Source organism: Astyanax mexicanus, chromosome 25, assembly GCF_023375975.1.
Source record: "Astyanax mexicanus isolate ESR-SI-001 chromosome 25, AstMex3_surface, whole genome shotgun sequence".
Taxonomy (NCBI): Eukaryota; Metazoa; Chordata; class Actinopteri; order Characiformes; family Acestrorhamphidae; genus Astyanax; species Astyanax mexicanus.
This window is the reverse complement of record NC_064432.1, coordinates 26,626,846-26,867,248: the sequence shown is the minus strand read 5'-3', so window position 1 is coordinate 26,867,248 and position 240,403 is coordinate 26,626,846. Positions and strand designations below refer to the sequence as shown.

Below are 240,403 nucleotides of genomic sequence, written 5' to 3'. Positions count from 1 at the left end.
GTGGAAGATGATTATACCTGTTTTAAATGATCAGCTCTCTCAATAAAATACCCATTATACCCATTAATTCAGATTTTACTGCATTTTTCCCCTGATAAAGTGCTTTAGAGTGTTTGAAATGCAGGGCTTGGTTTATAATTTATAATTAGCGCAGTGGAGTCGATTTTTACTGCTGGCTTTTAGCTTAAACCCTTAAATTCCCAACTTTAATGCAGTTAAAATCTGATTATTCTAAACTTCTGTGCACTAAAGAGCTAATTAGCTGTTCTTTAAGCAGAACTGCATCGATTTTATAAAAATCTCTACATAACTTAACTAGTGTTTAAGAGGAAATCTAAATCTGCGTCTTGACTGGAACCATAAAAGATGATTTATTGGTGATAAATCTGATGATTAGGATTTCAGCTCATGCAAATATATTACCTCTGATTGGCTAACAGCACTGTGACACCAGGAGGCAGCGAGATGAACAACAGTCAGAAACGTTTTAAAATAAAGAGATTTTACACTAATTATTTTTTTTACACAAATTTTTACCCTAATAACAGTCTTTACAATGTCATATGTTACTTTACAACATGTGTAATAATGCCCTGCTAAGTGCAGTTCAGCCACTGACCTAGTCTTAGAGTCTCTGTAAAACACCAAATCCACCGGAGATCCTATTTAAACCTATAGTTACACACAGAGGTGGGTACAGTCCAGGTACAGAAAATAAAAATCCTCCCTGGGGTGGATTTTCACTTTAACTAGTGTAAACAGAACGGTTCTAAACATCTAAACACCTACCTATCCCAATTGTACTTGGCTGGTGGTGTTTTTCCTCCATAGACTAATTCTAACCATTTGTTTCTTAGCTCTGAATTACTGGGTAAAGTATATAAACACTGATGTGTTATTCGCACAAATAACACAGGAATGAACTGCATGATGTTCCTAGCGCTGTTAGTTATCTCCTATCTGATGAGACGGCGTCGCTGCCCGGCTTCAGCTCTGCCTGTGGGTGGTCCCGAGCTGAGGTGGGCGGGGCCATGAATACTAATTCACGAGTTGATGTAGACACGGTGCTTTTCCTGATCGACTCGTTTTTCTGAATATTTAGAAGAGCAAGGTAAAACAGTGCAGAGTACAGGTAGAGTGAGGTAGGAATTGGTAAAGTAAGGATATAGAGAGGCAGAGTGAGGTTTAAAGAGGTAGAGTGAGGCAGAGGTCCACAGTGATCTCTCACACCAAACTACTTTTTATCCTGGGAAAAAATAAGTGCAGCCAAACCAAGAGCTGAAAAACCTTCGATAAACCCTTTAAAATGTATATAATTTAGTAATTGTACATTGCAATATATCGAACCACAATCCCTGTGCTGTTGCTAATGCAGGATCTTATCCAGTAGTTGGTCCATATATTATATATATTGTGAACAGAGTGTCTTTTATGAGCTTTGTGTAAGTGGAATATAAAGCACTTAGCATTAGCTTTGGCTAATCTGTGGAGAAAATGTAGCGAGTAGAAGTGCTTTATTCTGTTTTCTTGAGTTAAATGATGTGTGTCTGTCTGGAATCCGCAGTACTCAGTGTCTGAAGCACTAAATCACTGCTATTGTGTTTTATTGTTCTCACGCCTCATTCAGCCAGGTAATCCTGCATTCGCCTGCATAAAAATAGATATTAATAGCCTTTAAAAACAGCTTTTAATGATATTTTTAGAAACACGATGCTCTCGTCATCAGAGAAACAGCTGCAGATCAGAGAGTGTGGGACTGGGATGCAGTCTGGAGGGAAAATAAAGTTACCAGAACAATTAATGATTATACATTTAGACTATTTATAAAAATACACATTTATAATCAGCGAACAGCTGTGCTTTTAGGTAAGTGCTGGTAAAGATCCACCAAAGTTACATAGTGCAGTAGTGAGGCAGAGTAAGGCAGAGACCAGTAGATGAGGTAGAGAGAAATAGAGTAAGGTAAAAAGAGGTAGAGCAAGATAAAGTGAGAGTGAGGTAGAAAGGGGTACAGTGAGGCAGAGACAGGTTGAGCAAGACAGAATGAGGTAAAATGAGGCATAGTGAGGTAGAGAAAAATAGAGTGAGGTAAAGTGAGTTAAAGAGGTAGAGCAAAGTAAAGAGAGGAAGAGCGATATACAGTGAGGTAGAAAAAGGTTAAGCGAGGTAAAGCGAGGAAGAGTGAGCAAGAGACAGGTAAATGAGGCAGAGAGAAATAGAGTAAGGTTAAGTGAGGTAGAAAGATGTAGACCAAGATAAAGCGAGAGAGTGAGGTAGAAAAGGGGTAGAACAAAGTGAAGGAAGTCAGAACAAGGTAGAGTAAGAGAGAAAGAGGAAAAGTAAGTTAAAGTGAGGTAGAAAAAGGTTGAGGCAGAGTGAGGTAGAGGCAGGTAAATGAGGCAGAGAGAAATAGAGTGAGGTAAAGCTAGGTAGAAAGAGGTAAAGACAGGTTAATGAGGTAGAGCAAGACAGCATGAGATGAGGTAAAGTGAGGTAAAAAAAAGAGGTAGCGCAAAATCGAGCAAGACAGAATGAGGCAGGACATGGTAGAAAAAGTGAGGTAATAAAAAAAAAAGGTTGAGCAAGGTTAAATTAGGCAGAGTGAGGTAGAGACAGGTAAATGAGTCAGAGAGAAATAGAGTAAGAGAGTGAGGTAGAGCGTCCGTCATAATCATAATGTTAATAATAATATTTTTACTAATAATAGTAATATCAATAATAACGATAAGATTGATTATATTGTGTGGGGGATGAACAGAAGGTTGTGCTGGCGGAGTTTGAGCTCCTGGATCAGAACAGAAGATCAATATAAACAGTTTGTTCTCCTGCTGTTAATCATATATTACTGCAGCTACCAGCCAAACACTGATTCATCACACCTTCAGCTCCCGAACACAGCCGTCCAACAGTTACCCACAATGCACCTCAGCTCACGGCTGCATTTACATTTACATCCATTACCTGGATCTAATGTCACTAATATATCTTAAATATATCTCAATTAATATTAATATCACTCTTTATGATGATTTGTATGAGGAGCTTTTATCCTAAAAAAAATATATATATATATATATATGGCAATATGTGTCTGTCTTATTTACTTTATTTTATTTTTATAGGTGACTAATGTTATAAAAACATGTATCTACATTTATTAAGGTTATAAACACAAACATTAAAGGTATGGAAAGTTATAAAAATATGACATCGGGAAGGTTAAAAAAATATGGATATAAACCCACATAAAAAGTGAGAAATTCGTAAATGCAAATGTATAGTTGTGAAAAAAAATAAATAAATAAAAATAAAGTAACACTGTATGATTTATGAAGTTAAAGGTTGTGTAAATCTGTAATTGAATGTAAAAACTATAGAAAGTAAAAGAAAAAAAACAGTATAGTTATAAAGTAAAGTATAGTTGTAAAATTAAATTATTGTAATATAAAATTAGAAAAAATTAGAAAAAAAGCATGCATATGATTAAAAAGAGATACATTCTATGAAGTGAAAGCAGCATAGTTATAAAAACAATTATGGTTATATATATATATATATATATATATATTAATGATGAGTTTCTTTGATTTTACCAAATTAAAAACCTCTGGAATATAATCAAGAGGAAGATGGATGATCACAAACCATCAAACCACCAAACTGAACTGCTTGAATTTTTACACCAGGAGTAAAGCAGCATAAAGTTATCCAAAAGCAGTGTGTAAGACTGGTGGAGGAGAACATGATGACAAGATGCATGAAATTAAAACTGTGATTAAAAACCAGGATTATTCCACCAAATATTGATGATTTCTGAACTCTTAAAACTTTATGAATATGAACTTGTTTTCTTTGCATTATTTGAGGTCTGAAAGCTCTGCATCATTTCTCATTTTCTGTAAATAAATGCTGTAAATGAGAATATTTGTATGTGTAATATGTGAGGAGTGGTGTCTGTAGTTTATAGAGTGCTGGTGTGTATCTTGATTAAAGCTGGGGGGTGTTGGACGTCAGTCTGCACTGCGACAGAGGGATGGAGCATCTGGCAGGACGAGCTCTCTTTAATTCAGAAAGAGGACAAATGAGCCGCAGTGACAGGACAAAACAGGTGAAGGATTTACCGCCAACGAGGACGGGACAAGATAACACAAGTTTGTCTCATCCTACTGCAGCGTATTCAACCAAACCATACTTTAGAATCTCTGATCAAAGCTTTGTGTATTTGTTACAATATATATATTTAATATTTGTCAGTTTAGCGAATGAGGAACTTCACTACTGCCTGTTGTTATCACCTATGTGGGCGGAGCCTCCCTATACTTGATGCTATGCCAAATTCTGCCTTTCTGCCAGAATCAGACTTCCTTCTAGTGTTTTCTTACCAGATGTTGTGCCAAATTGTACCTTCCTGCCAGAATTTGACTCCAACATATGAGTGGTGCCTTTTCAGATGTTCTGCCAAATTTTGCCTCCTTGCCAAAATCAGTCTCCCCTTAAATGGTGCTTTTCCAGATGTTGTGCCAAATTCTGCTTCCCTGAAGATTCAGACTCCCTTCTGGTGTTTTCTTTCCAGGTGTTGTGCAGAAATCTGCCTACCTGCCAAAATCAAACACTCTTCTAGTGGCGCCTTTCCACATGTTGTGCCACATTGTACCTTCCTGCCAGAATTTGACTCCAACATTTTGCCAAATTCTGCTTCCCTGAAAAATCAGACTCCCTTTTAGTTTTTTCTTTTCAGATGTTACGCCAAATTCTGTTTTTGTGTGCCAGAATCAGACTATCTTTAAATTCTGTTTCTTTCCAGATGTTGTACCAAATTCTGCTTCCCTGCAGAATCAGACTCTCTTATAGAGTTTTCTTTCCAGGTGTTGTGCAGAAATCTGCTTTCCTTGGCAAAATCAGTTTCCCTTCTAGTGTTTTTTTTTTCAGGTGTTGTGCCAAATTTTGCCTTTCTGCCAGAATCAGACTCCCTTTAAATTTTTTTTTTTTTTCTGGTGTTGTGCCAAATTCTGCTTCACTGCAAAATCAGACTTCCTTCTAGTGTTTTCTTTCAAGGTGTTGTGCCAAATACTGCCTTGCCTGCAAATTTATGGTTACAAATTTCAGTTCTTTTGGTCCAGACTCTGGTTTATGACACTTTTAGACCCACTATTTAGGTTTTGATCCTACAAGTTCTAAGGTGTGAGAGTTCTCTACTTACCTGGCAAACCTGAAAACCCACCCGGCACCAGAACCAAACCACTTGGTCATTTATTTGCTGATATATTAGCATATAAAGCAACGTTTTTTCTGTCTGGTCGTAGCAGGCGAGATGTTTTGAGGGCTGCTTCTTTTTGAACACTGGTTCCTATTTTGAGTTGAAAGCCGGGTCTGTTTTTGAGCTGATTTGAGTGGATGTTCTGAAACTCTGAGAGTGTGATCTCTCTCTCTCTCTTTTTCTCTTTGTAAAAGAAAAGAATCCATTCCATCCACTCAGAAGAATTTATCTCTCTCAGAAAGCTTACCCGCTTTCTGTTTGTACTAATGTTGTGTGTGTGTGTGTGTGTGTGTGTTGTAAGGCTAAATATAGCTCCTCATCAATAGAGGACATATACATTACTGCCAACAAACTGAAAGACATCCAGTAGCTGTTGTTCACTTCATGCCTGAAACTGAGAATTACCATGTTCACGATGTACTGACCACTGAATATCCCTATCCCTGTACATATAATGGTGTTATTCAAAAACAAATGGACACTTTTCTAAGGTTTGGCTTCTCGTTACACCAAAATGCTGCAGTAGGATCACTTGATTCTTATATCATTAGTAGTATAGAAATGCTTTTTTAAGAATTTTATATTGTCGTTTGATAAAAGTTGGATTTGCTGGTTTTATAGGACTCCAAAATCTGTTTTTTGCACAAGCGAACATCAATTTTTCCAAAGTTTGACCTCCCATTACTTTAAAATGCTACAGTAATTTCAGATATAACTTTTAAGATCAATAGTATGGAATATATGCTTCAAAAATTTCATATTGTCATTTGATCAAAGGTTGATTTGCTGGATTTATAGGACCCAAAATCCGGTTTACGCACAAGCGAACAGCAATTTTTCCAAAGTTTGACCTCCCTTTACTCCAAAATGCCACAGTAAAATTAGTTATAACTTTTAAGATCATAGTATGGAATTTATTCTTTAAGAATTTCATATTTTTATTTGATCACAGTTTGATTTTCTGGTTTTATAGGGCATCAAATTCTGGTTTATGCAAAACCAAATGGACACTTTTCCTTGTTTTGTCTCTTTGTTACACCAATTTAGGATTAATATTATGGAAAGCATTCTTTAAGGATTTAATATTGTTTGATAAAGGTTTGATATGGTGATTTTATATGACTCCAAAATCTGTTTTACGCGCAAGCGTAATTTGTCCTAAGTTTGACCTCCCATTACTCTAAAATGTTACTTTATAACTTGCATAATTAATAGTATGAAATGTATTCCTCTAGGATTTAATGATGTCATTTGATAGAAGTTTGATTTGCTGGTTTTATAAGACTCCAAAATCAAATGTTCCGGCTCTTCTGAAGCATTTGACCTTCATATTTAATGGGATCATGAAGTTATTTGACTTGTTCTGGTCCAGTTATTGGGGAGTGCACTGATATTTTGAACTGCAGACCTGTGAAATCATGTGGTGTACATTTTATTTTTTTCTCCAAATATCTGTCTCTTCTTTAGCTCTGTTACTTGACCTCTGTATTTGATGAGGCCATAAAGCTCTTGGACTTTTTCTGGTCCAGTTATTGTGGAGCAAACCGGCTGTGATATTCTCTCTTTCTACAATTTCAGGGTTTATTGTAGACCTTTTGTTGTTCTCCATGTTATTATATAAGCTTTTGTTCTTAATGGCTTTGTTTTTTGTCTTACATTACTTTTACATTTATACTTTAAGTAGTAAAAGTACAAATCTTGGGTTGATACTTCAACTTCTACAGAAGTATTTTAAACCCTAGTTTCTATACTTCTACCTTTTATACCTAGTTTTTTTCTGATCTGTCAAGCTTGAACCACCATTGATTGCATTGGTTCACTTGTAGAGTCGTTTCAAACCCTTATCTTGTAGTTAAAGTATCTCAGGAAAAGAACAAGCCCTCAACAAGTCTTAAGAACCTCTACAGTCTGAAGGACCATGGTTAGGAACACTCAACCATGGAAATTTTCTCGTTTTATTTTGTTGTCGAGTGCCTCGTTGAGTTCTAAAGGAGTATCAAGTCAATTGCTTTGAGATTTGCTTCGTTTTATGACCATGATAATTCCCACAATCTTATTCAACAAAGTTGGAAGGATTTTGGAGACGTTGTGGATGTTGGAGATGTTTTCTAGGAAAGAACATTACATGCTTCCAGGCTGGTCATTAGCCAAGTCTCTCACAGTCAAAGCACTTATCATAACAGTTGGATTTGCTCCCAAAATTTGGTTTACGCACAAGTGAATGGCAAATTTTCCAATGTTTGACTTCCTGTTATTCTAAAATGCTACAGTAGTATGACTTATAACTTTTAGGAATTTATAGTATGGAATGTGTTCTTCTTGGATTTAATGTTGTTATTTGATAAATGTTTGATTTGCTGGTTTTATATGACTCAAAAATCTAGTTTACGCACAAAAGAATGGCAGTCTTATTCAACACAGTTGGACGGTTTTTGGAAGGTTTTTGAAGACGTTGCGGTCGTTTTGAGTCGAAAAGGACGCTATAGGAACATCGGTAAACAGTTTTCTAGGAAAGAACTTTACTTGCTTCCAGGCTGGTCATCGGCCGAGTCCTTCACAGTCAAAGCACTCACCAGATGTCGGCTCATAAGATCACATTAGCTTGACCTTCCAGGAAAAGGTGGTCATCAAACGCTATTAGCCATAAAACGAGTGCATTTCCACCTCCCGCCGCTGAGGCTGCGCACCCCGTTCCCTTCGCGGGAATAGCCGTGCGCCGGAGAAATTGCATAGGCATTGATTGTTCTTTTTAAAAAGGTCGTGAAAGTGCACTAAATAGCCATTACCGTTCCATTACCGCCGGGCTGAGGGGCGATCACCTTTACTCTTTACTCTTTAAAGTTCCCACTACCTTCTGATTCAGCCCTCACTCTTTCCACTTCCACTCTTTTTCATCCCTCGTTCCTCTTATCTCTTAGGCTTAGCACCATCCCAGGCTGCAATTTCCATCGAATACAAACAACAAAGCAATTTCGGTGTTCAGAATAAAAGAGAGTAAAAATGAGTGCTGTACAGGACTAGGATACAGGGTTCTTGCACCTTTTTAAAAGTCAAATTTAATGCGTTTTAAGACCATTTTAAGACCCCAATAAATATAATATAATAGACCCAAAAATGTAGACAATTTATTTGGTAACGTTGCTGCTAATGTTAGCTAGCTTTCCGCTAACATTAGATCCCTCTCCAGTAATGTCAGCTAGCTCGCCACTAATGTAAATATGTGTACCGGAATTAAACAGACAGTCTGAAAATTTAATACCTGCAGCAAATTTACTGTGAATTTAAGTCAATTTAAGATTTTAAGAACCCAGATTTTAATTTAAGATATTTAAAGACTTTAAGGACCAGCGGGAACCCTGGGATAGTTAGTAGATATAGATCATTACTCTTCACTCTTTCACTTTTTCATAAAAAGTCAGCAAGGAGAGACAAGAAACTGCAGGTTTAAGTTTATTTTTGTTTTTTAGCATCACTTATCAAGCTTCGTATAACTGTCTGTTTCCCAGCTTAAAAGTACGAGCTGTACAGGACTAGGATAGAAACATTTTACTTTTTTCTTTTAACTTTTTATTGATTTTATTTATTTCATCATTTTATTGGTTTTACTACTGGTTTTACTTTTGGCCCTTTATCATTTTTCCCATCTGTTTTATAGCTGACAAAGATGCTAATTAATAACATTAGCTGATCTAATTTAGCTTAGCAAGTGGATATCTTCTCTCTCTCTTGCTCTTTCCACACTTTTTTTTCTTCTTCTTTATCATCCCTCGTTCCCCCTGTTTCTCTCATGCTGGACTCATCACTGTCTACAAGCTCCATTGAGTACAAATCCACTGCAGTCGTTTCGAAGGCGAGGTTTTGTTTTTCGCTTCTGTGCAAAACATTTTAAGCAAGAACGGAAAGAAAATAAGCTCTGTATCAGATGTTTACAGCTGTCAGAGCTGATACTGTGGTCCTTTGTGAAGATGGATGTTCGGTTCATGCTTTGAAACACAACATAAAAGAAAGTAAGCTTCACCCCCCTCCCCCACTTTTCCTCTTTTTATTATTGAACTCTGAAGCCTTTTAAAAGCGCTAAATCTGCCAGAACAGTAGCGTAGCTCCTATTAATGCTCTTATTAAGGCCACTTGTCATTCGAGATGTCGTCTCTTAACGGACGGCAAAAATGGAACGACAGAATTACAGAGGGAATCATTGTCAGAGAGAGAAAGAGAGAGATGAAAGGAGGGGAAACAAAGTCTCCAGCTCTCTGGATCTCGATGGCTTGCCCCCCACGTCTGCTTTAAGTGTAGGAAATTGTTCATTTGCGTCTGACAGATAAAGTGAGCGCCCTCGTTCATTTCGAATGCAGACGAATCTACTGTCTGTCTGTCTGCCTGTCTGTCTGCCTGTCTGTCTGACCGTGGCTAATGGAGAGAGCTGTCTCCCAGTTTTAAAAACACCCTCATAATAAACCCAGCCTCAGGTTAATACATGCATGCAAAAGCTTTTAAGATGGACGACTTGGGGCAGAGGAAAATTCTTATTTGTTGGCAAAAGAAAGGAAAAAGTGTGGATTGAATGGAGGGGAAATGTTTTAGCATCTTAGTATTAGGGATGCTGTGAATGTTTTAAAACGTAAATATTGCACCTTCTGCACTTCCTGCGTCTCTGTGTAGCAGAATCAATGAAAATGCAGAAACATTTGACCAAACAATGGATAATTTAGTTTAAGTCACATTGCATCTTTTCCTCTGACATAGAAAGTCAAGAAACGGCAGGTTTAAGTTCAATGTATGCCTTATTCATGCATATTAAAAGAAATAAAATCTTTGTGGACAAACGTACAGCACTAGGATAGTAACTTTATCTGCGCTAAATTATGTTTAATCAGACAAAACCTGCTAAAACCTGCAATTGAAACCACTGAGTTGTATCTCATTGATCAGGACCAGTCGATTCAGTTCAGTTTAGACTGGTACTCTACATCCTACTGGGATTGTTCTCAAATGATAGCATGCAAGTTGAGTTGTCATACATACAGAAAACATGCAAAACCTGCAATGATCTTGCAAAGAACGCAGTTGAAACCATTAAGTTGGTAAGTTTATGGTGATGCTTGTCGTTGACTAGGACCTTTTGTTTCAGTTCAGTTTTAGACAGGAACTTTAAGTCTTACTGGAATAATTTTCGATTGATTGTTTGGCTCAAGTTTATGAGGTACAGAGAAGATAAAATGCCTGCAATGAACTTGCAAGAAATGCAATTAAAACCATTAAGTTGGCAAGTTTGACAATGGATATTGTTGACTAGGACCAGTCAATTCAGTTCAGGTTTAGAAAGGAACTTTGAGTCTTACTGGAATCGTTTTGATTGATGGCATTACTCAAGTTGACAAGAAGCAGGTAAGATGCAAGACCTGCAAAGATCTTGCAAAAAACGCAGTTGAAACCATTGAGTTGGCAATTTGATAATGATGGATTTCATTGACTTGGACCAATCATCATTTCAGTTCAGTTTTAGACAGGTACTGTACATCCTTCAGAGATTGTTTTTGATTGATAGCATGCAAGTGTAGATGTCTCAGGTATAGATAAGATACAAGATGGGCAAGACCTGCAAAGATCTTGCGAAGAACTCCAGAGAATCCAGAGTCACAGTCTATACATTTACGTCCTCTGCCTGCAATTTTGATTGAAAACCAATTGTAACCATTCCAAGAGTTTGCAAGTTCATTGCGATGCTTGTTGTTGACTAGGACCAGTCAATTCAGTTCAGGTTTAGACAGGAACTGTATGTGTTACTGGTCTCGCTTTTGATTAATAGGGTGATTGATGGTGACTCAAGCTCACAATGTACAGAAAAGATACAAGACAGGCAAGACCTGCAAAGATCTTGCAGTTGGAAACCATCGAGTTGGCAAGTTGATGGCGATGCTTGTCGTTAACTAGGACCAGTCAATTCAGTTCAGTTTTAAACATGTACACTACGTCCTACTGTATCACTGATTCATTTTGGATTGATAGGATGACTCAAGTTGACAAGGAACAGTAAATATATGAGACAGGCAAGACCTGCAAAGATCTTGCAAATAATGCAATTGCAACCATTGAGTTGTCAAGTTGATGCCGATGCTTGTCGTTGTTTGACAAGGTGTCTTCTGTCCTGAGTTGTGTGTTGCACAAGGAAAGGAGACGAGTTATATTTTGAGATGCACATTTCCCGAGCTGTCACAATACTTGTTTACCCAGGTGCCTCTAAACACCCGCCACAGTTCCCCTGGAAACCACATTAAGCAAATCGATGGAGGTAGTGCCACTGGATAGGGAGGGCATACTTCTCTTTCCCCTCTCACTGTGTTTTCTGTCCCCCTCCCTTTCTCCCTCTCTCTTTCTCTCTCTCTCTCTGATTCTCTGAGTCTCCATCCATCCCTCCCTCCACCTCTCCCTCCCTCCCTCTCAGTCGCTCAGACACACATGAATGCCGACAATCAGAGTCGAGCAGTTTGTGTTATTGCAATTGCATCGCCGGATCCCCCTCCCTGTTCTGTTTTTGAGAGTTTACCGGCGTCTTGGATCCCTCAGGAAGCTCGCAGAGATACGTCTCTCGTCTTCTCCTCACTTTCTCAACAGGACTAGCATGACCATGCTTCAGAAAAGCGAAGGAGTACCTTACTTCTAGTTCCAAGAATTGCCCCTGGGAATTGTAGTTCTTTTTATCGCCTTTTTTCCCCTCGTTTATCTGTTGAAAGACGTCGGGATTGCGTCGGAAACCTGGAGCACAATGCGATGAGAGCCCTCAACTATGATGACCATGGAAGGCCTCGAGATGATTGCAGTCCTAGTGGTCATGGGACTCTTCATCAAGGTCCTAGAGCAGTTCGGACTCTTCGAGCCGGTCGGAGGAGAAGGTAATGCAACTTGAGGATTTGAGAACTTGAGAACTTTTTAGGGAATGTTTTAAGTGATCAGGAGTTTGCTAGCCACTTTCTTTTAAGGGGACTTTTCTCTTTTCTGAGGGAAAGAGGTTTCAACTGGATTTCAAAGATAAGGCTATAAGGGTGATAGACAGGGGTGGGTCAATGAAATTTATGAATTTATTGTGGTAATGGACAGTTCTGGTGGAAACAGGAGAGTTGAGGTGCACATTGAATTCTGCGTGATTGATCAGGCGTGGTTTTATGTTTTTTGGATACAATCCGGGTTAGCACCCGAACATCCCTTTCAGACAGCTTCCTCTTACAGCGTCCACAGTTAATCCTGTTGGATGTGGTTGGTGCTTCTTGGTGGTATGCGTACATTACCCTGGATACCGTGGCTCTTGATGCATCACAAAGACTTGCTGTCTTGGTCACAGATGCTCCAGCAAGACGTGCACCAACAATTTGTCCTCTTTTGAACTCTGGTATGTCTCCCATAATGTTGTGTGCATTGTAATATTTAGAGCAGAACTGTGCTCTTACCCTGCTAATTGAACCTTCACACTCTGCTCTTACTGGTGCAATGTGCAATTAATGAAGATTGAACACCAGACTGCTCCAATTTAGACATGAAACCTAAAATCCCACACTAAAATTATGACATGTGTTTCATTTAGTTTTATACTTTCATCGTCCAATCCCTTGTATGTAAATATGTAGAGATTTAGGGCTTTTGGTTAGCTTTGAGTCCAGGCAGGGCTGGATTCTGGATTCTTGCACTTGGTCCTAAGGGTCCACCGTGGCATGGTAGAAAGAAGGAAGAGTTGGGTTACTTGATTGCAACTGTTGGCTCTGTAACTTTATCCCTTGAATCTTTTAGCCCCCACTCCAACCCTCCCGACTCCCTCGCCTCTCTGCTCGGTGCATTTACAGTCTAATCAATAGCGCGGTACAAAGAGGCTTTGAGTGATGCTCTTTTGGCGTCTCCGCCTGGAAATCCGAGTCGCTTGTTTTCCCTGTTTTACTAAATAAAACAGAAAGATGCATTACAGGACGGTTGTGGCGAATCGTTTTTTATAGAGAGCGTAGGTCATGCTTAGGAGATTGAAAGTATTTTGCTTTTAATGCTTTATCTTATTTTAACAAGCATTAGTGAGACATGCATTGCATTAAGAGTCTGTCAAAGGTTTGTTTTTGCAGATTGCAGGGTGTTGATCATTAATGTAGGAGAAACTATTAGTCCTCAGTGTTTTTCTGGCCTGAGGCGGAGTTGTTTGAGACTGTTTGTTTTTTATGCGACCATTTGCATAACGACTCTATTATTTTTCCTTGTCTGTGATGTTGAAACATTTATAGATCCTTCAGCTTCACCTTTGTTCTGTAAATCATGATGCTACTAAAAACAAACAGCAAACGAGCGATTGAACTCAATCAATCAAACAATCAATCTGTTCATGGACGGTCACCTCTTAGCAATTGAGGGTCTGATTTGAAGGAACTCTTAAAGGTTGAAGTAAACCTTTTGAAAGAGCATGAAGGTCAAAGATGCCTTTTTGAGCAACCCAATCAAGAGATTGAGGGTCTGCTTTGAATGACTTCTTAAAAGTTGAAGTAAAGTCCTGATGTGGGACAAAAAGTTGCATTTTGCAGTTGCATTTTTATGTCTTGAGATTCACTCTTAACTCTTTTCCAATCTCATAGCTTTGGTTAAAATGAAGCTCTTTTGAAAGTTTTATTTTTTCAGTAATTCACCGTTGGAATGTTTATAAAAAGAATATAAAGTGTTTTAAGGAATTCTAGTCAATTTTGGAAGATGGAAGAAGGATGAAAATGCCTTTTAAAGCAGCCAATCAAGAGATTGAGGGTCTTTGTTCTGTAAATCATGTACTAAAACCAAACAGCAAACGAGCGATTAAACTCAATCGATCAAACAATCTGTTCATGGACGGTCACCTCTTTGCAATTTCTAACAATTTGGGACTCAAATATGTCTATAAATCAATATCCCGTCCTTCCTGTCCTTTAACGCATCTTAGTGAGCTCTTCGCTTCGCTCCAGTCCTTTTCAATAGCTTACTGATCACAGGATCTTATCTGTTCACACAGTGATGGACACTTTAGAAAAGATGTTTATCCTTATCATGGAAGAGTGCTGACGCTCGTCCTGCAGACAATGAGGCTCTAAATTGAAAGGACTTATGAAGGTTGAGGTAAAAGCTTGGCTCGGGATTGTGGGGACAGTCTATAGACGTGATTGAAGTGGAGGCAAGGTCCAAAAATGCAACCTAACAGTGATTGAGCTTGTTTTTGGTTTCCTTTCCAGGAAATTGCGAAAGCTTTGAGGTTATTTGAGTAATTCACTGGAAATTGGAATTGTTCCCAAAAAGAATAAAAAAAGTGTTTTAATGAATTTCAATACATTTTGAAAGAGCATGAAGGTCAAAGATGCGATTTTAAGTGACCAAATTAAGAGATTGAGGGTCTGATTTGAAGGAACTCTTAAAAATTGAAGTAAAGACCTGGTGCGGGACAAAAAGTTTCTGGGATTGCATCTTCACTGTAACAGCTTTTTAATCTTATAGTTTTGGTTAAAAATGACTTTTGTAAGTTTATCACTTTATTTTGCCAAGATTGTTACAAATACAAGGAATTTGACTTAGTGAGAGCAACACGAGTGACATGTAACAGTTACACAGACTATTGACAAACATTACACTACGAAAGAAGCTACTATAAACAATAAATAGAATAAGAATATAGTCAAAAGTACTAAAGGAATAAAGAGCACTGAACTGTAAACATACGAATATTATTGTATCCATATATTCCTGCGGTAGGTTTAAGTTAAATATTGTTTAAAGAAAGTTGCAGATGTTGTTTAGATGTTTACATTACAGAAGAACTGTGCAAATAAGCAAAGTGCATGTGAGCGAATTGTGAATCCTGTCAGTACAGTTCAGTGAGTGAGGGTTGAGGTTAAGGAAACTCAGAGGTGTTCACTGTGGTTAAGGAGTGCTACAGCTCTGGGGAAGAAGCTGTTAATGTGTCGTGTTGTGCTGGTGGAGACTCAGAGGTGTTCATTGTGGTTAAGGAGTGCTGCAGCTCTGGGGAAGAAGCTGTTAATGTGTCGTGTTGTGCTGGTGGAGACTCAGAGGTGTTCACTGTGGTTAAGGAGTGCTGCAGCTCTGGGGAAGAAGCTGTTAATGTGTCGTGTTGTGCTGGTGGAGACTCAGAGGTGTTCACTGTGGTTAAGGAGTGCTGCAGCTCTGGGGAAGAAACTGTTAGCGTGTCGTGTTGTGCTGGTTTTGGTGGTCCAAAGCATCTACCAGAGGCCTTCTACCAGAGTTCTGGAAGGGTAGGCCATGTTGGTCCAGTTTTCTTTTTATCCAATTTTTAATAAAATATTAGACATTTTTAGATCAAAATTGAAGGCAAAAGTGGTGCACTGGTCTATCTGATTTAATCTAAGGCTGAAAAACCCTTCCACTCCCATCCCGGACCTCCCGTATTGATGTTTTTTTGGAGCATGCCCAGCTCCCAAGGTGTGCCAACTCTGGTTGCTCATCTCGAGATTAAAAAGCAAAGTTTTTCGGGCTGTCCTCTCTCAGGGGGGACGCGACAGACTTGGCCTCTACACTTTCTGGAAGTTTCCCGCTGTCTCTGGAGAGGCGCGAGCGGTAAAGTATCCGGGTGCATTACGTGAAGTGCTGTCTTTAATAGCTGCTTTTAATAACAAAAGTTTCTCAACGACGCGAATAAAAACCTTGGCGGAGTTTTTATTGCTGGCTGGATCTATAAGGAACCGGCAGCGCCTCATTATTTTGACTCTGCCTCGGGAGTGGAGGCTGAGGGGGGTCACGGCCCCCTGACTTTACTGCCTTTAATTATTAACGGTAACAAGCAGTCCGACTGCCTCCGCCTCTGTTTATCACCACACTGCTGACACACACATATATATATAAATATATAAATATATAACTCCGTGTCGGGGAAGAGGAGTAATGAATAGGTGTCAGGGAAGTGGCTGATGGTCAAGAGTCAAACTGTACTGACAATTTCACACCAAGCAAGAAGCGTAACTTTATGACCACCTTCTCGTTTCTACTCCTTACTTTCTCTACTTACTTAATTATCCTCGTTTCACACTGTTCTTCAAATACTCAGGACTCTACAGGAGAGAAAACACTAACACTTTACTTAGATGGTCCATCTGATGGCCTTGTTGATGATTTACTGACATTCGATTAATATTCAACTAATATTCAACTAATATTCAACATGCAACTTAACCGTATGTTGAATGATTCAGAATTAAACCTAACCTTAACCCTTAATCAACCCTAAAATCTAACTATTTTCACTAAATGCAGCTAAGCATTTACAACTTAAAGGGACAGATTTTTTTTTCATTAAAATTAAAATCAAGTATTTCATCAGGTCAAGCTAAAATAAGAAACTTCATGAATATAAAACATAAAAACATAAAAAACAGATTTAAACAAGGAATAAAATATAAAATATAAAATAACTAAAACCATCACCAATATTATTAATAAAGTTAATTATAGTAAGTAAGTAAGTCATATTTATTTATATAGCACATTTCTAAGACTATAAGACAATAAAATCATTAAAACATAAAACGTAAATAAAGATAAAATAATAAAGGCAGCATATTTAAACCACAAAAGTTAGGCACATTTCCCAAGATCACTCTCAAAAGCCAAAAAAGTAAAAGTGGGTTTTTAAAGGTTTAAACGTTTTTAAAGTATGCTGCAGATTTATACAAATACAAGATCATAAGGTCAAAGGTCAAACAGAAGATAGAATAAATAAAAGGATGAAATAAATGAGATTAAAAAAAGTTAAAAGAAAGACTCATATAGTTGGTTAAAGCATCTTTAGCTCATGGGTCATTAAATACTGTGCTGGGCTACATAAAACCTGAGGTCACTTAAGAAGAAACGTCAAAAAACCAGTAAAAACGCTGAGAATAGCTGATGCTACTAATGCTGTAATGATGTGTAGCATATTTTAAAATACTCCCACTCTGTATCTGTCCAGCATGCTGTTCTTTATCTCTCAGAAAGCTCTTGGAAAGCTGCCCTGTTATTTCAGTAATAGTCTACGCTTCAGCATGAGTTAAACACAGCGCTGGATAATGTGTAGTGTCAGGGGCCTTTCACTCTCTAACCACTCTTTTAGATTAATCCTGTTTACTGAAGGAATCAGACTCATTTACACTGTGCATCCATTTCCCAGACATGGATTCATCCCATATGATGGAGATTTTCTACAGTTGCAAGAAAAAGTATGTGAACCCATGTGAATCCCAATTTAGTCAAATATTTTATTTATTTATTTATAAACAAAATAAATTCTATGCACAGAAGAAAATAAAAAAATGCAAATCACAAATAAAATAAAAAGCAGCAGAAAGGAGAAAAATGTCCTTTTCCCCCAAGAATAGTTTCAAACAATAGTCATTTAAAATAAAAACAAAACTAAACTAGACTAAACAAAAACAACAGTTTGTATAGTTACACATTATATCACATAAAAAAATGTATCGTTCTTTTAAACACACACACACACACACACACACACACACACACACACACAGATCTAGCATTTTTAACATCACTCTCCAAATTATTCTATATCCTTATTCCTTAAATTAAAGTTAGAAATTTAGGCTTTAAGATTATAAAAGCTCTTTCTCTTTACAAAATTAACTAAATGTATTTGTATGTTTTAAGCTAATGTGTTTTTATAAGCCTTATACATTAAAAATAGAATAATTAAAGTCAACTTAAGTCAGCTGAATCATAGTTTTATCAGTTGAAATTATAGAAATTCTGTGATAAATTTGTGTATTGGATTGATCAGCTTCTTTTATCTCCATTTAGAAGAGCCTTAATGCTTAATGATTGCGGTTTTGAACTCTCCTGAGTTTACTGTATTACTGCCTGACCTTCACTTCTCTTTCAGAGCTGCTGTTTCTCTCCATTTCTCTCTGTTTCTCTCTATTTCTCCCAGTTGTGTTTTCTTTTCACTCATCTCTTGTCGCTCCCTCGCCTCAGTATTCTTAGTCATTACAGTTCAGGTTCAGGCAGACAGTCCCGGGAAATTCAGATTAATTCGCTTTACTGTAATGAGGGGAGCGACTGCAGACCTCCGATTAATCATCCTGATTAAAAACAAGCCCAAATAACAACAAACTTTAGCCTGGAAACCAGAAAACTGCAGAGATTCTAGAGATTGGAACCGTCAGATGCATGATTCTGCTCTTACTGCCCATCATATCCGCTCCACGGATTGTGTAGAACACTGTAAATCATAGTTCTAACCCTACTTTTCTCTGTTTGACCTCCAATTTCTCCAAAATGCTACAGTAAAATCATGTCATACTAACGTCATTAATAGTATAAAAAGACTTCTTCAATAATTTAATAGTGTCAATTGATAAAATTGGGTTTAAACTTGGGTTTAAGCAAAGGCGAATAGACATTTTTTGTAAGTTTGACCTCCCATTTCTCCAAAATGCTACAGTAGAATCACTTGATACTTATAGAATGAATAGCCTAGCAAGGCTTTTTCAATAATTTAATGATGTCATTTGTTAAAAGTTTGATTCGCTTGTTTTATAAGACTCTAAATTTGGGTTTACGCACAATTAAATAGACATTTTTCCTAAGTTTGACCTCCCATTTCTCCAAAATGCTACAGTAAAATCACTTGAAACTTATCAAATTCATAGTATCGAAACTCTTCAACAGCAATTTAATGGTGTCATTTAATAATAGTTTGATTTGCTTGTTTTATAAGACTAAAATCTGGTTTATACAAAACCGAATAGACGTTTTCCTTAAGTTTGACCTCCCATTCCTCCAAAGTGCTACAGTAAAATCACTTAAAACCTTTTAAATGAATAGCATTAAAAGTCTTTTACAATAATGTAATGTTGATATTTGATAAAAGTTAGATTTGCTTGTTTTATAGGATTCCAAACTTGGGTTTAAGCAAAGTTATTGAGTGTTTATGGAGTATAAGACTCATTTCTTTTCCATGTTCAGTCTTAAGTAATGTAATGAAAACCTGAATTGAAGAACAGAGTGGAAGAAAGGAGGAGAATAATAAAGTATACAGAGTTAATATTGTTATTATTATATAACTATAGAGTGATCTGTATATGATCAGTGGAGATAATATTGTAATTGTATTTATTACTCTGTATGTTAAATATTGGGTTAACTGAAGCAGAGGGATGAAAATGCTGTACCCCTGGAGGGATGGGTTTTCTCCTGAACAGTAGAGTTATGTAGCAGAGCTCGGATTTTATGAGGCGAAAAACGAGTTGGAGGAGATCCTGCGATGAGTCGACGACTTGAGCGGAATTAGAAATCGATAGAGGAAATGTTTGTGTCTGAGGACGGACTCTTGATTCCTTTTTATAAACGTCTAAAGCGGCTTCATAAATTCCCTAATTCTAAAGTGTCCAAATGTTTGTGGACACTGTTTCTTATTAAATAATGTGAATAGCCAACATATATATTCCTGTGTACTTTGGAATTGTGTATTTTGCTTTTAAAGTTGGAACCGATTATAAACAGACTAGTGCAAGCAGTTAGCTGCTAATGCTGCTGCACCCAGCCTTAGTGTAAATATGGAAATCTAAGCTTACTGTAAATAAATTGAAGCGCTTTACTCACTTTACCCCAATAAACAGTTTTCTGGAGAGAAATCTGTGTAGATTAACATCCAGCGCTTGCTTGACTTTAAGATATATATTTTTAAGATTTTTTTTTTTAAAGATTTGTTTACTTAACTTTGTTCCTCATTTATAAAATGTAAAGTAAATTTGTAACACGCTAAAATTGTAGTACAGTATATTAAAATATATATTTTTATACCCAACAAAGTATACTAGAAGTGTGCCACTTACAAAAGAGAGGAACAAATAAGAAGCATGTATATTTGTACTCCAATGTAAATATAGATCATATATATTTAACATCAATTCTTATTACATATATTCTAATATACCTGGTGTATAATAATACATAAATGTGTTATAATTTTACCCCTAATATATAAAACATTGGGGGTTACACACATGAAATTGTTTAAATGTTTAAAGTATAGTATAGTAGTATACTTTAATCTACTTTTATTCACTAGGGATATTAGTGTATTTTCAACCCAGACAAATTGATTATACGTGATTGATTATATATTGTAAGATCAGAGGACTGAGCTCATCGTTACTGAAACAGGGATCATCATATCAGAGGAGACGTGTGCAGTGATATCATTCAGGAAATAATAGTTACCGTCATCATAATAATAATAATAATAATACTGCAGGGAATAAAAGGGCTGGTAGAATTGCTCTGAGAGCGGAATGGTCCATTTCTGCGCACTGATGGAAGCAGTTTAATGGATTATATTGAATTAAGTGCAATTCTGGAGCAGAGCGCTGTTTATTTTATTTATCTGTTTGTTTAATCAGCTATCGCATTTACCTCCATCCCATCTCTCTCTCTCTCTCTCTCTCTCTCTCTCTCTCTCTCTCTCTCTCTCTCTCTCTCTCTCTCTCTCTCTCTCTCTCTCTCTCTCTCTCTCTCTCTCTCTCTCTCTCTCTCTCTCTCTCTCTCTCTCTCTCAGAGCACAGTGTGTTTCTCAAGCTTTTTACTTTAGTTATGGATACAGAAACATCTGACAAGCCAGAAAAAATGTCCCTCAATTTGTGAATAAAAACTGTTCGTAAATTATCTGCAGCTCTGGAAAATAAAATAAGAGAGCACTTAAAAATGATGAGTTTCTTTGATTTCACCAAATTGAAAACCTCTGGAATATAATCAAGAGGAAGATGGATGATCACAAACCATCAAACCACCAAACTGAACTGCTTGAATTTTTACACCAGGAGTAAAGCAGCATAAAGTTATCCAAAAGCAGTGTGTAAGACTGGTGGAGGATAGTTAATAGTTAAATAGTTAATATAGTAGGTATAGTATCATGCAAAAACTCTGACATACACACACACATATATATACAGTAGTACAATCGGTTATTCATATATTGTAATGATATTCATAATAGTGATTCATCAGTATCACTTTTTTTTCCCATCCAATGCCAGATCGTGAGGAACCGTATTTTACGAACTAGGTTTCTCTTCTTATCAGTCTCACCGCTGGGAAAATTGTAATTCTTAAAAAAAGCATTTTCTTTTAAAGTTAAACTAGTGCTGGATGTTAATCTACTGAAAACTATTTGGGTGAGTAAAGCACTTCAGTTCATTTACAGAAAGCTTAGATTTCCAGATTTACACTAAGGCTTGGTGCAGCAGCATTTAGCGCTAGTAAATGCAGCCCAATAGCGCTACAACTGAGGAATCCTGAGTGTTCCGGTAAGTCAGGGTGATATCTGCTAGCTAGCTAGTTTGGTGCTACTTAGCTTGTTTTAACATGGTAAACACGCAGACTACAGAGCGGCGAAAGAGCTAGCGCTTAGTGCAGTTAGCGGCTAATGCTAATTCTAATGCTAATGCTGCTACAGCATTAAAACTCACCCCTATAACTCTGTACTTCAGTGGAGTGTCTTTACTGCTCCTTAATACCTGACTGATAGAATTCATACATAAGGAGCACCGGATTATAAGCAGCTCTGATTATTTTTATTAAAATTAAATGATTTTAAGTGTTATTTCTAGTGCAAAAAATAGTGAAGTTTCTGCTGATACCGAGTACCAATGCCAATATGTGTAAGTTGAGCCAGTATTGGTGCAGAATCTGATACAGTTTCAGTATAGATGAGACACTAGTATTGTGTAATATTAACTCTAAACTCTGTAAAAGTTTAAAGTATAAAATTTATTTGTATAAAATTAGAGGTGACTGATGGATCCCGTGAGTTCAGGGCTCTAAATACGCTGTGGTTTCCTCTGGCAGGTTGGATGGCAGCAGTTTGATGGACTCAGGTTTAGTAAAGACCTTCAGCTCTTGTCCTTGTCTCGCTCCACCTGATCCTCTGCTTCTGAAAAAAGAAAAAGAAAAGAAATTTCTCATTTTGTTTTTCATTCCCGGCCAGAAACCGTATTTCTCTTTAAGATTGACGCCTGTTCTCTCTCTGTTTTACTATATTTCTTATATTACACACATTTAAAGCTCAGTAAAAATAAGAGAGCACTTAAAAATTATGAGTTTATTTGATTTTAAAGTATATTTAAAGTATATGTTTGATATCATAAGAAAATTCTCTCTTCAGGATTTAAGTTTTAAACTTTCTCATCAAGAGTTAATTACTTTAATTTCTTGTCTCTTCGTGTGTTTGAGAGCATCAGTTACAACTACTCAACTAAGTAAAGAAAAGTATTCACTTAAAAAGAAAAGAAGGTCAGTCAATCAGAAGACCATTAAACACACTATAATGATGGAACTGGCACTCATTAGGACCTCCCCAGTAATTCAGTACTGGATTATCTGAATTACTCTGTACTCTGTAGGGTTTTTCTTTACTCTGGCTGGACGCTGATGTCTTATTAAAAATGCACTGCTGTAGAAACACAGGCGTCTCCTGGTGAAATCCCCATATGAAACTTTTATGCTGGAGCCGGACAGCAGCTATTACTCTTCCAGAGTATTCCAGAGAGCGGGGGACTCTGGACACAGGGGAACTTATAGTACAGATGTATATTCTGCTTAATACATTTGAGAACGTTTATATGCATTAAAAACCTGATCCTAATCAGACATACAGTTACAAGAAAAAGTATGTGATTGGATTTCTGCATAAATTGGTGATTAAATGTGTTCTGATCTGCATCTACATCACAACAATAGACAAACACAGTCTGATTAAACTAATACCACACAAACAATTATAAATATTTGTATGGTTTTATTTAGAACAGCATGTTAATATTCACAGTGGGGGGGGTATGTGAATTTTTGGATTTAATAACTGGTTGATCCTCTTTTGGCAGACAATCGCTTTCTGTAGCTGCAGATCATGATGATGACACCATGTGGTGTCCTCCCATTAACTCCATTCTTGTTTAATGTTTTTCTTATTGTAGATTTGTCAAAAAAATGTTCCAGAGTGCATGTGCCAGAGATTTCTTTATTCAGTCTTTAGCTGACACTCTTCCTCAGAGGATTCTTCCTCACCTCATTGATCATTCTGCGCTGTGCTCTTACAGTCACCTTTACACGACTTTACCACGCCTAGAGAGAGAGTAGCAGCAACAGTGCTGAATTTTCTCTATTTACATTTGTAGAGCGTCTGTCTTGCCGTGGACACATGAACATCAAAAGTTTTTTAGAGGTACTTTTGTAACCCTTTCCAGCTTCATGCTTCAAGTAAACAATTCTTGAAAGTAGGTCTTCTGAGAGCTTGATCTGTTTTAGCGAGGCGTGATTCACATCAAGCAATGCTTCTTAAGAACAGCTCAAAACTCAAAACTGGTGCAGCTTTAACCATCACATCCTATAATCTCATCACATCCTGCCTCCAATTAGCGCATTAGCTCTTAGAAAAGTAATTAGCCTCGGCGTTCACATACTTTTTACCTCCTTACTGTTAATATATTAATATGTTGTGTTTTTAATAAAATCATGCAAACATATTTTTTTCTGTGTGGTATTAGGTCAGCTCTGGTCTCTAGGCAAAACTTAAAAAAAAAAACAAAAAAAAAACGTAAATATCTAGTAGGTTTACAATCTGACCCAATTGGGGACTGGGAGTCAAGAGCAGTAGCTACCTATAGCCAATGGGGTAAGTGGAGCTGAAAGATGAAAATTCTAACATTTTAAATTCTAAATAGTTATTAACTACTTATTCTGAGAATTCTTTTAATTTTAGAGAGAAGAATAATGTATTTTACAAAAAAAAAGCAAAGAAAGCAACCTGCTTATATTCTATTCATTTCTCTACAGTAAACAGGATTCAAACATTTGAGTTTAAAGCCTTTAAGAAAATTACGTCTGTGGCGCTGAAACTTTAGACACGTAATACATATTTCAGTATAAAATTGATTAGACATTAATAAACTCTGATTATACTCAATTTCTTCATATGAACTTATTTATTTCTCCACTCGGCATGTTCTTGTAATTAAACCCATGTAATCACTGAACTGATCACCCCAGAGTCCAGATTTAAACATCATTATATGTTTTGTGAAATATTTGTTATAGTATTTGAGCATTTTTACAGGTTTTATATTGGTAAATGCAGTGTTTTTATTTTAAATACTGAAAGTCCTGAGTGTTTGGAGCTTTGCAGTGATGGAGGGAGTCCTAACGATTGGTTGAGGTTGAGTATTTGGTGATAAATATAATAAAATTAGAAATAAATTAAAGGAAGATCAAGTCCGCAGAGCAGACAGATCAGTAGCGTTCTTCCCAAAGCCCATAAATCCAGATTCAGGCTATAAAAGATCAGATTGGCAGCAGTTTTATGGCTCCACCCAAAGTCTGAACTCAAACTTCATTTAAAATTCCATTTAATCCGATCATCAATTCACTCATCGAACTCGCTCCGTCTTCAGGTGGATGAGATCACCCTGCTCGGATAGGGATGAATAATTCACGCCGGGCGATATATTCCCTCACATATATTACTAACGGAGGCTCATCAGGATATGAAGTCAGACTAATTAACAGCGCCTCGTCTCGCAGGTGCACGAAGACGACGCCTCCGGCGACATTCATTTATAACAGCAGAAACTTTCACGTCTTCCTCAGCAGAGCGATAAAGAGTTCGTAAGTTATTCAGCAGATAGTAGAGAGGGAGGTCACGCGACTCCACGGTATCACGCGTTAAACGTAATGATCGTAAACGGACTGATGCGTGAGCTGAAGTGAGGTAGAGTAGGGTAGAGTAAGGCAGGCAGGGTGAGGCAGCATAAGATTGTGAGGTAAAGTGAGGCAGAATAAGGTAGAATAAGGTTGAGCGAGAGTAAGGTAGGGTGAGTGTCCTCCTAACATCCGTGTTGGTTGCTAAGTGGTTGCTATGGTGTCTGTGGTGAATGCTGTAATTGTTTATGGCAACCAACCACAGACGCCATAGCAACCACTTAGCAACACCATGGCAACTATCAGAGATACTTTAGCAACACCTTAGCAACACCTAGCAATCGCCACAGACACCATATCAAAACTATAGCAACCAACATGGATACCATAGAAACACCCATATCAACCACTTAGCAACCACCACAGACACCACAGCAAAACCATAGCAACCAACACGGATACCATGGCAACACCTTAGCAACCACTAAGCAACCACCATGGACATCATAGCAACCAACATGGATACCGTAGCAACATCTTAGCAACTGCCTTGCACCCACTTAGCAACACCATAGCAACCAACACGGATACCATAGCAACACCGTAGAAACCACCTAGCAACCACATACCAACACCTCAGCAACCACCATGGACACCATAGCAATACCATAGCAACCAACACTGAAATGCCTTTTTTCTTGCCTCTGTAGATTGTAGAATGATTTAAGTATAAATTAAATATAAATATATAGTAGTTATTGTGACAGGGCGTACACCTGTAGTGATGTATAGTGATGTATAGTGTATTGTGTGTCCTGGTCCCCGGTGAGACGGGAGGCTGTGGAGGGTCTGGATGTCCTGCTGTCAGCGTGAGGACGTTACAGAGCTGCAGCTTTAATAAAGACGTATTGGACAGCAGGAGAAATCAATACTGACTCTGCAGCTCTCAGGCTTCGGGTTCAGGACTTTTATTTTGCTTTAGTTTTAAATTAGAGAGCAGATTAGCAGACCTGAGCTTCAGGTGAGCCTCGTTAGATCTGTGATGAGCAATTAAAGCTCGTTAAGTAGCTCATTAAATTATTATTAATATCAGATATGCAGATTTAAGAGGTCAGGAGAGCCACAGCTGGACTTGGATTGGACAGATCATTAGTCCAGCTGCCTGAAATACATATATAAATATATATACTGACATATATTAACATCTGCAGAACCTACCATCAAACCCTGTCAGTATTTGTATTTATCAGAAATACGCAACATGTTTCCATATACAGATCAGCGGATATCTCCTGCCCCCTGCAGGCCGTCTGCAGCAGAACCAGGCCTCTGCAGTGGAGATGAGCTGCAGTCGACCTTGAAGATAAAACTGCATTAAACACCAGGCCTCTGTCCTCCACTAAAAATAGGGGAAAAAAGAAGAAAAAAAATCATTCCGTCACCTAATCTGATCAATATACTGATCTAAGTGTTTGTTACAAGAAGATATTGATGAAATTTAGTACCTTTTTTACTTTATTAAGTACAAAACTTAAAAAATAAATAAAAAATAAAATGAGGAAAGAAATAAAAAAGGAAATAAAGAACTAAGAGAAGAACTAAAATAATAAAAAATAAATAAATAAGATTAAGTAAAACAGGTACAGACTGTCTGAAGGTGGTTAGATATTTAAAGTAGGTACCATGTTGGTACCATGCACTGGAAAAGCAGCAGAAAATATTGAAATATAGACCTGTTGTTGTAAATCTGAAATTTCTATACTCATAAAAAGCTTTTCCTAGACCAGTCTGCCCAAGCTTTGGGGCTTAGTACTTAAAATCATTGGCGTACATGTCCAAAGTTGCTTTGTGTGGTTCTTTCCTTAATTACTAAAGCTTTTAACCCTGTTTTAACCATATTTTAAGCATGTTTTACATATAATTTGCCCATCACAAGTTGATAAAATTAAAAGTATTCAACTTAAACTCCTTCTTTCATAGTATATTAAATAGATTTGACCCTCGTGTGTCGTTTCCTTTGGTTTATTGAGGGCACCGGTCTGGATGATGCATTCGTAGCTGATCCAGCACCAAAGGCTGGAGCATTAGCATTAGCAGCTAACTGATAGTGATACACTGAAGAATCATGAGTGTTCTGGTGAGCCAGGGCGATATTACCTAGAGGTTTGTCCAACGTAGCTTGTTTTAACATGATAAATGCACAGACTACAGTCTGATATACTCACCTCTGAACAGCAGAGGAGCTAGTTAGTGCTTAGGGCTGGGGTTAGCGGCTAATGCTAATGCAAATACTGCTTCAGTCTCAGTGCTGGAGAACTAAACTGAATCTCCTGTATAACTCTGTACTTCAGTGGAGTGTCTTTACTGCTCCTTAATACCTGACTGATAGAATTATAGTTGCAAAAAAATACAGTAGTTTTTTGACTTGCATCAGCTCCTTCTTATTTGAGGTAAAAAGCAGCAACTTTCTTGAATCTCTACTGAATGATGATTTCAATCGTTTGTCCCCACATACGTTTTTTAATTAATGGAAGGAAATTGGGCAACAAACTCTAAGCGAATCCTTCAATTCTCAGAGTTCGCCAGCTTACAAAGGCGAGACAGTTTATGAGGGCACCAGTCTAAATGATGCATTCATAGCTGTTCTTAGAAAGGTCTTGTAGTTGTAATTGATCAGCTCTGGACTGCAGGATCGTTCCGTGCCCCAGATTCACCAGGAATATTAAAGATATGCTCGCAGGATAATGATCTATGTAAATTGACCCCCCTCGTAAGACCCCGGTAGCGTTAATTGGAATCATGCTACCCAGATTTGGGCGGATGGGGCCCATTTGTTAACCGGCTCGTCTGCTCCTCACCTCCAGTGGTTTTAATCACGTTTGAGAGGGATAATTGCACAGGTAGACGTCTAAATTTGGCAACTGTTAAATGATTCTGTCTTTCCGTCCTGAGGCAGAAAAATGACTCATTTTGCAGGGTGTGATTAATTAACCTTGGGCGTACACATGTAAAGACACACCACACACACTTTTCTTTTTGTTTTGAGTGTTTTTTTTATTGTTGAGAGCTGGTGGGGAAAAAGTGAGCACCAGAGTAGTAGCGCTGAGCCCTGAGGTGAATGCATGATAATTAATGATCAAAACTTACAAAGACGCGACAGTGTTTTGTCAGTTGAATTCAGTGTCAAAAAGCTCAATTCTACCAGTCTTTGTTGGCAGAAGAACCACAGGATTCGTTCCAGTGCTCTGCCAACTTAAAAGAATAATAGTTGGTTCATTATTATTATTATTATTACTGGGTCCCAAACAAATAAACGGTATACTTCAAACAAATCAGTTTCAATCAATGATATAATGTAAAATTAATAAATAGCATAGCCACCAGTACTAGTTGTGGTCTTATAAAGGATTTACAGGATGCATTCAACTTTTTAACCATCGAGAAAGTCGTAAAAGATTTCATATTTGACTTGAGTTACTTTAGTTTCTTAGTTTCAACCAGTTTGAGAATCTGGTCAAAACATTAGACAGTAGTATTTTTCTGTGTTTTGCATCAGCTCCTTCTTATTTGAGGTAAATAGTAACAACCTTCTTGCATCTCTACTGACTGATGATTTAAATAATTTTTCCCCACATACGTTTTTTAAATCATGGAAAGAAATTGGGCAACGAACTCTAAGCGACAAAGGCGTGACAGAGTGTTTTGTCAGTTGAATTCAGTGTCAAAAAGAAAATTCTACCCAATTCTTCTGTTGGCAGAAGAAACACAGGATTCGTTCCAGTGCTCTGCCAACTCTAAAGAGAATAACAATTGGCTCATTATTGGCTCCCAAACGAACACCTCCCATTTTTCATGTCCCCAAAACAATGGGCGACGCTTCTTTCAGGCGTCACGCCACCTCCTTTGTTCCTCTGGAGAATGAGGAACAGAAGTAAGGTAGATATATTTCAGGTGCCATCCTCTCAGGTCGTTCCGGGAACGCAATCTATTTTAGAAGCCCTTTTCAAAGCCTGTTTTTCTGACCGTTGGAAGGGCTAATTTTGTCTCTTCCATTCTTGATTGCATGAAAACTGCAGACAGACTCCTGAAACGCCGAGAGCTCAGGTTGTGCATGTTTCAGAGCGTCGAAACCCAGGAGACGGCATAAATTTAGTCTGGCGGGACTGAGCTGAAGACTGTGAGGAGTATAGCCGATTGCCAAATTAGAGAGAGAGAGAGTGAGAGAGTGTCCTCATTGGGGACCGCAGGGACTAGTCCCTCGGCCCGGGTGTGATTTGGTTAGTTGGTAATGGCTGTCGAGCTGAGTAAATTTTATGCAGGAGAAGACCCCTTTTTGAATGTGTTTAATGATGCCGAGATGAAAGGAATATGAAAGTGCGACTTGCCTAAATGATTTTTCATGTTGACTTTGATTTCGAGAGTTTGCGGCTCTAGAGTTTAGCTTGTTTAACTCTATGGCTAATTAACCTCACAGTTCTGCTACATTTTCTGTGGTTCGTATGCCTTGAAATGCGCCTTTGAATGAACACTTTTCTTTAATTGTGTTTCAGTAAGACACTGTATGGTTTTGCAATTGTGAAACATTGATGACATTAAAACTAATGGACAGTTTTTCTGTTCTATTTAAGCACATTAAAAACACAGATTTTAAAAGTGTCTGCTTTTAAGGTCCATATTCTAGTCCACTCAGTCTTTTTGGAGTTCTGTAGGAGAGGGTTCTTATCTCGGAAATTTGTCCCCAGCTATTGTGCAGGACTGACGCAAAGGCCTGGTTCTTAGTTTGCGTCCTGAAGAGTCATGTTTCAGTGTTGGCGCTCAGTCTCTCTGTGCACAGACTTTGTGACTGTGCCAGACTGTGGAGGTGATCTGTCTGAGGGTTTTTGTTGTAGGAGAAAAGATGTGTGCCATCTGTGTGGGCAAAAGCTCTAAGGACATTAAAGCAAGGTGGTTCGGGCAGAAGATATAGCTGCCAAACCACCAGATGCAGAGATGAAGCTAAGCTAAAAGATAGAGAGGGGGGTTGTATTGGTGTATACGTGTTGATTAGAGCTGGGTAAATTTTGTTTATTGTAAAACTCTTATTTTGCATGTTTAATCTCTGCAGGAGGCACCTTTTTCCGTAATGCAACTACTATAATGCACAATATTTTATTATGCACAAATGTGCATTTTTCCAAGTTTGACCTCCAAATACTTTAGAACACAACAGTAAAATAAAAACTGAAACTTCTATCATTAGTAGTATTAAAGGGCTTCTTTAATAATTGAATGGTGTCATTTGATAAGTTTTATATTCTAGTTTTATAGGACTCTAAAGTCTGATTTATACAAAACCAAATATACATTTTCCAAGGTTTGTCCTCCCAATACTCCAAAATGCTACTGTAAAGTACTTTGAAACGTATGTAATTCATACTATAGAAACAGTTCTTTAAAGATTTAATGTTGTCATTTGATAACAGTTTGATTTTCCATTTTTATAGGACATTTTTCCTAGGTTTGTCCTCCTATATAGCTTAAATGCATAAGATATCTTTATGAATTTATTGATTTAGTTGTGTGATATGATAACCCTATAGGCAAATAGGCAATTTTCCTTCATTTGCAATCCCATAAATTCAAATTCGTACAGTATTATTACTTGAAACATACATTATAAACATTAATACAAGTATAAAAGTGTAATAAAAGTGTTCTTCGGAACCTCAGTGGAGGATTTTGATAATCCTTTAATTGCTAAATTGAGTTTCAATTTTTGTCTATATACAACCAAACAAGCATTTTTTTTACTTTGCCATTCCATAACTCCAATTTTCAGCAGAAATATATTTTGAAACCTACATGATTAATACTATGTAATGTTTTTCAAGATGTGAGTGGTTTCATTTGGTTGCTCCTTGTTTTTACTCTTTAAGAATACTTGGTGTATGTGTTGTTTAGAGCTGGTTAAATTATGTTTATTGAGTGTAAAACTCAAGTGCAAGCAGCTTACACACATAAAGCATTAATTAATCAATATATTTAAAAGAAGAAAAATTTACAAAAATAATCAGAATAAATGTGCCGTTACAGAATAAAAGTGTGTGGAGCTGTAGTGTTTTAAACTGAGCATGGGCATGAATTTGAAATTTGATGTTTGGATTCAGGATACAGTGGCTGGTTTTGTGTGTCAGGGATTAAGAAATAAAAATACTTTTGGCTTCCCGCTCTTGGATCTACTGAAGCTGAACAATAGTGAGTTTAGATAGCGAGCAGCAATGGCTATAGTGACGACTACGAGGTCTCTGAGGAGAAAAATGGGCATAAAGTGGGAATAAATCCAAGTAGAGACGAGGAAAGAAAGAAAGAAAGAGAGGGAGGGAGGGAAGCAGTAAGTGAGGAAAAGAGGATGTCACATCTGTCATCATGCCCACACTGCTGCCCGCCTATAATCCCGCCTACTCCTCCCCCTGATTTCTCCCCTGGTCTCTTAGAAAACACATGCAAGTGACCCAATTAGGCTGAAGGAGTGAGAGAGTGAGGGAGGGAGATGAAGAACAGAAGTTCAGGTACGGATCAGAACCGCGAGGTATGATGATCTCACCTTGTCCACAAGGTTTGGGCTCAATCGACTGGTTTGGACTGAAGTATTGAGAACTTCTCGATCTGTTTGATTAACCTTTTTTTTGATGTTGGCAAGAACAATGAAGATCAAAGCACCTCTGGCTTAACACCTGTGGATTAGATCTCCTCATTTTCTGGATGTTTTGTTATCAGATTATCAATTTCCGGAAGGTTCTGACCCAAACAGGACCGGCCGAAAAGGCGAATAGGGCTTTACGATTGTACTGGAATTCCATTTGGCTTAAGCAACGCCCCGAACAAGATTAGCTGAAAAGTGCGATATTAAAGAGAAAATCCTTTCTTCAATCCTTTCCTGGACTTGTGAGACGCCTCTCTCCGATCAATTTATCAGTATTTGTGAAGGTACGAGTGTCAAAGACGTTGAAGACATAAGGACATGTCCAGGCTGGCTCTCAGAAAGGACTTGTCCTTGAGGTGTGCGAGAGTCATGTTGACCTTCTTTCACGAGGAGTGGGAGATGGAGGGCTTGCAGACAGTCGGCATCCTGCTGGTTCTCTGCAGTTCCCTCAAACTCCTGCACTTTTTGGGATTGATTGACTTCTCTGCTGGAGGTAAGACAGATTTTTGTGGACCCCGGGACCAATTAGAGAGACATCGTAGACTTTTCGGAAACTTTGTGACGTTTTGTGGACAGCTGTGATGTTCGTTTGATTCTTTAGTGTGGTGTTGTAGAGGAACTGGAAGCTTTATTTTAGGAGACATTGTTTTCTCAAACGTTTGAAAATGCCATTTCTCAACTTTAAAGGGCTTAAAATTCAACATAAAGTACACTAATTTGTGGCATTTATTGTCCACTAGCGTTCGTTTGATTCTTTAGTGTTGAGTTGTTGTAGAGGAACTGGAAGAGGTTTTAGGTCATATTTCAGAAGACTTTCTTTTCTCAAAAGTCAAAAGGCTTTTGGAAAAAGTTCATTGTAGAATAGTCACTCATAACAGGAATTGAACTCAATCTCTTGTTGACATGGCATGGTAGCTCACCGGCAGGAAGTGTTGCAATCAATTGCTCAATCAATCCACACCAATAACAATCTGTTTGCTTTGGTTTTTAACCTAAAATCTCTTTAATTAAGTGAAAAACTCAATATCCTTTGATAAAGTCTCAAAGGCCAGAAGTTTTTTATTATTGTTTGCTGCTAATATAGAAAACAGTCAAGAAGAATGATCCAAAAAACGATATATATATATATATATATATATATATATATATATATATATATATATATATATATATACATATTTATATGTATATATATATATATATATATATATATATATATATATATATATATATATATATATATATATATATATGTGTATATTTATACTTAATTACAGATTTATTTACTTAATATATTAAAAGAACATTAATATTAGGCTTTTATCAAAAAGTGATCATACTTTTTAAAAAGTCCAATATAGTGCATTTAAAAAATAGACTTCTATGAAGTACACGTTCAGTTTAATGTAATTCAGTATAATTCTAAAACACTCATTTCCAAATATACTTTTGTGTCCAGGTGTGAATAAGAGCAGCAGGTCAGGTGTTAATCTAGGCTGGAAATCGAAGATGTGCGATGATGCGATTGACCACGTATCTGTTATCTCTGTCTCTGATAGAGTGCTACAAGGGATGTGTTTTCTCAGGGTTTTAATGATGTTAGGGGGTAATCATACGTGAGTAATCCGCATGACCTGGATTTCACATCACGTTTCATGTTTGTTGGTCGTGTTCTGAAGGGACTTTGTGTCTAATTTTTGCTCAAATTCCCAAACATCTATTTTTGTCATTATGAAGGCTAAGATTGAATCTGAGGGTATTTATTTAGATGCACTACTCTGTACTATGTGTTTAATCTACTTTAAACTGCACCTATTGTTGAAACGGATGTGCAGAAGTACAATCACAGCTTGTCTTTTCCAGTTTTGTTTAGTAGAGATGCATTGCCAATAGAATAGGACTCTCTGGAGCTTTTAAACATGAACCTGTTGGTGGTTTGAAGCAGTAAAACAGAGTGAAGTAGAGTGAGGTCTAGGGAAACAAAGAAAGGCTGAGTGAGGTAGACTACTGTGCATTCTGTGGTTTGGTTTCTGCATAGAAAATCGTATATTTTTTGCACTTTATGCATGGGTTTACGCTCTGGTGCATCACATGGCATGGTTATCAGCTTTAGTTTAGCAATGGAAGAAACATCATGCTGCAGTACATTAGTGTCTTTTAGAGAATTATTCTTATTTTTCATGGCTAAAATGTAGATTTTGATCAATTTTAATTTTTTAGAACTTTCCGAACAGAACTCTGAAAAACAGAAGCGGTTCGGGACTTCACCTGCAGCTCAGGTAGGCAGTGAAAGAATCTGGCAAATGTTCCTTAAAACGAGCCTGAAGGCACGTGCCTTTTAAAAAGCTATATTTATCTCTCAAAACGTCAAAAGTAGAGGCTGTGGTGCTTTTTCAAAAAAATGAATCAGAACAGCCACTTACACTGGGTCGGATACTTTACCCAGAAGTGATCTGCAATTGTAGAGAACCATCTGTAGCCAAATTGATGGTTTAGGACACTATGATTTCCACCGTGTGAAGAACACTGCTGTAAAAAAGAGGAATTTGGGCGAACGTGCGTCAAAAAACTGCAAAAAACTCTAAAAATCTCAAAAAAAATCCAAAAACAGAATTTTAGTGAAAAAGGGTCATATAGTGAGAATACACCACTGACCTCAAATCAATCAATCAAACTTTATTTTCACTCGGGGGGGGGAAAGATTACAATGTTGTTCACAATGTTGATAAACATTTATAACATAAAAGGGATTGAAGACATTTAATAAGAAATTAGAAATAATAAGAAATAAAATAGTAAAAAATAATACAAAAAATTAAATAAATATTCATTTTAAATCAACATTTAATAAAAGTAAAACAGAAAATTCTAAAATATCATAAAAAAGAACAAATTTGACACATAAAAAGTAAAAAATGTAGTAAATAAGAAACCAAGAACAAGAATTAAAATATAAAACATAAAACATATAAAATAAAAAATAATAAATACTAAATAAGCAAAAATAAATGTGCTCTCTCTCTCTGTAGCTAAAAGCAGATTTTCCCAGGTCACTAAAAACTGTTGGTACCTGTCAAAGATCGAGGACATCAGTGTTAGTCAGCGTTAGTCAGTGTTAGTCACCATTAGCACTTGTTGGGTTTGGGTCTCTGGATTGAGACGTTCACTCTGCATCGTATTCTGTTTCACGAGGAGAGCACAGTGAGCCGTGACTCAGAAGCCATATGGTGGTGAAAAATCTCCTGGCCAGAATTTGATTACAGTCATCACGTCTCCGTTTGGACCCCCTCCTCCATCACTCACCATGCGATTGTGATTTCTACTGGTTTTAACGTTTCCAATATCTGCTTCCAGACGCGTAATCCAAATGAATCCATACCTGCACACACGCTCCCACTGTTACAACAGCTAGTGCATTCAAAAAAATTTAATAATAGAAAAAATGTATTACTAATTCTACCAGAGCCAGAATCCAGGAGTCAGATAGAACTGTTTCCAGCCACTGACCAGCTTGTAGCCAATAGGGACGCAGTTGTATATCTAATAATAACATTAAAACACCTCAGTTTGGGAATTGAACCGAGGCCTCCAGCATGACAGGCAAGAATTCAACCACTGAGCCGACTTTTGTCTTATAGTCCAGTAGTGCTGTACAATAAATCACAATACGGTCATGAAATATTTCCAGGCCTGGATAAGTTTGGGAAAAATAAAAATACTCAAAGTTTTTTTTAAAAAGTCATAAAAATTTGCTCTACAAATCTTTGTGTTTCAGTTTATTGATGGAGAAAATCTATTTTGAGCTACAAATTGGAAATCTAACACACATTTTATTATTAAAGTTTGTGTGTCAACATTTTATCAGATTCATTTTAGACCTACTAAATTATAGCCATTTTAATTAGCTTAAGTTGATTTTTGGTTTAGTTGTCCATGTCTGCACTGATGTTTTACAAATCGTACGGTCATGAAAATTTGCCTTAAAGGCCTGGAAAAGTCATGAAAAAATCATGGAAATGTATAGGTTAAAACATGTATGAACCCTAAAAGTAAGGTAGAGTGAGGTAGAATTGAGGTATAGTGAAACAGAAGGAGGTAAAGTGAGGTAGGGTGGAGTAGAGTGAGGTAGAGGGAGATAGTGTGAGGTAAAATGAGGTATAGTAAATTACAGTGAGGCAGAATAAGGCATAGTGAGAGGGTAATGTGAGGTGGAGTGAGGTAAAATAAAGTATAGTAAAATAGAGGGAGGTAGTGTAAAAAAGACTGGATGTAGAGTCCTGGGCGTAGAGTCCTGGGCGTAGAGTCCTGGGCGTAGAGTCCTGGGCGTAGAGTCCTGGGCGTAGAGTCCTGGGCGTAGAGTCCTGGGCGTAGAGTCTTGGGAACTGAGATTGAGTGTAGAGATTGAGCACAGAGTCTGAGCGTTGAGATGAGTGTGGCATCTTTGGCGCAGAGTCCTGAGAGTATAGGCTTGAGTGTATAGAGATTGAGCGTAGAGTCTTATCTTAGAGTCTGAGCCTTAGCATAAAGTCTTAAGTGTACAGCTTTATACTCAGAGATTGAGCGTAGAGTCTTGAGCGTAGAGTCTTGAGCGTAGAGTCTTGAGCGTAGAGTCTTGAGCGTAGAGTCTTGAGCGTAGAGTCTTGAGCGTAGAGTCTGAGCCTTAGCATAATGTCTTAAGTGTAGAGCTTTATGCTCAGAGATTGAGCGTAGAGTCTTGGTCGGACTCTAATCAGCTCTACTCTGAAAATATGAGTGCAGGAATGGTCGGGGGGTGGCTGGGTTTGGGGGTCCGGAGGGAGGCTCTGCTGACACACTTCCAGCTGATCTGCTAACTGTAAGCGAGTCCAGGTCTCTGGAGGTTCTCAGGCAGTGCAGTGAAATGTGATGTTGGCACAGAGCCAGAGAGAATTCTACAGAGAATTCTACAGAGAATTCTAGCGTAAAATAAACAGAGTCTGGGTCACATTGACAGACTCGAACAGGAGCCGTAACAGAACCTCTGGAGTGAATGGGCTTTAAGGCTGAGCTGTTGATTTGCTGTATTTGGAACTCTCCCATCTAACAGAGAACGTTCTAAGATCGTTTAGCATGTGTTTTAAACAGGTTCCAAGAATGGTAACCTGTAATGTTACAGAAATAATGTTCCAGGAACGTTCTAAAAACCTGTAACCTGTAAAAAAACGTTCTACTAACAAAACATTGATGGCTTGGCTGTCTGATCTTCAACCGAATGAAAGTGTCTCAAATCTGATTAACAGCTTTATTATTACTAACTAGTGTTTGAGTATGTTGTACACATTTAGTTTTGAACATCTCTGCTGGATTTTCTCAGTCAGTTTTATGAGGTAGAGTGTCCTGGAATTCAGGCTTTCAGTTAACAGCTGTGCTCATCAAGAGTTAATTACTTGAATTTCTTGTCTCTTAATGTGTTTGAGAGCATCAGTTGTATGAATATGAAGTAGTTTTCTTGCATTATTTGAAGTCTGAAAACACACACTACACACACACCAACTCGTCCCCTCAGGCCTCTGCTGGATGTCCGGAAGCATTAAGCTAATGCTCAGTGGTCCACAGCCGCCCTGGTCCCCGTCCAAACCCCACCACTGAGGTGTGACCAACCCAGACCCTGGAGATACAGAGAGAGAGAGAAAGAGAGAGAGAAAGAGAAACAGGGCAGATAGTGAAGACGAGCGAGGACAGTGGACGAGGAGACCATCATGGCCCTCATCTCTCAGACCGCAGGAGCCGCACTGAGGATGGTCAGACTGCTGTTGCCATGGCGACACAAGGGAAAGAGTAAGCGCTTATCGATCATCGTTAGTTTATGATTTCTTACGATTTAACTTAAAAGTGTTAAACAAAGCATTTGGGTGCTCTTAAATATTGCTGAGGATGGTAACCCTGATGACCTTATCCTGTGGAACTGAGGGAATTCTTGCTTTTCTATCCTTTCCTGAGTGGTCCTGATGAGTGCCAGTTCCACCATCGTCATCTTCATAATGTTTTTTTTAATGGTTTTGTCTTTTATGCGACTGCACTCGAGGATAATTTCAAAGTTCCTAAGATTCTTCTTTTTTTCGGATTGACTGTCCCTGATTTTTGTTAAAGAATGTTTTTTTTCCGTAACTCTTGATGAGTTCAGCACAGCTGTTAACTGAAAGCCTGAATTCCAGCTGACTCTACTTCATAAAGCTCTAAAAGGTTAGAGCCAGATTAGTCAAGAAAGTAATAGTTGCAGCCCTATGTTCTTGTATTACTACTATATCTGTGTATTTTTTTTTAGATAAAAATATAAATAAAAAGTGTGTAACACTTGGGGGTGAAAATCAGGAGTGAGAAATGGTTTCTGGACTATGGAAATGAGCAAGGACTTGAGATTTTTTAACTCTTTTATTTCTGTTTTCCTTTATAATATATGTTTGCAATATACTAATTACATAACATTGTTGTGAGTCATACAATTCATCCACTGTCTGTCTATCACAATTTACACTTGTCATGTTCAATGTGTGAAATGTTGCCTAGTACTCCTATAGTGACTCCTATAGTGATTGGTAAATATATAAACACTGATGAATATAAACACTGGTGAATGTAAAGCCTGGTGCATATGAACTCTGGTGAATCTAAAGGCTGTTAAGTATGAACTCCAAATATGAAGGTTGGTGAATATAAACGCTGGTGAATATAAGCTCTGGTGAATATAAACGCTGGTGAATATCAGCTCTGGTAAATATAAACGCTGGTAAATATAAAGGCTGGTAAATATAAGCTCTGGTGAATATAAACGCTGGTAAATATAAACGCTGGTAAATATAAGCTCTGGTGAATATAAGCTCTGGTGAATATAAAGGCTGGTAAATATAAACGCTGGTGAATATAAGCTCTGGTGAATATAAACGCTGGTGAATATAAACGCTGGTGAAAATAAACGCTGGTGAATATAAGCTCTGGTGAATATAAACACTGGGGAATATAAACACTGGTGAATATAAGTTCTGGTGAATATAAACGCTGGTGAATATAAACGCTGGTGAATATCAGCTCTGGTAAATATAAACGCTGGTAAATATAAACGCTGGTGAATATAAGCTCTGGTGAATATAAAGGCTGGTAAATATAAGCTCTGGTGAATATAAAGGCTGGTAAATATAAGCTCTGGTGAATATAAAGGCTGGTAAATATAAACGCTGGTGAAAATAAATGCTGGTGAATATAAACGCTGGTGAATATGAACACTGGTGAATATAAACGCTGGTGAATATAAACGCGGGTGAATATAAGCTCTGGTGAATATAAACACTGGTGAATATCAGCTCTGGTAAATATAAACGCTGGTGAATATAAACGCTGGTGAATATCAGCTCTGGTAAATATAAACGCTGGTAAATATAAAGGCTGGTAAATATAAGCTCTGGTGAATATAAACGCTGGTAAATATAAACGCTGGTAAATATAAGCTCTGGTGAATATAAGCTCTGGTGAATATAAAGGCTGGTAAATATAAACGCTGGTGAATATAAGCTCTGGTGAATATAAACGCTGGTGAATATGAACGCTGGTGAATATAAACGCTGGTGAATATCAGCTCTGGTAAATATAAACGCTGGTAAATATAAACGCTGGTGAATATAAGCTCTGGTGAATATAAAGGCTGGTAAATATAAGCTCTGGTGAATATAAAGGCTGGTAAATATAAGCTCTGGTGAATATAAAGGCTGGTAAATATAAACGCTGGTGAATATAAACGCTGGTGAAAATAAACGCTGGTGAATATAAACGCTGGTGAATATGAACACTGGTGAATATAAGCTCTGGTGAATATAAACGCTGGTGAATATAAGCTCTGGTGAATATAAACGCTGGTGAATATAAACGCTGGTGAATATAAACGCGGGTGAATATAAACGCTGGTGAATATAAACGCTGGTGAAAATAAACGCTGGTGAATATAAACGCTGGTGAATATGAACACTGGTGAATATAAACGCTGGTGAATATAAACGCTGGTGAATATAAGCTCTGGTGAATATAAACGCTGGTGAATATAAACGCTGGTGAATATAAGCTCTGGTGAATATAAACGCTGGTGAATATAAACGCTGGTGAATATAAACGCTGGTGAATATAAACGCTGGTGAATATAAACGCGGGTGAATATAAACGCTGGTGAATATAAACGCTGGTGAAAATAAACGCTGGTGAAAATAAACGCTGGTGAATATGAATGCTGGTGAATATAAGCTCTGGTGAATATAAGCTCTGGTGAATATAAACGCTGGTGAATATAAACGCTGGTGAATATAAACGCGGGTGAATATAAACGCTGGTGAATATAAACGCTGGTGAATATAAACGCTGGTGAATATAAACGCTGGTGAATATAAACGCTGGTGAATATAAACGCGGGTGAATATGAACGCGGGTGAATATAAACGCGGGTGAATATAAACGCGGGTGAATATAAAGGCTGGTGAATATAAAGGCTGGTGAATATAAAGGCTGGTGAATATAAAGGCTGGTAAATATAAACGCTGGTGAATATAAACGCTGGTGAATATGAGGGCTGTGGTGGTGAGTTGTGGTGAGTTGTGGTTCTAGTTGGGTTTATATGATGGTTTTGACCAATGGTGAACAGTTTGAGCTCCCATTAAAAAACACTGAAGCCGGGTCAGCAAAGCACTGCATGGTGTGTGTGCGTGTGTGCACAGTGTGTGTGTGTGTGTGTGTGTGTGTGTGTGTGTGTGTGTGTGTGTATGTAAATGCTCTCTCTAACCCTGTGCTGTGATTGGTGAATTGCAGGTAATGCCGCCAGCCAAAGCAAAAAAACCATTAAACAGAGATTCCTCAAGCTGCTGCCCTGCTGTGGGCCCAGCGCCGCCCCCTCTGTCAGTCAAAGCAAGTGACTCCGCCCACCTCATTACTATACACATATAACCCCACCCTCTACACTCTACACTATGATACATTTTTACATTAACAAATACTTTAATAAACTATAGCAGACCTGATTTAAAGAGATTAAAGTGCTTAAAATGACATATTCCACCATATTTTGAATTTTAGTTTTTATATTTTGAGTCTTTAGTTTTAGTTTAGACATTTTTTTATTTATATGTATTTTATCTGCTCTGGGGCTTTTATTATGAAGCCCAAAATGTTGGATTAGCCATATTTAACTTTCTATACATTTTTTTAACACAATATTTGTTCTGTAATTGAAAAGCAATGTTTAAATATCAGCAGATCTTCTGAATATATCTACACTGATGGGCGTGGTGTTCTGGAAATGAGGTGTGTTCAGGTACATTTCTGGAGTTTTATCTTGTTTATCTTGGTAACAGAAAACACAGGAGCTCCACTGACTGAATACAACCTAGACAGACGCCAACAGTCAGACGTTCATCGCTATCTCGGTAACACAGGCGCTGTGCCGAGCCGAGCGTACTCCCCCACTTATTACACACACATGAACACACAGCAGCACAAACCCAACTTTTACATCAACAATAAACAGAATAGTAAATAAAATAACATTGCTGTTCCCGTAAATGAGCTGCTGGAGCTCCTTCACAGCGTCAACCAGCAGCTCAGTTTCCTCTGCTGAGAAGAGTTTGTTGAACACGTCCAGGTAGCTGCACCGTTACAATAGCAATACACCAAAGACAGAGCTCACCTGATCTACTCTTAAAGAGAATGATGAGCAAGAGACACTCTGATTGGTTTATTATTTCACGATACACCCAAAATTAATTATCCACACTCGTGATTAATTAAGAGAATTAGTACATGACTTTTGCGCAACTTGTACTTTTCCCGACGTTACGATAGCAAAGGCACACTGAGCTAAACGCCCTAAATTAAGCTGCACTGTGCAGGATTAAAGCTTTTTAAGTTTCTGAAGGTGAGCTTGTTGGTATGTTAGTTGTGAAACTCTTTGTTTGAGAGGTGAAGGTTTAGAAACACAGTGTTTCTGGCTGGTTTTCAGCTTTTAGCTGAAATTGCTGTTCCGTTCTGACAGTGACATGACAGCACGTCTCGTTTTCCAGGAGAACGCTTCAGTTTCTGTCTGGAAATTGTTCTAAAATGTTCAAAAAGCCCTTTTGGAGACAGCTCAGACTCCTCAGAGTGTCTGGGCCAGATATTACAGTGTTTCCATTATTTTGTCCACCTGCTGAAAACTTAGAACTTTACCTATTAACATGTAAGTATCAGTCGGGATAAAGTCAAGGTAATGTCTGGTTCATATGATCCAGACATTTGTGTTTATTATATATGGGCTCACTCATATTCCTACCACTTGTAATAAGTGTCTGGCAGGATAAAGTCATGGTAATGTTTGGTACAACTGATCTGGATATTTTTGTTAATATAAGCTTACTAGTATTCATACCATTTATACTATGTAGTAGGCAGGATAAAGTTTAGATAATGTCTGATACAACTCAATTAGACGTTTGCGTGGACACCTTAAGCTCCTTTGTGAATTGTTCGATACAACTGATTCAGATATTTGTGTTCACATGAGCTCACTAGTATTCATACCACTTATACTAAGTGTCTGGCAGGATAAAGTCATGGTAATGTCTGGTACAACTGATCCATTTGTGTTTATTATATATTGGCTCACTCATATTCGTACCACTTGTAATAAGTGTCTGTCAGGATAAAGTCAAGGTAATGTTCGGTGTAAATAATCTAGATATTTTTGTTTATGTAAGCTCAATAGCATTGATACGACTTGTCAAGATAATGTCCGGTGCAACTAATTCAGAAAAATGCAATCACATTATCCTCTAGATAATTCTTAATACAACTGATCTGTTCACATGAGCTTATTTGTATTCGCACCACTTGTATTAAGTGGCTAGAGAGATATATCCAGGTAATGTCCGGTACACCTGATCCAGATATTTGTGTTCACACACCTTTTGGGTAATGCCTAATACAACTGATCCAGATGTTTGTGTTTACATTAGCTCTGATTCATACCACTTCTACTGAGTGGCTTGCAGGATAAAGTCAGGGTAATGTCCGGTACAACTGATCCAGATATTTGTGTTCACACACCTTTTGGGTAATGCCTAATACAACTGATCCAGATGTTTGTGTTTACATTAGCTCTGATTCATACTACTTCTACTGAGTGGCTTGCAGGATAAAGTCAGGGTAATGTCCGGTACAACTGATCCAGATATTTGTGTTCACATGAGCTCACTTCTATTTGTACCACTTGTACTAAATGAATTGTAGGATAATGTCCAGATAATGACTAATATACCTGAACCAGATGTGTGTTCTTACTTACAACTGCTTCAGGTAATGTCTGGAACTATTGATCCAGATATTTGTGTTCACATGAGATTATTCGTATTCGTAACAGTGGCTGGCAGGAAAAAGTCCAGATAATGTCTGATATATCTGATCTGTGTTCACACATAAAGCTCATCTGGGTAATGTCCTGTAAAGTTCTGGGTTCTTGTGATTGTGTGAAAGGGGATTTAAACAGATATTATGTAACAGCGTAAGTAGGCTTTTCCATATGGGACGTCAGGACTAAGGCTACACTGTAGGGCTGTCCCTAACGATTATTTTTTAAACGATTATTCTAACGATTATTTTTTTCGATTAGTCGACTAATCTATTTATTGAGAAACATATTTAAATAATTATTATTTTACGTTTTAAAGCAAACGATAAAATACTATATTTATATATAATAACAACAACAGCAACACAAGCCTACTAAACCAAACCCCACACTTATAATCACTTACATGTACAACACGTTTAGATCTATAACGCTAAAAATGGATAAGCTCCCATACACCACAACCGTGTGTTGCACTGTTTTCTGTGACCGCTAGATTTTGTGACCACTGGCAAGTAGTTCTCAGCAGACCGGTGCACTGGCCGATTCGAAACGTGTTCGTTTCTAATGTTTACCCCGACTGGCCAAAACGGTTCAGTTTAGGGCTGAGGGTAAGGTGTAGGTATAGAAAGCTTCCGTTTTGCCAATGAACGCTCATAACCGTGAGCACTGGTCACAAAATTCCGACGGTGACAGAAAACGGTGTAACACCGCAGCGCTAAAATAACTTAAGGCAGCTAGCTTAGCTAAACACCTGAACTTATGAATAATGCTACTGTTTCTGGAAACTGTGAAATGCCATGCACAAATATAAACCAAAAATGTATAATTTCTGCCTGTGGCAGGTTTAAAACCTTTGGTAGACAGCCTTAAGTCTTTTTAAGGACACCCGCGGAGACCCTGATGTAAACGGTAACTTACTGTGTGACCCTGTTGACATAGTGCTCCTGGATGTTTGCGCTTCAAGTGCTCCTTTTGCACATATGGCAGAGGACCACATTGTTGCCCTTTTGCGTGAAATGCTCCCAAACTTTAGATGCCCGCTGGCGTTTTTTTGTAGCTGTTTTCACTACCGCAGTTCTACGGCGGGGGTGTTTGCCGATTCTGTCCGCGAAGCGGGAGTCAGATTCAGCAGAGAGTCTCTCTCTCTCTCTGTGTCTCTCTCTCTCTCTCTCTCTGTGTGTGTGTGTCTCTCTCTCTCTCTCTCTCGCACGTGAACTCCTCCGCGTTTGACTTGCAGAACTGTGTTTAGCTGTTCTTAAAAATCATTTTAATTAAATAATAGTTCTATGCTTCTATGTTACCGTGTTAATTAACATATTTACGACGCGCCGACGCACGTTATGCAAATCGATGTATTTTCGTAATCGATGACGTCGATTATGTCGACGCGTCGCCCCAGCCCTACTACACTGTAGCAACAATGTATCCACAATCACTGATGTTTCTTTTAAACACTCAATTTATTGCTTTTTAAAGTTCTGTTCTTTTTAAAAAGTTTTGTAGTACTTTTATTTCTTAAAAAATTAGCTTTTTGTAGTCTTTAGGAGTGTTTATATGATGTGCAGTAATGCTTTATTTTTGCTTTCAGTGTATTTGACTGTAGTTGCAGTTTTAATAGTAAAATATGGTTCTTTGATAGTGTTAATATGTCTGACTGTGGTTGATTGCTATATATTTAACTGTTAATATAGTTTAATGTATTAAATACAGTTATAATAGTAAAGTATGAGGTTATTGGTCATGAGTACTTTTAATAGAATGTGCATTAATGCTGTATTTAGTTTTTAATGTAGTTTTACAGTGTTTAATACAGTAGTAATTGTAATATCAGTCAGATTAAATGATATTAAATACATTTTATGGTGAGTATATGAGCTCGGCGTATGTTCTGATGGTGATACGTGTTTTTTACAGACAGTATCGAGGATGATTTCGAGCTCTCCACCGTCTGCCATCGGCCGGAGGGTCTGGAGAAACTTCAGGAACAGACCAAGTTCACCAAGAAGGAGCTGCAGGTTCTTTACAGGGGCTTCAAAAACGTGAGATCTGCTGTTCTTTCATTATAAATTTAATCAATTTAACTAAAGGGAACTAAAGCAATAATGCCGGGAAAAAAAAATTAACGCTTGCTTATTTTACAATGATGATGATGTGCCAGAGATTTCTGTAATCAGCTGACACTCTTCCTCAGAGGATTCTTCCTCACCTCATTGATCATTCTGCATGTGCTGTGCTCTTACAGTCATCTTTACAGGACTTTACCATGCATAGAGAGAGTAGCAGCAACAGTGCTGAATTTTCTCCGTTTGTAGAGCGTCTGTCTTACCGTGGACACATGAACATCAAAAGCTTTTAGAGATACTTTTGTAACTCTTTCCAGATTCATGCTTCAAGTCAACAATTCTTGAACGCAGGTCTTCTGAGAGCTTGATCCTTTTTTAGCGAGGCTTGATTCACATCAAGCAATGCTTCTTAAGAACAGCAAACTCCTGGCTCCAATTAGCAAATAAAATAAAATCATGCAAACATATCATTTGAGTGGTTTTAGTTTAATCAGACTGTGTTTGTCTATTGTTGTGATGTAGATGAAGATCAGAACACATTTAATCACTAATTTATGCAGAAATACATGTTTAATCCCAAAGGATTCACATACTTTTTTCTTGCAACTGTATTTGATCCTATTGCTTGTGCGACGTATTTACATATTTTATGCTATATCTCATCTTTTAAAGATAATTTAGTGAAGTGTTTAGAATGGACGTGTTCCTCAAAAGCGTCTCTTTGCTTTTCAGGAATGTCCCAGCGGTGTCGTGAACGAGGACACTTTTAAAATCATCTATTCCCAATTCTTCCCACAAGGAGGTGAATTTTTCTGATTTTATCTGTGATCTTAAAGGAGAACTCTGGTGTAAAATTGACTTTTAGTGTAGTAAAACATAATAAAAGTACTTACCTTTATTGAATAGCACTCCTCTGCTCTCCTGCAGCTTTCTGAGATCCAGTATTTTGTGCCTTTTGCCCGGATAAATAGTTTTTTTACACCGTTATCCAGCTAGAAGTAGCTCCAAAAACGAGGCGTTTATACCTTAAACTTAAACTGCACTAGAAGCTTATTAAAAACACTGTTTACAACCCATATTGTTATCAGTACAGTAATGGCGGCACTCAGGGCTGAAAGCTAGCGCTATATTATGTAAACAGTGGTGTTTAATAAGCTTCTTTTTCACTTTTTAAGTTATTAATGCCTGGTTTTAAATGTCAGGACTCTCTGGATTCTAGCAATGAGGTGTGGAGCTACTTTGAGCTGGATAACGGTGTAAAAAGTGATTTATCAGGGCCAAAAGCACACAATTACTTTATCTCAGAAAGCTGCAGGAGAGCGGAGGTGAGCTATTCAACAAAGTTAAGAACTTTATATCATGTTTTACTACACTAAAAGTCAATTTTACACCAAAGTTTTTCTTTAAAAGTGTTAAACAAACCAAAATACTATGTGCTCTTATCTGGGGAGCTGGCACCTTGTGGTTTCTGAGGCTGGTAACACATGAATTCTTGTTTATTAAATAATTCCATATATGTTTTTCTTTATAGTTTCGATGAGTTAAGTATTAATCTTATATTTAAATATTTTTTAAATGTTTTTAACGTTTGTCTGTATGTTAAATGCAATTAAATCTTATTTTCCTCAGATTCCAGTACGTATGCACACTTCCTCTTCGAGGCTTTTGACACTAATAAGAATGGATCGGTTAGTTTTGAGGTAAGAATGTTTATTTTTACATATACAGAATTATTTATATATATGAAGATTATTTAGATGCAACAAAAATGTGCTTAAAAAAAATTAAGTTTATACTAGATCTATACATAAAATGCTAAAAATGAAACACGTTTTTTGGTTTATTATTTAAAATTTCTTTGTTAAAAGTTATTTTGTACCTCACATTTACATATATATAAAATATATTTTATTTGCTGAATTGTGGTAGATTTTAAAATCTAAAATAAAATAAAACTACATTTAATCATTTTAAAATAAGAGTAAATAAAAGATAAATGTAGATAAAAATAGTATAAAAATAATACATATTATAATAAAACTATCTTTTTTATTTTAATTTCTTATAAAAAAACAAAGTTAATACAACAAAGAACAGTTAAAATTAAGATAAAACTAACTTTATGTAGTGCAATAAAAATGCAAATAAATAAGAGTAAAAAAAAACAATAATAATAATACAAGTTATTATAGTAAAAAAATTGAATCAAAATAAGTTAAAATCAATATTACAAAACTATAAAAAAAAGAAGGAAAGAAAGAAAAATGAATTAAAGAACTAAGAGAAGAACTAAAACAAAAATTCCACTTTTTGTTTTTTGCAGGACTTCGTCATCGGTCTGTCCATCATCCTCAGGGGGACGATAAACGATCGGCTAAACTGGGCCTTTAATCTCTACGATCTCAATAAAGACGGGTGCATCACCAAAGAAGTGCGTCCACTTCTATCTTATCTTTGTTTTTATCAGATTTTTATCATTTTTGCTGAATTACTCTCTATTAAAATCTTGTTTTTTTTGTTTTTTTTTTTTTATTTCCAGGAGATGCTGGACATCATGAAGTCCATCTACGATATGATGGGGAAATACACGTATCCGTGCATGCAGGAGGACGCTCCCCGAGAACACGTGGAAAACTTCTTTCAGGTCAATCACAAAACACTAAAATTACTTTTAAACTTATACAGCTCTGAACAAAAAAAGAAGAGATCTCTTCAGTTTCTGAATCAGTTTCTCTGATTTTACTATTTATAGGTTTATGTTTGAGTAAAATGAACATTGTTGTTTTATTCTATAAACTACAGACAACATTTCTCCCAAATTCCAAATAAAAATATTCTCATTTAGAGCATTTATTTACAGAAAATGAAGAAAATATCTCATATATCATATTCATAAAGTTTTAAGAGTTCAGAAATCATAATCCTGGTTTTTAATCACAGTTTTAATTTCATGCATCTTGGCATCATGTTCTCCTCCACCAGTCTTACACACTGCTTTTGGATAACTTTATGCTGCTTTACTCCTGGTGTAAAAATTCAAGCAGTTCAGTTTGGTGGTTTGATGGTTTCAGCAGAGAAGAGAATTAGAGTTAATCTGACAGGAGAAGAACTGCAGTAATAAAGTCATTAATAAAATACATATTAAATAATAAAGCTGATTGTTTTATGTGTTTTTTATGTATTTTTTATGTGCAGAAAATGGATCGTAATAACGACGGCGTGGTCACCATCGACGAGTTCATCGAGTCGTGCCAAAAGGTAAATTTATTCAACCACAGAACCGTGCAGATAATTACAGCTGATTAGCAGCACCTGTAGCTATAGAGGATTAATCAATCAATCATCCAATCAATCAATCAATCAATCAACTAATAAATAAACCTTTATTTTGTCTCAGAAGTACATTGAGGTCAGCTCTAATTTACAGTGTAGCCGAGCATTTAAAATGAAAAGAAAATGCAAAATAACAGTGAATAAAAGAAAAAATAGATGCAAATAAAATGTGAGGTTTATTTTATAAGAAATAAAGCTAAATATTTTTTTATAGTTTTGTACTATTGCTTTTTAACTTGTTGTGATAATTTTATTTATTACTATTATTATTGTTTTAGTTATTGTTTGTATTTTTTGGTATTAATCTTACCTTTTTCATCTTAAATTCTTATCAATTAAATCAAGTTTTATTATTATTCTTTTTTTATTCTAATTTTTATCTATTTTTATCTTTTATTTACTGTTATTTTAAAATGATTAAATTTCGTTTATCGGGTCAGTCCCTGTGTTTGTAAATGCTCGGCTACACTGTAAATGAGGGTTTTCCCAGAGAGAGAAAATGTTTGATTGATTGATCTTTAGAATTGAAGCATTGTGACGATGATGGTGGGGTTGGGGTCTTAGTTTTAGTTCTAATCTTATTTGGGGAATTTTAGGATCTGATCTCTCACTCATTTCTCGTCTGTTTCTCGCTGTTTTCTCATCTGTTTTTTCTCACGGCAGGACGAGAACATCATGCAGTCCATGCAGCTGTTCGACAACGTCATTTAGGGTGGTGCTCTGGTGGAGGAGACGGGGACGGGGTCCGCGAGAGACGACCCAGACCTGGAAGAGTTCAGCCGTGCGCTGACCGGCCTCCTGTCCTCCTGTCTCCCTTCGTCTCCGTGCAGCCGGAGGACCGCCGCCGCTGTCATTCCCCCCGTTTCTTTCTTTCTCCCAGAGACCTAGTGGAAGATGCATCAGGGCTGGCTTGTAGACCCACTCCAGTACGTCCACGTTCTTTTGTTACGTTCCCGGAGGAGTTTGGGCGGAGACCGGCCGGACTAGACGCAACGCCGGACCCCTGGACGGAGTCCAAACCTGGAGGATAGCATGGACCTTGGCTACGAGCGAAGGGAACCGCACAAACCAACGAACTGGAGGTTCTCGCGTGCGGACGACGGCGCCACCGCCATCTTTTTTCTGATCGCTGACTGGTTTTCTTAACGCATGATGTCACGACTAACCTAACACGACTTAGTGTACCTATTACGTTAAGCTAGTCCAAAGCCTGTCTGTCGTCCTGCTCGTACGTCCACACGTGCCTCGCTCGGACTGTGTGCTGTCGTCACCGCGTGCCATCACCGAGAACCCCGGGGCGGAAGTAGCCCCGCCCACGTAGGCTCCACCCTCCCTCAGCAGCAGCCAATAGAGAAACCACGTCGTTCTATGCCTGTACATTCCAGAGGAGACGTCCGAGGCGACTCCTAGGCCTTGAATTCCCTTAGCTGTTCCTATTCTTGACTGTTCCTTTGCTGTTGAGCGAAATTCTTCCTTTATATCCCCTTTATATCAAGCGTCTCACCAAGTAGAGGAACTTTTAACCATGTGTCGTAACTTTTAACCAAGTGGAACCAAACAAAACCATGTAGAACCAAGTGGAAGAAACAGGAAGTTCTATTATGCTGCATTAGTGTTTCCCAATGTTCTCACTGTAATCCCATGCCAGTTATCACCAACCTCCTATCATTGCTGCTCCTGCTGGTAACACCGATACGTCCATCGACACCGTGTACCATCAAAGTGGCGAAGGCACTTATATATTTTATATGTTTTATTCATCAAAAAAAAAATCAACGTGTTATCATCCATGTTATCGTCTTAGGCATGACTTAGGCAAGATACATTAAAAATAGACACACTGAGACATATTGAGACATACTGAGACAGACCGGAGACCAGCAGGCGTCTTCATGTATTACCTGTCCACCTGACGCCAAAGAGTTCAGCCATTCAGTCTGCCAACCAACGCCGTCATCTGCTTCTACAGACATCGGGAACCAAGACCCAAACCCAGGTCTAGACCTAGAACCAGACCTAAACTCAAACCCAGGCCAAGACCCAGGCATGGAATCAAGTGGAAAAGCCAAAGCCAGACCCAGACTCAAATCCAGACCATGACTCGACTCAAATCCAAACCTTTACCCAAACTCAGACTAAGAACTAGACTCAAACTCAGACCCAGACCTAGACCCAAATACTAATCCAGGCATAGACCCATATTTAAAGCAAGACCCAAACCCAGACCTAGACTCAGACTCAAATCCAAATCTAGACTCAAACTCAGACATAGACCCAGACCCAGGCCTAGACGAGACCTAGACTTGGACCTAAACCTAAAAACAAACCCAAATTGAAACCCAGACCAAAACCCAGAAACAATCCCAGACCTAGACTCAAATCCAAACCCAGACTCAATCTCAGAACTAGACTCAAAACCAGACCAAAATATAAATCCACACCCAAAACTAGACTCAAACTCAGACCCAGGCATGGAATCAAGTAGACAATCCAAACCCAGATCTAGACTCAGACTTAAATCCAAACCGAGACCTAAACCCAGGACTAGACTTAAACCCACATCCAAATCCAGACCCAGACCTAAAAACAGATCTAGACACAAACCCAGACCTAGACTAAACCCATATCCAATCTTAGACCTAGACCTAGACCCAAATCTAGATCCAAATCCAGACCCAGACTTAAACCCACAAACACACTAACTGCTTATTAATTAATCACACACTACAGGGTTCACTAAATGATCAAACGTTTCTTCTACTGCATGCAGAGTTTATTCATTCATTCATTCATTCATTGCTGACTCACACGTGCAAAAGCACACATACAGCTTGTTTGGTTTATGTAAAAGGAGAAGTACTGCCATTAGAATAGGACTGGATTGGAAGACAGGTTTTTGACCATCCAACATTGAGTGCAATCAAATCCTCACAGCAGTGTGCTGTAGAAACAGTTACTCCATCAAAAGCAGGATAAAAACTAGTAGTGTATCTATTTCACATTATCATCATCGTGCTTTTTTTTTCATTTCTACAGTATTTTACTTTTGTTTGTATCCAGTATTGTGAGGAATAGAATGGGTTTAAATGACATAAGCAATAATATTAATAATAGTATTGATAATATATTGATAAAGGCTGAGCAGTATTGTTGCTGGTTAATGATCTATCAATAGATCAATACCCACCCGTCCCTCCTTAGTGGTAACAGAGGTTTGTTGGTTCAGGGGTCCTGAAGTGGTTCCTCTTCACGCATTTCTGAATATAATTAGCATAATTATGCAAATGAGCGAGTCTAAATGCCAGGGAATTAATTAGGAGGACTCGTTTGGTCACATGATGCCCTCGTTAGAGAAACATCTCTCTCCGGCGCGAGGTTAAACTCGTGTAGAGGGTTTTATTCACGAGGAAGAACTGGGTTTATTGTGTAGAGGTGCGTGTGGAATTTAATTGGCTGTATTGACAATATAGTTAATATATATATTAATATATATTTTAATATACAGTACCAGTCAAACATTTGGAAACACAACTTTTTTTTCTCTGATTTAATGTTTTTTTTTAATGTTTTTCTACATTGTAAATTTATATATATTTAAGACTATAGCACAGCTATAAAGCAACACAAATATTTAAAAAAGTGTTAAATTAGAATATGCTTTTTTTTCTAAGGATATCATATCATAATTTAAGTAAACTCTGCAATTCCCACCACTATTCCTTGCTGGTGTGCTTTGGGTCATTGTCCTGCTACAGAACCCAAGTAAAACAGATACAAATCTCACCACTTAAACCACTTCAGGAGGTGGTCTGAGACACACTTTTAACCTAAAATTTGTTATCGGGGCAAAATATTGTGTTAATATCATATCATGAGTTAAGTAAGCCCTTCCACCACTATTCCTTACTGGTGTGCGTCGGGTCATTGTCCTGCTGCAGAACCCAAGTAAGCTTGAGCTTAAGGTCACAAACCGAAGGCCAGATTTTCTACTTTTATATCAGTTGATCAGGTTTAGATCAGGGGGTTTAATGTGGAGGACAAACACATTTTTAATGTTCACTACATAATTATATATTTATATATGTTCCTTGAGAGTTTTCATTTTTTATTGTTTTAATATTTATCTACAAATGTAGAAAATATGATAAATAAAGAAATAAAGCATAAAAACATTAAATAATAAGAGGAGAGGTTTCCAAACTTTCGACTGGTTCTGTCAAAATATAAACAACAATTTTAAATATATATAAAATTTACCATCACCACCATCACTCGCACCATCTTCACTCCTGACGTTTATCTCGTGTTGAAGGAACCACTTCACCGAGGATAATGTGGCTAACAACAAACGGAAGCTAATTGCTGCAGTTTTAGCATTAGCTTTGCTAAATTTGCTTTCGTTTGTTGTTTGCAACTTAAGCGTTCTTAAAAGAACTGTTCCTAAAGATAAAAGTAAGTTTTAGTTGGTCAAAAACACTGTTTACACCTACTCACTTAATGTGGCGCAAGAATCAGGATTTTATATAAGTGTAAACGCACCCAAGACTCACTTAAACCAGATACAAATCCAGTTACTCAAACAAAGAACTTCAGGAGGTGGACTGAGATTAATTTTAATCACTCAAACCACATAGTCTCAGACTAACTAGTGATTGGACTAGTATCTGTTTTAAATTTAAATTAAAAAGGTGGTTTGAGATGTACTCAAAACCAAATACATATCTGATCTTTTAAACCACTTCAGGAGTTGGTCTGAGACTATTCAGATTCTAGTCCTATAATGTGAACAGGTGTAAACGGTGTTAGGAGGTGGAGTTTGGGCGAATGTTCTTCCCTCTTCCAGTATGTATTTTCTGAACTACAGGTGGTTCACCCTCCCCGGGCGTCAGTATGAGGTGGTTGCCGTGGTGTTCAGGCAGCTGGTGAGCAGGTAACGGTTGCTAGGCAGTGGTGGTACCTGTCTGTACCCGCATGTACCGTGTTTAGAGCAATGAGAATAATAAGCTGTTGTATTAAAGCGTCTCTTAGCTTAGCCTCGACTGGTTGCACTGCATTCAAAAACTACATGTAAATTTTGTACAGCGACAATAAAAATCACAATTGCTATGCACTGCTGAGTGAGACCTGCGTTTCTGTGACTAAAGAAAAAAATAATAAATTGTGTTTTTATGGTTGATTTTACAGGAAAAAACACAACTGACTGGAAAATTAAGAGGTTTGCAGATAATGATGCTGCTAAAAATCAATTTTATTAGACGTAAGCTACAATACGTTCACATACAGCTCTGGAAAAAATTAAGAGACCACTTCATCAGTTGCTCATTGTTGTTTTATTCTATAAACTACAGACAACATTTCTCCCAAATTCCAAATAAAAATATTCTCATTTAGAGCATTTATTTACAGAAAATGAGAAATGACTGAAATAACAAAAAAAGATGCAGAGCTTTCAGACCTCAAATAATGCAAAGAAAACAAGTTCATATTCATAAAGTTTTAAGAGTTCAGAAATAATCAATATTTGGTGGAATAATCCTGGTTGGTTTTTAATCACAGTTTTTTAAGCATCTTGGCATCATGTTCTCCTCCACCAGTCTTACACACTGCTTTTGGATAACTTTATGCTGCTTTACTCCTGGTGCAAAAATTCAAGCAGTTCAGTTTGGTGGTTTGATGGTTTGTGATCATCCATCTTCCTCTTGATTATATTCCAGAGGTTTTTAATTTGGTAAAATCAAAGAAACTCATCATTTTTAAGTGCTCTCTTATTTTTTTCAGAGCTGTAGTTGATGGTATCTCCCCAAATCTGGTTTTCTAACTGAATAAATGTTTATTTTAGGCTGTTAACGCTATGCTTTTATCAAGCATCATAATTTTAAGAATCACTGTATTTTTAAGCTTTAAATTTTATATTTGCCGCAAATCTGATATTTCGGATTTCAATGCAACATATTGAACTTGAATCGGAATTGAAAATGTCTGAACTGATTTAATGTGTGTTTTCGCTGTTCACACTTCAAAAAAAAAAAAAACATCTGTATCTCATATAATTTAAAATTTAGGATTTGGGCCATTTTTATCTTTTGTTTAAACGTAAAAGAAATTAGCACCACCTGAAAATATTTACCTTTTTTAGGATATTTGAACATATAGATATCTGATATTTATGTTTATATATTTATGTGAACCATTTAGAATTTTCTATATATATGTATATATATATATAATACTTTTTCATTGGGTTTTCTAATTTGTCTTAACATTTACAGATTTATATATAAAAATATATAAATAATGTGGGTAAACTTGTGTGAGACTCTGCAACATTACTGCAAAATAAATGTAAAACAGGACTGTTTGTCTCTGTATAAATACTGGTATTTTATTTACAGTGATTTATTAAAGAAGACTGAAGGAGTATCCAGGTATATATCAGGTATGAAAGTGAATTTATATATATATACCCCACTGGGTGGCTATTATTATTATTTATTATTATTTGGGTGAAGGGTCATTCTCATGGTGGTGGTATATGAGGTGTTAGTGTGGGTTGTGCTGGTAGTATATATTTATACATTTATAAATATAATATACAGCTCCAGGAAAAAAAATGATATGACTTATAAATTAATTAAGATATATAGGTTTATATTTGAGTAAAATTAACCTTTGTTATTATATTATTATATTTATTATTTAAATGACTAACTACTACTAACGTTTCTCCCAAATTCCAAATAAAAATATTATTTACAGCATTTATTTACAGAAAATTTGATTAAAAAAAGAATCTGTTTTCTTTGCATTATTTCATTATTTAAGTGTTAACTAAAAAGAAAATTTAAAATTTGCTTATATATATATATATATATATATATATATATATATATATATATATATATAGAGGGTTTGAGTGAGATTTAGTAAATGTCCTATAAAAACATGATTTACCCGTTTTGTATATTTATATATTAAATTGATAATTTTTGATTTTATATATTTGACATTAATTTTCATTATAAAATCTTAAACAACATTAATCCAGTCTTTTATTTGTGGAAAGTTTGATTGATGCCAATTTCTGGTTTACTGTAAAGGACTTTAAATAAATATTTAATTAAACAGCCCCATGTTTCCAAGTTTATATTCAAGAATGTTTAATGCTTAGAAATCAATATTTGGTGAAACCCTGGTGTTTTTTTTTTTCATGCATCTTGGCATCATGTTCTCCTCCACCAGTCTTACACACTGCTTTTGGGGGATCTTATTAATTAATTAAATTTAATTAAAAACAGTTAAGCTTTGATTGATGGCTTGTGCCCATCCTTCTTCTCCAAACCTATTATCCTAATTTTTGCAAATAAATGCTTTAAATTAATTAATTTTTATTTGGAATTTGGGAGAAATGTTGTCTAGTTTATAGAATAAAACAACAATGTTCATTTTACTCAAACATAAACCTATAAATAGTAAAATCATAAAAAACATATCATTTAGAAGTGATCTCTTTTTGTTCTGGAACTATATATATTTGAGTCTGGATAATGGTCTAAAAAACTTTTTATTGGGGCAAATTATGCTCCGAAGTGTCGATTTTAAAGAGTTCTGGGCAAAAATCACAAACTTTCTGGATCTCTGAAAGCTGCAGGAGAGTGGAGGTGAGCTATTCAACAAAGGTTAGAACTTTTTATCACGTTTTACTACAACAGAAGTCTTTTACACTGAAGTTCTCCTTTAAGAGACAAGAAATTCAAGTAATTAACTCTTGATGAGTTCAGCACAGCTGTTAACTGTGAAAGCCTGAATTCCAGGTGACTCTACCTCATAAAGCTGACTGAGAAAAGAAAAAAAAAATGTAATGTTTAACACTTTAAAATAATAAAAAAACGAAGTTAAACTGGTACTATATATCAGGGATCTTTCACAATTTTTAAAAGTTAAATTTAGTGCTTTTTAAGATATTTTTAGATGGCAATACATATAGTTTAACACCCAAAAATGTCATCATAATTTCTTTGGTAGAAAATAATTTGTTATAGGAAAATCAAAACTTAACGTAGCTAACTCGCCGCTAATGTTACTATGTTAGCTAGCTCTTCACTAACCTTAGTTCTCTCCTCAGTAACGTCGCTTACTCACCACTAATGTTTTCATATTAGCTAGCTCTCTGCTAACCTTACTTCACACCCTAGTAATGTAGCTTACTCACTGCTAATGGTTTTTATGTTAGCATGTTAGCTAGCTCTCCATTAACCTTAATGCTTTCCCCAGTAATGTAGCTAGATCATTCGCTGCTAACATTGTTATCTAGCTTGCCGCTAACCCTAGTTCTCTCCCCAAAAATGTAGCTAGCTCTCTACAGTAATGTATCTAGATAATTTGGTGTTAACCTTACTATATTACCTAGCTCGCTACTTATGTTAGCTAGTTTGCAGCTAACCTCAGTTCTCTCACTAGTAAGGAAGCTAGCTTGCTGCTATATTAATATGTTAGCTAGCTCTCCGCTAACCTTAGTAATCTCCCCGGTAACGTAGCTAACTCACTGCTAAAGTTAGCATGTGTTTTCCCCTACAGCATTAAACACACTGTCTGGAAATGTAATACCTACATCAAATTTACAGTAATTATCCGGGTTTTGATTTAAGATATTTTAGGACGTTTTAAGGACCTGCAGGAACCCTGTATATAATACGTATTTAAATTGTAATTATATAATATAATGTAATTATCTTCATAATGTCATATATGACTAAAACAGTGTATTTCCAGATAAAGACGGACCCCCTGCATCTCCTCGTGTTCATCACTTTATTGTGCATCAGGTATCAGATGATCTACTTTATTTACTGAACACTTTCATCCCTTTCTTCCACTCGTTTATCATCTTTTTCCAAGAAATGCAATAAGTCACACGCTGTGAACATTAAACACTTCATTATAACAGCGACTTTAAACTGATTACAGTCTTCAAATGTCTCTCGGAGGAAGAAAACCAAACTTTTATCAAAGTTAAAGAAAGGATCTCAGCAGACGTGGAACTTTCACTGATAATTCCACCAAAATTAAAGACTTAAGGGTCGAGTCTTTGTCTTTATCTTTAAATAAGTGCAGAGTCTCTCCAGATCTTCAGGTGAGGATCTGGCATCTACTTGGCCACCTTGCGGAGCTCGGCGAGGACCCAGATGGCGAAGGTGAGCAGAGCGACGGATCCGGATTGGTGAGTAGCTGCCAGGGGAGTGGGCACGTACAGGAGCAGGGTACTGATGCCAAGAACCACCTGCAGAAATTAAAAATGAGATACAGTTAAAAAGCACTTCATAAACTGTAATTTAAATACTGTATTAAACTTATTTTATTGAGATTTTAATTGATTTTAACTCTCGCCACAAAAACTCTTCCTCATAGAAACAGACGAGGCCCATGGTCACTCTGGAGGAGATGCAGAGATCCACAGCTCAGGTGAATCAGGAGAATCAATCAGTTAAAATGGCTTTTTTATATATTTACTCAGGTTATATTTGCCTGATCTCAAAATTTATTTGATAATTAGAACAATGTAATTTATACTATTTATATCTATCAGAAGAAACATCACAGTTAACTTAAGAGAGTGAAATTTAACACAGGGCTAGATTGGTTTAATAAATAAAATTATCATTTAAAAACTGCTTTTTAAATTTACTCAGGTTATATCTGTCTGACATTAAAGTTTGTTTGATAATTTAAAAAAATGTAAGTATGATTTAAAAAAAATGTTTGTCATTTTTTTATATCAGACAAATATAACGTGAGTGAAAATTATAGAGCAGTTTTTATTTAGTAATAGAAAATATATAATATATCCCAATCTATCTAAACACTTTCACATAAGGCTAGATTGGTTTAGATCATTTTCTTCCCCTAACTAAATCAGTTAAAATTTAGCTTTTAATTCAGGTTTTTTATATTTACTCAGGTTATATTTGTCTGATCTCAAAGTTTATTTACTCATTAAAATAAAAAATAAAATATATATATATATATACACTGTTTATATCAATATCAGAAGAAAAATCCCAGTTAATTTAAGGGAGGGAAATTTAACACAGGGCTAGATTGGTTTAATAAATAAAATTATCATTTAAAAACTTAAAAACTGCTTTTTATATTTAATCAGGTTAAATATGTCTGATATGATGTATGATAAAAGCAAAAACAAAAACCTGTAAACACCTCATTTCCAGAACACCACGCCCATCAGTGTAGATATATTCAGAAGATCTGCTGCTATGGATTTTATTACCCAGAATTCCTCCCACTGTGTGTGTTTTAGGGAAGGAGGTGGAGTTGTGTAACTCACCTGAGTATAGGCCATGGCTGTGAGGCAGGTGATGGCGATCTTGGCCCTGCGGGGGAGGTGAAGGCGTCTGGAGAACAGGTAGAGGCCGCTGATAGCTGCTAATGAACCGATAGCCTACAGGACAACAAACAACATCTCAATAAACAGCAGGAAGTGAAGGTTAAACAGCAGGAAGTGAAGGTTAAACAGCAGGAAGTGAAGGTTAAACAGCAGAATCCAGAGTTTTACAACACCCCTATTGTTCAGTATTGTATTTTTCATACTACAGGGTTAAAATGCACTTAATCTTTTTTTTAGGGATCTTACACCGTTCTTCTAATTCTTCTCTTCTCTGCTGAAACTGAGACTCAGTTCTTAATCATGTTAATCTGAGCTAAAGGCTAAAGCTGCTGTTTCCATGTGGGTCAGCCAGACGTCTTCCTGTAGCAGTTTTTTTTTCTCCAGTTTCTAAGAGTCTTTATTTGAAGGTGTAGAAACAGTACTCACCGCTCTCTGACTTCATCTGTAATTTCTCTAAAGACTAAAAGAACTTCTACTTTTAATAGTTACAGAGTTCTCTGTGTTTTATCTGAGTCTTTTTCTAGTTATTATTATGATGAAAGTGTGAATGTGCTGTAAGTGTGTAAGTGCTGCTGCAGTAGAGAATAACAGCAGTAACTCCATCTGCTCCAACACTACAGCTTTACTACAGAATAAGAGTTTAGAAATTGATTTTTAAAAAAGGTCAAAGATCAGTTTAATTTCATTAATACAGAACCAGCTGTAAAACCAATTCTAGAGAGATGGACAGACAGATAGTGAGTGAGAGACTTAGTAATATAGAGAGAGATAGAAAGAGTGATAGAAAGAGTGATGGAGAGATAATGGAGTGATAGTGATAGAGAGCGAGAGTATTGTTGTACTATAATATAAAATTATTTTTAGTTTTTCTTAAAGAAACCTGAAAGTTTACTGCAAAATTTAAATTTACTGAATTTTGTACCATTTTTAGTTATTGACGTATAAAAAGCAGTTATTTAACACTATATTATCTACAGCAGCTAAAGCTCTATATATATATTTAAATACCTGCTTTTAATTACACTATATAATATCTGCTATTTCTCTTTTCTCTTCATTGTAAATTTTCTAAACCTTGTTTTAATAAATGCCAAAAGAATTGATTACTAATATTGTTGTCCCTGTGCTTTTATTATTTTTTATTATTTACTATTTTAAGGGAAATTAAATGATCCACTCATTATAAAGCCTATTATATTAAAATATTATTTTTTATATACTTTGCATAATACTTAACTACTATTTATACACATATATATTTACCCTAACAATATTAACACTACATTTTTGCATTAATCATTTGATTAACTGTAAAATGTTTTTTTGCAAAGTGTATAAAGTAAAATATTGTAAAAAGCCTATTTAACAGCGTAAATTATTACAGATAATAACAAATAATTTACTTTAAAGTCTGAGTGGATTGTTTTTGAAGAAGTTCTTGTACAGAAATACTATAATTTCATATATATAATATCATTTTTGATTAAATCATTAAAGTTACTAACTAAATTCCTAAAATAAAGTAACTTTTTAATGATATTCAATTTTTTTGTGCACTATTCACTAGTATATTTAAAGTATATTGTAGACGACGCTCACCAGCACTCTGTGGTCAAACTGAACGGTGGTCGGGTTCTCAAAGAAGTTCTTTAAGGCCGGGGAGAAGTTCATCAGGTCGTCGGGGATCCAGTAGTCGCCCATCTTCGGGAAAGAATTATAAACCAATCCAGCGTCCAGACCGGCGACGAACGCTCCTGCAATATATTTACACTTTTAATTTTAAACTAAAAATCAGTTTTAAATGACTTTTAACCAGATTTTAACCAAATCATGTGCATGCTGGAGGAGTGTGTGGTCAGGAATAAGGCAAGACTTAAATCTGATATACCTACAGTGGTTTGCAAAAGTATTCATACCCCTTGAACTTTTTTTTGTCACTTTACAACCACAACTTAAATGTATTTTACTTCAATTTTAAGGAAAAGACAAACTCAAAAAGTAGCATGTAATTGTAAAGTTGAACCAAAATGATAAAACATTTAGCAGAAGTGTTTAAAATATTTAAAAAGACTTAAGATTTAAGACTTAAGATTAAAATAATGAGAACAGAACCTGAGAGAGCGGTGAGGAAAACCAGAGCTCCAGTTCCTTTAGCGAATCTCCTGAGCTGCAGCACCTGCCGAGTTTCTGGAAGCTGTAGAGGAACATTCAGAACTTCAGATATATATTTATATAAATATATATATATAAATAAAAATAAGTGCATTTGTCCTCTCCAAAATTGATACCACAGAAACAGGGTTCCTGCACAATTTTAAAAGTCAGATTTAATACTTTTTAAGACCTTTTTAGATCACAATAAATATAATAAAAATAATTTGTTGCATTGCAAATCAAAACTTAACGTGGCTAACTCGCTGCTAGCGTTACTATGTGACCTAGCTTGCTGCTAATGTTAGCTAGCTCTCCGATAACCTTAGTTCTCTCTCCCAGGTAACGTAGCTAACTCGTCGCTAACGTAACTAACCTATATAGCCAATATAGGTAATAAATATATATATATATACATATATTGTATATTGCTTTTTAGCTAACAAATATAGAACACCTTCAGCTAATAAATATATATATATATCGTATATCACTTTTTAGGTAATAAATATACATATATTGTATATCGCCTTTCAGCTAATAAATATATATCACCTTTTTAGCTAACAAATAGATATATACACCGCCTTTCATTTAATATATATAGAGATATGTGTGTATATATATATATATATATATATATATATATATATATATATATATATATATATATATATATAGTATATTGTACATCGCGTTTTTAACTAAAAAATATAGATATATATATATATCGGCTTGAGTTTTTGTGGGAGCAAATCCACGTCAATTAGAAACACAAAGCAAATGTTCACTATGCAAATTAGTTTCACTGTTTTTATGATACACCTGTGGAAAGGGAACACCTGAGTTCTGTGATTTAGATGAGTGAGTAAATGTTTATTACAGAGTAGAATCTATACTCTAAAACTGTATAAATGAAATCAGCAGTACGGTGCTGTTCTCTCCTCACCTTGTTAGCAGGTAGCATCAGTTTCAGACCCGTCCACAAGCTGGCGCAGTAGAGCAGCAGAGCTGAGCCCAGGTGAGAGGCCAGGCGGTACTGACTGACCCGCGGGACATCATACGACTCCGGCTTCTCCTCCAGACCACTCTTTACCATATACCATCCCAGAAGCCCCTGCACATCAGATCACACTCACTTTATTCAGAATATATTCTGCATTATAGATTCATACTAAACTCATCAGGATATTTAGTTAACAGCTGTGCTGAACTCATCAAGAGTTAGTTACTTTCAGTCCTGTGATGGAAAACTATAATAATAACTTTTTGGATGAAATTCATGAAACAAAGACTAATTAAATCCAATTAAACTAAAATATTTGAGTTTTATATCGACCTTTTTTTATTTGACAAACCAACTCTAAAACAACTGCTGTTCGTTCAATGCAGATCCCAATTGTTCAACCAAACTTTAATTTTAATAGAAAATACATGATTTATATATTATTTATATATATTTGGAATCTGTTGTTCCTTTTGGCTTGTAAAGGCCCTTTGCTTACGCCCACTGGTTCTCTTTGGCCTGCACTAGCAGGTATAATGTATGGTAAGCTATTTTAATATATAATAAATATAGAAAGACAGGTATAATGTATGATAAGCTAATTTTATATATAATAAATATACATAGACAGGTATAATGTATGGTAAGCTATTTTTATATGTAATAAAAATATATTTGGAATCCGTTGTTCCTTTTGGCTTGTAAAGGCCCTTTGCTTACGCCCACTGGTTCTCTTTGGCCTACTCTAGCAGGTATGATGTATGGTGGGCTAAGCTATTTTAATATATAATAAATATATATAAAATATATATAGACAGGTGTAATGTATGGTAAGCTGTTGGTTAGTGTATTAATCAGTAACAGTACCTGGAAGAAGACGAAGCCGCAGAGCCCCAGAACTCGGGTCTTCATGGATCTGTTAAAGTAGCCCTTCTTCCAGAAGTAGACGGTGGGCAGGATGTAGGCTAAACCCACCAGCCGCCCCCACATCCTGTGCCCCCACTCCATATAGAAGATAAACTTAAACTCCGTCAGGGTCATATCTCTGTTCATTCTGTTTAAAAACACACAGAAAATATACAAAATTTATACAAAATTACAGATCATTCATCTAAACTGTTCTGTTTATAATAAGAATTTAACAAAGCACTGTAGCACGATGCATCTGAACGTATAAAAAAAGTGTTTATAGTATTCATAGCACCATTTTACATTTATTTAAATATAATATTCTTGATATTGATAAGAACATCGTCATCGCAAAAAATACCCCACAATTTCAACATAATATTTTCAACACTATATTTTTACAGTCTATCAGTAAACGTCTATTTTCATACATAAGGAGCACCGGATTATAGGGCGCATTTTAAGCAACAATAGTAAGGAACAAGAGTGTCGCCATGTTTCCCTGGAGAAGGCCTAAATAAACAAAACTGTAATTCTTATTTATAATTTTATTATTTACTAACTACAGCGCTAAGCGCTAACTCATTTTTTGATAATTGAAAAATTGATGAAATGGATGAAAACCCATTTCTTCATCAATATACTGAATGTATATTTAAAAAAAAAAAAAAAACGTTTTATATCGAATTTAGCTTGATACACTGACCGTAAAACCTTTTCTTATACATTTTGTTACTAAAATGTCTTTAGTTTTTTTTTTTCTTGAATGTAGTTCAGTGTACAAGAAATACATTTATCCATTTTTATTTTTTCTAGTTTTTATTATTTTTTCACAATTCAAATTTCATGAAAAATTAAAAGAGAAATCTTAAATCATTTTTCAGATTTTTGCATCTTGTAATTTGATTGTATAATGCACCTTACTTTTGTTAAAATATGGTCATTTACCGATGTTTAGGGTTGTGGCGTTTGTGATATTATTGTTATTAATTAATAAGTCTGTGCCTCTTCAGTGCTGTAATGTTGATTAACATAATTCTGAACAGATTTCACTCATTTAAACATCCCAAAATGTCGGTTTAATTCAGGCTCTGTTTGCGAAAGGCTGAAATGAGAAAAAAAAAAAACACTTGATAACTGAAAAATTGATGAAATGGATAAAAACCCATTTCTTCATCAATATACTAAATGTAAAAAAAAAAGAGTGCTGGATGTTAATCTGCACAGATTTCTCTCCTGAAAACTGCTTCCATTTATGTACACTAAGATTAGATTTCCAATATTTAGCAGCAGCGCTTAGCGCTAGTAAATGCTGCCCGACAGAGCTACACTGATAAACCCTGAGTGTTTGGGTATACCAGGGCGCTATCAGCTAGCGGTTTATTCCACGTAGCCACGTATTCCTTAATACCTGACTGATAAAATTCATACATAAGGAGCACAAAATTAAAGAAACTAAATTAAAGAAGCATTAATAGCATTGTATACTTGATACATCTATGCTAAAGTGGGTGTTTAGCAGCCTGATGGCCTGAGGGAAGAAACTGTTTCAGAACCACAGTGAAGCAATTCTAAGCAGTAGGAATTGGAATGTTTATACTGGAATCAGTATTATTAATGTATTTAATGTAATTTCCCATCATGCAGGAGCTGAACTTACATTTTAAACTCTGGAAATTGCTGATATTTGGAGAATTCTGCCTCCCATTCAGCCTGAGATCTCGGCGGCTTCATCTCCTTCACCAAGTGCCAGTCCACCATCGAGAGCCCGGACTCCGTCAGCCTGAAACAAACAGCAGAAAACATCAGAAAACATCACTTCATCAACTGGAGACACTCTAACGTCTTTATTCCAGCATTAAAATCACTTCTAATAAAATTATATAAATATAAAACATCCATGAGTTGAGTCTGGTCTTTGATTAAATGACTATGTAATTCTGAGTAATCAGGGTCATATAAGTGCACGTCCTTTATTACTGTATTTTCTGAACTATAAGACAACAGAATATAAAGCGTATTTTAAGATACACTAGTAAGGAACAGGGGTTCAGGGGTTTTGGCAAGTTTTCCTTCTAATTCATCAGCTAAGCTTAGCAGAAAAAATATAATTCTTAACTTTTTGATACAGTGACTTAATTAGCTAGCTTATTCTAATATCCTGTTGAAAGCATTTTTCTTTCATTATTTTTACGTTGAAATATACACTAGGGAAGCACGATTGGACATGGTTGCACAACCGGTCATAACACCGGTCTTTAAAGAAAAGCGAGGAACCGCACAAGTTTGCTAAACTATTTAAATTTCCCCAAATAAATGTACTATTTATTATTAAAATCTGATGCTCTGTTGAGTTTTATATAATGTTACTCCACCAACACACAGCTTTTAACAGCCGCTTTCCATCACAGATATTTTAGTGCTACATGTGGGTGGCTGGAAAGTCATGTTTTAGAAAAATACACGTATGAAAAACGGGATTAAAGTAAATAAAGAGAAATTAAAGGACTGAATGTTCTGGGGTTTATTTTATTAGCAGTATTTTCCTAAACTACATCCTTTTAATAAAACCCTTAAACTATGATACTGAACTACACCTCACACTTTTCTTCTGCTGTAGCAGTTATTTCTGTTCAGTTCAGCAGTAAAAACATGCTGTTCATCTTATTCTACTTTAACAAAGTGGTGATTGGATTTCTTTATTATATTATAAACTCAAATAAGGCCTATGGGGTAAAAATCTCAGTCTCTAGAAAGTTGGTCTGAAAACTATGTATAATTTTCATTCCACTTTACAGTCATGTGCTAATTTGTGTTGGTCTATCAACACAAAAAAAATTCAGGTGGATCGGATACGGTGTTGTGCTGAATTCAACATCCCCGCCAGAAAAAGCACCCTCTCTCTGAGCAAAATTCTAAGTAAAGTCAAAGTGCTTTTATACAGCAGATGGTGCGTATGTGCTGCAAAGAGGCGGTGCTTCTTATGGCGGGGGTTCAGGTTTCAGATTTCAGCACTACTATATTACTACTATATTACTATTATTATATTTCAGCACCCCCGCCAGGAAAAGCGCCCCCTCTCGGGAGAGGCTGCGGGTGACGTGACTATTCTACTATACGAGTCGAGTTAGAACAGCATCTTGGGTATTTTCATTTTCTAAAAAAAAAAATTTAAAGCCAAGAAGACGTGGGTGCACACTCCCGAGAGGGGGTGCAGAATTCAGCACAACGCCAGATAAACAGGTTTATCATCACTGACCTGGTGACTCCTCCCAGCACCACCGCCCCCAACACCAGCCCACTGCATCCCACCAGCCAGCGGCCCACGGTTCGATCTGTAGCGGCGTTGGGTACGGACACCGCGGTGGGGGTTCGAGCCGCTCCGGATTCAGCCACCACTGTGTTCTGTCCTCTCTGTAGCAGCCACTGTCTCAACGGCGTCCGCTACCGAAAAAAAAAAGAGGAAGAATTAGTGTTACCACTACAGATCAGTGTTTATTCATTTCATTTTCTGTCAGTTTAAGGCTAAATGCAAAAATAGAAAATTGGATGTAAAAAACTATTATTTAATTTATATATATATATATATATATAGTAGTACAGTGTACAGGAAAAAACTATCCATTTTTCCAATTTTAGTTGTTTCATTTCAATAGGAATTTCATGAAAGATAAAAATATATATTTTTTTTCTTTATTGTTTTTATTTTTTCATTTTTGCATTTAGCAAGTTGCACTTTTTTCTTGAAATGCTGTTTGTGAAAGGCTAAAATGAAAAACTAGATTGGAACTAGAAAATTGGATTAAAAAATAATTATCATCAATATACTGAGTGTAAAAAAACAAACAAACATTATTTTCAAATTTAACTTGATACGGTCAGAAAATTAAACTGCTAAACATTACACTGACCATAAAGCCTGTGTTTTATTTCATTCTTACCATTTGGTGTAGTTCGAGTTTCAGGAAAAATGGACAAAAATAAAAAATAAAAACACACAATTTTTTATTTCTGCATCTTGTAACAAAAGTAAGTTGCATTATACCATCAGATTATAAAATATAACAAAGGGAAGAGAATATATATTTTTTCAATTCTGTTTAAGATAAAAAAAATGATTTATTTCTTCTTCACCAAAGTAAACAAAGTTTTACACCCAATTTTCTATGATCAAATTTAACGTGAAACCGTCAGAAAATTAAACGGATACATTTCTGAGTGTATCAAGCACAATTTTTTTTAATTATCGAGTTTTTTCATTTCAGCCTTTCGCAAACAGAATTTCAAGAAAAAAGAAAAGTTGAATCTTCTCTCACTTTTTGTCCAATAACACAAATCTAAACCTGCAAAATGCAAAAATGAAAAAAGTCAGAAAATAAAGAAAATATTAATACATTAATTTCTCCTGAAATTCAGATTGTGAGATGAGAGAGATGAAATAATTTTTTTTTATATCCAAATTTCTATTTTTGCATTTAGCCTCAAAATGGCAGAAAATTAAATTAATAAACGTTACACTGAACCTTTACCATCAATTTCTATATATGTTTTTTATTTAGCCTAAAATTGTCAGACAATTGATTGATGAATGTTGCACTGTAGCTCTAATATAGAGTATAACAAGAGTTCAGTTTATGAATTAATACTGAAATATTTGAATTGAGGTATGAATTGTTTGTATATGGTTATAAGTGAGTGTACCCGGGTGTACCTGAGGACAGGTGTGACTCTTGACCTTAATTATGACCTCAATTAACGAGGCTTTAATAGCGTCGCGTGCCTCTGCGTTAATTAGCGCTATAACTCGCGCGTTAAACCCGCGGGAGAGGTTCTGTTAGCGGGTTCTGTTACCGGGTTCTGCAGCGCGGTTCTCCCCGTGGTCCTGAAGCCGCTGCACACCGCGTGCCGGAGGTTCGGGAGCAGCATGGTTCCGTCCTGTAGATCCAAACACACACAGGACCTCCGCTTCCTCACACCGGCACCATGTTGTTTGAATCATTTGGTGAGTCGGTTCCTTTTTCCCGACCGAACCGAGCAGGACGGATCTGCGCCCTGATTGGTCAAGAGCGACCGACCACTTTTAAAACTTATTTTTTATATATTTTTTAAAATAACTATTACTTTTTTTTATTTTAGATTGTATTATTAGTTATTAGACAAAGAGAAAAGTGTTGTTTAAGAAATAAAAAAATACATATTTAAACGCAAAAAATAAATGCATTTACTTAGATATTAGAGAAAAAGAAAAAAAGTTGATTTAGAAAAAAAATACATAAACAAAAAATACTTTACTTATTTTTTTAACATTGTATAAGTTATTAGAGAAAAATAATTTTAAATTAACATTTTCAATAAACCTGGAAAATAAAGAAAAAATAATATACATATTATAATGTATAATCTCTGGATCGCTAAAGAAAGAAATGAATCGGTTCACTCGGCTGAATCAAACTTCGCTTGGTTTAATCCTGACTCCCCTCTGACCTCTGATGTCACGTGCCATTTTGGAAAAAAAGTAAAAATGTTATTATTTTTATCATTTTATTTTAGCTTTTTTTTCTCATGATTTTTCATCGACTAATTGGAAAGTTTACTCTCCAGAGTGTTTGATGCTAGTGGACTTAAAAATATAAATACAAATAAAATATTTACATAAAATAATCGTGTTATTCAAGCCCGATTCAACTTTGACCCCTGACGTCACGTGATATTAAAAAAACGATTTGCATGTTTTGTAAGCAGTTTTATAATTTTATTTTTATTTATTTTTGACAAATATTGTAAATTGAAATTTTTTTAAAAACGGGCTCAAAATGATCCCACGTGTGGAATGTTCATGTCTTAGCTTTTTTAAGTTTTATTTTTTACGTGTATATATTTTTTGTATTTTTTTTTTTTTGCGTTAAAATGTTTATTTATTTATTAACCAATAGGTTACTTTTCTGTTCGTCTAATAACCAATAAAATGTGAAAATATATCTAAAGTTACAATTATTTTAAAATAAATATTAAAAGAATGTTTAAAAAAAAGGTTGGTCGCTCTTGACCAATCACAGCGCAGATCCGTCTTGCCTGGTGTTCTGTCGAGTTGGGCTACCCGTGGATATGCGCTTCCTACCACCAGTACGCATGCGCGCAACTATATATTTATGTTTTCGAGTTTTTTTTACGATAGTTTTTATTTATTTTAGTACAAAAAACAATTTGAGCGTCTTCTCGTTATTATTATATATATTTTTTGATTGTTACAAATGTGAACATGGCAGATAATAATAATATTACTAATAAAATAATAAAAATACAATTTAAAATACAAAACTAGGGTTATAATCAGCCCTATTCCCTTAACTGTAGTCTGATATACTGATTCAGACTTTGTAAATATTATACAGATATTATTTATTAAATACGCTGCTTTTTATTGTATTTTTATGTTTAAATATAGAGTAGGGGAGCAGGATTTGGCGGGGTATCAGATCTCGGCAGAGCCCCGGGCTGGCGGGTTATAAACAGAGCTGAACTACAGGCTGAATGTGACCCAAAAACACGGTTTTAAGGTAAAAATAACCGGATTCCGCTGAAACTGAAGCGGTTTATTCTTATTGAATCGCTATTCGACCGATCTGATGTTGATTTTAATCAGTTTATCGCTGTTTAATCCCGCTGTATGAGTGTGAGCAGCAGTGTGGCAGATTAACACTCTCTCACTTCTTTATTAAACTTCATTATTTCTTTATTTTACACATTTAAACACTTTAATCTGCTGTAATTCGCTGTTTAAAGCGTGCAGATCAGCCTGTCTGCATCAATTTGCAGTTCAACAATCAGAAAAATCATCATATTATATAATAATCAATAATAAATAACAATAATGCAGCCTAAACAGTAAACAAGTAATCTAATATATGTCTTTGAAATACTGATTATTAAATAAAAAACTGCTCATTTGACTCAATTGTGAAGTCGAATAATCTGTCTGTTATATTTGACGATTAGTCTATCAGTCAGTAGGAGTGGTATTACTGATTGTTAGTCGAGTAATCCGTTTGTTATTCTGACGATTGTTTCGATGGTCAGATAATCAAATGATTATTTTGTTGATTAGTCAGTAGAGATGGGAGTAATGATTATTTTAGTAGTCGAATAATCAGTTAATCATTTTGTTGATTAGTTAATAGAGCTGGGACTAATGGTTGTTTTGATAGTCGAATAATCGATTTAATAATTGATTTATTTTGTCGGTTAGTTAATAGAGCTGGGATTGATAATTGTTTGTCAACTAATCTGTTGTTTAGTAAATAGAGTTGGACAAATGATTGTTTTGATAGTTGAATAATTACTTGGTTATTTTGTTGATTAGTCAATAACGTTGGGATTAATGACTGTTTTGGGATTAAAATCTGTTTATAAATTTGTCGATTAGTCGATAGGGCTGGGACTAATGATTGTTTTGTTAGTCGACTAATCTGTTGATTAATTTTCCAATTGATCGATTAGTCAGTAGGGCTGGGGTTAATGATTTAATTCGGTTAATTAGGTGACTAATATGTGATTTATTATTTCGATTAGTCAGCGATTATTTGTGTTTGCTTGTTGCTGCATTTTAATTGGTTGATTGCAATCTGGAGGAGACACATATGAGATTCTGTTTTTTATTAGTAGTTTTTTAATTAGAATATTGTTAAATTTTAATATTATACCTGTGAGTTATAGTGTTTATTGTCCTTATAAAAAAACATATATATATATATTCCCAGGTTAACACTCTTTAGTATCATAAAAACTGTACAAATGACCTATATATGTAAAATGGCTACATTTATTTTGTAGACATTTTCCCATGTATTCTTATGCAAAATTTTGGAATAATGAATTTCCTTTTTATAGGTAGATAATGTCTTCTAAAGAAACCATCTATTATCACCTAGCATTATCAATATTTAGCATAAACGAGTGTCAGGACGGACTTTTACCTCTTTTATTACCTTTGATTTTAAAGGGAATGATGTAATGTCTCTCTGATGGTGTGTTTTCTGATGTTTCTTCTCGTTTGCAGGATGTCTGAAGGCTTCCAGATGGAGGTATGTGTGGATTCAGTTGAGTCAGCGATAAACGCAGAAAGGGGAGGTACACTTAAAATGCTAATTCTCAACCATGTTTAAATAATTTCTAAAGTATTATTGATGATTATTTGGATGAGATGATGCTCTCATAGTGCTTTTCCACTCAAGAGGAACCGGTGTTGTGCCGATTTAAGCACCCCCGCCAGGAAAAGCACCCTCTCTCAGGAGTGCACACATATATGTCTTCTTCACTTTAACACCTTTTTTTAGAAAATGTAAATATCCAAGATACTGTTCTAAGCTTTACTGACTCCTAAGAAATAAGGAAAAATAGTCACACCTCTTGTCGTCTCTAAAGAGGCACCGGATTATAAGGAGCTCTGACGATTTGTGGGACAATTAATGGATTTTAGGTGCAGCTTATCGTGCAATAAAATACAGTAGGTTCTCCAGCATTATGTGTGACATTTTATCTGGTGGAAACTTGAGCTGGTTTGCTAAAAAAAAAGCACCACTGTTCTTATAATAAACCGAGAATAGAACTGGTTCTTCTGGTGGAAAAGCACTAAAAGTGATTTTAAGCTCTCAGACTGGCTGATGTTACTGGAGCTGTTAGAGAAAAGCCTGGATGATACTGGTGATTTATTTAATTTCAGGAGCTGGACGAATCGAGCTCTGCTCCAGCTTACTGGAAGGAGGAATCACACCCAGCATCGGTGAGTTTCCTTTATTTAATGTATTTTCTATATTATAGATTAATGTTAGTAATGATTAACTGAAATTCAGACAGCGGCAGTGGCCGATGCCCATATTCAGACAGCGGCAGTGGCCGATGCCCATTTTCAGACAGTGGTAGTGGCCGATGCCCATATTCAGACAGCGGTAGTGGCCGATGCCCATATTCAGACAGCGGTAGTGGCCGATGCCCATATTCAGACAGCGGCAGTGGCCGATGCCCATATTCAGACAGCGGCAGTGGCCGATGCTCATATTCAGACAGCGGTAGTGGCCGATGCTCATATTCAGACAGCGGTAGTGGCCGATGCCCATATTCAGACAGCGGCAGTGGCCGATGCCCATATTCAGACAGCGGTAGTGGCCGATGCCCATATTCAGACAGCGGCAGTGGCCGATGCCCATTTTCAGACAGTGGTAGTGGCCGATGCCCATATTCAGACAGCGGTAGTGGCCGATGCCCATATTCAGACAGCGGCAGTGGCCGATGCCCATATTCAGACAGCGGTAGTGGCCGATGCTCATATTCAGACAGCGGTAGTGGCCGATGCCCATATTCAGACAGCGGTAGTGGCCGATGCCCATATTCAGACAGCGGTAGTGGCCGATGCCCATATTCAGACAGCGGCAGTGGCCGATGCCCATATTCAGACAGAGGTAGTGGCCGATGCCCATATTCAGACAGCGGCAGTGGCCGATGCCCATATTCAGACAGCGGTAGTGGCCGATGCCCATATTCAGACAGCGGCAGTGGCCGATGCCCATATTCAGACAGCGGTAGTGGCCGATGCCCATATTCGGTGCAGTGTAGATTGGTCATATATATCAGCTCTGCTGCTGTTTAAACCAGGCAGGAGGATATAAATATAAATATTTAGGTAGTTTCTGAAGTGCAGCTGTTTTCAGGTCTGCTGCAGGTGGTTAAGGAGAACGTACAGATACCTGTGTACGTGATGATCCGACCCCGCGGGGGAGACTTCCTGTATACGGACCGAGAGGTGGAGGTGATGAGGAGGGATATCGAGCTGATGAAGATCCACAGGGCTGATGGGCTGGTGCTGGGGGCGCTGACGGAGGACGGCCGGGTGGATGCTGAGCTCTGCATGGAGCTGCTGGGTACGTTCTCCAGCACTAAGGCTGGAGCAGCATTAGCATTAGCCGCTAACTGCAATTAGGTACTGTCACGATAACAAAATTTTCAGGACGATATATTGTCCCAGACATTATTGCGTTAAACGATAGTATTGTCATTTTAAAGCAATCTATCTGTATGGCTTGAAACTAAAAGTGGATGAAACTGGCTCTCATCAGTTTTTGATGCACTTAGAATTTTTTTTTTGATTCACAGACCTTCACTTCTTATTATTTTTTTCTCTACTTATTTAAGTAGTTTTTTGCCATTTTTTTGTGTATATTTCCTGTGTTAATAATAAATATAGTTGAATATTGTGTATATATTTCCTGTGTATATGTTGATTTATCTCTCTGCAGCTGTGTGTCGGCCGCTCCCCGTTACTTTCCACAGAGGTAAATGATTTGTTTTATTATCTGTTTTATTTCTGATTGTAATATTTGCGTTTATGTTGTAATCTGATACTGATACTCGGCTCCTGTTTACATTACAGCGTTTGATATGGTTCACGATCCCGCCGTCGCCTTAGAAACGCTGGTATCTCTGGGGTTCGAGAGGATTTTAACCAGCGGCTGCGACGCCTCGGCTTTAGAGGGGCTTCCTCTCATCAAACGCCTCGTAGAGCAGGTCAGATCATCACAAAACAAACTAAAACACTGTTTAAACATTCAGATCAGTGAACTTTTAGATTAAAAAAATTAGATCAGTAAATTTTCTGATGTAAAACAATTTAGATTAATTTTATTTGAATTTGAATTGATCCAAAACTCAGAAATAAAAATAATTTAAGCCATATTTATAATTTCGAACATTTTAACTGAAGAGATTCTAAAAACTCTAAAAAAAAAATTAAATTAACAAATTATGGCATTCTTGTCCTTTTTTTTACAGTTTTACTATTTATTATTTTGTTATTTTCTATTGTCTTATCTTAATTATTAATTTTACTTTACTTTTACTGTTTTTTTTCTTCTCTTTATTCCTTTATCTTTCCTTTATTCTGTATTTAAGCTGCATTTTAATGTATGAAAGGTGTTTTAAAATTTTAATATATTATTATTTTTTTTATTATTATTTCAGATTAAATCTTACGAATATTACTAATTATTTTTATGAGTAAGCTGATATAAATATATTTCTGCATGTATTTGTCTGGAATGGAGGAATCAGAGTGTTGGTGAGGGCTGACAGCATGAAGCACTATGTATTTATCTGCACTGAAAGCAGAGTTAATGGGTTTGATTTCAGCTGTAAAGGTGTATAACTGTGTAGAAAGCTGTCTAACTGTCTACCTGTCGCTCTGCTGTAGTAATTCTGCATGGTTTCTCCTCTCTGACAGGCTAAAGGCAGGATAACTATAATGCCGGGTAGGTCTAAGACTCTGTGTTCGGTATTGTGATACACTATCAGCTTCCAGAAACATATATTGCTTATATATTTCTTATTTTTTATTCCTCCACACCAGGAGGGGGCATCACTGAGCGCAACCTCCAGAGGATACTGGAAGGCTCTGGGGCTCAGGAGTTCCACTGCTCTGCACGATCCAGCAAAGACTCCGCCATGAAATTCAGGTGATTAGAATTAATTCAGTTTATCAATGAATTCTTCATTAAATAGAAAGTAGATGTTTTAAATTATCTGGCAACTTTGGGTAGTGTTCCTCCAGGTGAGAGATCAATGAATTACAATACAACATACTTAAGGACATTTCGACAACTTGACTGACTTTGAGAGGCAGTACAGCATTTTAAGACCAAAATAATCCGAATGCTCATTTTTTTTTAAGAATTGCCCACCATCTACAGGGTTCCTGTAGGTCCTTTAAAAGTCTTAAAAAGTCTTAAAATGTCTTAAATTAAGTAATCGGGAGTAATTACAGTCTTAAGTTGTCTTCAATTTACTGTAAATTTAAAAAATGATGTAGGTATTACATTTCCAGACGGTGTGTTTAATGCCGGTGGAAAAGCACATGCTAACTTTAGCGGTGAGTTAGCTAACATTACCAGAAAGAGAGCTAAGGTTAACTGATAGCTAGCTAATGTTAGCAGTGATCTAGCTAACATACTAATGTTAGCAGCGAGTTATGTAGCTACTTTACTGAGGAGAGAACTAAGGTTAGCGAAGAGATAGCCAACATAGAAACATTAGCGGTGAGCTAGCTAACACGCTCACATAATAACATTAGCGGTGAGTTAGCTACGTTACTGAGAAGAGAACTAAGGTTAGCGGAGGGCTAGCTAACATAGTAAAGTTAAGAATCCGAATGCTCGTTTGAGCCCCACCCCACACCATAACCATGATCCCCCCTCTACCAAACTTTACATATGGCACAATGCAGTCAGACTGGTACCGTACTCTGATTTATTATAATTTGTTTGGGAATTATATACTTATTTCTTTACCTACTTTAGTCCGCACCGTGTGTGTGTTACGGAGTCACATTTATTGAAGCATAACTGGATAAAATACTGTTCACTGTTATATATGTGAACAAACATACAAATAAACACAATAGATGTAAAATATCACGATTATCAAAAATTATTGAGGTCTGGTTCATTTATTGTGCGATAAATTGATATTGCAATTATTGTGACAGACCTACCCACACCATGATCCCCCCTCTACCAAACTTCTATACCAGTATTTTAAACCCCAGTATCTTCATTACTTTCCAATGGTTAAATAAAGTATTTTTATATGTATTTAAATGTGTTTTTCTCCTGCAGGAACTGCAGTGTGATCATGGGAGCGTCTCTCTCGGCTCCGGAGTTTTCTCAGAAAGTGGCCGACGTGGCCAAAGTGCGCACTCTCAACGCCATCGCCAAGAACACTCTGTAGCGCACTGTGGGCGGAGCTTTTTAAAAGGGGCGGGTCCTCCTTAGATTGGTGCACCATAACCCACACTACACCCACCTCAGGGACTGACGGAGATCCACGGGGTTTAGAGATAAAAATACGATGAATCTGTTTTTGATGTTTACAGAACGTGAAGATGCTGCTTTTCTCCTTCTTTATCTGAGTCTCATTACATGATTTGCCTTTAATCCAGGTGTGATTGTGTTTTTTATTGCCGAATTGTTGAAAATTAAGAGTTCTTCTTATTATAAGACCAATTTAAGTGTTCTTAAATATTCATAAAGTTTCAAGAGTTCAGAAATAATCAATATTTGGTGGAATAACCCTGGTTGGTTTTTAATCACAGTTTTTTTTTTTTCATTAATCTTGGCATCATGTTCTCCTCCACCAGTCTTACACACTGCTTTTGGATAACTTTATGCTGCTTTACTCCTTTATGGTTTAATGGCTTGTGATCATCCATCTTCCTCTTAGTTATATTCTAGATTATTTTAATTTGGTAAAATCAAAGGAACTCATTATTTTTAAGTGTTTAAACTGTTTATTTGAGTGAGTAAAGAGCTTAGAATTCCAATGTTGCAATTATCAAGTGGCTGATAATTGGGGCCACCATGCTAACTTGCCTAGCGTTAGCTTAGCTTCACTAAAAATGCAGCTTATGCTAAACTAGTTAGCTGCTGGTCTTTAGCTGTAGCTGCTCTTCGGTTCTAGAGATATAAGATGTTTACATGCAGTAAAATACACTAATTTTATTTTATTTTTTATTTTTATTTTAATGTTTTTGCCTGGAACCACCTCCCACTTTTCAGAGGACTATTTAAGATTTTATTCATTGAGGAAGGATAGGGACATAAGCAAACATGAGAGAAAAGAAGAGATAAAATAAAAAGAGGAGAATAAAAAAAATACTAAAGAAGAAGATAATGAGAATGGGGAAAAAATAAAAATAAATAATTAATGGGGAAAAAAATAATAATTTAAAAAATAACACAAAGTGTTGCTTTATGTATTGTGTTGCTATATATATATATATATAAGATAAAATATTATTTTTAAAGATAGATCTCAGATTTATATTAATTTATAAAGGATAATTACAATGAAGATCGATTTGAATGGAAAAATCTAGTTTTTAAACTCACCCCTACTACTATTATTATTATTGTTATTATGGCTGAAATTCTCAGGTACTGAGAAGATCTGATAACTGAGGGCATCCTGTCTGCTGTAAGTGATAATAATTAACCACATACTGTGATCATCAGAAAGTTGTTTACTCACCATCGATGAGTTACTGTCTGCTGGAGCTGAGTCACTGTTTAAACTCCAGATCAGACGAACCAATCGCTTTAGATCTGAAAATCTCCATTATTTACTCTGTAGGTAGAAGTGTAGATACTGGAGTTTAGAGATTTTACTAAAAGCTATAGTGAGTATAATAATGTTAAAATATTAAATATTAATGTTGATAATATAATGTGGGATTTTGCACTAGGCTGTTCTCTAGTGTTTCAGCTGCATATATGCTGATTGTAAATGAATGTATTTTAGTTGAAATCAAGTAAAGTAAAGATAACCTGCATTTCTACTGAAGTAACTGCATTTATCCACAGATGTTGCTACAGCTGGGCCTGTAGATCCTGTAGCTCTACATTCTATACTTAGTTGGTTTGCTTTGGTTTTCTTTAGTTGAGCTTGGTTTTGGGTTGCTTTGGTTTGGGGTTTAATTGGTTTGGTTGCTCAGGTGTTCTTTGTTTAGGGTTTGGTTTGGGGTCAGTTTGGGTTTGATTGGTTTGCTTTGGTTTTCTTTAGTTGGTTTGGGGTCTGTTTGTTTGGGTTTTCTTTTATTAGGATTTTGTTTGGGATTGGTTGGGTTTGGTTGGGTTGCTTTGGTTTTCTTAAATTGTGGTTTGGTCTGGGGTCAGTTTGGTTGGGATGCTCAGGTTTTCTTTGGTTTAAGGGTTGATTTACAGGTTTATAGGTTGGGTAACGTTGATTTGGTTGGATTACTTTGGTTTTCTTTGGGGTTTGGTTAGGGGTTGGTTTGGGTTTGGTTGAGTTGCTTTGGTTTTCTTTGATTGGGATTTGGTTTGGGTTTGTTTGGGTTGCCTTGACTCTCTTTGATTGGGTTTTGGTTTAGGGTTAATTTGTTTGGGTTGCTTTGGTTTTCTTTGGTTGGAGGTTGGTTTACTTGAGTTGCTTTAATTTTCTTTAGTTGGGATAGGTTTGGGTTTGGTTGAGTTGCTTTGGTTTTCTTTGAGGTCGGTTTGGGTTTGGTTGGTTTGCTTAGGTTTTCTTTGATTAAGGTTTGGGTTTGGTGTCTGTCTGGTTGGGTTGCTTTAGTTTGCAGTTGATTTGGTTGGAATGCTCAGGTTTTCTTTGATTGGGATTTGGTTTGGTTTTGCTTTGGAATTTGGTTTAGGGTCAGTTTGTTTGTGGCAAGACCAAGTGCCTAATCTCAGATCAGATCACAACCGTAATTATTTAAGTTTTTGCTATGCCAATACGTAACTGCATGTAGAATTTTGCTAATCTGTTTGAGATGTTTCACAGAGCATTACAGGGAACGAGAGGCAATGGAATTTGATGGCATACGGCAACATCCTTCCTTTAAAACCTCTGTAATGGATTTAGTGCGACTCTGTGAATAAAAGCTCCAAGCAGCTCCAATCCATTCCCATTTAAAAGCAAATACTGGAGCCATTATCAGCTCTAATTTCACACCTGCTCACATCACAATATCCAGCGTCTGAGTCATTTCTCAGCGTAACGTGTATTTATAGTCGATTCCAGGCCCAATCAGCTAACCTTCATCATTATTCCTCCAGGGGAAGCTCTCCTCTCAGGTGTGATGGGCTTTTTATTAACAGCTGCTCGCTTCTTTAGCTCATTAGCAGTAGTTCACAGAGCGTCTGCCTCATTTACTGAGACACTATGAGCTTCCAGGAATGGAAAAGTGCGTTCTTTATCTGTTATCCAAATATAGTCGTAGAATTAAACTGGAAAACAACAAGAACCTGATCATTTAACATGGGTAAATTAAACCCTGGATTTTTTCACTGCTGGTGTGAATTGTGTGATGTGAAGATGCCCTAGTCATAAGTCAGTCCTAGTGACCTTCTTTCACAAATCTAGTTTATTTGCTCTGTGTAGAGTCGAATCACGTTCCTGTTGGTTTGGGGTTTTTTGGGTCTGGTTTGCATTAATTGGAGGTTGGAGTTTAGTTGGGGTTGTTTTTTTTTTTTTTTTGTTTGGGCATAGGGATGGTTTAGGGTTGGTTTGAGTTTGGTTTTCTTTGGGTTGCTTTAGTGGCCTTTGATTAAGGGTTGGGGATTGTTTGGTGTTGGGTTTGATTTGGGTTGCTTGGGTGTTATTTGATTTGGAGGTTGGGTTTGGTTTATTTTGGGTTGCTTTGGTGTTCTATGGTTGGAAATGGGTTTGGTGTTGGTTGCTTTGGTTTTCTTTGGTTAGCTTTGGTTAAGTTTGGGTTGCTTTGGTGTTATTTGATTAGGGGTTGGTTGGGGGTTTGGGGATGGTTTGGTGTTGGTGTTTGGTTTGGGTTGTTTTGGTTTTCTTTGGGGTTTGGTTAATTTTGGAGTGCTTTGGTTGGGGGTAGGGGATGGTTGGGGGTAGGTTTTTTTTAGGGTAGGGGATGTGCCCAACAAACCATGAATGTTCTCTCCTCTTATTAATCACATCCATCTGGGGCGGAGCCAGAAGATTAATAAAAGTAAACCTAACTCCAGTTCACCAGAATAAAATGTTCAGGTAAGAAATTTCCCCTTAACCAGACGCTACCAGCCCTGGGAGGGTGAAGCCAAGCAAGTTTACACACATTTAAACCAACACATCTTTTTAAATCCCTTTACCTAGTTTTGTTTCTAGACCAGATAAAATCAATAAAACAGACACAAAAAAATGATAGTAAAAAGTGTTATTGTTATTGTGTTTTTGTCTTGATTCCAGTGTGTTTAAGTGCGTATAAAAATCTGTTACAGCATACCTAGACATTTCTCAATATGTTTTAAAGTATAAAAGTATATATTTTTTTCAACCAGGAATGTATTACTTTAATATATTTTAGAAACATTTTACCAATGTAATAATTAAAAAAAGTTACATGATACATTGTACTTTAAGTGAACTACTGTAACAGTTTTTTAACACACTTGCTGAAAAAATGGGCAAAAGTATATTTGGAAATAAGTATTTTATAAGTATATTGAATAACATTAAACTAAACGTGTACTTCATAATAGTCCATTTTTTTATATACACTATATTGTACTTTTTAAAAAAGTATGATCAACATTTAATTTCAAACATTTGATGAAAGCATACTAAAAATGTAGTTTTAATATATATGAGTAAGTGCATAAATCTGTTAGTATATTTACAGCATACTTAGACATTTATCAATATGTTTTAAGTACAATTAAGTATATATATTTTTTCACCAGGGAAGGCTGATATTCCCAGGCAGTAAGAATATATGTATATATGTATGATATATGTATATATATGTTAAAATCAGCTGATAGAAGTATAAACAGGACAGGGACAGGAGGGGAGATGATCACTTCCTCCTGTTGGAAGCAGATCAGGAGCTCGTGAGAGAAGCGCAGCCGGTACCGGTACTGGATCTGGAGGCGCGCGCGGCGGTTCTGTAGGTTCTGGAGGATCTGGTGGGCTCGTGATCTTTAAGAATCGCTACAGTAACGATCTGGCTCTAACTGAGAGAATAATCCCGGGATACTACAGTAAAGTGGAGATACGAGCTCATGGCTGCTGGACTGGACCGGTTCTGCGGCTCCACTTTCTGGGTAAGTTCTGAAATGATCTGAAAAGTCCAAATTAACCGATCCTCAACTTTTATCTCAACTTTTTATACCGTTTTTTCACGATTTAATAAGATCTGTGGCTGATCACGTGGACAAAAAATGGACTAAAGTATTGGGACACCTGTTGACCCTGGTGGAAACAAATAAATATATACTTAATTGTGCTTAAAACATATTGAGAAATGTCTAAGTATGCGGTAAATATACAGATATAACAGATTTATGTATTTATTTAAAATATATTAAAAAGTAAAAGTTCGAAAGTAAACTTTGATCATACTTTTTAAAAAGTGACATAAATAGACTGCTATAAAGAACACTTTTAGTTTAATGTAATTCAATATACCTCTAAAATACATTTTTCCAAATATACATTTGTTCATTTTTAGCAAAGTGTCTTTAAAAACAACTGTTACAGTAGTTCACTTTACTTTTTAGAAAGTAAATTAAATTACTACATTGGTAAAATGGTTTAAAAATATATTTAGGTATTACATCCCTGGTTGAAAAAAAAAAATATATATATAAATATATATATATATATATATATATATATATATATATATATATATATATATATATATATATATATATATATATACTTAATTGTACTTAAAACATATTAGGAAATATCTAAGTATGCTGTAAATATACCAACACGTTTATGTACTTAGTTAAAATATATTAAAAGTACATTAATATTATGCTTTCATCCAATGTTTGATCATCCTTTTTAATATGGTGTATTTAAAAAAAAAATAGAGTACTATGAAGTACACTTTTAGTTTAATGTATATGACAGGAACATATAAGACGCATGTATATTTGTACTCTAATGTAAATATATATCACATATATTTAACATCAATTCTTAGTGCATATACTCTAATATACCTGGTGTATAATAATAAATAGTGATACAGTTGTAATACTCATTATTAAATGTATTATAATTTTACTGTAAGCATATTTAAAATATATATGGGGCTACATACATGAAGTAGTTTAAATGTTTAAATTTTACTTATTTAAAGTATATTTAAAATAGTTCCATTTTAGTACAGTTAAGAACACCTAGCACAATTTTAAAAAGTAAGACTTTTCTACTATTTTTATACTATTTTTATACTATAATTATAATTAAAGTAAAATAAGTACAAAAAAGTTGTTCTATTGTATCACTCTTTAAATATACTGATTAATAATGTGGCTACAAGAACAAACCAAACTGAACTGCTTGAATTTTTACACCAGGAGTAAAGCAGCATAAAGTTATCCAAAAGCAGTGTGTAAGACTGGTGGAGGAGGAGAACATGATGCCAAGATGCATGAAAACTAAAACTGTGATTAAAAACAGGGTTATTGCATATATATGTGGTCTGTATGTGTGTATATATTGCAGAATGCCTCTCTTCTGAACCGGACTGATCCGGATCTGACTGTGTGTGTGGAGAGGACGGTTCTGGTTTGGGTTCCGCTGGGGTTCCTGTGGATTTCTGTTCCTTGGCAGCTGAACATCCTCTTCAAGAAGAACTCGCCAAAAACTCATATCTCCAAACTCTACATCAGCAAGCAGGTAGATATCAAACTCACTCAGTACAGCTTCAAACTAACAGGACAATTCCAGTACTCAATTACAGTACTGTGTTTATTTCAATACTAAATTACAGTAACAGAACTAAATACCAGTACTTTCTCTAAGTTTCAATACTGTGTTGATTCCAGTACTAAGTTTCAATTAATCTGTTGATTCTAGTACTAAGTTCCAGTCATAGTACTAAATTACAGTACTGCGTTGATTCCAGTACTAAGTTACCATTTTAGTACTGTTTTAATTTCAATACTAAATTACAATACTGTGTTGATTCCAGTACTAAGTTTCAGTACTGTGTTGATTCCAGTATTAATTACAGTTCCAGTACTAAAATACAGTACTGTGTTGATTCCAGTATTAATTACAGTTCCAGTACTAAAATACAGTACTGTGTTGATTCCAGTATTAATTACAGTTCCAGTACTAAAATACAGTACTGTGTTGATTCCAGTACTAGGTTTCAGTTCCAGTACTAAATTACAGTACTGTATTGATTTCAGTACTAAGTTTCAGTACTGTGTTCAATCCAATACTAAATTACAGTTCCAGTACTAAATTACAGTACTGTGTTGATTCCAGTATTAATTACAGTTCCAGTACTAAATTTCAGTACTGTGTACTTCTGGTTCACTCTGTGATTCTTGTGTTCCTCTTCTTCAGGTTCTGGTTTCTCTTCTCTTTCTGAGTGCGGTTGCAGAACTGGCCTCCAGTTTTGGAGAAGATTACGGTTCTGAGGAACAGAAGAAGAAGAACCCGCCGGTTCTGTTCATCAACCCCTCGATCTACGCTGTGTCCTGGGTGAGCGGGAACTAAATCACCTGTTATAATAACATGCATGCTGTCCCAGAATAGATACAGTGGCAAGAAAAGTATGTGAACTGGGATTTAATTGGATTTCTGCCTTAAATGGTGATTAAATGTGTTCTGATCTTCATCTACGTCACAACAATAGACCATGTGATCAATGAGGTGAGGAAGAATCCTTCTTCCTGCAGCTACAGGAAACCATTGGTTGAGGTTTTTACTGCTAAAAGAGGAACAGACAGTTATTAAATCCACTTTTATTTACTCTCACTGTGAATATTAACATGCTGTGTTCAATAAAATCATGCAAATATATATACTTTTTGTGTGGTTTTAGTGTAAGCAGACTGTGTTTGTCTATTGTTGTGAGTTTGTGTATAATCCCAAAGGGTTCACATACTTTTTCTTCCAACTGTATAATTCAGTATTTACAGAAATATATGGGGTGTACTCACTTAAATGAGTTGCAGTTCTTTAAAATATCCAGTATTGATGCTTAACAAGAAGAACAACTGTTATTAATAGCAATTAATCAGAGGACGTTGTTGTGATAAATCAATACAAACTAAATTAATCTGATTTATCACCACTGATTAGTGTGATTATTGATGCTCTGCTTGTAGCTGCTGGTGGAGCTGGGTGTGTGTAACAGGTGGGCACTATATAAATAAGCTGGTGCTCTGCTTGTAGCTGCTGGTGTGTAACAGGTGGGCACTATATAAATAAGCTGGTGCTCTGCTTGTAGCTGCTGGTGTGTAACAGGTGGGCACTATATAAATAAGCTGGTGCTCTGCTTGTAGCTGCTGGTGGAGCTGGGTGTGTGTAACAGGTGGGCACTATATAAATGAAGTGGTGCTCTGCTTGTAGCTGCTGGTGTGTAACAGGTGGGCACTATATAAATAAGCTGGTGCTCTGCTTGTAGCTGCTGGTGTGTAACAGGTGGGCACTATATAAATAAGCTGGTGCTCTGCTTGTAGCTGCTGGTGTGTAACAGGTGGGCACTATATAAATAAGCTGGTGCTCTGCTTGTAGCTGCTGGTGGAGCTGGGTGTGTGTAACAGGTGGGCACTATATAAATAAGCTAGTGCTCTGCTTGTAGCTGCTGGTGTGTAACAGGTGGGAACTATATAAATAAGCTGGTGCTCTGCTTGTAGCTGCTGGTGGAGCTGGGTGTGTGTAACAGGTGGGCACTATATAAATGAAGTGGTGCTCTGCTTGTAGCTGCTGGTGTGTAACAGGTGGGCACTATATAAATAAGCTGGTGCTCTGCTTGTAGCTGCTGGTGGAGCTGGGTGTGTGTAACAGGTGGGCACTATATAAATGAAGTGGTGCTCTGCTTGTAGCTGCTGGTGTGTAACAGGAGGGCACTATATAAATAAGCTGGTGCTCTGCTTGTAGCTGCTGGTGTGTAACAGGTGGGCACTATATAAATAAGCTGGTGCTCTGCTTGTAGCTGCTGGTGATGTTGGTGCATGAAGCTGTGAGACGGAGGGAGAAAGCTGTAGATTCTGGAAGTCTCTTCCTCTTCTGGCTGCTGCAGATCATCTGTGAGATCTTCCCCTTCCAGACCCTCCTGAGAGACGCTCTGAACTCGGTACTGATCCAACAGTTCAACAGATTATTATAATTATTTTATACCTAATAAATAAATCTCATTTTCTCCTGCAATAATTGTTTTGTTATGTCTTACTAAGCATTGTGTAAGTGTTATTTTAGTTATCTTAATCCGCTTCAATTATAATTTTTACCTTATTTTAAGTGATTAAACTCAAAATAAGCACAATTAAGTCACCAGAGAAGTTATTTTGATTCTTGTGTCTAAGTTAAAAATGCACTTTTAGTATTCTTTACCTAATTTAACATACTTTTAAAGATTTTTAATTATTTCATGTTTTTTTTTTTTTTTTTGAGATTTATTATTTTGAGAGCATTTTGCACCCTATTGGCAGATGATTTTTTTATTTAAAACCACTGAATTTAAGTTCCAAGTGGCCAAATGTTTGGGTGGTACTGTAATTCTTGATAGCTTATTGTTTAAGAAATTAGCAAATGTTTCTACTGAATGTGTAAAACTTTCATTTATACTAAATCAAACTTAAATATGTATTTTAAAATGCATTGTTTTGTCATATCGCACAAAAATATACTGACATATCGTGATATTGATTTTAGGGACATATCGTCCACCCTTAGAACCTAGACCTGGACAATATTCATAATAATCTATAATTCATATTTATCACAGTATATTCTAATATATCTCATTCTAAAATATAAGCTACATTCTCCGTATACATCGTTACCTATAAACTACTGTTTGAGTCAAATTCATTTTAAATATATATTTTTTGTTGTTTTTTGTCGTTTCTTCAGGATAAAGTATTGGATCCTCCTCATTTTTATCTTTTCTACGTCTCCTACGGGCTGAAGCTCGTCGCTCTGATGCTCTCAGCCATCGCTGATGTTCCTCCAGACCTTCGAGAAATGACTAAAAAGGTACATATATTACATATTATATTACATATATTCAAATAAACACAGTATTATAATGATATTCAGTATACTTGTTGTGCTTTGTTGTTTTTAATTGTTGAATAAAAGCTTTTATTTAATGTTTTATTCAGAGTCCAGAGGTTGGAGCTCCGTTTCTCAGCAGGATTACGTTTAACTGGTTTAACAGGTAGGAGGTTTGGGTTGTGCTAATTTCGCTATCATAACGACAGGAAAAGTATAGATTATGCATCTCAAAACGAAGCACAAAAGGCATGTAGTAATTATCTTAATTAATCATGGGTCAAGATGCAGTTGAAAAGTTGAAAATTAGCATATATACAGTGATACATATACAATTTTTGGTTATATTGTCCAGTTTTAGGTACTAAGTCTAGGCGATATGGCCCTAAAATAAAAAACGTCTACTATACTACTATTTCTATACATTCTATAATCTGTGTATATTATAGTTTAATTAGTGCTATTCTAATCATGAATTTACCTCAGCAGTGTTATTCTAATCTTACATTTACTTCAGTAGCGCTATACTAACCATACATTTACTTTAGCAGTGCTTTTCTAATCATAATATAATAATTCAAATTTTTTGAGATGCACCTATATATATCTCCAAAACAAAAAAAAGTCAGTGTAAAAACAGTTAATTTCAGGTCATTTTTGAGAATTTCTATTGGTCCGTTTATCAAGATATTTTGGCACAGTGTGAGGGACAGTTTTGTCTATTCAAATTTACATTTACCTCAGCAGTGCTATTGTGATCATTTATTTAGTTTACCAATGCTATTCTAATAACAAATGTACTGAGTACAGTAGTGATGTACCAATCATACATGTACCTGATCAGTGCTATTCTAATCATGAATTTACCTCAGCAGTGCTATTCAAATTATGCATTTACTTTAGCAGTGCTATTCTACTCATAGCTCTGTCTCTGTCTGGCAGGATGATCTTCACGGGCTACCGGCGTCCTCTGGTTCAGGAGGACATGTGGGAGCTGAGTGAGAAGGACAGTACGAACTTCATCAGTCGGGAGTTTGAGGAGATGATGAAGCAGGAGCTGAGGAAAGCTCACAGCCGACTGCAGAAGAAGAAGATGAAGATGAAGAAGATCTCCAGACCTGAACATCAACAGAACGGCCTGAACAAGGGGATCAGTCAGGATGTTCTGGTTCTGGTGAGGAGAACCCATAGAACTTTAACAACATGTGAAATATAAGATCTCAAAAAAATCACACAGGGCTTAAAATGCAATATATCACTATATACTGTGATACTGTAAACTAGGAGATATATTGTGATTGTTTCAATCAAATTTAAGGAAAACTGTAATAGTATAAAACACACTAAAATATTTATAAAGTCTGTCTATACATTCTGAATAAAATAAAATTTAAATATATGTCCAATCAGTTGCTATGGTGTTCTAGGTGGTTGCGGCGGGGTTGCTGTGGTGTCCCACATGGTTGCTGTAGGTTTACTTTAGCGTTGCATTGGTATCCCAGGTGTTCTAGGAGGGGGCTGTATGGGTTGCTGTGGTGTTCGAGCTGGTTTCTGTAGGATTGCCCTGGTGTCCCAGGTGGTTAATGTAGGGTTTCTGAGGGGTTGCTTTGTTGTCCCAGGAGGTTGCTGTAGGATTACTTTAGCGTTGCTGTGGTGTCTCAGTTGCTCAGTTGCAGAATGGTTGTTCTTGTGTCCCAGGTGTTTGTATAAGGTTGCTAAGGTGGTTGCTGTAGGGTTGCTGAGAGGTTGCTTTGGTATCCCAGGTGGTAGTTGTGGGGTTGCTGTGGTGTCCCAGGTGTTTACATGTAAAGACACCACAGCAACCTCAACACAAAGTAATGCTACAGAATCGATACTGTTTTGAACATTGAAAAATCAATACAGTATTGCCAAAATATTGCATTATCACTATCAATATTTTCTTACACCCCTATGTAATATATATAAAATATTGCATTATGATAAATATTGCAATATGTATCATGAATGTTTTTAAATATTGTGAAAATATATATTTAAAGGATATATTGAGTAAATGTCAGATTTGGAATAAAAATAGTGCATATTAAAGCAAATTACAGTATTGCATGTTTGTAAAATGTTATTTAAAATGTTTATTTTTCTCACTGTTCAGGTGGATCAGAGTGAAAAGTCAGAGAAGAAGAGTAAAAGAGAGAATAATCTGGATTCTGGAGAAGAGGATTATCCTCATTCCTGGCTGATCCTCAGCATCGCTAAAACCTTTAAATGGGTTCTTCTAGAATCCGCCGTACTAAAACTAGTGCAGGACCTGCTGTCCTTCGTGAGCCCACAGCTCCTCAAGTGAGTAAGCATATATCATAAGGTATAATAACATTATGCATAAACCAATTGTTGAGATAAATATATCACATTACCATAAAAATGTTTTTTCGCAGGTTTTCATACATTTTGCCACTTTTTATTGCTGTTAAACAACTACATAGCCTACACATAGTTTGTTGTTAAAAATACAAAACTTTCAAATTCACATTTTTATTGAACATTTTTACCTCAGCAGAGCTATTCTAATACTACATTTACCTCAGCAGTGCTATTTTAATAATGCATTTACCTCAGTAGTGATGCTCGAATCATACATTTACCTCAGCAGTGCTATTCTAATCCTACATTTACTTCAGTAGCGCTATTTTAATCATACTTTTACCTTAGCAGTGCTATTCTAATCAGGATTTTTTTCTTAGCAATTCTATTCTTATCTTATATTTACTTCAGTAGTGTTATTCTTATCATACATTTACCTCAGCAGTTCAGTCGTTTTTTGATAAACAAGCAGATGCTAACACTTAGTTAGCTTAGGTACATTTACTATTCTAGCCCTGTACAGCTTGTATCTTTCAACTGGAAATGCTTAAATCTAAGCTCAAAACTATTCTAAAATAATATACAGTTCTGAAAATAAACAAAAATAATAGATGAATGATAGAAATAAAAATGAGTTTCTTTGATTTTACCAAATTAAAAACCTCTGGAATATAATCAAGAGGAAGATGGATGATCACAAACCATCAAACCACCAAACTGAACTGCTTGAATTTTTGCACCAGGAGTAAAGCAGCATAAAGTTATCCAAAAGCAGTGTGTAAGACTGGTGGAGGAGGAGAACATGATGACAAGATGCATGAAATTAAAACTGTGATTAAAAACCAACCAGGATTATTCCACCAAATATTGATTATTTCTGAACTCTTAAAACTTTATGAATATGAACTTGTTTTCTTTGCATTATTTGAGGTCTGAAAGCTCTGCATCTTTTTGTTATTTTCTATATAAATGCTGTAAATGATGATATTTTTATTAGTAATTTGGGAGAAGTGTTGTCTGTAGGTTTTTGTATAAAGCTCAGAGCTGCAGGGTGTAATTTGGCTTTGCTTCTCGACTTCTAACCCATTGTCTTCATCACATGACCGGCCAGTGGCTTCCTCCTGCTTTGAACTTTGGTTTACTGATGTAATCTTCAAGCTGTTTTGGATGTTGGAGAATCAGCAAGACGCTGGAAGCTGATTTAACGATTTAAAGATTAATCCAGAGCTTTTACCTTCAAACCTGCGGCGCTCAGGAGAGTCCAGACTACGGGTTTATAGCAGCTGTTTGATCATGCTGTAGACTCTAGAGGTTTATAGACTGTAAATTTTACGGGTGTAGCAAAACAGGAGCACATCTAACACGTGTGGACGTCCATCCAGCGCGCCCATAGTAACCACTTGGACTACCATAGCAACCAACTAGCAATCTAGTAGTATGCCACAGCAACCACCTATCATAAATTTATCTCAGTAGTGCTATTCTAATCACACATCCTTAACAGTGTTTTTTTAATCATACATTTAGCTCAGCAGTGCTATTTTAATCATACTTTTACCTTAATGTACAAAATGCAAAACTCGCCGAAGTTCCCACACATTAAAATTGATAGATCCCTGTTTTTTAATTAAAACAAGCTCCACCCACTTATGCCTGATTTGGAATTTCATTGATTGAAACACCTGACTTTAATTTTACCTTTAAACCAACTGCTAGTCCTAGTTTCACGTACTTTTAGCCTTAAAAATGTGTAATATTGGATCATTGTCCTCAATAAAAAGATGAGAAAGTTTAATATTTTTATCTCGTTTGTATTGTATTTCTTTTATCAGGCTTTTAATCGGCTTTACTCAGGATAAATCGGTGTTTACCTGGCGGGGTTACCTGTACGCCTCCCTGCTGCTGATCGTGGCTATCGTCCAATCAGTGTTCCTGCAGCAGTTCACCCAGCGCTGCTTCAAGCTCGGCATGAGGGTCCGAGCTGCCATCTCTGCAGCGGTGTATAAAAAGGTAACGTTTCCTTCAGATTTATGAGAGACTTTCAGTTAACAGCTGTGCTGAACTCATCAAGAGTTAATTACTTGAATTTCTTGTCTCTTAATAAAGTGTTTGAGAGCATCAGTTAAAGTAAAGTAGTGAAGAGGTAAAGTTACAGGTAAACTCAAGTGCAGTCGCCTTAGAGACCAACGATGAAACTGGCACTCATCAGGACTGCTGTTTAAGGTCGTGCAACAGCATCTCAATCAGACTTTGACTAGACAACTCCAGAACCTTCATTTAGTTCAGTTATTTTAATCCATTCAGAGGGGAACTTGACTTGCTTGTGTGTTTTGGGTCATTGTCCTGCTGCAGAACCAAAGTACTCCTGAGCTTGAGGTCACTAAGGAACATTCATTGTCCTTCAGGACTTTCTGGTAGAGAACAGAAATCCTGCTTCCATCTATTACAGCTCCAGGCCATCATAACACTACCACCACCATGTTTTGATACGTTCAGTATGATTCAGTTCTTTTACTGAAATTGTGTTAGTTTATAGTTTTACGACAGATGTAACAAGACACACATTTTTCCAAATTTCCTATATTTTTCCAAAGTTCTGGAGGTCATCAGGAGGTTAGTTGGTAAATGTGAGACGGGTGGTAGTGTTGTTTTGGTTTTGTTCAGCAGTGTTTTTTGTCTCTTTCTTATTATTGAATCATTAACACTGATCTTAACTGAGGTGAGTGAGATCCTGCAGTTCTTTAAATGTTGTTCTGGGTTCTTTTGGGACCTCCTGGATGAGTTCTTCATGCCCTTTTGGAGTAATTTTGTTCGGTCGGCCGGTCACTCCTGGGAAGGTTCACCAGTGTTCCATGTTTTTTCCATTAGTGAATAATAGTGAATCACTGTGGTTCTCTGGAGTCCCAAAGCTTTAGAAATGATTTATAACCTTTTCAGACTAGTTGTGAAATTGAAATCTTGAAGGCTTTCCAAAAAAAAATGAGACTGTATAAACGACAAATGTGCAATTTAGTTTTAAACTTTTATGGTTCTCAATGACTTTCTCAATTGACATGTGTTCCAACAACTTGTCCTTGTCCGTTTCAGGCTCTTACGCTTTCGAACGATGCTCGAAAAGAGTCCACCATTGGTCAAATGGTCACACTGATGTCGGCCGACGCCCAGCGCTTCAACGAGGTCACCAACTTCATCCACCTGCTGTGGTCGTGTCCGGTGCAGATCGTCCTCTCCGTTGGGTTCCTCTGGATCGAGTTGGGTCCTTCGGTTCTGGCTGGACTTTTGGTCATGATACTGATGGTTCCTATCAATGGTCTACTCGCCATCAAGTCCAAGTCCTACCAGGTACATTTGCTTTTTTAGCTACAGCTAATTCCTGGTTTGTTCTGTACTGGGTCTTGCCACAAGAGGGCGTAAAAATGCTTTGAATGCTACTCTTTAAAAAGGTTTTTAGAGGCTAATTTTGGGGGTAGTGTTCCCTCTAGTGAGAGATTGTACACGGTTGACTCTACAATCCATTCAAAGACATTTGACGTCAAGTTGACAGACGTTGAGAGGTTGCGAATTATTGGACTGATTATCGTTTGGCAAATTACCCAGAATATGATCCATTTTGAACTGAACCAAGATGTTAGAACCAAGATGCTACTCTTTAAGAAGGCTCTCAGAAGCTATTTGTAGGGGTAGTGTACCTCCTGGTGAGAGATTGTAGACCATTGACTCTACAATGGAATCGAATACATTTGTCGCCCAGTTGACAGATGTTAAGAGGGGGCAAATCATTGTACTGATGATTGTTTTGGCGAAAAGTACTTAGCAGTCCAGGCTTCATGCTAATGCAACCACCGCTTCTGAAGCCTTCAAACTTCTTGATTCAGTTCAGAATGGATCATATTGTGGGTAATTCGCCAAAACGATCATCAGTACAATGATTCGCCGCCTCTCAACATCTGTCAACCGGGCGTCAAATGTCTTTGAATGCGTTGTAAAGTCAAAGGTCTACAATCTCTTACCAGGAGGTACACTACCCCCAAAAGTACTGATGATCGGTTTGGCGAATTACCCACAATATGACCCATTCTGAACTGAACCAAGATGTTAGTAGGCTTCAGAACTGATGGTTGCATGAGCATAAAGCCTGGACTGCTACCTAGTGGAACCGTATCATCTTTAGCAACAAATCAAAGTTCTGTTTGGTCTCCAATGAAAGTTGGGTTCAAGTATTGCAAGATTGCAACACTTCCCTGGCTTTTCCCAATCCAGCTTTTATGACAGCAGTTGGGTCACCAACTTTGCCAACCTGCGAGTGCAGAGCTACAGGATCTACAGGCCCAGCTGTAGCAACATCTGTGGGTAAATGTGCTGCAGAATCCATGCAGAACCTGTAGAACCTCCAAACCCAACTGTCTCAATCTTATCTTGATACTTTCATACCGTCTCTTCCAGGCCAAATGCATGATGTACAAAGACAAGCGCATGAAAATGCTGAATGAAATCCTGAGTGGCATCAAGGTAAGACATTATTTAGATGTTTCTGAGGTTCTTCTGTAAAAGAGAACCCAGTAATAACGCTGTTCTTCTTCCTCTTCCTCTTCCTCTGCTGCTGCAGATCCTGAAGCTGTACGCCTGGGAGCCGTCGTTTGAGGCTCAGGTTCAGGGATTCAGGAAGCAGGAGCTGGAGGTGATGAGGAAATCAGCCTTCCTCTCCTCCGTCTCCACCTTCATCTTCTTCTGCGCTCCGGCTTTCGTGAGTCCTACATTACAGAAACGGACAGATACTGTAGATGGACAGAGGGATGGACAAACAGATAGATAGATAGATAGATAGATAGATAGATAGATAGATAGATAGATAGATAGATAGATAGATAGATAGATAGATAGATAGATAGATAGATAGATAGATAGATAGATAGATAGATAGATAGATAGATAGATAGATGAACAAAGATAAATTGATGGACATACAAATAGGTAGACAGACAGACTAATCTGACATACAGCCAGACATGCATATAGATCAGGACAGAAAGATGGATTAACAGACAGATGGGTACATAGACAGACAGACAGAAAGATAATCAGAATGATGATAGACAGATGAATAGATGGTTTGAACAAATAGGTAGACAGATGGTTAGAAAAACAGACAGACAGATAGGAACACAGATGGGTAGATAGACAAAGGAACAGACAAACAGATAGACGAACAAATAAGTAGAAAGATGGATAGACAGACACATTAATGGCCATACAGACAGACAGATGGTCTAACATACAGAGAGACAGACAGGCAGATAGAAAAACAGACAAATGGATAGACGGACAGACAGACATATAGATAGATGGCCAGGCTGATGAATAGATAGACAGACAGACAGACAGACATTTAGATAGAAAGACGGACATATAGATGGACAGAAAGATGGATAAACAGACAGCTGGATAGATAGAGAGACACACAGATGGACAGAATGATGATAGACAAACAAATAGGTAGAAAGATGGGTAGACAGATTAATGGCCATACAGACAGATGGATAGATGGAAAGACATTCAGATAGACAGACAGACAGACATATAGATGGACAGAAAGATGGATAAACAGAAAGATAACTCTGATGAACTCATCCTGTGCAACAGACGGAACTCTTGCTCTTCCTTTCCTGGGGCGGTCCTGATGAGTGCCAGTTCCATCGTTATAATGTTTTTCATGTTTTTTTGTGGTGGCTGCATTTAAGGCTACTTTTTTTTAATCTGTTTTTAGTTGAGTAGTTGTTGCTTCTCATAATCTGGATTCGAACATTACTGAAATATTCACTATTCACTGTATACCTGTAACTCTACCTCTTCACTACTTTACTTTAACTGATGCTCTCAAACTTTACATTAAGAGACAAGAAATTCAAGTAATTAACTCTTGATGAGTTCAGCACAGCTGTTAACTGAAAGCCTGAATTCCAGGTGACTCTACCTCATAAAACTGACTGAGAAAATGCATTCTGTTTTTTTTTCTTTATACATTACTGCGTGTGTGTGTGTGTGTGTGTGTGTGTGTGTGTTGTGTAGGTGTCCTTGGCTTCGTTCGCGGTGTTCGTGTCGGTCAGTACAGATAATATCCTGGATGCTGAGAAAGCGTTCACCTCCATCTCTCTGTTTAATATCCTCCGCACTCCTCTCGGCATGCTGCCCCTGCTCATCTCCGCCATGGTGCAGGTAATTACCCCGCTAACCAATCACAGCGTCCGTCCACTCACCTGCTGATTATATTATACACACAATCACCCTCAGCCTGCAGGAGCTCACGCCCAGCTCATTCTACTCCAATCAATCAGTTTATCGAATTATCAATCAATAAATCCCCAGTGTGCAAAAGAAAAATATATTGTGCATCATAATAAAATTTACATTTAAAACTTGGTTTGTCTGAATATTGTTAATAAAATAATAATAATGTATTTATTTATTTAGTTAGTTATATTTTTGTTATTCTTATTCTTATTTATACATCAGTGGCATAAAATGCTACTATAATGACAATAGCATAACTTATTTCACTTATTTCCTGGAATAAATATATAATCTAAAATAGTTATTATATAATGACAGTCTTGCATAATATTATTAACATTTTAAACTATGTATACCAATCCCAGTATCTGAATATTATTATGAATATTAATAATAATGATGATTATTAAAAGCTAACAGGTTTTAAAGGGGTATAATTGCATTGTTAAGCGAATTTAATATCATTATAACAGTGGCACCAAATACTCACTCACTCATACTTACAATGGCAATAGTATTTATAATTGATCTATTATAATATTTTATATATACTGTATTTTCGGAACTAAACATATAAAATATAAATAAAAAAATACTAAATAAATTATATTATATACTGAATGATTTGTGTTTAAATGATTTGTTGGGTACTCTTTATCTAATGTAATTTGACCTATATATCTCTATATATTTACTATACGTATCATATATACAGTATGTAGACAAAAATAGTCATTATGTTTTGATCCAGGAAGTGCTATTCTCTATTGGCTGTAATTCTCTACAGGTTCTAGATCAGTATTTATATGTACGGTATGCCGGTCGTGACCGTGTAAATGCGTTTTTCTTGGAAAAATATAAATAAATAAATATATAAGCGGGTCAGCGGGTGCTACTTGACATTTAACAGGAGAAAAGGCTTGTTTTTCAGGCTCTGCTGTTTTTATATCTCTATATAAAAGCTCTGGCCTCCTCTCTGCAGATGAGTGTTTCTAACAGAAGGTTGGAGAAGTTCCTGAGCAGAGAGGACCTGAACACCGGCGCGGTGCAGCGGGACCTCAGTTACAGTAAGTATCTCTAATATCAGCTTTTAATCTGAGTAATTATAAACCCATACATCATTACTTTATAATTACCGGTTATACATTTATTCAGCTCCACTCAACATATCCTGCAGTCCACGCTTTTACTGCTGCACTGAGAATAGTCCAGCAACAGTGTCCTGTTCCCAGCGTCCTGTGGGCAGCATCCTGTAGACAGTTTCATGTTACTAGCGTCCTTTGAAAAGTGTAGGCTGGTGTCCTGTAGGCAGTTTCATGTTGCTAGCGTCCTGCTAGAAGGATCCTGTGGGAAGCTTCCTGTGACCAGCCTCACTAGCGTCCTGTGGGCAGCATTATGTGGGCAGTGTCAGATTGCTAGTGTCCTGTGGCCAGCATCATGTTGCTAGCGTCCTGTGGGCAGCATCCTGCTGGAAGCATACTGTGGGAGACGTCCTGTGGCCAGCCTTACTAGTTTTCTGTGGGCAGTGTTGTGTTGCTAGCGTCCTTTAGGCAACGTCCTGTGGGCAGCATCCTGTTGCCAGCTTCATGTGGGCAGTGTCAGGTTGCTAGTGTCCTGTGGACAGCATCCTGTGGACTAGAGGATGATTACTGCTGTAACCTGTGCAGATCTTCTGTCTCTGACTTTATTTTAAGGTGGAATAGATACTGTAGGACGGAGTGTGAGAATAATAATAAAGTATAAAGAGAAACAGATACAGAACTACAATCTTTAATTATTATATAAAATACAGAGCTTGTTATATATTGTGAGTCCAGCTTGGTGTTAACAGGGTTAACGAGGGGGTTAACCTTCCTGTTTTGACCCGTTTTAAAGTTTGAAGGTCTGTGAAAGTATTTTTTTAAGTATGAAACTTCTTCTGCGTGTCTTAATTACTGCAATCAGCATATAATATGAAAATGATTCATCTTACACATTTGCAAAAACTAAACTAAAACTAAATTGCAATTATATGTTTCAATGTGGTGTAAAACTACTGTTTTATATGTTGGTCTTTTAAATGTAATAAAGTAGTGAAAAGTGAGTGAGTGAATTATCCTAATTGAAGTGTTACCTGTTAGAGATAAGGAACGCCATTGCACTATTATACTATATATAGTACTACTATATAATATTGATAGAATAGATATATTTTAGATATATTTTGGATGGTTAAACATGCACCGGTTCAGACTGACCCTGGAACACATTGCTGTTCCTGATAAATGAACATAACAGGATGTTTATATATATATATCAGACACGGTTGGACAGGTTGAGGGTTACGTGAGTTGAGTTCACGTCTGTTTTCTGATTGTATCCAGGTTCTGCGGTGAGCGTGAGGGACGGTACTTTCTCCTGGAACCGAGACGGATCGCCGGTTCTGAAGAAGTGAGTGTTTCTCTTCTTTAATAAAACGTCTTATTGAAACAGAGCTGTCTGTCTGACCTCTCGCCTGCTCTCGCGGCTCCACACATTTCGCACGCTTTCGCTAGCGTATCATTAACGCGTAACGCAGAGGTGTTTTGTCTGTGCCCGGATTTCTCGCCCTCCAACGTTGACTCATTCTGACCCGTCTGGCGCGATGCTGTGCATAATTCCATCGTCTGAGTGAAGAAAACTGTATAAACCTTCTGTTCTCTAATATTCTCAGCGGGAGTCTCGACCTGATGTTATGCAATCGCAAATGTACCACCCATTTCTGCTCTTGTTCCAAGACTAATTGCCTATTAATATTCAGAATTATATTTTCTTATTATATTTATATTGTTTAAAGGGGACACACATTATGCTAAACTTTTTCCAGTGCTTTTGTATCTGTAACCACTTTAGAAGCTTTAGAAATGATAAGCAAGGCCACACAGTAAAGAAACCTGCATAGAACCACCTTGGCTCCACCCATCACCAATCAAATCCCCACCAGAGCCCCGCCCACTAGATCAGTTGAAGAACGACATTGACCATTTTGGGCTTGCTGGTTGAGAACCTCAGACTTCTTCTGAGGGAGGAATCTGTAGGCTACCTACTCTCTATGGTAATTCAGCAGATGATGGAGATGCATTTATGTTAGGGTCATGCTACGTTACCATCAGAAGCATGACCATCACAGTATGATTCTGGCATGGCTATGGCATGACTAAGGGATGACTATGACATGGCTATGGCATGGATATGGTATTACTATGGCATGGCTATGGCATTACTGTGGATTGACTGCCATTGCTATGGCACTGATATTGCAGGACTATGGAATTGCTACGTAATGACTATGGCATTGCTATGACATGGCTATGGGATGACTATTGCATGACTAAGGCATTACTATGACATGGCTAAGGTATTGATATGGTGTTGCTATGGCATGATTATGACATGACCATGGCATGACTACGGCATTGCTATGGCATGTCATGACTAGGTCAAGTTTCGAATTTGACTCAGGTCAAGATTTCACTCAAATTTCACGTTTCCATCTTTATCCAAGGTTAAGTTTTCAATGTTGTCCCAGGTCAAATTTCCAATTTGTCCCAGGACTATGACATTGATATTTTTATTGCTATGACATGACTAAATAAACAACACAAATCTTCAGCTTCTAAATATCTTTTTCTGTATCTTGGATTACTGTTATTGACCGTGGAAGCGATGCTAAGACGTTCTGGTTATCAGTTATTGATTCTCGTGTTCAGCTGTGTGGTTGAATGTCCGTATCTCTGTGTTTTGTCCCTTTCGGCAGCGTGTCTCTGCAGGTTAGTCCCGGCGCTCTGGTGGCGGTGGTGGGAGCGGTGGGATCAGGAAAGTCCTCTCTGGTCTCGGCTCTGCTGGGGGAAATGCACAGCCTCTCCGGCTCCGTCAATATCAAGGTAATGAAGCAGAGCACGTAATGCTATTTCTGGAAGCAGGCAGATAACAGCTGTATTGTGAATGTCTCTCCGTCCCCGGCACTGTTTTCTCTCCGTGACTCACCACCTGCCTCCCTTTTGACATGCTAAAAAGCTTTTAAACGATTGGAGTCTCTTTGTGAGACGCAGTCCTTTCGGCACGGCTGTATTTTTAGTTGTTTGTAAGAATAATCCACTTGTGCTGCATCATGTGCAGAAGCTGTTAGACGTTCTCTTTTGTCCTCTGTCCTCTCAGGGAGACGTGGCGTACGTACCGCTGCAGGCCTGGGTTCAGAACGCCACTCTGAGGGACAACGTCCTGTTCGGTTCTGATCCGGACGAGCGGAGGTTCTGCAGGGTTCTGGAGGCCTGCGCTCTGGAGCCGGATCTGGATCTGCTCCCGGCCGGAGTTCAGACTGAGATCGGAGAGAAAGTAAGAGACATTTAAACCAGTTTAAACATCAGAAAACCAGAAGCCCAGCAAGAAATCTACCATAAGATTCTACGATTTTCTCTCAGATCAAATCTCACGTCCTGTTGTCCCTCTGTTCTTTTTCCATATTCAAATTTCCTTCGGTTCAGTTTCTGCCTCAGTCTCAGGACACATTTCGTTTTTTGACCATTTTCCATCTCTGTCCCAGATTCAGTTTTTTTTTATTCTCTGTTCTGGGTTCTCTTTCCCTTTGTCTCAGGTCAAATTTCCAATTTTGTCCCAGGTCAAATTTCCATTGTGTTGGATATTTGGATTTGGATGGACAAAATTGGAAATTTGACCTGGGACAAATTGAAAATCAGGTAAATTTTTTCCCAGGTCAAATTTCCAATTTTGTCTTATGTCAAATTTTTTTCAGTTTTGTCCCATGTAAAATTTCCAATTTTGTCCCAGGTCAAATGTCCAATTTTGCCATCTCTGTCCCAGGTCACATTTTTCACATTTCTCACAAAGCCAGTTTCTGTCTCTTACTCAGGTTTCTATTTATGTTCCAGGTTAAAAATCAATTTCTGTCCCGGGACAAGTTTTTATGCCTAGCCCAGATCAAGTTTCCAGTTCTGTTCCATGTTTAGCTACTGTCAGTTTCTACTACAGTTTCCCTCAGTCTCAAATCCACTGTCCCCTAGTCTTAAGTCCAGTTTTCCTCAGTTTCAAATCATGTTATCCTCTGTCTCAGGTCAAATGTCCATCTCTGTCTGCAATTTGCATTTCTGTCTCTGCAGGGTATTAATCTGAGTGGGGGTCAGAAGCAGAGGGTGAGTTTGGCGAGAGCAGTTTATAGTTCTGCAGATATTTACCTGCTGGACGACCCGCTGTCCGCTGTGGACGCCCACGTGGGGAAACACCTGTTTGAGAAGGTGATCGGACCCAGAGGACTCCTGAAGGACAAGGTGAGGACGTTTTGTTTCCTGTTGTTTCTGTATTTATTTCTGTATTTTTGCGTGATGGTAATTCTGACTCTGCCTCTCAGACTCGTATTCTGGTGACTCACGGGATCAGCTTCCTGCCGTATGTAGATGAGATCGTGGTGTTGGTGGACGGCGTGGTGTCGGAGGTGGGCTCCTACAGCAGTCTGAGGGCCAGTAAGGGGGCGTTCTCCGAGTTCCTGGATACTTACGCTAAAGAGGAGGACAGTCAGGACCAGAATCAGTCGGGTATGTTTTAATTCCAGAATGTGGAATTATGGTCCCAAAATCACCAAGTGATACTCAAATAGAGAGTATCGTTACATTCCTAGCAGCTACAACATACAACTAGCCCAGGTCAAATATCCATCTCTGTCCCAGTTTAAATTTCCAATTTTGCCCAGTTCGAATTTCCAATTTGGCCCAGGTCAAATTTCTAATTTTTTGTCCCAGGTCAAATTTCAAATTTTGGCCCAGGTCAAATTTTGGCCCAGGTCAAATTTTGGCCCAGGTCAAATTTCTAATTTTGTTCCAGGTCAAATGTCCATTTTGTCCCAAGTCAAATTTCCAATTTTGTCCCAGGTCAAATTTCCAAGTTGGCCCAGGTTAAATGGCCATCAAATTTCCATCTCTGTCCCAGGTTTAACTACTGTCTCAGTCCCAGGTCAAATTTCCTTTTTTTTACCTGGGACAAATTGGAAATTTGACAGAGATGGACATTCTTCTTTTTGGATTGCCTGACCTTCATTAATTCTCTTTTTTTTAAGTGTAATTTTTAAAAAATCTTTTTCAGCTTCAGGTTCTCAGCAGGTCAGTGTGGGCGAGGAACATCACGACCTGCCGCTCAACAACATCAAAACTGAGGATTCAGTCTCTTTACTGCTGAAGAAAGAAAGCGTAAAGCTTGCCTCCAACTCCAACCGGTAACTTAACCAACCCTACACTCCACTGTTTCAGACCCACTGATTATATATTTCATAAATACACAGCAGCAGAAATATCTGAATATTCTGAATATATCTACACTGATGGGCGTGGTGTTCTGGAAATGAGGTGTGTTCAGGTACATTTCTGGAGTTTTATCTTGTTTATCTTGGTAACAGAAAACACAGGAGCTCCACTGACTGAATACAACCTAGACAGACGCCAACAGTCAGACGTTCATCGCTATCTAGGTAACACAGGCGCGCCAGATGTGCAACAGCTATGCAAAATTTTACAGTACAGCAACAATAAACTGAGAAGCGTTTGTTGGACACGTCCAGGTAGCTGCACCGTTAAAATAGCAATCTGCCAAAGTCAGAGCTCACCTGACTCTTAAAGAGAATGATGAGCAAGAGACATTCTGATTGGTTTATTTCACGTTACATGATTTAATTAAGAGATTTGCATGTTTTTAGCTCCTTTTTAAGGTAAAATAGGGCCCAGATTGCATTTTAATTGTGGAAGTTTAATGCCTGCATGGAAATATAATTATATTCAGCATCGTCTGAGTGTCTGAATCAGTTGTTGCCAGTTAAATAACAGATTGTGATACGAGGACCTTTAAAAATGAAAGCAGATTGGCACACTGTGGGCATCACTCTCCCCCGAGAACCAGAGGAAATCAATAGCGTAGCACTTCACTAGCAAAGCGACATCAATTTCCCCGACAGCTAAAATATTGATGCACTCGTGGCGGAGATCCGTCAAGGGCAGCCACTCTGCTGTACCACGTTCCTGCTGAGCCCTGCTGAGACGCCGCCTCAACCACCCAGACCAACGCGTGCTTTAGCCTTAGTCCTTTAGTCCCTCAAACACACAGTGTGATTAATGCAGGATTATAATCAGATTACAGCAGATTACAACGGTTATCACTCAGTGCATGCATTTACAGTTGCAAGAAAAAGTATGTGATTGGATTCCTGCATAAATTAATCATTAAATGTGTTCTGATCTGTATCTACATCACAACAACAGACGAACACAATCTGATTAAACTAAAACCACACAAAAATATATATGTGTTTGCATGATTTTATCGAACACAACATGTTAACATTCACAGTGAAGAGGGAAAAGTATGTGAACCCCTCGGCTAATGACTTTTCTAAGAGCTAATGCGCTAATTGGAGGCAGGATGTGATGAGATGTGATTGGATGTGATGGTTAAAGCTTTTTTTTGAGTCAGTTTTGAGTTTTGAGCTGTTCTTAAGAAGCATTGCTTGATGTGAATCACGCCTCGCTTAAATTAGATCAAGCTCTCAGAAGAGCTACGTCCAAGAACTGTAGACTTGAAGCATGAAGCTGGAAAGGGTTACAAATATATCTCTACAAGCCTTTAATGTTCACGTGTCCACGGTAAGACAGACGCTCTACAAATGGAGAAAGTCTACTCTCCCTAGGCGTGGTAAAGTCCTGTAAAGGTGACTGTAAGAGCACAGCACATGCAGAATGATCAATGAGGTGAGGAAGAATCCGAGTTTCTTCTAAAGACTTGCAGAAATTTCTGGCACATGCTGACATTTTTTTTGACAAATCTACAATAAGAAATTTAATTTAATAACATTTAATGACCAATTTATGTAGAAATCCAAGTAATCCCAAAGAGTTCACATACTTTTTCTTGCAACTGTATATACTCTAGAAGGCATGTACACCATTTAGTGGAAAGAATCATTGTTTAGTATACAAATACAGAGTTTTGCAGGGCTCTGAGTGGTCCAGCGGTCTAAAACGCTGCCACTATGATCGAGAGATTGCTGGTTCGAATCCCGAATGCAGGAAACTGAAAACACCCTGACCCACTTTTAAAATATATATATATATATATATATATATATATATATTTTATTTCTACTTTTATCACATATGGACCTAAACCTCTCACTGCAGTTTACACTTACTATCTCCTTAGTCCAGGTAGTTGTAGCACTAATCTAATGAATAGGGTTAATAAACCTGTAGTGAAAAAAATATTGGTTGTTAAATTGTGTGAAACTAAAACACCAATAAATCCATAATTCTTGGTATTTGATTATTTAGGAATATTTTATCTTGTGAAATATGGAGTATCGGCACAATATATCACAGTATCGTGATATCATCATCGTTATCGTAGGCAACGCATTGGGATATAATATTGTGTGAGCCCTAGTTGCCAATGCACTAATCCAGAAAGCACCAGATCCCCAGCTCTCTTACATTAGCTAACAGATGCCTGTGCAAGCCAGCATTTCACTGGAAATGATGAGGGGAGAGAGCGCCACCTACTGTGATAACAGGCACACCTGCAAAATCAATCAATCAGTCAATCAATCAGTCAATCAACTTATCACTTGGTAATACATTCGGGGTAACATTCATTTTCAGTGCAGCCAAGTATTTACTGTAAACTTTAAAGGGACAAAAGGGAAAAAAAAATTATATTAAAATTAAGATTAAATCAAGCCAAAACATTTAAGCCAAAACACAAACTTCACAAACCAAACAATAAAAACTAAATGGTAAAAGCATTAGAAAAATAAGCAAACTTTAAAATAAGACAAAATAAATGAAAAAGTTTAGAGAAACTTTAGAACTTTAGAGTTTTACAGTTTCAGAGATTGAATTTTACAGCTTTAGATGTTTGAGCATTTTAGAACGATAGAGTTTCGTAGATTAAGTTTACAGCTGTAAAGTTTTAGAGTGTTAGAGTTTTAGAGTTTTGGAGCTTTAGAATGTTATAGTTTAAAGTTTTAGAGCTTTAGATTTTGAGTGTTAGAGCTTTAGAACTTTAAAGTCTTGGAGATTTGGAGTTTTAGAGTTTTGTATTATTAGAGCTTTAGAGTTTTAGAGATTGAGTTTTACAGCTGTAGAGTTTTATACTTTTATAGTTTTAAAGCTTTACAGTTTTAGTGTTAGAGCTTTAGAGTTTTAACACCTTTAGGGCTTTAAAGTTTTAGAGATTTTGATTTGTAGAGTTTTAGAGCTTTATAATTTTAGAGTTTACTGTAGATAAATGCAGATTCTCCCGGTTCAGTAAAAACTCTCAGTAGCTGATCCAGTCAGTAGAGCGGGTTATTTACAGAATTCATGGAGTAGATGGCAAATTACTGCAGAAAAATCAGTGGATGACAGAATAACCAAGCTGAAATCCTGTAGACTGAACTGGACTTTATTTTGTTTATTAATGATCTCCTGCAGGTTTTCTATAAAGAGCTATTTATAACACATCAGCATTATTTCAGCTGTAATTAAAGTGCTGTATAATGATTAATGCAGTGATGTTTCTCACAAGTTCTCATTCTTTGCTCCAGTGACTCACAGAACAGGAACGTCCCTCAGAGAAGTGAAGGAGACGCTGATGAGAGGAAAGGCCGGAGACTGATCGAGTCCGAGACGGTGCAGACGGGACGGGTACGGCTGATATATGGGCTATATGTTGGATTTCTGGAATTCTATGGGTGTCAGTTTTATAGTTGGGTATTGTGTTAGTTATAGCCATGCTCAAGCAACACCTTATAATAATAAAAAATATATTAAAACAATAATAAATACACTTAAAAATAACCAAAAAAAAGTAAGGCATCAAGGCATGTAAAAAACAAAAAAATAAAACAAGAAAATAAGAGACCATTAAAAACCATCAGTTTCTCTGATTCTCTGAGTAAAATGAACATTATTTTATCCTAAAAACTCTAAAAACATCCAACTTTCCATATAAAAAGACCAAGTTTTTTGGTTTTGGGGTTAATTCTCTCTCATTCTGGCCACTGGATATTCATTGTGCCACCTCATGGCAAATAACTCTCTGAGGATTTGAGAAACAGAATTTTTGCTCTCTACTGTAAAGATGTCCTTAGCTATAAACTTAACAGTCGAAGGTCTCTCACCAAGAGGTACACTACCCAAAAAATTGACTTGTGTGGTTCTTATAGTTGAAACTTCTTTAAAAATCTATAAAATGTAATGGATTTCAGAATGACTGAATTACTCTCTCCCACCAGGTGAAGTTCTCGGTGTACCTGCAGTACCTGAGCTCTATGGGCTGGGGTTACGCCTCCATGTTCGCTGTGGTTTACTTCATTCAGAGCTTGGCCTTCATTGGTCAGAACCTGTGGCTCAGCGATTGGACCAATGATGCTCTACGATATCCCAATGGAAGCTCCTACCCCGCCCACATTAGAGATATGAGGGTGGGGGCATACGGAGGTCTTGGGGTGGCACAAGGTAACAGAATCCAGGTCATTTCCTCCCCCTTTCCCAATTAGAGTTATGATTCCTAATTACATTATTTTGTCTTTTTTTTAGATGAACTGGTTGTTGGGCTGAAATAGAGCAGAAATAAAGGTCTTGTTATAGATATTAATCACAGTATGCAGGACATTAGAGTTAGGGCTATATTGTATCTTGCATTTTTTTACTTTAGGCAGAGCAAGACAGAGTTATGTAGAGCACAGTAGAGTGAGGTAGAGTGAGGTAAAGTGTGGAATAGTGAAGTAGAGTGAGGTAGAGAGAGGCAGAATGGGGATGTAGAGGTATGAAGAGTGAGGTAGAGATCGGTAATGTGAGGTAGAGTGAGGAATAGTGAAGTAGAGATCAGTAGAGTGAGGTAGAGTGATTTAGAGTGAGGTGGAGTGATTTAGAGATAGGTAGAGTGAGGTAGAGAGTGAGGTAGAGATCGGTATAGTGAAGTAGAGATCGGTAGAGTGAGGTAGAGATCGGTAAAGTGAGGTAGAGTGAGGTAGAGAGTGAGGTAGAGATCGGTAAAGTGAGGTACAGTGAGGTAGAGTGAGGTAAAGTGTGGAATAGTGAAGTAGAGTGAGGTAGAGAGAGGCAGAGTGGGGTAAAGTGAGGTAGAGAGTGAGGTTGAGTGAGGTTGATTGTGATAGAAGTAGGTAGAGCTTGTTTTTAGGATCGTTTAGGATTGTTCAGAGTTATCGTACATCCTGTTATTTGGTCTGTATATCGTAGGGTCCAGGTGATTAGTATTAATCTTGCGCTGAGTTTGATGGTGATTTCTCTGTTTTCTGGTTCAGGTTTCCTGGTGTTTGTAGGAACTCTGCTGCTGGCTGATGGAGCTATCCACGCCTCCAGAACCCTCCACTCTCGCCTGCTGTCCAACATCCTCAGAGCGCCCATGCTGTTCTTCGACACCACGCCGTCCGGAAGAGTCGTCAACCGATTCGCCAAGGTACCGCCTATAACCAGCCATCAGCAGCGTTTATACACCCTTCACTTTCTGTCATTTCAGCATTCTACCATTTCTGTTACTGTTCAGACTGATCCATTCAGAGCTTGTGCACAGAAATAGATTAGAATCTGAATGTTTAAACATATATTTATATATATATTTTCTATTTTTCTGTTTGTAGGACATGTTCACTGTGGACGAGCTGATCCCCACAGCGCTGCGCTCAGTCATCCTCAAACTGCTGGAACTTCTGGCCACTCTAGTCCTGATCTGTCTGGCGGTTCCTCTGTTCACGGCCGTGGTCGTCCCTCTCATTATAATCTACCACTTTGTAGAGGTGAGAATGGCTCTTCCACACAGGAGCTTATTATGGGATGGTGGTGGTTTACGAGGTGTTGGTGGTATCAGGGTTTTTCTCCTAAAAATAGATGCAACTCAGCTTTAATATACGAGCATCACCAAACCAGAGTTAATTATCCTGGTTAAAAAAAATAATAATAATATATATGTATATATACTTAAAACATATTGAGAAATGTCTAAGCATGCTGTAAATATACAGATTTAACAGATTTATATAACTCATATATAACGTGTGTATATATATATATATATATATATATATAACAACATAACAGATGTATGTACTTACCTAAAATATATTAAAAGTATATTAATATAATAATTTCATCAAATGTTTGAAAGTAAAATTTGATCATACGTTTTAAAAAGTACGAAATAGTGTATTTTAAGTAAATAGACTACTATGAAGAACACACAAGTACACATATATATAACAGGTAAAATGTATAGATAAATAGAAAAGTAAATTATAGGATATAGTGTCAAATTAAAAATGTAAATTTGTAACACATCAAAAATTGTAGTACAGTATATTAAAATATATAATAAACACATTTTTATACCCAACAAAGTATACTAGAAGTGTGCTGCTTACAAAAGACTGGAACATATAAGAAGCATGTATATTTGTACTCTAATGTAAATATAGATCACATATATTTAACATATATCAATTATTAGTACATATACTCTAAAATACCTGGTGTATAATAATAATGATAGTGATACAGTTGTAATACACTGTATATTTAAAATATGGGGATATATACTGTACATGAAGTAGTTTATATGTTCAAATGTTACTTATTTAAAGTATATTTAAGTTAAGTACACTTATTTAACTTACACAATTTAAGTACTATTTTTGCACTATTTTTATACAATTAAAGTATAATAATAATAAATAAATAATAATATAATAAGTACAAAAACAAGTTCCCAAAGCTTTAGAAATCACTTTATAACATTATGTTTATATTTTAAGTATATTTTGGTCTGCTTCTATTTGATTGGGAACAGGTTGGAGACGTTGATCTCCGGTGTGATAAAGCTCAGTTAATTTATATTTAAATATATGTTTCAGAGGTTCTACCTGACGACATCGAGGCAGCTGAGGCGTCTGGACTCGGTGTCTCGCTCACCCATCTACTCTCTGTTTGGAGAGACCGTCTCGGGTCTGTCGGTTATTCGAGCTTTCGGACACCAGGAGCGCTTCCTGCAGCAGAACAGGACCACCATCGACAACAACCTCAAATGCGTCTGCCAGCTGATCGTCTCCAACAGGTCTGGAATCAGGCTTTAGCTAGAGATGCTAACTGATAGCGATGGTGTATGATAGCTTGGGATGACAGAGTGAGGTGAGGTAGAGTGAGGCACAGTAAGCTACAATGTGGTAGATTGAGGTAAAAATAGAGTTTGGTACAGTGAGGGTAGTGTGATGTACAGTGAGGCAAAGTGAAGAAGAGTGAGGTAGAAAATGTGGAGTGATTCCAAAAATCAACTTGATAAGGCAAGAGAATATGGTAGAGTGAGGTTAAAGTGAGGTAGAGTGACGTTTAAGCAAAGTATAGTGAGGTAGAGCAAGGTACAGCGTGGTATATTGGGATAAAAGTGAGGTAAAGTGAATCAGAGTGAGGTAGAGTGAGGCAAAAATTAGGTAGAGTGACTTAGACCGAGGCAAAGTGAAGAGGAGTGAGGTAGAGTGAGGTAGAGAATTAAGGTAGAGTGAGTTAAAGCGAGGCAGAGCGAGGTAGAGTGAGGTAGAGAATTAAGATAGAGAGTGGTAGATCGAGGTAAAACAAGTAGAGTGAGGTAGAGAATTAAGGTAGAGTGAGTTAAAGCGAGGCAGAGCGAGGTAGAGTGAGGTAGAGAATTAAGATAGAGAGTGGTAGATCGAGGTAAAACATAAGTAGAGTGAGGTAGAGTTTGGTACATTGAGAGTAGGGTAATGTACAGTGAGGCAAAGTGAGGTAAAGTGAGGTAGAGTAAGTTACAGCATTGAGGTAAAAATAGTTAGAGGTAGAGTTTGGTACAGTGAGGCAAAGCGAAGAAGAGTGAGGTAAAGAAATTAAATTCCTTAAATCAACTTAATAAAGATATCCTGGTGTTTTTCGATGAAAGTATCGTGTTTTTACTGATGTATAAAAGGTATAAGAGGCTTTAGTTCTTGTTGGATGCGCTATGATTTTACATAAGGATCTGTACGTTTCTGGGCTGTGATGTGATGTTAATGTGATGTGATGTTAATGTGATGTGATGTGATGTGGTGATGTGATGTGATGTGATGTTAATGTGTTGTGATGTGGTGATGTGATGTGATGATGTTAATGTGATGTGATGTGATGTGGTGATGTGATGTGATGTGATGTTAATGTGATGTGATGTTAATGTGTTGTGATGTGGTGATGTGATGTGATGATGTTAATGTGATGTGGTGATGTGATGTGGTGATGTGATGTTAATGTGATGTGATGTGATATTGATGTGATGTGATGTGATGATGTTAATGTGATGTGATGTGATGTGATGTGGTGATGTGATGTGATGATGTTAATGTGATGTGATGTTAATGTGATGTGGTGATGTGATGTGATATTGATGTGATGTTAATGTGATGTGGTGATGTGATGTGGTGATGTGATGTGGTGATGTGATGTGATGATGTTAATGTGATGTGATGTGATGTGGTGATGTGATGTGATGTGATATTGATGTGATGATGTTAATGTGATGTGGTGATGTGATGTGATGTGATATTGATGTGATGTTGATGTGATGTTAATGTGATGTGATGTGATGTGATGTGATGTGATGATGTGATGTTAATGTGTTAACAGGTGGATGGCTATCCGGTTGGAGCTCCTGGGTAATCTGGTGGTGTTTTTCTCGGCGTTATTTGCTGTGATTTCTCGGGATTCTCTGGACAGTGGACTCGTGGGACTCTCCATCTCCTACGCTTTAAACGTGAGGCTCGCTCTGGGCTTTCACTGGATTTTATGATTGTTATTTATATAATTATGGTAATTAGAGTGAGACGGTTGTTCTCAGGTCACTCTGACTCTGAACGCTCTGGTTCGGATGACGTCTCAGCTGGAGACTCACGTCGTCTCGGTGGAGAGAGTGAAGGAGTACGCCGAGATCCCAAACGAGGTACAGCCGAGGCTCTCGGACTCCTTCTCCTGCAATTTATTACCTAATTAAACCTCTACAAAGTTTTACAGACTATAAAAACACACCGGATTATAAAGCATGTTTTAAGCGACACTAGTAAGGAACAACGGTGTCGCCATGTTCCCTTCTAATAGGAAAGTAAATGAAACTGTAATTCTTTAAAGAAAACATTTTCTTTCACAAGTTAAACGAGTGCTTAATTGGTTTAATTGGTACGTTAATTTGTTACTTCATACTACTAATAGTTGCACTCTGTTCAAAGTGCTTTGCGGTTTTTATTTTCGTTAATTCTGCATAATGTTAGAAAAAATGCTTTTAAAAAATGATCTACGTAGGTGTTAGCCAGCATTAGCTAGCATTAGTATTAGTATTTATACTCTAGTGTTGGTCAACACTCCTATTTTCCTTATTTTTATTATTTTCTGGTCTGGATCGAGTCTAAATATCAGTAAAAATTATAAAAATGCTCAAATAGCATCAATAATTCTTCTGAACATGAATAATTACACACATTTTCGCAATGATATTTTATCTTAATGCTAAAGTTAGCTTAGAGTGGTGTCTTTTTCAGGCTGAATCAGGCATAAATGTGCTAGAATCTGATGCATCTTCATGTAAAATTCTCTGTTTAGTTCTTTTTTTTGCAAAACACAACATCTTTTACCAAATATCAGCTGTTGTCCAGGTATTTGATGGAGAATTGTGTTTACCAGCTCTGCAGAATCAGATATATTGCTGTATTTTTTATATTTTTATATTTGTGCTGCTGTTCCCTCCTGTGTTGAGAGTTATTCCTCTTGTATCTCAGAAAATTGAGGCTCTAACTATAATTTTCTCTTGTTTTTGGCTGAAATATTGAAATCCTCAGATCTCGGCAGGCGTTTGATAATGACAGTCTCAGTAGTGTTTACTGCAGGAGGGTCCTAATAACTGTTATTTAGCTCTGCTCTCAGACTCATTCCCTCACTTTCTAAATAAAAAAGGTTGTTAGGATAAATATATTTTAGCTTTATCTATAGATGAGTCATCAATTCGCACTGTACAGCTTGATTCAGAGCGTGTGTCAGTGTGTCTTTGCTATCGTAACGTCGGGAAAAGTACACCTTGCGCGTCTCTAAACGCAAAGCAAAAGGTCATGTACTAATTCTCTTAATTAATCATGGGTGGGGTAAATTAATTTTGCGTGTAACGTTAAATAGTAAACCAATCAGAGTGTCTCTTGCTCATCATTCCCTTTAAGAGTAGAACCAGGTGAGCTCTGACTTTGGCGGATTGCTATTTTAACAGTGCAGCTACCTGCCACAGATGTGAAACCACAACAAATGCAAAACCAACCATCTAGCAAACACTAAACAATCATTTAAAATATGATACAAACTGCCTAGCAACCATTTATCAAAGCCTTAGCAACCACTTGGCATACTTAGCAACTGCCTAGCAATAACTTAGCACCTACCTGTAATACCTTAGCAGCTGCCTAGCAACACCTCAACAACAGCTTTATACGTGATAGCAAGCAACTGCCTAGAAACCAGCTAACAACACCTTAGCAACCACTCTATTAGCCAAAGTTTAGCCAAACATTTTTGAACATATCTTGCAGTTGCCAAGATAGCAATAAACATCTGTAGTAACTTTATCATTATTATATTATTGTTTTATGATAAAATCCTCTACAAAGTATGGATTGCTGCAATTTTACAGTCATATATTAGTAAAAATGTAATGTATTCCATTGGTAAACACAACTTTTACATTACAAATGTTTTTGTAAAGAATAATTACAGTATTGTAATGTATTGATTTATGCCAAATCTCACGAAAAGCTGTAATAATTAGTAAAATCTATTCTGCTGTAATTATTCTCCACAGTTAATTACTGTAATTTAATAATCCTTTATTAATGGAAATTTCTTTTGTAAAATTTACAAGAAACATTTTACAGAGTGTCTTTATGAATATTGCTATTTTAAGTCTATGTAGGTAAATCAGTGTATTTCTCATGTAATCTTTTTCTTTCTTCTGAATATCATCGTTTTTTAATTTTTATTAGTTTTTCTCACTTTGTGATTGCGTTAGGCCGCCTGGACGAGCGAGAGACGCCCCGCAGAGGACTGGCCGAGCGAGGGGACGATCCGGTTTCAGGACTATAAGGTCCGGTACCGACCGCAGCTGGACCTGGTGCTGCACGGGATCACCTGCCACATCCACAGCAAGGAGAAGGTCTGATAACAGCGCCACCTACCTGTGTACCAGTATCAGTCTGTTCTGTAGAGAAGATCAAACCAAACCTTTCCTAGATTGAAGAATCTGGGCAGATTAGAGAAGTTTCTAGGGACACTTTTGCAACACCATAGAAAGCACCTAGCAACACCACAGCAACCATCTAGCAACACCACAGCAACCACCTAGCAACACCACAGCAACCATCTAGCAACACCACAGCAACCATCTAGCAACACCACAGCAACCACCTAGCAACATTACAGCAACCACCTAGCAACACCACAGCAACCATCTAGCAACACCACAGCAACCATCTAGCAACACCACAGCAACCATCTAGCAACACCACAGCAACCATCTACCAAAACCACAGCAACCACCTTGCAACACCATAGCAACTGTCTACCAACACCACAGCAACTGTCTACCCACAGCAACTGTCTACCAACACCACAGCAACCACCTAGCAACACCATAGCAACTGTCTACCAACACCACAGCAACTGTCTACCCACAGCAACTGTCTACCAACACCACAGCAACCACCTAGCAACACCATAGCAACTGTCTACAACAACCTAGCAACACCACAACAACCACCTATCTTTTAAGTTGTTTTTAGGGCCACTTTTGGGGGGGAAAGGGATTTCCTCTGGAGAGCGGGAAATCACCCTCCTCACAGCAACCACCTTGCAACACCATAACAACCACCTAGCAACACCACAGCAACCATCTAGCAACACCACAGCAAACGTCTACCAACACCACAGCAACCATCTAGCAACACCACAGCAGACGTCTACCAACACCACAGCAACTACCTAGCAACACCACAGCAACCACTCTAACTTTTTTAGTAGTTTTTAGGGCCACTTTTGGAGGGGGGGTTCCCCTGGAGAGCGGGAAATCGCCCTCCCAACAGCAACCGCCTAGCAAACATCTACCAACACCAGAGCAACCACCTAGCAACACCACAGCAACCAACTAACTATACTGAATTATGTTGCTTGAGCCTTTTGCAGCGATATGTGGTGTGATTTTCATAAAATTGACATTTTTAAAGGGGGGAGGGGGATTTTCGGAACTTATGATGAACTCTTATTTTGCAGATTGGAATTGTGGGTAGAACTGGAGCAGGAAAGTCCAGCCTGACCAACTGTCTGTTCCGGATTATTGAAGCAGCCGATGGACGAATCCTGATAGACGGGGAGAACATCGCCAGCATGGGTCTCCACGACCTCAGGAGCAGACTCACCATCATTCCACAGGTTAATGCATTCTCTGATTACATCCTCAGTCAGTGACAGCCTAGACTCTCAAATTTCTCCAGCACTAAGGCTGGAGCATTAGCATTAGTGGCTAACCGCTAGCAGTTAGTAGCTAATGCTGCTCGATAGCATTACACAGAGGAACCCTGAGTGTTCTGGTGAGCCAGGGTGATATTAGTTAGCGGTTAGTCCCACATAGCTAGCTTGTTTTAACATGGTAAATGCTACAGACTACGGTCTGATATACTCGACTCTAAAAGACAAAAGAGCTAGCGGGGGTTAGCGACTAATGCTAATGCTGCTCCAGCAGTGCTAGCCGGGGTTACAAACAGGCTACAGGCCATTAGTACTCACTTCTAAACGGTGAAAAAGCTACACAGTTAGCGGCTAATGCTCCTGTATAACTCTGTACTTCAGTGGAGTGTCTTTACTGCTCCTTAATACCTGACTGATAGAATTCATACATAAGGAGCACCGGATTATAAGCAGCTCTGATGATTTTGGGGAAAATTACAGCATTTTAAGTGCATCTTATAGTGAGAAAATACGGTATGATATGTAGGGCTGTTTCAAGAGATTTAAGGCCACTGGATGACTACTGCCAGTAACTAGTTTAACTTCCACTTTCAGCATTGGTTTCTTTTTTAAAGCTAAAATAAAGTTAAAATCTCTTTTCTCAGGACCCAGTGCTGTTCTCAGGATCTCTGCGGATGAATCTGGACCCGTTTGAGAAGTTCAGTGATGAGGACATCTGGAAGGTTCTGGATTTGGCTCATCTGAAGGAGTATGTTAATAGTCTGGCAGCAGGACTTCAGCACGAGATCGCCGAGGGAGGAGAAAATCTCAGGTAAAAGCTTCATACAAAACTTTAAAAGTGATAAAAATTGGGTTTAATAGGCTGAGAAATGCTCAGCTGATGGAATTTGACTAACAACGGGCAAACAAGTGTTTCTGTGAGAAGACAGTTGCACAAAAATGCAAGAAAAACATAATTAGCAGCAAAACAAATGGATGAAGTGGCTGTTTCCCAGCAGGAATGTGAGATTGGCTTTATTTCTAGCAAAAACAACCTGAGAGAAATTTGCAGGTTTGCAGTAATTGCAGAGCTGGGTTATTTTAGGATACCCATACAGATACCACAGCAACCCATTCAGATACCACAGCAACCCATTCAGATACCACAGCAACCCATTCAGATACCACAGCAACCCATACAGATACCACAGCAACCCATTCAGATACCACAGCAACCCATACAGATACCACAGCAACCCATTCAGATACCACAGTAACCCCTACAGATACCAACAGACGCTCTACAAATGGAGAAAGTTCAGCACTGTTGCTGCTACTCTCTCTAGGCGTGGTAAAGTCCTGTAAAGGTGACTGCAAGAGCACAGCACAGAATGATCAATGAGGTGAGGAAGAATCCTCTGAGGAAGAGTGTCAGCTGAAGACTGAATACAGAAATCTGTGGCACATGCTAACACGTTGTTGACAAATCAATAAATACAATAAGAAACATATTAAACATGTTGTGTTCAGTAAAATCATGCAAACTTATATAACTGTTTGTGTGGTTTTAGTTTAGCAGACTGTGTTTGTCTATTGTTGTGACGTAGATGAAGATCAGAACACATTTAATCACCAATTTATGCAGAAATACAAGTATAACCCAAAGGATTTCAGAACAAACACTGAATAAGCAACAATAAACTTTCTGTGTAGAAAAGAAATAAAAACTCTATAATAGTTAATTTTTGTTGTTTCATTTTAGCGCCGTTATATCTGTTTTTAAAATGAGACATGTGAACACGCTAATCCACTTTAAATGCTTCATTCCACCTTAAAATTGAAGAGCATCATGGGAGGCATGCAATATTAATGACACAATCTTGATAATCTAACACTTAAGTACTTATTCCCAGATCAGGGATCAAAGCGATTATCTTAAAATTATGCAAACTAAGAATAACGAGAAATACGGTTAATTAATGCTCAGCGTGAGGATTCCTCGTTTCTCAGCGCAAATAAACAGAGCATTCAGATTCAGAGCACGAGCGCAGCGCTAAGCGCTAAACGCTAAATACAGGCTAATATTATGATAATATCATGCATTTCTTTAATTATTATGCATATAAAACACCGGTTTACATGAATTAAATCAATTAAACAGCAGTTTGAGTGCATTTATATCAAAGTTTCAACTTTAATTTTCATAATTATTGCTCTAAAATGAGTTTTTTAATGTTAATTAGCTATAATATGTATGTATATTTATATTTGGGGCACCTGTTTATTTACTTTATTTACTGTTTCTTCTGTAACATGATAGAACGCTACGCTATGTTACATTAAAATGGATATGTTAAAAGTAGCATTCCCATAACTTAAAAAAAAAATAAAAAATTGAAATAATGTTCCAGAAATGTTCTAAAAAATTCTGACGTAATAATGGTTTGCATCACAACATTTTTAGAACGTTTCTAGCATAGCGTTCACAGCAGTATTAATACTAACATTACGGAAACGTTAACATACGTTAAGTAACATTCCTAAAACTAAAAAAATTAAAACATTGACTCAGACGTTTGATCTTAACATTAACTATAAATGTTCTTAGAACATCCAGAATAATTGAATAAGTGAACGTTCTAAGAATGTTAATTGTAATATCAAGAAATCTTGACAGGTTAAATGTTCTTAGAACATAAACTGCAACATCCAGAAAACTAAATTGTTCTAAGAATGTTAATTGTAACATCCAAAAAATGCTTAGATTTAGCTTTTTTAGGATATTTACTGTAACATGCAGAAAAAACTTCAGATTAAACGCTCTAATAATGTTAATTGTAATATCCAGAAATCTGGACAGATTGAACGTACTTAGAACGTTAACTGAAACATTCAGAAAACTTCACAGATTTAATGTTCTAAGAATGTTAATTGTAACATCCAGTATACTTCACAGACTGAGCATTCTAAAATGTTAATCGTAACCTCCAGAAAATGTCTCAGATTGAACGTTTTTAGAATATTAACTGCAAAATCCAGAAAACCTCCTAGATTGAATGTTTCTAGAAAGTTAATTGTAACATCCAGAATACTTCATTGATTAAACGTTCTAGGAATGTTAATTGTAACATCGAGAACACTTGATAGATTAAATGTTCTAAGAAGTGAACTGCAACATCCAGAAAATTGATAGATTAAATGTTCTTAGAACATCCAGAATAATTGAATAAGTGAACTTTCTAAGAATGTTAATTGTAACATTTAGATTACTTGATAGATAAAACGTTCTAAGAATGTTAATTGTAACATTTAGATTACTTGATAGATAAAACGTTCTAAGAATGTTAATTGTAACATTTAGATTACTTGATAGATAAAACGTTCTAAGAATGTTAATTGTAATATCCAGAAAACTTGACAGATTGAATGTTCTTAGAACTGTAGCTGTAGAAAGCTGTAAAACTCAGAGTCTTTCTGATCCCAAATAGCAAGGATCATTTTTAAATGTTAAAATGTTAAATGTTACTACGATCCCAGTATAAGAACGTTGTTTGTTTTTTGTTTTTTTTGCAAAAACGACTTCCTGTGAAAAAGTTTTTAGCTTTTATACTTGTTAGGTCCTACTAATTTTAAACAGCTAGGAGAAATTAAAGATGCACAAAAAGCAAAGATATCGATAAATTAATTAAAGTGTGTATAATTAGAGATGTTTTACTGTTAGTCAGTAAGGAGAGGGAAATAGTCATTTTTAAGGGAATATTTATGAATCTTCAGGCTGATCCAGTATCCATCTATATTCACCCCCAGCGCCTGTAATTTATTACTTTAGGAGCAGAACCTGTGACCAAAACATGGAGCCTAATAACCAGACAGTGCTAAAACAGGATTTAGCAGGATTTATATTTATTTATATATATATATATATTTTAACTGTTTTGTATTCAAGCCATGTGCTGTGTGTCTAAATATAACCTCAAATCAGAAAGTTTTCAGTGTTTCTTACATTTACTTATTGCTTACAATTGAGGTGAAGCGAGCATGTGTAAAGCATTTTAATGTAAAATTGCTTAATTTTGCTGAATTAAATACAAGTAACAAAGTAAACGAGTAACAAAAATATGAACACCACACAAGGGTTAAACTAAAAGTGTCCTTCATAGCAGTCTATCTTTAGTTATTTTTAAAATACACTATGCTGTACTTTTTAAACATTTGATGAAAGCATAATATTAATGTACTTTTAATATATTTTAAGTAGGTATATAAATCTGTTAGTATATTTACAATATGTTTTAAGTACAATTTAGTATATATTTACTTTTTCACACCAGATTTCTCCTCTAAAAGCAGTTTTTTAATTTTTATTTTATCTCCACAGTGTTGGTCAGAGGCAGCTCCTGTGTTTGGCTCGGGCTCTTCTCCGTAAATCTAAGATCCTGATTCTGGACGAGGCCACGGCCGCCGTGGATCTGGAGACGGACGACCTGATCCAGACCACCATCCGCCGAGAGTTCTCCCACTGCACCGTGCTCACCATCGCCCACCGCATCAACACCATCCTGGATAGCTCACGGTGAGATCAACTGTACAGCACTAGCATAGCTAACGTAGCGTTAGCATCTAATCCTTTACCAAAAGCCTGGCTGCATCTCTCTCTCTGTAAATATTTACATATTTAGCTAATGCTGAATTAGCACTGCTGAGGTAAGTATTTAATTAGACTAGCAACGCTAAGTTACATTTGTATTATTGTAGCACTGCTAAGGTAAACGTATGATTTAGAATAGCACTGCTGAGGTACATTTTTGACTAAATTAGCACTGCTGACATGAATATATATGATTAGAACAGGGGAAATTTACAACAAAATTAGCATTGCAGAGGTAAATGTATGATCAGAATAGCACTGCTGAGGTAAATGTTGGATTAGAATAGCACTGCTGAGGTAATTATATGATTAGAACAGCAGTAGTGAGGGGAAATTTACCACTAAATTAGCATTGCAGAGGTAAATGTGTGATCAGAATAGCACTACTGAGGTAAATGTAGGATTAAAATAGCACTGCTGAGGTAATTGTATGATAAGAAAAGCACTGCTGAAATAAATGTATGATAAGAAAAGCACAATTTGTGACTGAAATACCTAGCAATTGTGAGTTACATTTTTTTTTTATTAGAGTAGCACTCAATCGAAATAAATATCTGCTAAGAGTAGCACCTCTGAGGTAAATGTATGGTTAGAATAGAACTACTAAGGTAAATGTAGGACTGAAATTACGCCTCTGAGGTAGGTTTGTGACTAAAATAGCACTACTGAGTAAATATATTACTAAAATCCACTGCAAAGGTAGATAGTTAGCTAAATTTGTGACTAAATTGTAGTTTTTTGATCCAAATACATGTAGGCTATTTACTTTATTTACTTTTCTGCACCCTTAACAATTATGGTAGCAAACTACTTTAAAAATATACATATTTTTTGAGCATTTACAGTAAAAAACATGAAGTTCTAGAAGGAGGTCATTTTTAATGGGCGGTATTTTTCCGTACCTTCAGTTCACCACATAATTGACCCTGTGTGACCTTTTGACCCCTCGGCCGTGAGCAGAATGGAGAGAATTATTGCTTCTGTACATTAAATTATGTTCTATAGTGTAGAAAAAGGCTGTTTTTGCTCCTGGATGAATGGCTGTGCTCAGAAACGCACTGTAACGCAGGTAATAAGCCCTCGCTGCTCCTGTTGCCTGGTAACTCATCTCGACACCAGCTTTAAAAACAGCGTGATCTTCTCAGGAACACGTCAGATCATGAGAAATGAGATAAGGGTCCTATTCTTTTGGCAGGAATTCTGTACAGGGACTAGACAAGCTGTAAGTGTGCATTTGCACATTTGTGTCAGCAATGGAATGCATTGATCTTATTATTGGTTGTCCAAAACCCGGCTAGTTCTAAGCCTGGCTAGTGCGCCCCCTAGTGGTTAAAAATTCAGTAAAATGTTGATTTTTATCAAGTTTACCAAGAAATTATTTATTTCCTCTTTTTTTTTGGCCTTGAAAACACATTAGCCCTTAATGCTAATGCTAACTTTTCATGCTCTTTTCTCTACAGCAGGGGTCACCAACATGGTGCCCGCGGGCACCAGGTAGCCCGCAAGGACCTTATGAGTAGCCCGCAGGCCTGGTCTAAAAATAGCATTTTTGTTGCTATTCTTTTTTTTTTAAATCACAGTTGCATTGATGTAATTTTAGATTATATTACATTAATATTAGCTTAGAGCCTATAGTTTATATATTATTATACAATATAATGTAATATAATATGTAATATTATATTAAAATATAATATAAAATGTAAACACTTGCAGAGATTTATAATAATAGTGTTGCCTATTGATATCTGTGTCTTCACATAGATGAATGTCATTAATTATTAATAATAACATATAATTAAAGGTAAATTGAGAAAATTTGTAATTTCACGAGTGTGTATCAAACTGGTAGCCCTTCGCATTAATTGGTACCCAAGAAGTAGCTCTCAGGTTCAAAAAGGTTGGTGACCCCTGCTCTACAGGCACTAGACAAGCAGTGTGTGTGGGCATTTTCACATCTGTGTCAGTAATGTGATGCATTGATTTTATTGGTTGTCCAAAACCAGGCTAGTTCTAAGCCTGGCTAGTGCGCCCCCTAGTGGTTAAAAATTCTGTCAAAAAGTTTTTTTTTTTTTTCCTCAATTTTCTCAAGAAACGAACAAGAAATAAAGAAGTTTTCTCAAATCTGGTCTTGAAAACATATTAGCACTAGCTGCTAATCTGCTAATGCTAGCTGCTAAGGCTAACTCTGCACCCTCTTTTCTCTATAGGGACTAAACATGCTGTAAGTGTGCATTTGGTTAAAAATTTCTGTAAAATGTTGATATTTCTCAATTTTCTCAAGAAACGACCAAGAAATTTCGTTTTTTTTTTCTCACATCTGTGTCAGCAATGGAATGCATTGATTTTATGGGTTGTCCAAAACCTGGCTAGTACTAATCATGGCTAGTGCGCCCCCTAGTGGTTAAAAATTCTGTAAAATGTTGATTTTTCTCAATTTCCTCCAAAAAACGACAAAAAAAAAAAAATAATAATTTTTCTAAAATCTGGCCTTGAAAACACATTAGAAATAAAATGCTAAAGCTAACTTTCATTTTCTTTTAATCTACTGGTTTGCATTTGCACATCTGTATCAGCAATGGGATGCACTGATGTTATTGGTTGTCCAAAACCTGGATAGTTCTAAGCCTGGCTAACCTGGCTGTAAAAAGTTGATTTTCTAAATTTCCTTGAAGAAATTTAGATTTATTTTTTTCAAATCTGGCTTTGAAAATACATTAGTGCTAATGCTAACTGTTCCCGCTCTTTTTGCAGGGTGATGGTTCTGGACGCAGGGAGGATAGTGGAGTTCGGTCCTCCGGATGTTCTCCTGCAGAAGAGAGGACACTTTTATGCTCTAGCAAAGGATGCTGGGATCTGTAAGACTGAAACAACGGCACTTTGACCTTAATTTAGCTTTAGCATCTCAGAAATTTTACTCACTATGGGATGGATAAGTGCTTACGGGTCATTTATAAAATATATAAAAATTACTGTGCCTTTTAGAACTCAAAACTCTTGATTTTATTATTTTATTAAATTTTATTTGGACAGTTTACCATATTTATTTAAGATTTAAGACTTTAGAATGATTATTTTTCAGCTTAATTACTCTTTATTTTTACTTTTTATTTACTTATCATGCATGCGTCCACCTTATCTTGACAAGCTTCATAAAAAGTTGGACAGTTTTAGTTAAAATTGGCATTTGAACGATGAAAAAATTGCCGATCTGGAGTTATAGGCATGTTATTGATCTTTTTTGAACAATATATTTTTCTAAATACATTTCTAATACATTTTCTAAAATTATTACTTTAATTACAGTGATATTTTACTGCGACATGGTGGACTAAATCTTAAAATTGACTTTTTTTAAGCTCAGTATGTTCATGAATGTTCAGTAAGTTCTTTATACACATAAATAAGTCTTTGTTCATACTAGTTTTAATCCCCTTTCAGAATGAACCGTTTAAGGGCTCTGTCACTTTTATGCAAATAAGCTGTTTCCAGCCACGCCCATGTTTACACTAAGCATTTACCTACCGTGCATTAGTTTTAGCTTGTGCTAAATGGCAAAATAAAAACAAGCTAGTTTTTCTTTAACTATGAAAGAAGCACAAAACCTCACGGACAGTAGGTATAGATCCCTCCCTCAGAAGAAGTCTGCTGGCTAATCCTGCTGTGTACCGTCTGAGGATACATTTCTTCTACAGATCTAGTGGGTGGGGCTCAGGTCGGGGTTGAAAGGTGAGGGGCGGAGCCAGGGTGCTTCTATGGAGGTTTCCTTTTTGTGATGTCACAATAAGGGAGGGGCATGCAAATGATTTGTGTTTGAAATAGCTAAATTGAAATAATTAAAAATTTAAATGCCTAAATTGTTTTATAAAACTACTTTTAACTACTATAAAGAATTATTCATTAATAATGTGTTCATTTCTATCTGTGCTGCATATTGATATTGATCTTTATAATAATGAGATTTTTATTTTTTATAGTATTAATAAATTTGATATATTGTCATATTTTGTTTTTATTTTGTTTTACAATTATTTTAGATCATTTCAATGAAAAATGAATGTTTGTGGTATAAAATGCTAGTTTTGGGTAGTGTACTTCCTGGTGAGAGAAACACTTTTTTTATAAGAATGGACCAATAAAAATGCTGTAAAATCACGTTAAAATAAAATCAGTTAATTTTAAGATGACCGTTTTAACCAACACTGTTATGTGTCTTTAGCATCATTAAATAATGAATAAATACGCATCTTAATAAGTAAATATCTTGGGCCTTTTAAGCACTTCTATAAAATTCTATATCCCTGTAAAAAATTAAGAGAACACTTCTTCAGTTTCTGAATCAGTTTCTCTGATTTTGCTATTTATAGGTTTATGTTTGAGTAAAATGAACATTGTTGTTTTATTCTATAAACTACAGACAACATTTCTCCCAAATTACAAATAAAAATATTCTCATTTAGAGCATTTATTTACAGAAAATGAGAAATGACTGAAATAACAAAAAAGATGCAGAGCTTTCAGACCTCAAATAATGCAAAGAAAACAAGTTCATATTCATAAAGTTTTAAGAGTTCAGAAATAATCAATATTTGGTGGAATAATCCTGATTTTAATCACAGTTTTTTTTTTCATGCATCTTGGCATCATGTTCTCCTCCACCAGTCTTACACACTGCTTTTGGATAACTTTATGCTGCTTTACTCCTGGTGTAAAAATTCAAGCAGTTCAGTTTGGTGGTTTGATGGTTTGTGATCATCCATCTTCCTCTTGATTATATTCTAGAGGTTTTTAATTTGGTAAAATCAAAGAAACTCATCATTTTTAAGTGCTCTCTTAGTTTATTCCAGAGCTGTATATTAAAAATTGGCTGGATTGTAATATTGCACCTGCTTTGTTGTTATATAACATTAAATTTAGTGTGTTTGTGATGTAGAAAAACATAAAATTATCATAAAATCATAAAAACAATACTTTAAATACCTTTAATCACTCTCCCGTCAGCGATTTCTCTTATCAGAAGTGAATTACAGGCTTGGCTGAGCTCACACACCTTTACACACACAAACACACGGCAGGTTTATGAGGATAATCCCGTATTGATTACCTCACTCAACCTTGCACTAATAAACATATTGATCTTTTGTTTGCTTGGAAAGAAGCCGGATAACTAAACAAGCGAACTGAAAGAGCTCAGTTCATAAAACACTCCGACCACTGAAGTGCTGTTTAATTTCACACTGTAGCTAAAATAAAGCAGTTACTCTTAAAAATACCCTTAAAAAACAATGTTTTAGCTTGTTTTTAGCTTATTTTCTCTTTAAATGAAAATTTTAAACACTGGCATTAAAAAAAAAAAACTAAAGATCATTAAAACTAAAAAGTCTTAAGAAAAATCATTAAATTTAAAAGAGCTCACTCTATAAAATAAACATACAGTGAATAAAACCACTCCAACCACTGAAGTGCTCTATAATTTCAGGCTGTAACGTAAATGAAGCAGTTACTCTTAAAATAGCTTTAAAAAGACAAATTTCCAATTTAAATTACAGTTCTGAAGAGTTTAAAACAATGGCATTCAAATAAAAAAACTAAAAAGTGTTAAAATCGCAGCGGATTTGTGATGTTTCTCATTTTTATCTCCTAAAAAAAATTATTAAAATGAAAGCATTTTTAATGATGGGTGTTTTATGGTACGTTTATACACTATGACTCATTCACTGTCATTAACAGATTATTAAATGAGGTGTAAGCATTTATATAACACTTTATAATAACTTTCATTAATAAACTATTAGTTAATGATTAATAACTGTTATTTTTCACATTTTAAGAAGCTTAAAAGTTGCTATCATATTTGTAAAAGCCTTATTCCAATGAATCTGAACCATTTCTGTCCCCAGGAAATTACACACAAAATAACTTTTATTACAAAATACAATTTATTATTAAGCATAGTGTCTTATAAATTGAACTAATTGCAAAAGTAAGATATGTTTAATTAAAAACATTAATAAAAAAAACTATTTAGAACACTGAAAATGTTGCATTTATTACCCGTTCTCCCCAATTATAATAAAATATAATTATTAAAATCCTTCAAGATGTATTTATATATACAGTATATATATATATATATATATATATATATATATATTTGCATTGTTGTGTGACTCCAAATCCCAACTATGCTTTACAAATATACATATTTTTCATAATAAATCCATAATATTTAAGTTAAAACACACATTTTAGTTGTGTCCCTGTGTTGTGGTTTCACTCAGTCCTGTTACCGTAACACATTACCCTGATCATCTGAAACATTCTACAACAGGAAGTCACATCTACAACAGGAAGTGACATCATCAGCTGGTTCTTCTGAAGATCATAGGAAGAACAAAATTAAGTTCCTCATTAGTTTTTTCTCTGTATATTTGATCTTATTGTAACTGTAATGACTGAGGAGCTCAATCTCAACACTCAGTCCTGTTACCTAAATTCATTCTTACATCTTATTGGTTCATTTTTAAAACACACATTTTGGGTAAAGTGCACTCTTTGTCCTCATGCCATTAGCATAGCCGCCATTTAGCTATTTTTCATGTTTTAGCTAATTCTATGCTAAAAACTCATTCCTGTTACTTTCAGTCCTGTTACTCAAAACATAAAAAGTAACAGGAGTGAGTGCCAGTAACGGAATTGATTTTTTTGTCATAAATATTAATTATTTGAACAAAAGTCTACATAAATATATTTTTTAAGAGGAAATCAAAGAAATTAGTGGACTTGCTTTTAAACATGATTTGCTAACATTTCTAAATATATATATATATATAAATATTCATGCTGATAAATAAGTGTTGTGAGCATTTGTTAATATTCAAATTCTGAATAACTAATGCTTTATTAACATTTACTGATCATTAGTTAAAAATATATATTAAAATAAAAGGTATTATGCATTTTTACTTTATTTTTTAATTTAGTTTATAGTACAGAATGTTGAAAATGTGTTTAAAAAGGTTTTAGAGCTTTTAAAAAACGGTTATATAATAAAAACAGCAGGTCTGCTGAGTTAATGCATGAGAATGATGGTTTTATAGTAACTTTTAGTAGATAAAAATCAACTCTTGTGACGTTTCAGTCAGTTTTAAATTAAAAGTGCAGTAATTTGCTGTGTAACGGTGCTCCCTCTGTTATACTGAGTTACGGCCTTGAGTCCCGCTGACTCACAGAGGACATGTGATATTACACAACAGCATGTAATGATTAATCACCAGCACTACCTCTGGGCAGAAGGTTATCCTGGACCAAGTCCCATAAAACATCCTCCACACCTTCCCTCCCCCAAAATCACTGTTTTTAAATCATAAATGACATTCATCTCCTCTACTACTGAGATTTATTGATTTTATGACAATTTCTAGCTGTAGATTTTATCTTTCCTCACAAGAAAACGCTTTAAAATCTTCTTTAAACAAGTTAATTACTTGAATTTCTTAAAGAAATTACTTCAGACAATCTGAAAAAAAAACTATTTTAAGAACTTTTAAAGTATCTTCAGGTGCAGTCGCCGCAAAGACCATCAAAACAGCTGTGCCTTGTCAAGAGCTAATAACTTGAATTACTCAACTAAGTAAAGAAAAAACACTTCAGTCAATCCAAAAAGAATTTTTAAAACTTTCAATGTATTCTTAAGTGCAGTCATCACAAAAACCATCAAAAACAACAAGCAATGATGAAACTGGCACTCATCAGGACCGCCCCAGGAAAGGAAGAGCATGAGTCACCAAAAACTTTATACTAATAAATAAATAAATAAAACAATACAAACAAACAACAAAAAATTGTCATTCAATTAAAGTTAAAATAAGTTTTAAGACCAAAACAAACTTCTAACATTTTTAGCTGCCAAGAAATGACTGAAGTTTGACTGTCGTTATCTACAGTACCACTGCTCTGTAGATTAATATTAAACCCATCTAAATTATGAAGGAAAACATGTTACAGCTGTGCCTCGTCAAGAGTTAACTACTTAAATTTATCAACTAAGCAAAGAAAAATGATCTTAGTCAATCTAAAAGGAAGAATTTTAAGAACTTTAAAAGTTTCCTCAAGTTCAGTCGCCACAAAGACCATCAAAGTCTCAACATGAGTGAAGTATGATATAAATAAATTAAAAATTAAGATTTTTTGGACTTAAATTTCAAGAAAACCATGAAATGTGACTTTTAATGCTTATTTTGATTTAATTGACTTAGAAAAAGTTGAAATTCTAAGTAAAACTAATTAAGATTAAGACATTATTCCTAAAAAAAGCAAACTTTATGAAAGTTGAAACTATTAATCAGTGCTTAGTACAGACAAAAAAACTGATTTATTGCCTTAAAAATGAGAACTCCACTTGCTATGATTTTGTTTTTTGCAGTGTATGGATTAAGGAACGTTTGAGGAATACCCCCGCAACTTTAGAAACTGAATATCTATAGATGGAATACCCTTACCATGACAAGATAACACCTCACAATGTATACGTAGTCATGTATTCTCCTGAGGTAATGAGACAAAATTATCAGAATTGCAAAAAAATTACTTTAGTTAATCAAAAAAAGAATAATTTTAAGAACTTTGAAAGTTTCCTGGGCGGCACGGTGGCGCAGTGGGTAGCACTTCCGCCTCACAGCAAGACGGCCTGGGTTCGATTCCCGGCTGGGGCGACCCGGGTCTTTCTGTGTGGAGTTTGCACGTTCTCCCCGTGTCTGCGTGGGTTTCCTCCGGGTGCTCCGGTTTCCTCCCACAGTCCAAAAACGGCACGTTAGGCTGATTGGATGTCAGATACAAATTGCCCCATAGGTGTGAGTGTGTGAGTGCATGTGTCTGTTTGTCTGTCTGTGTCTGTCTGCCCTGCGATGGATTGGCAGCCTGTCCAGGGTGTATCCTGCCTTCTGCCCGATGCCGGCTGGGATAGGCTCCAGCACCCCCCCGCGACCCTTAATGGATAAAGCGGTTGATAATGACTGACTGACTGACTGACTGAAAGTTTCCTCAAGTGCAGTCACCACAAAGACCATAATGATAAAACTATAATTACAAAGTCTCAAAATGAGTAAACTAAGACTTAAATTTGTGGCTTAAATTTGGACACAAGAGTCCACATTTCAAGAAAAACGTGAAATGTGACTTTTTATGCTTATTTTTGATTCAATTGACTTAAAATAAGGGGAAATTCTAAGTAAAACCCATTAAGATTAAGACATTAAGACATTATTCCTTTTGAGGAATACTCCCCACAACTTTAGAAATATAGACATATCTATAGATAGAATATCCTTGCCATGACAAGATAACACCTCACAATGTATACATATTCATGTGTGGATGTTTCCAAGCTCTGTCCCCTGAGGTAATTCTTCACAAACCTCTTGAGTAGAGAGGATTCCCTGGGTTTCATTAGTGAAAACAAGGAATTGAACCATTAAGACATTGAGACACCACCACCATCCAATCCAATTCCATTCCATTCCATTGATGGCTTGGTTGAAGACTCTTGAACCATTGCTGCACCAAGAGAATTTGGCTTCTTTGTCTGAAATTGGACCATCTTGAAGCGTAAAGGCTGTAGATCCTGATTTAAAACCAATTATTTCCATCTTGCGTTCTGGAATCTTCTGGAAATGGGTTTTTAAAGGCCATTGTGTCTCTGGGAATGTCTCTGTTTGAGAGGCAATAAAGGAGAAGCTCTCAGAACCCCAACTCTATAATCAATAACCCAATACTCTAAATACTGAGCCGTCAGTGGCGCCAACCTGATGGATCTTTCCGGTCTTGTTACTTGTTGCATCCATCTGCTGTAGCCCAGGTGATCCCAATGTTCTCGGACTCCTGCAAAAACCAGATTATTCAAGAGTTTTAAAAAGGTTTAGAGTAAATATATTGATGTTCTAAACCAACATGCATATTGTGTTTACGACAACAGTTCTGAACCTTGAAATGGGTTTTTAGAGTTTTTTTATCGCTGGATGTATCAGAGAAGTCTACTGTTCTCTGAAGAGTAACAAGCTAATCCAAGTAATTCCAATGTTCTCAGACTAATTTTAGAACCTGATTCAAGACTCTCAAAAAAGCTAACTCTTGAGAAGTGATCCGACTACATGGACTTCTACACCTAAAATTGACCCTTCTAGAAGAGTGCAGATTGTGGAGAATTCAATAAAATGCCAATTGTGGTCATAGGTTATCAGTCAATTCAGATTACTCTTAAAATTGAGTTTTAGAGTTTTAGAAGCTTTCTTTTACTGGTAAAATTATACCTCAGAAAACCCAAGTAAACCCAAAGTTCTCATACTAATTCAAGAACCTGATTCAAGATTTTTGAGATTGTCCCTTCTAAAAGAGTGTAGATTGTGGAGAATTTGATAAAATGCCAATTTTTCAAATTTTGGTCGTCTTTCCCAATCTTCCATTCAGACATCTCTTGATCTCATCTTTTTTGTTGCTGGATATGGGAAAGGACTCTTGAAATTGGGCTTTAGACGTCCTTGGTTTTGTAGGAGAAGCTTTTTTGTTTAACTGTGCATTTTTAACCTTAGAAAACCCAAAGTTTTCAATCTTCCATTCAGACATTTCTTTTTAGTTCTTTAAATTTGGTTGTTTTAAGACTTTTGCATCTTCAGGAAATGCCGGAGAAGCTCTGTCTGCGATTGACGGGGAATGAAGGATCTCTGCTCTGCATCTTTTGGCTTGGAGTCAATAATTACGTTCCTTCTCCTCGGAGAACCCTTCAGCTCGGCACTTAGGAAGGTTCATTCCCTGACAATCATCGGACGTGACTTGAAAAGGGGGAGGACTGGACCTCCTCTGAAGACGCCGCTGCCGGCAGGAAAAGAGGAAAAGAGCTTTTGTTGTGTTTGGGTAATGAGTCCCCCTCCACCCTGGAAGCCTGGAAGCTTGGCCTGGTCTTCGGAAAAAAAGGAAATTAACGACAAACAGACTCTCTCTCTCTCTCTCTTTTCTCTCTCTCTCTTTCTTTCCCTGTTTCAAAACCTTCCACCGCCCCTTCCTCTGGGGCTCTCGCTCAGAAGAGCTGGTGGACTTTAGCCCACCACGCTTGGAGAGTAAACAGTAAACCTGTGGGACGTTCCCTGACCAGATTTGACCAGATCTCAGGGAAAGTTGGGTTGGGTTGAAGCGAATTCATCTCCAGAACAACGAGAAGCTGTGAAACTTTATCGTTTTACTGCTCCCCTCCTTCTTCTGCGTCTTCCAGAGGAGATACTCCACAGGAACCTGAAGTTAAGCATTAACTACGCTGAGATTAACCAGCGCTGATCCCTCGTGAAGCGTCCAGAAGAGCTCGTCCGGAGCAGAGCGACGGTTGAGCGACGGTTGGGTTGAGTCGAGTCGAGTTGAGACGGGATTTTCTCTGGGATTCACATTTTTGCTCTAAAGTCGGGAAAAGAAGCATCACCTCCATTCATGCTGGTCGATAATCACTCGTCGCTAATCGCTGAATGCTAATCGCTAATCAAAGGCAAGAAAAAAAGCAGAAGGAACCATGTCCGCCACCCTGGACGACTACTGTGGCTCCATATTTTGGGTAAGTTTGTAAAATAACCGTAAGAATAGTGCATTACTGTTGAGATTCTCAACCCCATCAATCGCTATGTCAGATCTTCTGATTGAGTTCTGACTTTTAAGAACTATAAGAACCTCAAAAACCTTAAAAAGTTTAAGAACTTTGAGGAATTTAGGAACCTTAAGAACTTTAAGAACCTTAAAAACCTTATAAACTTTAAGAACCTTAGAAACTTTAAAAAGTTTAAGAACCTTAAGAACTTTAAGAACCTCAGAAACTTTAAAAAGTTTAAGAACTTTAAGAACTTTAAGAACCTCAGAAACTTTAAGAACCTTAAGAACCTTAGTTCAAAAGCCATTAACTCGCTTTGAAATTTGAAAGAACAGAATCTTAGAAAAGTAGATATAAGTATACTAAGCCTTATTGTGCATTTTTTGTACTTATTCTACTTTAATTGTATAAAAATACTGCAGTAACTGTACTAAAATGGATCTTAATGGAGGCTATTTATTTAAAACTACACTATACACTGTATTTTACTTTTTAAAAAGTATGATCAAAGTTTACTTTCAAACATTTGATAAAAGCACAATATTAATGTACTTTTAATATATATTCTAAGTAAGTTCTGACCTTTAAGAAGCTCATGAACCTGAAGAACTTTAGTTTAGAAGCCATCAGTTTTTAAAAGTTGAAAAGACAGCATCTTAGAAACGTAGGATCTTAGTTTCTGTTTATCTGATTTTATTTATCCTGTCTTTAAAGATTCAAATAATTATATTTCTCTACCTTAGGGACTTTCCTTAGTGGTGCACTCTTGATCCTGAAAGATACAGCTTTTAAACGTGTTTTTTAAATCAAAGTCTTCAGCTAGAAGTTACAATTTAAATGCTTTTCCTGATGACAAAAATATATACTTAATTGTACTTAATTATGCTTTCATCAAATATTTGAAAGTAAACTTTGATCATACTTTTTAAAAAGTTCAGTATCGTGTATTTAAAAGGAAATAGGCTAATATGAATTGCACTTTTACTTTAATGTAATTCAATATACTCCTAATTTTTTTTGTAAATTTTTAGCAAAGTGTGTTAAAAACAGCTGTTACAGTAGTTCACCAGGAGTATCATTTAACTTTTTAGAAAGTAAATTAAATTACTACATTTATAACATTTAAAGTAAATGTGTAACACGCTAAAAATGTAGTGCAGTACACTAAAATATATTTCAATACCCAACAAAGTATACTAGAAGTGTGCTGCTTACAAAAGACAGGAACATATAAGAAGCATGTATATTTGTACTCTAATGTAAATATAGATCATATATATTTAACATCAATTCTCAGTACATATACTCTCTAATATACCTGCAGTTGTAATATTTATTATTAAATATATTATAATTTTACTGTAAACATATTTAAAATATATATGGGGTTACATACATGAAGTAGTTTAAATGTTACTTATTTAAAGTATATTTAAAATAGTTCTATTTTTGCACAATTAAAGTAAGACATTTGTACTATTTTATACTATAATTAAAGTAAAATACGTATAAAAAAGTTGTCTTATTTTATACTGATTAATAATAAAGTGGCTACAAGAACAGTTTAGTATAACTATAGTATAATAATGCTAAGTAACAGTACTTTAATCTACTTTTATTCACTAGGGGTTTATTAGCTTATTTGAAGGTTTTTACAGTGGAGATACGAGCATTAGTGTAATTTGTTTGCTGTGGAAGATCAGATATCATAAATCTTGTTTGATAAGGTGATAAAGAGAAGCACATGTTCTTTATCAGCCAATAAGCTTTAAGACTGTTATGTAATCACTGCCTGCTGTTCAGAAATTAACTTTTATATTAATTTCTGTGTAAAAACACTTTTATCTGCAGTAAATCTGTTCTGTAATTATAAAATAAACACTGAAGAGGTACATTTCGGTTATATTTATTCTTATAATAATTGAAGATTTTGAGCTTAAAACTTAGATGTTCCTTAGATATAATTCCATTTAGGTTTAATTCAAAACATCAAGAGAAGTTTAGAGTGTCTGAAAGTGTGTGTTAAGAACATCATGTAAGAATCTTTCTGAGATGTTCAGAACATCCTGATGTGTTTAAAACATCTTAAGATGTTCAGAACATTTTGCATTGTTTAAAACAATTTGCGTTTTTTAAAACATCCTGAGATGTTTAAAACATCTTGCGTTGTTCAGAACATTTTAATAGGTTTTGAACAATCAGAGATATTTAGATAGTCCTGAGATGTTTAGAAGATTTAACATTTAGAGATGTTTAGAGTTTTTTAGAACATCTTGCATTGTTTAGAACTTTCTAAGACATTTAGAACATCCTGAGATGTTTAGAACGTCCTGAGATGTTTAGAACATCCTGAGATGTTTATATTATCCTGAGATGTTTAAAACATCTTGCGTTGTTCAGAACATTTTAATAGGTTTTGAACAATCAGAGATATTTAGATAGTCCTGAGATGTTTAGAAGATTTAACATTTAGAGATGTTTAGAGTTTTTTAGAACATCTTGCATTGTTTAGAACTTTCTAAGACATTTAGAACATCCTGAGATGTTTAGAACGTCCTGAGATGTTTAGAACATCCTGAGATGTTTATATTATCCTGAGATGTTTAGAACATTCTGAGATGTTTAGAACATTCTGAGATGTTTAGAACATTCTGAGATGTTTAGAACATTCTGAGATGTTTAGAACATTCTGAGATGTTTAGAACATTTAGAGATGTTTATATTATCCTGAGATGTTTAGAACATCCTGAGATGTTTAAAACATCTTGCGTTGTTTAGAACATTCTGAGATGTTTAGAACATTCTGAGATGTTTAGAATGTCTTGTGTTGTTTAGAACATTCAGAGATGTTAAGAACATTCTGAAATATTTGCAACATCCTGAGATGTTTAGAACGTCCTGAGATGTTTATATTATCCTGAGATGTTTAGAATGTCTTGTGTTGTTTAGAACATCCTGAGATGTTTAGAACATTCTGAGATGTTTAGAACATCCTGAGATGTTTAGAACATTCTGAGATGTTTAGAACGTCCTGAGATGTTTAGAACGTCCTGAGATGTTTAGAACATCCTGAGATGTTTAGAACATTTAGAGATGTTTAGAACATCCTGAGATGTTTAGAACGTCTTGTGTTGTTTGGAACATGTGTTCTACAGTTTTCCGCTTGTGTGTGAATGAGAAGCAGAGTTAACCCTTTATTAACTGAAGCTGTTTATTCATTAACTGCTGAGTTTTTCTCAGGAGGATCTGGGAGTGAAGTTGGAGGTCGAGGGTTAAATAGATTTTTACAGATACCGTAACTGATTTTAGGATTTTAAATGTAAATATTAACTCTTAGAACGTCACTAGAAGCTAAAAATCATTATTTTTACTCGTAATTACATGTTGATCTTCTGCACTCTATCAGTCGCTGGTTCAGATCTTCTGATGGAGTTTCTGACCTTTAAGATCTTTAAAATCTCACAGTTTTCTTTAGGTTTGAAATTGAGTTTTTCTGTGTTTTTTATCTGTTTTTAAAGAAATGATACTTGACTTAAAGATAATAAAGATAATAGCCCCCCGAGTGTGTATGTGTTTAGTAATATTTACTTTCTCTGAGATGTTTAGAACATCCTGAAAAACAATATAAATAGAGGGATAAATAGATGGGTGGATGGATGAATAGATGGATGGATGAATAGATGGATGGATGAATAAAGGGATGGATGAATAAATGGATGGATGAATAAATGGATGGATGGATGGATGGATAAATGAAAGAATAGATGGATGGGTAAATGGATGGATGGATGGATGGATAAATGAAAGAATAGATGGATGGATAAATGAATGGATGGATAAATGAAAGAATAGATGGATGGGTAAATGGATGGATGGATGGATGGATAAATGAAAGAATAGATGGATGGGTAAATGAATGGATGGATAAATGAATGGATGGATGGATGGATGGATAAATGAAAGAATAGATGGATGGATAAATGAATGGATGGATAAATGGATAGATAAATAAGTACATGTTTAAACACGTGCATTACAAAAAAACAATAGAAATGAAACGTCCCTGGTGGAAAAATATATACACTACTATGAAGTTCACATTTAGTTTAATGTTTAAGTTAATCATTTCCAAATATACTTTTGTACATTTTAGCAAAGTGTGTAATGTATTTTTTTTATTTTCTATTAATGCTTTATTCCTTTTTTGCCACTTTTATTGATTATCTCTTTTAGTATTGTATAGTTTGTGAATGCCCGCTGTTAATAACAGGTGCTTTATAAATAAATTTGCCTTTTCTTGTTAAATCTTTCACTAGATCATCATCATTATCAGCTTCATTAATAACGTAATGAATTTACCTCAGCAGAGTTTTTTATTATCAGCTGGTATTTTAACTGCTTTAATGAGACACCGTTCAGAACATCTTCTGCATCACTGACCAGAACATTTCAGCCCTAATTACCTCACTGTGTGTGTGTGTGTGTGTGTGTGTGTGTATATATTGCAGAATGCCTCTCTGCTGAACCGGACTGATCCGGATCTGACGGTGTGTGTGGAGAGGACGGTTCTGGTCTGGGTGCCGCTGGGGTTCCTGTGGCTCTGTGCCCCCTGGCACCTGGCAACCCTCTTCAAGAAGAAGCCCCCCGGGGGTCCGTTCTCCACCCTCTACACCTGCAAACAGGTAAAGCAGGGCTTCAGAGAACCAAAACTACAAACTCACCTTCAACCCGGTCTGAAATACTGGTCCAAACCCAAATAGAGCCTCTAAAAACAAGGATATTCTGCTTTATTTCAAGTGTAAAGGTGCCAAAGATGGTTCTCTGGACCATTAATCTTAAAGAACCACATTGGATTATAATAAAGTTACCAAATATGGTCAATTGGAACCAATGCACAAAGTGTTCTTTACAGATTTCTTACAGAAAAAAACATATATAAACCCATTTTAACCAATTTAGAGACTTAATCACTTAATAACTTGGTCATTCTTAGGTGTAGAACCACAGTAGAACCAATTTTGAACCAATTGTGACTCATTTTTGATCATCTATAGATCCATTGAACCATTTTTTAGACTTAACCTCTTAATTATGTAGTGATTCTTTGGTGTAGAACCACATATGAACCAATTTTTACTCAATTTTGGCCATCTATAGATTCATTTATCCAATTTAGAGACTTAGACCCATATATAGACACATAACTGGTGTAGAACCACAGTAGAACCAATTTTAACCAATTTAAACCAATTCTTACTCGATTTTGACCACGTATAGACCCATTTAACCAATTTATAGACTTGGACACTTAATCACTTAGTGATTCTTTAGTGTAGAACCACAGTAGAACCACATATGAACCAATTTAAATCACTTTTGACTCGATTTTGACCATCTATAGATCCACTGAACCAATTTTTAGACTTATTATCTTAATTACTTAGTGGATCTTTAGTGTAGAACCACAGTAGAACCAATTTGAACCAATTTTGACTCATATGATATATATATATGCAGCTTTTCAGCACTTCAGTTTCTGAATCAGTTTCTCTGATTTTGCTATTTATAGGTTTATGTTTGAGTAAAATGAACATTGTTGTTTTATTCTATAAACTACAGACAACATTTCTCCCAAATTACAAATAAAAATATTCTCATTTAGAGCATTTATTTACAGAAAATGAGAAATTACACAATTAGATCTACCAGCTGGAGCCCCCATCCAATCACAGCCCCCCGCCGTCAGACCATGTGACTAAATGACTTGGTCAACCAGAGCAAAAACACAGCTTTTAGCTTCCTGTTCTGCATTCTAGAAGCTAATGAAGCAGGAAAACACCAATTAAATGCTAAAATCGAGTAAACAGCAGCCAGGTTCAGTTCCATCACACTGCTGCTAATTCAGCCTGACACTTTCTGCTCCAGCCAATCAGCTGATCAGACCTGATTTTCCCATCAGGCCCTGGGGGGGCTGCTGCTGCTGACGGCCGTGGCGGCGCTCGCTCTGACTCTGGCTGAAGATTACGGAGCAGCGAGTGACTCATCCTCTCCTAAAAGCCCTGCGGTGCTCTACGCTAATCCTGTGCTCTTCATCGTCTCCTGGGTGAGATACAACTTCTCCATTCCACCCATTTACCCATAATTCCATTCTACCCATTCTACATCTATTAACCATAAAAAACAAGTTTCTAATACTTTTCCTGAGATAATCACAGTCCTTCATACTCAGATTCACTTATCAAATCTTTAAGTTGTAGCTATTGTGTAACAAAAATACTAGATAGATAAATAGGTAGGTAGGCAGACAGACAGACAGACAGACCGAGAAAAAAATATACAGATAGACAGATAGATATAAAGATAGATTAGACAGACAGACAGACAGACATAGATAGATAGATAGACAGACAGACAGAGAAAAAATATACAGATAGACAGATAGATATATAAATAGATAGATGAGACAGACAGACAGACAGACAGACATAGATAGATAGACAGACAGACAGACAGACAGACTTAGATAGACAGACAGACAGACAGAGAAAAAGATATACAGATAGAGAGATAGATATACAGACAGACGGACAGACAGACAGATGGGTCGATAGATGGGTAGATACTTTATTATAGATAGATAGATAGATACATACATAAACACATAGATTCATACATACATGATTGTTTTTGGCTGGGGTTTATATACAGTGATACACAGGTGCGGCAGGTTGCTGATCACTGATCACCGCTGGGGATTCTGGGACTTGGAGTTGTTTCGGGACCCAACTCCACTTATTTTTCCCCTTTATTTTTTGTCACTTTTTGGTGGAGCTGGTTGTGTGTAACAGGTGGGCACTATATAAATAAGCTGGTGCTCTGCTTGTAGCTGCTGGTGATGTTGGTGCATGAAGCTGTGAGACGGAGGGAGAAAGCTGTAGATTCTGGAAGTCTCTTCCTCTTCTGGCTGCTGCAGATCATCTGTGAGATCTTCCCCTTCCAGACCCTCCTGAGAGACGCTCTGAACTCGGTACTGATCCAACAGTTCAACAGATATTTATTCGTTAAACGATGCTAATGCTAATGCTAATGCTAATGAAGTGTTTGTGTTTATAGGGGACAGTGGAAGATCTTCCGAGGTTCTGTCTCTTCTACATCTCCTACGGGCTTCAGCTCATCTCTCTGGTTTTATCGGCCATCGCTGATGTTCCAGCTCACCGCAAGGAGGTCGCCAAGAAGGTAGTGAACCAGGCCGATGTGTTTATTATATATTTACTGCGTCTGTATTCAGAATAGCATACTACTATACTACTATACTACTATACTACAGTAGTAGTTCAACGTAAAATGCAGTTCTAAACACAATTCTAACAACCATTTAGCAGCACCACCCCCCAAAACCCAACCCAACCAAGTATATTCCAGTTATATTTAAATGCATTTTCAAAAAATATATTTCAATAGATTACTATTTTCATCCATTTTCATCTTATTCATATTTACACAATCTCAACAATACAAGAAATTGAACACATTGCACTTTTTTATTTAATTTGTATTTAAAAATGATTAATCCATTAAATATATTAAATATGTATTTTAATAAATAATCCAATAATAAACAAATTAGTATGGCATAAACAAGTGGGGAAAAAACACACACAAATAACAATTAATAATTTTTGTTTTAAAAGTCACTCTAAGAAACTTGCGCAAATATATAATAAATAAATAATGCAATAAATACGCACAATAAATGCATTATTTGATCGATGACATTGACAATATTGATTTTATAAAAAAAGACAGGCCCTAATACACTGCAGAGAATTTCCTCATCATGTAGATTTAAACAAGAGCAGATCTGCACTAAAAAAATAGATAAGCATGCAATCTTTATGATATTTTGTGTAAAAATACATATTTTATAAATAATAAACTTACTAAAATACTGCTGTGTATCCGCCCGTAAACAGGTTATATCTGTCTAATATTAAAGTTTGTTTAATAGTCAGAAAAATATCAGTATGACAAAAAAAAAACAAAAATTAAAGAAATGCTTTTTTACACCACTGTAGATTTTCTGTAAATGATTTTCTCATTTTGTTGATTTCCTGATTTTTTTTTTTCTCCTGCAGAATCCAGAAGCTGGAGCTGCGTTTCTCAGCAGGGTCACGTTCAACTGGTTTAACTGGTGAGTTTTAGGTCACTTTTTTTTAAAAGTAATTTTCTAATGATGCCCCAGGAAAGGAAGAGCAAAAATGTAAAAAAATAATAATAATAATAATAATAATAAAAAAAAGCAAAAAAGTTCTAGTCTAATCTATTAATCTAAATTTTACAGTGTAATTTTTTTCAGAAAATCCTATTAAAATGACAAGAATGATTATTTTTATGCTGATATCACTATAAAGATTTGTTGTTTTAATTTATCATTAAAACATCCTAAAAATACTCTCTACACCTGTCTAAGATTATATAATTTAATACACTATAAATATTTAATATATTTTTAATTTCCACCCAAATGTTTTTAATATAATGTTTCCTGTATTTTTTATTTTAATCATATTAAAATGACACGGATGATAATGACAATGAAAGAAATTAAATATTTTTTTAATATATAAAAAATTGCACTTTTTTCAAAAATACTGATTTTATGCTGATATTACATACTCTCTAAAATTATACATTTAGTACACTATACATTTTATTTTGTAATTTTCCCTGTATTTTTGTTTATTTTTTGGGAATCATATTAAAATGGCAATAATGATAATAGTGATGAAAGAAATAACAAGTATATTAAATATTTTTTATTTACAGATAAATGAAAGCTTGCACTGTTTGCAAAAGTACTGTTGTTGTGTGAATATCACTGTACACAATTTTATTACAATATTTAAATTAAAGTCAAATATCATCATCATAACAGCAGTAATCTTAGAAAAAAGATAATTTTTAAATCTGATAATAATCTCTGGACTCTGGCTTTTTATCAGAACAGCAGTAAATAAATGCTGCAGCATCTCAGAAGTAGAGATACAGAGAAAGTGATGAATCTGTTAGGTGAGGTTTTGTTCTGCAGGGTGAATCTGAGCTGCTGCTTCAGTTTATCATCATTAAACCTGTAAAAGTGATAATGAGCATCTTCTCCTCGTTTCACACTGAAGAAGACCAGATAAATCTCAGCATTCAGCCGTAAATAAACAGCATTTATACTCATCATCTGCTGATTTTTCATAACCCCTACTGTAAAATAGAAAATCTTGTTTTTTTACAGATATTTTCTTTTAACTCTACTGCCAGAAAATCTAGCTTTTTTTGGGTTTTTTTTACAGGCATTTTCTGAAATCCCTACAGCAAGAAAATGTAGTTTTTGTTTGGTTATTAATATAGAGAATTACTGTTTTTTTGGGATAATTTTTAACAGACATTTTCTTTTAACCCTGTTGCCAGAAAATCTAGTTGATTTTTTACAGACATTTTTGTTTACTCCGCTGCCAAAAAATATGTTTTGGGGTATTTTTACAGACATTTTATATTACCTTTAGTCACAGAAAATGTATTTTTAGGTATTAATACAGAATTTACAGAAATGTTCAGTTACCCCTCCTGTCAGACAGTCTAGTTTTTGTTTTTTTAATCCTACTGTTATTTTTACCGACGTTTTCTAGTTTTTGTGTTACTTTTACAGATATTTTCTGTCACACCTAGTGCTAGAAATAATTTTTTTATTATTTTTTTTACAGACATTAGTTTTTTTCTATTTGTTTTTAGATATGTTGCTGTGCCCCCTGCTACCAGATAATAACTGTTAATAAAAATCCCTCCCGTATGTTTAATATCCTGTATGTTATATTAATCCGTGTTCAGGATGGTGATTAACGGCTACCGGCGTCCTCTGGTTCAGGAGGACATGTGGGAGCTGAGTGAGAAGGACAGTACGAACTTCATCAGTCGGGAGTTTGAGGAGATGATGAAGCAGGAGCTGAGGAAAGCTCACAGCCGACTGCAGAAGAAGAAGATGAAGATGAAGATGAAGAAGATCTCCAGACCTGAACATCAACAGAACGGCCTGAACAAGGGGATCAGTCAGGATGTTCTGGTTCTGGTGAGGAGAGCATTTATTACGTTCTTTCAGTAATACAGATGTGGTGTATTAAAATGGTAGAAAACGCTGTGTTTCATATGTAAGTGTATTCATATGGAATACTGTCCATACACGTAGAATGCTGGGTCTTGGGGTTCATTGGGACGTGGGCCGAGAAATGAGAACACCCCACAAACTGTTGGACTTTTGCCTGAAAAACATATACATGTCCTTTTATGGTAAAGAGATGTGATACGCTGTGGGCTAACGTATAAAAAAGCCCTTGGACACAAAAGAGGGGGAGAGAGAATCTTCAGACACCCAAGAATCAGGAACCTCCACTCTCTCTCCACTGTCATTTCTGAAACTCTGTTATAATAAACTTAACCTGATTGATAAAATAGAAGACAGTGTGTTAAGTCTCATTTCTTCAAGAACCATCCATCAAGAGGAAGACACCACACAGAAAAATACAGAAAACTGTTCGCTTACCCATCAAAACCATTATAATCAGGTGTTCTAATCACTTCCATCAGCAGAGGAACGGTACTGACCTGACTGCACTGTGCTGAGTGTAAAGTTTGGATGAGGGGGGATCATTAGGATTATGGTGTGGGGTTGTATTTCAGGAGTTGGGCTCGGCTCCTTAGGCCCCTCTATCTGTCTGTCTGTCTGTTTGTCCGTCTGTCCATCCGTCCGTCCGTCCACATGATAGAACACCATTGGGATTAATTAGTGTGGAGACTTTGATCCAGACCTTCTTGTGCAACATGGTCAAAAATCCACATAAACACAATCCTGTGTATTTTTTACAGACATTACCTGTTACCCCCTATTGCCAGAAAATATGTTTTTTGTGTATTTTTACAGATGTTTTCTGTCAGTAAATGTATTTTTTGGCTTATTTTTACAGCCATTTTATAGTACCCATATATATATATATATATATATATATATATATATATATATATATATATATATAAATTATGATTATGGTGTGGGGTTGTATTTGGGTTGGGCTCAGCCCCTTTATCCATCTATCTATCTATCCATCCATCCATCCATCCATCCATTGGGATTAATTAGAGTGGAGAGCTTCCTGTGCAACATGGTCAAAAATTCCTATAAACACACTCCTAAACCTTGTGGAAATCCTTCCTAGAAGAGTTGGAGCTCTTATAGATGTAAAAGGTGGATCCGCATCATATTAAACCCTATGGATTAAGATTGGGTCAGAAAACATTTTGGCAATATAGTGGCTTTAAAGAATTTAGTTTTTATTTATTATTTTTATTTAGTAGTTGTAATAATTGTCATAAAACTGCAGTAGGCCTTTTTTAACTTATCTACTAAAATACAGACATTTTCTGTTACCTTTACTGCCAGAAAATAATAGTTTGGGTGTTTTTCTTTTTTACAGAAATTATCTATTACACTTTTGTGTATTTCTTTACAGATTTTTTTTATTACTCTACTGCCAGAAAATCTATTTTTTGTGTTTTTTTATTTTATTTTTTTTTTTACAGAACTTATCTGTTACCCCTTAGTGCCACAAAATCTAGTTGGGGGTATTTTTACAGATTTTTTCTGTAACCCCTACTGCCAGAAAACGTAGTTATATATTTTTTTACAGACATTTTCTATTCATCTATTTTTTGGGTATTTAAAAAATATGTTACATCTATTTTTTTTGCGTATTTTTTACAGACATTTTCTATTACCCTACTGCCAGAAAATGTCGTTTTTGGGGTAATTGTGCAGACATTTTCTGTTGCACCTATTTTTTTTTCTGCTACCAGAAAATTGCTGGAATAAGATTGGGTTAAAACATAATTTTCGAAATATAGTGTGTTTTAAGAATTTTATACTCCTATAAAAGTTGTTACACCTTCTACACCCATACAAAACTGACAACTTATTCACTAAATATAGACTTTTTAGTACAGATATTTGTTAAATTTGCAATAATCCTGTTGTAGCACCACGTCAACACACAGCAACCCCTCAGAAACACAGAATTAGTGTAACTTGTTCTTACAGCCTACAACTCTGAAATCAGACAGATACTCAATATATCCAATATATAAAATATAAACTCCTCCTTTATTCCTGTGATCAGGAGGAGACGGGAGAACAGAAGAAGAAGAAGAAGAAAGAGAAGAAGGAGAAGAAGAGCAGCTCTCTGTATCCAGACTCCTGGTTGGTTCCCACTATTCTGAAGTCTTTTAAAGGGATGCTCTGGGAATCGGCCCTCTTTAAACTCCTGCAGGACCTGCTGGCGTTCGCGAGCCCACAGCTCCTCAAGTGAGTGCATTTATTATCTTCTAACACTTAAAAACACTTTTTAATACACTTTTATTATGTAAAAATGGTATATTTTGTATCAAAAAATCACCTTATATCTATATACACAGATTTATCATAGAGTACATGAACACAACCTCAATAATTATTACATTTAATGAGGATAATAATTAATTCAGGATATGTATATCATAATAATTACATTATTGACTCATTAAGGACCATAAAGGGTTATATTTTCTGTAGTACCTGTAATAACATGATCAGGATGCATCATCATATATTAAGAGTACATGCAGAGTTTAAGCTTCAGACAGTATTTTTTTATTAGAACTGTGTGCTGCAGTAGTGGGAAAAAACGAGCTGGCGAGCTGGCTACTTTTATTTTCTTTTCATGTTGTTGAACAGGTAATCACTAAGCTTCAGTGAGGTTGCTGAGCATAGCTAGAGATGGGCATTTTATACATTAAAACGTATGTACAGCTCTGTAAAAATTCAGAGAGCACTTCTGATTTTGTTATTTATAGGTAAAAAATAATTCCAAATAAAAATATTGTCATTTAAAACATTTATTTGCAGAAAATGAGAAATGACTGAAATAACAACAAAAAAAAAGATGCAGCGCTTTCAGACCTCAAATAATGCAAAGAAAACAAGTTCATATTCATAAAGTTTTAAGAGTTCAGAAATAATCAATATTTGGTGGAATAATCCTGGTTGGTTTTTAATCACAGTTTTTTTTTCATGCATCTTGGCATCATGTTCTCCTCCACCAGTCTTACACACTGCGTTTGGATAACTTTATGCTGCTTGGTTTGATGGTTTGTGATCATCCATCTTCCTCTTGATTATATTCCAGAGGTTTTTAATTTGGTAAAATCAAAGAAACTCATCATTTTTAAGTGCTCTCTTATTTTTAATCCAGAGCTGTACACAGTATTTTTTTATTAGAACTGCGTGTTTTATGTCACGGGAATCTGTAATCTGTGTGGGATAAAGCCTCCTACGTCCAGTACCATTTCCACACTCAGGGCTGCCAGGTATAGAACACAGGAAATGGCATGGAAATGTCTGAACAGGTAATCACTGGGCTTCAGTAATGTTGCTGAGCATAGGCTGGGTAATTTATTGTACCACCACCAGTGTAGTCATTTTTTACATTAAAATGTATATATACATATATATATATATTCACTGATCAGCTACAGAGTAAAACTTGTGGTTGTTGTTTGCCACTGTGTGTCAATCTGGCAACCTGTTTGCTTTTTTTTTTTTTTTTTTTTTACTTTTTACTTATTTGTTTCTCTATTAATCTTATTTTTATTTTTTTTTAGTATTTTGCTTTTTTACTATTATTAGAGGTCCAAACACTTATAGTTGATAGATAACAAAGATGATAATGAAGATGATATTCTGTTTTTTTTTTTTTCAGGGTGATGATCTCATTCGCTCAGAATAAAGATATTCACACCTGGCAGGGTTACCTGTACGCAGTGCTGCTGCTGGTGGTGGCCATTCTGCAGTCCATCTTCCTGCAGCAGTATTTCCAGCGCTGCTTCGTTCTGGGGATGAAAGTCCGAACCGCCATCATGGCGGCCGTTTATAAGAAGGTGCGTTTATTATATTATCATATATTGGTACTCGGGCTCTGTAGCAGGACGATGACCCAAAGCAAACCACTTCCAATATTGAGCTTCTAATAGTATTTCTAATATTTACTGGTTACTCTGTCTTTATCTCCACCAGGCTCTGGTCGTCTCCAACGACGCTCGTAAAGAGTCCACCGTGGGAGAGACGGTGAACCTGATGTCGGCCGACGCCCAGCGCTTCAACGACGTCACCAACTTCATCCACCTGCTGTGGTCCTGCCCCCTGCAGATCATCCTCTCCATAGTGTTCCTCTGGATGGAGCTCGGGCCCTCGGTACTGGCCGGTCTGCTGGTCATGGTGCTGATGGTTCCCATCAACGGGCTGCTGGCCACCAAGTCCAAAACCTACCAGGTACAACAGTCTGAGTTGGAAGCTCCTTTAAAGTCTATAAACTGTGAAAAATGTATTCAAATGTTTGGTAGAGACACGTCCAGCAGACCTCCATCTCTCACCAAGAGGTGCACTATCCAAAAGTATCTTCTGAAAAGATTCCAGGGCTTTATATAGAACTGTAGTTTAGTTATAGGGAGAACGAGGTACAATATTGCAGAGTGAGGTAGAGGTAGAGTATGGTAGAGTTAAAGTAGAGTAGAGGTAAAGTAGAGTGAGGTAGAATGAGGAGCATTGTAGAGCGAGGTAGAGTGTGGTAAAGTGTGTTAGAGTGTGGTGGAGTGTGGTAGAATGAGGTAGAGTGAGGTAGAGGTGGAGTATGGAAGAGCAGGTTGAGTTGAAGTAAAGTGAGGTAGAGTGAGGAGCATCATAGAGTGAGGTAACAAGGTAGAGCGAGGTGAGGTGTGGTAAAGTGTGGTAGAGTGTGGTGGAGTGTAATAGAATTAGGTATAGTGAGGTAAAGCAGGGTATATTAAGGTAGAGTGAGGTAGAGGTGTGGTAAAGTGTAGTAGAATGAGGTATAGTGAGGTAAAGCAGGGTATATTAAGGTAGAGTGAGGTAGAGGTGTGGTAAAGTGTAGTAGAATGAGGTATAGTGAGGTAAAGCAGGGTATATTAAGGTAGAGTGAGGTAGAGGTGTGGTAAAGTGTGGTAGAGCGAGGTGGAGTGAGGTATAGTGAGGTTAAGCAGGGTATATTAAGGTAGAGTGAGGTAGAGGTGTGGTAAAGTGTGGTAGAGTGAGGTGGAGTGTGGTAGAGTGTAGTAGAATGAGGTATAGTGAGGTAAAGCAGGGTATATTAAGGTAGAGTGAGGTAGAGGTGTGGTAAAGTGTGGTAGAGCGAGGTGGAGTGAGGTATAGTGAGGTTAAGCAGGGTATATTAAGGTAGAGTGAGGTAGAGGTGTGGTAAAGTGTGGTAGAGCGAGGTGGAGTGAGGTATAGTGAGGTTAAGCAGGGTATATTAAGGTAGAGTGAGGTAGAGGTGGAGTATGGAAGAGCAGGTTGAGTTGAAGTAAAGTGAGGTAGAGTGAGGAGCATCATAGAGTGAGGTAGCAAGGTAGAGCGAGATGAAGTGAGGTAGAATGAGGTATAGTGAGGTAAAGTAGGGTACATTGAGGTAGAGCAAGATGGATTGTGGTAGAGTGAGGTAGAGTGAAATAGAGAGAGATAGAGTGAGGTATAGTGAGGTAAAGCAGGGTACATTAAAGTAGAACGAGGTAGAAGTGGAGTATGGTAGAGTTAAAGTAGCGATGTAGAGTGAAATAGAGAGAGATAGAGTGAAGTATAGTAAAGTATAATGAGGTATAGCAAGGTAAAGCATTGATGAAGAGTGAGGTAGAGGTGGAGTGTGGAATAGTAAGGTAGAGTAAAGTAGAGTAAGGTAGAATTAGGAGCACTGTAGAGCAAGGTAGCAAGGTGGAGTGTGGTAGAGAGTGGTAGAGTGTTGTAGAGTGAGGTGAGGTGTGGTAAAGTGTGGTAGAGTGTGGTGGAGTGTAATAGAATTAGGTATAGTGAGGTAAAGCAGGGTATATTAAGGTAGAGTGAGGTAGAGGTGTGGTAAAGTGTGGTAGAGTGAGGTGGAGTGTGGTGGAGTGTAGTAGAATGAGGTATAGTGAGGTAAAGCAGGGTATATTAAGGTAGAGTGAGGTAGAGGTGTGGTAAAGTGTGGTAGAGTGAGTTAGAGCGAGGTGGAGTGAGGTATAGTGAGGTTAAGCAGGGTATATTAAGGTAGAGTGAGGTAGAGGTGGAGTATGGAAGAGCAGGTTGAGTTGAAGTAAAGTGAGGTAGAGTGAGGAGCATCACAGAGTGAGGTAGCAAGGTAGAGCGAGGTGAAGTGTGGTAGAGTGAGGTAGAATGAGGTATAGTGAGGTAAAGCAGGGTACATTAAAGTAGAACGAGGTAGAAGTGGAGTATGGTAGAGTTAAAGTAGCGATGTAGAGTGAAATAGAGAGAGATAGAGTGAAGTATAGTAAAGTATAATGAGGTATAGCAAGGTAAAGCATTGATGAAGAGTGAGGTAGAGGTGGAGTGTGGAATAGTAAGGTAGAGTAAAGTAGAGTAAGGTAGAATTAGGAGCACTGTAGAGCAAGGTAGCAAGGTGGAGTGTGGTAGAGAGTGGTAGAGTGTTGTAGAGTGAGGTGGAGCGTGGTAGAATGAGGAGCATCGAAGAGTGAGGTAGCAAGCTAGAGTGTGGTAGAGAGAGTGAAATACAGTGAAGTATATTAAGGTAAAGTGAGGTAAAGCAGGGTACATTGAGGTGGAGGAGGAGTATAGGAGAGTAAGGTAGAGTAAAGTATAGTGAGGAAGAGCAGGGTAGATTGTGCATGGCTCAGTTTTTTTTATTAAATACAAATTTAGTTTTGAATTAAAGAAAGGTTGGAAAATGTATTAAACCCACACAAACCTGAGCTAAAGCCCGGGGAACAGGCCTTTCATTCCAGAGCTCCACCAACACCAAGGTCATATTAATAATTAACACAAAATCCATCATCACAGCACACGCTCACACTGCTGCACTGTAATATACTGTAACACACAGACGTACAGCATCATAAAGCACCAGTGGGTGATTGCTTTGCTCTCCTTTTCAGATGGAAAACATGAAGCTGAAGGACAAACGCATGAAAATCATGAATGAGATCCTGAACGGCATCAAGGTGAGCAGTCCCTTACTTCCTGACCACGCTTCAAGTGAAATAACGGCATATATTATAGTGCATTATAAAGCCTGCTCAACATTTCAGACCATGCAACCGGTAAAAAACACTGACTAACTCTACTGGAGGCAGAGCGAGGCAGAGAGTGAGACTGGTGGTGATGTATGGGGAGTTGGAGCATGGTATTGGGAAGAAAAACAGACTTTCCATTAAATTAGGTGTAAAAAACATTGACTAACTAAACAGAGCATAGGCAGAGTGAGGTATAGTGAGGTAGAGCAAGAAGTGGGGAAAAGAGTAGAGTGAGAGATAGAGAGGGGTACAGTGAGGTAGAAGGAGGTAGAGAGAGATAAGGTAAGAGTAACGTACAGTGAGGAAGACCAAGGTGGAGTGTGGTAGAGTGTTAAAGAGACTAGTAGAACAAGGCAGAGTGAGGTAGAACACCATAGTATGAGATGGAGGTGGAGTATTGAAGAGTGTGGAAGAGCAAGGTAGAGTAAAATAGAGAGAGTGGGGTAGGGTGAGGTAGAATGAGGTAGAGTAAGGAAGAAGTGTAGTAAAGAGCAATGTAGAGTGAAGCAGACAGAGATGGAGTAAAGTATAGTAGGGTAGAGCAAGATAGAGCGAGGTAGAATGAGGTAGAGCATTGTAGAGCGAGGTAGAGGTGTAGTGTGGAAAAGTGTGGAAGTATAGTGAGCATAGAGTGAGGAAGAGGTGGAGTATGGAAGAGTGTGGAAGAGTAAGGTAGAGTGAAATAGAGGGAGATAGAGTGAAGTATAGTGAGGTAGAGCAAGAGAGAGTGAGGTAAAGCAGGTTACATTGAGGTAGAGTGAGGTAGAAGAGGAGTATAGAAGAGTAAGGTAGAGTTAAGTAGAGGGAAATAGAGTGAAGTATAGTGAGGTAAAGTAGGATACATTGAAAGAGTGAAATATGGAAAGGTATATTGAGGTAGAGCGAGGTAGAGTGTAGTAAAGGTGGAGTGTGGAAGAGTAAGGTAAAGTAAAATAGACAAAGATAGAGTGAAGTATAGTGAGGTACAGCAACATAGAACGAGGTAGAACATTGTAAAGTGAGGTAGAACGAAGAAAAGGTGCAGAGAGAGATAGAGTGAAGTTTAGTGAGCTAGAGCAACACAGAGGTAGAGCGAGGTAGAGTAAGGTGGGGTGGAGAATGGAAAAGTGTGAAAGAGAAAGGTAGAGTAAAGTAGAGTGAAATAAATGAAGTACAGTGAAGTAGAGCAACATAGAGCGAGGTAGAACGAGGAGGAACATAGTAGAGCGAGACAGAGCTAGAGGGGGAGTATTGAAGATTGTGGAAGCGCAAAGTAGAGCAAATAGAGGAAGATAAAGTGAAGTATGGTGAGGTAGAGCAAGATAGAGTGAGGTAGAACATTGTAGACGAGGTAGAGCGAGAAAGAGGTAGTGTGGAAGAGTAAGGTAGAGTAAAATAGAGGGAGATGGAGTAAAGTATAGTGAGGTAGAGCAAGATAAAGTAAGGTAGTATGAGGAGGAACATCGTAGAGCAAGATAGAGCTAGAGGTGGAGTATTGAAGATTGTGGAAGAGAAAGGTAGAGTAAAATAGAGGGAAATAAATGAAGTATAGTGGGGTAGAGCAAGATAGAGTGAGGTAGAACGAGGAGAAACATCGTAGAGCGAGATAGAGCAAGAGGGGGAGTATTGAAAAGTGTGGAAGAGCAAAGTAGAGTAAAAAATTAATGTGAAGTAGAGCAACACAGCGAGGTAGAGGGGGAGTATGGTAGAGTGTGGTAGAGTGAGCAGTCTCTTGCGTACTCTCTGTTGAATTAGAGAGTGATCATTGCGTATTATAAATTCCGCTCTATATTGGAGGTTTTTAAACTGAGTGAAAGGCTGAATGTGTGGAGGTTGAGCTCTATTCTTCAGGTACGCCTCGTCTCGGTTCCCGTTGTTGGGTAATAAATCGTACCGCTCGCGCTCAGCGTCTCGAGTGCTGGGAGATATGAATTAATACTCAGGCCGGGGGTCAGGAGCTGCAGAGCTGCATATAAAAGCCCTCCGTCCCCCCATTATCACCAGAGCAGAGTCACGCAGGGACGCTTTCCGCCGGGGGGACGAGGCTTTACCACACAGCAGGGTCTACCTGAAGCGCCGCTCTACGCTCTTAGCGTTTCTGCTTTCTTCTTATTCTTTCTTTTCTTTTCTCTCTCTCTCTCTCTGCTGCAGATCCTGAAGCTGTACGCCTGGGAGCCGTCGTTCGAGGCTCAGGTTCAGGATATCAGAGAGCAGGAGCTGAAGGTGATGAGGAAGTTCGCCTACCTGTCCTCCGTCTCCACCTTCATCTTCTCCTGCGCTCCGGCTCTGGTGGGTGCTCCACTATTTATTATGTGATGTTAATGATAAAAAAAATATATAATGATACATTCATCAGGAAATGTTAACATAATGCTGTATATAAACCAAAAACTAAATTAAAAGAGCTGAGAAAAGACTGGGAGTAACAGCAAACATCACTCTACACTACCTGAGACACTGGAGGCAGAGTGAGGCAGATCAGGGTACATGGTAATGTGATATAGAGTAAATTAGATCTTATTAGAGCAGGGGAGAGTGAGTTATAGCAAGACAGTGAGGTAGAGTGATGTACTATATATTGAGGTAGAGCAAGACAGAATGAAAGAGTAAAAAAAATGAGGTAGAGCAAACTACAGTAAGGTAGAGCAGAGTAGGGCAAGACAGAGCCAGTAATGTAGAGTGAGTGAGTGAGGTAGAGCAAGACAGTGTGAAGAAAAGCATGTCAGTGTGAGGTAGAGTGAGGTATAGTGAGGAAAATTAAGACTGTGAGGCAAAGAAAAGTGAGGTAGAACAAGACAGAGCGAGGTAGAGCAATACAGAGCGAGGTAGAGCAATACAGAGCAAGGTAGAGCAATACAGAGCGAGGTAGAGCAATACAGAGCAAGGTAGAGCAATACAGAGAAAGGTAGAGCAATACAGAGAGAGGTAGAGCAATACAGAGCGAGGTAGAGCAATACAGAGAGGGAGAGAGCAATACAGAGAGAGGTAGAGCAATACAGAGCGAGGTAGAGCAAAACAGAGAGAGGTAGAGCAATACAGAGTGAGGTAGAGCAATACAGAGCAAGGTAGAGCAATACAGAGCGAGGTAGAGCAATACAGAGCGAGGTAGAGCAATACAGAGAGGGAGAGAGCAATACAGAGAGAGGTAGAGCAATACAGAGCGAGGTAGAGCAATACAGAGAGAGGTAGAGCAATACAGAGCGAGGTAGAGCAATACAGAGAGAGGTAGAGAAATACAGAGAGAGGTAGAGAAATACAGAGCGGGGTAGACCAATACAGAGAGAGGTAGAGCAATACAGAGCGAGGTAGAGCAAAACAGAGCGAGGTAGAGCAAAACAGAGCGAGATAGAGCAAAACAGAGCGAGGTACAATCTGACAGAGTAAAGTAAAGTGAGGTAGAGAAGGTTAAGGAAAGACAGGCCGGAGTAAAGTAAGACAGACTGAGGTAGAGCCTGCCAGAGCAACGTGAAGATAGAGTAAGGGTAGAGCAAGACAAAGTGAGGTAGAGCAATACAGAGAGAGGTAGAGCAATACAGAGAGAGGTAGAGCAATACAGAGAGAGGAACAATCTGACAGAGTAAAGTAAAGTGAGGTAGAGAAGGTTAAGGAAAGACAGAGTGAGGTAAAGAAAGACAGAGTGAGGTAGAGCGTGGCAGAGCGAAGTAGAGTGAGGTAATGAGGTAGAGTGAAAGGTAAGTCCAGCTTTTGCAGGATCTTCTCAGCGTGATGGACGTGATTTTGGTTAGTCGTCTCTACTAAGAGATGATCAGAGTCCTGGTTTTAATCACTTATTGTTCCTCGCAGGTATATATATATTTATATATTTATATATATATGAAAGGAGATGTAGAGAAAAGGAGAAGATGGTTCTTCATTGCACTATTAGAGGTTAATGACAGCTGATGGTGATGTTATATAACAGTATTAATGATGGTATCAGTGTGTAATTGTGTAATAATGGTGATTTAGGGCGTGTTTAGAGAGTGTTAATCTGTGTTTTCTTCAGGTCTCCTTGGCGACCTTCGCCGTTTTCGTGTCCGTCAGTCCGGATAACATCCTAGACGCAGAGAAAGCTTTTACCTCCATCTCTCTCTTCAACATCCTGCGCTTCCCTCTCGCCATGCTGCCCATGCTCATCTCCTCCATGGTGCAGGTACTCACACAAACACACACACACATTATCCACACACTTTCGGGTCATTACGCTGTCTGGACCTCGTCTGACACCTCGTCTGAGGACACCTGAGACCTGGACTCGGAATCTAAAGCATGAGGACGCTATGCTAATGCTAGCTTATGGACTAATTACTGAGGGGTTTAGCTATTACGCTAAATTACCTGCATTCGATTAGGAGATCAGGTGTTTTTAGCTCCATCATCATGAAATATATTTACATAATATATAAAAGAAAAAGACATTAAAAGAGCTGTGATAAGACTAAATAACATTAAATAACATTAAACTCATTCTACGTTACCTACACGTAGCAGCAGAGGGAGCTCTTCACATTGTAGACTGTACTGCACTGGAGGCAGAGTGAGGTAGAGCGACGTAAAATAAGACAGAGTTTAGTGAGGTAGAGTAAGGAAAAGAAAATGCTCCATATGTTTTTCTTCATAATTAGTATGAGTTTAGTATTAATTAACAACACAGAACATTTTAAAACAATGAAAAAACACTGACTTTTTAACAAAGCTTAAGGGTTGTTCTCTTCATTAGTTTTGCATTAATTTTCCCTGTTTGATAAAGTTTTTTGTCTGTTTTTTGGTGTTATAGACAGTGGTGTCCAGGAAACGCTTAGAGAAGTTCCTCGGTGGGGAAGACCTGGACACCAACGCCGTGCAGAACGACAGCAGCTACAGTAAGTTCTGATCTCAGATTCAGAACGGAGGATAAACTGCATCTATAAAGATAAAGTCAGGGAGAGAGGCGGGTGAAATGTATTATGGATTTTTTTTTTTGCATTTGTTACCTGGGATAAAAGTAGAGCAAGAGAAAGTAAAATAGAGCAGGAAAGAAAAGCGAGGTAGAGAAAAGTAAGTTAGAACGAGAGAGTGAGACAGAGGTAGAGCGAGGCAGAGTAAAGTAGAGTGAGGCAACTTAAAGTAAAGTGGAGTAGAGCAAAACAGAGCAAAACAAAAAGTGGTAGAATGAGGTAGAGCATGACAGAGTGATGTAGAGCCTGGCAGAGCAAAGTAAGGTGAGGTAGAGCAGCTGAGTAGGTAAGAAAGGGCGAGGCAGAGCAAGAGAGAGTGAGGTAGGAAGACAGAATGACTTAAAAGCAAGACAGAATGAGGTAGAAATGGTAAAGTAAAGTGAGGTAGAGCAGAGTAAAGCAGGCCAGAATGAGGTAGAGCCTGTCAGAACAAAGTAAAGCGAGGTAGAGCAATACAAAGCGAGGTAGAGCAATACAGAGTGAGGTAGAGCAATACAGAGCGAGGTAGAGCAATACAGAGCCAGGTAGAGCAATACAGAGCCAGGTAGAGCAATACAGAGTGAGGTAGAGCAATACAGAGTGAGGTAGAGCAATACAGAGCCAGGTAGAGGAATACAGAGTGAGGTAGAGCCTCGCAGAGCAAAGTAAAGCAAGACAGAGTGAGGCACAGCAAGAGAGAGAAAGCTAGAGCAAAAGAGAACAAGGTAGATGAAGAAAGAATGAGTTAGAGGCTGGTAGAACAAAGTAAAGCAAGGTAGAGCTGACTAAAGCAAGACAAAGTGAGGTAGAGCAAGAGAGAGTGAGGTAGAGCAGGAGAGAATGCGAGGTAAAGTGAGGTAGCTGAGTTGGACGGTGTTGCTATGGAAACATCATGCGCACATTTTGACAGTAATTGGGGAGATTCAGTGTTTGTCCAACTTCACTTTGAACACATGAAACACTCAGTCTGAGAAAATATCCAGAGATCTGTGTATGTTTTACTGTGTCTTTCTGTTTTTTACTGTTTTTCTGTGTTTTACTGTGTTTCACTGTGTTTCACTGTGTTTCACTGTGTTTTACTGTGTGTTTTACTGTGTGTTTTACTGTGTGTTTTACTGTGTGTTTTACTGTGTTTTACTGTGTCTTTCTGTTTTTTACTCTTTTACTGTGTTTCACTGTGTTTCACTGTGTTTTACTGTGTGTTTTACTGTGTGTTTTACTGTGTGTTTTACTGTGTTTTACTCTGTGTTTTACTCTGTGTTTTACTGTGTGTTTTAATGTGTTTTACTGTGTTTTACTGTGTTTCACTGTTTTATTGTGTTTTACTGTGTGTTTTACTGTGTGTTTTACTGTGTTTTACTGTGTTTTACTGTGTGTTTTACTGTGTTTAACTGTGTTTTACTGTTTACTGTGTTTCACTGTGTTTTACTGTGTTTCACTGTGTTTTACTGTGTTTACTGTGTTTTACTGTGTTTTACTGTGTTTTACTCTGTTTTACTGTGTTTTACTGTGTTTCACTGTGTTTTACTGTGTGTTTTACTGTGTGTTTTACTGTGTGTTTTACTGTGTTTTACTGTGTTTTACTCTGTTTTACTGTGTTTTACTGTGTTTACTGTGTTTTACTGTGTTTCACTGTGTTTTACTGTGTTTCACTGTGTTTTACTGTGTTTTACTGTGTTTTACTGTGTGTTTTACTGTGTTTTACTCTGTTTTACTGTGTTTACTGTGTTTTACTGTGTTTCACTGTGTTTTACTGTGTTTTACTGTGTGTTTTACTGTGTGTTTTACTCTGTTTTACTCTGTTTTACTGTGTTTTACTGTGTTTGAGGGTCAGTTTTTTTGGGTTATTTGAGATAATTGAGATAAATCTGACGATTCTCCTGATTCTGATCCATCAGAAGCGGCCGTGACCCTGAGGAACGGGACCTTCGCCTGGGGGAGCGACGCCGATCCGGTCCTGAGAAAGTGAGTTACTTTAGCTCTACAGTATCTCCAGCTAACGGAGAGCGTTATAAAAACGTTTAGAAACGTCTTAAAAAGGTTCCAGGAAGGTTAGATTATAACATTACTGAATTATGTTCCATATTAGAACGGATAGACTAATGTTAGAATTAAGGAAACGTTAAAAACAACATTTCTAAAACTAAAAACAATTAAAACATTGGTATAAATGATTACCAGAGCATTAATAATGTGTGCACCCTAATGCTACTGGAAATAAAACTTTCACGCTTTAAGTATAATTAAAGTGGATTATTCAATAGAAAATGTACTTTTAGTATTCTTCACCTAATTTTAGCATACTTTTAATTCCCTTTTCACAAGAGCATTTCTAATGAACAGATTAATAAATGAGCATTTTGCTCTGTTATGGAATATTATAATGTTTCAGTTCTCAGGATTGTGGGATGTTTTTGGACGATGAAAGCTACATCTGTGCTCCTTTACAAATAAGCCAGATGGATTTGGACATGATATCTGTCTTGAAGTCCTGCTTAAGTAGGAGAATTTATTCAGTTCAGACCCACTGTCTGGTGGGAGGCTCTGGGCTGGAGGAGATTCTGACGTAAGACCGTCCTGCTGTTCCCAGAAGCAGCGATTCACATTGTTCAGAGCACTGCAGTACAGTTACATCATCCGTACAAGATTAGACGATACAGATGATTAAAACTTGTTAGATACAGTGAAGGAAATAAGTATTTGATGTATAATATATTATATGAGATTTGTACACATTTCAGGAGTAATTTCTCCATAGATTTTCTATGGGATTGAGGTCAGAAAACTCGGCTGTATGTTTTGGGTCATTGTCCTGCTGGAAGACCCAGCCACCACCCATTTTCAGTGCCCTGGCGGAGGCAAAACATAATACTTCCACCACCATGCTTAACAGTGGGGTTGATGGTGTTCTTAGGGTCATATTCTGTATTTTGTTTTCTCTAAACACGTTGCGTTGAGGTCAAAGAGCTCAATTTTAGTCTCCCAGCTGCCTTGAGATCATTAACCACCTCCTGCTGTAAAGTTTTTTGATCAATGAGACTCCAACAGTTGTCACCTTCTCATCTAGCTTCTTACTAATGGTTTTGTAGCCCATTCCAGCCTTATGTACATTCACATTTTGTCCCTAACATCTTTAAACAGCTCTTTAGTATTCAGGTAACAACTTCACTGATATTAATTATTTGTCAAAATCAGTCAGGGATCAAATACTTATTTCCTACACTGTGTGAATCATGCAGTGCACTATATTGACTATATTGCCAAAAATATTTGCTGCCTCATCTAAATTGATGATCTCAGGTGTTCCTGAATCTCTTCCATGTCTACAGGTGTATAATAATAAAAGCAGCAGCTCGGCATGCTGGGACTGCTTCTACAAACATTAGTGAAAGAAAGGGTCTCTCTCAGGAGCTCAGTGAACTCCAGCGTTTTTCCAGTCCTGAAATTTCACTACTTACTACTTAATATTCCACAGCCAACTGTCAGTGATATTATAACACAGGGGAAGTGACTGGGAACGACTGCTAACATGACATAACATGACTGGTCTGACTGCATTGTGTCGAGTGTAAAGTTTGGCTGAGGGGGGATAATTATAATTATGATTATGGTGTGGGGTGTTTTTTTCAGGAATTGAGCTTGGCTCATTAGTTCTCAATTTCACATTTAGGCCCCTTCTTGTTTCAACATGACTACAATAAATCAGTGCACTAATCTCAAAGTCTATAAAAACACTCCTAAACCTTGTGGAAAGCCTCCCAGAAGATGAGTTGCAGCTGATCTAGCTTAAGAATGGGAGTAAAGGTAGACGAGTGAATTGATAATTCACTACTTAATGCTGCAAAATAAAGGACATTTACACTACAACCATCTGTAAATATATGTGACATATATATTCGAAATTATGATATAAAATTGCATGTGTTAAAATAATGGTGTCTCTAATAATTCTGTTGGTTTGTTCATCATGAAAGAACGTTCCAGTGTCTTCTGGTTTAATCTGAGACTGAGACACGCTGCATTAAACTCAACAAACACTAATCAAGTGCACAATATTATCTTGTTTTGATGCATAAGTTATAAATAGAAGCATTTCTAAAAAACAGTGCTTGGACCCCTAAAGTTTGCCATCTGCAGTGTAAATGTATAGGCTGTAGATCAAAACTTATATGAAATACATATACTATACATATACTCAGGATACATACAGTACAGTATATGGCAATACTGTATATGACATTTCAAATGACATTTGACACTGCCCACAGAACCATCACAGAGCAGCTATAATGGAATAGAACTGCAGGGACACTGATTGGTATAGTGGTGGTGTATGAGGTGTTAGTGAGTGTTGAGCTGGTACAGTGAGTGGATTGGACCCAGCAGCAGTGCTGCTGGAGTTTTTAAACACCTCAAAGTACCTGAGAATAGTCCACAAAAAATGTAAGCAACAGCAGGTTGGCAGGAGAACGGTACTTATCTGACTGCATTGTGTCCAGTGTAAAGTTTGGCTGAGGGGGGATAATTAGGATTATGGTTTAGGGTTTTGGGCTTCCTAGTTACAGTAAAAGGAACTCAATTTCATACTGTGCACTGGTGCACAAAGCAAGATCCAAAAAGACCTGAATTAGAGTGAATTATAGTGGAGACTGAAAGCAAGACTTTCTCGTCCAACTTTACGAACGTCTCGTCTGACCTCACCAATGCTCTTCTAGATTCTAAGACTTTGGGAATGGTCCACCAACAGTGGAAATGTAAGCAACAGCAAGTTGGCAGGAGAACGGTACTTGTCTGACTGCATTGTGTCCAGTGTAAAGTTTGGCTGAGGGGGGATCATTATGATTATAATGGGGGGGTTGAACTCGGCTCCTTAGTTCCAGTGAAAGGAACTCAATTTCATACCGTGCACTGGTGCACAAAGCAAGGTTCATAAAGACCTGAATTAAAGTAAATTGCAGTGGTCTGACCCCTGCAAAATGCTTTTCTGGACGTCTAGTCGACAGCATACTGTGGGCAGGTGGTATGGTTTGATTTGTGGGGGTTCCTGTGGGTTTCTAATCATTAAAGAACAACTTGTGGGATCATTAAAGTGATGTGAGATGTGAAATAAAGACCAGACAACCATAAAAACACTAGCGCTAAGCTAGCAGCTTATGGATTTAATTTCCAAGCCCTTCCAAGTCACTTTTCTCCTCATCCCTGTAATTAAATCATCTGCTTTCCATTTGCCGGTGCTCTGAACGCTCTGAGAAGCTGTGTTTGAAAGCTGGCTGCCTGCAATCAACGGCCCTCGCGCCTCCTAACCAGCTATTGTTCAGCACTTAGCCCATTCATTCATGCTCTACACAGCAGATAGAGCCATTAGCCAATAAAAGGGACAGAAAAGCTGCTGCTCTAAATCAGAGCCGATGGTCAGTCATCGGATTAGCCGGCGGCTAATTGCAATCAGCAATTAATCGTGATTGTGCGCGCTAATGCGTTTGGACCCAGGTCACCTCCACAGATTTCTTGGGGTTGGTTGGAGGTTCTATTGTACAGTACTCCTTGAACTTTTTTACCTTAAAACAATAAAATTAAATGTATTTTATTGAGATTTTAAGTGATATACCAACACAAGGGTGGCATTCATCAAGTGCAAGCTGCTGAGCTCTAAAAATGTTTTATATTAACTGTATTATTTGTTTTTTATTGATTGTTTTAAAAGAATCTCTTTTTTTATTGTCCACAGCGTAAATCTGGAGATCAGCCCGGGTCATCTGGTGGCGGTGGTGGGGGCGGTGGGGTCAGGGAAGTCCTCGCTCATCTCGGCTATGCTGGGGGAAATGCACAACCTCTCCGGTTCCATCAATATCAAGGTAATCAAGCTGCTGAAGTGCTGCTATTTGTGGCTAATCGTCCGCCGCACAGCATGGGGTTAGATCAGTGCTCCTCAGTCCAAACACCGCAATCAACACAACTACAGTAAAAATAAGATTTAACACCTGGATATAACCTCATACTGGGGTTCAAAATCAGCTGATGACTGCTAAAATAGGGAAAATGCAAACATAAGCGAAGAAATTGACGGTGGCTGGCCGACGGACTGCCACTATTGCAGGCAATTCGTCAAAATGACCATCTCTTAAAGTCTTTCAATTGGGTGAAATGTCTTTGAGTACATCGTAGAGGCATGACTAGCAGTCAACCATCTCTCACCAGGAGGTAAACTATCCAATAGTAGCCTCTAATAAGAGCCTTTTTATAGAGTAGTGAAGGAAGTACTTTTACAAATAAGGCCTAAGGAAGTGTTGCAATCTCTCAATCTCTCTCTTAGTCCAGCGATTCGCCTCCTCTCAAAGTCTTTCAAATGGGCGAAATGTCTTTGGGTACATTGTAGAGCCATGATTAAGAGTCCATGATCTCTCACAAGGAGGTAAACTATCCAATAGTAGCCTCTAAGAGCCTTTGTATAGAGCAGTAAGAGAAGTACTTTTACAAAAAACACCAAAGGAAGTGTTGCAATCTCTCAATCTGTTTTAGTCCACCGATTCGCCTCCTCTCAAAGTCTTTCAATTGGGCGAAATGTCTTTGGGTACATCGTAGAGCCTTGACTAGCAGTCAACGTTAATGACCTCTCACCAGGAAGTACACTACCCAATAAGAGCCTTAGATAGCCTTTTAAAGGGCAGTAAGGAAAGTCATTTCACAAATAAGGCCAAAGAAAGTGTTTCAATCTCTCACTCTCTCTCTTAGTCCAGCGATTTGCCTCCTCTCAAAGTCTTTCAGATGGGCGAAATATCTTTGGGTACATTGTAGAGCCTTGACTAAGAGTCCAGGATCTCTTACCAGGAGGTACACTACCCAATAGTAGCCTCTGAGGACCTTTTTGTAGGGCAGTAAGGGAAGTTCTTTCCTTAGATGGCGAACAATTAGTCGAAACAAAAATACAGCCTTAAGAATTTGCCTGGTTTCATGGTCACTGTTGGATAAAAACTTAGTTTCCTCCAAACTATCCAAATGATTTTGCAGCATTTCTCCATAGCGTTTGCTTGCCCGTGTTCCTGTGGGTGAATATTAGGTGGTACTTTGAGTTTTTAGTTTGATTTTAGGTTGGTATAAAATGTTTGAGAATCACTGATTGGAATAATACACTTATTCATTGTCATTTTTCCTCTCAGGGAGACGTGGCGTACGTTCCTCAGCAGGCCTGGATTCAGAATGCCACTCTGAAGGACAACATCCTGTTCGGTTCTGATCCGGACGAGCGGAGGTTCAACAGGGTGGTGGAGGCCTGTGCCCTGAAGCCGGACCTGGAGCTGCTTCCTGGAGGAGTTCAGACTGAAATTGGAGAGAAAGTAAGATTAAATCCTGTTATAATACTCTACTGCCTCAGTCCACATGCTTCTCTCACTTCTTAATCACTCAGCTTGCCCAGAAATGCGTGTTCATTAGTAGTAAAAATTCCAGGTCATTCTGCTTCAGCATCAGCAGCCGGAGTCCGAGAGAGCACTAATAACTTCCGTTGTATGGTTGGATGTATGGTTGGATGTATGGTTGGATGTATGGTTGGATGTATGGTTGGATGTATGGTTGGATGAATGGGTGGATGGATGGATTCACCCTGTTAAATTATGATTAAGTGAGATAAAATGAGATGAAATTGAGATGTCCCGAGATGATGGTGATGATGGTGATGGTGATGGTGATGATGATGATGATGATGATGGTGATGGTGATGATGATGGTGATGATGATGATGATGATGATGATGATGATGGTGATGGTGATGATGATGATGATGATGATGATGGTGATGGTGATGGTGATGATGGTGATGATGATGATGAGGATGATGGTGTATCTGCAGGGTATTAATCTGAGTGGATGGTGATTGTGGTGATGGTGATGGTGATGATGATGATGGTGATGATGTTGGTGATGATGATGATGATGATGATGGTGATGATGATGGTGATGATGATGATGTTGGTGATGATGATGATGATGATGATGGTGATGATGATGGTGATGATGGTGATGATGATGATGATGATGGTGATGATGATGATGATGATGATGATGGTGATGATGATGATGATGATGATGATGATGGTGATGATGATGATGATGATGATGATGATGATGATGGTGATGGTGATGATGATGATGATGATGATGATGATGGTGATGGTGATGGTGATGGTGATGGTGATGGTGATGATGGTGATGATGATGATGAGGATGATGGTGTATCTGCAGGGTATTAATCTGAGTGGATGGTGATTGTGGTGATGGTGATGGTGATGATGATGATGGTGATGATGTTGGTGATGATGATGATGATGATGGTGATGATGATGGTGATGATGATGATGTTGGTGATGATGATGATGATGATGATGGTGATGATGATGGTGATGATGGTGATGATGATGATGTTGGTGATGATGGTGATGATGGTGATGATGATGATGATGATGGTGATGATGATGATGATGATGATGATGGTGATGGTGATGGTGATGGTGATGGTGATGATGATGGTGAAGGTGATGATGATGATGATGGTGAAGGTGATGATGATGTTGGTGATGATGATGGTGATGATGGTGATGATGGTGTCTCTGCAGGGTATTAATCTGAGTGGGGGTCAGAAGCAGAGGGTGAGTTTGGCGCGAGCAGCGTTCAGTTCTGCAGATATTTACCTGCTGGACGACCCGCTGTCTGCTGTTGATTCTCATGTGGGGAAACACCTGTTTGAGAAGGTGATCGGACCCAGAGGTCTCCTGAAGGACAAGGTGAGATCATCTCTTCATCATTTAAATTATTTATTATTAACGTGTCTTAAATAACCAGAGTGAAATTAAAGGTTGATAGATTATTATTCTATACTCTGTATATCTGTAAGCTGGGAGGAGGTACTGGGAGTAATGGGTCATGGTCAGGCTTTGTGTTGCAGATAAATATATAAGTAAATATATTATTATATTAATGATGTTATATAATAGATAATTGGCTTCATTCAGTATGAAACCTATTCAGCGTCTGTTCCGCTCTCTGATTGGCTCTCAGACTCGTATTCTGGTGACTCACGGGATCAGCTTCCTGCCGTATGTAGATGAGATCGTGGTGTTGGTGGACGGCGTGGTGTCGGAGGTGGGCTCCTACAGCAGTCTGAGGGCCAGTAAGGGGGCGTTCTCCGAGTTCCTGGATACTTATGCTAAAGAGGAGAGTAACCGCTCTGATTCCAGGAAGGGTACGTGTATAACTCCATACGCCCAACAGCCAATAGAATAAGACCTTCATTTGAATAATTCTGATTTTAGGAGAAAACATGAAAGATCAGATGTTCCAGTACTTTTAAAATGTATTTTATATATCATCACTGTCCAATGAAAAAGAGGTAACACTCTAAAATAAGACTACCTTTATAAAGGAGTTTATTAATGTTTATAAAGAAGTTTATTAATGGTTATTAATTGAGTTGCAAATACTTTAAAACCTATTAATAAGCAGTTAATTAATATATAACACATGAAAAGAAATTTCAACAGTGAGCTGTAAATGAGCAAAGTAGTGATTCTACACTTATTTATACTGTCAAACCTCTTTTATCTTTCCCACCAACTGTCCCTTATATTGTGCCAAAATTTCCTGATAAACGGACCAATAGAATTTCGTCAAATTGACCTAAAAAAAACTCTTTTTACATTGACTTTCCATTGAAAGTAAAGAAGGTTTTTTTCTCTCTCCTGTAAAGTTGATGTTTTGGAGATAAGTGTTTTTCATTGGACAGCGACGATATACTCTACCTCACTCTTTCTAACCTTGCTCAACCTCGAATTTTCTCACTCTACCTCACTCTTTACTCCTTACTCTTCCTCAGTCTACCACACTTAACGTCACTCTGCATCCCTCTTTCTCCCCCTTTAACTCACTCTAACTCTAATCTCATTCTACATCACTATATCTCACTCTGTCACTCTACTTTACTCTATCTCATTCTTTATTCTTTACTTTACCTGGTATTTTCCTAGCTTTTGCCATTCTACATCACTCTATCTCACTCTACCTCACTTTAACTTGCTCTACCTCACTCTTTCTCCCTTTATCTCACTCTATCTCACTCTACCTCATTGATCTCTATCTCAGACTCGGGTTCAGACGCTGATCAGGTGGAGGCGGTTCCGGAGGTTCTGGACCCTCAGGCCGACAGCCCCCCGGAGGACGTGGTCTCGGTTACGCTAAAGAGAGAGAACAGCCTACGCCACAGCCAGCGCCACGCCCAGCGCAACGGCAGGTACAAGCCCCGCCCACACCTGTACCTGCACAGCACCTGCACAGCCTCCATACATTTATATTGCATTATCTTGTTAGAATAAGAGCATTAAGTCATAGTGAACATGATTAAGCTAAGTCTTAAGTAATAATTGTTGTCGCAACAATAGTCATGGGAATGAGATAATGAAGTAATTCCCATGATTTTCGTGAGTTATATTTGTTCTCCATGGTTCTCTCTGTAGAGGTTGTCCATGGGAATCTTCATTGGGATTTTCCATGGTATTCTCAGAGTTTTTTATGGGATTCTCCATTGGGTTCTCCTTAAGGTTCTCCAGGACCAGATTTGGGAATCACTGCTATAACATTATCCTGTTCTCTTTCTGATTAAGTGTGAAAGTGAGGAGGAACAGCTCCTCCAGAAGCAGGAAGGAATCGGACGAGGCGAAGAAAGGCCAGAGACTGATTGAGAAGGAGGCCATGGAGACTGGAAAGGTATGATATGGTGGAAAACTTCTAAAATTCCACAAAAATAGCAGATAAAAGGTTCTTTCAAAAGAAAAAAAACTATATTAATCACCTGTTCTTCATTATTTATCATTAGCTGCTCGTGTATAAAGACATGTTTGTTTGGTTTAGTTCTTTGCGAAGTATTGCCAACTTTTACTGTTGTATACAGATTAGTTAGAAACCTATAGAAACTAACTACTCTAAACTCTTTGATCTCCACCAGGTGAAGTTCTCGGTGTACCTGCAGTACCTGAGGGCTATGGGTTGGGTTTACGCCACCTCGTTCGTCGTGGTTTACTTCATCCAGAATGTGGCTTTCATTGGTCAGAACCTGTGGCTCAGCGATTGGACGAACGACGCTGTTGAATATCCCAATGGAAGCACCTACCCCGCCCACATTAGAGATATGAGAATTGGTGTTTTTGGAGCTCTTGGAGTTGCACAAGGTAAAAACTTTATATATTACAAAGATTTCTGCTTTCTTTAGACTTTCAGGAGTGAAATACACTCTTGTGAACACCTTAGCAACCACCTTATCAACTCGACCGCCCTTATAAACACTCCAATCACCAAAAAAAAGAATCCATCCATCTGTTTTCTATGAATCAGCTGTAAGAGTTTGGTGTCGGGTATAATGTATGCTTTTAAGAGCTGTTTGGCTCCTCCCTTATTGTGACATCACAAAAGTTAACCTGTAGAGAACCAACCTGGCTCCACCCACTAGATCAGTTGAAGAAACATTCTTTTTACTATTTCGGTCTGCTGATTGAGAACCTCAGCAGACTTCTTTTGAGGGAGGGATGTGTACCTACTGTCTGTGGTGAGTCAGCATATGAGGGAGATGTATTGTAAGTACTTTTACCATTTAGCACAAGCTAACGCTAACGTAAGAAAGATAAACACACAGCTTAAACATGGGGCGTGGCCAGCGGCAGCTTTTATTTGCATAAAAGTTAAACAGATATTTTTATCGTTATTTGAGAGTGTTTTTGTAGAAAGAACTTCTTGAACAAAATATGTTTTGTAGAGCCCATAGAACGATATATCAGTACCTTAGCAACCACCTGAAAAACCATAGCATTAACGCCTGTAATACCTTTTTTTTTTAAGTATAAATGTTACAAGGGGGCGTTTCCCAAAAAGTTCTTAGCACTAAGATGGTTCTCTACATATTTAGATGTTTTTAATGCTAAGATGCTTTTGCGAAACTGCTGTGATTGGACAGTCTGTATTTGGGGGTGGGGTTTAAATCAATGTTAAATCAAATGTAACAAACACATGATCTTTGTTTCAGACTTGGTTCAATCCTCTAGAATTTCAGAAGTAAAAACGCTCCCATAATGATGATGTTCCTGATTGCTATCTATTCATTAACTCACGCAGAAACACTCGAATATCAAAATTAGGCGAATTTATCTTCCCATGTTCAGTTATTAAATCTTCTTTAAAGCCAGTTTGGCTCCAATTGGTCCTGATTCTGATTGTAGAGTAGGAACCCATGGAGGATCAGTCCTGCTGGTCTTGTGAAAAGTGCCGTCAGATTGGCTGGTTGCGGCGTTTTCACGTTTTCACGTCTGGTGCACTCCAGTATGACATCAGTCTTCTATCTGGAATAGTTTCACCGGATGGTAATTTCTTTCTTTGATATGTAAATGTTAAGAGCTTCTTCACATGGCTGAGAGACACTGGAAGGAAGATGGGAAAGAAAAAGAATAGCATTTTTTCAAGCACTTCGGAACAACAGATAATAAAGGTGGAAAGTAACAAAGAGACGTCTCTCTCTCTCTCTCTCTCTCTATATATATATATAAATATATATATATAACAAAAAATATATATAACAAAAAAGATGCAGAACTTTCAGACCTCAAATAATGCAAAGAAAACAAGTTCATATTCATAAAGTTTTAAGAGTTCAGAAATAATCAATATTTGGTGGAATAATCCTGGTTTTTAATCACAGTTTTTTTTCATGCATCTTGGCATCATGTTCTCCTCCACCAGTCTTACACACTGCTTTTGGATAATTTCTGGAGTATATAAACAGTGGCATAAAAAGGTATTTGCCCCCAACAGATTTCTATAGTTTCTTTAGGAGCGAACACTTCTTTTAGATTGTTTTTTTCCTGTATTAAATGAAATCTGTAAGGGGACAAATACTGACCTCACTATATATATCTCCATAGTGTACAGCTCTGGAAAAAAATAAGAGAGCATTTAAAAAATGATGAGTTTCTTTGATTTTACCAAATATAAAACCTCTGGAATATAATCAAGAGGAAGATGGATGATCACAAACCATCAAACCACCAAACTGAACTGCTTGAATTTTTACACCAGGAGTAAAGCAGCATAAAGTTATCCAAAAGCAGTGTGTAAGACTGGTGGAGGAGAACATGATGCAAGATGCATGAAATTAAAACTGTGATTAAAAACCAACCAGGATTATTCCACCAAATATTGATTATTTCTGAACTCTTAAAACTTTATGAATATGAACTTGTTTTCTTTGTATTATTTGAGGTCTGAAAGTTCTGCATCTTTTTTGTTATTTCAGTCATTTCTCATTTTCTGTAAATAAATGCTCTAAATGAGAATATTTTTATGTGGAATTTGGGAGAAATGTTGTCTGTAGTTTATAGAATAAAACAACAATGTTCATTTTACTCAAACATAAACCTATAAATAGCAAAATCAGAGAAACTGATTCAGAAACTGAAATGATCTCTTCATTTTTTACAGAGCTGTACATATATATATATATATGCATAGCTAATATAAGACGCTCCTTTTTGATGTTGGATCTCAGACACACAAAAATGACCCCACTTCAGTTTAGTCTTAAAAACTAAAGAGTTTTTAGATTCACTTCAGTCCATTTTTAATGAGCTTTGGCCCAAAGAAGCATTTCTTTAGACATGCGTTTTTTTTATATTCAAACATAAAACACATATATGAAGTTGAAAGTAAGATATATTACTATTTCATGAAAACTACAGGGCTTGCGCAATGAAACTGAAACACCTGGTTTTAGAGCACGATAATTGATTGTGGTGACGGACAGTTCTGGTGGAAACAGGAGAGTTGAGGTGCACATTGAATTCTGCGTGATTTGATCAGCCGTGGTTTTATGTTTTTTGGATACAATCCGGGTTAGCACCCGAACATCCCTTTCAGACAGCTTCCTCTTACAGCGTCCACAGTTAATCCTGTTGGATGTGGTTGGTGCTTCTTGGTGGTATGCTGACGTTACCCTGGATACCGTGGCTCTTGATGCATCACAAAGACTTGCTGTCTTGGTCACAGATGCTCCAGCAAGACGTGCACCAACAATTTGTCCTCTTTTGAACTCTGGTATGTCTCCCATAATGTTGTGTTCATTGTAATATTTAGAGCAGAACTGTGCTCTTACCCTGCTAATTGAACCTTCACTCTCTGCTCTTACTGGTGCAATGTGCAATTAATGAAGATTGAACACCAGGCTGCTCCAATTTAGACATGAAACCTAAAATCCCACACTAAAATGACGACAGGTGTTTCAGTTTCATTGTTCAAGCAGCAGAACATCTATAAAAAGTTTGGGACGGTTTTCCATTTAGCTTTGGCATGATGTTTCTCCAGTTTCAGAACGTTTTTATAAGGAAGATTAGAGAAGTAAGGGTAGTAATTCTACAATTCTACAATTCTTTTTGTGGCAAAACTCAGCTTGCCGACATTTGTTGGTGCATCTATTCTGCTTTTTGATGGTCTAAAGTTCTTGGAAAATATCACAAGAAATGAAAAATAAAAATGGCGAGACTCTAAAATGACTTGCCGCCTGCCGGAGTGCAACCTGAGCACGAGATAATAATGACTTTCACATCCAATGTAGCACTCTGCACGACCGCCAGCCATTCACTGTGTAATGTTTCCTGAAAAACCATGGAAACGACACCATATGGGTCAGTTTTAAAGTTCTCAGATGGAGATTTCTCCTAATATTTGACTATAAGTCATTTTAATGGAGGTTTTCCATTAAAAACTAAAATACTGTACAATATATTCTGTATCTAAGCATTGGAACAGTTTCTCTTTCATCGTTTCTTCTGAAATTAAGCTTAAGCTGGTGAAAAAATATATAAATATACTTAATTGTACTTAAAACATATTGAAAAATGTCAGATTTATGTGCTTACTTAAAATATATAAAAAATACATTAATATGATGCTTTCTTCAAATGTTTGAAAGTAAACTTTGATCATACTTTTTTAAATAAATAGACTACTATAAGTGGTCACTTTTAGTTCAGTGTAATTCAATATACTTCTAAAATACTTATTTCCAAATATACTTTTGTACATTTTGAAAAATGTTATAAAAAAAACAACTGTTACAGTAGTTCACTTAAAGTACAATTTATCATGTGTATCACTGTTTTATCACAATTTTTTTTGTTGAGGAAGATGCACAAGGCCAGTGCTTTAATCAGCGATAAAATAAGTGAAATCAGTTTTGGAGAGTTCAGTCACCTGATTTAGTGTTTTATCGATTTTGCTCAGTGCTCCTGCCTTAGTGCTGGAGACATTTGGAAATCTTACTGTAAATAAAGGGAAGCGCAGTTTTTCAGGAGAGAAATCTTAAAACCTGTTCATTATAGTGTCTCTAAAAATGATCCCTATAATACAGTGTGCCTTATATATTTTATATATTTTATATATTTTTTTTATATTTTTTTTAGTTGAGAAAGTCAAGTCCAGTCTTTCTAAGGACTCTAAGAAGGCGAAGACTAACAGCTGCTTCAATCAGCGACAAAATAAGTCAAATCAGTCGTGGAGAGTTCAAACACTTGATTTAGCATTTTAGCAATTTTGTGTAAAAATGCAAGGAAAGCCCTAAAATGCACCATTGATTGATTATTTTTGGTCGCAGCTCAATTGCAATCAGCAGTACGCATCATCATCACGACTTAAAACAAGGGAAACCCAACCCTAACGAATGCTAATGGAGCCCCATTAGCCTTCCATCCACAACCCTTATCGATTTCTCAATAGATCTGTTTACTCTGGTCGTTATGGAGGTGGTTGATCTGATCTTCACGCTGTTCCTCAGGTTTCCTGGTGTTTGTAGGAACTCTGCTGCTGGCTGATGGAGCTATCCACGCCTCCAGAACCCTCCACTCTCGCCTGCTGTCCAACATCCTGCGGGTTCCCATGCTGTTCTTCGACACCACGCCGTCCGGAAGAGTCGTCAACCGATTCGCCAAGGTACAGAAAAATTAACTCTTATTATTTCTACATAAAAATTATTATAGACAATTGAAAATATTAGCAATTGAAACCACAACCCTGTGATTAGTAACCCAGTTCTCCAACCACAACAGATCCTCCAACCTCCAGTTAAATTCGCTTCTACAGCTAAAGAACTTCTTCAGACTCTGGGATGTGATTTCCTTATATTTTTATATTTTATATGTGGCTATTCCCTCGTTAGTACAGTCCTACCAATCAATAAATAGCTTTAATTCTAATGCTCCTTTAAAACTATCCCATCCCAACTATAGATCTGATTTTTTTAAATCTGAAAAAGCAAGAATCTATATTTTTTATCTCAAGATTTTTTTCAATCTGAAAGTTCAAAGTTCAAAATATCAAAGTTTATGGATCTGAATTTTAAAAAATCTAAAAATGTATGGATCTGAATTTTTTGAATCTGAAAATATATGTATCTGAACTTTTTAAAACTTAAATCGTTTTTAAATCGTTTATTGGTCTGATTTTTTTTTTAATCTAAAGAAAGGTATTGGTCTGATTTTTTTCGGAAATGTTTAAAACTGAAACTGTATGCATCTGAACTGTTTTGATCTGAAAACCTAAATTTGTTTTAGTTTTTGTATATTTGTATGCATCTAAATGTCAAGAAAATGCATCTGAAAGTTGGATCTGAATATTTTAACCTTAAAAGGTATTTTTACTATATTATTTTTAGCAGCTGTAAACAGTTAATGCATGGATGATGTAGAGTTCTACAGCTTTCTGCTAATGCTAAAATAAATATAATCTGTGCAAAACCTTGTGTTATTAGTCAGAAATAGCATGCAAGAGGTTCTTATAGTATTTTCCTGGCTGTTTTAGCGTGTAATTGTCTCCTGTAATAATAATGATGATTCTGAGGTTATATGTCTGTGCTGGAACAGTGTTCTCTGGTGTTATATTTGCTGTGTGAGGGATATATTGTGATTATAGTGAGTGTTATCAGTAAATTGGCTCTGCATGTCAGCAGTGAGAGGAGATCTGCAGGAATAATGATGATGGTGTGAATATGGAGCTCCAGTCTTTCAGATTATCAGATATATTTAAAATATATGTTCTTCTCCTCCTGCAGGATATGTTTACTGTGGACGAGATGATCCCCATGTCCTTCCGCTCGTGGGTTCTGTGTCTGCTGGGGGTTCTGGGGACGCTGTTCGTCATCTGCCTGGCCACGCCCATCTTTACCGCCATCATCGTGCCGCTCGCCGTGGTCTACTACTTTGTTCAGGTAATCTGGTTAAGCTTTATTTAACGTATATATTTTTATATAAATATCGCAATATATAGTTTTGCAATACTGTATCGATTTTCAAAAACACAGTATTGATTTTTAACTCGCAGATTACATATAAATATTGGTGTCAGAAGTGGTTGGTTTGTGTAGTGCTGTTCTAGTCATTCATTTACCTCAGTAGTGCTATTCTAATCATATATCTACCACAGGAGTGCTATTCTTATCATACATTTACCTCAGTATTGCTAATCTAATCATACATTTACTTTAGCAGTGCTATTCTAATAATACCTTTACCTCAGCAGTGTTATTCTAATTATACATTTACCTCAACAGTGTTATTCTAACTATACATTTACCTTAGCAGTGCTATTCTAATCATACATTTACCTCAGTAGCACTGTTCTAATAACACATCTACCTCAGTAGCACTGTTATAGTCATACATTTAGACCAATAGTGCTATTATGGCCATAAATGTACCTCAGCAGTGCTATTCTAATAACACATCTACCTCAGTAGCACTGTTATACTCATACATTTACCTCAGTAGTGCTATTCTAATAATTCTAATAATGTAATCATAAATGTACCTCAATATTGCTATTCTAGTCATACATTTACTTTAGCAGTGCTATTTTTAGCATACATTTACCTCAGTAGTGCTATTCTGATTATAAATTTACCTTAGCAATGCTATCCTAATAAAACATCTAACTTAGTAGCACTATTATAGTCATACATTTACCTCAGTAGTGCTATTCTAATCATACTAATTGTACATTTTCCTCAGTAGTGCTCTTCTAATAAAACATCTACCTCTGTAGCAATATTATAGTCATACAGTTTCCTTAGTACTGCTGTTCTAATCATACATTTACCTCAGCAGTGCTGTTCTAATCATTAATAAACCCGTTCTTTATGTTGTTTACTGTGTTTTAGAGGTTTTACGTGGCCACATCCAGACAGCTGAGGCGTCTGGACTCGGTGTCTCGCTCGCCCATCTACTCTCACTTCGGCGAGACGGTCTCGGGTCTGTCGGTTATTCGCGCCTACGGACATCAGGAGCGCTTCCTGCAGCGCAACAGAACCACCATCGACGAGAACCTGAAGAGCGTCTACCCCTGGATCGTCTCCAACAGGTATAAAACCGAGTTTTACTCAGGTTTTCCCCATTTACTCCACTCTTCTCCATTAACAGAGTGACGTCTGTGAGCTGCTGTCGTATTTATATATCTATTATATATGTTCGAAACGTGATCTCAGAGCTAATAGAACATAGCAACACACAAACACGAGTCACGCTTATGTTTTACAGTATATTTACTGTTGATAAAACAGTAATGAGACTCATTTACAGAACCGGCGGTGCATGATGCACGATGCATCTCCACTAATATAAACAAAAACAATATATTTCACTATATAAAAACACTATATTTGAACACTACATTTTCACTTCAGTTACAGCTGTTCTAGTCATTAATCAATTAATTATTTACCTCAGCAGTGCTATTTTATTCACATTAAACATAGATTTACCTCACTAGTCCTATTCTAATCGTGAATGTACCTCAGCAGTGCTATCACTTTTCCAATCCTAAAGTTTTCTTTAGCAGTGCTACTATAACAATAGATTTACCTCAGTAGTGCCATTCTAATCATCCTAGTCGTACATTTACCTCAGCTGTGTTATTTCTATCATGAATGTGCCTCAGCAGTGCTATCACTTTTCCAATCCTAAAGTTTTCTTTAGCAGTGCTACTATAACAATAGATTTACCTCAGTAGGGCTATTCTAATCGTCCTATTGCAGCTACCAGGACGTTTCTCAGCAGAGGAAACTGACTCCATGTTGTTGGTTATCTTGCAGGTGGCTGGCCATCCGGTTGGAGTTTCTGGGTAATCTGGTGGTGTTTTTCTCAGCGCTGTTCGCCGTAATATCTCGAGATAGCTTGGACAGCGGCCTGGTTGGACTCTCCATCTCCTACGCTTTAAACGTAAGACCACGCCCCTTTAAATATGTCACTATGAATTAGTGACGTTTAGGGCGTTTAGGTTAGTGTGTCTTTGCTGTCGTAACGACGGGAAAAGTACACCTTGCGTATCTGTACTAATTCTCTTAACCTTAATTAATCATGGGTGTTTTTATTTTAGGTGTAACTAAAATAAATAAACCAATCAGAGTGTCTCTTGCTCATCATTCTCTTTAAGAGTAGATCAGGTGAGCTCTGTCTTTGGTGGATTGCTATTGTAACGGTGCAGCTACCTGGACGTGTTCAACAAACTCTTCTCAGCAGAGGAAACTGAGCTGCTGGTTGATGCTGTGAAGGAGCTCCAGCAGCTCATTTACGGGAACAGCAATGTTATTTTATTTACTATTCTGTTTATTGTTGATGTAAAAGTTGGGTTTGTGCTGCTGTGTTGCCGAGATAGCAATGAACGTCTGACTGTTGGCGTCTGTCTAGGTTGTATTCAGTCAGTGGAGCTCCTGATAAACGCAAACCCTGTATGTATATATTTGAAGATGAAAGTATAGCAGGTATCTTGAGTATATGTGAAAGCTGTGGTGATGTGTTGTGGGTTTATCAGGTGACTCAGACTCTGAACTGGTTGGTGAGGATGACCTCAGAGCTGGAGACCAACATCGTGGCGGTGGAGAGAGTCAGTGAGTACACCGAGATCCAGAACGAGGTTCGTATTTTACACTGAGCGTGCTCTCCACAATCAGTTTTCTAGTATCTACTATGAATTATTCAGTTTTCACCATGAATTATTACAAAAAATACTAAATATTCTTCAACTACTAGGAATTAATCAGCTTCTAGTAATCACTTAGTAACGACTGTGAAACATTCAATATCCACTATAAATGATTCAGTATGTACTGTAAATGAATCAGTACCCACTATGAATTATTTAGTATCTACTATGAATTTGGCAGTATCCACTATGAATAATTTACTTCTGACTAAGATCTATCTATCTATCTATCTATCTATCTATCTATCTATCTATCTATCTATCTATCTATCTATCTATCTATCTATCTATCTATCTATCTATCTAAAGATCTATCTATCTATCTATCTGTCTGTCTGTCTGTCTGTCTGTCTGTCTGTCTGTCTGTCTGTCTGTCTACCTATTCCTACTCATTATATGAGGCGTGGTGATGAAGTAGTGTTAGTGTAAAATACGTATTTAATTGATTTGTGTTCTTTAATCCCTCGTTTTCTTCTCCGGTTCTCTCTTCAGGCTGATTGGATAACGAGCAGGCGTCCTCCTGCTGATTGGCCGTCTGAAGGGAAGGTGCGGTTTGAGGACTATAAGGTCCGGTATCGTCCGGAGCTGGATCTGGTTCTGCACGGGGTGACGTGTGATATCGACAGTACGGAGAAGGTACTGTGCAGTACCGGTTACACCGCGCTAACGCTCCGGCGGAGGCTCTTAATTAGGAGGCTCTCGCGGTGAGAGAGCACCTTCGTGCTGCTTTTAATCAGACGCAGAAATGAGAGGAGGAGGAGGAAGAGCGAGGGATTACTGTCGTTCACCACAAACCAATAACAAGCTCCGGTTTCATCCAGCTGTCTGATAAAACCAGGGCAAGTGATGTCGTCCTCCAGGACAGCGAGGGTGCACGACTGAAGCCTCCTTCAGATCATCAGAGAGCTTTATAGATCATAAACAGCTTTATAGAGGATCACCGACTATAAAGTCCCGGGAAATAATCATGTGCATTTTAGAAAACCAATTATCGGATTACGGATTAGAATTTAAGAAACTCATAATCATATTCAATATTTTATATCACTAATAAAATCTGGTAAAAAAACAGTTTATAGCGTTCAGTTTGTTATGGCTACTGCGCCTGCGCAGATCTCCGCATCGATTGAGGGCGGGGCTTTCCCACCAGAACCCTGATTGGCTGATTGGCTGTTTTTTGTCCTGGAACGGGCGCCACGATTAGCGCTGCGAGAAATCTGAGTCATACATCTCTTATTAATTACGTCTCTGACCATAGCAACCACCTAGCAACACCATAGCAGCCACCTGGAATGCCGTAGTGACCAGTGGAAACCACTTAGTTTCAATTAGCTTCAGAAAAAGCCCTTTTCTATTTTGATAGAAAATCAATTCATGCATTTGTTCTTCATCACTGATCATCTCGTCTAAGTGTAAAAACTTTTTATCGACTTTTAGACATTTTAAAAAAGTTTCAGCTTAGTTTTTTCTGCTTTTAAGCTGCTTTTAAGAAGCGTGAGAGAGCGTGATGTTCCGTATCGCTGCTTTAATCTGATAACACGCCTCTGCAGCAGCGTTTCAGAGGAGAACAGAGAAAACTGTCAGGATAAAAGGACAGCTGACAGTTTTGACATGAGATTCTCCATCTGGACGACAGTTTAATTCCTGCTCCTCCTTACATAACATCTCAGCTTCTACCTCACCTTCAGGAGTCCAGACAGGTGATTCCTGAGATATGAGGTTAATATCTCACACCTCCGCTGGATTTCCTCTGCGTTAAACTGAGAACTGATGTAGAGTCTACATTATATAACTGTTATTCAATTTAATCCCTGCTGAAATAAACCAGATTCTGCTGGATTAGATATTTAAAGCTGGTCTTTGATGGTAAAAGAGGTTGAAAAGGTGAAAACACACCTTCTAGTTAAAACATTAACCAGTCTGGTCATACTGCATTCAGAAATCCTTTCAAATTTAGAATGGCTGCCAAGCAAAAACTGCAAAATTAAAAAGTAAAGATACAAAAAAAGTAAAAAAAAAAAAAAAAAGGAAAATACATTGATATAAATATCTGGGAAAAACAACATCTTTCTGGCTGCAGGATGTCATGAAAATATCTGTAAAAAAAAAAAAAAATGATTATTTTCTGAAACTCCTGCTGCCATACAATTACAGTTTTTTACAGATATTTTCTGGACAATTTTGATTTTATACAGATATTTTTTAAACCTTTGCAACTAGAAAATAACTTATTTTTACAGATATTTAAAAGGAACCTCTGCTTTTAGAAATGTACTATTTTATAGATATTTCCTGAAACTCCTGATACAAGAAAATAACGTATTTTTCCACTTTTCTTCTGGAGTCCTTGCTGCCAGAAAAGGCTGTTTTTTACAGATATTTTCTGGAAACTTTGGTGACATTTACTATTTTTTGTACAAATATTTTTGGAAAAATGTTTTTAAAGATATTTTCTGAAACATCTGCTGCCAGAAATGTACTTTTGTATGTTTTACAAACATTTTTTTTTCTTTTTTTGCTTTATCTGACTCTTGTTATTCAGATTAATATTGTGTGGTTTCCAAAAAATATCTGTAAAAAAACATTGTAATTTTGTTAATTTTAAAGCAATTGAAGTTTTGTGCAGATATTTTCTGGAACCTCTGCTACCAGAGAATTACAGTTCTTTGTGAATATTTTCTAAAAAGCTGATATTTGTGTCAGAATTGTGATTTATGATGAACTCTTATTTTGCAGATTGGAATTGTGGGTAGAACTGGAGCAGGAAAGTCCAGCCTGACCAACTGTCTGTTCCGGATTATTGAAGCAGCCGATGGACGAATCCTGATAGACGGGGAGAACATCGCCAGCATGGGTCTCCACGACCTCAGGAGCAGACTCACCATCATTCCACAGGTTAACATGCAGAATATTATCATTTATATACTGTACAATTTTAATATTAAGTAATAAAATATAAATGAATGTGAATTTCTCCCTATATTAAGTCATTCATCTACTCACAGTAACTGTAAATTACTGTTTAAATGCAGATTTTTACACTGATGTGAACTGATACTAATTCCTGTCCCATGACTTTTGCCATATCTAGCAAGCAGCTAGTAAGACCTTAGCAACCAGCTAGCAAAACAACAGGAACCAACACCATTTATCATCTTAGCTTTAATTAAGAAACCATTTAGCAACACCACAGCTATTACAACCACCTGAGATACCACAGAGACCACCTATCAGCATCATAGCTACCAGTTAGAAACCACTTAGCAACTCCATAGCTACAGCAACCACCTGAGATACCATAGAGACCACCTATCAGCATCATAGCTACCAGTTAGAAACCACTTAGCAACTCCATAGCTACAGCAACCACCTGAGATACCATAGAGACCACCTATCAGCATCATAGCTACCAGTTAGAAACCACTTAGCAACTCCATAGCTACAGCAACCACCTGAGATACCATAGAGACCACCTATCAGCATCATAGCTACCAGTTAGAAACCACTTAGCAACTCCATAGCTACAGCAACCACCTGAGATAACATAGAGACCACCTATCAGCACCATAGCTACCAGTTAGAAACCACTTAGCAACTCCATAGCTACAGCAACCACCTGAGATACCATAGAGACCACCTATCAGCATCATAGCTACCAGTTAGAAACCACTTAGCAACTCCATAGCTACAGCAACCACCTGAGATACCATAGAGACCACCTATCAGCATCATAGCTACCAGTTAGAAACCACTTAGCAACTCCATAGCTACAGCAACCACCTGAGATACCATAGAGACCACCTATCAGCATCATAGCTACCAGTTAGAAACCACTTAGCAACTCCATAGCTACAGCAACCACCTGAGATAACATAGAGACCACCTATCAGCACCATAGCTACCAGTTAGAAACCACTTAGCAACTCCATAGCTACAGCAACCACCTGAGATACCATAGAGACCACCTATCAACACCATAGCTACCAGTTAGAAACCACTTAGCAACTCCATAGCTACAGCAACCACCTGAGATACCATAGAGATCACTTATCAGCACCGAAGGGACCACCTAATATACCACAGAGACCACCTTTCATCATCTTAGCTTCAATTTAGAAATCACTTAGCAACACCATAGCTATAGCAACCACCTGAGATACCATAAAGACCCCCTTTTAGCACCATAGCTATCAGATATCAACACCATAGTTATAGCAACCACCTAAGATACCATAAAGACCACCTATCAGCACTGTAGCAACCAGTTAGAAACCACATAGCAACACCATAGCAACCACCTTAGATAACCAGAAGCCTCCGGTCACGATCATTAACACTCCCCTGCTGCATCCACTGCCCAGTGTCTGTGGATATATTAGCTCCAACTTTAGTTAACCTCACTCACAAGATAACACCTTACAACTTATACAGGTCTGGACGTTCCCAAGTCGTCCTCTGCTGTAATGTCGACTTATTTTAACATAAGTCAGTTGGCATGTTAGTGTGTTTGCATGCTTTTAGACCATGCATGCTTTAACGCTAGATTCTGTACAATTATATTGAAATATTTTGATTTAAAAGAGGTAAATTGTATTAATTGTATTATATTTTTATTATATAACATATAAACAGGCACAGTGGCATTAACTAATAAAAATGCACTATAAAATCACTATAAATCTGTCTTTTCTCAGGATCCAGTGCTGTTCTCAGGATCTCTGCGGATGAATCTGGACCCGTTTGAGAGGTTCAGTGATGAGGACATCTGGAGGGTTCTGGAGTTAGCTCATCTGAAGGAGTATGTCGGGACTCTTCCTGCAGGACTTCAGCACGAGGTTTCGGAGGGAGGAGAAAATCTCAGGTAAAATCATCCAAAAAAAGTGTTAAAAAACAGAGTATGTTTAAACTCCTGAGACGTAAACTCTTGCATGGCATGCATTTTTTATTTCTCTTTGCTATTTGGGCTAATTAGCACCTGATTAGTGTAAAAAACGAACAGAAAAGTGATGTCCACATATGTGGACGTTAGTTTTATATTGCAATAAAACAATGAAGTCACAATTAGTATGATAATGTGCAAAACATTTATTTTGTGTCTGAACACAGTGCAAACAAACAAACAAGAGTAGAAACAACAATTGTTCCCCTTTGAGCAATATGGCTCATTTGAAGTGCTGCTTCACGTAACAAGATGTAACAAAGTAAAAAAAATATATATATATAAACATTTACTGTATTTACTCTTCATTTTAATTTCTGAACAAAAACATAGGACACCAGGCCTATGTAGAGCAAAATTTAGTGTTGTAGTCAAGACGACTGAGATACCATAGAGACCACTTATCAGCACCATAGCTACCAATTATAAACCAATTATCAACAACCAACAACATATCTCTAGCAACCACCTGAGATACCATGGAGACCACTTAGCAATTGCATAGTTTTAGAGCAAAATTTAGTGTTGTGGTCTCGACAACCCAAAATGTGATGTCCACACATGTGGACGCCAGGCCTTAGGAGGTTAAATTTTACATTCCTCTAAGACAGCATTGCACATCTCTGCTGGATTTTGAGTAATGTTCTAATACAGATTATGAGAAGAAACAAAGGCTAGCGCTTCTGGAGCAGTATTAGCACTAGCGTCTTCGGCCGTTCAGAGCTAAGTATATCGCACTATAGTCTGAATGTTTATTGTGTTACAACAAGATATGTGGGACGAACCGCTAGCTAATATTGCCCTGGCTTACCGGAACACTCAGGGTTTCTCAGTGCAGAGCGGTGGGGGGCACTTAACGGTTAGCCGCTAATGCTAATGCTGCTGCACCAAGTCTTAGTGTAAGTCTGTAAATCTAAGCTTACTGTAAATAAACGGAAGCACTTTACTCACCCAAATAAACAGGAGTTTTCAGGAGAGAAATCTGTGCAGATTAACATCCAGCACTCATTTAACTTTAAAATAAAATGTTTTTTTTTTATGAATTACAGTTTTGTTTGCTCAGCTTAGCGGCGAGATCTGCTGAATAAGAAGAGTCTACCTTACATTTAGCTAAAAATTCCCTATATTAATTGTACAATATATACACTTAAGCTTTTATTTTAATAATAACAGCTCTTAACCTGATAATGTGGGTAATAATGCATATTTTTGTGAATCGCTGGGCTTATTTATTTATTTGTGGGACCATGTCTTTGCCTGCGCCACCTATTGGAGACATTGCGTTTATTCACTGTGCCTATGGTTTGTATTTGGTTTGTAATCGCTACATCGTTGTTAGATTACCTGTATGTGACGGAGTAATACATGGAGAGCTTCGGTTACAGTGCATTACCAGCTGATAATGTCACTCATAAAACGCCTCTCAGCCAATCACATTGCAGGGTCACAACTAACTGTGGTATAATCTGATAATACGATACTTTCTGTTTTCTGTAGCTGTATCTGTTCTTAAACTCCACGTTTCGAGTTGTAAAATAGTGAGATAAGTTGTGTAAGATGCTGAGAGACGTTCTCTATCGTTATGTGACGTGTTCTGCTTCTCTGCATGGTTTTCTTACCCATGTTCTGTTAATTTTATCTCCACAGTGTTGGTCAGAGGCAGCTCCTGTGTTTGGCTCGGGCTCTTCTCCGTAAATCTAAGATCCTGATTCTGGACGAGGCCACGGCCGCCGTGGATCTGGAGACGGACGACCTGATCCAGACCACCATCCGCCGAGAGTTCTCCCACTGCACCGTGCTCACCATCGCCCACCGCATCAACACCATCCTGGATAGCTCACGGTGAGATCAGCTAACACAGAGTTACAGATCGACAGATCAAACGAGGAGAGAGGTCAGAGAAACAGACAATGCAGAAGATGAGTAGGATTTAGGTCTTTAGGACTTTGGCTGTATGTTTAGGGTCATCGTCTTGGCGGAAGGTCTCAGAAGGTCTTTTGCAACAGATCTCCAACAGGTTTTCTTTTTTCTAGGATTGTTCTGTATTTATTTATCTCCATCCATCTTCCATCCATCAACTCTGACCAGCTTCTCAAATCTGTCGCTGCTGAAGAAAAAAAGCGAAAAAAAGCTTATCCCCACAGCATGATGCTACCACCAGCATGTTTCACAGTGAGGATGAATGTTGTGTTCAGGGTGATGAGCAGTTTTCCCACATGTTTGCTGTGTTCCTACATGTGTACGTGTAGCTTCCATAAAGATCCATAAAGATTTGTGTAGTTTAAGACTTATAGTTCCATTTATTTCACCTTTATTTCACCAGGCTAGTCATTAAGCACAAGTTCTTATTTACAATAACGGCCTGGCAAGCAGCAGAAACCACTTGAGGAACGACATAAAGGCAACAAACAATCTAATAAACAGAAACATACAAAAAAACAATAATGTTAAAACAGTCAATTAATCGCAAAGCATGTGCATGTATCAGTAAAAAGCTCTTGAACACATTTTTTAAATTGTGAAATGGGGATAAAAGCCTCTAATTTTAGTCTTCAAAAGTCTTAAATTGTGTAGATAAACTTTTAAAAACTTAAAAAACCCAAGCTTTAACCATCCCAAGCATAGTTGTCCTGTGGACAGTGGACAGTGTAGTTTTCCCGTGGACAGATTCTCCTCATCCTCCTGAGCTGTGGATCTCTGCAGCTCCTCCAGAGTGACCATGGACGTCTCGGCTCTTCTTGCTGGATCTGTCAGTGGTTTTGGTCGGTTTGTAGAAACAGCTGTAAGATACTTTTTCAGGTGTTTGTTTTTTGAGAGATGCTTGTGATGGTTAAAGCCTGGGTTTTTTAGGTTTTTAAAACATTATCTACACAGTTTAAGACTTTAGAAGACGATTGATTGGATTGACTGTATTTTATTTCTGGGTTTTAGAGTAAACAGGGGCCACAGTTGAGATGTTTTGGCTCAACCTGAAGGTCTGGATCTAATATCCGTCGTTCTCTTCTGCTTTTAAACGCTTTTAAGCTTTAAGACGAGCTCTAATGTGAGCTCTGACTCGAGTTCAGGCAGACGGCGATGATTTCTCCAGGTCGTCTATTTCAACATATCTCCCGAACTTCTGAACCTGAGCAGCGATATCACCTCCCCACTCATCACCCACTCACCCACTCAACAAAAGCCAGCACTAATGGATCTTCTCTCTGTAGTAAAAACTGCCCGGCAGCATCAGCGGCGCTAGAAGCTCAAAGAGCTGAAGAACTCTTCACTCCTGTTACTCCGTACTTTACGCACTAATGTTCTGGAAATAAATAAAAAGTGTATAAAACCTTTGAACAGGAGCTCCACGGCTCCAAACCTCCATTAGTGACAATAACAACGTAAATAAAGAATGACCTGGTTTCCAGAAAATTTACAAATAAGCATTTATTCAGTATTTTACGCAAAAAATACTTTTTTTAAACGGACAGCAAGGGGAGGACTTTTTTAAATTGTTTTTTTTTTTTTGTGAAATTTATGCTCTAAAAAAATCCTTACAATGAGAAAGAACATGTTTTCAAAAAATATGGAACATTTTGTGTAATAAATGCAAAAAAAAAAGATAAAAGTTACTTTTCTTAAAAAGAAAAACACTCAATATTTTATAACAATTAATTTTTGTCAGACAGCAGGGAGAGCATTTTTACAATTGTTGTTTTTTTTCAGGAAAAATTAACATTATAAATGATCATTCATAACTGGCAAAAATATTCAAGAAAATACATTTAAAAAATATATATTTTGAGATGATTCAACAACTACAACAAACTAAAAGAAGACCTGGTTATGGAACATTTCCTGTAATTCTACACAAAAATATGGTTTATAACGGCCAAAAAATAAATTTACAAATAAGCATTTATTCAATATTTTACGCAAAATTACTTTTTATCAGACAGTGGAAGCACTTTTTACATTTTTTTAAAATCTGAAAACATCTTCCGTAATTTGACACACAGATATAAAATATTTCAAGAAAATAGATGTAAAAGTTGATCATTATTTCAACCAGCAAGTTAGTATGTTTTTTAACATACATTTTCTGTATGAGACATACAAATCTAAACACTTAAAACAGCCTTTTTGCAGGAAAAAAAACATATAAATGAAATGTTTTCTACATAAAGAGAAAATAAATATATTTATTTTAAAAGGAAAATCACACATTTGAAATTAAAAAACAAAAATAAAAAAATGTACTCTCTTGCTACCCCAGTTTTTTTTACAGAGTGTGTTTATATAATATTGTTGACTACAGTGTGTAAATCGAGTAGCCGCTCCCATCTCAGTCATTAATGCTAAGCTGAATGAGGGAAACCCTCTTTTTTAATAGGATCTGCGTCTATAATATTTTTTATGTGTTTTTATATGAACCCGTTCCCTCTCTTTTCTCAGGGTGATGGTATTGGACGCTGGGAAGATCGTGGAATTTGATTCGCCGAGCGCTCTGCTGGAGAGGAAGGGACACTTTTTCGCTCTGGCTAAAGAGGCCGGAGTCACGTCTATACAGTACACAGCTCTGTGAGATCTGCTGAAGATCTGAGGAACCACCAGTTTCACAGGCCTGATCTATGATGTGGCCACCAGAACCCGGCGAGACCCGAAGCCCAGCTCTGCTGTTCCTGTATCTACTGAACGTCTGATAAACGAGTGACTGTAAACCAGAGGATTCACGCTGCTTCTCCTCACACTGGATTATTACCTGCTCTAATTTATACTGTTTTAAAGAAAAATGAGATTTCTTCAGCATTTTTTACATTGTTCTTTATTTGTTTACGGTGTTTGTTAATGTATTAATAACTCATTCGATAGTAATAAAGTAATTTCAATATTTTTTCTTTCTCTGTTATATTTATTAATTCTGCGTAAATCTGGGGCGATTCTTGGATCAGATGGGATACCATATCAACCACAGAGCAACAGCTTTGCAACCACCTCACAACTTGGCAACAACTAGGGATACCACTGCAACCCTAGTGCAATTATTTATAGCAACCTAGCAACACTTTTACACCCTCTATTTTGCCCTTATTACTTTTTTGCTTCCAAATTGTTATATGAAAATAAGATGTGAAAAGGCAAAGGATACCATATCAACCACCAAGTAACAGCAAAGCAATCACCTAGCAACACTTTAGCGCCCTCTTTTTGCCCTCATTACTTTTTCCAAACTGTAATGTAAAAATAAAACAAAACGTAAAAAGGCACAGGATACCATTTCAACCACTAAGCAATCACTTGGAAACAACCAGGGATACCAGGGGCACTCTTTTATTAGATGGGATACCATACCAACCACCAGGCAACAGCAATGCAACCATCTAGCAATAGATTGGAAACAACCTGGGATACTATTGCAACCCTAGTGCAATTATTTATAACTACTTTGCAACACCATAGCAACCACTTAGCATTTTTATGCCCTTTATGCCCTCATTACTCTTTTACTTTTAAATTGCAATGTAAAAAAAATAAATCAAAATGTGAAAAAACACGGGATACCACATCAACCACAAAGCAACTACTTAGCAACATCATAGCAACCACTTAGCAACACTAAGCAATGCCACAGGACCATGTTGTACGTTGTAGAAGCATGTCTATCAGCCAACAGTCTCTCACCAAGAGGTGCACTACCCAAAATAGCCTCTGATAGTCTTTAACTCCCTCTTTTATCAGATGGGATACCATATCAACCACCTAGCAACATCTTAGCAACCACCTAGAAATCCCTTATCAGTAAAAAATGATTTAAAATTGTTCTAATCATCTAGCAACTTCCTTATCAACAACATAGCAACCACCTAGCAACACAACAGCAACTACTTAGCAACACCATAGCAACCTTCTTAGCAACATCACAAGACCATGTTGTATGTTGTAGAAGCGTGTCTATCAGCCAACGGTCTCTCACCAAGAGGTGCACCACACAAAATATCCTCTGACAGTCTTTAACACCCTTTTTTTTGGATGGGATACCATATCAACCATCTAGCAACATCTTAGCAACCACCTAGCAACATCTTAGCAACCACCTGGAAATCCCTAAACAGTAAAAACAAATTATTAAAAAGTGTTCTAAATCATCTAGCAACACCATAGCAACCATCTTAGCAACCCCGAAAGTCTCTTACCAAGAGGCAAAAGGTGAAGCACTTTAACAGCCTCTTTTATGCTTCCTTTTATATTTTAAGCAATATATTTTTTCACCCAATATATATATATATATATATATATATATATATATATATATATATAGCAGTTTTTAACTGATAGAGGTAAAGTGGGGTGACTCATCTTAACAATTAGCGCAATTAACCTTCATTAATTATGTAAATGCAGTGTTTAGATAGATTACCATGCCCATTAAAAACAGGGCTAGATGTGAAAATGCTAAATTAACAAGAATAATTTGTGTTTTAAAAATTATTTGACAGTTTCCTGATTAATCTCAGGTCATTAATGATATTATTAATCAACAGAAAAATAATAATAATTGTTAATTTTAGCTCTAATTCTGATAAAAAAAGTGAGAAATCATCTCTAACTCATCCTCCAGACTTCAGAGACAGAACAGCTTCAGTGCGACACAAACACTCCTTTAAACTTTAACCTCTTAAACGGAGCAGAGGCACTTCGTCATGCTTGAATAACGTCAGCGTTCCTTTATTTTTCCGTATCAGAAGCGATTCTGAAGAAGCAGCCGGCCGGAAAATTGCAGGACTTTTCTTTTTGTGATTTTCTAAAGGGGTCAGAACTCACGAGTGCAGAAAAACGTGAACGCGGTGTTTCTGTTCCCTTCTGCTCTACAGAAATCAACACAGAAAAGTGGCGTATTTACATAAACAGAGCTTTTTAATCAGGGGCGGAGCCAGACTTGACCAATCAGCTGTTTTTTTTTTTTACTTTTTATTTAGCTCCTTCAACCACAGATGCAGCGCCCAGTATTTACATTTTAGCCCTTTTACTTTTACATTTGGCCTTTTACCTTTTTATTTCATTTTTATATACGTTTTTATTATATTATTACTATTTATTTTAGTTCCATTATTTTATTAATTTATTTTTTTTTATAATTTTGCTGTTATTTTAGTCCTCTAAGTACTTTTTAATTGTGTCTATACGGTATTTTATTATTTTAATTATTTATCTCTATTTTATTGATTTATTTTACATTTTAGCCTGTCTGCATATCCTTTTATGCTTTTATTCTGAATTATTCTATTTCCTCTTAATTAAATCTTATATTATTTGCTTGTTTTTAGAATTTAAACTTATTTTTTAGTCCTTTTAATTTTGTAAAGTTGAAAATGAGGGTTAGCCTCAATGTATATGAGGGTATATTTGGTGAACACTCGTAAACATAAGCATTGGGCGTGGCCAGCAAGAGCTTATTTGCATAAAAGTGACAGAGCCCTTAAACGGCTGGTTCTGGAAGGGACTAAAAAAATGGGTAAGAATAAAAATAGATCTGGTGAGATCTTTTTATCTGTCTATTCTGAGGAATTTCAGGCAGGGATTGTTATGCATTCCCCCCCGGAGCAAAGTCAGGAACCCATTCCTGAGATGACCCCCCCCCCCCCCCCCACCACCACCCACGACCATCAATTCCTGGCGGTATATGAAAGGCAGGTTCATCTCCGAGGTTTTCAGAGGGGTTCCTCAGATGGTGTGGAAATGACATCTCCATGGAGACACTGGAGGATGTGTTTGTGTCCGAGAGAGAGAGAAGTGGGAAACAGTATTAATGGGAATGATGGCTCTGTTTTGCTGGGGATGAAAGAACAGCATGTAGCCTCTGGAATCTGCACCCTGAGGATCTCAGCATCTTCCAGCGTCATCTCCAACAGATGTTTAACATACCGCTGAATATTTATCACCCGGACAAGCCTGAGAAGATCCGCTTTGTTTCCGGTAAAGAAGAAAAATATATGCCGGTGTTTAAGAAACTAGAATATGTTTTATATTTTTAGATACTTATTTGCAACTAGATTCTTTCTGAGATTGTTAAATTTTTTTTCTTATTATTATTATAAATGAGAAAACACGTCAAAAAGAAAACACGACTCTCTAGGAATCCTTGACATTGTTCACGTCACTATTTGCGTGAGCCAAATAGTCTCAAGACTTACGATAAAATTAAACACGGTTAATTTTATCTAAACAAACTCCAGAACAAGAAAAAGACTGATTTACACCCTCAATCCGAAAAACGTTTGGTTTTAGGTCGGCATAAATAAAATAGCCGCTAATGCTAATGCTCCAGCCTTAGTGCTGGAGAAATTCGTGAATCTAAGCTTACTGTAAATAAACGGAAGCACTTTCTTTGCCTCGCTGATTTATGCAAATATATTACTTAGCAAGCGCCTAGCAACCATTAAGCAACCAACTAGCAACTGTTTAGCAACACCATGGCAACCTCCGTGGATACCATAGCAATGTCGTAGCAACCACCTTGCAACTGCTTAGAAACATGATATCAACCACCACAGACACAACTTTTAGCAACCACCTGAACACTGCTTAGCAACACAATCACAACTGCCATTGATACCATAGCAACGTCTTGGCACCACCTTAGCAGCCACCTAGCAACTGCTTAGAAACACAATATTAACCACCACAGACACCATAGCAACACCTTAGCAACCACCTAGCAACTGCTTAGCAACACTATAGCAATTGCCATTGATACCTTAGCAACGTCTTAGCAAGCACCCAGCAACCACCTGGCAAAAAGAGGAATTTCAAGAACTTTGAAAGTGCAGGTGCAATAATGATTCCTTATGTGTTCCCTATGTTTGTAGTACACCGAAAGCATTAACAGGACTATATATATATATATATATATATATATATATATATATATAAGCCACACTATTATTGTTTGCTGCTGGTTAATCAATAATCAATATTCTGATTAAAACGATGGACAGTAATCTCCAGTGGAGGCAGGAGACCGGCGGCTCGATGGGGTTTAATAACAGCCGAGCTCTAAAATCAGCTGATTTAATTGAAGCTCTTCACTTAAAATGAGCCTCTAAAAGTAGACTGTGGTGTTTACGCTGTTCAAACACTCCACTACCCCACAGGAGAACACACACACACACACACACACACACACACTGATACACACTGCTAACAACTTCACACCACACACAGTGAGAGTGTGTGGGTGATCAGGGTAGATCTTTAAAGGAGGTTCATTCATAATTACTCATTCATATACTCTATGATGTCTGATATCTATGGATCACATACTGATACACACCTGGAGACCTTGAGATATATACCCCTCTATAACGCTACCTGTAAATACATATAAATCCATACATGTGTATATATATATATATATATATATATATATATATATATATATATATATATATATATATATATATATATATATATAAAACGTAAATATGACATGGCCAGCAACAGCTTGTTTGCATAAAAAAATAAGAACCACATAAAAATGCTAAGTTTTAAAGTTTCAAGTTTCAAACTGAAAACCTCTGAAATATAATCAAGAATAACCAAACTGAACTGCTTGAATTTTTACACCAGGAGTAAAGCAGCATAAAGTTATCCAAAAGCAGTGTGTAAGACTGGTGGAGGAGAACATGATGCCAAGATGCATGAAAAATGAAATTATATAATTATAATTATATATTACACACAGGCTTCCAATACAGTACTAATTTATTTTCTATGTCGATTTTATAGTAGAATATTAGAATCTTCTCAGCATTTGTACATTTTTCCTCCATAGCTGGAGATAATTCAGGTGTGAAAGGATTAAAGCGTAAGAGCTCTGAGGGTCTGAGTGAGGACTCTCCACTCTCGCCTTCACAAGTCCTATTCTTCTGGCTCTCTGGAGACGGGTGACGAGCTTAAACTGTGGAAGGGAAGAGTGAAATGCAGCAGCAGTGGCGCGAGAGGTGGAGAGAGAGAGAGAGAGAGAGAGAGAGAGAGAGAGTCGGGGGGGCTGAAGGAGGGGCAAGCGTTCCTTGCTATTGTTTTTCATTTGGAGGCTGAATCAGACTCGGACGCTCTGCTCTCGCGCTGAGGAACGTTGAGGAGCTCTTACGCTTGACTTCACCTCAGGGTAAGATTGAATTGCTTCATTGTTTTATTGTGTATATCGATGATATTGTAATCGAGCAATTGAGTAGTAATTGAGTGAATGGTTGGTGGCAGTTCTTGGCAAGTTCTTTTTTTGTCTTGCAACCACCTGTTTGCTGCTTTGTGGTGCGGAATAAATGTAATTTTAAGAGGTTTAGAAACAAGAAAATAGGGTTTTTGGAGTTTAAATATGGTTGATTAACACTGGAAGCTATTAGGAATCTTTACAACGTCTGTAAGTGTAGCTTAGGAAATATTGCCGGAAATATCAGTGTAATAAAATAATGTTGCTGTCTAATGAAAAACAAGTATCTCCAAAACTGCATTTTTACTGTAGAGACAAAAAAAAAACTGGAAGTCAATGAAAAAGAAATAAAAATATTTCAGGTCATTTCTAAGTATTTCTATTGGTCAATTCATCAAGAAATTCTGTCTGTTCAAATTATTCTATCATATATTGTTTATTGTTTCTTTTATCTTCCTTACGAATAGCATTGCTACCCAACACTTCCTTAAAAGCTAAATTTTTTATCTGAATTTTATATATTTGCCCAAAAATGCATTTGTTTCCACTTCCACTCAAAACCTTCAATTTTCAAGGACATTCGATGCCTTTTTAAGTATAATTATAGGCTTGTGGTTTGTTTCCCAGCTTTCCTACGTTTTGTTTTCCAGCCCCAAGAAAGCTCAAGCTCTGATATGTTGTCCACACTTAATAGGCTCCTGCCACTTCCAGGCACTCGCTTTCTCTGAAAGTGAATGACAGCTAAATAAAGCCCAGCGAAAGCGGTGATGCCGACATTTGTGAGAGCATAAAACACCTCTGTAGGATCCTGGGGTGAGCTGCCCTTTATTGTAATCCTTAGCCAAGCCGTGTTGATATTGGATGGAGAGAATATCAATAAACAGGTTGAAATGTAGAGTTTAAAGGTTTAGAAGCTGCTTTGAAACAAGCCAGTTCTAAAACCTCAAAACTGTGACATCACAGTCTTGGCTCCCATTGGTATACTTACTAAGACTAAGCACAGACATTCTTAGAAAGTCACGAGCAGTATATAACTGATAATTATATACCTTATAGATTATTACCTCAGGGGACAGCTTGGGAAACCCAAGCGTACACCTTTATAAGTTGTGAGGTGTTATCTTGTGAGAGAGAGAGTTTAATTTAAAATTGGCCAACATGTCAATGGCGAGGCAATGTGTATTATTGGAATTGGAGCAAGAGGTAATCAATTTCCAAGGGTCCTGTTGGGTTCCTGAGTGAGAAGTGGTTTTAAAACAAGCCAGTTCTAAAACCCCAAAACTGTGACATCACAGTCTTGGCTCACATTGGTACATACTTAGAAAGTCACAGGATAGCAGTATATAACTGATAATCATTATAGATAATTACCTTATGGGTGGCTTGGGAGCACCCAAGCCTACACCTTTATAAGTTGTGAGGTGTTCTTTTGTGAGAGAGAAAGAGAGTTTGATTCAACATTGGCCAACATGTTCATGGCAACTGACATGCTTAGAAAGTAACAGGATAGCAGTATATAACTGGTAATTATATATATTATAGATTATTACCTCAGGGGGTGGTTTGGGAACACCCTATAAAGCCTACACCTTTATAAGTTGTTGAGTTATGAGGTGTTATCTTGTGAACACAGTTGATTCAAATGAACACTGCTCTGTCTGGGTCTAGCAACAAGAAAACAAGGAATATATGGATTGCATCACCTAGAATTATCCTAACTCTTGCATTCTTCCAATCTTCTTTCTTCTCAAGGTTCTTGGACCTCCTCTTAAAGACTCTCCAAGGAACGTTCCCAACATTCCCAGGCATCCACGTCATCCACCATGATGAACGAATCTCTAGGGACGTTCCAGTTCTCCTGCAACACCAGCCCAGACTCGGTTCCTGACATCTACATCAGCGTCACCAAGCAGGAACCGTACCACATCGCCATCCCTATGACCGTGTTCTACAGCGTCCTCTTTGTTTTCGGGGTTCTCTTTAACGGCATTAGCATCCTGACGCTTCTCACCGACGCCCGCATGAAGGCGAGCGCCATCCAGCTGTATCTCCTCAGCCTGGTGCTGTCCGACATCCTCCAGCTCCTGACCATCCCCATCACCGTGTACCGCTACTACTGGGAAAGCTACCCCTGGAGACTCGGAGAGCCCTTGTGCAAGGCCTACTTCATGGTGCGCCAGATGTATTGCGCCACCACCAGCTGGGTCATCCTGGCGTTCACCGCCGAGCGCTACGTGGCCATCTGTCACACCATGTGGTCCTTGTCCAGCTTGAGGAGATCTAGACTGCCGTGTCTCCTGGGATGGATCTGGCTTCTCTCTCTGGCGTCCTCTGTGCCATTCGCCATGGTCTACCGGCACGCCCGGGCCTGCATCCTGGACTACGGTGCCACCTCTCCGGACAAGGTGTTCGTGGTGTCCACCATGTGCGAGATGACCGAGCAGGAACCTTCTCCAATCTACAAGGGAGCCCTGCTTCTGAGGGGTATCCTCTGCTTCCTGGTGCCACTCATGTGCATCCTTGCGCTCTACGTCCTCATCATCGCCCACTTCCACTACAACAGCCGCCAGCGCACCGCCATGGGCATCACCAGGGCCGTCTCAGGGGGGCGCAATCCACAGTGCCTCCAGAACGGGAAGCTGCTTCTTCAGGAGAAGAGGGCTTTGCGGCTTATGGGTAAGATGCAGGACGTTATTTATTATAAGTATTCATACCCCCACTTGGACCTTACCTTACAACCATTTAAAGTGCAAACTTTTTTCTCTAAAACCTATAAATAAAATAAAGTGCAATTAATTTAAAGAGTTAATAGAGTTAATAATCCAGCTGTGTGTGATTTGTTCTGTATCGAACTCAGTGGTTTGTTTTTTAGTGAACACTAGTGAACACTAGAGGGAAAAAATGATTAAAAAGCATTTAATGTGTCATGTCAAGTAAATTTAAAAACACTGAGGCCGACACGTTGCAGCCATCTTGGTCTTCTTCAGGGCATAAAAAACAAAATGTAAGTATCAAGTGGGTGAAGTCACCGTCACATGACAATAGTCACATGATTATCAAAGCAAATTAAAAAATAATAATTTAAAAAATGTAAAAATATATATATAAAAAATCAGAGATAAAGTTAAAGATAAAAACACATCCCAAGCTTTGAGCGTCCCAAGACATTTTCATGGTCCACCCAAACTGACTGATCGAGCAAGTTGAGCCACTCTGGAGGAGCTGCAGAGATCCACAGCTCAGTTGGATCTTTAAGTCTTAAACTCCACAAATCTGATTTTTATGGAATAAGAGTGGAAGAAGAAAACCGTTGTTAAAAGAAAGACGTAAGAACATGGTAAACATGTATAGGAAGAACATTCTGAGATTGAACCTTTTGGCCTAATTGATAAAAAGCTCCTGAACACACCCTGATCCCCACTGTGAAACATGGTGGTGGCAGCATCATGCTAAGCTGTGGGGATGCTTCAGCTTCATGCAAAGTTTACAACATACAAATCTGAATCTGAATCTGCATAATTACGCCAGTAGCTCTCGATGAAGCCGTGCAGATATCTCTGCAGCCTGCTGGCACCAGAAGAACAGAAAGATCGTGCCCCTGGGGAGCTTTTAGGAATTACGTATCCTGCAACAGTTTACACAAGAGAATTTGATCCATTTTGCCACCCTCGCTCAAGAGCCACTCTTAGTGATTGCCTGGTTTACTCTTATGGATCACCAGCAAGCGAAATGATAATGCTCTGTGTCTTTCTGTTGTGATGCCTTTGTTTTCCTTTGATGTTCTGAAGTCAGATCAATGTTTCTCAACCCTGGTCCTAGAGGCAACATGCCCTGCATGTCGGTTAATCAATCAGGGGGTATGTTGAAGCAGGGAATCCACTAAAATCTTCTCCATGACCAGGATTAAGAAACAGTGCAGTGGCATTCCAAACTCTTGGACCAAAACGAAGAATCTCTTCATAAACAGCCGAGAAATGCTGCCGACATTCAGAATGATTTAGAGGGAGCAGCTGATGTATCCTTTCGTTTTCACAAATACCATAAAAGGACAAAAGAAACAATATCATTGGAATTTCGTGAAAATGTACAAAGAAATAGAGGACTAAAAAATAAAAATAATATTATTAAAAAGCAGATGATAGAAATAGAACAAAATAAAAAAGGTAAAACAGAAGATAGAATAAATAAAATTGGTTGTTAAATTCTGTGAAACTGAAACACCAATAAATCCATAATTTCTGGTATTTGCTCATTTATTAGTAGTTTATCCCCTTAAGTTACTCCATTCTATTCTATTTACCTTTATTTTTACTTGGTAATATATTGAGGATTATACATTTTTCAATGCAGCTGAGTATTTACAGCTTATTATTAATTAAATTAAATTAAATCAAGTATTTAATCATTAAAATAAAATAAATAGATAAAAATAAAGAACAATTAGAATAATAAAAAGAAATAGGGGAATAAAAAATGAAAATAAGATCATATAAAAGCAAACGGTACTGAATAATGAAACTCAACTCAAATGCATTAACATCATAATTATCGTGAGCAATGTATCGTAGGTATGTGTCTCTTCGTATACAGCCAAAAAATGCAGCCGATGTTTTACAGGGCGCAGCTGATGTATCCTTCCTTCCAATAGAAACAGTACCATGGGAAGTTTGTGAAAATGGTTAAAAATAAAGTGTGCAATGATTGTAAAAAGAAAACGTGAGATGCCCTGTAAAGCTTGCCTCAACCATTCTTTCTTCATCTTCCAGGTGCGGTGGTGGTGGCGTTCTTCATGTGCAACTTCCCCGACATCGCCTCCTCGCTCATGCAGGTGTACGTGGACTCGTGGTCGGGGACGGTCCTCAGCGTCTACACCGTCCTCAAGTCCTACCTGTCTCTGCCTCTCTGGTACGTCAACAGCGCCCTGGACCCCATCCTCTTCTGCATCTCCTCCAATGTCTTCCGGAAGGCCTGCTGGAAGACCATGGGTCCCCTCAGACCGCGGTGTCCCCACGTCTGCGGGACCAAGAGCCATGCGTCCGTCACCAGCGTCGCCAGCCAGACCTCCACGGGGGCCGCCAGCACCTCCGCATGAAGATCGCTCGATTGCACTTGGCATTCTTTGGGCGTTCATTAGGCGTTTGTTTGCCGTTTGTTGGGTGTTCATTGGGTGTTTGCTGGGCATTTGTTGAGTGTTCATTGAGCGTTCATTGGGCATTTATTAAACATTCATTGGGCGTATGTTGGGCGTTCATTGGCGTTTGCTGAGTGTTCGCTGGGCGTTCATTGGGCATTTGCTGGGTGTTTGTTGAGCGTTCATTGAGTGTGTTCATTGAGTGTTCATTGAACATTCGTTGGGCGTTTGCTGGGTGTTTGTTAAGCGCTCATTGAGTGTTCATTGAGTGTTCATTGAGCGCTCATTGAGTGTTCATTGAGTGTTCATTGAGCGTTTGTTGTGCGTTTGCTGGATGTTTGTTGAGCAATCATTGAGCGGTCATTGGGCATTCATTGAGTGTTCACTGAACGTTCGTTGGACGTTTGCTGGGTGTTTGTTGAGTGTTCGTTGGACATTCATTAGGCGTTTATTGAGCGTTCATTTAAAAAAAACATGCAGTGGAGGAGGAGGACTATGTTCTTGAGGTCACTGTCTTTTGAATGCACTGCTATAAGTGATGAGCTAAAGCTCCTATGAAATCACATTTTTGTTTTTTCGGTGTTGTTTCGTTGGGTTTCTTGTTTACACAGTAAAATTCACAGTGTTAAAATTGTAGCGTTAAATATCGAAGTGTGTTTTATTTCCCACAGTGTCAAAATTCAACTCCCCAGTGTTTAATCTGGATCATAAGCTTCTTCTTTTAATTTTAGGGTTTTTTTGTTGTTGTTCTTGGTGTTTTGGTGTTGGGTTGGAGGGTAGATAAGGGTCTCCACTTGAGAATTTTCATATTTCAAAGTGTTACATGGTATTTCTCGTTATAAAAGAAGCTTTCTCAGGAGAAATATGTGATTTATCCTGCAGTATAGCTAGCTTTAAGTCAAAATAGGCATTTCCATTTTTGCTAATTTTTAGTTTACTACATAATTTCAACAAACCAACTCTGTGGTTACACTGTGTCCACATTGCTTGATGAATGGACCAATAGAATCTCTGCAAAATTACATGAAATTAACTCTTTTAACATTGACTTCTATTGAAAATTAAGAAGTTTTTTTCTCTCTCCTGTAAAGTTGCTGTTTTGGACAGCAACGATATGCATTTTCCTCTTATACCTGTCTTTTTTTGTTGTTTAATTTAAGGAATTTCCCATAAATACTGTGTTTTAGAGTTTTGGTAAATAAACAAGGTATAATTTCAGGTATAAAATTCAAAATTTTTGTATGTTTTAATATTACCAAAAAATCCATCTATCCGTTTTTTATAAATCAGCTAAAAGAGTTGTGATTGTCAGTGTGGATGGCCCCACCTATTGTGACATCACAATAAATGAACCACCCTGGCTCCGCCCCTCACCTTTCAACCCCCATCAGAGCCCCACCCACTAGATCTTCAGTTGAAAAAGCATTTCCTTTTCAGTCATTTCAGTCTGTAGTTTGAGAACCTCAGTTCCAGACAGTACACAGCAGGATTATCCAGCAGACTTCTTCTGATGGAGGAATCTATACCTACTGTCCAACGCAATGAGAGTGATTTAGTGTAAAAAACAAAAAAACTTCATGAACATGTTTTGCACAAACCATAGACCTATTCTATTGTAACAACTAGTAGTTCTATTGTAAAAACAGGTATAATACATTCCCTTTTATTCTAAAATATAAAAACTCTAAACGTTAATTTAACACTGTTGGTTTTACTGTGTCGATTGTTTTGTTTCTTTTGGATTTGATGGATCCTCTGTTTGCGTGAAGAACCTCTTCAGCCATGCTGATTATTGGTTGAAGCTGAAAAGCTGACGAATCATAAATCAGAGGAGAAACTGTTCATCTGCGCCTGATTGGAGGATGTTGCTTGTTTTTGCTTTGTGATTCGCTGCTGTCGTCAGTGCTTTTACTGCTGTACCAGATAAAAGAAGGTTTACTTCAGCTTGTGGGGTCATTATCACAATACTGTGCCTTTAATCCCGTAAAATTAACAATAAATGACAAGATTTTACACGTTATATGTTATGTATTATATTTATAAGGCTTCAGACTACACAGAAATCACATTGTCCAGTTTTTTTCACTTTTTATTTGACTTTTGGTTCAATATTTCCTGTTGTGCTGTATTGTCCAGCCTGTTATGGCAAACCAAACGAAAGTTTGAATAATATTAGCAATTATTTTACTGCGACAGAGCCGACTAAAGCTTAAGTTTTAAATATGTAATCTTAGTTTGAGTTATATATAACACATTAAATTAAATTAATAATAATCACTTTTTAATTTTTTATTATCTATTTTATATTTATTTTATTTTCACATTAAGCTGCACAATACTTAAAAAATACAAATATTTTAATCATTCCTCTATAATGTTTGCATTAAAATTATATGTTGCGGAAACAAAAGGCACATTATAATGATACTGACCCTTATAATTTTTTTTTTTTATTTATATATAAGGATAAATTATTGAATAAGTGTGATAACTGTATTTTTTGTATTATGATGTGATGTAATTGAGTCTTGATATAATGTGAAACAATGTGAATGTATATAATAATAATAATAATTATAATAATAATAATGCTCAGAACTGACCTTCGAACATCTGAACATCTTCAGACCTCCACGGTTCGTAACTACCTCTCCTGACCCACAGACATAAAATTATACATCATATCGCACAAGAAACGGTTATATTTTTACAAATATAAAACTAAACAGTTACGCTAAAAAAAGAAAATATGCATATTAGAGCATTTCCACACCTAAAAGTATACATTTCGCACAGAGCTTTGTGTCTTTGTTATGTAATATATGTTATATATACAGTATTGGGTAAGTTTAGTTTCGGTTTCACTCTTTAAGCTAAGTGGGCGGAGTCTCTCTATCCTTTACTATATAAAAAATTTGTTTGTAAAATGTTAGTTTTAGTTTTAGTTTGGATTTAAGTTGTTTGTTTTTTTAGTTCAGGTGTTGTTCCGAATTCCAGCTCGCTGACAGAACCCGACAGAATTTTAAGCTTAATTGTAGCAAAGCATTTCTTCAACAACAAAAAAAGCATTGTTTTCATTTATTTAAGGTTGAAAGTATAATAATAATAATAATAATAATAATAATAATAATAATAATAATAATAATAATAATAATAAAGACAAACAACAAGAATCAGAAAAAATAGAAGAAAAAGTAGTAGAAGAAGTAGAAGAAGAAAAAGAAGAAGAAGAAGAAGAAGAAGAAGAGGAAGAAGAAGAAGAAGAAGAAGAGGAAGAGGAAGAAGAAGAAGAAGAGGAAGAAGAAGTAGAAGAAGGAGGAGAAGAAGAAGTAGAAGAAAAAGATAAGGAGGAGAAGAAGAAGAAGAAGAAGAAGAAGAGGAGGAGGAGGAAAAAGAAGAAGAGGAAGAAGAAAAAGTAGAAGAAGAAAAAGTAGAAGAAGAAGAAGAAGAAGTAGAAGAAGGAGGAGAAGAAGACGAAGAAGAAGAAGAGGAAGAAGAAGAAGAAGAAGAGGAAGAAGAAGAAGAAGAAGAAGAAGAAGAAGAAGAAGAAGAAGAGGAAGAAGAAGAAGAAGAAGAAGAGGAAGAAGAAGAAGAAGAAGAAGAAGAAGAAGAGGAAGAAGAAGAAGAAGAAGAAGTAGTAGAAGAGGAAGAAGTAAAAGAAGTAGGAAGAGAAGAAGAAGAAGAAGTAGAAGAAGGAGGAGAAGAAGACGAAGAAGAAGAAGAGGAAGAAGAAGAAGAAGAAGAAGAAGAGGAAGAAGAAGAAGAAGAAGAAGTAGAAGAAGGAGGAGAAGAAGAAGAAGTAGAAGAAAAAGATAAGGAGGAGAAGAAGAAGAAGAAGAAGAAGAAGAAGAGAAAAAAGTAGTAGAAGAAGAAGTAGTAGAAGAGGAAGAAGTAAAAGAAGTAGGAAGAGAAGAAGAAGAAGAAGGAGGAGGAGGAGGAGGAGGAGGAGAAGAAAAAGAGAAGGAGGAGAAGAAGAAGAAGAAGAAGAAGAGGAAGAAGAAGAAGATGAAGAAGAACGAAGTAGAAGTAGAAGAAGGAGGAGGAGAAGAAGAAGAAGAAGTATAAGTAGAAGAAGGAGAAGAAGAAGAAGAAGAAGAAGAAGAAGAAGAAGAAGAAGAAGAAGAAGTAAAAGGATAAAAATAAGAAAGGAACAACAATAAGCAGAAGAACAGTGAAATATATAATATATACTGTTATAATGTAAAACCCTGATGTGTTTCCACACAGTTATAATACCAGGAAAAAAACTATTCCATATATTAATGAATTTATATGAAAGGATTTATTTGAATGTATGAATATGAATATATGTATGGACTCCATTAAGTCCATTAATAAATATACATATATATTAAATACATGTAATTTGGCCTGTCTGTGAATATGTAAACCCTGTTGAGCATCTGTGGGGCATTCTCAAACGGGAATATAAATATACAGTATTTATATAAACTGGAAAATATATAAACTGTGTGGTCACATGAAATAATAAATAATTTTGGCACAATTTGACCCTTTTTTACCCCAGATATTTAGACATTAATGTCTGTACACTGAGTTATTTTCAGAGGAAAGTAAATATATGATATTATATTAGCTGTAAACTGACCACTCTACATTCTTTTCAAGATTCTAGAATTTCTATAGCGTTGTTCTATTAAAATATATAATAAAATATTGTATTATACTATATTATACTCACTTTTGGGAGGTACTGTATTGTTTTTGTTTTTGTACTCGAATTTCATGCATTTTATTTTATTATTTTATTATAATGTGGTGAAAATGTTGCGTCTGTACCTTTAATTTCTTGACATCCTTATTTTGATCAAAAATAATGAAAATATATTAAGAAAAAATAAGAAAAAAAGAAAAACTGTTGAATTTCTCTAAAACAGAGCGTTTTGCATCAAACCCCACTCTGAATAACTTTGTTTCTGTATATTATTCATATTTTGCTAAATATATATATATATAATTTTACATATGAAATGGCTTTGTTTGATTGCATGTGATGTTTATACTTTACTGCAATGTTTTAACTTTATTTTTTGGGCTGTTCTCACTCTGCTCTCTGCTTCATTTTTTATTTCTGAATACATTTCTGAATAAAAATATATTCTAAGAGCTCTTTCTGAGTTTATATATGAGTAGAGGACGACCCCTATTGGTGGAAAATGAAGGTGCAATAATAATAATAATCTATAATGATCTGACTGAGACAGAATTGATCTAATAAAAGTCATTATTATGTACACAGATTTACTCAAAATATAATAATAACAATATTTATTATTATCATCGTCATATTTAAAATATATGGCTTTTTAAAGTCTACAGCTTCATTTTGTCTGTGCAAATTTAAATTTCATAAAAAATTTCATACAATTTATTTACAAAAATGTATTTATATTAGTTTAATAAACATAAACATTTGTGTATGAGTATATATATATATATATATACAGCCATCATAAAACAATAATAATAATAAAAATAATAATAATAATAATAATAATAATACTGCTAGTTATTGATACTTTCCTAAATCAGTCACTTCATCAATCAGCTGAGTTTTTGATAGATTTCCTTTACTGATTTATAAAGATTTTGTTTTAGTTTTTTTTAGACCAATTGGCCTATTCAGAGTATATGTTTTATGTGATGTATGCACTCTCCTAATTATTGTTTTACATGCACAGGTTGATGAGCAGATATATGTGTGTGTTTTTCTAAAATAGCTTTTGTTCTTTTCAGGTGTTCCAGGTGTGTGTTTATAACCACAGTCCTTTACTCAGAGATTTTACATGAAGTTTCTGTAAGTACCTGAAAATATATATATATATATATATTTATCCCTCGCACCATGAATCACAGACTCTATATAAACATGCTTAGAGACGGACGCCATTACTGTAAACTCATTATTCTAATTTAATATAAACACCATGTAAAACAGAATCTACTGAAGACAATTTGTGCTTTATAACAACATGACATATATCATTACCCAACAGATATATTACCTGTTACACCTACATATAACAACACATAACTCTGTTACATGTAACAACAAAAAATAGAACATGAAGCATAATTATCAAAATATAAACAAACACAAAACCTATAGCATAGAACAAATAAGCCAAACCATATATTACATAACCATATAACTTATATATAACATATATCAACAAAACTAAATACGGAGCATAACATTATAACATGATACATAATATATAATATACCATGTCTCATAATTTATAACAGTACATACAAATACATATTTAACAGCATTTAAAGTATATTATAGATAATGTATAACATAATATAATGTATAACATAACATGATATATAATATACAACATATCAAATCATTTATAACAGTACATACAATTAATCATGAACAACAAAGTATAACATCATAACGTTTCTTCACAACAGAATATAACATAGCATTTTTAATTTCAAGTTATATTTTTTATGTTAAACTTCCCTTATAGGTTCACACAGCAGGATCAATTGAAGTGGTTGATTTTTTATTTATTTTTTATCGTTAAGGTGTTATCTCTGTCTCTGAAAACACATTTTTTTTTTTTTTACCAAATATGTTTCCATAAAAGAAGAGTTTATATTTAAATGAAACTTTACAAAGAATGAGTTATGACAGTTTTGCCTCATTGAAAAAATGTGCCACGACTCTTTATGATTAAGTAAAACACTGGAAATCTGTAAAGTGTAATCAAGTATAGTGAGAAACAAGTTAAATTGAATATATAGAAAAATATACTGCATTTTATAATAATTATAAAAGCAAAAACACATCATAAAATAATTATAATTAAAAATCAGTAAGGCAGTAATAAAACAGTAAAAGAGTGATAAACAATAATTGATCTTATCTTATTTATTTTATGTGAAATGATGTTTGTGTAGATGTTCTTTAATGAATAGTGCTGTACTGTACTGAACTCAGTGCTGTAAAGATTAGAACAGGGGTGTCCAAACTTTTTTTTGTTGGGGGCCAGAAGGAGAAATATATTTGAAGTCACGGACCACAGACTCTGTAATAAAACAAATAATTAAATATACCACTTCAAATAATAAATTTTCCTGATTACTATCTTACAGCCGAGAAATACTATCTTTATCTTTGACAGTGTTGTGTAAAATAAGATTTTTTAAATTGATGTTTAATTTCATGATGTCTCTTAATATTAAACTCCTTAATTACAGCAACTTTTAGACTCTTTGGCCTGTTTTTCTGTGCTAGAAATGCGCACTCTCTCCACTTTTAGACTCTTTGGCCTGTTTTTCTGCACTACAAATGCGCACTCTCTCCGCTTTTAGACTCTTTGGCCTGTTTTTCTGCACTAGAAATGCGCACTCTCTCCGCTTTTAGACTCTTTGGCCCGTTTCTGACACCTAGCGTTCAAACTTTGAATCTCACATTATAAAAACCTGCTTAACAGCGGGACAACTTTCATTCTATTTCTAAAATACCTCGCGGGCCGCTCCAAAAAAGGAAACGGGCCTCAAATGTCCTGCGGGCCGTAGTTTGGACACACCTGCAGTAGCTGCTCAGCTCAGACTGACTGATGCTCAGTGTTGAGCTCTGTGTGAGTTTGCTGAGTTTGAGCTCTAAGCTTCTCTTTACAGACCAGCACACACAGCAGAGGGTCCGAGATCACTCTCAGACTCACCAGAAAATCAGGTAATAGATCTATGTCCCAATAATCGCAACAATATTCGTCTATTGGATGTAAAATGATTAACACAGCTACTGCTTGTACAGAGAAGGCAAAGAGTGTAAGAGTAGCTACAATCAGCACTGCGGAGCCTGGCTTCGGCCCGGTGGGAGGAGGGGCTTTACAGGTCAGCGTGCATGTGACTGCTAAAATACAGAACGGCAAAATACACACGACTATTTTTATTATTATCCCTCCGTTTATATTTACATATTGACACCCAGCAACAGTCAGAAATAGAATGATGCACAGGATGATGGAGCACGGTGTAGAACAAAATAAATCAGAGAGGTTTTTGTGTTTATAAGAGAGAATGCTCTCTAGTGCCACCAGCTGGTGCAGATACGCACCATTCATTCTAAATATAACCAAAAAAAACTGTATTTTAACATATGAAACCAAAAACACTACCAGCACACTCAGGAGCAGCTCTATCAGGTCATTGAGGAGGAGGAGGATGATGAAGGCTGAACTGTAGCCTCTGTTCTTGCAGTGCTGATATATTACCCAGACCAGAGCTGGCAGGCCGACACACAGGCCAGCGATGAGGAAGGCGAATGTTATGACGCCGTCGGTATTAAAATAAATACGGTTTTCATAACAGTGATCAGTAAGGAGTGGATGAGCATTAAACATGATCTTCCGAGGTCTGAATCCGTGTGAAACACGTGTATGCCTAAAACATAAAATACAGTGAGAAGTGTGTGAGAGTTTTGTTTGTGTTTGAGTTTGTGTTAAGTAAGTAATTAATTTTAACAGTTCATTGTGTTCTGCTTCACATTCTCTTAGTTATTAAATTCAGTTCAGTTCAATTCAATTAAAGGAAGTGAAGTAAAATATGAGTCCTTACCAAAACCAGGTGTAGAATTAAACTGCTGCAGCACTGAAGGAACACCACCTGGAGAACAAGGATACCTGCATAGGGAGAATTACGAGTATTTTTTTTTTTATATGGATTTGATGTTAAAAATTGATGTTTGCATAAGTAAGTTTTTAATGGGTTAAAAATATATATTAAAATTTAAGATGTACGTACTTGGCATAGGCCATTAGTGGTGCTGTTTTTATCTGGCTGATCATGTGAATGAGCGAACATAAATGAACATATCTTTTTTTTTTTTTTTTTTTTTACACAGGTCTCTCTTAGTTAGTGAACTCCAGTTGTCAGAGTTCCTATAACATCTGCAAAACTTTCACAAAACTTTCTGAAACCTGTTTAACTATGAAGTCTAATACACTGAGCACTGTAACGTTTAGATATTTTATACTCTTACCTTAAATGTTCCTGCAGGGTGACGAGTAAAGGACCCTCCCTCTCTCTAGCAGTATCTCTCCCTGTATGTTTTCCTCTCTCTCTCTCTCTCTCTCTCTCTCTCTCTCTCTCTCTCTCTCTCTCTCTCTGTTTAGTATGTGAAAGGCAGAGTGAGCAGATTATAAAGACTAATGCAGTGTGGGGCGGTATCTACTTTTTCCATACCATCAAATCATCTCTAAATATTAGGAGTTTGAGGCGTTACTTGGGGGGGCGGGGCTTAGACGCTTGTGGATTGGTTGTATGCCTCTTATTCGTTTTATGTCAGTGCTGCAAATCAATGGAGAAAGAGTTTAGAGCGTAAAGGTAAGAGACTGACAAATTTAGATTAATAAGATAATTATCAAAATACTTTCTGTTAGCAAACTGTTTGTTTTTCTATTTTTTCATTGTCTTATTTATAATAAGAGTTATCTATTTATTATATAATATTATATAATGTATAATGGATAATAGTACGCTGTTAAATTGAACTATGTTTAGGCTATAATATTTTATTATCCTTTTATTTTTTATAGTGTATTCAGCTGCTGGGTTGGTTACAGTTCACATCTCTACAGGTTTGGTTTAGCTTCAGTAAGTAGATAATTCTCTCTTTTCATACTGAAACAGTTATTCCTACAACAGAAACAGAACTCATTGTTTCCTCCCTAGGACGTCTCAAACGAAGCACAGCAGAGAGATCTCACCATGCCTCTTACCTGGTTTGATTTTGTATATTATTATGAGCCACCTGTACATGCTGATTGGTCAGACAGGGTCAGACTGTCCATCTTCCTTGTTTATAGTGTGTGTGTGGGACTGCCAGCTCTGGTTTGGGCTTTTCGTGTTCTCTACCATCATCAGAAAAACGAGGGAAGACGTTTGGACGTTGCCACTCTTCTCCTCCACAACAACATTGTAGAACTAGTAATGAATCTGTTCATCATAACTAAGCTACTTACGTTTGGCATTTCTCTTCAAATTGAGTTAATGTTTGACATATTTACATCTTTTTGGTGGGGATCAAGAATGTGCGGTGTTCTCCTTCAGCAGATGGTCGCGTTGGAGAGAATTCTTGGTTTAAGACATCCGTTCTGCTCTGCTCATGTTGTCTTTCCTCGCTGCTCCATCGTAGTTTATCTCATTCTGTTCATTGTTTGTTTTCTGTGTGTATTATTTTCACCAATACGAGCTCCACATTTCTTTCTGATGTCACTGCTACCAGTGTTCGCCGTGACGATCACCTCATGGATAATCACCTTCAGAAAGCCCCCCATTAAACACCACAGCTCCAACAGAGCCGAGAACCAGGATTACACAGTGTTGGCTTTCTCCACGCTCACAGCGGCTCTGTATACGATTAGTGTTGTTCTGTATATTAATCGTATTTGGAGTTTGTGGATGATGAGTTTGTGTCTGTTGAGTTTGAGAGTGATCACAGACGCCCCGCTGTGTGTTCTGATCTGCAGAGAGAAACACTCACAGACTCGCACAGACCCCAGTACTGACCCAGCAGCTGCTCAGGCTGAACACACGGTGTAATCTGCATGCTGAATATGGAGATACTCAGTTACACAGTACTACTGACTTGTTTTTTAATTGATCATTCAATAAATTCAGTAAAGGCACAGATCCATAAACGCAACATGTGAATCGTGGTATTCGAGCCCCAACCATAAATGACCGCTGTGGAAGTTTTTTATGTGCGTCATTAACAACAAGGCACTGTTAATCAGCTCAAATCTCATTTTTATGAAAATCATCTTTATTTAGTCCTCTTCTTTAAACTGCTTAAAAAAACTTTAAACTGCTTAAAAAAACTTTAAACTGCTTTCCATTGTTGATTTATTATTTGGTACTTCTTTAATATTTCTTAATATTTCTTGGTTTGTGTCGGAAAATAACATGTTTAGCAGCAATAATTTTGATGAGCTTTTAATGAAGTTTGAATAAATAATAGCTTTTTAATGAAGGTAAAGTAGGTAAAGCTGGGGTTTATTAATGTGGTAAACTGCACTCTACCATACTGAGTACAAGGGTTTTCATTCAGACTGTTCTGTCCTCCAGTTAAACAGGACTAATTACACTCTTTATAATGAAACATGTTCTTTAAACACGTATGATGTTATTGATGTGCTTAAAAAGAAGTGTATTAAAATTCAATAAAAATGTTATATTTCCTGCCTCTAGGATCTGTTGTCTGTTTGTAAATGTATTTTATAAAACAAGTTGCTTTTTATATTTGTAACTTTTTTTTACGTTTATTTCAGTCTCTTACATGCTGTGAAGTGTAGGCTGAGGTGTGTGTGTGGGTTGTGTCTGAGTGCGGTTTGCTCTTATCAGTGTTTGGTAGCTGTTTTTCTCTCAGCGGTTTCTTACATTCTGTCAGTAAATTTTAAATGATCTGTTTGCAAGATTTGCTCGACTTTCTCATGCTGTCTTTCTGTGAAATATTGATTTATTTAGATTACTAAAATACTGATTATTAGGGGTGTCACGATTCTCTAAATCCTCGATTCAATTTTATTTTTGATTTTAGTGTCACGATTTGATTCGATTCTCAGTTTTCTTTTTTCTTTTTTTACAGCAGAGAGGCCTATGCCAGTTTTAGATTAGTCTATGATCAATCATTGGTTTAATTAATCAGATTTACAATATCTTATTTCAAAAGGTGGGCTTGATATAAGTGATGCAAAGTGATACAAGTGATCTGTAATACACCACATTAGGCACTAATGGTCAAATTTAAATAATTTAACTAAGCTATATAAGTAATGCCATCTAGTGGCTTTTTTTGGTAGCAGCAGTGTGCACTATTAAAACAGCAATGTGCAACATAACAAAATAGGAGGATGATGAAGGCTGAACTGTAGCCTCTGTTCTTGCACTGCTGATATATTACCCAGACCAGAGCTGGCAGGCCGACACACAGGCCAGCGATGAGGAAGGCGAATGTTATGACGCCGTCGGTATTAAAATAAATACGTTTTTCATAATAGTGATCAGTATAAAAGAGTGGATGAGCATTAAACATGATCTTCCGAGGTCTGAATCCGTGTGAAACACGTGTATGCCTAAAACATAAAATACAGTGAGAAGTGTGTGAGAGTTTTGTTTGTGTTTGAGTTTGTGTTAAGTAAGTGATTAATTTTAACAGTTCATTGTGTTCTGCTTCACATTCTCTTAGTTATTAAATTCAGTTCAGTTCAATTCAATTAAAGGAAGTGAGGTAAAATATGAGTCCTTACCAAAACCAGGTGTAGAATTAAACTGCTGCAGCACTGAAGGAACACCACCTGGAGAACAAGGATACCTGCATAGGGAGAATTACGAGTATTTTTTTTTAAATATGGATTTGATGTAGAGCTTAGATTCTCTGCCCGAACCCGACCTGACCCGAGATTGACCACCACATTCCTCCGGTCGGGCTCCAGAAAATAGTCTGAGATGTAGGCATCTGTTTTTTAATTATATTTTTATTTTTAAATAAAGCTCTGGTGTGATGATCACACTGCTGCTAAGTAACCGATTATTATTGTGAACGAAAACGAACCAAATAAAGAAAACTGAAAGTGAAACTGAACTAATTTATTCATAAGCGCTGTTTTCACTCCCGCAGTTGTACAGCGGGGGGTGTTGTGCCGATTCTGTCCGCGAAGCGAGAGTCGGATTCAGTAGCGGATTCGGCAGCACCTCGCGGTCCGCGGTGTTAGTTGTTAGCGCTGGCACGTTAATCGTATTTGGAGTCTGTGGATGATGAGTTCGTGTCTGTTGAGTTTGAGAGTGATCACAGACGCCCCGCTGTGTGTTCTGATCTGCAGAGAGAAACACTCACAGACTCACACAGACCCCAGTACTGACCCAGCAGCTGCTCAGGCTGAACACACAGTGTAATCTGCATGCTGAATATGGAGATACTCAGTTACACAGTACTACTGACTTGTTTTTTAATTGATCATTCAATAAATTCATTAAAGGCACAGATCCATAAACGCAACATGTGAATCGTGGTATTCGAGCCCCAACCATAAATGACCGCTGTGGAAGTTTTTTAAGTGCGTCATTAACAACAAGGCACTGTTAATCAGCTCAAATCTCATTTTTATGAAAATCATCTTTATTTAGTCCTCTTCTTTAAACTGCTTAAAAAAACTCGAAACTGCTTAAAAAAACTTTAAACTGCTTTCCATTGTTGATTTATTATTTGGTACTTCTTTAATATTTCTTAATATTTCTTGGTTTGTGTCGGAAAATAACATGTTTAGCGGCAATAATTTTGATGAGCTTTTAATGAAGTTTGAATAAATAATAGCTTTTTAATGAAGGTAAAGTAGGTAAAGCTGGGGTTTATTAATGTGGTAAACTGCACTCTACCATACTGAGTACAAGGGTTTTCATTCAGACTGTTCTGTCCTCCAGTTAAACAGGACTAATTACACTCTTTATAATGAAACATGTTCTTTAAACACGTATGATGTTAGTGATGTGCTTAAAAAGAATATTGTGTATTAAAATTCAATAAAAAATGTTATATTTCCTGCCTTTAGGATCTGTTGTCTGTTTGTAAATGTATTTTATAAAACAAGTTGCTTTTTATATCTGTAAATTTTTTACATGTTTATTTCAGTCTCTTACATGCTGTGAAGTGTAGGCTGAGGTGTGTGTGTGTGTGTGTGTGTGTGTGTGTGTGTGTGTGTGTGTGTGTGTGTGTGTGTGTGTGTCTGAGTGCGGTTTGCTCTTATCAGTGTTTGGTAGCTGTTTTTCTCTCAGCGGTTTCTTACATTCTGTCAGTAAATTTTAAATGATCTGTTTGCAAGATTTGCTCGACTTTCTCATGCTGTCTTTCTGTGAAATATTGATTTATTTAGATTACTAAAATACTGATTATTAGGGGTGTCATGATTCTCTAAATCCTCGATTCAATTTTATTTCCGATTTTAGGGTCACGATTCGATTCGATTCTCTTGATTTTTCTTTTTTTTACAGCAGAGAGGCCTATGCCAGTTTTAGTTTAGTCTATGGTCAGCCATTAGTTTAATTCATCAAATTTACAATATCTTATTTCAAAAGGTGGGCTTGATATAAGTGATGCAAAGTGATACAAGTGATCTGTAATACACCACATTAGGCACTAATGGTCAAATTTAAATAATTTAATTAAGATATAGAAGTAATGCCATCTAGTGGCTTTTTTTGGTAGCAGCAGTGTGCACTATTAAAACAGCAATGTGCAACATAACAAAATAGGAGGATGATGAAGGCTGAACTGTAGCCTCTGTTCTTGCAGTGCTGATATATTACCCAGACCAGAGCTGGCAGGCCGACACACAGGCCAGCGATGAGGAAGGCGAATGTTATGACGCCGTCGGTATTAAAATAAATACGTTTTCCATAATAGTGATAAGTATAAAAGAGTGGATGAGCATTAAACATGATCTTCCGAGGTCTGAATCCGTGTGAAACACGTGTATGCCTAAAACATAAAATACAGTGAGAAGTGTGTGAGAGTTTTGTTTGTGTTTGAGTTTGTGTTAAGTAAGTGATTAATTTTAACAGTTCATTGTGTTCTGCTTCACATTCTCTTAGTTATTAAATTCAGTTCAGTTCAATTCAATTAAAGGAAGTGAGGTAAAATATGAGTCCTTACCAAAACCAGGTGTAGAATTAAACTGCTGCAGCACTGAAGGAACACCACCTGGAGAACAAGGATACCTGCATAGGGAGAATTACGAGTATTTTTTTTTAAATATGGATTTGATGTAGAGCTTAGATTCTCTGCCCGAACCCGACCTGACCCGAGATTGACCACCACATTCCTCCGGTCGGGCTCCAGAAAATAGTCTGAGATGTAGGCATCTGTTTTTTAATTATATTTTTATTTTTAAATAAAGCTCTGGTGTGATGATCACACTGTTGCTAAGTAACCAATTATTATTGTGAACGAAAACGAACCAAATAAAGAAAACTGAAAGTGAAACTGAACTAATTTATTCATAAGCGCTGTTTTCACTCCCGCAGTTGTACAGCGGGGGGTGTTGTGCCGATTCTGTCCGCGAAGCGAGAGTCGGATTCAGTAGCGGATTCGGCAGCACCTCGCGGTCCGCGGTGTTAGTTGTTAGCGCTCGCACGTTAATCGTATTTGGAGTCTGTGGATGATGAGTTCGTGTCTGTTGAGTTTGAGAGTGATCACAGACGCCCCGCTGTGTGTTCTGATCTGCAGAGAGAAACACTCACAGACTCACACAGACCCCAGTACTGACCCAGCAGCTGCTCAGGCTGAACACACAGTGTAATCTGCATGCTGAATATGGAGATACTCAGTTACACAGTACTACTGACTTGTTTTCTAATTGATCATTCAATAAATTCATTAAAGGCACAGATCCATAAACGCAACATGTGAATCGTGGTATTCGAGCCCCAACCATAAATGACCGCTGTGGAAGTTTTTTATGTGCGTCATTAACAACAAGGCACTGTTAATCAGCTCAAATCTCATTTTTATGAAAATCATCTTTATTTAGTCCTCTTCTTTAAACTGCTTAAAAAAACTCGAAACTGCTTAAAAAAACTTTAAACTGCTTTCCATTGTTGATTTATTATTTGGTACTTCTTTAATATTTCTTGTTTTGTGTCGGAAAATAACATGTTTAGCGGCAATAATTTTGATGAGCTTTTAATGAAGTTTGAATAAATAATAGCTTTTTAATGAAGGTAAAGTAGGTAAAGCTGGGGTTTATTAATGTGGTAAACTGCACTCTACCATACTGAGTACAAGGGTTTTCATTCAGACTGTTCTGTCCTCCAGTTAAACAGGACTAATTACACTCTTTATAATGAAACATGTTCTTTAAACACGTATAATGTGGAAAAGATGTGTTTTAGAAGAGTCAAATCATCTTCATGCATCCAGCAGAGACACATTTAAGGAGAATCAGGTTAAAAATAGTCTAACGCAGTTTTAAAAAGTGGATGAACGGTGGGGAAACATCATCTTCAGAAAAAAAGAAATAAATGCGTCTCTAGAAGAAGCACACACAGTTCTTTTATCATAAGCTTAGATTATTATTTTTAGCCGTGCAGTGAAACAATCCTGAAATATTAAGTTTGTATCAGTGAACCGATATTAAATATTAATTCAGGCTGCTGTATTTTTGTTTTTTAGAGAAAGGAGTGGTTTTTGGAGCACCTTTAACTGAGGAGGGCATCGCACAAATCTACCAGCTAATAGAGTACCTGGGTAAAAGTAAGTATTCAAGTTTTTATTATTGAGAACTGTACTAAACAAAATTTGTGCAAAAACGCTTAAAAAAAGAAAGTGCTTACCTGTAGTTAACTCTACAGGACATTAGAATAACGTTATAAATGCAAAGTACTGTCTGTTTTATTCCAGTGTAAAATAGACTGATTTTATTATTGTTTATTTGGGTTTAGTATTCTAATGTTATATAGAGTTAATTAGAATTACAGGTAGACACTCTCACTGACTCTCACTGACTTTATATGACATTTGAAAAAGACCCTTTTTTACCCCAGATATTTAGACATTAATGTCTGTACACTGAGTTATTTTCAGAGGAAAGTAAATATATGATATTATATTAGCTGTAAACTGACCACTCTACATTCTTTTCAAGATTCTAGAATTTCTATAGCGTTGTTCTATTAAAATATATAATAAAATATTATATTATACTATATTATACTCACTTTTGGGAGGTACTGTATTGTTTTTGTTTTTGTACTCGAATTTCATGCATTTTATTTTATTATTTTATTATAATGTGGTGAAAATGTTGCGTCTGTACCTTTAATTTCTTGACATCCTTATTTTGATCAAAAATAATGAAAATATATTAAGAAAAAAATAAGAAAAAAAGAAAAACTGTTGAATTTCTCTAAAACAGAGCATTTTGCATCAAACCCCACTCTGAATAACTTTGTTTCTGTATATTATTCATATTTTGCAATATATATATATATAATTTTACATATGAAATGGCTTTGTTTGATTGCATGTGATGTTTATACTTTACTGCAGTGTTTTAACTTTATTTTTTGGGCTGTTCTCACTCTGCTCTCTGCTTCATTTTTTATTTCTGAATACATTTCTGAATAAAAATATATTCTAAGAGCTCTTTCTGAGTGTATATATGAGTAGAGGACGACCCCTATTGGTGGAAAATGAAGGTGCAATAATAATAATAATCTATAATGATCTGACTGAGACAGAATTGATCTAATAAAAGTCATTATTATGTACACAGATTTACTCAAAATATAATAATAATAATTATTATTATTATCATCGTCATATTTAAAATATATGGCTTTTTAAAGTCTACAGCTTCATTTTGTCTGTGCAAATTTAAATTTCATAAAAAATTTCATACAATTTATTTACAAAAATGTATTTATATTAGTTTAATAAACATAAACATTTGTGTATGAGTATATATATATATATATATACAGCCATCATAAAACAATAATAATAACAATAATAATAATAATAATATTAATAAAAATAATAATAATAATAATAATAATAATAATAATAATAATAATAATAATAATAATAATAATAATACTGCTAGTTATTGATACTTTCCTAAATCAGTCACTTCATCAATCAGCTGAGTTTTTGATAGATTTCCTTTACTGATTTATAAAGATTTTGTTTTAGTTTTTTTTAGACCAATTGGCCTTTTCAGAGTATATGTTTTATGTGATGTTCCAGGTGTTTGTTTATAACCACAGTCCTTTACTCAGAGATTTTACATGAAGTTTCTGTAAGTACCTGAAAATATATATATATATATATATTTATCCCTCGCACCATGAATCACAGACTCTATATAAACATGCTTAGAGACGGACGCCATTACTGTAAACTCACTATTCTAATTTAATATAAACACCATGTAAAACAGAATCTACTGAAGACAATTTGTGCTTTATAACAACATGACATATATCATTACCCAACAGATATATTACCTGTTACACCTACATATAACAACACATAACGCTGTTACATGTAACAACAAAAAATAGAACATGAAGCATAATTATCAAAATATAAACAAACACAAAACCTATAGCATAGAACAAATAAGCCAAACCATATATTACATAACCATATAACTTATATATAACATATATCAACAAAACTAAATACGGAGCATAAGATTATAACATGATACATAATATATAATATACCATGTCTCATAATTTATAACAGTACATACAAATACATATTTAACAGCATTTAAAGTATATTATAGATAATGTATAACATAATATAATGTATAACATAACATGATATATAATATACAACATATCAAATCATTTATAACAGTACATACAATTAATCATGAACAACAAAGTATAACATCATAACGATGAAAACTAGCCTTTTGGCTAATTCTGGCTTTTTTTAACTATGTATAATCATGTGTTTTATGAAAATGCACTGTCCCCTTCTAAATAAATAAATACAAAAATAAATACAACGTTTCTTCACAACAGAATATAACATAGCATTTTTAATTTCAAGTTATATTTTTTATGTTAAACTTCCCTTATAGTTTCACACAGCAGGATCAATTGAAGTGGTTGATTTTTTATTTATTTTTTATCGTTAAGGTGTTATCTCTGTCTCTGAAAACACATTTTTTTTTACCAAATATGTTTCCATAAAAGAAGAGTTTATATTTAAATGAAACTTTACAAAGAATGAGTTATGACAGTTTTGCCTCATTGAAAAAATGTGCCACGACTCTTTATGATTAAGTAAAACACTGGAAATCTGTAAAGTGTAATCAAGTATAGTGAGAAACAAGTTAAATTGAATATATAGAAAAATATACTGCATTTTATAATAATTATAGAAGTAAAAACACATCATAAAATAATTATAATTAAAAATCAGTAAGGCAGTAATAAAACAGTAAAAGAGTGATAAACAATAATTGATCTTATCTTATTTATTTTATGTGAAATGATGTTTGTGTAGATGTTCTTTAATGAATAGTGCTGTACTGTACTGAACTCAGTGCTGTAAAGATTAGAACAGGGGTGTCCAAACTTTTTTTTGTTGGGGGCCAGAAGGAGAAATATATTTGAAGTCACGGACCACAGACTCTGTAATAAAACAAATAATTAAATATATCACTTCAAATAATAAATTTTCCTGATTACTATCTTACAGCCGAGAATTACTATCTTTATCTTTGACAGTGTTGTGTAAAATAAGATTTGTTTAATTGCTGTTTAATTTCATGATGTCTCTTAATATTAAACTCCTTAATTACAGCAACTTTTAGACTCTTTAGCCTGTTTTTCCGCGCTAGAAATGCGCACTCTCTCCACTTTTAGACTCTTTGGCCCGTTTTTCTGCTCTAGAAATGCGCACTCTCTCCACTTTTAGACTCTTTGGGCCGTTTTTCCGCTTTTTACGATATGAGTACTTTTTTGTACTCAAAGGTACACTCTTCATAATTGTACCCTCAATGGTACAATATTGGTCTTTACAGGGTCAGATTTGTTTCCTCTGAAGTAAAAAGTAATTTCTAACAGCAATAAGTACAGATTTGTACCATTTAACCTGCAGCCAAAGGGTACATTCAGTATTGTGTACCACTGTACTAATAAACTATATATATTTTAATTATACATTTTTTATTTGAAAGCCAGACAATTTTGGATCGTCAAGTTGGGTACCATGGGTACAATGGGTTTTTTGTACCTTAATATAAGGTACAGCCCCAGCAACAAGCTTTATACTTATATTTATTAGTGTGTACCATTCTAATAACACTAGCTCAGCTCAGACTGACTGATGCTCAGTGTTGAGCTCTGTGTGAGTTTGCTGAGTTTGAGTTCTGAGCTTCTCTTTACAGACCAGAACACACAGCAGAGGGTCCGAGATCACTCTCAGACTCACCAGAAAAGGAGATAATAGATATATTTCCCAATATCTGTAACATGGGTTTATTGGATGTAAAATGATTAACGCAGCTACTGCTTGTACAGAGAAGGCAAAGAGTGTAAGAGTAGCTACAATCAGCACTGCGGAGCCTGGCTTCGGCCCGGTGGGAGGGGGGGCTTTACAGGTCAGCGTGCATGTGACTGCTAAAATACAGAACGGCAAAATACACAGGACTATATTTATTAACCATCTGTATTTGCATACATATTGACACCCAGTAACAGTCAGAAATAGAAGGATGCACAGGATGATGGAGCACGGTGTAGAACAAAATAAATCAGAGAAGTTTTTGAGTTTATAAGAGAGAATGCTCTCTAGTGCCACCAGCTGGTGCAGATACGCACCATTAATTCTAAATATAACAAAAAAAAAAATCTGTGGATCAATATTAAAAACAGAGTGTAACCCTGACACTAACAGCACACTCAGGAGCAGCTCTATCAGGTCATTGAGGAGGAGGAGGATGATGAAGGCTGAACTGTAGCCTCTGTTCTTGCAGTGCTGATATATTACCCAGACCAGAGCTGGCAGGCCGACACACAGGCCAGCGATGAGGAAGGCGAATGTTATGACGCCGTCGGTATTAAAATAAATAGGGTATTTACCATAGTAATCAGTATAAAAGAGTGGATGAGCATTAAACATGATCTTCCGAGGTCTGAATCCGTGTGAAACACGTGTATGCCTAAAACATAAAATACAGTGAGAAGTGTGTGAGAGTTTTGTTTGTGTTTGAGTTTGTGTTAAGTAAGTGATTAATTTTAACAGTTCATTGTGTTCTGCTTCACATTCTCTTAGTTATTAAATTCAGTTCAGTTCAATTCAATTAAAGGAAGTGAAGTAAAATATGAGTCCTTACCAAAACCAGGTGTAGAATTAAACTGCTGCAGCACTGAAGGAACACCACCTGGAGAACAAGGATACCTGCATAGGGAGAATTACGAGTATTTTTTTTATATGGATTTGATGTTAAAAATTGATGTTTGCATAAGTAAGTTTTTAATGGGTTAAAAATATATATATTAAAATTTAAGATGTACGTACTTGGCATAGGCCATTAGTGGTGCTGTTTTTATCTGGCTGATCATGTGAATGAGCGAACATAAATGAACATATCTTTTTTTTTATTTATTTTTTTTTACACAGGTCTCTCTTAGTTAGTGAACTCCAGTTGTCAGAATTCCTATAATATCTGCAAAACTTTCACAAAACTTTCTGAAACCTGTTTAACTATGAAGTCTAATACACTGAGCACTGTAACGTTTAGATATTTTATACTCTTACCTTAAATGTGATGAGTAAAGGACCCTCCCTCTCTCTAGCAGTATGTCTCCCTGTATGTTTTCCTCTCTCTCTCTCTCTCTCTCTCTCTCTCTCTCTCTCTCTCCCTCTCTCTCTTTCTGTTTAGTATGTGAAAGGCAGAGTGAGCAGATTATAAAGACTAATGCAGTGTGGGGCGGTATCTACTTTTTCCTTACCATCAAATCATCTCTAAATATTAGGAGTTTGAGGCGTTACTTGGGGAGGGGGGGGGGGGGGATGGGGGCTTAGACGCTTGTGGATTGGTTGTATGCCTCTTATTCGTTTTATGTCAGTGCTGCAAATCAATGGAGAAAGAGTTTAGAGCGTAAAGGTAAGAGATTAATAAGATAATTATCAAAATACTTTCTGTTAGCAAACTGTTTGTTTTTCTATTTTTTCATTGTCTTATTTATAATAAGAGTTATCTATTTATTATATAATATTATATAATGTATAATGGATAATAGTAATGTAGTGTTTAATGTACGCTGTTAAATTGAACTATGTTTAGGCTATAATATTTTATTATCCTTTTATTTTTTTATAGTGTATTCGGCTGCTGGTGTTGGTTACAGTTCACATCTCTACAGGTTTGGTTTAGCTTCAGTAAGTAGAATATTCTCTCTTTTTATACTGAAACAGTTATTCCTACAACAGAAACATAACTTAACCATTTCCTCCCTAGGACGTCTCAAACGAAGCACAGCAGAGAGATCTCACCATGCATCCTACCTGGTTTGATGTTGACCATTATTATGGGCCACCTGGACATGCTGATTGGTCAGACACGGTCAGACTGTCCATCTTCCTTGTTTATAGTGAGTGTGTGGGACTGCCAGCTCTGGTTTGGGCTTTTCGTGTTCTCTACCGTCATCACAAAAACGAGGGAAGACGTTTGGGCGTTGCCACTCTTCTCCTCTACAACAACATTGTAGAACTACTTCTGAATCTGTTCATCATTACTGCGCTACTTCAGTATGACATTTGTATTCCAATTGGGGTAATATGTCGCATATTTACATCTTTTTGGTGGGGATCAAGAATGTGCGGTGTTCTCCTTCAGCAGACGGTCGTGTTGGAGAGAATTCTTGGTTTAAGACATCCGTTCTGCTCTGTTCATGATTTCTTTCCTCGCTGCTCCATCGTAGTTTATATCATTCTGTTCTTATTACTTTTTCTGTGTGAATTACCTGCACCGCGACGACATCTACTAATCAGTGTGATGTCACTGCTACCAGTGTTCGCCGTGACGATCAGCTCATGGATATTCACCCACACAATGCCCCTCATTAAACACCACAGCTCCAACAGAGCCGAGAATCAGGACTACACAGTGTTGGCTTTCTCCACGCTCACAGTGGCTCTGTATATGATTAGTGTTGTTCTGTACGGTTTGGAGATTTGGAGTTTGTGGATGATGAGTTTGTGTCTGTTGAGTTTGAGAGTGATCACAGACGCCCCGCTGTGTGTTCTGATCTGCAGAGAGAAACACTCACAGACTCACACAGACCCCAGTACTGACCCAGCAGCTGCTCAGGCTGAACACACAGTGTAATCTGCATGCTGAATATGGAGATACTCAGTTACACAGTACTACTGACTTGTTTTTTAATTGATCATTCAATAAATTCATTAAAGGCACAGATCCATAAACGCAACATGTGAATCGTGGTATTCGAGCCCCAACCATAAATGACCGCTGTGGAAGTTTTTTAAGTGCGTCATTAACAACAAGGCACTGTTAATCAGCTCAAATCTCATTTTTATGAAAATCATCTTTATTTAGTCCTCTTCTTTAAACTGCTTAAAAAAACTCAAGACAGGTCTGTTTGCTATAATGCTTTCCTTTATTGATTTATTATTTGGTACTTCTTTAATATTTCTTAATATATCTTGCTTTGTGTCGGAAAATAACATGTTTAGCGGCAATAATTTTGATGAGCTTTTAATGAAGTTTGAATAAATAATAGCTTTTTAATGAAGGTAAAGTAGGTAAAGCTGGGGTTTATTAATGTGGTAAACTGCACTCTACCATACTGAGTACAAGGGTTTTCATTCAGACTGTTCTGTCCTCCAGTTAAACAGGACTAATTACACTCTTTATAATGAAACATGTTCTTTAAACACGTATGATGTTAGTGATGTGCTTAAAAAGAAGTGTATTAAAATTCAATAAAAAATGTTATATTTCCTGCCTCTAGGATCTGTTGTCTGTTTGTAAATGTATTTTATAAAACAAGTTGCTTTTTATATCTGTAACTTTTTTACATGTGTATTTCAGTCTCTTACATGCTGTGAAGTGTAGGCTGAGGTGTGTGTGTGTGTGTGTGTGTGTTGTGTCTGAGTGCGGTTTGCTCTTATCAGTGTTTGGTAGCTGTTTTTCTCTCAGCGGTTTCTTACATTCTGTCAGTAAATTTTAAATGATCTGTTTGCTCGACTTTCTCATGCGGTCTTTCTGTGAAATATTGATTTATTTAGATTACTAAAATGCATATAGATTGTGACACAACACTTTTCAATTCAGTTAAACACCTCAGATTTACATTTGTTAAAAAAGGTAAACACATTGCATATTATGTATATGTATATATTTATCCTCTTGAGACTCTTTGTCCTCTTATGAGGACATTTCTGCATTTCTGCATCACAATTCTACATTTTTAAAAAACGCTAACCCTCATATAGACACACTGCCTTTACCTTCTGGTGGATGCATGACTACATTACTCTCAACTGATTAAAAATAAGGTGTCGAGAATCCCAGTCACAGGTTTCTACAGCCAGTCCAGACAGAAACCTGGACCAAAATTAAAATACCCTACTGCTATAAATATGCCTATTGGCATATTATTCTATTATTTATTATTATTCTATTATTATTAAGATATTATTAGTTATATTTTTTTCTACATGTCTGTATTAATTTTAAATATTTCATGTTATTCATGTAAATAGAATAAGCCTGCTCCTTGTGCATTGGGAAACTTGCTCATTGTCAACCAGTGTTGGGCACCTTACTTTGAAAAAGTAATCAGTTATATTTACTAGTTACTAACAGAGTTACCCCACTATAAAAATAACTAGTTACCAGTAAAATTAACTATTGACTTACTTTAAATTATGTAAATTATATTATTATTAGAAAAATAACAAACGAAAATAAATAAAAAATGTTGACAAAAATATAATCTAACGAATTTCAAAATATAGAAACGAAAAACGTTAAAATGGTACTGATATAACATAATATAATATAACAGCTGGATCAAACAGTTTAGCGCAGTCACAAGGAAAGCGCGCATGGCATTGTGATTAAAAAAAAAAGTTTTAATAAATAAGGTCCTATCCAGTGAATTTAAATATATGGTATTTAAAGATATTAAATTCACATATTTATTGATATTTAATCAAGAGAAATCACGCAAAATGCGCCTCCGCTCTCTCTCTCTCTCTCTCTCTCTCTCTCTCTTTCTCTCTCCTCGCAGCGCAGAGCTGAATTCAGCGCGAGGCTAGAAATAATTTGAAAACTCAGTTTAGTTTAATAAATGAAGATGAGTGAGGACCTGTAAAGTTAATCAAATATTGTCAAATATAAAGGATAGGTTGAGGTTTGGGGGAACTGTTTCAATTATTTGAAACTGAAACTAACTGAAACTGATATTATTCTGCACTATTAGAGAGCTTTTGATTGTGTTTTAAATGAGTTATTATTTTATATTAATAATTTTTTATTCATTTTAAATATTTTTTGTATTTTATTGATCAAACAACCCCTTACTGATTGACTTACTCACACAAATGCTCTGTCACACTGCTTTACTTTTTTTTGGCATTCGGGTGTATATTTTATTTAAATATATGTTTACTGATTGCATATATAAAAATTACAATTAGCATTGAAAGCTTCAATTTTCTTTTTTAACTATTTTTTTAATAAATATTTTCCATTTTGACATACAATGGTGTAAAAAACGTATTTCTCGCATATTAATGTTGATGGGCCCCCTAGCTAAATTCGCCTTGAGCCCCCAAATTGCTAAGTCCGCCACTGATGCTGTGAAGTGTAGGCTGAGGTGTGTGTGTGTGTGTGTGTTGTGTCTGAGTGCGGTTCTTATCAGTGTTTGGTAGCTGTTTTTCTCTCAGCGGTTTCTTACATTCTGTCAGTAAATTTTAAATGATCTGTTTGCAAGATTTGCTCGACTTTCTCATGCTGTCTTTCTGTGAAATATTAATTTATTTAGATTACTAAAATACTGATTATTAGGGGTGTCACGATTCTCTAAATCCTCGATTCGATTTTATTTCTGATTTTAGTGTCACCATTCGATTCGATTCTCAATTTTCTTTTTTCTTTTTTTACAGCAGAGAGGCCTATGCCAGTTTTAGATTAGTCTATGGCCAGTCATTGGTTTGATTCATCAAATTTACAATATCTTATTTTAAAAGGTGGGCTTGATATAAGTGATGCAAAGTGATACAAGTGATCTGTAATACACCACATTAGACACTAATGGTCAAATTTAAATAATTTAATTAAGATATATATGTAATGCCATCTAGTGGCTTTTTTGGTAGCAGCAGTGTGCACTATTAAAACAGCAATGTGCAACATAACAAAATAAATAATAAAAAATACAGGAACAGTCATGTACAAAATAATAGAACAATTAGAGCCTTAACAAACTGAACTCTATCCTACTATAACAGTTAAACATGAGAAATAAGACTTTAAGACTTTTTCTTTAATAAAGATATATTATTAACTTTATCTGAGAGAAAGATGCTCCTTAAGGTACCAAAACTATTAACATATTTGAGGCTAGACAAAACAACTGTTATTTTTATATTTTCTTTAAGTTTTTCTTTAAGAAGATGAGAATGTCCACATTCTCTGGAGAAAGAGCTGCTCTTTCAGCTACAGTGTGCTGCACCCTTTGCGTAGTTTAGAGGGAGGGATCCTCTTTTTGACTTCGATGCTCGAGATCATGCGATAATTTCAATCGATTTCGATGAAATATCAAAATCTTGACACCCCTACTGATTATATATTGATTGTGATAACACTTTTCAATTTAGTTGAACCTCACCTCAGATTTACATTTATTAAAAAAATAAACACATTGCAAATTATTTGCATAATTGCAAAAAAATGCATTATTTTGAGCTTTTAATGAAGTTTGAATAAATAATAGCTTTTTAATGAAGGTAAAGTAGGTAAAGCTGGGGTTTATTAATGTGGTAAACTGCACTCTACCATACTGAGTACAAGGGTTTTCATTCAGACTGTTCTGTCCTCCAGTTAAACAGGACTAATTACACTCTTTATAATGAAACATGTTCTTTAAACACGTATGATGTTAGTGATGTGCTTAAAAAGAAGTGTATTAAAATTCAATAAAAATGTTATATTTCCTGCCTCTAGGATCTGTTGTCTGTTTGTAAATGTATTTTATAAAACAAGTTGCTTTTTATATCTGTAACTTTTTTATATGTTTATTTCAGTCTCTTACATGCTGTGAAGTGTAGGCTGAGGTGTGTGTGTGTGTGTGTGTGTGTGTGTTGTGTCTGAGTGCGGTTCTTATCAGTGTTTGGTAGCTGTTTTTCTCTCAGCGGTTTCTTACATTCTGTCAGTAAATTTTAAATGATCTGTTTGCAAGATTTGCTCGACTTTCTCGTGCTGTCTTTCTGTGAAATATTGATTTATTTAGATTACTAAAATACTGATTATTAGGGGTGTCACGATTCTCTAAATCCTCGATTCGATTTTATTTCAGATATTAGGCTCACGATTCGATTCTATTCTCGATTTTCTTTTTTCTTTTTTTTTTACAGCAGAGAGGCCTACGCCAGTTTTAGATTAGTCTATGGTCAGTCATTAGTTTAATTCATCAGATTTACAATATCTTATTTCAAAAGGTGGGCTTGATATAAGTGATGCAAAGTGATACAAGTGATCTGTAATACACCACATTAGACACTAATGGTCAAATTTAAATAATTTAATTAAGATATATATGTAATGCCATCTAGTGGCTTTTTTTGGTAGCAGCAGTGTGCACTATTAAAACAGCAATGTGCAACATAACAAAATAGGAGGATGATGAAGGCTGAACTGTAGCCTCTGTTCTTGCAGTGCTGATATATATTACCCAGACCAGAGCTGGCAGGCCGACACACAGGCCAGCGATGAGGAAGGCGAATGTTATGACGCCGTCGGTATTAAAATAAATACGTTTTTCATAACAGTGATAAGTATAAAAGAGTGGATGAGCATTAAACATGATCTTCCGAGGTCTGAATCCGTGTGAAACACGTGTATGCCTAAAACATAAAATACAGTGAGAAGTGTGTGAGAGTTTTGTTTGTGTTTGAGTTTGTGTTAAGTAAGTGATTAATTTTAACAGTTCATTGTGTTCTGCTTCACATTCTCTTAGTTATTAAATTCAGTTCAGTTCAATTCAATTAAAGGAAGTGAAGTAAAATATGAGTCCTTACCAAAACCAGGTGTAGAATTAAACTGCTGTCTTTCTGTGAAATATTTTTATTTATTTAGATTAATAAATTACATATAGATTGTGACACAACACTTTTCAATTCAGTTAAACACCTCAGATTTACATTTGTTAAAAAAGGTAAACACATTGCATATTATGTATATGTATATATGTATCCTCTTGAAACTCTTTGTCCTCTTATGAGGACATTTCTGCATTTCTGCATCACAATTCTACATTTTTAAAAAATGTTAACCCTCATATAGACACACTGCCTTTACCTTCTGGTGGATGCATGACTACATTACTCTCAACTGATTAAAAATAAGATGGCGAGAATCCCAGTCACAGGTTTCTACAGCCAGTCCAGACAGAAACCTGGACCAGGTAAAAATTCTCATCCATGTTTTTGTTTGAAACTAGTTTATTTACTTACTGTAGAAAGCACAATTTTTGTTTTTGGACCAATTAGGTTCTTCGGATCCCAACATGCAAGGATCATTTTTATCATTATGTTAAAATAAACTATTGTCTCCTTAAAAGAACAATGTTTGTGTGTACAAATAGAACATAGGATTGGTAAGGTTTTAATGCTGTGTTTTAGTCTTGTTTTCCTACATGCTTTAATATGTATTAAACTGAAACTGGAGCTGTCTCTGGAGGTGTTAATGTTGTGCATTGTGCTTAATGTTATCTTCTCAGTGATCTGTTGCTTCAGAAAGTTTCCAAAATATCAGAGTTGAAGATTAAAGATAAGAATATTAATGATCTGGTTTGTAATCTGAGCATGAGCACTGAGATCATATCATTAAAGCCACAGTAAACTAAGTAGTTTTTTCTAGATGTGGTGTAGTTAAACATGAAATAAAATTGATGCAGTTTTAATGGAAGTGAGATTTTTAAACTGTGTCTTTTAATTAATACAGTTTATTCTATCGTGAGGGCACTTATATAAGGTACCACATAATATTTAATCCACTGGTGGGCATATATACGTGTATATAAATATGTTTCTTTATCCCACTGTGCCACTATAGGTGCTAATATGCTAATCTCCTGTATCAGATTATGTTTTGATTATAGTGCTTGATATTTTTTTTTTCAATTAAACATAGTGACTATAAATGCACTTATTGGGAGCATTGCCTAATATTATAATTTTTTATAAATAATATACACTTTTTTTAAAAATGTTAATTCTGTGAATATTACCATGCCGTTGATGTAACGAATGACCTTAATAATAGATACAACCTTTATATTTTGGCTTGATATTGTATTGTTCTCTGTATTGTTAAATGGTGGGGAGGATAGTGTGTTTTAAAATCTGATTCTGTCTTTTTAAGTATTGCACAATTATTTCTTAATAAGTCTAAACAAAAAATAAAACAAATCTAAATAGTTACTATCATTATATATTTTTATTATTATTAATAATAATAATAATAATAATAATAATAATAATAATAATAATAATAATAATAATAATAATAATAATAATAATAATAATAAAATATATATATATTTCCCGCCCGTATTGCGCTGAACCCCGCCCTCCCGCTCTAGGATTGGCCAGTAACGCACACACTCTAAAATAACCCACCAACCATAGTGAGGGTTGTGTACAGTCACCAGCCAATCAGCGCGCAGGAGGGCGTGGTCTCGGCCTGAATACGGGTGGAGCTAAACGCGTTACGTCTGCGTCACCGGCGTTTTACGTAAGCACGCAGCTTCTCCTCTCCTCCAGCTCCTGCAGGATAATATAAATAAATATAAATATAGTTATTTATGTATTTCTGGAACCGCGGCGGAGCTGGAGGAACAGCAGCCCGCCTGAGAGGAGCTTCAGAGCGGCCCTGAGGTGAGAGCGGCTCCCGAGAGAGGATTAAACAGAGAATTAGAGCCACTAATGTTCAGAGAAACAGTAAAACTAGAGATTAAGCAGCAGCAGCAGCAGCAGCAGCACCTGAGAGCAGCGCTGTTATTAACTGATCTCCTGTAATTTACTCTGTTAAACTACCAAAACTCTCTCATTAACACACTGCGCTCTTTAACTCTGCAATTACTGCAGATTTTACACAGTTTTTAGTGTCTAACAGGCTTGTGTTGCTCATTAGTTACTGAGGAGTGAATAATAATATCAGTGTGTCTCTTTATTTCCTCTGTAAACTTTTATAAATGAGGTGTTAATTTATAGGATTTATCAGTAGTGTTTAACCCTGTCAACACTGAACCACACATGCTTTAACTATACAATAACTTTACAGTAAATAAAGTGGAAAATAGTAAATTATTAGTATTAATAATAGTAATAGTAACATTACCCAACCTGTGTATATATATTTATACACACAGTGGTGTCAATATCAGTGTATTTACATCAGTGTGATTAACCTGGAAATTAATATTATCATATATTTTTGTTTAACGCAGATTAAAAATCATAAAACCAAGTTGTTCCGCAACCTTCTCCCCTAAATTATAAATTAATTCACATTCTCTTTCACTCAAAACCTGGTGATATATTTGCGTTTTTTTTAGCAATATTTAGTTTTAGCAGGACGTAAACACATCATACACAAACTCACAAGTCTGCTGGAGCTTTTCCTTTCCGAGTTGTTAAATGTGGAATAAGGAGCTACACCAGCGTTATCAATTATTTTTGTCCCGCTCCTAAAATAAAAGGAAGCAAAAGCATGTAAACTTTTTAAATCATAAAAAGTTATTTAATGACAATGATTTTAACAATTGCCTGTGTTAATTTTGTATATGTGGGCTATTATATAAGGTATTATATAATATTTATAAAAAAAAATTTTGATTGCCGTTTTCCCCCACTTTTCACCATAAAGTGAAATCTGGCAGCTATTCTTTATATTGTGACTTAATTTGAAATTTGTGAAATTTTCTGTGAATAATGTTTCCATTGAATAATAAGGTGTCTTTTCTTTCCATTTTCTTTAAAGTTGCCTTTTTTGATGATGCAAGGTCTTTTATGTATGTCTATATAAGGCTGTTTTCAGACTGCAAGCCCACAAAGATACCACAACAACCCATACATATACCATAGCTACCCATATACAGATACCACAGCAACCCATACAGATACCATAGCTACCCATATACAGATACCACAGCAACCCATACAGATACCACAACAACCCATACAGAGACCACAACAACCCATACAGATACCACAGTAACCCATACAGATACTACAGTAACCCATACAGATACCACAGCTACCCATATACAGATACCACAGCAACCCATACAGATACCACAATAACCCATACAGATACCACAGTAACCCATACAGATACTACAGTAACCCATACAGATACCACAGTAACCCATACAGATACCACAGTAACCCATACAGATACTACAGTAACCCATACAGATACCACAGCTACCCATATACAGATACCACAGCAACCCATACAGATACCACAACAACCCATACATATACCATAGCTACCCATATACAGATACCACAGCAACCCATACAGATACCACAACAACCCATACAGATACCACAACAACCCATACAGAGACCACAACAACCCATACAGATACCACAACAACCCATACAGATACCACAGTAACACATACAGATACCACAACAACCCATACAGATACCACAACAACCCATACAGATACCACAGTAACCCATACAGATACCACAGTAACCCATACAGATACCACAGTAACCCATACAGATACCACAGCTACCCATACAGATACCACAACAACCCCTACAGATACCATAGCTACCCATATACAGATACCACAACAACCCATACAGATACCACAGCAACCAATACAGATACCACAGCAACCCATACAGATACCACAACAACCCATACAGATACCACAGCAACCCATACAGATACCACAGCAACCCATACAGATACCACAGCAACCCATACAGATACCACAGTAACCCATACAGATACCACAGCAACCCATGCAGATACCACAGTAACCCATACAGATACCACAGTAATCCATACAGATACCACAGTAACCCATACAGATACCACAACAACCCCTACAGATACCATAGCTACCCATATACAGATACCACAACAACCCATACAGATACCACAGCAACCCATACAGATACCACAGCAACCCATACAGATACCACAGCAACCCATACAGATACCACAGTAACCCATACAGATACCACAGCAACCCATGCAGATACCACAATAACATATACAGACACCACAGCTACCCACACAAATACCAAAGCTACTTATACAGATACAGTTGTGTGGACTGTCTGCACTGTTATTCCCTAAGAGGTTAGATTAGACATTTTAACAGATCTAATTTGAGAAACAATCCGATTTATTTGCAGTCTGAACATAACTAAAGTATTCAGATGTTCATATGGTTCATCCAGCCATATATTGGATTTTTTGTCTAAAAGTAGTTTTAGTGTTCAGACTGGTTAATGTCTCAGGTTGGAGATGATCAGTATATATTTACACTGGATTTTTTATATATTAATTTTGTTTGCTAAAAGAATATAAAATACTCTGAATTGTTTACTTGCAGAGAAAAATATTTTCTTCAAAGCTGCTTATTTTTCTATTGACTGAGTTTAAATGCTCACAGTAAATCAGATCACTGCAGAAAATCAGATTTTCACAACACTTTTACAAGCATTTTAATCTGACTTTAGAATAAAGTATAATCCAGACAATAAATGAAAAAAGCAAGTAAAAATGACTTTATTTTACAGATTAGTAGATTAGTATTATTTATATCAATATTAGTAATAAGTTTTAATTTCTGTTGGGTGTTTTTTTAATATTGCAGAAATCATCAGAACTGGAGAGTTTGAGGAATTGTTAATCCAGGCTTTTATACAGCTTCTTTTTGTGTTTCTACAGGATTTCTGACGACAAAGAACAGCAGACTCAGAAACACAAGATGCCAAAAGAGCAAATCGAGACAAAGAGAAGAGAAGAGCAGTGAAATCAGGTACTTATTTTAATTATTTTAATTATTTAATTATTATATTCCTGTTTAAAAACAGACCAAACCAAGATAAAATCTATAATCTAAATCTACAGAGAAGCTCTAAAACCCGAAATCTTAACATGCTGATGTCAAATATGTATTATTTTTATTTAATTATAGGAGCTCTAAACTTCTTAACACTCTCCTCCTAATCTGACTCACTAAAGTTATTACCTCATTACTCCACATGGTGGCGCTAATAAAGTTATTACCTCATTACTCCACATGGTGGAGCTAATAAAGTTATTACCTCATTACTCCACATGGTGGCGCTGATAAAGTTATTACCTCATTACTCCACATGGTGGCGCTAATAAAGTTATTACCTCATTACTCCACATGGTGGAGCTAATAAAGTTATTACCTCATTACTCCACATGGTGGCAGTAATAAAGTTATTACCTCATTACTCCACATGGTGGCAGTAATAAAGTTATTACCTCATTACTCCACATGGTGGAGCTAATAAAGTTATTACCTCATTACTCCACATGGTGGCGCTAATAAAGTTATTACCTCATTACTCCACATGGTGGCGCTGATAAAGTTATTACCTCATTACTCCACATGGTGGAGCTAATAAAGTTATTACCTCATTACTCCACATGGTGGCGCTGATAAAGTTATTACCTCATTACTCCACATGGTGGAGCTAATAAAGTTATTACCTCATTACTCCACATGGTGGCAGTAATAAAGTTATTACCTCATTACTCCACATGGTGGCAGTAATAAAGTTATTACCTCATTACTCCACATGGTGGCGCTGATAAAGTTATTACCTCATTACTCCACATGGTGGAGCTAATAAAGTTATTACCTCATTACTCCACATGGTGGCGCTGATAAAGTTATTACCTCATTACTCCACATGGTGGAGCTAATAAAGTTATTACCTCATTACTCCACATGGTGGCAGTAATAAAGTTATTACCTCATTACTCCACATGGTGGAGCTAATAAAGTTATTACCTCATTACTCCACATGGTGGCGCTAATAAAGTTATTACCTCATTACTCCACATGGTGGAGCTAATAAAGTTATTACCTCATTACTCCACATGGTGGCAGTAATAAAGTTATTACCTCATTACTCCACATGGTGGCAGTAATAAAGTTATTACCTCATTACTCCACATGGTGGAGCTAATAAAGTTATTACCTCATTACTCCACATGGTGGCGCTAATAAAGTTATTACCTCATTACTCCACATGGTGGCAGTAATAAAGTTATTACCTCATTACTCCACATGGTGGAGCTAATAAAGTTATTACCTCATTACTCCACATGGTGGCGCTAATAAAGTTATTACCTCATTACTCCACATGGTGGAGCTAATAAAGTTATTACCTCATTACTCCACATGGTGGCAGTAATAAAGTTATTACCTCATTACTCCACATGGTGGCAGTAATAAAGTTATTACCTCATTACTCCACATGGTGGCAGTAATAAAGTTATTACCTCATTACTCCACATGGTGGCAGTAATAAAGTTATTACCTCATTACTCCACATGGTGGCAGTAATAAAGTTATTACCTCATTACTCCACATGGTGGCAGTAATAAAGTTATTACCTCATTACTCCACATGGTGGAGCTAATAAAGTTATTACCTCATTACTCCACATGGTGGCGCTAATAAAGTTATTACCTCATTACTCCACATGGTGGAGCTAATAAAGTTATTACCTCATTACTCCACATGGTGGAGCTAATAAAGTTATTACCTCATTACTCCACATGGTGGAGCTAATAAAGTTATTACCTCATTACTCCACATGGTGGCGCTAATAAAGTTATTACCTCATTACTCCACATGGTGGAGCTAATAAAGTTATTACCTCATTACTCCACATGGTGGAGCTAATAAAGTTATTACCTCATTACTCCACATGGTGGAGCTAATAAAGTTATTACCTCATTACTCCACATGGTGGAGCTAATAAAGTTATTACCTCATTACTCCACATGGTGGCGCTAATAAAGTTATTACCTCATTACTCCACATGGTGGAGCTAATAAAGTTATTACCTCATTACTCCACATGGTGGAGCTAATAAAGTTATTACCTCATTACTCCACATGGTGGAGCTAATAAAGTTATTACCTCATTACTCCACATGGTGGAGCTAATAAAGTTATTACCTCATTACTCCACATGGTGGAGCTAATAAAGTTATTACCTCATTACTCCACATGGTGGCGCTAATAAAGTTATTACCTCATTACTCCACATGGTGGCGCTAATAAAGTTATTACCTCATTACTCCACATGGTGGCGCTAATAAAGTTATTACCTCATTACTCCACATGGTGGCGCTAATAAAGTTATTACTTCATTACTCCACATGGTGGAGCTAATAAAGTTATTACCTCATTACTCCACATGGTGGCGCTAATAAAGTTATTACCTCATTACTCCACATGGTGGCGCTAATAAAGTTATTACCTCATTACTCCACATGGTGGCGCTAATAAAGTTATTACTTCATTACTCCACATGGTGGCGCTAATAAAGTTATTACCTCATTACTCCACATGGTGGCGCTAATAAAGTTATTACCTCATTACTCCACATGGTGGCGCTAATAAAGTTATTACCTCATTACTCCACATGGTGGCGCTAATAAAGTTATTACCTCATTACTCCACATGGTGGCAGTAATAAAGTTATTACCTCATTACTCCACATGGTGGCGCTAATAAAGTTATTACCTCATTACTCCACATGGTGGCGCTAATAAAGTTATTACCTCATTACTCCACATGGTGGCGCTAATAAAGTTATTACCTCATTACTCCACATGGTGGCGCTAATAAAGTTATTACCTCATTACTCCACATGGTGGCAGTAATAAAGTTATTACCTCATTACTCCACATGGTGGAGCTAATAAAGTTATTACCTCATTACTCCACATGGTGGAGCTAATAAAGTTATTACCTCATTACTCCACATGGTGGCGCTAATAAAGTTATTACCTCATTACTCCACATGGTGGAGCTAATAAAGTTATTACCTCATTACTCCACATGGTGGCGCTAATAAAGTTATTACCTCATTACTCCACATGGTGGAGCTAATAAAGTTATTACCTCATTACTCCACATGGTGGAGCTAATAAAGTTATTACCTCATTACTCCACATGGTGGAGCTAATAAAGTTATTACCTCATTACTCCACATGGTGGAGCTAATAAAGTTATTACCTCATTACTCCACATGGTGGAGCTAATAAAGTTATTACCTCATTACTCCACATGGTGGAGCTAATAAAGTTATTACCTCATTACTCCACATGGTGGCAGTAATAAAGTTATTACCTCATTACTCCACATGGTGGCGCTAATAAAGTTATTACCTCATTACTCCACATGGTGGAGCTAATAAAGTTATTACCTCATTACTCCACATGGTGGCGCTATAATTAAATGAATAGGGTAAAGCTGTGGTATAGATTATTGGTTGTTAAATTATGTGAAATTGAAGCTCCTAAATAAGTAAATACCTGTAATTATGGATTTATTGGTATTTTATCCTCTTCAGTAACACATGACGTGATGTATCAGATAATTTTCTTGTGATATCATGATACTGTAATCCTGCAATACTTATTATATCATCGTTATCATGGGTAATTTATTGTGATATCTTGAATTTAAAGGAACATCAAAAAGTAACTCAAATAATGCAAATTTTACATGATTTTATTTCTACATCGTAAAATTTTGTGAAGATAAAATTGCATTAAAAGTCGTTTGCATTTAGTTTATTATTCCTTTTAATTCAGTTTTATTATCAATTATTAAATATGATTCAGCCGATTACTACGATCTGTAGAATCACAGTGTGTTCTAATTGTGTATTTATTACTTTTACTTTCTAGTTTTTTAAAATAAGTTTTAAAGTTTATTTATCATAGAATTTGAGTTTTATACTCGAGCATCTCTATCTGTTACATTTAAATATAAATTTAGTCAAAAACTAAAACATAAAACCTGCTGTAAATTCTGGTTTTAACCACTTTTAGATATTTTACACTACAATTAATCTCTTAAAACAATAATAATCTTCTATTAGAGTTTAGTTTGAGTTGTGATTTATTCGGTTTGGTGATTTTAGAGTTTAATATCTGTTTTTTTGTCTTTTACACTTTTTTTCAGGTCCTGAAACTCCAACCAAGCGTTTCTACAAAGTGTTTTTTTTTTAAACGACGCCAAAGAAGAAGCACCCTTTTTCACCCTGGTAAAAAAAAACATCTTTATGTCAAGTTAAGAGAAAATTAAACAATGTGACTCGTTCTTAAAGCTACTGCGTACCTTATCTTATTTTATAGTTAAAAGTTTATCTTCTTTAAGTTACCGTGTACCTTATCTTATTTTATAGTTAAAAGTTTCTTATCTTAAAGTTTTTAACTTCTATCAGAAGATCTGATGGAGCAGTTTAAGATCTTCTCATGTTGAAAATCATGTTTTTGCACTTTCTGTAACTTTGCTTTTTTTTTTTTAAGTGTCCTAAAAGAAAGAAAATAAAGTAAAGTTTTATTTTTAAAAGCTGTGTGGATCTCTCTATCTTTACTCTTCTGTTTCTAAGTTCTTTCTGCACTTTCTGCTTGTTGGTTTTCTCAGTCGAGTCGGCGGTCGGTTCGGCCGAAGTGCCGATTTTTGGCTCTTCCTCTCAGAAATCTCTCCAATTCATTTTCTATGGGGAGCTCCTGAATTTCGGTTAGACTCCGCCCCCTCCTATACAAAACCGAGAGAGAGAGGGCGAGAGACTATACCTTTGTATTGAGGGGCCGATTTCGTTAAAGTGGAGGTCTATGAACAGATTCGTAAAACTAATTTTTAGTCACCTCATCTGCATATCAATTAAAGCGATCGACCAATCAGAGGCCTCCGAAGCCACGGCGGCTATAAAAGAGGCTCGATATCGACGCTATTATCCATCGTGGTGAACTGGCGAAATAACTTATTATATAAGTTTTTGAACCTGCCGCGGAGTAGAGTCCTATCGCTTCCGTATAAGTACTGAAGAAAACAGTGCAAAAAAAAAAAATAAACAAATAAAGTTGTTTTTTTTTTTTTTTTTTTTTAAAGTTTCTAAGTTTTTTTTTTACTTACTTTTACTCTGATTAAGAATCATCAGTACCCATGCTCTGAGGCTGGGTGAAGAACAGAGCTCTCAGAGAGAGTCCTGTCCTCAAGGCCGTGCCGAGGCCACGCCCCTCAGAGAGCGTCCCGTCCCAGAGACCGGCGTAGGACAGGACCCTCTCAGAGAAAGGGGCTAGTCTGGGATCAGTGCAGGCCTTACCTGTATAACTAAAACCACCTGCAAGGGTCACGCCCACTCGGAGCTTCACCTGCGGGAAAACTCGTGGTTCTGTCTACAGGACAGGCTTGATCCACAGACTAAGCAAGGGGTTAGTTTGGTATTCCGTGTGGAATAAAGCAATCCAAACTTATACCCAGACCCTCGTTACTCTCCACCCTACATAAACACGCTAGTGTTCTCCACAATGGTGGACTAATCCCCCTCCACACACCTGCAGCTCCACCTGCAACTCAACCACTGACTCCACCCACTCTGCTATGACTGAGAAATCTAGAGCATGATCAGGGTCAATCAGTTCTAATCCACACCTACAATCAACATCTTATCATTTAATATTAGAGTTTCATACATTTGAGTGTTTAAAATTAAATATTCAATACGAACACCAGTGTTATAATATAGAATACTACTAAGCTAACTTAATATATATCATATAAAACACATCTAAGCTTTTAAGCGCATTTAAGTTAAGCTAATACAGATTAACACGCTAAAACTAAATCCACACTGCTGTAAACTCCAGAAGAAGAAGAAGAAGAAGAAACCAGGCTTCCAGTCTGTAATCCTAACGGACGTCTACAAGAAGCTCATCTAGCGCATTGTTCTGGGTTTCTGCTCAATCTGAGTCCATTTATTCAGTAGTTTTTACACTTCTGGTAACTCATCAGTAGATCAAACCCATGTTCATCTCTATGACCTCACAGATCAGCTGTTCCTGTTTGAAGTCTGTTGTATCCAGAGCTCGTTCACTTTTTCACACAGTAAAGCAAAAAGCAGATCGTTTGCTTCTCTTCAAGGCCGGCTACGAGGCATGCAACTTTGTTGCTCGCTAGCGTGCTAAGCTAACATGCTAACATTACAGCCTGCGCTGTTAGTTAGTTACTGCAGCCTGGATATATTTAGTTACGCTGTTTTATTAAAGATCTGCTGCTGGAGTCATTAGATAGATAATCACACTCTGATCATATATTTTATATTTTCTGTTCTCCATAAATCCAGAATAAACTAAATCCGTCTCTCTGCTTTACTGAGTTACTGACTGCCCACCTGTCTGATCTCATACCCATCTAATATCACGCTAATACTAAAAACAGAGCTGCTGTAATACTGAGTTTATCCACAGGAGGGCGTCAGTAATATTTACACTTTAAACAGAGTTGCTGTAATCCTCAGTTTGGCCACAAGAGCACAAAACTTCAAAGGCCCCATGGGACCACCATTCGTGGTGGTGGTTCAATGGGGACTTGAAGATGTGAGTATTTGAGTAAATGGTGGTTCCATGGGGCCTTTGAACTTTTGTGCTCTTGTGGGACCACTATTTACTCACACACTCACACCTAAAGTGCAAAAAAAACTTAAAAGGCCCCATGGGACCACCATTAAGTCAAACACTCACATCTCCAAGTCCCCATTGAACCACCATTCGCCTAATGTGATGGTGGTTCAATGGGGACTTGGAGATGTGAGTGTTTGACTTAATGGTGGTCCCATGGGGCCTTTGAAGTTTTTTGTACTTCAGTTGTGAATGTGTGATTAAGTGGTGGTCCCACAAGAGCACAACACTTCAAAGGCCCCATGGGACCACCATTGCCTCAAACACTCACATCTCCAAGTCCCCATTGAACCACCACCACGAATGGTGGTCCCATGGGGCCTTTGAAGTTTTGTGCTCTTGTGGCCAAACTGAGGATTACAGCAACTCTGTTTAAAGTGTAAATATTACTGACGCCCTCCTGTGGATAAACTCAGTATCACAGCAGCTCTGTTGTGAGTATTAGCGTGATATTTGATGGGTATGAGATCAGACAGGTGGGCAGTCAGTAACTCAGTAAAGCAGAGAGACGGATTTAGTTTATTCTGGATTTATGGAGAACAGAAAATATAAAATATATGATCAGAGTGTGATTATCTATCTAATGACTCCAGCAGCAGATCTTTAATAAAACAGCGTAACTAAATATATCCAGGCTGCAGTAACTAACTAACAGCGCAGGCTGTGATGTTAGCATGTTAGCTTAGCACGCTAGCGAACAACAAAGTTGCATGCCTCGTAGCCGGGCTTGAAGAGAAGCAAACGATCTGCTTTTTGCTTTACTGTGTGAAAAAAGTGAACGAGCTCTGGATACAACAGACTTCAAACAGGAACAGCTGATCTGTGAGGTCATAGAGATGAACATGGGTTTGATCTACTGATGAGTTACCAGAAGTGTAAAAACTACTGAATAAATGGACTCAGATTGTGCAGAAACCCAGAACAATACGCTAGATGAGCTTCTTGTAGCTGTCCGTTAGGTTTACAGACTGGAAGCCTGGTTTCGTCTTCTTCTTCTGGAGTTTACAGCAGTGTGGATTTAGTTTTAGCGTGTTAAACTCTCTTATAGCTTAACTTAAATGCGCTTAAAAGCTTAGATGCGTTTTATATGATATATATTAAGTTAGCTTAGTAGTATTCTATATTATAACACTGGTGTTCGTATTGAATATTTAATTTTAAACACTCAAATGTATGAAACTCTAATATTAAATGATAAGATGTTGATTGTAGGTGTGGATTAGAACTGATTGACCCTGATCATGCTCTAGATTTCTCAGTCATAGCAGAGTGGGTGGAGTCAGTGGTTGAGTTGCAGGTGGAGCTGCAGGTGTGTGGAGGGGGATTAGTCCACCATTGTGGAGAACACTAGCGTGTTTATGTAGGGTGGAGAGTAACGAGGGTCTGGGTATAAGTTTGGATTGCTTTATTCCACACAGAATACCAAACTAACCCCTTGCTTAGTCTGTGGATCAAGCCTGTCCTGTAGACAGAACCACGAGTTTTCCCGCAGGTGAAGCTCCAAGTGGGCGTGACCCTTGCAGGTGGTTTTAGTTATACAGGTAAGGCCTGCACTGATCCCAGACTAGCCCCTTTCTCTGAGAGGGTCCTGTCCTACGCCGGTCTCTGGGACGGGACGCTCTCTGAGAGGGTCCTGTCCTACGCCGGTCTCTGGGACGGGACGCTCTCTGAGGGGCGTGGCCTCGGCACGGCTTTGAGGACAGGACTCTCTCTGAGAGCTCTGTTCTTCACCCAGCTTCAGGGCATGGGTACTGATGATTCTTAATCAGAGTAAAAGTAAGTAAAAAAAAAAATTAAAAAAACTTAGTAACTTAAAAAAAAAAAATTTATTTGTTTTTTATTTTTTGCACTATTTTCTTCAGTACTTATACGGAAGCGATAGGACTCTACTCCGCGGCAGGTTCAAAAACTTATATAATAAGTTATTTCGCCAGTTCACCACGATGGATAATAGCGTCGATATCGAGCCTCTTTTATAGCCGCCGTGGCTTCGGAGGCCTCTGATTGGTCGATCGCTTTAATTGATATGCAGATGAGGTGACTAAAAATTAGTTTTACGAATCTGTTCATAGACCTACACTTTAACGAAATCGGCCCCTCAATACAAAGGTATAGTCTCTCGCCCTCTCTCTCTCGGTTTTGTATAGGAGGGGGCGGAGTCTAACCGAAATTCAGGAGCTCCCCATAGAAAATGAATTGGAGAGATTTCTGAGAGGAAGAGCCAAAAATCGGCACTTCGGCCGAACCGACCGCCGACTCGACTGAGAAAACCAACAAGCAGAAAGTGCAGAAAGAACTTAGAAACAGAAGAGTAAAGATAGAGAGATCCACACAGCTTTTAAAAATAAAACTTTACTTTATTTTCTTTCTTTTAGGACACTTAAAAAAAAAAAGCAAAGTTACAGAAAGTGCAAAAACATGATTTTCAACATGAGAAGATCTTAAACTGCTCCATCAGATCTTCTGATAGAAGTTAAAAACTTTAAGATGAGAAACTTTTAACTATAAAATAAGATAAGGCACGCGGTAACTTAAAGAAGAAAGACTTTTAACTATAAAATAAGATAAGGTACGCGGTAACTTTAAGATGAGAAACTTTTAACTATAAAATAAGATAAGGTACGCGGTAACTTTAAGATGAGAAACTTTTAACTATAAAATAAGATAAGGTACGCGGTAACTTTAAGAAGAAAGACTTTTAACTATAAAATAAGATAAGGTACGCGGTAACTTTAAGAAGATAAACTTTTAAAAGTAAAATAAGATAAGGTACGCAGTAGCTTAAAGAAGATAAACTTTTAACTATAAAATAAGATAAGGTACGCGGTAACTTTAAGAAGAAAGACTTTTAACTATAAAATAAGATAAGGTACGCGGTAACTTTAAGATGAGAAACTTTTAAAAGTAAAATAAGATAAGGTACGCAGTAGCTTTAAGAACGAGTCACATTGTTTAATTTTATCTTAACTTGACATAAAGGTGTTTTTTACCAGGGTAGAAAGTTCTTCACATCCCTTTAAAATAAAAACTGAAAGTGCTTCTTCTTTGGCGTCGCTCAAAAAACCCTTTGTAGAATCGTAGTTTTTGAGAACGCTGGCTGGAGTTTCAGGACCTGGAAAAAAATGTAAAAGACAAAAAAATAGATATTAGACTCTAAAATCACCAAACCGAATAAATCACAACTCAAACTAAACTCTAATAGAAGATTATTATTGTTTTAAGAGATTAATTTTAGTGTAAAATATCTAAAAGTGGTTAAAACCAGAATTTACAGCAGGTTTTATGTTTTAGTTTTTGACTAAATTTATATTTAAATGTAACAGATAGAGATGCTCGAGTATAAAACTCAAATTCTATGATAAATAAACTTTAAAACTTATTTTTAAAAAACTTAAAAGTAAAAGTAATAAATACACAATTGGAACAAACTGTGATTCTACAGATCGTAGTAATCGGCTGAATCATATTTAATAATTGATAATAAAACTGAATTAAAAGGAATAATAAACTATATGCAAATGACTTTTTTAATGCAATTTTATCTTCACAAAAATTTACGATGTAGAAATAAAATCATGTAAAATTTGCATTATTTGAGTTACTTTTTGATGTTCCTTTAAATTCAAGATATCACAATAAATTACCCATGATAACGATGATATAATAAGTATTGCAGGATTACAGTATCATGATATCACAAGAAAATTATCTGATACATCACGTCATGTGTTACTGAAGAGGATAAAATACCAATAAATCCATAATTACAGGTATTTACTTATTTAGGAGCTTCAATTTCACATAATTTAACAACCAATAATCTATACCACAGCTTTACCCTATTCATTTAATTATAGCGCCACCATGTGGAGTAATGAGGTAATAACTTTATTAGCGCCACCATGTGGAGTAACGAGGTAATAACTTTATTAGCGCCACCATGTGGAGTAATGAGGTAATAACTTTATTAGCGCCACCATGTGGAGTAATGAGGTAATAACTATTAGCGCCACCATGTGGAGTAATGAGGTAATAACTTTATTAGCTCCACCATGTGGAGTAATGAGGTAATAACTTTATTAGCTCCACCATGTGGAGTAATGAGGTAATAACTTTATTAGCGCCACCATGTGGAGTAACGAGGTAATAACTTTATTAGCGCCACCATGTGGAGTAATGAGGTAATAACTTTATTAGCTCCACCATGTGGAGTAATGAGGTAATAACTTTATTAGCGCCACCATGTGGAGTAATGAGGTAATAACTTTATTAGCGCCACCATGTGGAGTAATGAGGTAATAACTTTATTAGCGCCACCATGTGGAGTAATGAGGTAATAACTTTATTAGCGCCACCATGTGGAGTAATGAGGTAATAACTTTATTAGCGCCACCATGTGGAGTAATGAGGTAATAACTTTATTAGCGCCACCATGTGGAGTAATGAGGTAATAACTTTATTAGCGCCACCATGTGGAGTAATGAGGTAATAACTTTATTAGCTCCACCATGTGGAGTAATGAGGTAATAACTTTATTAGCGCCACCATGTGGAGTAATGAGGTAATAACTTTATTAGCGCCACCATGTGGAGTAATGAGGTAATAACTTTATTAGCGCCACCATGTGGAGTAATGAGGTAATAACTTTATTAGCGCCACCATGTGGAGTAATGAGGTAATAACTTTATTAGCGCCACCATGTGGAGTAATGAGGTAATAACTTTATTAGCTCCACCATGTGGAGTAATGAGGTAATAACTTTATTAGCTCCACCATGTGGAGTAATGAGGTAATAACTTTATTAGCTCCACCATGTGGAGTAATGAGGTAATAACTTTAGTGAGTCAGATTAGGAGGAGAGTGTTAAGAAGTTTAGAGCTCCTATAATTAAATAAAAATAATACATATTTGACATCAGCATGTTAAGATTTCGGGTTTTAGAGCTTCTCTGTAGATTTAGATTATAGATTTTGTCTTGGTTTGGTCTGTTTTTAAACAGGAATATAATAATTAAATAATTAAAATAATTAAAATAAGTACCTGATTTCACTGCTCTTCTCTTCTCTTTGTCTGGATTTGCTCTTTTGGCATCTTGTGTTTCTGAGTCTGCTGTTCTTTGTCGTCAGAAATCCTGTAGAAACACAAAAAGAAGCTGTATAAAAGCCTGGATTAACAATTCCTCAAACTCTCCAGTTCTGATGATTTCTGCAATATTAAAAAAAAAACACCCAACAGAAATTAAAACTTATTACTAATATTGATATAAATAATACTAATCTACTAATCTGTAAAATAAAGTCATTTTTACTTGCTTTTTTCATTTATTGTCTGGATTATACTTTATTCTAAAGTCAGATTAAAATGCTTGTAAAAGTGTTGTGAAAATCTGATTTTCTGCAGTGATCTGATTTACTGTGAGCATTTAAACTCAGTCAATAGAAAAATAAGCAGCTTTAAGGAAAAAAAAAATCTAAACTTTATTTTTGTTCTGCAAGTAAACAATACAGTGTATTTAAAATTATTTTAATAAAAAAAATCCAGTGTAAATATATACTGATCATCTCCACCCTGAGACATTAAGCAGGCTGGACACTAAAACTACTTTAAGTGAAAAGCATGTTAACTGGTATAATTAGATAGGGAGGGGGGAATAATTCTAATTTCTCAATAAAAATGTTAAAAAAAAGAGTTAGAGAGCAATGTGTATTAAAATAGTGTGTAATATAATGTTGAATAGAATAATAATAAATAAAAAAAACAAAGGTTCATAAGGAAGGTTTAATTCAGGAACAAGAACACAAAACCTACAAACACTGATGGGATTATTTTACTATTGTTTGAAGACTGATTTAACCTCTTGTGATTGGTCTGAACCATCTAGAAAAGTGTTTTTTTCACAGTGTAAAAAAACGAAATCCGGTCCATGATGAACTCTTTTGGTCGGTGTGAAAAATGGATCAGAAGTTATCTTAATAATAGATACAAATATGTTAAAATAAATAATAGAAAGTCTGATTTTCTGAAGGCTACATGTGGGGTGCCACAGGGCTCAGTGTTAGGACCTAAACTGTTTCATCTGTACATAAACAATATATTTGTAAGGCATCCCAATTGTTCAAATTTGTCTATGATCTTTGGTAATCGATTAATGAAGAAATAAGTAAAAGTTGTGATCAATGATATTGAAATTGAAAAATGAAAATGAAAATTTCTGGCCAAAACCATCGCAATATTTTAAAAAACTAAACATATTTTTAATCAGAAGTCAATATATTTAGTGTTGTGTTCCTTCACAGAGCCGTATATAACCTATTTTGTGGAAATATGGGGAAACACATATAAAACCAATAAAAATCAAATTACCATCCTACAGAAGAAAGATTTATTAACCAAGCAAACTACAACCAACCAACCAACAAATATATTATTCGTTAAATTACATGCTTTAAATTCGGTTCTTTAATATTGCACAGATAATGTATAAATCACAAAATAATTCACTCCCAAACTGTATTCAGTTAAAATAATAATAATAATAATAATAATAATAATAATAATAATAATAATAATAACTAGAACGAACAATTAAGAAATAAAGAATGTGTAGTTCGCTCTATATATTTAAAATAATGTTAATATTAATATATATATATATTAGCAAAATAAGCTAAAGCTTCAGCCTATACTATTTTGGTTGCTATTAATTGTTTAATTGCAAGATACAGGATGTGATTGTTTTTTTTTCCTTTTTCTCTTTTCTTTATTATCCATTATGTATATGTATTACGTTTTATCTATATGTTTTTGCAAAAAAATGTTTGAAATGTTGAATAAAGGGTTGTACTAATTGTACTTGTAATTGTTATTTTAGAATGTAATGTTTCTTTTCTGTTTATCATTAAAATGACCGTGATACAAAACATTATTCTCTCCTTTGTGTTTCACTTAATTTAATTTAAATTATGTACTGCTTCTGTCTTCTTATGAAAAAACTGATCAATTAAACTATAGTCATTCAAATATGCAGCCAGTTACCTGTCTAACACTCATTAGTGAAGAACAGAGTATTTAGAGTAAATTAGTATAAGGGTGTGACTGAAGTGGATCTACACCAAACTTTAAGCTCATTTTTCTAAGCAAATTCTTCTTAGAAAGATTTCTTAAAATAAGCAATCACAAAATCTCAATAATGAGCGAGATAAGACTTAAAACAAGCAAAAAAACACTGATTAGTTGGTTTAAACTTGTATTTAAAGCACTAAAAAATTCAATTTACTCAATCTTAGTTCATATTACTCAAAATAAAAAAATCTAAGTAAGATTGGTTAAAATAATTTGTAACTAAAATAAGCAAAATAAGTTTACATTCACACATGTTGTGTAAAGCAAAATAAAAAAAAAAATTAAAATAAATGATTTTTTGCCTTAAAATTAGATCATTTCACTTCTTGGCAGCATCAAGCAAGGTAACCACAGATAACAGCACAATCTAAAAAACACTAATTTATTTACCAGATTACCTAGTAAAACCCAAACCAGTTTAATATAAGATTTAGATCTAGTGTGAACTGAATAATCCTGTTTAAAACCCCGCATTACTAAGCAGAGCAGCATTAATGCTGATATCATGCACATTAAATTAGATTTCTAAAGCTCATGACCTTAAACACAAAAAATCGAGTTATGTAAAATTCCTTTTGCATAATCTTTTTATCTTTTGTATTTCTATTATTTAAACAAAAAAAATCGCTAATCAATTAGTGGTGTCAATGAATTAAAAAATTTAATCTGAATGTAAATTAATTCATGATTTACGGGAGAAGGTTGCAGCCAAACTTGGTGAAGTGTATATTAATATATTAGTATATTGGTATAAAAATGTATATTAATGTCCAGATTAATTGCACTGATGTAAATACACTGATATTGACACCACTATGGTGTATATATATACACAGGTTGGGTAATGTTACTATTACTATTATTAATACTAATAATTTACTATTTTACACTTTATTTACTGTAAAGTTATTGTAAAGTTAAAGCCTGACCTGGTCAGCAGCATGTTTGGTTCAGTGTTGAGAGGGTTAACATTAATGTTTTTTCTAATATTTGTGTAAAAAAAAGCAATACATAGTATTTTTAACTATTTTGCTTATCAGTTAGTGGTGTCAATCGATTAAAAGATTTAATCAGATTAATTACAAATTAATTTGGTGATTAATTACGATTAATCACACCTTTTCTTCTTCGTAAGAATATTTAAATGTGAATAAATAATCAACGTTAGATTGACGAAATGAAGTTAAATTCAGAATGGTGCTGCCAATTGTTTATTCATTGTCATTAAATAACTTTCCTATGATTAAAAAGGTTAAAATGCTAGTACTTCCTTTTATTTTTTAGAAGCGGGACACAAATAATTGATGGTGTTTTTAAGGGAGGAACTGAACGCAGGTGTAGCTCCATATTCCACATTTAACAGCTTGCATACTGCTAAAAAACGCAAATATATCACCAGACTCTGAGTGAAAGAGAATGTAAATTAATTTATGATTTAGGGGAGAAGGTTGCGGCCAAACTTGGTTTTATGATTTTTAATCTGCGTTAAACAAAATATATGATAATATTAATTTCCAGATTAATCACACTGATGTAAATACACTGATATTGACACCACTGTGTGTATAAATATATATACACAGGTTGGGTAATGTTACTATTACTATTATTAATACTAATAATTTACTATTTTCCACTTTATTTACTGTAAAGTTATTGTATAGTTAAAGCCTGTTTGGTTCAGTGTTGACAGGGTTAAACACTACTGATAAATCCTATAAATTAACACCTCATTTATAAAAGTTTACAGAGGAAATAAAGAGACACACTGATATTATTATTCACTCCTCAGTAACTAATGAGCAACACAAGCCTGTTAGACACTAAAACTGTGTAAAATCTGCAGTAATTGCAGAGTTAAAGAGCGCAGTGTGTTAATGAGAGAGTTTTGGTAGTTTAACAGAGTAAATAACAGGAGATCAGTTAATAACAGCGCTGCTCTCAGGTGCTGCTGCTGCTGCTTAATCTCTAGTTTTACTGTTTCTCTGAACATTAGTGGCTCTAATTCTCTGTTTAATCCTCTCCCGGGAGCCGCTCTCACCTCAGGGCCGCTCTGAAGCTCCTCTCAGGCGGGCTGCTGTTCCTCCAGCTCCGCCGCGGTTCCAGAAATACATAAATAACTATATTTATATTTATTTATATTATCCTGCTGGACCTGGAGGAGAGGAGAAGCTGCGTGCTTACGTAAAACGCCGGTGACGCAGACGTAACGCGTTTACCCGTATTCAGGCCGAGACCACGCCCTTCTGTGCGCTGATTGGCTGGTGACTGCCACAACCCTCACTAAGATTGGTGGGTTGTTTTAGAGTGTGTGCGCTAGTAGCCAATCCTAAAGCGGGAGGGCGGGGTTTAGCGCAATACGGGCGGGAAATATATAAATTTTAAATTATTATTATTATTATTATTATAACACAAAAGATGTAGAAATCAATATTTGGTGGAATACCTCTGGTTTTTAATCTCAGTTTTTTGTAAAAAAAAAAAAAAAAAAATCCTAAACAAAAAACATTAAAATATTTACTATCAAAATAAAAGTTATTACCC

General features: G+C 36.6%; 6 protein-coding genes and 5 long non-coding RNA genes across 16 annotated transcripts in view; 8 read left to right on the top strand and 3 right to left on the bottom strand.

Annotated features, from left to right (window-relative positions):
* Positions 1 to 53,797, top strand: part of LOC103025333 (Kv channel-interacting protein 2) — a 136,507-nt gene extending 82,710 nt beyond the window's left edge. The window contains exons 3-10 of one of the 4 annotated variants that reach the window (XM_022682122.2): positions 40,443 to 40,538; positions 44,929 to 45,053; positions 45,810 to 45,879; positions 46,707 to 46,777; positions 47,401 to 47,508; positions 47,617 to 47,721; positions 48,273 to 48,335; positions 49,074 to 53,520. In XM_022682122.2, coding sequence (XP_022537843.1) covers positions 40,443 to 40,538; positions 44,929 to 45,053; positions 45,810 to 45,879; positions 46,707 to 46,777; positions 47,401 to 47,508; positions 47,617 to 47,721; positions 48,273 to 48,335; positions 49,074 to 49,121 — 686 coding nt within the window. In that variant the 3' untranslated portion in view covers positions 49,122 to 53,520. Of the gene's footprint in view, positions 1 to 11,718; positions 12,148 to 31,942; positions 32,134 to 40,442; positions 40,539 to 44,928; positions 45,054 to 45,809; positions 45,880 to 46,706; positions 46,778 to 47,400; positions 47,509 to 47,616; positions 47,722 to 48,272; positions 48,336 to 49,073 lie in introns of those variants that run through there. The other 3 variants (XM_022682124.2, XM_022682123.2, XM_007235775.4) reach the window with 3 other exon arrangements.
* A 3,412-nt stretch (positions 53,798 to 57,209) lies between these two features.
* LOC103027427 (cytochrome c oxidase assembly protein COX15 homolog) lies at positions 57,210 to 67,861 on the bottom strand. The gene is made up of 9 exons (XM_049472094.1): positions 67,727 to 67,861; positions 66,135 to 66,319; positions 64,536 to 64,658; positions 62,834 to 63,020; positions 61,910 to 62,077; positions 60,922 to 61,003; positions 60,409 to 60,563; positions 58,750 to 58,863; positions 57,210 to 57,687 (listed from the first exon to the last, which is right to left on the bottom strand). The coding sequence occupies exons 1-9, from the start codon at positions 67,799 to 67,801 to the stop codon at positions 57,556 to 57,558; spliced, it is 1,221 nt and encodes a 406-aa protein (XP_049328051.1). The 5' UTR covers positions 67,802 to 67,861; the 3' UTR covers positions 57,210 to 57,555.
* Positions 67,781 to 75,852, top strand: cutc (cutC copper transporter homolog (E. coli)). 2 transcript variants are annotated; one of them, XM_049472095.1, is made up of 10 exons: positions 67,781 to 67,877; positions 69,321 to 69,432; positions 70,932 to 71,002; positions 71,595 to 71,654; positions 72,580 to 72,789; positions 73,165 to 73,200; positions 73,299 to 73,432; positions 74,145 to 74,172; positions 74,271 to 74,376; positions 75,535 to 75,852. In XM_049472095.1, the coding sequence occupies exons 3-10, from the start codon at positions 70,933 to 70,935 to the stop codon at positions 75,644 to 75,646; spliced, it is 756 nt and encodes a 251-aa protein (XP_049328052.1). In that variant the 5' UTR covers positions 67,781 to 67,877; positions 69,321 to 69,432; position 70,932; the 3' UTR covers positions 75,647 to 75,852. The 2 variants fall into 2 exon arrangements, with proteins under 2 accessions (XP_049328052.1, XP_049328053.1); XM_049472096.1 differs by lacking the exon at positions 69,321 to 69,432 and having other exon boundaries at positions 67,790 to 67,877.
* Positions 75,853 to 80,295: 4,443 nt separating this feature from the next.
* Positions 80,296 to 121,411, top strand: LOC103026251 (ATP-binding cassette sub-family C member 2). The gene is made up of 32 exons (XM_022682117.2): positions 80,296 to 80,487; positions 81,908 to 82,081; positions 82,760 to 82,897; positions 84,357 to 84,497; positions 85,277 to 85,399; positions 85,528 to 85,583; positions 86,360 to 86,591; positions 87,552 to 87,739; positions 89,593 to 89,770; positions 90,848 to 91,102; positions 92,204 to 92,269; positions 92,367 to 92,504; positions 93,827 to 93,973; positions 95,031 to 95,115; positions 96,412 to 96,478; positions 97,824 to 97,950; positions 98,225 to 98,401; positions 99,184 to 99,351; positions 99,432 to 99,615; positions 100,160 to 100,289; positions 103,644 to 103,743; positions 104,334 to 104,556; positions 105,366 to 105,520; positions 105,702 to 105,857; positions 106,968 to 107,167; positions 108,721 to 108,847; positions 108,932 to 109,033; positions 111,134 to 111,277; positions 112,390 to 112,548; positions 113,229 to 113,395; positions 116,942 to 117,136; positions 119,966 to 121,411. Exons 1-32 carry the CDS (start codon positions 80,446 to 80,448, stop codon positions 120,093 to 120,095), a joined length of 4,674 nt encoding a protein of 1,557 aa, XP_022537838.2. The 5' UTR covers positions 80,296 to 80,445; the 3' UTR covers positions 120,096 to 121,411.
* Positions 121,412 to 128,286: 6,875 nt separating this feature from the next.
* On the top strand, positions 128,287 to 180,753 carry LOC103027747 (ATP-binding cassette sub-family C member 2). The gene is made up of 32 exons (XM_049472093.1): positions 128,287 to 128,804; positions 133,343 to 133,516; positions 134,794 to 134,937; positions 135,721 to 135,861; positions 135,948 to 136,070; positions 136,970 to 137,025; positions 138,711 to 138,948; positions 141,047 to 141,231; positions 142,664 to 142,841; positions 142,978 to 143,232; positions 145,860 to 145,925; positions 148,128 to 148,265; positions 149,983 to 150,129; positions 150,754 to 150,838; positions 152,791 to 152,857; positions 156,621 to 156,747; positions 158,050 to 158,226; positions 159,502 to 159,669; positions 159,944 to 160,127; positions 161,024 to 161,171; positions 161,542 to 161,644; positions 161,883 to 162,105; positions 166,749 to 166,903; positions 168,021 to 168,176; positions 169,125 to 169,324; positions 170,055 to 170,181; positions 170,774 to 170,875; positions 171,437 to 171,580; positions 173,681 to 173,839; positions 175,639 to 175,805; positions 177,531 to 177,725; positions 180,315 to 180,753. Exons 1-32 carry the CDS (start codon positions 128,763 to 128,765, stop codon positions 180,442 to 180,444), a joined length of 4,704 nt encoding a protein of 1,567 aa, XP_049328050.1. The 5' UTR covers positions 128,287 to 128,762; the 3' UTR covers positions 180,445 to 180,753.
* On the top strand, positions 148,279 to 149,703 carry LOC125787632 (uncharacterized). Of its 2 annotated transcripts, none has more exons than XR_007429449.1 (3): positions 148,279 to 148,801; positions 148,922 to 149,001; positions 149,122 to 149,703. It is a non-coding gene; the product is annotated as an uncharacterized LOC125787632 (long non-coding RNA). The 2 variants fall into 2 exon arrangements; XR_007429450.1 differs by having other exon boundaries at positions 148,784 to 148,841; positions 148,902 to 149,001.
* Positions 174,077 to 174,600, bottom strand: LOC125787633 (uncharacterized). Its single transcript, XR_007429451.1, has 3 exons — positions 174,561 to 174,600; positions 174,397 to 174,478; positions 174,077 to 174,150 (listed from the first exon to the last, which is right to left on the bottom strand). It is a non-coding gene; the product is annotated as an uncharacterized LOC125787633 (long non-coding RNA).
* A 5,198-nt stretch (positions 180,754 to 185,951) lies between the features above and the next one.
* On the top strand, positions 185,952 to 194,489 carry LOC103028074 (pyrokinin-1 receptor-like). The gene is made up of 3 exons (XM_007235784.3): positions 185,952 to 186,027; positions 187,822 to 188,745; positions 190,836 to 194,489. The coding sequence occupies exons 2-3, from the start codon at positions 187,893 to 187,895 to the stop codon at positions 191,159 to 191,161; spliced, it is 1,179 nt and encodes a 392-aa protein (XP_007235846.3). The 5' UTR covers positions 185,952 to 186,027; positions 187,822 to 187,892; the 3' UTR covers positions 191,162 to 194,489.
* Positions 194,490 to 220,735: 26,246 nt separating this feature from the next.
* Positions 220,736 to 228,555, top strand: LOC125787792 (uncharacterized). The gene is made up of 3 exons (XR_007429549.1): positions 220,736 to 220,892; positions 223,939 to 224,029; positions 228,237 to 228,555. It is a non-coding gene; the product is annotated as an uncharacterized LOC125787792 (long non-coding RNA).
* A 4,757-nt stretch (positions 228,556 to 233,312) lies between these two features.
* On the top strand, positions 233,313 to 233,725 carry LOC125787793 (uncharacterized). The gene is made up of 2 exons (XR_007429550.1): positions 233,313 to 233,506; positions 233,657 to 233,725. It is a non-coding gene; the product is annotated as an uncharacterized LOC125787793 (long non-coding RNA).
* On the bottom strand, positions 233,587 to 240,058 carry LOC125787791 (uncharacterized). Its single transcript, XR_007429548.1, has 3 exons — positions 239,901 to 240,058; positions 235,778 to 235,868; positions 233,587 to 233,849 (listed from the first exon to the last, which is right to left on the bottom strand). It is a non-coding gene; the product is annotated as an uncharacterized LOC125787791 (long non-coding RNA).
* Between the last annotated feature and the right edge of the window lie 345 nt (positions 240,059 to 240,403).

Bases quoted from the DNA above. Each gene is read 5' to 3' on its own strand.
- LOC103028074 (XM_007235784.3), top strand. From the start codon at position 187,893: ATGATGAACGAATCTCTAGGGACGTTCCAGTTCTCCTGCAACACCAGC. The intron at 188,746-190,835 runs GTAAGATGCAGG...TTCATCTTCCAG, and splicing joins GAGGGCTTTGCGGCTTATGG to GTGCGGTGGTGGTGGCGTTC.
- LOC103026251 (XM_022682117.2), top strand. From the start codon at position 80,446: ATGGCTGCTGGACTGGACCGGTTCTGCGGCTCCACTTTCTGG. The intron at 109,034-111,133 runs GTACAGCCGAGG...TGATTGCGTTAG, and splicing joins ACGCCGAGATCCCAAACGAG to GCCGCCTGGACGAGCGAGAG. The intron at 117,137-119,965 runs GTGAGATCAACT...CTCTTTTTGCAG, and splicing joins ACCATCCTGGATAGCTCACG to GGTGATGGTTCTGGACGCAG.
- cutc (XM_049472095.1), top strand. From the start codon at position 70,933: ATGTCTGAAGGCTTCCAGATGGAGGTATGTGTGGATTCAGTTGAGTCA. The intron at 71,655-72,579 runs GTGAGTTTCCTT...AGCTGTTTTCAG, and splicing joins AGGAATCACACCCAGCATCG to GTCTGCTGCAGGTGGTTAAG. The intron at 72,790-73,164 runs GTACGTTCTCCA...ATCTCTCTGCAG, and splicing joins GCTCTGCATGGAGCTGCTGG to CTGTGTGTCGGCCGCTCCCC.
- LOC103027747 (XM_049472093.1), top strand. From the start codon at position 128,763: ATGTCCGCCACCCTGGACGACTACTGTGGCTCCATATTTTGG. The intron at 160,128-161,023 runs GTACGTGTATAA...TCTCTATCTCAG, and splicing joins CCGCTCTGATTCCAGGAAGG to ACTCGGGTTCAGACGCTGAT. The intron at 170,182-170,773 runs GTAAGACCACGC...TGGGTTTATCAG, and splicing joins CCATCTCCTACGCTTTAAAC to GTGACTCAGACTCTGAACTG.
- LOC103027427 (XM_049472094.1), bottom strand. From the start codon at position 67,801: ATGCTGCTCCCGAACCTCCGGCACGCGGTGTGCAGCGGCTTCAGGACC. The intron at 64,659-66,134 runs GTCAGTGATGAT...TGTTTGTTTCAG, and splicing joins GTGCTGGGAGGAGTCACCAG to GCTGACGGAGTCCGGGCTCT. The intron at 60,564-60,921 runs GTTCTGTTCTCA...AATATATTGCAG, and splicing joins TTTCCTCACCGCTCTCTCAG to GAGCGTTCGTCGCCGGTCTG.